Source organism: Mustelus asterias, chromosome 27, assembly GCF_964213995.1.
Source record: "Mustelus asterias chromosome 27, sMusAst1.hap1.1, whole genome shotgun sequence".
Taxonomy (NCBI): domain Eukaryota; kingdom Metazoa; phylum Chordata; class Chondrichthyes; order Carcharhiniformes; family Triakidae; genus Mustelus; species Mustelus asterias.
The window spans coordinates 37,336,410-37,573,717 of NC_135827.1; the positions used below are offsets into that span (position 1 = coordinate 37,336,410).

Here is a 237,308-nt window from a genome sequence, read left to right on the forward strand (position 1 = left end):
TGGCCGTGCTAAATTCTCCCTCAGTGTACCCGAACAGGCACCGGAGTGTGGCGACTAGGAGATTTTCACAGTAACTTCATTGCAGTGTTAAAGTAAGCCTGTGACACTAATAAAAAACTTTAAATGCATGGGGTTATGGAGATGGGGCTTGGGTGGGATTGTTGTCAGTGCAGACTCAATGGGCCGAATAGCCTCCTTCTGCACTGTGGAGATTCTATGATTGATTCTATGATTGATTAGCACTGCTGTCTCACAGCGCCAGAGACCCGGGATCAATTGTGGCCTTTGGTCACTGTCTGTGTGGAGTTTGCACGTTCTCCCCTGTGTCTGCGTGGGTTTCCTCCGGGTGCTCCGGTTTCCTCCCACGTTCCAAAGATGTTGTAGTTAATGTCGGGCTACATATTTGGTGTTGGTGCAGTTTTGATGGGCTGAATGGCCTCCTTCTGCACTGTGGGGATTCTATGAAATCAGACATATACGATCTCACTGATGTCGTACCAGGTTTTAATGGAGTGGGAGGTGGTAATGAAGTGGTACCCAGGGGATGCTCTGGGGACCCAGGTTCGAATCCCACCAAGGCAGATGGTGAAATTTGAAATTAATAAGTATGTGGAATTAAAAGTTGAATAGTGACCGTGAAACCATTGTCGATTGTCGGAAAAACCCATCTGATTCACTAATGTCTTTTAGGGAAGGAAATCTACCACCCCTACCTGGTCTGGCCTACATGTGACTCCAGAGCCACAGCAATGTGGTTTACTCTCAACTGCCTTCTGAAATGGCGTAGCAAGCCACTCGGTTCAAGGAGGGGCAATTAGGGATGGGCAATAAATGCTGGCCCAGCCAGCGACGCCCACATTCCAATGCAAGAATGAAGAACAAAATAAATCAACATCCTTCCACCTGTGGAGCTGCAGCGAATCAAACCCATTGGCGATGGGGTATCTTTATACTGTTCAGTTCTGCTGATGGTGGGGGAGAGCAGCCTGTGAGGAGCAGCTTCTGCCGTGAATGACGGGGTTATCGGGTGTCATTGTGCGTTGTTGTTTTTGATGGTAGTATCTGTTGCCAAACCCGCTGGTCGCCACGTTGGCACAAACCAGCCCACAGGTGGTGTTCCCATTTTCCCAGGTACGAGGATCGGCGTTTGAGGTTTTCACAGCACCCTTGAAGCGGAACATTGGACATCCAGCCGGCCTTCCGACTCTGTCTGCTTCAACAGAAAATCCTCGGGTATTGGGTCGCTGTCTGCGTGGAGTCTGCACGTTCTCCCCATGTCTGCGTGGGTTTCCTCCGGGTGCTCCGGTTTCCTCCCACACTCCAAAGATGTGCAAGTTAGGTGGATTGGCCATGCTAAATTGCCCCTTAGTGTCCCATGATATTCAGGTTAGGTGGATTGGCCATGCTAGGTTGCCCCTAAGGGTCCAAAAGTGTGCAGGTTAGGGGGATTAGTGGGGTGAACATGTGAGGTTACGGGAAAGGTCCTGGGTGGGATCTGCTTTCGGAGAGTCAGTGCAGACTTGATGGACCGAATAGCCTCCTTCTGCATTGCAGGCATTCTATTTCCCACCCAACCTATATAATTAAAATGTGAAGAGGTTCGAGTGGGGTACAAGCACCAGCACTCACTGGATGGGCCGAATAGCCTATTTCTGTGCCTTATGCTTAATGTAATGTTCGTGACGAAGGAGCAGCGCTCCGAAAGCTAATGGTATTTGCTACCAAATAAACCTGTTGGACTTTAACCTGGTGTTGTTAAAACTCTTACTGTGTTCACCCCAGTCCAACGCCGGCATCTCCACATCACCACTTCTTGAACCGCTACAGTCCCTGTGATGTAGGTACACCCACATTGCTGTTAGGAAGGGAATTCCAGGATTTTGACCCAGCGACTGTGAAGGAATGACGATACATTTCGAAGTCAGGATGTTGAGTGGCTTGGAGGGGAACTTGCAGGTGATGATGTTTCCAGGTACCTGCTTCCCCTTGTCCTTCGAGATGGTAGCAGTCACGGGTTTGGAAAGTGCTGCCTAAGGAGCCTTGGTGAGATACTGCAGTGCATCTTGTAGCTGGTACACACGGCTGCCACTGCGCGTCGGTGGTGGACTTTGGAGGCGGTGGGTGTCTTGGTGTACTGAGAGTACGTGAGTCACCTCTGACAGCCCGCATCAATGCGACACATTCAATTAGACCAGAAAAATGGAACCAGATTAACGGCATCATTTTTATATCATATATATAAAACAGAGAGATACAATATTACATTATTAAACAATATCAATACTCAGATCAGCAGCTTTTGAAGCAAGTCTGTTAATTATTCAGCATGGTCATCCTCAGACCCACTCTTTGTAATATTTCATGCAGTTCCTCAGTAACATTTCCCATTTCCAGCATCAATCCTTCACCAGACACAGATAAAAGTGCAAAGCCGATTATGGAGGTCAAAATTTCAAGGAATGATATTGCACCCATCTCTGCCCCCCCCCCCCCCCCCCCTCCCCCGCTGCCCCCCAACCTGGCTGCAAATCTGTCCCCAAAAACTCTTTCCTTCTCCCCCAAACTCCAACCCCAAGCCACTTTTAATGACATTACCCCCCCCCCCCCCCCCCCCCCCCCTCCAGACACAGATACTGGGGAGTGATTTAGCCACACAGCCTTTCCAGTTGTCCTTTCCTTGTGCGTTCTTGGCTGGTGCTTTGTTGGTGCATCTCTACAGTCAGAAATCTTTAGCGCGCTGCCTTAGGCATTTGCTGTTCGGAACAGAATTCAATAAAGTCGACCTGGAGGGAAGCCTTTTTAAGTTTGCCTCACAGCGCCATTCCCTGAATCGAGAGTTCACAGGTGGAGCGGACATTTGGGAAGTCTCTCTTTGACGGGCTTATGGGCGAATTCCTGTAACTTCAGCTCAAAATGAATTTTCCTCAAGCTCTTTGTCCAGGAACGTAACAGTTTACAGAAAGGAAACATCTCCTTTACTCACCTCCAGACCCCCTCACAACCGTCCACTTCTGGTTTATTGAAACCTATTCTGGTCAAATGCTCTTTACAATTTCCCTGCTAAACTCCAGAGAGTCTTCACTCTCTCTCCCACCTTCCCCCTATCTACCGTGCGTTCAAATCGCGGCTTGCATACCATCCTCCAGCATCTCAGAACCGCTAAGGTTTCTAACCTTCCCAGAGTCTAATAGGCCTGGTATCCTTCATCCATTACTCCCTAATTTCAAACATAGGCCTCTCCTATTCCACACTCCTCAAGCCTTCATCTCATGTCCTCCATAGATGAAGGAGGTTAATCTGCACTGGGATACCTCATTAACCCGTAGAGTTGTCAATATCCACACCCCCACCCCCAACAAGACATCACAACATTGACTACACTTCCAAACTACTTAATTGCCCGTAAAGTGCTTTGAGACATTCTAAGGTGTTCTGAGGCAAGCTACAGAAAGGGCGGCACGGTGGCACAGTGGTTAGCACTGCTGTCTCACAGCACCAAGGACTCGGGTACGATTCCTGGCTCGGGTCACAGTCTGTGTGGAGTTTGCATGTTCTCCCCGTGTCTGCATGGGTTTCCTCCCACGCTCCAAAGATGTGCTGGTTAGGGTGCATTGGCCGTGCTAAAATTCTCCCTCAGTGTACCTGAACAGGCACCGGAATGTGGCGACTTGGGGATTTTCACAGTAACGTCATTGCCGTGTTAATGTAAGCCTACTTGTGACACTAATAAATAAATAAATTTTTAAAAAGGCAAGTTTTCCTCTATTCAAAGTGGTCGAGCATGCCATTCGATATCACAAAAACCACAATGACCAACCAGTGCAGATAGGATGGGCCGAAGGGCCTTTTTTTGGGCTGTAAAACTCCATGGGCGGGAATTTACGGCCTCCCTCATCCTGAAATCGTAAAATCCTGCCTGAGGTCAATGGACTTCCCATTGGCCGGCCCTCGCCCGCTCTGATTCCCGTGGCGGGGGGGGGGGGCGGTTAAATTCCCCATGCTCTTCTCAGGGCAACTGGGGATGGGCAATAAACGCCAGCCTTGTCACACTCTGACCACTTGAAATAAAATCTGAGAACCTCCTTCCTCAATACTAACTTTATTCTTTTTGAGTGGGCGGCACGGTGGCACAGTGGTTAGCACTGCGGCCTCACAGCGCCAGGGACCCGGGTTCAATCCCAGCCTCGGGGCACTGTCTGTGTGGAGTTTGCACATTCTCCCCGTGTCTGCGTGGGTTTTCTCCAGGTGCTCTGATTTCCTCCCAGTCCAAAGATGTGCGGGTTAGGTGGATTGGCCATGCCAAATAGACTCTTAGTGTCAGGGGGATTAGCAGAGTAAATATGAGGGGTTACGGGAATAGGGCCTGGGTGGGATTGTGGTCAGTGCACACTCAATGGGCTGAATGGCCTCCTTCTGCACTGTAGGGATTCCATGATTTTGTGCCATGGAGCAGTCAGCTCGTGTTCACAATTCCACACAGAATACACAGTTTGCAGCGAGCCGTCAGGAGAAGAGACACAAAGCGGGAGGATAGTGGTAGACACAGGGCTGGAGACTGGAGTGCCCTCAGCCATTGAAGAACTTGGCAAAGAGAAAGGGAATAGATTCACAAAAGAGACGCTCAGCAATGACCTACCTCTTTGACCAAACTTTGGTCACCTGGCCTAATATCTCCTCAGCGACTCAGAGTCAAGTTTTGTTTGATAACCCTCCCGTGAAGTACCTTTGGGCTTCTTGAGTTAGTCCATGATTAGGCCAATGTTTATTGCCCATCCCTAATTACCCCTTGAGAAGATGGTGGTGAGCTATCTTCTTGAACCCGCTGCAGTCCATGTGGTGTAGGTACACCCACAGTGCTGTTAGGGAGGGAGTTCCAGGATTTCACCCCAGTGACAGTGAAGGAACGGTGATATATTTTCCGAGTCAAGATGGTGAGTGGCTGAGGGAAATCTCCAGGTGGTGGCGTTCCCAGGTATCTGCCGGTCTTGTCCTTCTAGATGGTGGAGGTCACCGATCTGGAAGGTGCTGTTGAAAGATCCTTAGTGAGTTTTTGCAGTACATGTTGTAGATAGCACACACTGCTACCACTGTGTTAGTGGGGTCCAGAGTGAATGGTTACAGCCATGAATGGGGTGCCAATCAAGCGGGGCTGCTTTGTCCTGGATGGTGTCAAACTTCTTGAGTGTTGTTGGAGCTGCACCCATCCAGGCAAGTGGAGAATATTCCATCGCAGTCCTGACTTGGGTCTTGTAGACGGTGGACAGGCTTTGGGGAGATAGGAGGTGAGTTACTCTCCGCAGAATTCTCTGCCTCCGACCTGCTCTGAGTCAGTTCAGTTGCTGGCCAATGGTAACCCGCAGGATGTTGATGTAGTTTGGTGGGTGGGTGGGGTGAATTTCAGTGAAGGTAATGCTGCTTAATGTGAAGGAGCAGTGATTAGATTCCGTCTTGTTGGAGACAGCCATTGCCTGGCACTTGTGTGTCACGAATCTCCCTCTGTTAAAGGTGCTATGTAAATGCAACTTATTGATGAATGGTGGTTAAGACAAAAGAAAACACAAACAAATGGGACCTTTCAGCGTTTGATACCTTTGGAGTTTAAATGTGAAATAATCTCTTTTCACAATTTAGATGTGCACTGAAAATGGCCTCCTCCTGTGCTGTACTATTCCAAACCGTTCCCCAAATTGAGCAGAGGAATGCTTCAGTCCAACTTGTGTACCATCGCTCCAGTGAAGGACCGGTTTGGTTCAACTGTGCTTTAGGGGCCGTTTTGAGCTGTAATCAATTGTTTCAGTAAAGACCACTGCATGTCCCAAGTGGATGAATCGTGATGGCACGGGGGTGGAGGGGGTGGGGGGTTTGGGGAACTGGGGGTGTTTCGGGTGGGTTGGATCTTGACTCTTGTTTCTCCTGGTTGGGGGATGGTTGAACCCCTACATTCATGGGGACCTTTCAATAGTGAACAACCTGAGCAAAGGGAGAAAGCGCTTAGAGCCAGATTTCATCACTGCTCATACTGGAGACTTTGTAGATATATCCATACATCGGGAATCGAACAAACTCTGCAGAAAAATAAAGAAAGGTAAAGAATCGGGTGACACAGTACAGACATCGGGGTCTTCACCCACGTTAGACCCCCACCCCAGCAAAGCAGCACTCAGGATCTCGATTGGAGATCCAACTAAATATCAACTGACACTGCAACACCCCCTGCAAAAAATTACACACCCCCAGAGACCCCCATAAAAATTAACACACCCCCAGAGACCCCCGTAAATATTAACACACTCCCAGAGACCCCCGTAAATATTAACACACCCCCAGAGACCCCGCTGCAAAAACTTACACACCCCCAGGGACCCCCGTAAATGTTAACACACTCCTGGAGACCCCCCTGTAAATATTAACGCACTCCTGGAGACCCCTCTGTAAATATTAACACACTTCTTGGGACTTCCCGTAAATATTAACACTCTCTCGGAGACCCCCCTGTAAATATTAACACACTCCCAGAGACCCCCATTAAATATTAACACACTCCCAGAGACCCCCCTGTAAATATTAACACACCCCCAGAGACCCCCTGTAAATATTAACACACTCCCATAGACCCCCCTGTAAATATTAACACACTCCCAGAGACCCCCATTAAATATTAACACACTCCTGGAGACCCCCCCTGTAAATATTAACACACTCCTGGAGACCCCTCTGTAAATATTAACACTCTCCTGGAGACCCCGTAAATATTAACACACTCCCAGAGACCCCATAAATATTAACACACCCCCAGAGACCCCCTGTAAATATTAACACACTCCCAGAGACCCCATAAATATTAACACACCCCCAGAGACCCCCCTGTAAATATTAACACACTCCCAGAGACCCCCCTGTAAACATTAACACACCCCCAGAGACCCCCCTGTAAATATTAACACACCCCCAGAGACCCCCCTGTAAATATTAACACACCCCCAGAGACACCCGTAAATATTAACACACTCCCAGAGATCCCCCTGCAAACATTAACACACTCCTGGAGACCCCCCTGTAAATATGTGTCTGTGTGGGTTTCCTCCGGGTACTCCGGTTTCCTCCCACAGTCCAAAGATGTGCGGGTTAGGTTGATTGGCCAGGTTAAAAAAAAAAAATTGCCCCTTAGAGTCCTGAGATGCGTAGGTTAGAGGGATTAGCGGGTAAAATATGTGGGGGTCGGGCCTGGGTGGGATTGTGGTCGGTGCAGACTCGATGGGCCAAATGGCCTCCTTCTGCACTGTAGGGATTCTATGATTCTATGATTCTATGAATATTAACACACTCCCAGAGACCCCCCTGTAAATATTAACACACTCCCAGAGACCCCCCTGTAAATATTAACACACTCCCAGAAACCCCCCTGTAAACATTAACACACTCCCAGAGACCCCCCTGTAAACATTAACACACTCCCGCACTGATATCTCACACAATGCAGTGTACCAGCACCCTATGCATCATTCTCTATCTCTGTTCAGGCCGCAGGAGGAATCGTTAACTCTGTTTCTGGCTCCACAGACACTGCCGGACCTGCTGAGTTGATCCAGCATTTCCTGCTTTTGTCCTGTGATGATGTGTAGATGCCGGCGTTGGACTGGGGTACACAGGTGTCCTGTGAACCCTGGAACTCAATAAGAGACCGTCAGGTAGGGTGAGGGATCAGATTCACCTGTCACCGAGAAGGGACTGGTCGCTGGTGGAATGGAGTAAAGGCTGGGCAGGATTGAGAGTGATGCTTTGTAAATTTGTTACCTCTGGGGTCCACAGCAGCAAAGTTCTCCGGGTCTGACAGATTATCGCAAGCTGCCTGCCTTTCAAGCTGATGCTTTGATGCTCCATTAGCCTCTGGTTAACAGCAGAAAGAAATGGTGCAGTTAGTATCGACCCAGGAATATCCAAACTGCACCAGTTTAACCATTCTCCTTTTCCATTTTGGAAATAAGTTCCACGAAAGAGAGAAAATCAAACGCAATAAAACTTTTTAACCCTCACACATAGCAAGTCCCATTTACCCAACATGCACTCTGCTTGCTCCCAATATTGCTGCCTGGTCTAACAACAACTTCATTTTAAAATTCCTCTCCTCGTTTTCAAAACTCTCTATGGAGCCACCCCTCCCTAAACCTGTCATCTACAGCCCTTTGAGATTTCCACATTCCTCCAATTCTGGCTTCTTGAGGGGGAGGTGATGGCCTAGTCGGTATTATCACTAGACTGTCAATCCAGAAACTCAGCTAATGCTCTGGGGGACCCAGGTTCGAATCCTGCCACGGCAGATGGTGCAGTTTGAATTCAATTTTTAAAAACTGGAATTAAAAGTCTAATATGATCATGAAACCGTTGTTGATTGTTACAAAAACCCATCTGGTTCACTAATGCCCTTGAGGGAAGGAAATCTGCCATCTTTACTTGGTCTGGCCTACATGTGACTCCAGAGCCACAGCAATGTGGTTGACTCTCAACTGCCCTTGGGCAACTAGGGCTGGGCAATAAATGCTGGCCAGCCAGCGACGCCCATGTCCCACGAATGAATTTTTAAATAATCTCTGATTTTAATCGCTCCACCAATGGCAGCCATACCCATCAGCTGTCGGAGCCCCAAGCTCTGGAATGATCTCTCTGCCTCTATTTAAGACCTGCCCGCTCAGTGTGCTGGTCAATACCTGACCGATACAGTCCTCCTCCTTCTGTTTCAATGCCCTAAGAGGGACCAATCCACTGGATTGCTCGAGGATAATGCAGCCGTTCGCTGTCACCCTCTCCATTGTGGCTGACCGGGAAACTCTCCCGGTCTTTACTACTTACCATCCGGCGTATCGGAAGGATTTACCGGCTGAGAACCAATCTGTTTGGCTATGTCATGAACCCACCTTCCCTCGCCATCCAGTCCTGCAGTGGGACCCAGGAGCAGAGCTTCTGACCCAGCTCCTACCCACTGCGCCAGGAGAATTCCTGGACTTACGCACGATCTTGTCTACGTAAAACAAATACAAAACACACATTCTTCCATTGAGGAACCGGACCCTGACTTACCTGCGGAGGGTAAGTTCAAATCATTCGTGCCCTGATTCTGATTAAGGTTTGACTGAAGGGAAATGTTCTCCCGCGGAACCTGAGCTTCATCAAATTTGACGTTTGTGGATTCGCTGCAAGAACAAAAAGACAGACTTTGATTTGATTTATTATTGTCACATGCATTGGTATACAGTGAAAAGTATTGTTTCTTGCGCGTTATACAGACATAGACCCTTTGTAGTTCCTTGCGGCCTTGGGCAGAGCAGGAGCTACACCAAGCTGTGATACAACCAGAAAGAATGCTTTCTATGGTGCATCTGTAAAGGTTGGTGAGAATCGTAGCTGACATGCCAAATTTCCTTAGTCTTCTGAGAAAGTAGAGGTGTTGGTGGACTTTCTTAACTATAGTGTCGGCATGGGGGGACCAGGGCAGGTTGTTGGTGATCTGGACACCTAAAAACTTGAATTTCTCGACCATTTCAATCCCATTGATGTAGACAGCATTTGTTCTGAACATCAAACATGTGGCCCAGAATTCTCCAGCTATTCACGTTGGTGAGATTCTCCAGTCCTGCCGGCAGCATACCCCTGCCCGCGGGGTTCCTGTTGGCATGGGGTGACGTCAATGAGAATCCCACCGCTAGCAAACACCGAGCCACCTCCCGCTGGTGGGAAACATGCGGCTGAGAGGCTGGAGAATCTCCCCCGTGATCTTCCTGATGTGTAATAGAAAGAGAGGGACAGGAACAGGCCATTCAGCCCTTCATGCCTATTGCTCCAATCAACAAAGTCAAGGCTGATCTTTTGCCTCAACTCCACTGACACAAACTCTCTTTTATTCATTTCAATGAGGTCACCTCTCATCCATCTAATCTCCAGAGAAGATAAACCCACTCAGCTCAATGTCATTGGGAGCAGATGACACAGGAGCATGATGTATGAGAAACTGGGGATGGGAATGCAGTTCATCCAACAAATTCACCTCTTCCACAAAACGGAGGAGATTGTCATCGACTTCAGGAAGCGTAGTGAAATGTATAAAAAATCTTAGAGACCTTGAAGGAGTAGATGCTCTTCCCCCCTGGCTGGAGAGTCTAGAACATGGGGAGCCAGTCACAGGACAAGGGGTTAACCATGCAGGACTGAGATAAAGAGAAATGTCTTCACTCAGGGTTGTGAGTCATTGGCATTCTCTATCCACATGACATGGATGCTCAGTCACTGAACCTATTGAAGAATGAATTAAATAGAACCTTTAGACAATGAGGGCAATGGAGAGAGCTTGTGTCAGTGGAGTTGAGGTAAAAGATCAGCCATGACTTTGTTGATTGGAGCAACAGGCGGCTCGGTGGCACAGTGGTTAGCACTGCTGCCTCACAGCTCCAGGGACCCGGGTTCAACTCCAGCCTTGGGTCACTGTCTGTGTGGAGTTTGCACATTCTTCTCATGTCTGCGTGGGTTTCCTCCGGGTGCTCCGGTTTCCTGCCACAGTCCAAAGATGTGCGGGTTAGGTGGATTGGCCATGCTAAATTGCCCCTTAGTGTCCCGGGATGCGTAGGTTAGAGGGATTAGTGAGGTAAATGTTTGGGGTTGTGCGGATTGTTGTTGGTGCAGACTCGATGGGCCGAATGGCCTCCTTCTGCACTGTAGGGATTCTATGATTCTATCACAGGTATGAAGGGCTGAATGGCCTGTTCCTGTCCCTCTCTTTCAATTACACATCAGGAAGATCACGGGCGAGATTCTCCAGGCTCCCAGCCGCGTTTCTCCCGTCGGCGAAGGTGGCGCGTTGTTTGCTAGCAGTGGGATTCTCCAGCCCCGCCACTGTCAATGAGAATTCCCATTGGCGTCACCTCACGCCCGCGGGAAACCCACGGGCAGGAGTGCGCTGCCGGCGGGACTGGAGAATCCCAACGGCGTGAGTAGCCGGAGAATTCCGGGCCACATGTTTGATTTTCAGAACAAGTTCAGTCAGCTGATCTCAGCGTTGCGTTGGCAACAGCGGAGTCCCTGATCGAGGGAGAGACCAATCAGTCGGTGTTCCTAATCCTGGCCACCACGCGTTGACTCCACAGCAGCAACAAGTCTCTAACTTCATAAAATGTCCCAAGGTGCTTCACAGGAAGGGTCAAACAATACTTGACACTGTCAAAGAAGATATTAGAGAGGAGAACAAAAGCTTATTCAATCAACGAGCACCTTATAGGAGAACGAGGTAGAAAGTTGGAAAGGGTAGGGAGGGAATTCCAGAACTCCGGACACAGACCACGAATGGTGGAACAGTTAAAATGGGAGATGCACAAGGGACCAGAATTGGAGGAATGCAGAGATCTTGGAGGGTTGTGGAGCTAGAGAAGATTAAACTTTATTTATTAGTGTCACAAGTAGGCTTACATTAACACTGCAATGAAGTTACTGTGAAAATCCCCTAGTTGCCACACTCCGATGCCTGTTCAGGTACACTGAGGGAGAATTTAGCATGGCCAATGCACCTAACTAGCACATCTTTCAGACCGTGGGAGGAAACCGGAGCACCCGGGGGAAACCCACACAGACATGGGGAGAATGTGCAGACTCCACACAGACAGTGACCCCAAGCCACAAATCGAACCCGGGTCCCTGGTGCTGTGAAGCAGCAGTGCTAACCACTGTGCCATCATGGAGGGTTGTGGAGCTGGGGAAGATTACAGAGATGTCGAGAGAAAGACAATAGGGAAGGGGGTGTGAAAACAAGGGGAATTTTCAAATCTTGATCAGGAGACAATTTTTAAAATGAATTTATGGGATGTGGGTGTCGCTGGCCAGACCAGCATTTATTGCCCTTCCCTAATTGCCCCTTGAGAAGGTGGCGGTGAGCTGCCTTCTTGAACCTGCTGCAGTTCCTGTGATGTAGGTACACCCAGTAAGAAGTCTAACAACACCAGGTTAAAGTCCAACAGGTTTATTTGGTAGCAAAAGCCACTAGCTTTCGGAACAGGCTGTTCCTTCGTCAGGTGGGTGGGTGTTCTGACCACAAACAGGGCACAAAGACACAAACTCAATTTACATGAATAATGATTGGAATGTGAGTCTTTACAGCTAATCAAGTCTTAAAGGTACAGACAATGTGGGTGGAGGGGGCATTAAGCACAGGTTAAAGAGATGTGTATTGTCTCCAGACAGGACAGCTAGTGAGATTTTGCACATCCAGGCAGGTTGTGGGGGTTACAGATAGTGTGACATGAACCCAAGATCCCGGTTGAGGCCATCCTCATGTGTGCGGAACTTGGCTATCAGTCTCTGCTCAGCGACTCTGCGCTGTCGTGTGTCGTGAAGGCCGCCTTTGTTTCGTTTCGCCTTCACTTCGTGAAGGACGCCTTCGCCTGTCGTGAAGGTACACCCACAGTGCTGTTAGGGAGGGGGTTCCAGGATTTTGACCCAGTGACAGTGAAAGAATGCTGGTATATTTCCAGGTCCAGATGGTGAGTGGCTTGGAGGGGAACCTCCAGGTGGTGGTGTTCCCAGGTATCAGCAAGTACAGGCTGATGGGTGAATGGTACTGGGTTCAAATTAGGAATTCAGCAGCAGGGTGAGTGGGACATAGACTGGCAAATGGGTTAATCCAAACTCAGGTAATCTCTATGATTGAAAATGTTCATTACACTCGTGACTATGTGTACGAACATCTGAGGTTCAGCAGCCAGCGGGGAAGAGAAAGATGTGAAGCACAAACTAGAAGCAACCATTGGAATCCAACAGAATGGATCACTTACCTCTGGACCACCGAGTCAGAGCTGGGTTTTAAATCTGAAACGGAATTTAAAAATTGTGATCAGGATCAACAGATTCCCAAGGTTTAAAGTTTATTTATTAGTGTCACAAATAGGCTTACATTAACAGTGCAATGAAGTTACTGTGAAGATCCCCTAATTGCCACACTCCGGCACCCGTTTGGGTACACTGAGGGAGAATTTAGCATGGCCAATGCACGTCTTTTGGACTGAGAAACCGGAGCACCCGGAGGAAACCCATGCAGACACAGGGGGAACGTGCAAACTCCACACAGACAGTGACCCAATCCGGGAATCGAACCTGGGTCCCTGGAGCTGTGAGGCAGCAGTGCTAACCACTGTGCCACCTTGCCGTCCCCAGGTGTGGGCTGTGTCTGGGTTGCTCGCACTCGAACCCGAGTTTGAAGATTGTGGGTTCAGGTGAGAGACCCGAGACTCACTGCAAGTACTGGGGGAATGCAGCAGCGTCGGAGGTGCTGTCTTTCCAATGAGTTTCAAACCCAGGCTTCATCTACTCTCTCAGGAGAAGGTGGGATGTGCAACTCTGAGGATGAAGGGGAGGGTTCTCCCCTCGCGTCCCAGCTAATGTTTTCTCTTAGCCAACCTCACTAAGGACATTAGCACATTGCTATACAGAGCAACAAGAGAGAGAGGATGCTGGAAACCTCAGCAGGTCCAGCAGCATCTGTGAGGAGAGAAACAGAGTTAACGCTCCGAGTCCTTTGACTCTTTGTCAGAGCAGGAGGGAGGAAGAATGCATAAGAAACTGCAACAAGAAGTAGCAACTTTAAAACAAAGGACAGACAGCCTGGTGTGGGAGGGAGGGGATCTTTCATTGAGATCGTTCATGAATGAGATACTTTCAGAAGGGGATGCTGTCAGACATGCTGAGCTTTTCCACCAATCTCTGTTCTTGTCTCAGAATCCAGCATCCACAGTAATTTGCTTATTTTGCTGCAAGCAAACTGGCTGCAAATGTTTTGACGTTCCAGCAATAACCCTATCAGACTTTAGGAGGATGCGGAGATTCTGGAGAACGTATAGATGAGATTTATTTACCAGGAAACTGTCAGGAATTAGGGATTTCCTTTCCCTGGATAGACAGGAGAATCTGGGGTTGGTCTCCGAGGAGCAGAGAAGGTTCGAAGGAGATTTAAAATCCTGAAGTGTTTACATCGAGTTCAAAAAAGAAAAACTGCTTCAATTGACTGAAGGGTCACTAATCACAAGTTTAAGGTGATTGGCAAAAGAACCAGAAGTGACGCGAGTGAAAATGTTTTGAGCTCTGAGTGGTTAGTGTTTGGAATGCACTGTCTGATAGGGTGCTGTATACATCTGCAACAGTAGCTTTCAAAAGAGAACTGGATGAATATGTGAACATGAAAATTTGAGGGGGTTTGGGGAGAGAGCAGCAGGGAGGGAGCAATTGGGTTTTGAAAGAGATGACACAGATTCAAGGAGGCAAATACCCTCTTTATGTGTTGTACTGTTCTACAATTCTGTAAACTCGCAGACACTATTGGTTTCTGGTCTCTGTGGCTTGGGTATAAACAGGAGGGAAAGGGCCACAGGTTTAGAAGGCTCAACAAAGGCCTCTTGATAACTTCACTATTTTAAAAAAAATTATTCATGGGATGTGGGCATCAGTGGCACGGCCAGAATTTATTGCCCATCCCTAACTGCCAATTGGGCTAGAATGATGCCATTAGGGTTCAATCCATCTATTAGCTTGTGCCTACCTTCTTGCCTTACCCCACACTTGTGGAGTGGTGACCTCCCCAAGCTATCTAACCAATCTTCTCTCTCTCATGGAGAGTGATACCTATGTCCTTTGTGGACAATGACTGATTATCTAATTACCCTTAAAAAAGGTGCTGGTGAGGCATCTTCCTGAAACACTGCAATCCATGTGGTGTCGATACACCCACCGTTCAGGAATGAATTCCAGGATTTTGACCCAGTGACAGTGAAGGAACGGCGATATATTTCCAAGTCAGGGCGGTGAGCGACTTGAGGGGAACCTGCAGGTGGTACTCCTAATCCTCGGCAGCAAATGTTGTGTGTCTGTAAGGTGTTGGCGACTTATTGAGTTGCTGCAGTGCATCTTGTAGATGGTACACACGGTTGCCAGTGTGCATCAGTGGGGGAGGGAGTGATTATTTAAGGGGGACATTGGGTTCCAATTAAGTGGGCTGCTCTGTCTTGGAGTGTTGTCAGAACTGCACTTATCCAGGCAAGTGGAGAGTATTCCATCACACTTCTGACTTGTGCCTTGTAGATGGTGGACATGCTTTGGGGACCTTGATGTGGAGATGCCAGCGTTGGACTGGGGTGGGCACAATAAGAAGTCTCACAGCACCAGGTTGAAGTCCAACAGGTTTATTTGGAATCACAAGCTTTTGGAGTGTGACTCACCTGATTAAGAGCAGCGCTCCAAAAGCTCGTGATTCCAAATAAACCTGTTGGACGTTAACCTGGTGTTGTGAGACTTCTTACTGTGCTTTGGGGAGTCAGGAGGTGAATTACTCTCCGCAGGATTCCCAGCCTCTGACCTGCTCTTGGAGCCACATAATTTATGTGGCTGGTCCAGTTTGGATTCTGTACACTCACATTATAAATCACCCTGAAGGGGAAACGGCAAAGAGCAACATTCATGACACATTCTTGTGCCAACAACCAACCCCAACCTGCCAGAGGGTTGAGCGTGAGGCAGCTACAGCGCCATATAACAATGGGTCAACCCAGCCACACACTGCAATTTCTCAGCCACCGTTTTACCTGCTCTTTCCCTCTTCATCCGGTACATAGCGCACAACACAATAATGTTCAGGAGCAGGATGGTGAGGAGCCCGACTCCACCCCCAAGAAGGATCACCAAAACAGGCACTTCAACACGTGAATGGAGGAAACCTGGAAGGAAAAGAGAATGAATAGCCCAAGTATTTGCACAAGTCACTTTTATTCATCCGTGGGACATGGGCGTCGCTGGCTGGGCCAGCATTTATTGCCCATCCCTAGTTATCCTTGGAGAGCAGTTGAGAGTCAACCACATTGCTGTGGGTCTGGAGTCACATGTAGGCCAGACCGGGTAAGGACTGCAGATTTCCTTCCCTAAAGGACATTAGTGATTGATGCACGTCAATCGAACTCAAGACACAAGGCTTCGGTAACTGAAGGCTTTTATTGCCTAACAATGGAACTACTAGAACGTAAGTACACCACCCCAGACTGACGAGGTCCCACCCGAGCAGGGGGTCTTATACCTCTCCCAGGAGGCGGAGCCCGACTGGGATGTGCCACAACAGTAACAACCACAGGTGTATTAATCCCACCCTAGCCCAACAACAACATTAGAACAACCCCACAGTGGGAACCAACGATGGTTCACCACAGTGATCCAGATGGGTTTTTCCGACAATCAACAATGGTTTCACGGTCATCAGTAGATTCTTAATTCCAGATATTTTTTATTGAATTCAAATTCTACCATCTGCCGTGGCGGGATTCGAACACAGATCCCCAGAACATTAGCTGAGTTTTTGGATTAATAGTCTAGCGATAATACCATTAGGCCATCGCCTCCCCTCACACCAGAAAGAAATACCTGCATTTACATAGCATCTTTCACATCCTCTGGACATCCATTTGCAGCCAATTCTAAACTGAAAACACTGTTATGCTTTCGGAAATGTGCCCACATTTGTACACAGCAAGCTCCCACAAACAGTAATGTGGTTCTGACCCAGATAAGCAATTTTTTATTGATGTTGATTGAGGGGTAAATATTGGTTAAGGTTTCAGGGAGAATTCCCCTCCTCCAATTCAAAATTGTGCCATGGGATCTTGAGTGCCCACTTGGCATGGTAGACAGGCCTCATGTTTAAAGTTTAACCTGAAAGATGGCACCTCTGACAGTGTTGCACTACCTCAGTATTGTACTGGGAGTGTCCATCTCGAATATGTGGTCAAGCTTCCAGAGTAGGACTTAAAACTAGAATATTCAACTCTCGTAGTATCATTTGTCACAGGAGGAGGCCATTCAGGCCCTTGAATGTGGTCAACAGCTCAATTAGATCATTGTTGATTGCCATCTCAACTTAATTTCTCTGCTTTGGCTCCATAACCCTTGATACCGTCAATGACAGAGTCATAGAATCCCTACAGTACAGAAGGAGGCCATTCAGCCCATTGAGTCTGCGCCGACCACAATCCCACCGAGGCCCTATCCCCATAACTCCACTTATTTACCCTAGTTAGTCCCTCTGACACCAAGGGGCAATTTAGCATGGCCAATCAACCTAACCCGCACATCTTTGGTCTGGAAACTGGGGCATTTTGGAAATCAAGGGCTTTAGAATAGTTCCAAATGGGCTGTGTAGCCAACAGTGGATTTTTTTTTGTGGTTTACCTGGTAAAGAAATGGAGGAGTTGGTCATACCAAACTCATTGCCGGCGGTGAAGGAGTAGTTCCTGGCCAGACTGGACAACTGCACGTGCACTGTGTGATTGGTCAACCAAGGGTAGCTCTTGGTGTCCAGAATCATGAAGTTGGAGGTGTTGACAATGACGCTGCCACTTTCATCCACCCAGGTAATGGTGGCGGGAGGGTTCGCATGAACCAAGACAAACAGGATGAGGAACAGTCCCGAGTCGTTGCGCTCTTTGTATTCAGTGTCCATCCGAACAACTTCCGGTTTGACTGGGGAACGGTTACAGAAAGGACAAGAAATCTCATTTAGTGACAACAGCAGCAACCTGCATTCACATAGCACCTTTAACTTCCCCAAGAAACTTCAACGGAACATTATCAGACAAAAATTGACACCAAGCCAAAGGAAGAGACAGGTGTCCAAAAGCTGGATCACAGAGCCAGGTTTAAGGGATGCCTTGAAGGAGGAGAGAAAGATCGGCAGATGGAAAGGTTTAAGGAGGAAATTCTAGTGCTTAGGGCCGAGGCAGCTGACTGGTGAAGTGAGGAGATGTTTGGAAGTAATTGTGGCTGGACTGGGGCTGAAGGAAACAGGGAGTCCGATTCAAGGCAGTGACCTTTCATCAGAACCCTGAGTTCCAGGTTCAGATCATTGACCTGAGACATTTACCCTGCTTCTCTTGCTGAATTTTTCCAACATTTTCGGTCTTTATTCCAGATTCCAAGCCGCTGCAGTATTTTGCTTCTGTATTTTATTATTCATTCGTGGGACGTGGGTGTCGCTGGCTGGCCAGCATTCATTGCCCATCCCTAATGGCCCAAGGGCAATTGAGAGTCACCCATATTGCTGTGGCTCTGGAGTCATATGTAGGCCAGACTGGGTAAGGATGGCAGATTTCCTTCCCTAAAGGGTATTAGTGAATCAGATGGGTTTTTCCGACAATCGACAATGGTTTCATGGTTATCAGTAGATTCTTAACAGTCTCTCTCTGCCCTGAGACTTATAAATAATGAGACAGAGTGTCCAGGGCCTTGGCAAGTCCACAACATTGCTGCAAGAACGCTAGGTAAAAAGCATGAGAAGAGGCCATTCAGCCCATTATAACTCATTCCTACCTCAGCCTGCATTTGGACACTCCAATAGTCTTCACTTTCACCACCTTGCCTGGCAGATTATTCCAACCATTTGTTTCTCTTTGAACAAAGAGATATGCTTCCAAATATCTTTTTCAAGTTAACTTTCACTAAACACTGTTGATACCGTCTGGTCTTCCTCTCCCGACTTTCCTTTCAACCAACAGATCCAGTCTCTTCCCTCGCATGTCCTGGGTGTTAGCTGGCGTCTTGCGTTGAGAGACTCATTGTTTCGGAAGCCTGGGAGTTTCAGAGTCTATCCAAGTGCGGGTTACAAAGCCAAGGGACGCCATCAATCATTGCCCCGTTCCAGATTGATTTCCCTATCCTGAAGATCAGCTTCATTCACTCAATGGCGAATGGTCTTTGTGCCAATCTGGATGTTTTAATGCCAGCAATTTGCATCGATTGAGAAACAGGATTGTTTGACTTTAATTAGCTTAATTCAAGGGTTCCCAAACTGTGGGTCACGACCCACCCCAGTGGGATCCCGGGACTGGATTTTGGGCCCATCCGTTCCAAGGCAACAATTGTTTGCATGGGTCTCAGATTGAGTTTTGACATCTGTAAGACCCCTTTAAATGTTTGTGTTTTCTTTCTGCTGGTGGGCTTGGCTTGGTCGTCCAGTCTCTGAGGCCTGATGACTGCTACAACCTCAGTGTGGGTCTTCACTTTCTACATTGGTCTTAAACCTGTCCCCCCACCGCCCCCCCCACTCCCACCACCATCAACAACTCACAATTCTCTAACCATTCCCCACCCACCCACTCCCCCACATACTTTCACTCTCCAGTCACACAAAGCCGAAGGCATCAAAATGGGATCACATCAGGATAATGTTTGGGAAGAATGGGCTTCCTTGGGTTTTTCTTTTGCAAATAGTTACGAGATAAACTGACAGGTGATATCATCAACTCGGATTTTCAGAAAGTTCCTGGTAAAGGTTTAGCGAGGTGGCCGTCTGCATCCCTGAGTCCAAATGCGTCCACATCAGATCCCAGTGGATGGATGGATAAGAGGTTCCCTAGGTTGATCCCGGGCATGGAGGGATTTTCATAGGAAGAGATGTTGAGTAGGTTGGGCCTTTACTCATTGGAATTTAGAAGAATGAGAGGTGACCTTATTGAGACATTTTGGGGAAAATGATCCCGTTCCGCCTGCTGCAGAAATCATAACGGGTGAGGGGCAGACCGTGGAAACATCCATTGATTTTGGGCAGGATTTTCCGGTTTCAGAGCAAGCATGGGTGGGAAATCCCAATGTGCAGATGCCGGCGTTGGACTGGGGTAAACACAGTAAGAAGTTTAACAACACCAGGTTAAAGTCCAACAGGTTTATTTGGTAGCAAAAGCCACACAAGCTTTCAGAGCTCCAAGCCCCTTCTTCAGGTGAGTGGGAATTCTGTTCACAAACAGAGCTTATAAAGACACAGACTCAATTTACATGAATAATGGTTGGAATGCGAATACTTTCAACTAATCAAGTCTTTAAGAAACAAAACAACGTTTTGCTCTCTCCACTCACGTTGTTTTGTTTCTTAAAGACTTGATTAGTTGTAAGTATTCGCATTCCAACCATTATTCATGTAAATTGAGTTTGTGTCTTTATATGCTCTGTTTGTGAACAGAATTCCCACTCACCTGAAGAAGGGGCTTGGAGCTCCGAAAGCTTGTGTGGCTTTTGCTACCAAATAAACCTGTTGGATTTTAACCTGGTGTTGTTAAACTTCTTACTGGGAAATCCCACCCATAGGATTCTCTGGTTTTTGACAGGGTAGATGCTGAGAGGCTGTTTCCCCTTGTGGGAGAGTCTATGACCAGAGGGCATAATCTCAGAGTGAGGGGTCATCCATCTAAGAATGAGATGAGGAGGAATTTCTTCTCTGAGAGAGGAGTGAACCTGTGGAATTCTTTACCGCAGAGGGCTGTAGAGGCTGGGTTAAGTATGCTCAAGGCTGAGAAAGACAGATTATTAATCAGTAATGGAATCGAGGGTTATGGGGGAAAGGGGGGAAAGTGAAATTGACGATTATCACATCAGATCAGCCACGATCTCATTGAATGGTGGAGCAGTCGATGGGCCGAATGGCCAACTTCTGCTCCTACATCTTACGGGCTTATGGAACTGGTCTTCTAGTCAGTGGAAGCGCCAGGGTGGTGAGGAGGTGACAGGTCCTCCTACAGCAGCAAATTCAATTAGAGATCCTGGGATCCCACCCCAGAACACAAGAGAATCCGAACCCAGAGCACAAAGAATCACAGACTAGAATTCCTGTGACAGATCCCACCTGGGACAGGAATAGGCCGTGTGCCCCCTCCGAGATCGCCAGGGAGTTCCCGATACTCACACTGCACATTGAGGATCACGCTGGCGTTCTGGGTTCTCCCGGTCACCGGGTCAGTGGCAGAGCAGTTGAGTTCCTTGTCCTTCCTGTGAGTGGTTATCACAAAGGTGCTGAGGCTCTGGTTGCCCGCCTCGCCGGAGTCGGGGATCAGCATCGTCTGGTTACTCGACTGCTTTTTGCCGTTCAGGTACCAGGTAACAACAGGCACTGACCTCCAGCCGTCCATCCTGCAGGTAAACTCTTTCGTAGCATTTTCCTCCAAGGTGACGACAGGTTGAGGACGCCCGTTAATCAAAGGAAATGGTTCGGCAATCTCTGTAACCAAAATACTGAATACCAGTAAAAAGAGCGTCGCACCCTCAGAACCTAAACTAGAAAGAGTGCAGAAAAGATTTACGAGGATGCTACCAGGGTTTGATGGTTTGAGTTATAAGGAGAGGCTGGATAGACTGGGACTTTTTTCCCTGAAGCGTAGAAGGCTGAGGGGTGATCTTATAGAGGTCTATAAAATAATGAGGGGCACAGATCAGCTAGATAGTCAATATCTTTTCCCAAAGGTAGGGGAGTCTAAAACTAGAGGGCATAGGTTCAAGGTGAGAGGGGAGAGATACAAAAGTGTCCAGAGGGGCAATTTTTTCACACAGAGGGTGGTGAGTGTCTCGAATTAGCTGCCAGAGGTAGTAGTAGAGGCGGGTACAATTTTGTCTTTTAAAAAACATTTAGACAGTTACATGGGTAAGATGGGTATGGAGGGAAACAGGCCAAACGCGGACAATTGGCACTAGCATGGTGGTTAAAAAAAGGGCGGCATGGACAAGTTGGGCCAAAGGGCCGGTTTCCATGCTGTAAACCTCTATGACTCCAATCCCTTAAGATTTGCTGGGGTCCAATTTTGTGGCAATAGACATCCCACTATGAGGCCATTCTTCAAGCATGAACTCGTAGCCACCCAGGGTTATACAGATCCTGGGGTTGCGGGGGACCCAGTAATGAAGCTGCCCCCATGGAGATTCACAGCTGAGCCAAATACCCCTGTTAGCTGCCACCCAGTGCGATGCCTATTGGGGGAGACAGGAGTGGTTTGGGTCATAGTCTAGTGACCAGAGGTTGTGGACACGCCATCAGCCCACCCGAGTCTATGAGCCATTCCTCAATGAGGACATCTGAGTTACCCACATGGAATTTCCAGACCGTTTTAGGCCATTCTCATATGTCATTTCAGGAGCGGTTGAGGAGTCTGGGCCTGTACTCGATGGAGTTTAGAAGGATTGAGGAAGGATCTAATTGATACTTACAGAATACTAAGAGGCCTGGATAGAGTAGATGTGGAGAGGACATTTCCACTAGTGGGAGAGACAAGAACTCGAGGGCACAACCTCAGACTGAAGGGACGCTCCTTTAAAACTGAGATGAGGAGGAATGTCTTCAGCCAGAGGGTGGTGAATCTGTGGAACTCATTGCCACAGAGGCTTGTGGAGGCCAGGTCATTGAGTGTCTTTAAGACGGAGATAGATAGGTTCTTGATCAATAAGGGGATCAAGAGTTACGGGGGGAAGGCAGGAGAATGGGGATGAGAATCATATCAGCCATGATTGAATGGCAGAGCAGACTCGATGGGCCGAGTGGCTTAATTCTGTTCCTATGTCTTATGGCCATTCAGCCTAGTTGGCCTCCTCCCATCCGACTTGATCTCACCCTATCAGCATATCCTTCCATTCTTTTCTCTCTGAAGTCTTTATCCAGTTGCATCTTCCATGTGTCCATTTTCTTTGCCCCAATTACCCCCGTGGCAGTGAGTTCTACACTCTCACACACTCCAGGTGAAGAACTTTCTCCCAAATTTCCAATGGATTTATTAAAGACTATCTTATACGAATGGCTCCAAGGTTTGGACTCTCCCTCAAGGGGAAACATAGCCCTATTTATATCCCAGTGAAACCCTTTCAGAATTTTAAACAGCTCGATATGATCATCACTTGGCTATCTCTGTTCTAGAGTCGTGTCGCATTCTGTTCATTACCATAAGAGAAGGCGGGGAGAGGGTAGTTATTTACTACTGGGCCACACAGTTCAGTTGTCTTGTATGCCTTATAGAGTCAGAGAATCATTGAGGTTTCCAGCATGGAAACAGGCCCTTCAGCCCAACTTGTCCATGCCACCTTTTTTTAATAAGCTAGTCCCAATTGCCTGTGTTTGGCCCATATCCCTCTATGCCCATCTTACCCATGTAACTGTCTAAATGCTTTCAAAAGACAAAATTGTACCCGCCTCGATTACTACCTCTGGCAGCTCGTTCCAGACACTCACCACCCTCTGTGAAAAATTGCCCCTCTGGACACTTTTGTATCTCTCCCCTCTCATCTTAAACCCATGCCCTCTAGTTTTAGACTCCCCTACCTATTGAAAAGATATTGACTATCTAGCTGATGTGCCCGTCATTATTTTATAGACCTCAATAAGATCGCCCCTCATCCTTTCTATCCACCTCTCCTTATAACTCAAACCATCAAGTCCCGGTAGCATCCTAGGTGGGGGGGGGGGGGGGGGGGTCACGGTAGCACAGTGGTTAGCGGGGTGGCACGGTGGCATAGTGGTTAGCACTGCTGCCTCACAGCGCCAGGGACCTGGGTTCGATTCCCGGCTTGGGTCACTGTCTGTGTGGAGTTTGCACATTCTCCCCGTGTCTGCGTGGGTTTGCTCCGGTTTCCTCCCACAATCTGAAAGACATGCTGGTTAGGGTGCATTGACCCGAACAGGCGTCGGAGTGTGGCGACTAGGGGAATTTCACAACAACTTCATTGCAGTGTTAATGTAAGCCTTACTTGTGACACACTAATAAATAAACTTTGAAATCTTTTCTGCGTGTTGCAAGTTGCACCTGAGTTTACACCAACAATTGTTTATGAGGCGCTGGGCACATTCAGGGAAAGGGGGTGGAAGCGATAAGTCTAGAAAGAATGAAATCCCAACCACCCCCCAGGCCGCAGTACCTGAACAAACGTAATTCTCAAGCTGCAGAAGTAGGAAGGCTCCTACGACATTGTCACATCCAGCCAATCTCATGTTGGAGGCTGTTTTCCTGTTTGCATTACATCTTCCCTGGAACTGGACCAATAAAAAATCATCAGCTGCTTCCCACCCGGAGTAAGAGAAAGAACTTGCATTAATGAATCACCTTCCATAACATCCCCACAGCGCAGTCGCTGCTGTAATACAGGAAACATAGCAGCCAATTTGTGCATAGCAAGCTCCCACGGACAGCAATATGACCCAGATAATCTGTTTTCGACATGCTAATTGAGTGATAAGTATTGGCCAGGACACTGGAGAGAACTCCCCTGTGGTTTTTCAAATAATGTCCTGGGATCTTTCCCCGAGAGAGAGCAGACAAAGCCACTGTCTAATATCTCAGCCAAATGTTGGCACATTTGACACTACAGCATTTCCTCAGCACTGCAATAGAATCGTCAGCCTGGATTTTGTGCTCCTGTCTCTGGAGTGAGCTTTGCACCCACGACATACCAACTCAAACACAAGTTCCCACTGAGCTACGGTTCACAGGAGGGACAAGAGAGGAAAGTTTAGATTAGTAATGACTGCAATAGAAGTTTAAGAGAACGAGGGTACAGGTAAGACAGCGATGCTTTAAGATTTTAAGGGAAGGGCTGTGTGTTGCTGACAGTTTTATCTTTTTACGTTGTGCTACCCAGTAACCCAATGGCCAAGTGCACTGACTCGTTTGAGTGGAAAATGCTTTGCCAACAATACTGAGGGAGTGCTGCATTGTCAGACGTGCCATCTTTCAGGTGCATTTTTAAACCAAGACCCCATCTGCTTGCTCTTTGAATGTAAAAGATTTTGTGGCACTATTTTGAAGATATATTACCCATAACTTGGACAATATTAATCCCTCAATCGACATCACATTGTCAGTAGCACCTTGTTGTGTGTGGGAGCTTGCTGTGCACAAATTGGCTCCTGCATTTCCTCTATTACAACAGTGACTACACTGCAAAACTATTTCACTGGCTAGAAAGCACTGTGAAACATCTAACGGTCCTAAAAAAAATTAAATAAACACCAGTCTTTTTTTTATAATAGAAACGTTATAATAGGAATAAACTGTCCCAAGGTGCTTTACAGGAGCGCAATCAAACAATATTTAACATCGTAAAGGGTGGCACAGTGGTTAGCACTGCTGCCTCACAGCACCAGGGACCCAGGCTCAATTCCTGGCTTGGGGTTGCTGTGTGGAGTTCGCACATTCTCTCCGTGTCTGTGTGGGTTTCCTCCGGGTGCTCCAGTTTCCTCCCACAGTCCGAAAGATGTGCTGGTTAGGTGCATTGACCATGATAAATTCTCCCGAGGTGTACCCAAACAGGCGCCGGAGTGTGGCAGCTAGCGGATTGTCACAGTAACTTCATTGCAGTGTTAATATAAGCCTACATATGACACTAATTTAAAAACTTTTTAAAGAAGAGATGATACTCTGTGGGTGATACACTGTCGGGGTATTGGCTCACTGGGGGGGTTCCTGATCTTGTACATTTTGGCTCCAAAATCCAATACGTCTAATGCAACAACGTTCACAGAACTTGGGCCCAAATGGTCTATGCCAGGGACAGTGCTCCGTGCATTCCTCCTCTCACCCCTCTTCATCTCACTCCATCCGTGCATCCTTCCTCCCTCACTGCTGACACTTAAATGCACCTACACCATTCACCTCAACTACTCCACCTGGTAGTGAGTTCCACATTTAATCCACTCCTGGAGTAAGTTTTGCCTGAATCTCTACGTTAGATGTATTAGTGACTATTTAATATTTATAACCTCTAATTCTGGATTCCTCCAGAGGTGGGGAAACATCTTCTCAACCCCCTTCATAATATTCTCATCTCTGTCATATCATCTCTCTCTCAGTCCTCGATTCTCTAAAGAGCCCCCAACAGTTCGTTCAGTTATCCTGATATTTATAACCCTTCAGATGCCTGTAAGTCCTCACTGCTCCTTCTCCAGTGTCTCAATATCTTCTACCACCACCCCCACCCCCCCACCCCCCCCCCCCCACCTCCCCTTCAATACACAGCCTGCAGTGGGGAGCATCAGGAAGTGTTTCCCAGCTGAATAATGACCTCAGCGAGCAGGCAAGGGCCAAACGCGACACATTCTCAAAATGAAATATATCCAGGTTACCCCCGAGTAACCGGGATCTGGATCACAGCTTGCTGGGATTTTGCAACCACTGTCAATCCACCCCCCTCCCCCCCTCCCCCCCCCCCAGCCAATGCACCCCCTCACTGTCATTGCGAGAGCTACCTCACCCCAAGCAACCCGGGGTGGGGGGGGGGGGGGGGGGGGGGAGGTGGAGGGGGGTGGTTTGCAATAACAGGAGAGGAATCCTGTGCTCCAAGCTGGCATTGTCCCTTGGCAAAGCCCCATGAGCCACATCAACCCAATCTGCAATACCCACCAATAAACATGCCTGAGGCTCCTTCACGAATTACCGTTGAAGGGAATGTGTCCGGCACGCGCGCTCACACCAGCCCTGCCCTGACTGAGTGGCCTTGCCAGGGCACCTTTATCACCTGGATCTGAAAGCGTCGGGGACCAAGTCCAGGGACAGTTCACGACTCCCCGTACAGCACATTGGGAGCGAACCCAGCAACGTGCCAGTTTCTAAACGCAACACAGCAGAGGAGGGTGAGGTAGACCCGATTTATAGGAAAGCACAGGCACAATTCGAAACAAGCTCACCTCGGAGTGATATTCCAGGGAGAGCAGCTGACGGCTTTGTGTCTTATTCAGTTAATCCGGGACATGGCATTCAGAGACAATTCCTGCTCTTTTAGCCAGGAGATAAATATCCTCCTCCTTTCCTGTTGTTTGTGTGGCATCACAGCTGCTGCTTCTCACTGATCTACTGCAGTGCGGGGCTGAGGGTGGCCTTCAGGCACACTCAATCAAGCCCGGATTTAAAGATTCTTATGCTCCATCAGCCTGTCTTTGTAATCCTGTGCCCACAATGAGCAGCCAGGCACGTTATCACCAGTAGAGCTGTAGTAAATCTTGAACTACCGTCCCAGCCCCCATCACCCCCCCCGCTCAGCTCACAATCCTCTCACACAAGCCCTGCGACTCTGTGAATTCTCACTCACTGTCAAGACTCATCGCTTCCTCCGCCTCACTCACTCAAAGGGGTCACCAATTCAGACTTGGCTTTATTTCAAGGGGTTTCACCACCTTAAGAGTCAACCACATTGGGCGGCACTTTAAAATAATATACTGATACACTGATTATTATTATAAACTAAACCATGTGGGTGACACAGTGGGTTAGCATTGCTGCCTCACAGCACCAGGGACCCGGGTTCGATTCCCGGCTTGGGTCACTGTCTGTGTGGAGTCTGCATGTTCTCCCCGTGTCTGCGTGGGTTTCCTCCAGGTGCTCCGGTTTCCTCCCACACTCCGAAAGACGCGCCGGTTAGGTGCATCCACTCCCGAGTCTTCCCCTCTTTCCTACAATAGCTTATATTTAAATATATTTAAAAGTCTGAGGACATGTACCAACCGTCTCAAGAGCAGCTTCTTCCCTGCTGCCATCAGACTTTTGAATGGACCTACCATACATTAAGTTGATCTTTCTCTGCACCCTAACTGTGACAGTAACACCCCATTCTGCACCCGCTCCTTTCCTTCTCCCCTATGTACTCTATGAACGGTATGCTTTGTGTAGCGCACAAGAAACAATACTTTTCACTATATACTAATACATGTGACAATAATAAATCAAAACCAAAATAATACCTCGTGTCCCGATGTGTTTCACTGGAACACAGTACGATACTAAGCCACGCTAGGAAATCTCAGGTCAATGACCAAGGGCGATATCAAAGGGCTACGTTTCAAAGGGGTGTCTTAAAGGAGACAAACAAGTTGGAAAAGGCAAGGAGTGTCGGGATAGAATTCGAGAGTGTGGTTCTGAAGGCGTGGACACCAGTGGGTTGAGCAATCATAATCGAGAGGCCAGAATGAAAGGGTTGCAGATATCTCAGAGGTTTGTGGGGCTGGGGGAGACCACAGAGATAGGGGAGGATGAGAACATGCAGGGATTTGAAAGACAAGGATGAGAATTTTGAAATCCAGGTGTCGCTTGGCCAGGAGTCGATGTAGATCAGCGAGCACAGGGCTGACAGGGGAATGGGGCATGCACTAAGATGCAGGCAGCAGAGTTTAGGGTGGCCTCAGGTTTATGGAGGGTGGAATGCAGGAGGCCAGTCGGGGGGGGGGGATGTCCCATCGGGATTGTCAAGTCTGGAGGTCACAGAGGCACAATGAGGGTGTCAGCAGCAGGTGAGACAAAGGTGAAGTCACTTCATCTGCTATCACTTCCTCCTGTTGTCCCCCTTCCACCCCCTCCACTCCCCCTCTCTCAATCTTGATGCAGATCCAGGTTTCGGGGTGAGTGTGGCTGGAAAATCCCTCCCACGGGCTATACCTTGGGCTACACATAGTTGTAACTACCCCTCGCCACAACGGTGCCGTGTTTGAGGTGTTTGTGTGGTATCCTAATGGCGATAAAGGAAATGTTTAGATCAAGCAAATAAGGAGATAGTATTTTCAGTGGCTGAAGGGGTGAGTTAAGGTGATTGGCAGAAGAACCAAGTGTGACAGGAGGGAAAACCTCTTTTTTAATGCATTCAATGGTTAGGATTTGGAATGTACCAACAGCTTGGCAGATATTGATTCAACAGCAAGCTTCAAAACGGAATTGGATCAATGCTTGCAGAAAAGAAAAATTGCAGGGGAAATTGGGAAAGATCGGGGGGAGTGGGACAACTGGATTGCTCTTTGAAAGAGCCAGCACAGACTTGATGGGCGATTGGCCTCCTTCAGTGCTTTTCTATTCTATTGATTCTGATCTTTCAACCTCCAACTCTTTGCTTTTTGTGCTGTGGTATATACGCCAATCTTTATCTATTTGTGGCCTTGTGGCCACTCCAGCTCTGACAGCTTTGGCAGAATACTGTGGTATGTGATGTCTCCACAAGTGCCTTTATTATCTCGGTGTCTGACTCTTGTGGTTTGGCTTATGTTTCAGACAGAAAAGCTTCCTCTTTGCTCCACATTCAACTTGATCGCTTAAGCCACTGTAAAATATTCTAATGTGAATCACCTTTAAGTAGGAAACTAACCCAAGGCACTTACAGGAGTTCAGGCAGACATCACTTGACTTCCAGCCACATAGAGATTTCAGGAAAGAGGACCAAGGCCTTGGTCGGAAAGATAAGTTTGAAGTAGCCAGACTCTGTTGACATAGAAAACTCGACCATCTTGAACACAGAACCAAAGCTTCAACCAAGACGGACAAAGGAAAATCAAAGAAGTTTGGGAATCATCAGTTCAATGAAAAACAGCAAAACAAAAATCTGAAAACCTTTGTTCAAATTAATTTTTGTTCATGTTCATCTAATGAAAGGACATCATTTTGTGTGAGCTGTTTGCCTCACCTAACTCGCCCATCGTGAATTAAGAGTCCATTCCTTTCATAAATCCCACAGTGCAGAAAGAGGCCATTCGGCCCATCGAGTCTGCACTGACCACAATCCCAGCCAGGCCCTATCCCCATAACCCCATGTATTTACTCTAGTTAGTCCCCCTGACACTAAGGCACAATTTAGCATGGCCAATCCACCTAACCCGCACATCTTTGGACTGTGGGAGGAAGCCAGAGCACCCGGAGGAAACCCACACAGATACGGGGAGAACCTTCAAACTCCACACAGACAGTGACCCAAGCCGGGAATCGAACCTGGGTCCCTAGCGCTGTGAGGTAGCAGTGCTAACCACTGTGCCACCCGTGCCGCCAAAGGAAAATCAAAAAAGTTTTGTTACTTTATCAGTTTCGTTACTTTACTCTATTTTCAAATCCATCACAAACCCTCCCTCATGTTGTAGCCTGCTCCACCCCCATAACCCCTCCCAGATTTCAGAGCACCAACACCGGCCTCTATCACATCCCCAATCTCCATCGCTCGATCACTGACTCGCTGCATCTCCAGCTATCTAGGTACCAAGCTCTGGAATTTCCTCCCCAATTGCCTTCACCTTTAAGAGGGCACAGGTTTAAGGTGAGAGGGGGTAGGTTTTGGGGTGGCATGTGGGGAAAGTTTTTCACACAGAGGGTGATGGGTGCCTGGAACGCGCTGCCAGTGGATGTGGTGGAAACAGGCACATTAGTAACGTTCAAGGCATTTCTTGGTGGACACATAAATGGGAGGCGAACAGAGGGATAGAAACCACGTATTGGCGCAGGCTTGGTGGGCCGAAGGGCCTGTTCCTTTGCTATGTTGTTCTTTGTAAAATACTCCTTAAAACTTACCTCTTTAACCAGGTTTTTTTATCCTCCTTTGGCTTGGTGTCACAATCTGTCTGCTTGTTCACTATTGTCAAGCACATTGGGATACTCTAGTGCATTAAAGGTGCTATATAAATGCAAATTATTGTTTTGACATTAAATTGTTGGTGTAGTTTCACCCCTCTGCCACAAGAGTGACTGCACTTCCAAGTCAAGCAGTTAGTTGCACCATCTAGTGGCCTAGTTGACCAATAACAAAAATAATTATTTTTTTTGCAAACCTATTTTCATAGAATAGAATCCTACAGTGCAGAAGGAGGCCATTCAGCCCGTTGAGTCTACACCGACCTCAATCCCACCCAGGTCCTACCCCCATAACCGCATTCATTTACCCTGCTAGACCCCCTGATATTAAGGGGCAATTTAGCACGGCCAATCCACCTAACCCACACATCTTTGGACTGTGGGAGGAAACCGGAGCACTCGGAGGAAACCCACACAGACATGGGGAGAACATGTAAACTCCACACAGACAGTGACCCAAGCCAGGAATCGAACCCGGGATCCTGGCGCTGTGAGGCAGCAGTGCTAACCCACTGTGCCACCTTTTCTGCCCAAATTGGAGCTAAAGCTATACTGAAATTTCATTGCTCCTGCAGTTTTCTTATCAGTACCTTCAATGTACATTGACAGGGAAGATTCTGGAACTGGTGCGTTAGTGATGTGGAGTTAGGTCAGCACAGTGGTTAGCACTGCTGTCTCACAAGGCCAGGGACCCGGGTTCGATTCCTGGTTTGGGTCACTGTCTCTGTGGAGTTTGCACGTTCTCCCCATGTCTGCATGGGTTTCCTCCGGGTGCTCCGGTTTCCTCCCAGAGTCCGAAAGACATGCTGGTTAGGCTACTTGTGGCCGTGCTAAATTCTGCCTCAGTGTAACCCGAACAGGCGCCGGAGTGTGGCGGCTAGGGGATTTTCACAGTAACTTCATTGCAGTGTTAATGTAAGCCTACTTGTGACACTAATAAATAAATAATGACACAGTTGGTAGCATTCTCACCTCCAATCAGGAGATTATGGATTCAAGTGTCACTACAGTTGAGACAAAATGCTGACGCTTACAGCGCTGAGGGAGTGCGGAACTGTCTTTTGGTTGAGATATTAAACCAAGGCCCCAGGAGGACATAAAAGATCAACAGCATTATTTCAAAGTGCAGCAATAGTGGTCTCCTCAGTGTCCTGGGCAATGTGAATCTCTCAATCAATCTCATCATTAAAAATGTGTGGCGTTTGCACATTCTCTCCGTGTCTGCGTGGGTTTCCTCCCGCACTCCAAAGATTTACAGGTTAGGTGCATTGGCCATGCTAAATGCTCCCTCAGTGCACCTGAACAGGCGCCAGAGAGTGGCGACTAGGGGATTTTCATAGTAACTTCATTGCAGTGTTAATGTAAGCCTATTTGTGACTAATATATAAACCTTAAAAAACTTTAAATGATCTGGTCATTATCACAATGCTGTTTGTGGGAGCTTACTGTGCACAGATTGGTTGCCACATTTCCCACATCACCACAGTAGATACACTTCAAAAGTACTGAGTTGATTGCAAAATGCTTTGGGACGTCCCAATGTCACAAAAGGTGCGATAGAAATAGAAGTGTTTCTTTATCTTTCTATTCCCTCTGTCAGTGGGACATTTGAAAGTTAGGTGAGAATGCTGAATGTCGATCAAGTTTATCATCTTCGCAATGGTAAAGAAACAAAGCCAAAAATGCACTCAAACAGAAGCTCATTTTACAACAGTCGACTTTAATGGACAGGTTGGGCAGTGGGTTAGTTATGTTACAACTTACAGATCTGCACGTTCTCCGTTATTCAACCTCCCTGGTCCCAGCGATGAGCAGACTCTGCTTTCCCTCCGATCTGGAAAAGACCCTCCCTGCTTCGCTATCCAGTCCTGTGATTAGGTGATCCAAGGCAGAACCACCAAACCCTTTTGTTCTCCAAACTCAATAATGGTCACTGATTGAGGCCGAGATAGACTTCTGCTCCGTCAGGAAGTCGAGGGATATGGGGAATGGGCAGGGACGTGGAGTTGCAGCAGACACAGTGCATCCCATGGTGGTATCCAGTCGCAGGGCAGGCTCAGTAGGCTGGCTGGTCCACTCCTGTCCTTCCTAATTCTTATGTTGACCCACTTACACTTTCCCAAAGTTACAACAGGAAGGCAGATTCATAGTTGAGTGAGCTGAAACTCATAAATAATAGAATCATCTAGAATCCCTACAGTGCAGAAGGAGGCCATTCGGCCCATCAGGTCTGCACCAACTCTCTGATAGAGTATCTTACCCAGGTCCTCTCCCCAACTCTACCCCTGTAGGGGCAGCACGGTGGCACAGTGGTTAGCACTGCTGCCTCACAACACCAGGGACCCGGTTCGATTCCTGACTTGGGTCACTGTCTGTGTGGAGTCTGCACGTTCTCCCCGTGACTGTGTGGGTTTCCTCCCACAGTCTGAAAGACGTGCTGGTTAGGTGGATTGACCCAAACAGGCGCCGTAGTGTGACAACTAGGGGAATTTTCACAGTAACTTCATTGCAGTGTTAATGTAAGCCTTACTTGTGACTAATAAATAAACATTAATTTCTTAAACGTAACCCCACACATTTACTATGGCCAATCCACCTAACCTGCACATTCTCAGACCGGACAATTTGTCCAATTGGCTTATTTTACAGATAATAAGTGAATAAAAAGAGCAACATTTTGAGTAAAACCCACCTCACTGCAACTTAAAGAACCAGAACCCAACCCTGCTCTTGTGCAAAAGGTGAATATACTTAGCGAGTAAGCCTTGTGAACAGCTCATGTGAAATAAGGGACTGAGTGTGGGGAAGCTGGTGGCTGAAAGAGCCACAATGCGCACACTCATACAGAAAGCAAAGATGCTCCATCTCCCACAGGCTGTTTAGAAATACGGTTCAAAAGGGAAACAGGACAAGTAGTTAAAATAAGGGACAGCCCCTTAAAGTACAGGAGAGTTGGCCCCGGTTTTGAAGCTGGCCAGCTTCAGGTTTTGCTCTGGGCAGCTTAAATTGGGCTGTTTCAGGACCTGAGCTACTTCCTGTTAGAGTTGGAACACCCCTGCTAACATATATTATATAGATCGTAGCCATCAGTGTGCTCAGAGAGGCAACTAGTAAATAGAGATTTTTTAAAAAGATAATCCTTGGAGGTTATTTAAAAACAAAGTAATTATGAATGACTGAAGAGAAGGATCAATAATGTAACTCTTGTACCAGCAGAGCCCATCGGCCTTCAAACAGAGGGTGAGGCAGGTGGTCCCGGGTTCCTGACACCGGCCACCATCTTGGCTAGCATGCGATTGCAAAGAGCTGCATAGGGATTCATGAGGGCGACTTGGCTCTTGGCAAACCCATTGCCCAGATCTGCCGCCTGTCTGAAGTCCTGCAGAGCCTCCTGGTCGTGCCCGGAGAGTCGGTGGAGGAGCCCTCGCTGGACCAGTGCCAGGCTAGCTGTCCGCCCTGTTCCTCTGCTCAGCTCCACTGCCTTGTTCAGGTCACTCATCGCTCCTGAAATGATCAAGATTAGTGATTGGTGAGCCAAGTGTCCCTTGATGCATCAGTATTCAGAATGTCAACCATAACAGGAATCATTAGGTTTTGGGCTTTGTCCTTCAAGCCTGCTCCACCATTCATCAAGACTCTGGTAGACCTTCTATCTCAATTCTACCTTTCCTCACATCCTTAATTCCTTTAATGCCAAAGGTCGTGCAGATTCTCAAGAACATAGCATCCACTGAGTCAAGAAATTTCTCCTTATCTCAGTCCGAAATGGCTGACCCCTTATTCTGACACGTGACCCTGTGTCTAGATTCCCCATGATGTGGAGATGCCGGCGTTGGACTGGGGTGAACACAGTAAGAAGTCTCACAACACCAGGTTAAAGTCCAACAGGTTTATTTGGTAGCAAATACCAAATAGCAGAAACTGATAGCCAAGTTCCGCACACATGAGGACGGCCTAAACCGGGATGTTGGATTTATGTCACATTATCAGTAACCCCCACAGCTTGCCTCCTGGACTTGCAGAATCTCACTCGCTGCTCTGTCTGGAGACAATACACATCTCTTTAACCTGTGTTTAATGCTCCCTCCACCCACATTGTCTGTACCTTTAAGACCTGGCTGGTTGTAGGGATTCGCATTCTAATCAGTATTCTGTAACTTGATTTTGTGTCTGTGCACTGTTTGAGAGCACATTTCCACTCCATCTGACAAAGGAGCAGCGCTCCGAAAGCTTGTGGTATTTGCTACCAAATAAACCTGTTGGGCTTTAACCTGGTGTTGTGAGACTTCTTACTAGATTCCCCAGCCAGGGGAAACATTTGCTATCCTGTGAAGGCCCTTATATGTCCTTCCTTAGGGAAGGAGACCAAAACTGCACACATGCACTGCAACTGAACAGAACTTACGTTGAGGCCTCACCAATGCCTTATATAATTATAGTACTTCTTTATTCTTATTGTCCAATTGCTTTGTAGCAAGTGCCAACATATCTTTTGCCCATTGCGATGTTAGTGTACCGTTAAGAGATTTTTTTTAAAATCATGATCTCTGCAGCTCTCGCAGTCAGTGTTTCTCAACTCACAGCCTTAAGTGATGGCATTATGGCACCAGTTTGACTGGAGATGTCTATTTTTATTGCTTAAACAGGGATTTGTTTATTTTTACTGGGATGTTTATGACTCTGCATTGTTAGGGAAAAACTGGTTGGCAGGTCAGGTGATGGGAGTTTTTCCATTCAGAGCCGCAGTTTGAGTTTTAGGAGGGACATCAAGCTGAAAAGAAGTCTCTCTCTCTCTCTCTCCCTGGTTTTGGAAATTCTGCTGGTTAGCTGAAAGCAAGGTCTTGCCTTTCTGAAGGGGGGAACCGGCTGTCGGTGGCTTACCCAGAGTCCCTGGTGTTTTGGGAAGCCGTTCTGACTTCAAACTCTTCTGAGTCTATCCAGAGAACGATAGACTTCATCCAAAGGTCTCAAGTCCAGTATCACGTGAACTGTGTTACACCTGTAAAAAGGGTCCTTTGTCTACGGGATTGGTTTGATTGGAACACATTAGATACATTAGTTAAGAGTTATACATTATAATGGTTATTTTGTTTCTTGTTTGTAATTGATAAAAGCTCTTGCTACTTTTCTTACTATACATGTCAACTATATTCTTAAATAGCTTTTAGCTCCCTGGTGGGTCATTTGAATCACACCTGAAGTGAAGCCTATCATGCTTATCCTAGCCAAATTCAAGAGGCAAAACTTATGATCCAGATGGGCTCCATAAAACACTTTGGAGTTTCTGACCTGAACCATAACACCATCTAACTGCTTGAAGAAAATCACTGCTTCTTGAAGAAAATCGTTCCCTGACTGGGAGCAAACGCAGCGTCCATCAGTGAAAGTGTAAAACCCAACCAAAGGGCCACCAGGGAAGCTGCACAACAGATTTGTAATCATTATATATTGCACTAGCAGGATAAGAGAATGAGAAGTCATAACATTCGGGGTTGGTTGCTAACAACAGCACAGGTTTATTGAATAGCTGTTTACTCTACGGAGGCTTAATTTAGACTAAAGCAAAGACTAATTTAGACAAAGCAACTGATAATGTTAAAAATTATACAGATGACTAAACTCCCAAGTGACAGCGCAACAACACAACACCAACCCCCAAACATATAACATATTGGCGGCACAGTGGTCAGCACTGCTGCTTCACAGCGCCAGGGACCCGGGTTCAATTCCTGGCTTGGGTAACTGAGTGTACGGAGTCTGCACATTCTCCCAGTGTCTGCGTGGGTTTCCTCCGGGTGCTCCGGTTTCCTCCCACATTCTGAAAGACGTGCTGGTTAGGTGCATTGACCCGAATAGGCACCAGAGTGGTGCGACTAGGGGAATTGCACAGTAACTTCATTGCAGTGTTAATGTAAGCCTTACTTGTGACTAATAAATAAACCTTTGAATAAACTTTATAACATCCCTCCCCCTTTACCTCTAAGGTCACATAACAAACAACCATAGCATTTTTACATAGTCATCAAAACACACACACACACACACACACACACACGCACAAAGACAGTCAGTGCATTATTACACAGTAATAATAACGTTGCCATAATCCTTATTGACCACAGGCTGTGACTGGTGCTGATTTAACCTGAGGATCACCACACCTCAGGCGAGGAGCAAGGTTGAGAAGGCGGGGCCCTCAGCCGGTCCGAGTGTTGAACTTGCTCTGTTGGTGTCGCTCTGCATCACTAACCAGCCCTCTAGCCAATTGAGCTCACCGACAGTAAGAATAAAGTTAATAGGAAAGACAATCAGGTGGGCGTTTATTCCACACTGGTTACCCGCACACTTCAGGTTGTTCTTAGCCTTAGAGATATTCTCTGGTTCTTCAGGGGACGTTTCTACTCTGGAAGGCATAACAGTCCCTTCTACAGAAGAAAGACTTGTAGCCGCAAAGGATTCTTCGTCAATCCCAGTTTCTACTGTTATCCAGTCACAGTATCTGGTGCAATCTAGAGACAGCTAGAATCAAAGAGGCTTTTACAGTGCAGAAGGAGGCCATTCAGCCCATTGAGTCTGCACCGACACTCCGAAAGAGCCGTGAATTGTGGTCCATTATCACTCACAAAGGGCGGCACGGTAGCACAGTGGTTAGCACTGCTGCTTCACAGCTCCAGGGTCCCGGGTTCGATTCCCGGCTCGGGTCACTGTCTGTGTGGAGTTTGCACATTCTCCTCGTGTCTGCGTGGGTTTCCTCCGGGTGCTCCGGTTTCCTCCCACAGTCCAAAGATGTGCGGGTTAGGTTGATTGGCCAAGTTAAAAATTGCCCCTTAGAGTCCTGGGATGCGTAGGTTAGAGGGATTAGTGGGTAAATATGTGGGGGTAGGGCCTGGGTGGGATTGTGGTCGGTGCAGACTCGATGGGCCGAATGGCCTCCTTCTGCACTGTAGGGTTTCTATGATTTCTATGAATTTCTTCTGGTTTCCCAAATCTGGCGAAAATCCCATTGAGCTTTTTGATGCTTTGTTCCGCAGTTGTTGACTTCATTCGGACAACATCAGGCCATTTGGAAAGTGTATCTATGACAACCACGTACATGTGTCCTTATAGGGACCTGCAAAGTCTAGGTGCAGATGTTGCCAAGGCACTTTAGGCCACTCCAATGGATGCAATGGGGACAAGAGCGATGCATTCCTTACCCACACTAGAATGCAGAAAAGAATATGAGTCAGTTAAAGAAGCAGTCACAAGTGTTGGCACATTTCAACCTGAAGTTCCCACTACAACGTACCTGTGATGCCTTGCCGTACGGAGTCGGAGTGGTGGTGTCACACACACTGCCATCAGGGCAAGAAAGACCAATAGCTTTCGCATCGCGTACCTTAACAGGTGCTGAATGAAATTACACCCGGCTGGAAAAGGAGGACTGAGTGTTATCTTTGGAATGCAGAAATTTCACCAATATCTTTATGGCTGTCGTTTCACATTGCTGACGGATCACTGTCCCTTAACAATTCTTGGGCCACATAAGGGTAATTCATCGTTTGCCACAGTCCTGGCACAGTCCTGCTTTTTCCTTGACCTGGGCATCGCAGCCTGGCCACCAGGAGTAACTCCTCGCAAGTGCTTTCATTCAGCCTAGCCCAGGATGTCCTTCATGTAATTGTTCCAATTCTCTTTGTCGCAAGTTTGGAGGAATTTTTACCCTCGTTCCCCACAACATCCACTCTGTACCGTCGTCAGCTGGAGTTTTCTGAAAACAAGTTGCTTTAGTTTAGGATGTGTTTCCACTGTCCTCCCTTTTAACACCAGGCGGGACTTTACAGCCTCGCTCAACCCGAGACTGGAAAATCCCACCCGAGGTCAATGGACGTTTCCATGGTCCGCCCCCCGTCCCCTCCGATTCCGGGCGGGGCGGTAGAATTCTGGCTACTATTTCCAGTATCTTCCCCATGATGGGGTCATTTCTAGTCTACCTTTGGACCCGAACTTCAGTCACTGGGATGTATTCTGTGAAAAATAGAAGATATTGGAAACACTACTGGATGGTACATGACCAGCAGATAAAGGTAATTGTGACATTGCACCATCATTGATTTGGCTTTCCGACTCACAGTACTTGACCTCGTAGGAATATGCTGATAATATTAAAGACCATCGTTGAAGTCCGCTTGTGGCAAGCGATGAATTACCCTTATGTGGCCCAAGAGTTGTTAAGGGACAGTGATCCGTCAGCAATGTGAAACGACAGCCATAAAGATATTGGTGAAATTTCTGCATTCCAAAGATAACACTCAGTCCTCCTTTTCCAGCCGGGTGTAATTTCATTCAGCACCTGTTAAGGTACGCGATGCGAAAGCTATTGGTCTTTCTTGCCCTGATGGCAGTGTGTGTGACACCACCACTCCGACTCCATGCGGCAAGGCATCACAGGTACGTTGTAGTGGGAACTTCAGGTTGAAATGTGCCAACACTTGTGACTGCTTCTTTAACTGACTTATATTCTTTTCTGCATTCTAGTGTCAATTGTCATGTCCGCTTTTGTACACCACAAGTTATGCAATAGTTTAAGTAGGGTTGCTAGGTTTGGAACAAATTTGTAATAATTACTTCACCCTAAGAATGATCTGAACTGTGTTACACTCGTTGATGGTGGAGCCTCTATCTTCTTAGCTGCCTTGTGTAAGCCCTTGTTATTGATCACATGGCCTAAGTATTGTGCTGATGTTTGAAAGAAGTCACACCCATCTCTCCTGACATGAAGACCATGAATGTGGCTTCTGTGTTAGGCAAGTGTTCCTGTTCATTGGTACCAGAGATTAATATGTTGTCAAGTTAACATTGTACCCCCTGTAAATCGCTTACGATCTGGTCCATGGACCATTGAAACAGTTAGTGCTGATGTGATCCCAAAAGATAATTTCTCATAGTGGAATAGACTTTTATGAGTGATGATGGTAAGCAGGCGTTAAGATTCAGCTGCAACATTCATTTGCAGGTAGGCCTGCGGTAAATCAATTTTGCTGAACTTCTATCCTCCTGCTTCGCCAGTGAGCAAGGGTAACGAGTATTGGTCCGCTGGCCTGGCGACAGCTGTAATCGGCTGACATGCTGTTGATTCTGCTCCAACTTTATAAAGTATCAAAAAGTTTTTAGTTGGTAATTGCAACTCCGATTTTCTTTCCTTTGTTTGAAAAGAATATAATCCGCTCCTCGTCGCCAATATTCTTTTTATCCAGTTATATACTGCACTTGTCGGATAAAAGAACGTGAAATAGTAGCACATGGGGTTGGATGCAAATAACAATGCAGGTTTATTGAATAGCTGTTAACTCTACAAAGGCTTGATCTGGACTGAGGCAAAGCCCATGAAACAGCTACAAACTAGACACGTGACTAAACTCAAAGTGACAGCGCAACAACATAACATCCCCGATTATATAACAGTATAATCCACATATTTCCCTTCCTTTCTCTTTTGGCAGTTAACATCTGCTGAGTTAAAGCTGTAGCCCTAAAGATATCACCGTAAAGCTGGTGGACATATTTAAGAAAGTTTGCAATATTATGACTGGTCTTAAACATTCCTGGGCTAAGGAAGGGGAAGTCATCTTGGGTTCCCTCCTCCAAACTGTCAACGATTCCTGCTGCAATGTAAGCGTGAGTGTAAGGAAAGAATCAGCCTCGGCTGTTGGGTGTCCTCAGTCCTCAGGTTTGGCTGTGACTTTGTTCCCCTGTACATTATTGTAATGACTCATTAATGAACAGAAGTTACAGGTCAGCATCCCTATTTGACAATTTGGATTTCTGTAACTTTGAAGAGTAAGAATGGAGCAGATGGAACCATCACTCCATCCCATCCACATCCAGGTCCAATCATCACACCCATCACTCTTTGACTGGTCTGCCTGTAACTGCACCCATCTATAAATGTATTCATCAATACCCCTTTCACCATATTAACTATCCATCACCAAAGGTGTCACCCCATACATTAATTATCACATTCATCCATAAATCCATCACTGTATTTCCATCCATCACCCGCTGTACTGTCTATTAACCATCCCCACCCATCTCTCATATTCGTTGCCTACTTAAGCCATTTTATCCATTGACCCATCCGCGGCACGGTAGCACAGTGGTTAGCACTGCTGCTTCACAGCTCCAGGGTCCTGGGTTCGATTGCCGGCTCGGGTCACTGTCTGTGTAGAGTTTGCACATTCTCCTCGTGTCTGCGTGGGTTCCCTCCGGGTGCTCCGGTTTCCTCCCACAGTCCAAAGATGTGCGGGTTAGGTTGATTGGCCAGGTTAAATATTGCCCCTTAGAGTCCTGGGATGTGTAGGTTAGAGGGATTAGCGGGTAAAAATATGTGGGGGTAGGGCCTGGGTGGGATTGTGGTCGGTGCAGACTCGATGGGCCGAATGGCCTCCTTCTGCACTGTAGGGTTTCTATGATTTCTATGATCTGTCACACAACACATCCATGCATTTTTCCCATTGTCCCCATAATCAGTAATTTCCCCACTCATCCATCATCCAACAAGCCAAGCTCTGTACCCGAGTGGAAGCTGTCAGAGGTAATTTCCTGCTTTACTAATAGGAAGGATATCAGAGGTAGGTTCTTCACGCAGAGAGTGGTTGGGGTGTGGAATGGACTGCCTGCAGTGATAGTGGAGTCAGACACTTTAGGAACATTTAAGCGGTTATTGGATAGGCACATGGAGCACACCAGGATGATAGGGAGTGGGATAGGTTGATCTTGGTTTCAGATGAAGGTCGGCACAACATCGTGGGCCGAAGGGCCTGTTCTGTGCTGTACTGTTCTATGTTCTATGTTCTATGTTCTAATATATTTCAGGCAGCACAGTGGTCAGCACTGCTGCCTCACAGTGCCAGGGACCCAGATTCGATTCTCGGCTTGGGTCACTGTCTGTGCGGTGTCTGCACATCCTCCCTGTGTCTGCGTGAGTTTCCTCCGAGTGCTCTGCTTTCCTCCCACAGTCTGAAAGATGTGCTGGTTAGGGTGCATTGACCCGAACAGGCGCCGGAGTGTGGTGACTAGGGGGAATTTCACAGTAAATTCATTGCAGTGTTAATGTACGCCTTACTTGTGACTAATAAATAAAGTTTATTTTCTCCTCTTGTACCTTACTGGTTACCAACCCTATCCTCCGCCTTCCCCATGTTGAATTTTTACCTGTCGTGTCTCCTTTCAGCCGTAGAGTTTGTGCCCGGTTGTTGTAGCCAGATGCTCGTTCAGGGATGATTGCTATAGCCTGAGTGAATATTTCCACAGCTGCATCCACGTTCCCAGACTCTGCACGGGAAATTCCCTGAAGTTCCAAGTCTTTAGCCTGTTTCACTAGGACTGGGTCAAACTTGCTGTCTAAATATAACAAATTGAGATGGGTTACAGACAGAGGTAATATAGCCAACGCTCCAAAATAGTCCCACTTCTCCACTGTTTTACTCTGGCCTGAAACCCTCCATACAAGGAGAACAATGTGTGTGTAAGAGATTGAGTGAGATTCCTCAGATGTTGACTCATTGGGGCGCTGATTCCCTGGACAATGAAACTTGCTGCAGTTCAAATCCCTGGGCACCATCTTACTCCTGGACTTCCATCTCCACAGCCCTCAGAGTTTACTGCACCTCTCCAGTTCTGAATCAATCACCCTACCACTGGCAACCATGACTTCAGCTGCCTAGACCCTGTGGCAGTGGGTTAGCACTCCTGCCTCACAGCGCCAGGGACCCAGGTTCAATTCCCAGCTTGGGTCACTGCCTGTGCAGAGTCGACATTTTCTCCCCGTGTCTGTGTGTTTCCTCCGGGTGCTCCGGTTTCCTCCCACAGTCCAAAAGATGTGCTGGTTAAGTGTATTGGCCATGCTAAATTCTCCATCGGTGTCCCAAACAGGCGCCGGAGTGTAACTTCATTGCAGTGTAAATGTAAGCCTACTTGTGACACTAATAAATAAACTTGAACTTTAAAACTCCACTTCTCTTTCATCATTTAAGGTGTTCCTTAAAACCAAGTTATTGGATCTAGCTTTTGGTCTGCTACCTAATATCTTAGCATCTGGTTTGGGTGTCAAATTTTGATTCATCAAATAGAATCCCTAAAGTGCAGAAGGAGGCCATTCAGTCCATCAAGCCTGCACCGACAACAATCCCACCCAGGCACTATCCCCGTAACCCCCACATATGTACCCTGCTAATTCCCCTGACACTAAGGGTCAATTTAGCACGGCCAATCAACCTAACCCGCACATCTTTGGAGTGTGGGAGGAAACCAGAGCACCCGGAGGAAACCCACGCAGACACGGATGCAAACTGCACACACTCACCCAAGGCTGGAATTGAACACTGAGGCATTGTGCCACAATGCCCACAGATTCTCTGTGAACGGGCTTGGAATATTTGATTATGTTAATGATACAATATACCAAGTAGTTTTTGGGTGCTGACTTGCTGAGGTAGAGATTTCCTGGGCACAGAATTTTGCTGGGGTTCCCTACATACTGCATATAACTGTGGTACAGGGTCGCCAAATATTGTTTCTCACTGGGACATACATCCCCAAAGTGTTGACTCTTGCTGGGATGGAGGTTCCTAGGCTTTAAGCGTCTGTGAGAAATGGGAGCCACAAACATTAACTCTCACTTGGCTATGAGCTCCCCTGGAGTTGGGCCTGACTGTATTAATGTTCCACGGATGGACATCAATTACTGCACTCAAGTGTAAAGTATGTACGAGTCCAGCAAGAGTCTCAAGCAAACTGAGAGAGCAAGTGTCAGTGCCAAACTTGATCTTGTCCTCTTCCTAACACGCAAACCTGATTTTGTGAAGGGCAATGTGAAGACTCTTTGAGTGAGAATAATTGAATTGAACCATCACACACTCACCATCATCAGTTAACTCGACCTCCGCTTCTCGCCCAAGGTTACCAAAGGGATCGTTAGGGTTGAAGATAGCCTGGAGCACAGCCTGGTCACCGAGGGTAGCCATATCCCAGGTTAATGTGAGAATTACTCGCCGAGGTAGAGCCTAGTTGAAATAGCTTCCTCATCAGACCTGGTGCAGTGGACTTCAGACTGAACAGACTGTCTCCACATTTAACTCCAACCAATGGGAGTGTGGGGCGGAGGCCAAGGCTCAGAGCACTGACCTGCATGCTCTGGTAAACAGCAATGACGTCAAACACAGAATATCTGGTAACACCAGCTTTGCAGAAACAAAGCATAAACTCTGAGGCACCAACCAGTGGAAGACTGAAGCAGACATGGTTATGAGGTCCCACATTAGATCCCTGATGTCAATCCATTTCCTCATTACTGACCAGTCATTTCCTCATTACATGACCACCCCTCCCCACCCACCAAAACAGCATGAGTGTTTGCGCACACATCAAATGAAAGCAGGACTATAAATAGTCTAATAAGCTAGCCGATACATGTTGGGCAAGTGAACTATGACTACTATTGGAACGCCCATCAAATTTTAACAAAAGACATCATAAGGATACAAGAGAAATCTTTTAGGGTAATACGTTATATTTAAATCAAATTGACTTTATATTAACATTGGCCACATTTGTAAGTGACATATAAGCCTCAGCTTGCTTTACCTGGTCGTATTCTCTGCCTTGACCCCAGAGTGGAGGGGCTTGGTTATGAGGAGAGATTGGGGAAACTGGGGTTGTTCTCCTTGGAAAGACGGAGGATGAGGGGAGACTTAATAGAGGTGTATAAAATTATGAAAGGCATAGATAGGGTGAACGGTGGGAAGCTTTTCCCCGGGTCAGTGGTGACGTTCACGAGGGGTCATAGGTTCAAGGTGAAGGGGGGGAGGTTTAACACAGATATCAGAAGGACATATTTCACACAGAGGGTCGTGGGGGCCTGGAATGTGTTGCCGGGCAAGGTGGTGGAGGTGGACACACTGGGAACATTTAAGACTTATCTAGACAGCTATATGAACGGAATGGGAATGGAGGGATACAAAAGAGTGGTCTAGTTTGGACCAGGGAGCGGCGCGGGCTAATTGTTCCTTGTTTCTCGTTTCATGGCTTCATTCTATGATCATCTTGCTGGTGCCAGTACAGAGCGAGACTGCGGATAGTTGGGAACCTGTCTCGGGGGCAGGGAATTCATATGGTGTTCGTGGAAGTGGAAATGACTAGGGTTGGGAAGCATTTTCCGATCAGGGCCATTGTGATCTCCTGGACTCGTTTCGATGGCCTCAGGGGGTCGGAGAGGAATTTCCCAGATTTTTTTTTTCCCCATATTGGCCCTGGGGTTTTTCACTCTGGGTTTTCGCCTCTCCCTGGAGATCACATGGTCTGGAATGGGGGGGTGGGGGTGAGTTAATAGGTTGTAATGAACAAAGCATCGTAGCTGTGAGGCACAGCTCGGTGGATAGGATATTGGTATGTAGATAGGCTGGAAAATTGGGCAGGGATCCTGGATTCAATCCTGGACCGGGGAGCGGCGCGGGCTTGGAGGGCCGAAGGGCCTGTTCCTGTGCTGTATTGTTCTTTGTTCAATCTAAGTTGACACTCGTGTGGGACAGAGTGAGTGTTTCATTGTCAGAAATACTGTCTTTCAGATGTGACTTCACCCAGTGTCCTGGCCAACATTTCTTCCTGATCCCACACCACCAAAAACAGCTTAACTTGTCATTAATCTCACCAGTTTATGGAATTTTGCTTGTGTGCTGGGATTTCCTACAAAATAAGTGATTACCTGAAAAAATTAAATTTGTATAAACTATGTCCATTTTCTCAGAGAGAATAGAGCCAACTGGGCCCCTGATGAAGGGCCATTCAGACTCGAAACGTTGGCTCTATTCTCTCTCCACAGATGCCGTCAGACCTGCTGAGACTTTCCAGCATTTTCTGTTTTTGTTTCAGATTCCAGCATCCGCAGTATTTTGCATTTATCCATTTGTCAGAGTTGGGACAATAAGGTGTAACTTTTTAAAGCAGCAAATTATGAACTGAAATGCACTGCCTGAAAAGGCAATGATTCAGCAGCAATTTCAAAAGGAAATCGAACATTTGAAGGTTAGAAAATTGCAGAGCTCTGGCCAATGAAAAGGGTAATGGGACTAACTGAATAGAGCCAACAAATGCCAGATGGACCGAGTGGGCCCTCTGTTTCATTCTGATTCTAGTTGTAAATTAGATTTACTCCCTGACAAACCAATAGTGATCTTTATAAACGTGCAGTGATTATACTACAAACCTGTCAGTATAATTACTAACATTCAGCTCCTGGTGTTCCCAAGTGACAAAGAACAGGTTCCCCAAACAATAAAGTTTCATCAGACTTCAGGGAATATATTACTGACAAATATCAGGAATATCACAGCAGGCTTCAGTAATCTTGAAGTTTAAAAGTCTGAAGATTGTAGAGAAGGCTGAAGGAACTTGGGGTGTTTAAAGTCCTTGGAAAGGCTGAGAGTAGGAGGCAGTGCCATCTTATTTCAAGATGTGGAGATGCCGGCGTTGGACTGGGGTAAACACAGTAAGAAGTTTAACAACACCAGGTTAAAGTCCAACAGGTTTATTTGGTAGCAAAAGCCACACAAAAGCTTGTGTGGCTTTTGCTACCAAATAAACCTGTTGGACTTTAACCTGGTGTTGTTAAACTTCTTACTATCTTATTTCAACACAGGGCGTAAAAGCTGAGGAGGAACAAGAGAATTTCAGAGAGCCAAGAAGTATATTAGCTTCTCTAATATTTTCCACCGCATATAGACCTTCTATTAAGTGGCTAAACAAGCCTTGGGAAGGGATATCTCGTCACAATTTTATTCATTGTGGGACATGGGCGTCGCTGGCTGGCCAGCATTTATTGCCCATCCCTACTTGCCCGAGGGTAGTTGAGAGTCAACCACGTTGCTGTGGGTCGAGTCACATGTAGGCCAGACCAGGTAAGGACGGAGGATTTCCTTCCCTCAAGTGCATTAGTGGACCAGATGGGCTTTTTCTGACAATGGTTTCATCAGTAGATTCTTAATTCCAGATATTTTTATTTAATTCAAATTCCACCATCTGCCGTGGCGGGATTCGAACCCAGGTCCCCAGAGCATTAGCTGGGTTTCTGGATTAATATCTTGCGATAATACCACTAGGCCATCACCTCCCCTATGATGCAATGGTGATGAGTTGGTACACCAACACAGAGCGACAGGTGCAGATCCAATCCCTATCGCATGGTTGACAGTGTTGCATATTGAAGGCATAGAAACAGAGTAACCAGACTTTAAACTATTGAAAACAGAAAGAGAACACATTAAAATAAACCTACAAATTGATAGCCACTGCCTGCGATATCACGAGTGAGTCAACTCCATCAGCTGGCGAACAGAAAGCATTGCTACGTCCAGTGTTCTTCATTCAACATGAAGCATGTTAGTTACCGCAATTCAACATAGCTCATGTAAAAAGTAAATTCCACCTTATTGGGAAAATGTACCAAGATGGGTTTCAACATTCAAGCCTGTTAAATATTCACTGCAATCTTTAATGGATGCTCCTCTCTGTGCCATAAATTATCTTGCATTTCTGGAATGTTAAAGTCAGATTGCAGAAAGGTAGGTAGCGAACGTTTGTTGCTGAAATGTGAATGACATTACATTTTATAGTGAAGGTCAATCCATCTGGCCCCATCCAATCCTTGGCAGGAAAAAAAGCACCCATTAATTTGGGCATGTCAAAAGCCAATGTTACACAGTACCAACCGTTGTTGCTGTGAGGCTTTTCTTGGTGTTTAATTGCCAGGTGAGACGGACATGATATGCTGCATGCTTCATCAACATTAATGCAGGTCATCTCATCAATATTTGCACTTCATTTCCATTGTGTCTTTTGTAGACAAGAAAACAACTTACTCCCCAAACTCAACTTGGACTAGTCACAAACAAGGAATGAGAGTAATTCAGAATTTCTGTTTCTTTCCAGTGAAGGCATGGTTGAGATTAAACATGTTTTTAAAAATGTATCTGTATCTTACCACTCATATCTACCCTAGTTTTACAAATAACATACATAACTGGAGTGTAACTCTTTACTGACCTATGCACACAACCCAGAATCTTCATTGTTTGGATGTGAATTTTGGAGGCATGCTTAATAAGTTTGCAGATGACACCAACACTGGTGGCATAGTGGACAGTGGGACAGTGAAGAATGTTATCTAGGATCGCAATGGTGTCTTGATCAATGGGCCAGTGGGCTGATGAATGGCAGATGTAGTTTAATTTAGATAAATGCGAGGTGATGCATTTTGGTAGATTGAACCAGGGCAGGACTTACTCAGTGAATGGTAGGGCATTGGGGAGAATTATAGAACAAAGAGATCTAGGGGTACATGTTCATAGCTCCTTGAACGTGGAGTCACAGGTGGACATGGTGGTGAAGAAAGCATTTGGCATGTTTGGTTTCATTGGTCAGAACACTGAATACAGGAGTTGGGACGTCTTGTTGAAGTTGTACAAGACATTGGTAAGGCCACACTTGGAATACTGTGTACAGTTCTGGTCACCCTATTATAGAAAGGATATTACTACATTAGAAAGAGTGCAGAAAAGATTTACTAGGATGCTACCGGGACTTGATGGTTTGAGTTATAAGGAGAGGCTGGATAGAATTAGATGTTTTTCCCTGGAGCGTAGGAGGCTTAGGGGTGATCTTATACAGGTCTATAAAATAATGAGGGGCACAGATAAGGTAGATGGTTAACGTCTTTTCCCAAAGGTAAGGGAGCCTAAAACTAGAAGACATACGTTTAAGGTGAGAGGGGGGAGATACAAAAGGGTCCAGACGGGCATTTTTTTCACACAGAGAGTGGTTAGTGTCTGGAACAAGCTGCCAGAGGTAGTAGAAGCGGGTATAATTTTGTCCTTTAAAAAGCATTTAGACAGTTGCATGGGTAAGATGGGTATAGAGGGATATGGGCCAAACCTGGGCATTTGTGATTAGTTTAGTGGTTAAAAAAAAGGGCGTCATGGACAAGTTAGGCCCAAGGGCCTGTTTCCATGCTGGAAACCTCTACGACTCATATTTATCCTAAAGTTTTACACATAACATACAGAACTGGAGTGTAACTCTTTATTGACCTATGCACACAACCCAGAATCTTCATTGACTCACATGTAGCAAAACCAGACAGGTCAAAGATCTGAGTTCCCCAAAGGTGCTGGTTGCCTGCTCCTATCACAGGCATGGGTACGAGCTATTACAATTCAATTCAGCTCCAATGGGGATAGTGGTGGAAAAATATAACAACACCAGACTCCATCGGTATGTCTCCATAGCAACAGTATCAACAAAGTACCAATGCTCTCCGTGAAGACCAGACATTTCGGTGAGGACGTGGAGACCTTCAGCACCAGAAGAACCGTGCTATAGTGTGGATGTGAGAAGATGTTTAAAGAAAATGCAAAACCCACATGAAATACACAAAATATATTTAAAGTATCTCCAAGGATAAAATGGACATGTTTATTAATTAAACTATCACTTAAATAAAAAAGTGCATAGAAAATGACGCTTAGAAACATTTTTTACAACTATGTACATTTTTTTTTTTACATTCATTCTTTAGCATAGCTTTCAGTTTTTCTTAATTAAAATTTCCTTCATTACCATGATATGGTTTAACACTGATGCACTAATCAATCAGATTGTTAATAATGTTTTTGTAAGAGCAATGTAAAAAATAACAATTTACAGGAACACAAAAAAAGACTGAAAAAATAATTAAAAAAAGGTTTACAATTTGCCTCATCATGAATAAAAATAAAACAAATTTCTCACGCAAGGTTTCTCTGAACCGGAACATTTTACATCTACTACTTCTTCGTGTATTCATCTCAAAGAGACATAAAAATATATTCACATTAACGGAAAAACACACATATAAATATAATTCCGTTCCGGTGGGGTACGGGAGAGAAAAGGCAAGCGTCCTAGTCACAGAGAACAGGGATGTATAGACACAATGTGTACCCGAACTTTTAAAAAATAATTTAAAAAGTATATTCCCCTCCCGCCCCATCTAGTAGTTATATAGTCAGCCGTCCATTCTTGAGACAATAAAAAGAAATTGCAATAGTGTTTAAATATTTAAAAAATCTTGGGAAAGTATCACTAAAGCCTTACGTTCACAGAAAACATTTCAGAAATTGCAGATTCGGCATTTCCCCTCACTGTCATTTCTTTCTGAACTAGGACCCAAAATTATGTACTTTTAAACTAACAAGACATGATGGTTTTACATGATCTCTACAGATTTACCGTAAACATCGTATTGCTTTGAAATGGATGCTAAATAGACGAGAACCAGCCCTTCAAATTAACCCGCTTTTTTTTTTCCAGATGGGATTTTGTATCTCATTGAACAAACTTTATGGTGTATCATTCATTTAAAAAAAAACTTTTCTAGTAAGAAGTTCAGTCATTAGAAAAAGATACATTCATTGTAAAATCACTGTGTCCTGCTCTGTTGGGTTGCAAAGGGAACAATGTTAAACCATTTTAAAAGATACTAAAGTCCCTCCTTGCCACACCTTTGGGTGTTGGAGACTGAATTATTCCATGTGGCTGGCTTGTAATCTTCCACTATGGTAGGGCAGACTTTTCATCAGTTCCAATCCTGTTGCAGGACAGGACAATGAAGTGCTCCAGTAAAGGGATTAAAAAAAACACAACAGCATTCCTACAAAGGATAAAATGCCAGCCACCCTCTGTAAGTGCGTCTCTTGTCACGAATTGCTAATGAGAGTCATGGAGTTATCTCGAGCCTCGGCTGTCCGGCAATCCAAGAGAACAAGCTAGCACTCACTCACTTGTGCAGAGGTGGCACACCAGCCTTGGGGCAAAATGGAGGCGAGACAAAATTTCAACCGTTCTACAAAAACACAACAGTATAGAATGAATCTTATGAAATGGTGCAAAAGGACAGCAGCAGCGTAAAAATAGTTTTTTTTTAACTTTGGTGTTTAAAATGAAAATCAAGCTTTGTAGATGCCACCCAGAAGAATGCCCCTGATGTTACTGCAGCTAGCTCTGTCAGATGACACTGAGCTGCAGTGGTACAGCATCACACCTCATGAGAAAGGAATATGAACAACATGTTACTACAGACATACTTTTGCCAAAGCTAATTTTTCAAATGGCACTGACGTCCTAGAAATAAGCACACCCACTACTGCATAGCCACCGCCTCCCTTCCCCTCCCACAGAAACAAACAATGGAGGTGTAGATCACAATGTAGATCATTGTGTAGATCAAAGCGGCTCTTCTACTCATTTGGGTGAAACTGTCCATTAGAAGCTTGCAAGACCTAATACCAAATGTCCTTATTGAACTCCGCCCAGCACTTGGAGTGAGCTGTGTGAATAATTCAATTAATCGAGCGACACCCCCAAACTATAGATAGCTGCACAGAGTACACAGTCAACAAAAAGACCCCAAATTAAATAAATAAATTGTAATAAAAAAATATATATATGCACGATGGCAGTATTTTCAATTGTTAATTGGCAGGTCTTTAAACTTCAGTTAAGTTGTCTATAAATCTCAACTTAATAAAAACAATAACCTGGCACTTAATTATATACACTGTATGGCGTGGGTTATAATGGTTTAAAAAAGTTTAACTGCCTGTGAAAACCAACACAAAGGAATGCATGGCAGCTTCATACTCAAGGTTCAAACAGCCACATACACAAAAAAAAGCGACATCTGTAAACAAAAGCGAACTAGCAACTAGCCGTCTCTTCCGACTTGCCACACTTCTCTACCCCATATCGCACGCCTTACAAAACCTGCACAGCGACTTGGCGCTGTCTGCAGGCATTCACTGCTGCAAAAAAAAAGTATAAAGGGTTTCATCGACGGTGCAGAAACAAACGGAGTCAAGTTCCTATCAGTGAGATACCCACTTCCCCCTCTTTCACACCTTCTTGGGGGCCATGGTGAGATGGAAAAGCAGACATTACCAGTTCTCAGCACATGAAATCCCACATTACCCGCTGACTGAAGCCTGCTGTTAGTGCCGCTAACGTCAAACTCTATATCTTGGGGAGTAATTGTATGGAGAGTTTTTTTAAAACCCACACAAAACGTCTAACAATGGGTGTCAAAAGATGCTGGAGTCCTCCGTTCATATGCCCCAGCTGCCTGACTTGTTGGGTCTACATTTATTCTGTGTCTAGGCTCTGAATTATGAGGATAGTTGGCTAGGAAGGAGGCACAACCTGCAAGAAATTAACTAGAACTGCAATGATTCATTTATTCCTATGAATCAAGACTTTGGTACACATACTCAGGCTGTCACCATCTGGCTCTGCTGTGCTATCATAGTTAGCTATGTTTTAGAATTATTATTTCCTACCTATTCCCAAAAGAACTTCGCTCCTCTTTCCATTCTATTTTTAAATACAATTATATTCAAGTTTCCTATATGTCCAAATGGATTTCAAACAAATACAAATGATATGTTTTTTTAAAAAGTTTTGTTGGGAGTTATAGATAGTGAGAGTTAGGGAGAACATTTATAATAATGTTTGTACAGTGTTGTAACTCATTTAACACAGTCACTGTGAAATCCCACTCTGGATAAAAAAGTACTATCTAAAATCTCTGCGAATTCCTATTGAGTTAAAGACACTTATTACTTATTTCCTTTCAGTGGGAACTTGAGCCTTGGTAAAATCAGACAAGCCCACACCCGTTTCTGAATGAACACAGTACAGCATTATTCTATTTAGCGGCACATGGATGGGGTTTCGGTATAAGTTTGATGAGGGACAAACCACAGTGTTGACACCCGGGAATCCATCACATTAAGAACTACACCAGATAAACAATGCGTTCTAAAAGCATGCCAAAGCCCCCTTGCATCGAAAACCGAATAAACCACTTGTACCCCAAACTTGTAGTGCTTAATTTAGGTTTTGGGCCACTCACAAATTAAAGATTTATAATTGCATTCAGGGAATCATATGATTCTGCTCATGGTTTGTGCATTTTGTTCCACCTGTTTAAATTCTGTAGCTTTTTCAACAACTTAATTAAGTTTTTTTTTTATATCCTTTCATTGGATGTGGGTGCTGCTGGCAATGCATTTGTTGCCCATTGCTAGTTGCTTTAAGAAGATGGTTGTGAGCCACCTTCTTGAACTGCTGCAGTCCAACTGGTGCAAGTACACCCACAGTGCTGTTCGAGCGGGAATCTGGGGAGGGGAACCAAAAGAATATTGACTCCCCATACAAATGGGTATCTCAACAATCCATTCAATCCTTTGAATGGAAAACTAGATTTTTTGGGTAGAAGTACGGGCATTGAAGGCAATCTCTTAAGCCCCAATTATACAACATAGCTAATGGCTATTAATCATCAACAATACTGCTTTAAAAACCTCCTCCTCACTCACATAATTAAAAATGACTTAGCAGCAACTGCTGGTCATTGTACATGTTTAAATTCTTACTGGGACTGCAAACTGATGTTTCATATATTCCTTCAATTATTTAAAAAAAATTAATAGAAATCAAAGATTTTATGAATAAAATGTCAATAAAATTTGCTAATCAAATATTTGCCCCTTTTTTTGAAGTGCCCAGCAATGCAGTTAGAGGGGTGTGTCAGGAAACACATAAACCAAATTGCCCACTGTTAGTCATGGTTTCTTTTCGATCATGAACTTCACCTGCGGCTGTTTGGTAACACGCAAACTAACTAAAAACGTAATGACCAACCAAGTTCTTCATAGCTGGCTATTGTGCGTTAAACTAGCTAGCGGTCATTAGTACAGCATTTCAGATTCGGTCTTCACGACTGTCAGTGCATACAGAACTAACCCCCTCCCCCCCCCACCCACCCCTCCCAATCCAACCCCCCACCCACCCACACCCCCTTCCAGTAGAATCCCCATTACCTGAACATTAACACCACACTCGGAAGGTGTGTCTTCCTCGTGCTGTAAGTATGCTGCCCTGGTGATTCCACCACAAACTTGGTGAAGTGCAATGTCCTTCTCAGGTTAACACTGCCCTTTCTTGTACAACAGGTTAATACCTCTCTACGAGCGAAGGTGCCCTCAAGTAACAAGCTGATATCATAGCAGCGAGGAACGTGGTCCCAAAAGGCTGGTGACAGATGGATGTCATTAAGCAGCAGCAACTGAGTAAAGACAAGCCCCATGTGAAGAAGAAAAATCCCCAACCCAACTTTTGTCCAGAGGTATGACTAAATAGCAATAATGGACAACAGGGAAACATTCATCCTGACAGTCTTCCATCCATCAGCCTGGCTAGCTGTCAATTATTGCTTAAAGGGGCACTGTCTTTTTCGACAAAAGAGGATGTACATAACGGAATGGAAGTGTGGAGAGGGTGGGTAGGCGATACTTGTTTTTTTTTAAAATGAAGACTGTGCCCCTTTAAATAAAACACAACTTCCTGATCAGCCAAACTGTTTTTTTTTAAAAACTCAATTCAGTTTGGATAACAGGAGACACATCTGTAATCTGGAGAATGGAATACACAAGATACGGCTAATAATCTGAACAATGGGAGGTATGGAAATACGACTGTAGTCTGAATAACAAGATACACGGCTGTAGTCAGTACAAACACATTAGTTTTAGCGTCAATCTAAATAGCACACAGTGCAAAAATATAAGGGATCAAGATCTTCAAACGTTAATTACTGCCGTAAACCCACTTGAGATGCATTCATTTGGTCAAAACAAACTTGCCCGTGTTCCAGGAGTCAGCTATTGTAGCACTTTGTCAATTCAACAGAAATTATTTCCTGATTGATAAAATAAACACTTTCCAGAAAAAGAATTCGCTCTGCCTCTCTGATATGGTGGTTAGGTATTTTTTTTTGGAAACCGGTTTTAATTTTCCCCCACACTACAGTGCAGAACAGCTGTTAAGTGGTGGGAATGCAGGAAAGATATCCTAGAAGTCACCAGCAGATGGTTGCTTGATGTGCTGGTGGGCATTCAGCTGTTATTTTAGCGGAGGTATTTAACGCCTGCGTTAAAAAGGTGAATTAAGGAACGCCAGAAGAGCACGTTAAGCATTTGGACACCATTATCATCCACGGCAACTTCTAGGCTCCCCAGTTTTAGATTGAGATTCACTCATGGTCGAATTCAAAACTACTTCATTGTGGTCAAATGCCCTGATCTTCACCTCCCGACACTACACTCAGGAAGAGACTCACAGGAAGATTAAAGCAAGGAAGCCAATACAGATTTAAGTTGAACTCTTGGCTGGATGTTCAACAATATTTGGCCATTTACCTCGCCAACATGAATATACTTTGAAGGGTTGCAAACAATATTCCGGAAGTGTCCTTGGGCTGGCATGGACAAGATGGGCTGAATGGCCTCCTTCTGTGCTGTAACTTTTCTATGGTTCTAAGTGCGTTGCTGTTTGTGTGGATTGAGAAATTCAGGTGAAAGATTAAAACTCATTGTACTGACAAAGGTTGAAAAGTCATGATGTGGAGATGCCGGCGTTGGATAAGGTTGAAAAGAACAGTGGTTTGGTGCTGTCAAGCTTGGATTTCAGAAGTCTGTGCATTGAGTGCAAGAGAAGGTTGAGATATTTTATCTTCGAGTTTTTCCATGCTCTCATATCGTCAAGAAATATGAGTATGATTTAATACTCATAAATATGGTAGCATTGATTCCCTACCCAGCCTGCTCCCAACTACTAACTAAAAATACACAGGTTTATATCGGTGAAAGGGTCAGACTGTGATTCCCCCCCCCATCCCTGCTGTTAGTAAACGGGCACTATTGAAAGCTTAGAGTTTCATTAACACATCATTAGTGCTTTTGCACAACTAGTGCGTTATAAACAGGTAGTGTCTTTGCCAACACCAAGCTGTGTGTGTTACCAACAAGGGGTTTTCAGGGATTATTAAACCGAGCACTCATTAGCAGGCTTTCCTACTACTAGAAAGGTCAGTGTGAAGTTTCAGTGTACCTTGGTCACTAGTTCTCTGCCTCTTTCGATATGGTTCTCTTAATTTCACCTCTGGAGAGCCAGTCCACTAACAAGTGCGGTACTACTTTGAAGCAATTAAAAATAAACATTTACAAAAAGGAAATCCAAACAAGTGTCAGGTAGAATTTCTACCCAGTTAGTGTTAATTCTACATTCTGCCATTGTAAATGAGACTCTTAAGTTTAAAAAGAAATCAAATAGCTTTAAACATAAAACATGCGATAACTGCCTCCTGGAAAGGGAAGGGAACTTGCCAGATTGAAGCGATTTTATGGGACTACAGACTTTCCCCCACGCTGCTTGGGTACAGCCACAGTTCAGCTCATCTTCACTTGAAGCTGCCCTGCTGTTGAGGAGTGGCTGTCACTCCACAAGAGCAGATTTGAGAAAAAAAAGCTTTTCTTCACATTTTACAATCACGATTAAAAACGAATTGCTCCCAAGTCAGAAACCGAATAGCACGAAAGATCAAAACTGCGTGTTCTCTTTGCCTTATCCAGCTGTGGAAGATACCTGATCTTTCCCTTTCTTTTTGCCCCAGAGGGGAGAGTCTGCTCCAGTGACTCACCTGATTCAGATTGAATTTCAGCTGTTGTTGCTGCCTTGGTACCATAATTGACTGGGAATTTTGGTTGCACTCAATTTGTTTCACTCCTATCTCCCATATATGCATGGAGCGGGATGGAAACAGGGCTCTAGCCGACACACACACACACTGTCTTGCAGTTCTGAAAATGGTTAGCTGCCACAACTGTTTAGCGATGTATTTTACCGTGTTGACAACAAATACCAAGAGATTTATAAATTTGTTTGAATTACATTTTTTGCCATTAGTCAGTTGGCATTGACACCATGGGTCAAATGACCCCCTTCTCTGCTGCAATCAGTGTTTAAAACTGCTGCAACAGGACTTTTGTACGTTGCAAACTGCAATACAATTCCACCACCATTTCCACCCCAGTATTCTTTTTAGTAATCTCATAAAATCATGGCACAGTCACCTCAAGAGGGTTTTTTTCCACCAGTTACATCTATTTTTTTTCTCAGTTCAGGAACTTCCTGCATTTCTTTGCTCCGCAGTTACAAGGCAGTTTGTTGCTGGCGTCTTCGATTGGGAACTTGTAATCGTATGTGAGTTCTTCACCGCGGTAGATCTTCCGCACGGCAAAGATGACAATGTGTTTCTGCCCATCCACATTTATCACCCGCGAGTAGCAGTTGGGTTCGCAGGCGTGGTTGATGAAACGCGCTGCATTTCCGTGCATCGTGGCATCCACAACCTCATAATCGTCAATACGGAACATGTAACAACCGATCCCCTGTTAGTACAAAAAGGAGGAAACAGAACAGAAGAAGAAAATTAACACATTCACCTAAGTGCAAGCGTTAGGCTCCCCCCCCCCCCCCCCACCTTCCTAAAGACACTGGCTCCTACATGCATGCAGTTCCATGGGCATAGCAGCCCTCTCTTATCTTACCCAAGTGCGTACCTAGATATGAGTGTCAGAAGTTCTGACACTTGACCAAAAGAAAAATCACAGCTACATTTGGCACAACTCCCACACAACATTCAAACAATACACTTTGCATTTCGCTCAGAGCGGGATCCTCAATAGATTCTTTTCATCATAGCCCAGAGTCATGACGCAGACTGTAGCAGCCCAATTGCTTCAGCCAAACACAAAACCTGCGGCTCTGTATGGTACAGTAAAACACCAAGTGGCGCTTTAAACAAACCGGTCCACTGGGAAATCAAACATATTAGAATAAAGATATAGAGACATCAGAGAAGATTTACAAGGATAATGCAAGAGCTGATATAAAAGGATCAGTCTTCAATGTCTGAGTCTACAGACCAAAACCCGAATAGCCCAGTGGACAAAGAATATCCCCCTCACTTTTCTCTCTGGTACTAAGCTGACAGGCTGGAATTCTTTTCTCCAAAGAAGGGTTGGCTGAGGACCATGACCTTGTCGAGGTCTTTAAGAATATGATAAAGTAAACAGAGATGTTTCCACTTGCGGGGAGTCCAAAACCAGGGGCCACAAACGTATGGCAGCCATTAATAAATCCAATAGGGACTTAAGGGGAAAACTCTCAGCCGTTTCATGATTAGATTGTGGAATTTACTAACAGAAGGAGTAGCTGATATGAATTGCATAAATACATATAATGGGTAACTGGATAAACAGGAACAAAAAGGGAGAAAGGAATAAGTTTTGCTGGTAGGTTAGGCTTGTGTGGGGCATAAACCAGCATGTACCAGTTGAGCCAAATGGCCTGTTTCTGGTCTTTAAATTGTACATAGTTCCAGCAAAAATTTGCTACTGCCACTGTGCGTATCACTCTGCATATCACAATTAGCTGAGGGAACAAGCCAAAAAAAAATCCAAATGTGAACCAAGAGGTTTTGTAAAGGGTAAGGACCAGAACACCTCGAGTGGCTTAACTTACTCGAGCGGTGATCAAATAGAGTATTTATGAAAGAATATGAAATATACAATATAACCTGATCAAACCGACTCACTCAGTTTTGAAAATTATGTTAATCACAGTTTCAGCTCTAATCATTTGACTTGCCAGGAATCTGTTCCTGATTATTTTACAGATATCTGATTTGATTAACAATATGCATTTCCATTCCAAAATCATAAACCCCCACCACCCCTCCTTATCCCTAGTGACATTAGTTCGTTACAGTAAGACATCATAAGGCAGACACAGTTTTACTTTCATCCCCAGAAAGCAGGCTAAAATCACAGAAGCAAGCAAAAGCGATTCAAGCACGTTTTAAATAAAACTTTATTCAACAAATACAGAAACAAGAGTTTTTTAAAAATGCATAGCTAGTTGATCTGTGGTGTTACTCACAGGTAGTCCAGTGCTGGAGCAATGTGATGCTTAGCTGCTAAAAATGGTGTTGTTTAACCTAGTATTTCTCCCCAAGGTATTTAATCAGTAAGGGCAAGATCTTACCTGCCGTTCACGCCACGCCCTCGCTGCAGTGAGGTCGGAGAACTTGGCAGCCAGCCAAATCTCTGTTCACTGCAGAGGGATGGGAAAATACCGCCGGCGTGAACGGTAGTAAGATTCTGGCCTTCGTTTCGGTGAACAAGCACTCTAAACAGGCACACCTGAGGCCAAGTGGGGCTCACTGCTGGGGTTAGATTCTGTTGGTTGGAAGCTGCTTATGAATTCATTGTTCCTGGCCTTGAGATGAGACCAAGTCATCAAAGCCAGAAAAACAAGGGCGATGGCTATAACTTTCTTTCTATTCTTTGAAGTATATTTATTTTGAGCATGATACAAGAAGTGGCGACATGCCCCAGGAACAAGACTTTTATAGCTTCTGGTGTTTCTCACCGAGTTTATATCAACAAGGGCACTGTCGGCAAGAAGTCCAGCAGAAAGTGTTACAGGTGACACTATACACAAGACATTTTGTACATTAACAGAGGGAATGATTTTGAAATTTACAAAAGCTCTGGCTCTACTACACTCAATTGATTATATTTTACGAAAACACAACGTTTCAGCAAAATATACTCCACCTCTACACACAGTGACACAGTGGTTAGCACTGCTGCCTCACAGCATCAGGGACCCGGGTTCAATTCCGGCCTGGGGTGACTGTGTGGAGTTTGCACATTCTCCCGTGTCTGCGTGGGTTTCCTCCCACTGTGCAATGATGTGCAGGTTAGGTGGATTGGCCATGCTAAATTGCTCCTTAGTGTCCCATGATGTGTAGGTTAGGGGATTCGCGAGGTAAATGCATGGGGTTACGAGGACAGGGTGGGGGATGGGCAAGGTACTGTCCGAGCTTCAGTACAGACTTGATGGGCCAAATGGCCTCCTTCTGCGCTGTAGGGATTCTATGGCTCTATGAAGTTCAATCAAAGCCCCATGAATCTTGAAATTGTTATAAGAGTATATGCAATTGACTGCAGTCAGGCAGTTAAAACTCTGTTACAAGGTATTCTGACACACAACAGCCTTAATCTGATCTCTTGGCTGTTTCAGTGACAAAACCACCATATTCAGGGACAATCTGAGCTCAGGGGCAGCAGAAGCAACAAAAGGGTATTCGAAGTAATGTCCAAAACAACAAATTATAATAATGCATTCCATTTAAACTCTTAAGAGAATTAGGAGTTGTACAGCAAGTAATCCAACTGATAAGGTAAAGGCTCTCAAGAATTGCTCAGTTTTTAAATGGGTCACCAGTTCCAAAACCAATTTGTTGATCCGGACACTGCAAATGCTAAACATACAACAAGCAAAAAAAAAAGCACGCACACAAACCAGTTTTTAAAATGATTTGCAATGTTGCTGCAAGTTAAACAACGCAAGCAGATAAGCTGTTTTATGTCGCAAGGAAGCCGGTGCGTTGCCGATGCCATAAAGATAGTGTTATTTCAGAAAGGGTTCATTAAACGGCGGAGAAATAACATCAGTGATTCCCACGATGGCTATCCCAGCACCTGTGGTTATTATCTAGCATAAACCTGCACTAGAAACTCACCTTGCTGTCATAATATTTCTCTCGTTTGTCTGTGAGGACAGATCGAATGACATTACCCGAATATTCGATGACCATCTCACCTGCATCAATGTTTCGCTTACAGAAAAGGCCCCGTCCGTGGATTGGTGACCTACAGCATTTACAAAGATGGGAAGGGTGGGAAGGAAAAGAAAAAGAGCAAATCATTCATTATGAACATCAAACTCTCAGCATCACATCAGTTTTATTCTCGACTGGGTTGATATTCTACTGCTATTTTAATAAGAACATCAACCTACTTGAATGGGATACCTTTCTCAAAATAGCCGACAGATTAAATTTTACAGAAACCCTTTCTCTTACATGTTATTAATACCGTACATTACAACTTCTACCCAAGGAAACTCTCTACTCCACCAGCCAACCTGATTACTTCACAATCTAAGTGATATTGTGTGGAGTTCAGCTGTCGAGCTAATCCCGATCAGCCTCCCAAGTTTCACCATCCATAAACTTGAACTCATTCATAATCTCTCTCCATCACCCCAGTGTTCGCTGATCTACATTGGCTCCCGATTAAGTAACGCCTCAATTATAAAGTCCTTTTATCTGTCTTCGAATTCTCCCATGGCCATGCATCTAGCTCTGTACTCTCCTCCAGTCCTACAACCCTTTTGAGATATCTGCCCTCCTCCAAATCGGGGGAGGGAATTTTCCTGTCCCGCCTGCCATGGGAATCATAGCGGACAGGGGGAGGACAATGCAAAGGTCCGTTGATCTCGGGCAGGATTTTCCGGTTTTGGGGCAAGCACGGCCAGAAAATGCCACCCTGGTCTCTTCACTATATCTAATTTTAATCCCTCCACCACTGACCACCCTGCCTTAACTGCCTGGACCCTAAAGAAGGGAATTCTCTCCTTAAATCTCTTCTCCTCACTCTTCCCCTTCAAGACACTCCTAAAAACCTGCCTCTTTGACCAAGCTTTTTCCATTTGCCCTAACACCTGTGATTCAAAGTCAAATCTGGGAACATTTTACACATTGAAGATGCTATATAAATGCAGGTTGCTGTTGTTGAGGTTCAACTGTTCCACAGCGGCGACCTGTGCAGGCTGGTCTTCCTCACCTCATGGACCCTTGCTCAGAAGCAGCACGTCAGCTTGCAGGATTGAATGTATTTACGTAAAGCGAGTATGGAGATTTTTAAAGGGTTTCTTTCTCATGTCAGAATGATTTTGAAAAGATACAATAGCACATAACCAGCTACAAAGCCCTCATTCAATAAAAGGAGGAACTTTATAAGTATGGTGCTTCACCAGATCACTGATTTACCGAGGTGAAGAATTCCAATCTTATTGCTTTCCAATTTTTCCTGCCCTATATTGAAGGCAATAACTCAAACTGGAAAACTTATCTATAGATCCATGTATATTGAACTACTGTGCACAAGTGACCATTCCTTGTGTATGTTAGCCTAGACAGTGAACAATGGCAGGCTACTCAATCATCAGTGCATTGCAGCTGGGCTGAATGCAGTCCTCACCTGACATTCACACAAACACTTCCAGCGAGGGTTGCTGAAGAGTAATCAACAGCGGGGACATTGCTTACATTAGAAGCACTATCAGATGGAGGTTACAAAGCAATTACAAATGAGTAAGGCCATTCAGCCCATTTTGCTTCATCCATTCAGAAAAAACCCATGTTTGCCCAACTGGGGCATTCAATGGTTTCTTCAGAGTTTCTGCCTCAGTTATTCCACTTGTACATTAGCTTCCGGTGTTTATCAGTTTGTTGTGTCAAGATGCACTTCATGTTAGTTTGAACTTCTAGAACCCTGTCCCACTCTCTAAATTTAACATCATTTTCCAGATACATTTTTCCATCTCTTGTCTATACCCCTGTAGGATCACCTCAGCTTACTCCTTCCAAAGACTAAAAAATCCAAATATCTCCAAATCTTTTCTCATACCTCTGACACTAGGGCTCAGCCTCGTAGCTCTCCTCTGAACTGCCTCCAATGTTGAATTCTTCTTTTGTGATTGCTTGACAAAAACTGGACACAGAACTCATGGTGCAGTCTGATTCACGCACAACACAGTTTGAGTAAGACCTCCTGAGATGTGTAACTACTGATTCAGTTAAATATTTCAGCATTTTATTTGCTTTGTTGATCGGTGCTCTGCAGCAGTTGGACATGTTGAGGGGCCAGTCAACTCAGTCCTTAATTGGCTAACAACTTAAAAACTATTTCAAACAAAATTCATGATGTATGTGTGACAATACTGTGCCTTTAAGAGATGCATTTGGGTTATGTTTCTGTTGTTACTGCAGCAACATAGAAAGTTTGTTTTAATCTGAGTTAATGCTGTTCTGCTATTTTAGTGTTTTCCCCTGGGTTTGCAGAGTAGGGTTTGATTAGATTGATTGACAAGTAAGGTCACGTGACTGGGTGCCAAGCTTACACAGAAAAATCAAGTCAGTTGCTGCTTGGAAGCTGTGGAAAGAAGTCTCTCTCTGAAGTCTGACAACTAGGATCTGCCAGAGACTAGGTTTATTTCTCTGAAGTTCTGCTGCTTGAGAATATTCTCTGGAAATTTCTGTCCGGGAATCAGAAGGCAGGTGTTTTTCTGTATCTGTCCAGAAGGGTTAAAAGGCTGGAAACGTAGCAGCCACATGAGCATATCTGTTTTATGCTGATTCTGAAGAGGAATTTATGTCAATGAGGTTACTGCTTAAATCGGAACTATGGCGATGGATAGATGTTAAGAATTATACTTTGTCATGTTTAAATATTTTAATTGGTAAAAGTTATTCTCGTTCTTTTTGTTATATTCTAACTGTGCTCTTAAATAAAGTTTAATATTTTAATAAAAGCTTCCTAATGGGTCAATCGAATTATGGAGTGAAACACCTTTTGCTTACCATACTGCCAATAAATACCATTTACCAAAGGGATCTTTATCTGGCACATTTAGCCTGTCCATGGCTTCCAGCTCATTGACATTAGTCATTACTTTTTAAACTTGTACTTAGGGATAGCAGGCTATTCATGTACTTGGAAAAACGGTGGCACAGTGGTTAGCACTGATGCCTCACAGCACCAGGGACCTGGGTTCGATTCCCGGCTTGGGTCACTGTTTGTGCAGAGTCTGCACATTTTCCCCGTGTCTGCATGGGTTTCCTCCAGGTGCTCCGGTTTCCTCCCACAGTCCGAAAGACGTGCTGGTGAGATGCATTGGCCGTGCTAAATTCTCCCTCAGTGTACCTGAACAGGAGTGTGGCGACTAGGGGATTTTCACAGTACCCTCATTGCAGTGTTAATGTAAGCCTACTTGTGACAAATAAATAAACTTTAAAGAAGCAATCATTCAGGATTAACAGTCTTCTGCTCACCACCTGTTTCAAGTCTTTTGCATCTTTTCAGACTGCTATCTTATTTTTGAAGCTAAAATAATTTCTTATTGCTTTTTTACACATCTGCAACTATGACCTTATTTTAGGTTCCTGCTTTAAAAATGAATTCTACAAGTTCCTTTTTCATCCCAATAACCCATTCATCTTTCTCTCTGCAATTTATTTTTACATACATTTTTGGGATATTGGCGTGCTAGCAAACCCAGAAAAGTTGCAATAGCCGTTCTTCCTCTATATTTCACGGTTGATTAATTTGGTAATCCATTTGGGGCCACGCTCGTTTTGTCTAACCTGCTAGTCCAGACAGACTGGGGCTAGGACCTGAAAGCTTCCTTATTTAAAACACTCACATTTCCAAAGTTACCTACTGAGTGATCAGGGAAGCTGAATTCCTGTCTTCAAGAAATCAGTATTCCCTAATGTCAGAGTGAAAGGAAAACCAGTGATGGAGCTCTGGATGGAGAGGGATTGATCGATTTAATGGTATTTTTTACTCATTTTGGATATTTAATGCTCCTATAACTCCTCTCTTTGATGGGACCCTTTGTGTTGCATAACCCTGCCCTTTTACCTCTTGACAATCCATTCCAAATCTAGCCTGGAGTCTGCTGACAACTGTTAAGATTTCAAAATTAAATTTATTCTGATAGCTTTGAGTCAGACAATCCCAACAAATATGGGCTTAAAGATCAACACAGCCAACCAGAATACAAACTGGGCTGGTTTTACACAGGAGGCCCTCCGATAAGCAACTAAATGGATAATCACCATGTTATGCATCTGGAAAGATGATGTCAGGATATACACAGGAACTGGTGATTTATTCATAAAAACAAAATCAATAGACAGGTAACACTGTCCACACAATGATTTGCACCAGTTTAAAGTGTGGACCCAAAGCATCCTTACACAGTACTGCAGAGTTCAGCAATGCCATAAAAGCAGGCACTGATTCATGCAACTGAATTTGTTCAACCACTTTTGTTGTTATTGTGACTCTTATATTTAGCATTTAAGTAACATGTAGTTAAAGGTCATGCCCTTCCAGTCAAGTTTTCCTCCCATGCAGAACCACGTCTTTGTGGAGTTACTCTATGGTCCGTTAAGCCAAACGTTTGAAGGTCTTATACAAAGCTTCATAAAAAATTCACTCAGTACTGATTTCATAGAACATAGAACAGTACAGCACAGAACAGGCCTTTCGGCCCACGATGTTGTGCCGAGCTTTATCTGAAACCAAGATCAAGCTATCCCACTCCCTATCATCCTGGTGTGCTCCATGTGCCTATCCAATAACCGCTTAAATGTTCCTAAAGTGTCTGACTCCACTATCACTGCAGGCAGTACATTCCACACCCCAACCACTCTCTGCGTAAAGAACCTACCTCTGATATCCTTCCTATATCTTCCACCATGAACCCTATAGTTATGCCCCTTTGTAATAGCTCCATCCACTCGAGGAAATAGTCTTTGAACGTTCACTCTATCTATCCCCTTCATCATTTTATAAACCTCTATTAAGTTTCCCCTCAGCCTCCTCCGCTCCAGAGAGAACAGCCCTAGCTCCCGCAACCTTTCCTCATAAGACCTACCCTCCAAACCAGGCAGCATCCTGGTAAATCTCCTTTGCACTCTTTCCAGCACTTCCACATCCTTCTTATAGTGAGGTGACCAGAACTGCACACAATATTCCAAATGTGGTCTCACCAAGGTCCTGTACAGTTGCAGCATAACCCCACGGCTCTTAAACTCAAACCCCGTTAATAAAAGCTAACACACTATAGGCCTTCTTCACAGCTCTATCCACTTGAGTGGCAACCTTCAGAGATCTGTGGATATGGACCCCAAGATCTCTCTGTTCCTCCACAGTCTTCAGAACCCTACCTTTGACCCTGTAATCCACACTTAAATTAGTCCTACCAAAATGAATCACCTCACATTTATCAGGGTTAAACTCCATTTGCCATTTTTCAGCCCAGCTTTGCATCCTATCTATGTCTCTTTGCAGCCTACAACAGCCCTCCACCTCATCCACTACTCCACCAATCTTGGTGTCATCAGCAAATTTACTGATCCACCCTTCAGCCCCCTCCTCTAAGTCATTAATAAAAATCACAAAGAGCAGAGGACCAAGCACTGATCCCTGTGGCACTCCGCTAGCAACCTGCCTCCAGTCCGAAAATTTTCCATCCACCATCACCCTCTGTCTTCGATCAGATAGCCAGTTACCTATCCAATCTGCCAACTTTCCCTCTATCCCACACCTCCTTACTTTCATCATAAGCCGACCATGGGGGACCTTATCAAACGCCTTACTAAAATCCATGTCTATGACATCAACTGCCCTACCTTCATCAACACACTTAGTTCCCTCCTCAAAAAATTCTATCAAATTTGTGAGGCACGGCTTGCCCTTCACGAATCCGTGCTGACTATCCCGGATTAATCCGCATCTTTCTAAATGGTCGTAAATCCCATCCCTAAGGACCTTTTCCATCAATTTACCAACCACCGAAGTAAGACTAACCGGTCTATAATTACCAGGGTCATTTCTATTCCCTTTCTTAAACAGAGGAACAACATTCGCCACTCTCCAGTCCTCTGGCACCATCCCCGTGGACAGTGAGGACCTAAAGATCAAAGCCAAAGGCTCTGCAATCTCATCCCTTGCCTCCCAAAGAATCCTAGGATATATTTCATCAGGCCCAGGGGACTTATCGACCTTCAGTTTATTCAAAACTGCCAGTACATCCTCCCTCCGAACAACTATTTCCTCCAGCCTATTAGCCTGTAACACCTTCTTTTCCTCAAAAACATGGCCCCTCTCCTTGGTGAACACTGAAGAAAAGTATTCATTCATCACCTCGCCTATCTCTACTGACTTCATACACAAGTTCCCACTACTGTCCTTGACCGGCCCTAACCTCACCCTGGTCATTCTTTTATTCCTCACATAAGAGTAAAAAGCCTTGGGGTTATCCTTGATCCGACCCGCCAAGGACTTCTCGTGTCCCCTCCTAGCTCTCCTAAGCCCCTTTTTCAGCTCATTCCTTGCTAACTTGTAACCCTCAATCGAGCCATCTGAACCTTGTTTCCTCTTCCCTACATAAGCTTCCCTCTTCCTTTTCACAAGACATTCCACCTCTTTCGTGAACCATGGTTCCCTCACTCGGCCATTTCCTCCCTGCCTGACAGGGACATGCCTATCAAGGACACCCAGTATTTGTTCCTTGAAAAAGTTCCACTTTTCATGAGTGCCTTTCCCTGACAGTTTCTGTTCCCATCTTATGCCCCCTAATTCTTGCCTATTTCATCTTTCTTTCTGAGGAATATGACATATTTCAGCTTGATGCAAATCCAAAAACACAACAAAGTAACTTTGTGAAAAGATGGCACTTCAGAGAGAATGACAACGCAGGCTGAAAATTCGGAGAATCGGGAAACATGATTCTCTCCCGAGAGGTTGCATTCTGCGATTTTCCTCGCTCCTCACCGGTGAAGCAGCACGCTTCATGCCCACAAAGGGAGAGAACCTCATTTAAATATATTTTAATATATTTACAGGCATGCCTGCCATATATTACCCCCAGCCGTATTTTCAAACCTCGCCGACGTGACACTCCCGGGGGAAGAGGGTTCTGGCCAGGCAGTGCCCTGACGACACCCCCTGGCACAGGTTGGCATTGTGCCAAATCTGTGCCGGGGTGGACCCTTGGGGGGGAAGGGGAGGAGAGAGGGAGAAGGCGTTGCCAGCGATGACTGTTGGGGGGGGGGGGAGAGAGAAAGTGAGAGGGTGATGCCGGCGGTGAATGCAGGAAGTGGGGGTGGGGAGGTGGTGTTTGCCCCTGGGACCTCCCTGGTGGGGTGGGGTTAACCCTTTATCTGATCGGGTGCCTCTTTAAAAATGGCACCCCAATCTCAGTGCAGCCAGGCTTTGCAGGCGTGGTTCGGCTCCACGCCTCAAAATGATGGTGTAAAACATGTATCCCTGTTTTATAGAATTATATAGTTCATAGTTTTGTTCCGACAAAGTGCCGTAAGATCTGAAGAGGAAAGCTGCCTGTTTCTCTGGAGAGAAACACATCAGTTTTCAGTCAGACCCTGACACTTTGCCATTTTTTGTTAAGATTCCACCCCACGTAATGGGGGCAAATTTGTTCCCTGTTCCTCTGGCAGCCACTATAAACTGTGCACCCTGTGAAGAAATTACTTTTCTCTTACCGGTAGACACCAACTGCTTCCTTTGAAGTCTTTTTCAAGTGCCTGAATCGCATGGCCATTGGGAGGTCCATGCTGGTTGCCCGTCTACAAGTTCAAAGAGAATAAGAAGTTATTGCAATGCTATCAGCTCACCATGAGGCTTTATAGGATATTTATCTCATACATTGCAGAAATGCTTTCACACATTATTAGTAGGGCAAGTGATCTGGCGTGGCACATTATTGTGTAAATGAGCACATATTCATGTTTCTATAATAGCTACCCCAGTGTCAGCATGTTGAATGCAAGATCTCCAAGGCAGTGCAAATGAGTAAATGGAGGCTGCATCAAAACCACCTGCCACAATAAATCATTTCTTTAGTTATTGGTTGAGTCCAACTATGAGACATAAATTGCATTTCCATGGATCCTTAACAAATATTCTCATTTCTTCTGTCTTTAAAAAAAAGGGGAAGGTTTAACACTTAAAATATTAATGTTTCTCTTTTTAGGAGCTGATGCATTGGCATTTTATTTTGTAATGAACACAGGAATAAAAGGTGGCCATTCAGCCCCTAAAGCCTGTCCTGCCAGTCAACTAGACGCAGCAGGGCTACTTCAACTCATTTAACTATATTAGCTTGCATCCTCTTTACCCTTGCCCATCAAAGCTGATTAATTATGTGACTGCTTACAAATGTACACACCTTCGGGTAAAATGCTACAGATTTTTGATTGACACGATTCTATGTTTCATATATTCACAGATTTTGCCTCACATTAACTTATAAAATTTAATATACAACACACGCTGGATGTGTATTTATGACTATCCAACTCCTGGAGCCCACCGTGCTGATTTAAGCTGCACCTCCTCTTCCTCCTCATCGTTGGGGCAATAGTCTGGTGGCTGCCGATGTTTTGAAGCCAAAAAATTGAACATGTCAAACGCTGACTTCCTGCGTGAATAAAAATAAAGCAATGAAACATGGATCCTTTTTGAAACATTATCACCCTAAGGTGGTATATAAATGTACATCCTTCTTTCTGTGTACAGTTTGGAGGCTTTCAGAATGCAAGCTAAGAATCACACTGATATTTCTTTCCTACTTTCTTTATCCTTGGTAGTGTCCTCGACCATGAACCTTGCATCAACAACCTGTCCTGATCCCCCCCATGCCGACACCATAGTTAAGTAAGCCCACCAACGGCTCTACTTTCTCAGAAGACTAAGGAAATTTGGCATGTCTGCTACAACTCTCAGCAACATTTACAGATGCACCATAGAAAGCATTCTTTCTGGTTATATCACAGCTTGGTATGGCTCCTGCTCTGCCCAAGACCACAAGGAACTACAAAAGGTCGTGAATGTAGCCCAATCCATCACACAAACCAGCCTCCCACCCATTGATTCTGTCTACACTTCCCGCTGCCTCGGCAAAGCAGCCAGCATATTTAAGGACCCCATGCACCCCTAGACATACTCTATTCAACCTTCTTCTGTCGGGCAGAAGATACAGAAGTATGAGGTCATGTACCAACCGACTCAAGAAAAGCTTCTTCCCTGCTGCCGTCAGGCTTTTGAATGGACCTTCCTTGCATTAAGTTGATCTTTCTCTACTATAACTGTAACACTACATTCTGCACCCTTTTCTTTCCTTCCCTATGAACGGTATGCTTTGTATAGCACGCGAGAAACAATATTTTTCACTGTATACCAACACATGACAATAATAAATCAAATCAAATCCTCACTGTTAAAATCAACATTTAAATGTTGTCCCCAACTCTCTATTCCAAGAGCTCAAAATTTCAGTTCACTTCACCTTCCCCACTGTCTCTTCCTCTGGTACACAAATGCAGAATTGGCATCACCTAATCACCATCTCTCGAAGTACCTTATCTTCTTTATTGTCTTTCTGGTATCCCTATGCTATAGGTTCAGCTCTTCATTTATGGCTTTTGCATTACGAAAAAAAAATCTGCGTCAGACTTTCTGGTTTGCTCTCTCGCTTTGATGATACAGAAAATCTAACGTTCAGCATATTACAGGGAAAATGCAGAGGTCTTTTTTTATATATCCATTCGTGGGACATGGGCATCATTGGCTGTCCAGCATTTATCGCTTTTAAAAGTTTATTTATTAGTCACAAGCAGGTTTACATTAACACTGCAATGAAGTTACTGTGAAAATCCCCTAGTCGCCACACTCCGGCACCTGTTCGGGTACGCCGAGGGAGAATTTAGCATGGCCAATGCACCCTAACCAGCATGTCTTTCGGACTGTGGCAAAAAGCCAGAGGAAATTCACGCCGACACGGGGAGAACGTGCAGGCTCTGCACAGACAGTGACCCAAGCCGGGAATCAAACCTGGGTCCCTGGCGCTGTGAGGCAGCAGTGCTAACCACTGTGTCACCGTGCCATTCTTCCCATCCCTAGTTGCCCTTGTTCAGAGGGCAGTTGAGAGTCAACCACATTGCTGTGGCTCTGAGTCACATGTAAGCCAGACCAGGTAAAGACAGCAGATTTCCTTCCCTAAAGGACATTAGTGAACCAGATGGGCTTATTTTTATTCATTTGTGGGACATGGGCGTCGCTGACTGGGCAGCATTTATTACCTTCCCTAGTTGCCCTTGAGAAGGTGATAGTGAGCTGCCTTCTTGAATCGCTGCAGTCTATGCTCTGCGGGTTGACCCATAATGCCAAATTTTCCGACAATTGACAGTGGTTACACGGTCATCAGTCGACTCTTTATTCCAGATATTTTTTATTGAATTCAAATTCCACCATCTGCCATGGCAGGATTGGAACCCAGGACATTAGCTGAGTTTCTGGATTAATAGTCTAGCGATAATACCACTTGGCCATCGCCTCCCCTGGAAAGCCAGGACCAACAGGATGGATCAAATGGTCTCCTTCTGTGATTCAGTGGGGAGGCAGGAGTAAATGAGAGGAACAAAATGTTGATAAGAAAACTTCATTTTGAATTCATTCAAAAAATTTCTTCAAATTAAATCATTGTTGTTAACATTAGTCACAACTAAACTAATGCCTGATCACTCAACTGCAACATGAGGTTACTTTGCTAATTGTAATCAGCTGAGTGTGACAGCTTGAATGTAAGCTTCTACCTTCATATTTTACCTTTGGTGTATTTCGGCCCTTGCTGATCCATGTGGGTTGATAGGAAGCTCATCCACTTCCTGGTGTTTGTGAAACTTGAAGCTGTAATTTTTGCAACGTTTGGCTCCATAGAGTTGTTCGATGAGGAACACCACTGCATCATGAGAAATACCCAGCATTTTCAGTCCATTGATCGCTGAAAATACAAAACAAAATTAAAAATAAACACATGCTTATAAGATGCAGACAATATTAAACACTTGGATAACCTTTAAGCCTGACCAACAGTACTATTGTGTATCCTGATTGTACAAATTCTACTGCGAGGACAGAAAGTATCAGTGATCCCGGTTAGATTATGTACGTACAAACTACACTTGTGGTCCCTCAAATTTAGGAGATTAAGGGGTGATCTAATGGAGGTATTTAAAATACTCAAAGGATTTAGTAGGATAGATATTTAATAGGGTACTGAAGCAGTCTGTGCCCAATTGTAGCAAGACCTGGACAACATTCAAGCTTGGGCTGATAAGTAGCTAGTAACATTCACGCAACACAAGTGTCAGGCAATGACCATCTTCAACGAGAGAGAATCCAACCATTTCCCCATGACATTCAATAGCAATACAATCCTGAATCTCCCACTATAAGCACCCCGAGGTTACCACTGACCAGAAACTGAGCTGGATCAGACGTACAAATACGGTTGGTACAAACACAGTTCAGGAGCTGGGAATTCACCGCCTGACTCCTCAAAGCCTGTCCACTGTCTATATGTCAGGAGTCTGATAGATGACTTCAGCTTTAACAATACTCAAGAAGCTCAACGCAATCCAGGACAAAGCAGCCCACTTGATTGGACGCCACCCACTACTTCAACATCCACTCCCTCCACCACCAAAGCACAGTGGCAATAGTGTGAACCATTTACTCGATGCAGCACAGTAACATCACCAAGGCTCCTTCAACAGCATCTTGTAAATTCGCAACCTCTACCGTCTAGAAGGACAAGGACAGCAGATACACGGGAACATTAACATGTGCAAGTTCCTCTCCAAACCACACACCGTCCTGGCTTGGAAATATATCGCCGTTCCTTCACTATGTCTGGGTCAAAATTCTGAAACTTCCTCATTGACTGCACTGTGGGTGTACCTATACCAGATGGGACTGCAGTGGATCAAGAAGGCAGCTCACCACTTCCTTTTCAAGGGCAATTAGGGATGGGCAGTAAAAATGCTAGCCTAGCTAAGAAAAAAAAGAAAACAATTTCCGCTATGAGAGGGAGCGGAACAAGAGGCCTAACCTTAAAATTAGATTTAGGCTATTCAAGGTAATGACAGAAAGCATTTCATACGGATAGTGGAAATCTGAAATTCTCTCCCCAAAAAGCTGTTGAGAAAATTTCAAATCTGAGCTTGATGGTATTTTGTTAAACAAGGTTAGAAAGGGATATGGAACCATAGCAGATAAATGTAGTTAAAATGCAGATCAGCCATGATTTAACTGAGTGGTGGACAGGTTCAATGGGCTGAATGGTCTCTTTTCTATTCTTATATTTGGGCAGAGCAACCTGGGGCAAACACAGCTAGCAGCTGACTCTAAGGGGACGATTCTCCCAAAAAAGTTCTAAGTGCTGAATTCGTGGGAAAACATGTAAATCACGATTGTTTTCTCAGTGGGAGTTCACACTCGAATCTCCCACACTCTGTGCAATGCAGAGGTCACGATCGGGAATACCGTTAAAAGCTCGGGGGGGGGGGGGGGGGGGAAGGGCAAGGCCTATTCATGCCTGAGGCTGACAGTTCCGTATCTATCATCCTCCCAATCGCTGGCCAGCTCGGGACCCCCGCAGTGTTGCCCCCTCCAGCCCCTCCCACAGCCCGATCGTGGCTCCCACAAGCATTCCCGGGCCAGCCCCGAACCCTCTTCCCTCCTTCCCGGAGCACCCCGATCTCCAGCCACCCCCCAAGGGAGGCAGACCATAGCTGATCTGCACGGGATGGGAGAATTGCCCCCTAAGTGTGGTTTTGTATTTATGGCTAAGCAACAATGAGTGGACAAGTCAAAATGTGAATGAGAGAAAGCAACTGAAACTTAAACAGGGAACACCAAATATATATTTCATGTATCATGTGAAAATGTTACAATTCCAAATAAAGTACAAAGAAGGGATTTTAAAGCTTTAGGAACAAACATTTACAAATACAGATATGCACTTATAGCACAGTATGTATTTAAATCCAAATTCTCACCTATTTTGCTAGTTTAATTTCTCCCGAACCATGCATGATTTCCAGTAAAGGGATTGGGACCCTGACTCCTGGGGCTTGGGACCCTGACTCCTGGGGCTTGAATTGCTAGTTTAGATTTTCTCACTCTTTGAGATTTGCCATTTCCATGTGTAAAACCTTTGTTTCCCTACAGCCACCCGGTAGGTGAAATTCCCTTCATAGTAAACAACACTTACCAGAAAATGATATGTGTTTCAGGCGAGCGTTAGACCGAGCTTCCTGTACTTTATCAGTCAGCACCTTCCATCCTTCTATAACAAGAAGTTTACAGCAATAACAATTAATTTATGTGGAAAAATTCACAGTTCTCAGAATCTAGACAGCTGTGTGCTTCTATTCTAACTCTGCACATCCCAAAGCCACACAAACACCATTAACTCCTAAGGCTTGGGATTATTTTTCAAACATGCCCATTTTTGAAGACACTATCAAGCTGAAACTGAAAAAAAAAGGATTTGCACACCTCTTGTGCTTTTCACAACCCCAGGACATATCAAAGTGCTTTAGAAATAATAGATAAAAGCAAATTACTGCAGATGCTGGAACCTGAAACCAAAAGAGGAAACGCTGGAAAATCTCAGCAGGTCTGGCAGCATCTGTAAGGAGAGAAAAGAGCTGACGTTTCGAGTCCACATGACTCTTTGTCAAAGCGGTGCTTTATGTTTACTTGCAATGCTGGAAACATGGCAGCCAACATGCACACAGCACAATCCCAGCAAAGTGATAACGACTAGATAATCCACTTTAGTGATGGTGGCTGAGGGATAAAGGTTGGTGAGGGCAGCAGTGTGAACCTCCCTGCATTTCTTCCAAATAGTGCCATGGAATCGTTCATATCCACTTGAAAGGTCAAACAGGGCCTCAGCTGGAACCCCCCCTCCCGAAAGACAGCTGAGATTTTGTGCTCATGTCTCTGGAACGTGAATGTGAAAGCACAACCATCCGACTCAGAAGGTCAGAGTGCTACCCACTGAGCCCCAGCTGACACGGGAGAAAAGCCCCCCCCCCCCCCCCCCCCGCACCCCTGGCCGACTGGAGCCAGAATTCACCCAGCACCTGGAACACAGAATCCTCATTCCACCCACACGACACTGCCCTCTCGTTCCACACAAACACACAAGTCAGTAAACCATCCCTACCTTCAATATTGTCACATTGGATCTGAAACCCATCATCGCTGGTGATCTGAAACAGCAGGCCTTTCTTTGATTTCTTCTCACTCCTGATTTCCTTCCTCTTTTCCTCTTGCTCAAGCAGAGCGAGAAGCGGAGAACTGAAGGAGTCATCATCATCTGAGCTTTTAGATTCTAACAGGAAAGTAGAACATACATGATCACTAACCCTTTACGGGCGAGCTTTGTTTGTACCTTCCAAAATGCACTGTTCCGTGAGCAGGCCCCTATTCGAAGGTTTAGATTTGTAATTAGAAAGGTTTGAAGTACCTGTGAAAAATGAGCCAAATAGAACAGGGAAGTTGTCAGGATCAATGCCTATGTTAGCTGATCTTGAGTGAAGTAGCATCTGTGGTCCCATTATCCAAGAGCTATGGAGGGGATTGTGGTCAAGTGATTCCCACTAGCAAGTGTCCTGCACAGGACGATGTATTTTTTATTGGGCAACATTCTGATATCGTGTGAAAACGAGATCAGAATTGTGACGGTACTGAGCCTTTTAGAAATGTATTTTAATCTTGTTTCTCTGCAGGTTTTTCAAACAGGACCTGGTATTTTATTGTTGCCGAATTGTCTGAAAGTGGTGTCCTCTAAATGTTGCTGAAGCGATATAATGGACAACGTGTTTATTTTAATCTGGGCTAACACAGTGTCCTAGGGTGTTAATGATCCCTTGGGATTGCTGACTGGGGCTTGATTTGGGAATGATCGACAGGTCAGGTGATGCAGAGGGGACAGTTTATTTCCACAGAAAAACCCAAGGCTTTAGTTTCATTTGGCTCAGAAGCTGTTTGGATTTGAGGCAGAAAGCAGTGTTTCTTGTTTCCCTCTCCCTGGAGTTGGAAATTCTGCTGTCTGTGAGTTGCTAGCTAGAAGCTGGTGGAGGCAGGCAGGGTTTCTTTCTGTCTCCAAAAGCGTGCTGCAAGTTCCAGGACTGGGAAGCCTCAGTTTTAATCAAAAACATTTCAAATGACCAATTCACAGCAGGTGTTAAAAAGCTGCAAAATCCAGCGTCACGTGAGCACAATAGTCTTTTTGTGTCAAGTCTAGAAAGCAGTGTCTGTTTGTAGGGTGTTGTTTGACTTGGAACATCATAGTAAGCTGGCTGTTAGGGTTTATACTTAACGTGCTTGAAACTTGTAATTGGTAGAAGTTACGCAAAATCTTTTTATTGTAGTTTAAGTGTGTTCTTAAATAAACTTTGTTTGATAAAAGTTTCTTCATGGATCACCTGAATTATACCTGGAGTGAAACACCTTATGCTCACCCATGCCAAAATCAAAGTGCAAAACTTAGGGTCTAGGCTAACTTCATAAAACACCTTGGAGTTTCTGGCCTGGATCATAACAGAGTCAACTGTAAAGTCCCCCGAATGGCTGAATCTCTGGCAAAATTCACTGCTGTTTTTTAAAAAAAAAGAAATTTTCATGAGATGTAGATGTCGCTGGTGAGACCGGCATTTATTGTCCATCCCTAATGGTCTAAGAAGAGTGTGGTCGGCATTCTATTTCAACTGCTGCAGTTCTTGGGGTAGTCTGCAATTGTTCAGAACACTACCACTTCACATTTCTGCTGTCAACATGCGTAATACTCTTGAGCAAAAGATAATTTATTAACTGAAGAAGGCAAACATTTATTCATGAGGCAAAGATTCAAAATGTTTGCTTACTTTAGTTAATAAATTACGCGGTCAACAGTGGTCCTTTTATCTGTATTTAAAAAGACTTCATACCATCCTGTTTTTGGTGGTTGTGCTGAGCTTGTTTATGCTCCTGTTCCCTAGTGCCCCAAACAAACATACAATGGAACTGTAAATCTAAGTTTTCTTTCTTTCATTTTCAGTCCTCTCTCCTGAAAGTGTCAATTTATTTCTAAGGTAGTTTCAGAGATGCCAGTTGCCCTATAATCCTTCATGTGGGTAAGAGAGTGGCCCTGTCCTCGCCTGACGCCTACACAAATCCCACAGTGGGAGGGAGCAACACTGGATGGAGCATTCATATTGCTCCTTGGCTTAGATCAGGGACTGAACCTTACATAGAATTACTCCGAGCCTACAGCACAGAAACAGGTCATTTGGCCGAAAGGGTCTAAGACAGTGGTTCCCAAACTTTTTTCACTAGGCCGCACTTTTGGAATAAAAATTTGCTCGCGCCACACCGAATTTTTTATTGATAAGAAATACATTCAAAATCAAAAAAAAAACTCCTAGCAGTGCTTGGTTCATAACATAGAACACAACTACTTTATAATATGATCATGGGACATCCAGAAAGTATAAAGCAATGCTTGTTTAAACCATGTTTAAATGTTTCTTTGATTGCCCTTGAATCTTCCCGCCACACTTGCCATCCTCTCTCGCTGCATCAGTGTGGCGCGCCGCACCCTTTGGGAACCACTGCTCTAAGAGGTTGATTATGTTCAAAGCCTCACAGTATTTCCTTTCACCCTCATGTATCCAGCTTCTCCTTAAATGTAATCACAGGAAACACTTTCTTTCTTCCTGAACTGTCGATCTGATCTTCTCACTATCTTATTCAGCTGGGCTATTCAGAGATGCTAATATGCTGAGTACATTTTGAATGAGTGAGATACTGATGTCACTGCTATAGTAGCAACTTCAGTAAATGATTTAAGAGCATTTACAAGACTGTAATTTACAAGACTTTATAGGACCCTGGTTAGACCCCACTTGGAGTACTGCGCGCAGTTCTGGTCACCTCATTACAGGAAAGATGTTGAAGCCATTGAAAGGGTGCAGAGGAGATTTACAAGGATGTTGCCTGGATTGGGGGGCATGCCTTATGAGGATAGGTTGAGGGAGCTTGGTCTCTTCTCCCTGGAGAGACGAAGGATGAGAGGTGACCTGATAGAGGTTTACAAGATGTTGAGAGGTCTGGATAGGGTAGACTCTCAGAGGCTATTTCCAAGGGCTGAAATGGTTGCTACGAGAGGACACAGGTTTAAGGTGCTGGGGGGTAGGTACAGAGGAGATGTCAGGGGTAAGTTTTTCACTCAGAGGGTGGTGGGTGAGTGGAATCGGCTGACGTCGGTGGTGGTGGAGGCAAACTCGTTGGGGTCTTTTAAGAGACTTCTGGATGAGTACATGGGATTTAATGGGATTGAGGGCTATAGATAGGCCTAGAGGTAGGGATATGATGAGCGCAACTTGTGGGCCGAAGGGCCTGTTTGTGCTGTGGCTTTCTATGTTCTATGTAATGCTCTGACAATTTCCCTGACATCAGAAATATTAATATGCCTTTCTAGTTTACAATACAACTGTGTCTGAATTCTGAATAGTTTCACGATCAGTTTAATGTATTTTGACACTAAGGGGCAATTTTGAATGGCCAATCAACCTAGTCCGCACATCTTTGGACTACTCAACAAGAAATTCAATAGGGAGTTGAATGTGGAAATAGTTGAAGCAGGTAGCATAGATATATTTAAGGGGAAGGTAGACAAGTATATGAGCAAGAAGGAAATAGATGAACAAAATGGGAAGAAACTTGAATGCAGCATAAACACCAGCTTAAACTGGTTGGGTAGAATGGCTTGTTTTTTTGCCAGATATCCTATTTAACTTATGAAGGGTGATAAAAGATGTTTGCAAAACAACTTTACTTACGTTTCCTCCCCGGTTTCCTTCCCTTCACAACCTATTGATCTACGAGGGAGTCCAAGTCATAGGGAACAATCGGAAAAATGGATTTAAGGCAACAATAAGATCAGTCTTATTGGTGCAATAGGCTTAAGGGGCTAAGTGGTCTAAGTGTCAGCATCGCAGCTGATATGGTCTTTAGGAGCAGGCAAGGCACACTGTTGCCCCAATGGGTGAATTGAGGTGGAATCCCAAAAACGTAGCATTTGGCCCCAGTCCGTGCAAGCTGTAGAACTTCCATCGAAGAGGTCAGAAACAATAGTTCCACATTTCTGCAGACTCATTTTAAAACAAAGCTTGCTGCTTACCAGTGACAAAGTCATCCTGTCCCTCTGCGTTTGATGTTGCTGTGTTCATGGATTCAAAAGGCTGCAGCGTTGGCATATGTTCCATTTGACTAAGGAGGGAAAAAACTATTTGCTTTAACTGACATTGTATTTGATGGCAATTAACTACTTCAGTAAAATAACTTCCAGTCCTAAAGTTAATTTTAAATGTTTGAGACATTTTATGAATGCACTTTAAACATTTAATAGAGCTAAGCAGCATGTTTATTCCAGTCAAGTTAAGCTACGTTTTATTTATTTCGTCACAAGTAAGCTTACATTAACACTGCAATGAAGTTACTGTGTAAATCCCCTAGTCGCCACACTCTGGCACCTGTTCGGGTACCCTGAGGGAGAATTTAGCATGGCCAATGCATCTAACCAGCACGTCTTTTGGACTGTGGGAGGAAATCGGAGCACTCGGAGGAAACCCACGCAGACACGGGGAGAACACGCAAACTCCACACAGACAGTGACCCAAGCCAGGAATCGAACCCGGGTCCCTGGCGCTGCGAGGCAGCAGTGCTAACCATTGTACCACCGTGCCGCCCAAACTCCCCTGGTTTTATTAAGCTGGGTGAGTTTTAGCATTGAATGAAAAGGGACCACAGCAACTTGCTCACAAATACAATGTTGCCTGATTCAAGTAGTGGGTTAAGCCCCCAACCACTACGTCCCTAAATGGTGGGTAAGCATTCCTTAAATTTAGTTGAAATTTCATACAGAACAGAAGAGAAAACTGCAAACAGTTCTTCAATTTTAGGTGTGAAGGTTGTGGTAACATGTCAGTGGAAAGACTTACACCATAATCTCTACTCACCTTGGAGACTCGGGATCCCTGTTACCGTCCTCTTGTTGGTGCTCCTCAAGTTCCACTGCGTTTTGCACTGTTGTCCTTATTCGTACTCGAATAGACCTAAAGTTATGTTACACATTACACGTATTTAGTTCAAGGTACAATGTTGTTATCACATTTGTTTAGTGTATTGCTGATGTGTTAAATAAAAATATCAAACTTGCTTCAATGTGCTACTATGCAGTGCATTACAGTCTTGTAAATCATCTGAAGCTGCTCCCACTATAGCAGTGACATCAGGATCTCACCCTCATTCAAAATACGCTCAAACCAACCTAGGTTTGGGATGGTAAAATCTCATTATATTGCTGTGCTTGTTTCACAGTTCAAGTGGATATTGAGCTTGACTTACCCAGTATAACTTTCTGAAATCCTAATGATAACATTAAGGTATATGTGTAAAAGACAACATTTATGAACTGCAAGCTCCATTAAGTAGTGCACTACTCCTCCATTTAGAAGGCTCCAACTATAAGCTTTACCCGTTAATTCAAAATTATTTCTTGCTTTAAAAATGAATAATCAAATAACTTGAAATATTTGTCTTAATGAAGAAAACCTGTCATTGAATCATAGAATCCCTACAGTGCAGAAGGAGGCCATTCGGCCCATCGAGTCTGCAGTGACAACAATCCCACCCAGGCTCTATCCCCGTAACCCCACATATTTACCCTTCTAATCCCCCTGACACTAAGGGGCAATTTAGCATGGCCAATCAACTTAACCCGCACATCTTCGGAGTGGGAGGAAACCGGAGGACCCGAGGAAACCCAGGCAGACATGGGGAGAACGTGCAAACTCCACGCAGACAGTCAGCCATGGTTGGAATTAAACCCAGGTCCCTGGCACTATGAGGCAGCAGTGCTAACCACTGTGCCACCAAGTAGCAGACAGTAAACTCCCACAAGCAGCAATGCAATTATGACCAGGTAATATTTTTAAGTGCTGTTGATTGAGGGATAAATATTGACCAAGACAATGGAGACAACTCCCCAGTTCTTCAAAACAGCACCATGGAATCTTTTAGACCCACCCAAGTAGAGCAGACAAAGCTTCAGTTTCATGTCTCATGTAAAAGATGGATGAGTCCAATAAATACTCCCATAGGAGACTGACAAATCGTTATGTGTCAGACCACAAGAAGATTTCCACTGTTAAAACTATTTAAAATCTGAAGGAGGGTATGATTTATGAAGTCACTCTTAAAGTTAGCTAAATGAGGCATCTTACACATTTGCTCTGAATACTTACTCAGTATTGGAGGACAGAGGGACGTTGGTTGAATCAGACTCCAGAGCAGCTTGATGATCTCCAAAGGATTCAGTCATAACGTGGGTCGTCTTGTGCTTTTTAATGCTTTGTTTGTCCAAAGCAAGTGATGCCCGTTTTATCCTGGGCTTGGCCCTTGGAGAGTCAGAGGACACCACAGTCATTGCACTGACTGGAGACTGGTCCATGGTGGAGGAAAACACAGAGGTCACCGGAACTGGCGAAACCATGCTGGTGTTTGAAAAAGAAACTGTGCTGCTCACGACACTTGTTGACACTGTTAGTGTGGTGGTTGTCATTTGGCCTCCTGAACTGCAGGCAGCATCTAGTTGGGCAGTCGTTGCTACACCTTTGCTGGACAGAAGCTGAGTTATCTGTTGGTGTAGCTGATAGGCCCCATCCTGGTCAGATGAGCTTGGTGCAACTGGTACACTAACTGCCGGGCTGGAAGGTAGCAAGCATATACTTTGAGGTGGTGACAAAGGCCCACTGTTAGGGCTTTGTGGTGGTGCTAGATGTTGGAACATTCCTGCTCCAGACAATGGCACCGCCTGATCTGAAAGTCCTAAACTCTGTTGACTCGCTTTGATTAACAGGTTGCTTATTGAGCCACTGATGTCTGTCCCTAGCAACATGGGGGTAGTTAAGGTTACTGAGCTTTGACCCAGAATATGTCCTGTCACCGCACCCCCGGTAGTTGCTGCTGTTGCTGCTTGCATAGATACAACGTTCAAAACAGACTGACCTGGGCCCAATGCTGATACACTTCCAGCTGCCAAATGAGCATTTTCTGAACCAATGATGTTTGTGGACCCTGTTGCCCCCAGTGTTGGCTGAAGCTGGGGCACAGGCAAAGAAGACTGTTCAAAATACATCACTGCAGATTTGGGCCTTTTGATTATATTAGGAATTGTGCGTTGGGGTCCTGTACTAGCAAGTGTTCCTAAATCCACTAAGCCTGTCTGGTTAGCTATCCCTCCAGGGACTTGCGATGGTGAGAAGTTAATTGAAGTTATATTAGGCACAATTTCTGAAGCGGAACTAGAAGTCTGTTGGTACGAAGGTGCAAGCTTTTTGCCTTTTTTGGAAGGTAGCCTGTTGATTGGTCTTTTCTTAGCTTGGGTTGATCCTGGACTAGAGGTCGTGGCAGTGACGAGCTCTGGCCTCTGACTAGACTCAGAGCTTAAAAGCTGCGGATCCTGAGGTGACTGGACCCCAATGAGGAGGCCAGAGGCAGAGCTAGCACTGTTGGGCTGAAATGCAGACGCAGTGGGTCCTGCAAAGGAATGTAACTGAGGATGTTGCGATAAAGTCAACAATCCTTTACTGCTTGCCATAGTGGCAGAAGTGCATATCGACTGAGAGGCTGGCAAACTTGAATTTAAACCTGTCGCTAATGCCAGGCTACCTCCCATGGAAACATTTTGTGCAAGTACTGTACTGTTTGTCTCTACAACTGTTTGTGCAGGACCCACTGAAGGTGCAAGATTTATCTTTTGAGTAAGACCATTGGGATGCGTCTGGAGAACATACAGTGGGTGTCCATGCTGATTGACAACGATGACATTATCTGTTCCTGGTTTAAGGAGCGGGGTTGCCGGCTGTACTGTAGTGTTGGCAATAGGAGCAGGCCCGGGGCTGTCTGCCGGGCTTGTGATGTATTTCTGGCCCTGCGGTGGCACGGAAGAGGAAACAGATGCCGGAATGACAACTGGTGAGCCGGTGCCAACCCCAGTAATGTCCTGGCTGTTGTGCCCCTGCTCCACTTGACTGCAGGTCGGTGTGGTTAACTGGTCGGTGTCCATGTGACTTTGCATGAACTGATCAGATGTCATGTGACTTTCACCAGATGGCTCCACCACTTGATGTCCTATCAAAGAAACTTCGGCATCATTCACCGTCACTGATTTTTCCCCTGTCACCGTCACCCCCTTCTCTACTGACTCAGCAGCAGGTATATTCAGTACTGACTGATCTTCCGAGGAGGCCAGTTGCGATGTTGAAATAACAGTGAGGCTGCTGTGGCTTTGGTTGGAAACAGTTGGACTGCACGTTGTTAAAACAGAGAGGTCGGACGGCAATTCCAGAGGCAGCTCAAATGGCTCCTCTGCAGGAATGGAGGCTGAGACATCACTTTCCACAGGTTCTGCGCTGGGCAGAGGTTGGGAAAACACTTCAAAGAGACTGCCCATGTCCTTTCCTCTGTTACTAACCAGACCCAGACCTTCACCCAACGTTATGAGTTCAGAAGATGACGACTCTGGGCTTTCCCCTAGCGTCTGCATAGACTGAGTGTTCTTAAGAACAAAGTCCATGATATCAGAAGGAAGGATGTTGCCACAGTCGTCACTATTGTTATTGTCTGAGTCATTGGCAGACTTCAACAAGTCTGTGTTAAAACTATCCAGCAAATTCTTGTCTGAAGGTGTGCTGGAGTGGCCTCGCCTGGCAGTGTCTAATGAGGTGAGAGAAACCTCCCCTAAGGAGTCTTGGCCCTGAGACTTCACTCTGCTCACTGGAAGGCAGTTATCTAACTTTGAATCATTACCTTTCAGGTCAGAAACTGTTTTGACACCATGTTCGTCCTTTTCTACATCATCAACCCCACTGTTGACGGTTCCGTCAAGGTCTAGGTTTTCAGTTCCATTTTCTTTGGCTTTTATCTTGCTGACCTGTGCTGCTTTGCCCACTGTCGTAGCTACACTGGCATCACTCTCTGTGCCATCATCAACACCATCAAGCTGGCTGATTCTGGGTAGGCGACAATCCTCCTCGCCATCAAAGAAATTACACGGCTCAAGCCTTCCCTCTCGATCGGACGTGATGACGGTTCTTGTGAAATTGTAGTAGTATTCCATATCCTCATCAGAGGATGTATTTGGATCATCAGCTCCATCTACCTGCCCTTGAGTTGACTGCTCCCCTCTTTTCTTCCCCGAGGGATCTCGGTAGAATGGGAAATCCTCTTCACCGTATGACTTGACACCATAAAAGGGCGTCAACCCGAAAAATGTAGTTGAGCGTGCCCGGGCACTGCGTCGGGGATAGCGCCTTTTGTTTGAATCACTATCCTGGGCTTTGTTCCCCTCACCATCCTCCTGTGAAGTCGGATTTCCACACTGCAGCACATGCTTCTGAAAAAGATTTTTCACCCTTTGCTTGTAGACTTTGTTGCACTTTGGACACTTCAGGACTTCCCGTTCATTCTCTGGACTTTCTGCCATTACAGAAGGCACAACTGAAGAGGACAAGGCCTCGTCACCTCCCTGAGAACTGCCCGACATGGACGTGGTAACACTTTTGTCGTGATCCTCCTCAACTAGGTAGTCGGGTTCTAAACATTTCTGAATTCCTTGTTTTCGTGAAGCATGCATTTCCTTTTTGCGAATGTCAGCCTGCACTTTTTCTAACGGGGGTTGGATCCCATCCCCGATGATTGTGGTCAGTGGGTTCTCATTGCCAGATTTGTCCCCAAACCTCTGTTTAGGCTCTTCAGCAGACTGGGCTTTTTTATCTATTTCAGCCAGCAAATTGCTGGCCGCCTTAGCATTAACTGTTACATCTACAGTTGAATCTGTACCTGGGCTTCCCTCGTAATGCTTTACTGCCTGTGCTTTGCTGTTTCGAGAGAGATCAGCGGAGGACACTTTAGTGCCAGGTCTCTTCTCTGTGCAGTTTGCCCGCGGATGGTCATTTCCTGTGGCCGTGGTGTGGCTGGCTCCAGCAGACTGTAACCTTGTTCTGTCAGCGTCCTGGCTGACATCATGAAGGTTGCTTGTTTTTCCTGTTGGCACAGTGTTCTTGTTTAGCTCGACAGGCCTTCTTGAATCCTTTTGATGGAAAGGTAATGCACAGGCTTTAGTTTCTCTGGAGACAGATGTTATAGAGTTGGTGTGTGACCCACTGTTATTAAATGATTCCTTCTGCAAAGGATGTGACACTGTTACTGTAGTAACTGTGTTAGACGATTGTGCTAATGCTGACGTTGTCACTGAACTATCTGATGCATTTATAGCTGTATTGTTTTCACCTTTCAAAGTACTGCTTCGAGATTGGTTACCAGATGAAGATAGAGAATGTTCTTTTGAACTGTAATGTCCAGCGGACATCAGCATTGACCTGTTCAGTTGGGAGCCTAAAGCATGAGAAACTCCTGTAAGATGTATTGGGGCAGAGTCAACGCTGCTGATTCTTTGTCGGCTAGAAGGGCCAGAGTATCCTTGGAGTGAAGTGCCTAGCTTATCTGAATGAAATGCTTTATGAACAGTCTCACCAGATTGGCTCCCAGAATCCATGCCTGATGATAGACTGTGGGAGGACAACGGAGATGTGTTAATGTTCCCACTTGATCTTACATAAGTTATGCCCATTTGGGAAGGAGAAGCCATTCTGTGCCTGGAATGTTGCGGCGATACAGAAGATGTGCTGTGTCGTCTGGAGATGGTGCTGCGCCTTCCCGACGACAGCAGGGCATCAGCAAATGTAACAATCTCGTGCATCATTGGTGTGGGGCTCCCTTAACAAAAAAACAAAAAGATTATTAATTATGACCATTTCTGGTATCATTCCACATTTTATCACCAGGATGCTAGACATTAGCAAAATCCAGTATTATTCTACCTATTAATGCAAAGCATCTGCATTACAGGAACAGGAACAGATTATTCAACCCCACCCCGCCCCCCCAGCCTGTTCCTCCACTCAACTAGACAATGGTTGATTCATACCATGATTCCATTGACCCAACATTGTTCCATATCCCTTAATACCCTGATTTAATACAAGTTCATCAACATTAGTTTTTTAAATTTTCAACTGACTCCACCTTTCACAACTTTCTTGGGGCTAGTTTCACTATCCATTGTGTAAAAGAATGCTCCCTGATTTCACTCCTAAATGGACTAGCTTTAATTTTAAAAATATGCTTCTTGTTTTGGATTCTGTCACCATCTACAATAACAAACCCTTTATCATTCTGAATGTTTCAATCTTCTAACCTCAAGGGAATATAACCCGAGTTTATGTAACCTCTCCCCAAAACATAAGTCAGAGGTAATAGTGGATGCGTTAGTGATTATTTATCAAAACTCGTTGCATTCTGGGGTAGTGCCGGTTGATTGGAAAACGGCTAATGTTACGCCGCTGTTTAAAAAAGGAAGGAGACAAAAGGCGGGTAACTATAGGCCGGTCAGCTTAACGTCTGTAGTAGGGAAAATGCTGGAATCCATTATTAAAGAGGAGATAGCAGGGCATCTGGATAGAAATGGTTCGATCAATCAGACGCAGCATGGATTCATGAGGGGAAAGTCGTGCTTGACGAACATGTTGGATTTTTATGAAGATGTGACTAGGGCGGTTGATGGAGGAGAACTGGTGGATGCGGTGTTTTTGGATTTCCAAAAGGCGTTTGATAAGGTGCCCCATAAAAGGCTGCTGAAGAAGATTAGGGCACACGGAGTTGGGGGTAGTGTGTTAAAGTGGATTGGGGACTGGCTATCCGACAGGAAGCAAAGAGTCGGAATAAATGGGTGTTTTTCCGGTTGGAGGAAGGTAACTAGTGGCGTGCCGCAGGGATCGGTACTCGGGCCGCAACTGTTTACCATTTATATAGATGATCTGGAGGAGGGGACGGAGTGTAGGGTAACGAAGTTTGCAGACGACACAAAGATAAGTGGAAAAGTGAATCGTGTGGAGGACGGAGAAGATCTGCAGAGAGATTTGGACAGGCTGAGTGAGTGGGCGAGGATATGGCAAATGGAGTATAACGTTGAGAAATGCGAGGTTATACACTTTGGAGGAAATAATAACAAATGGGATTACTATCTCAATGGAAACAAATTAAAACATGCTACCGTGCAAAGGGACCTGGGGGTCCTTGTGCATGAGACGCAAAAGCCCAGTCTGCAGGTACAACAGGTGATCAAGAAGGCAAATGGGATGTTGGCCTATATTGCGAGGGGGATAGAATATAAAAGCAGGGATGTCTTGATGCACCTGTACAGGGCATTGGTGAGGCCGCAGCTGGAATACTGTGTGCAGTATTGGTCCCCTTATATGAGGAAGGATATATTGGCATTGGAGGGAGTGCAGAGAAGGTTCACCAGGTTGATACCGGAGATGAGGGGTTTGGATTATGAGGAGAGGCTGAGGAGATTGGGTTTGTACTCGTTGGAGTTTAGAAGGATGAGGGGGGATCTTATGGAGACTTATAAGATAATGCGGGGGCTGGATAGGGTGGAGGCGGAGAGATTCTTTCCACTTAGTAAGGAAGTTAAAACTAGAGGACACAGCCTCAAAATAAAGGGGGGTCGGTTTAGGACAGAGTTGAGGAGGAACTTCTTCTCCCAGAGGGTGGTGAATCTCTGGAATTCTCTGCCCACTGAGGTGGTGGAGGCTACCTCGCTGAATATGTTTAAAGCGCGGATGGATGGATTCCTGATCGGTAAGGGAATTAAGGGTTATGGGGATCAGGCGGGTAAGTGGTACTGATCCACGTCAGATCAGCCATGATCTTATTGAATGGCGGGGCAGGCTCGAGGGGTTAGATGGCCTACTCCTGCTCCTATTTCTTATGTTCTTATAAGCCCCTGAGCCCCAAATCATTTAGTCAGATACAGCATGCATCAAACACAATTACCAGTAAGCTCTTTCCACATCGGACTTAAGTAACGTGTCTTCATCTCCAACCTCATAAGAGGAACCCTGCTACACCACTGCAATGCTCATCTCCACCATCAACATTGCAAGTAGCCTCTGACTAAGATTGTCAATTTAATACTAAATGCCACTGGCCTGTACTCATCAAGAACAGAATGAAACTGCCCAAGTTAATTTAATTTAGGTTCTTTGGATATAACAGAAAAATGAGGCTGTTGTCCTATCAAACTGGGTCGTATCCAAACCCAAGCCAAACTATAAACCACATAGTCTGAAACCTACATTCACAGTGATGGGAAAGATGCTGAGTTACCTTTTTAAATTGCTGCAGAATTCATTAAATGATTCCAAATACAAAGAGAAATTAAAATGTGAATGTTAAAAAATTGTCATGTGCCCAAAAGTAGACTTCAACAAATTTCCACATCAACATCTGAAATCTGCAACAAATTCCTTTCAATAAACCCACATGTTGACCTTTCTATAAATCTTTTGTACAGATAGCAGCAAAGTAAAAGACAAGTTTACAATCACACTGTAGGATATCAATAAACACAACGTATTTGTACGAAATGCTTCCTCTGCTAAAGGTGTTAGCTGGTTTATGATAAACAGGTTGATGCATCTGTTGTAACATGGATTCATACAACCTTGTTAAATATGAGCCATTATTCCCTCACAGCAGTTTCATGGCCTTAAAAACACTTGAAACCGCAAACATTTATCTCTTTATTGGCCTCTTCCATCGATTACCTTAAAATAATGTTAATAAGTAAATTATAATATCAACACTGGGTGGAATTTTACAGCCCCTCAAACAGTGGGATCTTCCTGCTCCACTGAAGTCAATGGAGTTTTGAACAGCTCAGCGCCTTAAATTCCACCCCGTGTGTCAGCTCTATTACCTGGTGATGGAAGGGGTCTTGATCCAGTGCTTGGGGATCGTCGAGATAGAGAAAAATTGGATATTTGAATCCTACTTCCTGACTGCAATCGCGGGGGTATTGGCCCAGGTGTGTGACAGGGTGGATGGTGCTCCGCTACTTCTGACGCACTTGTATTTTGACTCTCTGCCGTGTCAATTTCTATCAAAGAAAAGACAAATTTCCCATGAGCATTTCCTCAATAGGAGATAACCCATAGAATGATACAACAAAAGAGGGACCATTTGGCCCATCATGGCCATTCTGGCTCTTTGAAAGAGCTATCCAATGAGTTCTGCTCCCTTGGATGTGCCGTTTAACAGAGGAAGGGTGCTTGGGTGTTAAGGAAAGTATCAAAGTTTGAAGCTACCTCATTACAACTTCAACCTTTTCAGATGTGCAGTCGACTGAAAAGATGCAGTTCTCCCTTGATCATATATATGTAAGATCCTGGATAGTCTTGACAAGGTGGACATGGAGAGGATGTTTCCTCTTGAGGGCAAGTCCAGAAATAGGGGGTACTGTTTTTAAATTAGGAGTCATCCTTTAGGACAGAGAGGAGGAGAATTTTTTTCTCTCAAAGAAGGTTGTGTGACTTTGGGCCTCTCTGCCTCAGAATGCGGTGGACACAGGGGTCATTGAATACTTTTAAGGCAGAGGCAGATTGTTAGGCAAGGGAATCAAAGATTATCAGGGCTGATGGGAATGTGGAATTTGCAACACAAACATATCAGCCATGATCTTATTAAATGGCAGAGCAGACTTAAGGGCCGAATGGCCTACTTCTGCTCCTAATTCATAATCTTGAACATAAACAGTGGGTGGTGCAGAGAAATGACAACAGTGCCAATCTACGAAAATGTTAGCGCACCAGCAGGTTCCAATTGCCATTTCCAGTAAAATTCCAAAAATTGGGCTGGTGGCATGCATTCACTCTCTGGATCTCCAGCTGTGACGAGCTACTCTTCGCCATGTACTAAATGAGAACAGACCAAGGAGATTGCTGGCTCTGCAGAACCAAGGTGAATACATTGAGACTATCCAAACACTGGGGGAGCAATCTTACCAGCTCATTACGCCAGTCAATTAGTGTGGCGAGCCGGTAAGATTGCGCGAGAGAAGAAAAATCAGGTTTGCGCCAGGTTTCTCGCCTCTCACGATCTTATTGGTCCCAGATTTCCGGTGTGATCAGCCTTGGCAATGGACTGGACGGGGGTAACCTGACCAGACTGAGCCGACCTCTACTGGCGGGAATCGGATCGTGCATCAATTCTGGACTAAGTGCAATAAGATTTTATTTGTGGCCTCGCTGAAAAAACAGGTCTGAATTACTCCCGTTTTCACACTCATTCGGCACTTAGAATTTTTTTGGTAAGATCGCCCCCTCGGAATTTTGCAGCTCAGACTACAGAAGATGCTAAATTATTCCCAATACCTTTACTGCCTCTGTTTTTACACCCAAAAAAAACCTTTAAATTTGGTATACCATCTTAGGCATCATCAATGGCAATGTAAGTGACAAGCTGCACTTTTTATTTACCCACACTGGTGAGTCCTGGAAGAATACACTATGATTCCTCTGGAACATAGAACAGTACAGCACAGAACAGGCCCTTCGGCCCACGATGTTGTGCCGAGCTTTATCTGAAACCAAGATCAAGCTATCCCACTCCCTATCATCCTGATGTGCTCCATGTGCCTATCCAATAACCGCTTAAATGTTCCTAAAGTGTCTGACTCCACTATCACTGCAGGCAGTCCATTCCACACCCCAACCACTCTGCGTAAAGAACCTACCTCGGACATCCTTCCTTTATCTCCCACCATGAACCCTATAGTTATGCCCCCTTGTAATAGCTCCATCCACCCAAGGAAATAGTCTTTGAACGTTCACTCTATCTATCCCCTTCATCATTTTATAAACCTCTATTAAGTCTCCCCTCAACCTCCTCCGCTCCAGAGAGAACAGCCCTAGCTCCCTCAACCTTTCCTCATAAGACCTACCCTCCAAACCAGGCAGCATCCTGGTAAATCTCCTTTGCACTCTTTCCAGCGCTTCCACATCCTTCTTATAGTGAGGTGACCAGAACTGCACACAATATTCCAAATGTGGTCTCACCAAGGTCCTGTACAGTTGCAGCATAACCCCACGGCTCTTAAACTCAAACCCCCTGTTAATAAAAGCTAACACACTATAGGCCTTCTTCACAGCTCTATCCACTTGAGTGGCAACTTTCAGAGATCTGTGAATATGGACCCCAAGATCTCTCTGTTCCTCCACAGTCTTCAGAAGCCTACCTTGGACCCTGTAATCCACTCTCTCCCTGCTTTTTAAATGTTGATGAAAGTCATACTCTCCCACAATTACTGAGACATGCTTGAAGTATGAGAGAATTTCAACAAGAATAAACCAACTCTACATTTTCCTTTAGTTACTCAAAATAAATTCAATGGATGCAAAAATAGGCAAGAAAGTGAACATTCTGAAACCACTGCATTTTAGGGGTAGCAAGCATCAAACATACAAATTAGGAGCAGGAGTAGGCCATTTTGGCCCCTCTAACCTGCTCTGCCATTTGATAAGATATTGGCTGATCTGATAATAGCCTCAACTCTGCTTTCACGTCTACCCCAGAACAAACAGATTTGTTCTTTCCAAAGATTTGTCTAGACTCTTAAGGGTTGGTAAAAACCATGCCCTTGTTTTCCATAATTGCATGCTGCTCCTGTCCATGCGATTTTTAAAAAAAACAGATAATTAAGGAGTTCACTTAAGACATTTAAGTTTCTCCCCAGTTACCCCTCTCTAAAACAAACCGCTTACCACCTTAATTAAAAAAGCAGACAAAGAACCTGACATGAATACTGCACAATAATATTACACAGCATAATTTTCTAGACTTGGATCTCCTTGTGCTAACCATCACCTCTGGTGAGTCAGACATGCAATCTGATCAGTAACTGCTGCGTCAAACAACCAAGCTGCATTCCAAATTAGTCTAACATGATTGCTATTTCATTCTCTCTTTCTTCCTCCCTCCCTCTCTCCTCAGGATTTCTGTAGCTAGATCGAGAATCATAAATACAAAATACTTGGGCTTACTGCTCCACAGGATAGTACATTGGATCTCACTCTTTAGTAAATTAGTTTGGAAGGTTACTGCAAGTGATGTTTCACATTGTGCAATGGGTTTGCTGAGCTTTCACTACAATTGGCAACAAAGAACATGGGTATCCTTCCTTTCTTCTCCCCATGTATTGCTTAAAAGCAGACATAAACAAACTGAAGCCTTTCACTTTAATCGGCAATGCTAACTTTAAGCTTGCATTAGGATTTTTAAAGTTGTTGCTATTTTCACATCCGTGGGGTTAACTACTTCACAGATATAAAAAGCAATTTAAAATGTGAATTATGGCACTAGTTCATCACTGAGAGGAGGTTTTTATGTCGTTGATAGTCTACAAAGAGCAAGCAAGCAGAAACCATTGTCAAATCCTACTGCACAATGGTGTTAGATCAACAAGTTTTTAAATTTATAACCAGCTGGGCGTTCCTTGGTTTAAGAGCTCACCCAAAAAACTAGCAGCACTTTCAACAATTAACCATTTAGTCGTCCAGGAGCAGGACTCAAGTAGCAATTTTACTTATTCTCTTATGTAAACTCAGGAGTGCTTCAGGGACAATGTCCTGCACCTGTCTGCGTACCTGCTGGACTGCTCGGACTATGTGCTATGGTTTTGTTTTCACTGTGTTCTAAAGTGCTGTTTTCTTCTGCTTCCACGGGAGGCGGTCGATGTTCCAGGATCTTGCACGTGTACACACATCGCTTCCTAGCGTCAGTTGTGCTCCAGTACACCCTTGAGCACCTGTCAATTTACATAACGTGCAGACATAAATTAGCAGAAATACCCGTGAAACAGTGTAGTATCAGCCCAGATCAGTGTTAGCCGATCACCAAAATAGAAGCTAACAATTTTAGTTTCTTACTACCAGTAACTGATTGCATTAATTAATGTAGAAACTGAGGTGTAGGGTCAAAGCCCATCTTCCGCAGGACACCAAATAGGTTGAAAGGAGCTGGAGGTTAAATAAGTAGAAGTGATTAACTGCAGAAAGTTTGGTTTCTACACCTCTTACTTCTAAATTTCTTAATTCAAATTAGAATAATGCCAATGTCCACAAAAAGGACAAATCCAATCCGGCCACATCAGCTTCCTCCCAATAAGCAGAAAAGTGATGGAAGGTGTTTTCGACAGTGCTATCAAGTGGCACTTACACAGCAATAACCTGCTCGTTGATGCTCAGTGTGGGTTCCACCAGTCCATTAAGCTCCTGAGCCCATTACAGCTTTGGTCGAAACATGGAAATAAAAAGTTGAATTCCAGAGGTGAGGTGCGAGTGACTGTGCTTGACATCAAGGCAGCACCTGACCGAATGTGACATCAAGGAACTCCAGGAAAACTGGAGTCAATGGGAATCGGGGGCGGGGGGGGGGGGAACTTTCCACTGGTTGGAGTCATACCTAGCACGAAGGAAGATGGCTGTGGTTGTCAGTGGTCAATCATCTCAGTCCTGGGATATCGCTGCAGGAGTTCCTCAAAGTTGTGTCCTTCAGCTGCTTCATGAATGACCTTCCTTCCATCATAAGCCAAAAGTGGGGGGTGTTTGATAATGATTCTACAATGATCAGCATCTTTCATAAATCCTCATGTGCTGAAGCAGTCCATGCCCAAATGCAGCAAAATCTGGACAATGTTCAGGCTTGGACTGATAAGCAGCAAGTAACATTTACACCATACAAGTGGCATACAATGACCACCTCCAATAAGAGAGGATCTAACCATCTCCCCATGACATTCAATGACATTACCATCGCTGACTCCTGCACTATCCATATCCTGGGGGTTACCATTATCCAGAATCTGAAACAGACCAGCCATAAGAAATACTATGGCCACAAGAGGCTGAAAATTTTGCAGCAGGTAATTCATCTTCTCACTTCCCAAAACCTGTCCACCATCTCCAAGACACAAGTCGGGAGTGTGATGGAATACTCTCCACTTTCCTGGATGAATGTAGCTCCTCAAGAAGCTCAACAGCATCCAGGACAAAGCGGTCTGCTTGGTCAGCACCCCATCCATCAACTTAAACATTCACTCCCTCCACCACCAACACACACTGGCAGCAGTGTCCACTCTATAGAAGATGCACTGCAGCATTCACCAAGGCTCCTTCAACAGTAGCTTTCAAATCCCTCTACCACCTAGGACAAGATCAGCAGATGCATGGGAAAACCATCACCTGCAAGTACCTCTCCAAGCCACACCCATCCTTAATTGGAACTATATCACTGTTCCTTCACTGTTGCTGTGTCAAAATACTTGAACTCCTTTCGTAACAGCACCATGGGTGTACCTACACACAAGGGCTACAGCGGTTTAAGAAGGCAGCTCACCACCACTTTCTCAAGGGCAATTAAGGATGGGCAATAAATACTGGCCTAGACAGAAGAATAAAAAAAGCAAAACAAAACTAGACTGTTACATCTAAATTGCTACCAGACTGATACATAGAATGCCAGAACTGCCGTATGAGGAGAGAGAATTGAATTCGCTGGAGTCAAAAAAATGAGGGGGGATTCTCAGGCAAACCTATAAAATTCTAACAGGACTAGACAGAGTAGATGCAAGAAAAATGTTCCTGATGGTGGGGTGTCCAGACCAGTGGTCACAGTCTGAGGATACGAGGTAAACCTTTTAGGCTTGAGATGAGGAGAAACTTCTTCACTTAGAGAGTGGTAAGCCTGTGGAATTCACTACCACAGAAAGCAGTTGAGGCCAAAACATACATTTTTAAGGAGTCAGATATAGCTCTTGGGGCGAAGGGGGGTCAAAGGATATAGGGGAAGGCAAGATCAGACTATTGAGTCGGATGATCAGTCATGATCATAATGAATGGTGGAGCAGGCTCGAAGGGCCGAATGGCCTACTCCTGCTCCTATTTTCTGTTTCCATGCTACCGTAAGTCAGATTTTATAGGGCAGACTGAACATTCCACAGGAAGAACTGAAGCTTAGCGAATTAAGCAGTTGAAGATAATTTGGCAACATTGCTCAGCAGTTAAGACCCCCCCCCCCATTTGGGACTGTGCGTCAAAGACTTGGGGATACAATGCAGTAGCACTGACTCTGACCCACTCTTCCGGCATGTATTGCCTCCCCACCCAGAGTGTAAGATCACCCACTTGATAACACTGTATCCATAGCTGGTAAATGTCCTAATTTTATGAAGAAATATAATAATGCAAAAATGTTATGCCTCACTAACTAAAGTTTAATAGAATTAATCTCAATTCAAGTGTTTATGTCTTGTTATTGAGATGTTAGATTAGATAAAATGAAAAATCTGAAAGAGGAGCAGAAAATGGTCAACATATCCACATAAAACATCAATCTGACTTCACTTTCAAATGCTGTGAACTTCTAGTTTTTAATTATAATAATGAACTGATCCTGAAATCAGGAACAGGAATATCAACAATAGCAAACAGCACAATTTCCAGTCTGCTCAATCACACACAACCTATGTCACAGCGACAGAATGGAAACTTACTGATAGCCGATAGGAAACAACTTGGCTTCACAGTCAGAGAGATCATTGAGTATCCCCAAACAGTCTATTGTCATAGATCCTAGATTAAAGGATGAAACAAAACAATATTAAACAAAGAAAATGCTTTTATGAAGAAACAACTTAGCTGAAAACATTGTCATTACACCGCAGTGAAGGCAAACAATCCCAGATGCATTCCAGACATTACTGACTCCAATGTAAAAATGTAAACGAGAGGCAGATTAAGGATATGTAAATACCTGAAATTCCCAAGTAGTAACTATGCAGAATGTACAGAATAGGAACAGGTCATTCAGCCCAACATGTACAAGCCACCCATGTTCGTGAAGGGTCAAAGCCCACAAGCAGGGTGCCATAGGCTGAGAATGTTCCAGCATGTTCCTGCAAATCCAGGCAGGATAGGGCCTAAAATATACTGCAGGAGTTCACATGTTGCAGGCAGTGGAAGGAGGCTCAGGGGGAGCATGAACTTTTACCCCTTAGAATGCACCAGCCAATTCACGCTGCCCACCTATAGCAAAGGCCTCACACTGGTAAACTCGCACAGTGGGAGGTAGAGACTCACCAAAGCTGCGTGAACTTCACTCTCAAATGCAATGGGAGTGAAATGTTGTTCATTTACAAACGTTATTCAATTAAGTTTAAGTTTTTCAAAAAGTTTTTAAAGTTTTATTTACTAGTGTCACAAGTAGGTTTACATTTACACTGCAATAAAGTTACTGTGAAAATCCCCTAGTCGCCACACTCCGGCGCCTGTTCGGGTACACTGAGGGAGAATTTAACATGGCCAATGCACCTACCCAGCACGTCTTTCGGACTGTGGGAGGAAACTGGAGCACCCGGAGGAAACTCATGCAGACACGGGGAGAATGTGCAGACTCCGTACAGGCAATGACCCAAGCCAGGAATCGAACCCGGGTCCATGGCACTGTGAGGCAGCAGCGCTAACCACTGTGCCGCCCTGTGAAGAATCTAAGACCATTGCAAGGAGCTCTCTTTCAACCTGGGCACTCTTGGAGAATAAATAACACATGACACTGCACCATCAAGTCTCCTCATGTAAACTTTTCCACCCATTAAAAACCTACACGCTTGACCAAATTTTTGGTTACCTGTCTTAATATCTCTGCATGTGGAACAGTGTAAAATTTTGTTCAATAATCACTCCTGTGAAGCATGGTTGGATTTTTTTTTAAACTCTACTAGAGATGTTATATAAATGAAAGCTATTGTTGTACTCACCAATCATCATGTGGATACTCTCTGGCTCAAGGCCGGTCAGAAATTTCCTTCTTAAAGTGATGTCCTCAAAGTCGACAAAAACTCTTCGTAAAACCTCAAACCCATCCTCAGCAACAGTCTGTAAAAAAAAACATTGCATGGTGCATCAGGACTGATTAAGAACTTGCAAACCCTTCAACATTTGCTTCTCCACTTAATGAAGGGGATTTGGAAAATATGTGCTATAAGATTCTACAATCAATTTTGTTACTAGAAAACTAATCACTTATCAGGGTGGCTTCTTGCTGCATGTGAAGAAAAACAATATTTCATAGACACTTTGGTCAGTTTCATTGACAACTGAATTTTCTTCCTAATTTGTGGCACCGATTTTTTGAACCTGCAATACTAGTGGGAACCTCGGCTGCTAGTCACAGTAATTGAGAAATAGCTCCAATCTCTTGAACCTACCTCTCCTTTGACTAGATCTTTGTGCCGCTGGCAGTACACCTTCTTGTCATCCAAGAAAACACAGTTCTTCGCCCGAGCGCACATGAAGTGATAGTTGCTCTGACAGGATGTAAGACAGCAACCAACCGTAGCCCCAGCCTTCTGACAACATTCACAGCGCTAGAATAAAAAATACAGCATGAATAACCATCACCTATAAAACACCAAACTTAGATTGCATTATTATTTATTTCTACAAATTCAGCCCTACCCAGGTAGTTTATTATGATAAAGTACACCAGAGTAAGGTTAATTCAAATGCCACCGATGTAACAATGTTAGACTGCTTTTAACTTCTTCCCCACATAGGGGGACCTGTAGTCCCGGGACCGCCACTGACACATTCCTAGTGCTGCTGGGACTGCGGGAGCTGCCCGCTTCAGGGGAAGATTTAAGTTTTCCTCAGCACTCGTTAATGAGTCCCAACGTACTTTATTGCTGCAGGGTGGGTTGATGTGGAGTGTGTCGGCTCCACATCAACATTTTCTTGTGGGGAAGGTTTATGTCGAGAATGATTCATATCCAAGAATGAGTTATTGTCTGGAATTCAATCATGGAGTATGGATGACTTAACTGGAAGCTAACAAGTTCAGTGTTGTTACTAGCATAGTTAATAGCTACCAATTCTCATTAAGAAAGAATCTACTTGAGACAGAAATATAATACACTTCTTCCTTATTGCCTCACTACAAACTGCTCCCACAACCAGCAGTTGTAACACTAGGCTGAAGCATCAGGTCTATATCTTTCAAAACGCTCTCTCCAGAAATGAATTCTTTGCTGGAATTGAATCTAACCAAGGAGTAAGAATGAGTTACATGCTAGAACCTGAGTATCTGGACTGATTATATTAAATAAATACACTTGTTACAAAATCTATAGTTCAGGGATAATTCTAAATCTATTTCCTCTTACTACTGATCATCAACTGGTGGATAGCATCTTTCGTTCTTTATCCTTCTGTAAGTTGGAATGTTGCTATTAGCACCCAGCCAAATCTCCGTTCCCTGCAGCAGGATGGGAAAATCCCGCTGGCATGAACGGTGGTAACATTTTGGCCTATAACTTTTCAGTCCTGCATTTCAGAAACATTCTATAGGTCCTTTCCTTGTCTAATATTCTTCCCTTGGCGGCGGTATCTGGAACTGCGCATAATATTTAAACTGTGATGTAACCAACTTAGAAATCCAACATTTTTTTTGTTTAAATTAAATTAATAATACCCAGAACTGAATGTCATTGTTTACAGTCTTTTAAACTGCAGCCCCATCTTTAAACATCTACATACCTGCACCCCCTAGTTTCCCCCTATACAGAATCACAGAATCCCTACAGTGCAGAAGGAGACCATTCGGCCCATCGAGTCTACACCGACAACAATCCCACCCAGCCCTCTCCCTGGAACCCCACACATTTACCCCGCTAATCCCTCTAACCTACGCATCCCAGGACACTAAGGGCCAATCAACCTTACTCGCACATCTTTGGACTTTGCGTTCATTTCTAAGAACCTTCATGTGGGGAATTTATTCTTTCACTGTTCATTATCCCAGAATGCATTTCTTCAGGTCTCTGTGCATTCAACCCTATCTCTCCACTCTGCCAAACTGCCGAGATCCTCCTACATTCTTACTTATAACCTGACATGCTCCCTAATATTGTATCGTCAGCAAATTTCTGGATCATTCTTTGTGTACCAAAATCCACAGCATTTATCTGAATCAAAAGTAAGATTCTAGTATGCACCTCTGGGACACTACACTCAACATTTTAATCTCAAAACACCCATTTAACCCATTCTCACTCCTTACTGCTCTCTGGACATGTATCTATCAATGCAGCTATGTTATTTTCAATATTCCCAAGTCTCTCATGCGGCACTTAACATATGACTTCTGAAATTCCTTAAGCACAACATCCATTTCATTCCCTGTAGTAATTTATACTTCACTGTACAGGCTATATTTTACAATCTTATTTTTGTTTCCTTCCATATTTCCCCCATTGACATAATAGTGATAATTACGTCACAATGTCAGATTACACAAATGATCAATATGGAAAGCTACTGAAAAATGACAAAATAAATCTTTTTAAAACAAATTTAATGCTTACTATAAAGGGGCAAAAGTATGAAAAATATTAGCAACATAGGAACAGGAGTGGGCCATTCAGCCTGTCAAGTCTGCTCCACCATTCAGCCAGATCATAGCTGGTCTCTAAATCCCTTGATGTCATTAGTCTCCAGAATTATATCGATTTCAGTATTGAATATGCCCATTGATTGAGTTTCACAGTTGTCTGGGGAACAGAAGCCCTAAGATTCACCACCCGCTATGTGAAGAAAATCCTTCTCATCTGAGTCTTAAATTACCTCCTCCTTATTCTGAGTTTTAAGTTTATTTTATTAGTGTCACAAGTAGGCTCACATTAACACTGCAATGAAGTAACTGTGAAAATCCCCTAGTCGTCACACTCTGACTCTGAGGGAGAATTTAGCATGGCCAATGCACCTAACCAGCACATCTTTTGAACTGTTGGGGAGGGGGACTGGAACACCCAAAGGAAAACCACACAGACACGGGGGGAGTATGTACAGACTCCACAAAGATAAGACCCAAGTTGGGAATTGAACCCGGGTCCCTGGCACTGTGAAGCAAATATGCCACTCTGCCACCATTCCGCCCTAGATTCACCAGGCAGGGGAAGCACCTCATCTTACCCTCATAGTATAAATCTCCATTGATTCTCTTTGCTCTCAGCTCTGACGAAGGGTCATCCAGACTCGAAACGTTGGCTCTATTCTCTCCCCACAGATGCTGTCAGGCCTGCTGAGATTTTCCAGAATTTTCTATTTTTGTTGCAGATTCCAGAATCCGCGGTATTTTGCTTTTAGTTTTGCTTTCACCTTATCTACATGGACAGCACAGTGGCACAGTGGTTAGCACTGCAGCCTCACAGCGCCAGTGACCTGGATTCGATTCCCAGCTTGGGTCACTGTCTGTGCAGAGTCTGCACATTCTCCCTGCGTCTGTGTGGGTTTCTTCCGGGTCCTCCGGTTTCCTCCCACAGTTAGGTGCATTGGCCATGCTAAATTCTCCCTCAGTGTACCCGAACAGGCACCAGGGTGTTGCAACTAGGGAATTTTCACAGTAACTTTGCAGCAACATTGCAGTGTTGATGTAAGCCTACTTGTGACTAACAAATAAACTTTACTTTACATCCACCCTGTCACGCCATATAAGAATTTTGTAAGTTTCAATGAGGTCATCCTCATTCCTCAAAATTCTCACCAATAGAATGGACTCCACTCACAAATCACTGCCACTTATTGATCAGGTCAGGTATACTGATTATTTGTATATTCTCTGTATTTCATTTCAGGAACAGAGCAGACACTCCCTCCCCAGCATTGAAAAAAAAACCTCTTTTTCTGTTACGTTATTTTTTTAAATTCATCCGTGGGATATGAGCGTCACTGGCTGGCCAACATTTATTGCCCATCCCAAGTTGCTCCAGGAGGGCAGTTGAGAATTAACCACATTGCTGTGGCTCTGGAGTCACGTGTAGGCCAGACCGGGTAAGGACGGCAGATTTCCTTCCCTAAAGGACATTAGTGAACCAGATGGGTTTTTCCGACAATCGACAATGGTTTCATGGTCATCAGTAGATTCTTAATTCCAGATATTTTTTATTGAATTCAAATTCCATCATCTGCCATGGCGGGATTTGAACCCGGGTCCCCAGCTGAGTTTCTGGATGAGTAGTCTAGCAATAACACCACTAGGTCATCGCCACCCCATAACTTTTGGTCAGTTTAGGACTGTGAACCCCAATTGCTTACCAGTTGCTTTCCTCTGATTACAGCCATGTGCACATTCTTCAACGAACCATCATCATCCTCAAAGACCTCCGCTGACCACAAGGCACAGTTTATGTGCGTCCACTCATTCTGACCAATGTACAGAAGTCGTCCAGCATCCTAAAAAGATCCAACAGTTCTATCAATAACTGGTTTTAAGACAGATTACATGACACCGTTCAGAAATCTACACTAACGTCCCCATGGTTAGTAGCTAAGGCGTGTACTAAAACACTCATTTTCTTCAGCTAGCTTTGGCAAGTCTGTAAACAGACCATTGGAAAGCACACAGAGCTCTTAAGTCTGAACAACTTCCAGGATCCAGCAAAAAAAATTCTGCAAATATTTTGCAAAACGATTTCGTAGGCGGCGCAGTGGTTAGCACTACAGCCTCACAGCACCAGGAATCCGGGTTCAATTCTGGCCTTGAGTCACTGCCTGTGTAGAGTTTGCACATTCTCCCCGTGTCTGCATGGGTTTCCTCTGAGTGCACCGGTTTCCTCCCACAGTCCAAAGATGTGCAAGTTGTGTGGATTGGCCATGCTAAATTGCCCCTTAGTATCCCCAGATGTGTAGGTTAGATGGATTATCCATGGTATATGTATGGGGTTATGGGGATAGTTTCAAGTTTATGTATTAGTGTCACAAGTAGGCTTACATTAACACTGCAATGAAGTTACTATGCAAATCCTCTAGTCGCCACACTCCAGCGTCTGTTTGGGTGCACTGAGGGAGAATTTAGCATGGCCAATGCACCTAACCAGCACGTCTTTCAGACTGTGGGAGGAAACCGGTGCACCCGCAGGAAACCCACGCAGACACGGGGAGAACATGCAGGCTCCACACAGAGAGTGACCCAAGCCAGGAATCAAACTCAGGTCCCTGGTGCTGTGAGGCAGCAGTGCTAACCATTGTGGATAGGGTGTGGTGAAAGGGCCTGGGTAAGGTTCTGTCAGAGAGAGTTAATGCAGATTTGATGAGCCAAATAGCCTCCTTCTGCACTGTAGGGATTCTATGAACATACCCTGCCAGCCTACTTTTATTCAAGAAGGAAAATGAATACTTTTTATTTTACCTTTCTTTTTGTTAGTTCTCCCAATGTGGGCAAGTCCGGTGATGCCACATTTATTGGCTGCACCTAGCTAACCTGAGGAGGAGGTGGTAATAGGCTTTTGGCCCAAATTTCCATGGTCCTTGTGGTGATGTTAAATGAGATATTGATCCAGTGGCAATGCAGCAACAGCAACATACATCCAATCAGGCTGGAGGGGAATCTAGAGGTGTCATTCTTTGTAGTGGAGGTCACAAAGGGGAGAATATTGTCAATGGTGAGTGCGCAGTGCACCTTTTAGTTCGTACAGTATACCGGTAATATTAAATCCAGTTTCAGGAATGCCCATCAAGTAAACCACTCTGTCTGGGAAGGTATTGAACTTCAAGTATTGTTGTGGCCTCATCCATCTAGGAGAGCAGCAAGTGTTGGGTTTCACCCTCATGACTTCAGCCCTGCCAATGGTGGGGAGACTCCTGACGGTTCAGGTGGTGAGCCACATGCTACAAAATGACCAGTTTCTACCCTTGTTGCCACCATTTGGACATAGCTGGTCCAGTGAGCTTCTGTTGAGTGCTAGCCCAACGATGTCGATGGTGGTGGACATGACGATAGTGCTGGTCATTAGCTGGAACTTATATGGCACAAACAAGGCTGGATGCTTTCCGGATCCAGTTGGAAGGTGCAATAATGAATGGAGCAGCAGTCAGCTGCTTTAGAACTGTGCACAGCTACAATCATACATACCAACTAACCAGTTTTAATTTACACTCCAGACTAAACAATTGTTTTAACAAAAAAATTATACAAGTAATTCCTGATTTTAAATTGAACGACTACAGAATCTACATCCCAACAATACCTGCAAAACATGGAACCTTGCATTTAAACGTGACACTTTGGTTCACTTCCCAAAACAAAGGCAGGCGAGACAACATCAAATAAATCAATCACAGTTACAAGCTCTTAAGCCTTGATTGAAAGAATGCTGCTGTTTTCCCGCACGCACAAAAATTAACAGCAAAACATTTACAATTAGTGTGTTTTAACGACTGCTTTGGAGATAAGTGGCAAACAGATACTCACGTTTCTGTTGTCATCTCCATATTTCAGGCAAAGCACACACTGCCTGTTGTCTTCCACGTCAGGAGGAGGGTCGATATCAGGACTGTCCTCTCGGCTTCTGTCAGAGCCTTGTAAAGAAGACAAATTGATGTCACTCCATGACTCGCATTAGCAGCATTGCTCATGAGTAATAGTTACTGTTTCTGACTAACAATTCCAAGAGTTTCACATAAAGGAGGAACTTCTTCTTTAAGAGGGTGGTGAATCTCTGGAATTCTCTGCCCACTGAAGCGGTGGAGGCTACCTCATTGAATATGTTTAAATCACCGGATAGATGGATTCCTGATCGGTAAGGGAATTAGGGGTTATGGGGATCAGGCGGGTAAGTGGAACTGATCCACTTCAGATCAGCCACGATCTTATTGAATGGCAGGGCAGGCTGGAGGGGCTAGATGGCCTACTCCTGCTCCTATTTCTTATGTTCTTAAGTGCCGAGCAGTTCTAATTGAACAGAGCAAAACATTAGGATAAAGGGATTGCCTTTCAAGGAAAGACTTAACAGGTTGGGCCTGTATCCATTGAAGTTTAGAAGAATGAGAGGCGAGCTTATTGGAACATACAAGATCCTGAATGGGCCTGACAGATGCTGAAAAGATGTTTCTGATTGAAGGAGACTAAGGCCGCGATGTTACGGCCGCTCACACTGGCGGGATTTTCCCATCCCGCTGCAGTGAACGGAGATTTTGGCTGGGCCCCAAATTCTCCGAACTTGCTGCAGCGGGATTGTGGCGTGAACAGCCGGTAAGATCAAGCTAGAATGATGGGACACAGTTTAAAGATAAGGGACCTCCCATTTAAGATTTGAGGAGAAATTTCCTCTCTCAGGGAGTCATTAGTCTGTAAAATTTCTCTTCCCCACAGAGCAGCGAAGGTAGGGTCATTTAATACTTTTAAGGTTGAGGTAGATAAGATTCTTGATTGACAAGGGAGCCAAAAGGTATGGGGGGGGGGGGAAGGAAAATAGAGGCCACAGCCAGATAAGCCATGATCACATCAAATGGCAGAGCAGGCTTGAGGGGCTGAATGGCCTACTCCTCATTCCTTTGATTGGATGTATTGCAGTATTCTGGCAGAAATTAGTCAGAAATGTGCTTCCATGAGGTATAACTGAACACATGTTGCTGGGAGAATAGGGGTTCGATGTGCACGGGTGTTAGCACATTCTGCTCTGGAATCCAAAAACTGAATCCAGTTCAGTGTGGTGGGACAAAACTCATTTGGAGTGAAAGCTGCAGGGGTTCAATCTAGTTTCCATTGCTGTGGGTTCTTGGAACATGCTAGGGTTAAGCTGGTGATCTCACTGAGAAAGACTGCATGAGTGGTTAGTTTGGGAAATGATAAATCCCAGGTTAGTTTCCAGCAGGAGTCAATTCCACACAACACACTTCAGGAAGGATGTCAAGGCCAGCTCATAGGAGAATGACAATGAGCAACTCCAAAAGAACCAGAGGGTGCTTGAGTTTTGTTTTACGTAGCTCATCTGAAAGGATGGTTGAAGCAGTTTCAATAATAACTTTCAAACATAATAGTGACATGTTTGTAGGGCTATAGGGAGGAACAGGCCGAGTGGGACAAATTGTATAGCTTTTTCAAAGAGCCAGCACAGAAATGATGGGCTGAATGGTCTCCTTCTGTGCTGTAAGGTTACTGGACCAACTGCCTCACCCGCCACAGACATCAACTCCTGCATTAGTAAGCACAAGGATTCACAAGCAGATCTGAATTGATCAAAGCCACAAGCAAACTGCAACTTCTTGTAGGTGTTTGAGAAAGAGAGAGAAAAGAGAAAGAGAATCCCATCACTGTTTTATGACTTACATGCGAAGCAATGCAATTTTGGGCATTTCTATCAGAGGAAAGAAATGCTGCCGGAAGGTAGTTATTTTGGAATGAAGTTTAATATTTCCCTATGATTTGGACAGGATTAACAGATGGGAATTTCCAAATAAAGGTGTTATGTCTCCAAGCTGTGCTGTTTAGAAGATTTACAGTTAAACTTCACGCATTATTCATCGATATTGACTCGCAGCTACATGATGTCAATGTGCTCAATACCCATAAACACTGTCCAAGCCAACTGTGGAGACAAACGTGAACAAAGATTATTCCCAGACTCAAAACAGTGCTGATTCCAGCACTTACACCAGCTATACTTCTGCCTACAGTATATTTTCCTGCAGGTGGGGAATAGAATAACCTCATACATCACAGTGTAAACTTGGAAACACATTACAGGTGATTTTGTCATGTGAACTGGGTCAGTCACAATCTCACCAATCTTCTATTAACAGTTCAGTTACACTAGCATGAACAAAACAATTTATTTGCAGCTTTAGAAATGGTTTTATAATCGGAAACAAACTGAGACTTGGTCATAACCTGCTTAATTTGATTTTGCCTGCAGGTAATGTTACTGACCATGTTGGTTGTTATTTCAACATTGCTTAGGAAGTGAGTATGCTGAAGACATTAGGACCAATTTTGCAAACACATGTACCCAAATTAAGGCCTCACTTACTGGAAATGTGCAGTGGGAAATTATAGGTACAATTCACACAAATATATGCCCATTGAAATCAAAAGACACAAAGCTGTGAGATTGTTGCAGGATTTCTGATGTCTGCTCAAAGATGAGGCTCCACTCAGGACCTTGCGATTTGAGAAATTAGTCCTATTGTGCAATCTTCAAGATCTCCATTCACAGTTCTGGCAAAACTTTATTGGACTGAAACGTTAACTCTACTTTTCTTCACAGATGCTGCAGATCTGCTGAATATTTCCAGCCTTTCCTGTTTCTATTTCTAATTACAGATCCATCTGAAAAATGCAATACCATATTATACCACTAGATGACTAGCATGTATTACAGATATAGTCCACAGCGTCTTAGTTACGCAACATGGGCAGTATTTAATGCAAAGTCAGTGAGAGCCCTGCGTCACGGCAGCATTAAGTGCCACTGACACTTAACTAGACAGTGGTGAACTTCTCCAAGATCAAGGGCCCCGGGGACAGGAGCCTTGCTTGCTGAGAGCTGCTGACCAGTCAAGGGCTGGCAGCTCTACTGAACGGCAATGCCACTGAGGGGGTGGGAGCTGCTGCTGGTAAGGAGCCCACTCAAGGCTCAGTATTGTCAGTGGATCCCAGGCCCCAGGTGACTGACAGTGAGCAAGGAGATGACAGGAGAGTAGGTGAACTGGGTGGGGTCAACAGCTAGATGGCTATCAACCTCTCCCACTCCTGAAGCTGGGTCTCTCAATCAGGTACTGAGTACCTTTGAATGAGGGAGCCCCTGGGAGCCAGCAAGTACAAGAATGTTTGTCATGCATCCTACATGATGAGCACACTGCTGGGTAAATACCAATGGGTGGCACGGTAGCAGAGTGGGTGGCACAGTGGTTAACACTGCTGCTTCACAGCGCCAGGGACCCAGGTTCAATTCCCGGTTTGGGTCACTGTCTGTGTGGAGTTTGCATGTTCTCCCCGTGTCTGCATGGGTTTCCTTCCACAGTCCGAAAGACATGCTGGTTAGGTACATTGACCCAAACAGGCACCGGACTAAGGTGACTAGAGGAATTTCACAGTAACTTCATTGCAGTGTTAATGTAAGCCTTACTTGTGACTGATTAAAAAAAACTAACTTTAATGGGGGCAGAATGAGGCCCTACAGTAGACGTTAATTTCCCACTGAGGGCAACGTAGTGAAGAGGCCGTCCACGTAGCTTTCCTCCGCTGACTGGAGGCACCACTCTACCATAAATGCCACTCCTTGCTACCAAACTCACCATGGGGTGGGGGGGTTAAATTCCTTTGTGCCTTATAAGAAAATTAGCACCGTATCTCATGAATCCAAAATCACAGCCCTTTAGTTGAGGATCTAGCAAAAGATGATATAAGAACATAGAAGCAGGAGTAGGCCCTTCAAGCCTGTCCCATCACGGCTGATCTGTTTGATGTCTCAGCTTCACTTTCCTGCCTGTTCCTCCTTAATTCTCGACACCCTTGCCTAACAAAAATCTATCCAACTCAGCCTTGAATAAACGCAGCTTCCACTACTTTCGGGAAAGAGAATTCCACACACTAAGTGCCCTTTTAAACTATGTCCCCTAGTTTTTGTCTCCCCCTCAAGAGGAAACACCCTGTCAGGCCCCCTCAGAATCTTATATGTTTCAATAAGATCATGTGACACAACTGTGCCTTTAAGAAATGTATTTTTAATCATGTTCTCTGCAGTTTGTAAGTATGCCTGTTTTTGTTTGTTACTGGCACCGTGAAGTCGGTAGTGGCATCTTTTATTGCTGCTCACAGGGTTTAAATGGGGTTTTGTTTATTTTTAATCTGGGCCTGATGCACTCTCTGCAACTTTACGACCCTTTTTGAAGTGTTGTGGGAAGACTGATTGACAGGTCAGGTGGCACAGTTTTCTTTTCCTCTCCCAAGAGTTGTTTCATTTTCAGTTTTGTTACTGGTTAGTTAGGAGCTGTTTGGACTACAGTCTTTCTTGCCTCTCTCTCTGGAGTGAAAATTCTGCTATTGTTGGTTTGCCAGCGAGTAACGAGAGGCAAGGATTGCCTCTGTCTCTTGAAGTAGCTTGCTGGCTAAAAGCTAAAGGCCAGCAGTGGCTCTATCTCGAGGTCTGCTGGAAGTTACTCGGTTGGGAAGTCAGAGTTCCAAGTCTCCACCCAAAGGACTAAGTTCCAGCATTCTTATTTTCTATGCTAAATCTGGGACAGATGTTTATAAGGAGGTTTGTGGTGTTGGAACATCTTTAGTTGTTAAGATTTATACAATATCATGGTGGGTTTTTTTTCTTGTTTATAATTGGTAAAAGTTATTGCTAATTTTCTTTCTATGTGTTAATTATATTCTTAATTAAACTTTGTTTGATAAAAGCTCCCTAGTGGGTCATTTGAATCATACCTGAAGTGAAACATCTTATGCTTACCCACGCCAAATTCAAAGTGCAAAACGTACGGAGTAGGCTGACTTCATAAAAGACCTTGGTGTTTCTGACCTGGATTATAACAATCACCACTCATTTTCCTAAACTCCAATGGGTATGGGCCTAACATATTTAACGTTACTTCATAAGACAACCCCTGAATAGAACCATAGAACCCTACAGTGCAGAAAGAGGCCATTCTGCCCATCGAGTCTGCACCGACCACAATCTCACCCAGGCCCTACCCCCACATATTTTACCCGCTAATCCCTCTAACCTACGCATCTCAGGACACTAAGGGGCAATTTTTTTTTTTAGCATGGCCAATCAACCTTACCCGCACATCTTTGAACTGTGGGAGGAAACCGGAGCACCTGTAGGAAACCCACGCAGACACGAGGAGAATGTGCAGACTCCACACAGACAGTGACCCGAGCCGGGAATCGAACCCAGGTCCCTGGAGCTGTGAAGCAGCAGTGCTAACCACTGTGCTACCGTGCCGTCCTTTTGTGCTGTAAAACCCTTTGGCCGGAATTTTCCGGCCGTTCATACCCTGCTGCCGCTGCAAGCAAGGGCGGAGGATTTGGTGCTCAGCCAAATCTCCGTTCACTGCAGCGGGACCAGAGAATCCCACCGGCATGAACAGCCGGAAAATTCTGGCCTCTGGCTCCATATCCCAAGAATGGGTCAAGTGAACCTACTCTGAACTGCTTCTAAATCTATTGGGAGGGGATTTTCTGGCCGCCCCGACAGCGGGATCTTCTGGTCCCGCTGCTGTCGATGGGATTTCCCATTGACTGCACCTCATGCCGCCGGGACACCCGAAGAGGAAGTGCCTTGTTGGCCGGAAGAGAGGATTGATTCTGCCAGCACGAACAGCTGGAAAATTCTGGCCATTATATCATTTTTTAAATAAGCTGCACACAACAGTACACCGGATGTGGTCTCACAAAGGGTCTGCATAGATGCAGCAAAACTTCCTTATATTCCATTCCTCTTGCAATAAACACCAACATTCATTTGCCATGCTAATCACTTGCTGTGACCTGCATACTAACTTTGTGATTCATGTACCAGGACACCCAGATCCCTCTGTACTGGTATAGTGCTTTTCTACTTTTCCTGCCAAAGTGGACAAGTTCACATTGACCCATGTTATATTCCATCTGCCAAATTTTGCCTGCTCATTAACCTGCCAATATCCCTTTACTTCTTCTTGACAGCTTACTTTTCTACCTATCTTGGTGTCATTGGCAAATTTAGCTACCACACATTCATTCCCTTCATCCATTTCATTGATGTAGATTGTAAATAGTTCAGGATCCAGCACTGATCCCTGTGAAGCTCCAGTAATTACAGCTAGCCAATCTGAAAAGACTCATTTATCCCGATTCTCTGCTTCCAGTTAGCCAACCAATCTTTCATCCATGCTAACATGTTACCTCCTACACCACATGCTCTTATCTTGTGTCACAACCTTTGATGTGGTACCTTACCAAATGCCTTTTAAGAACAAAGAACTAAGAACATCATATCTACCGGTTCCCCTTTATCCACCTTGAATGTTACTCTGTCAAAAAACTGATTAGTTAAGCACAATTAAGCCCTGTTGGCCCAGTTTGATCAAATCGTGATTATCTAGGTATCCTACTATAACCTCCTTAATAATGAATTCTAACACTTTCCCTATGACAGACATTAGGCTAACTGGCCTATAATATTCTACTTTCTGCCTCATCCCTTTCTTGAATAAAGGTGCCATATCGTTATTTTCCGATCCGCTGGAACCTTTCCAGAATCTAAGAAATATATATTGCTATATATGCTGCAACTTCTTTTAACACCCTAGGATGCAGGCCATCCAATCCAGAGGACTTGTCAACCTTTAGGTCATAGCTTTCCTACCATTCTTTCTCTGGTGATGGCAATCGTATTAGGTTCATCCTTCCCTATCACAACTTGATTTTCAAGAATCTAAAGTTAAAGTTTATTTATTTGCCACAAGTAGGCTTACATCAACACTGCAATGAAGTTACTGTGAAAATCCCCTAGTTGCCACACGCCTGTTTGGATACACTGAGAGTTTAGCATGGCTAATGCACCTAACCAGCATATCTTTGAGTGTGGGAGGAAACCGGAGCACCCGGAGGAAACCCAAGCAAACATGGGGAGAACGTGCAAACTCTGCACAGACAGTGACCCAAGTCGGGAATCGAACCTGGATCCCCAGTGCTGTGAGGCAGCAGTGCTGACCACTGTGCCACCGTGGATACAGACAGAAACAACCTGTTCAACTTCTCTGCTATTTCCATTACCAATTTCCCAGGCTCACTCTCCAGAGGATCTACACGAGCTTTAGTTACTCTTTTCTTATTCAAATACTAATAGAAAAATGTACTAACTATTTTCTATTATGAGCTAGCTTTCTCTCATGCTCTGCTTTCTGCCTCTTTATTATCTTTTTAGTCATTTATACAGGTTCCTAAAATCTGTCTAACCTTTCAACCTACCACAAATCTTGGCAGGTTTGCACAGTGCTTCTTTCAGTTTAATACTATCCTTAACTTCCTTATTTAGCCATGAATGGTGCCTCCTCCTCAAAGAGCCTTTTTTTTCTCACTGGGATAAACCTTTTCTGAGCAATTATACTTGTTAACTTTTAGCTTATTTTCCCAATTCGCTTTAGCCAGCTCTGCCTTCATACTCTCATAGTTACCTTCAAAACACAAGTCGTGGCCCTACACTTCTCTATTTCAAATTGAATGTGAAATTCCAAATTGAATATACAAAGCTATCGTGTTATGATCGCTGTGACCTAGAGGCTCCTTCATCATCAGGTTATTGATCAACCTTGTATTAATGCGCATGACCAGGGCTAGGATAGTCTGCTCCCTGGTTGGCTCTAGAACGTATAGTTCGATGAAATTGTCCCGAAAACACTTATGAAAATAATTTGAAATAGTGAGTTGAAAAATTAAAAAGACAAGTGGATTAACAGCTAGTATGCTCCTCCTACTTATAAAAATGTTGAACTCCATCAGAAGATTCGCCAGTATTCTTTACAGTGGGGATTGCTGGATCGACTGTTGTAGCTTCAGCAGGTGATCAGTGGAAACCCTGAAGGTTTCCTCAGATCTTCAACATTGGGGGGCACGGTGGCACAGTGGTTAGCACTGCTGCCTCACAGCGCCAGGATCCCGGGTTCAATTCCAGCCTTGGAGCACTGTCTTGTGTGGAGTTTGCACGTTCTCCCCGTGTCTGCGTGGGTTTCCTCCGGGTGCTCCGGTTTCCTCCCACTCTCCAAAGATGTGTGAGTTAAGTTGATTGGCCACGCTAAATTGCCCCTTAGTGTCAAGAGGACTAGCTAGGGTAAACACATAGGGCTATGGGGATAGGGTCTGGGTGGGATTGTGGTCAGTGCAGTCTCAATCGGTCTTGTGGCCTCTGTCTACACTGTATGATTCTATGATATAGTGGCCAATATAAAAACATTTTTAAAAGATTTTAAACAGATACTGATTAACGAATACGCAGCCTTCTGTTTGTGAAAATATGTTTTACAAATGTGCTCCCCTTGAACGAAGCTGGGAGGCTGCTGAATGCTATGGGCAGGTGGAGGGTGACGAGCAGTGGGTTCAGTGGGCCTCAAATCGATTTTACAATCATTAATTTTATTGAGTCTTCTTGGTCCCTGTATCTAAATCCCAACAGGTACTCCTGATGAACGTACATTTGTGGAATATTCTAAAATGTTTCTACAGAAAATTTGTGAATAGGCTGCCTGATTTGAATTTTGTCGCAATTAACTGTAAAACAATGCACGCAAATTAAAATTTATAATTTGCACATATATCCAGGTGTTTAAGACCAAGCTTAGTTTAATAAGAAATTGACATCAGCACATCGGCAAGGCTAAGAAATGCTTTGTATTTACTCAGATGATACCACCTTTTCCTCAACCCAGGATTCCAATTCATTCTAAACAACAGGATTCTCAAGTCTCATCCATTTCCTTCACTCATTCTCCTCCCTCTAGGAATCCTTACCTTTCACTCAACCAACCTAATTCAACATATCGACTCACACCACTCCTGCCTTCACCAAATACATCCTCTCCTCCACTCACAGCATTCCAAAGCATGTGTTCCTTCCATGACTGTTCCTTCATCCCTCATGCTATCTGACTTGCACAGACTTCTGATCCAGCAATGCCTCAAACTGAATCTGATCCTCACTTTTCAGATCTCTCCACGGCCTCGCTCCACCCTACCTCTGTGATCTCCACCAGTCCTACAACCCTCCAAGATCTCTGCACTTGTACGGTTCAACCCCAAATTCCCTCCCTAAACCTGTATCTCTCTCTCCTCCTTTAATACACTCTTTAATATTCATCTCTTTGACCAAGTCTTTAAGCATCTGACCTAATGCCTCATGCGACTCAGTGTTTTAGTTTGTTTGATAATCACGCCTGTGATGCCTCCTATGATTCAGATGTTTCACTATGTTAATGGTGCAATACGAATGCAACTTGTATTATGAGCTTGGTTCACTCTTCTTCTTACCACCTGCTTTCCTTCCCCATGTAATTTACCAAGCAAGTAGCAGAAATTGTAAAACTGCCTATTTACCTCCTCCCACACCAGTGTCCAGGGTTTCCGGATGAGGTAGCGATTTACATGGAACTTCCTCCAAGCAGGTAAACCACCTTTTGCTCGCTAGCCAGCATCCTCTGTGCTGGGGAGGTTATGCACAGAATGGGCGACGGCTTTGCGAGACACCTTCCTTCTGCCTGAAAGTGTGACCCCCGAGTTACCTGTCACTTCAACTCTTCCCCTCCAATTCCACTCTGATCTATGTCTTTATTCCAATTAGTTCAATAAGAAGTTTAAGGAACACCACCTAATCTTCTCACTCTCACTCTGAATTTGCTTTTATTAACTTTAGCAACAGTTATGCCATATCCCATTTTCTGTCTGACTAGTGTTGGCGATTCAGGCAGAGTGCTTGGTATTTCTGGAGATGATGGTGGGGGAGGAGCGGGTTGTAGGGAACCACCACCAGGAAACAGATCTACTTTTTAACCTTACTAAACCCTTAGGTTACTCTGTTCCACTTTGCCTGTTTTTTGTGATTTCCATTCGACTTTCCTTTCCCTCATTCAGTATCTCCGTTAGCTGCTCACACAATCATTTTGTTTGGCTTTTTACTTCTTTCATCTGTTGGGCCTCCTTAATCTTATGTAAATACTATTTCTGCTGTTTAATCGTCCACTATTTCCCACAAATGGACTTTACAGATCATTTCTATTTCTTCGCCTGCACATGTGATTGTTGTGTTTTCGGTCCTTTTCCCTTCTTCTGTTCATGTGTAAAATTGTACCTTTCAGTTCCAAGGAAAGGTTTCTGATCAAAACACTGGCTTTTCTGCCTCCACAAATATTGCCTGGCCCACTGAGTGTCTCCAAAGTTTTCAGCTTTTGTTTTAGATTTCCAGAATCTGTATTTTGCACTGGAAATTCCTGATGTTGACACAAGCTGCCCGAGGTATCCGACTGTCCAGAGCCAAGATCCCTGAACAACACCGAGCAGCAGCCCCCCGCCCGCCCCCCCCCCCCCCCCCCCCCCCCCCCCGACGCACTGAAGTCAGAGGATTGGGATGAGCTCATTCAGCCTTTTAAGCTCGTTTCATAATTCATGCAAGATTGTGGCTGATTTATACTTCTAACTCTTTTTTGCCCGCCTTTGTTCCATATCCCTCGATTCCCTTTTCACACAGAGATAAAACAGCACAGTTGTTTGGTTTAATACTTTGATCATACCTGCTGTTATTGCAAGGGGTGGTGGGGGCAGAGGCACTGGCGAATCAGGATCTCCAGGTCCTTTTGGTTGTGGTGCGGGTATGATCTTCTTGGTGAGTGCTGGCTGTTCGGTGCGAGTGCTCTCCTCCCTCTCTTGCCACTGAGCATAGTTGTGATCTGATGATGGTGGCAACACAGCATTGGGCAGCATTCCACTACTGAAACACAGCAGGGTACGGAGAGTAAGAAAATATGCTCCACTGAAGAATTTAACCAAATTCTTCTGTCTGCATGAAGTCTGGGACATTAAGGTAAAAGTGTCCAGCTGGGAAGGTAGGACAGATAATCAAATACAGGTTGAAAAACAACAGAAAATCTCAGGGGAGAGACTTTGTTTAAAGTTTATTTATTCATCACAAGTAGGCTTACATTAACACTGCAAAGCAGTTACTGTGAAAATCCCCTAGTCGCCACACTGTTTGGGTACACTAAGGGAGAATTTAGCCTGGCCAATACAACTAACTAGCACGTCTTTCGGACTGTGGGAGGAAACCGGAGCACCTGGAGGAAACCCACGCAGACACGGGGAGAACATGCAGACTCCGCACAGACAGTGACCCAGCCGGGAATCGAACCCGGGTTCCTAGTGCTGTGAGGCAGCAGTGCTAACCACTGTGCCACCGTGTCGCCCCATTTTTGGGCAGAATCCATGGTATTACAACCTGTAGAGGACTTATCCTATTTCCTCATTTTCCTTCACTTCATTTTCCCCCGAGGCATGGATTCACTCTGTGGTATAGCTTCACTGACAACTTTCAGTACTTCACTTTACTGGCCAGGTATACAGATTTCCTTATAAATTGGTCCAGCTCATGCTTATATATGGCCAGATATAGTACCTGCATCATATATCTGAATTAGGGGGCAAGTCATTCAAGTAGAGGCATTTGGTGGGTTAAGCTACATAATATGGTTTGATTGGCAGCTCTCCTAATCATTTTTGTACAGAGTTAAGTCTGGATGTCTACACAGAAATAGGAGAGGAGATAGGCCAAAGACTGTGGACAATTGAAAGGCCCACCATTTAAGGTTAATAATGTGCAATAGAGTTCAGTGTGTGAAACACAAGTGGCTTTGCATTATTTAAAACTACCTTGAGGGAAGGTAGTTAAGCTTCCAGCTATTGTGAGCATAGTTGCTAATGCTCACTTATCCAATTACGGTTAAATAAATCTGCCAGGCAATTAAAGCCTAAGCCACAGTTTAGTAAAGTATTTATTCTATTGCCTTCCAAAGTCCAGGAAGATCGCAGGAGGATGGGATAAAACTAGTAAGCTGAAATACAGCAACCAGGGTTTTCTGTTCCATCACTCGATATGCTGTGAATTTTTTAGATATTGGACAGGTAAAGATTACATGGGGCAAGAGCACAACTAAATTACGGCTGGAGATACTGAAGGGAGATGCTGTTCTGAAAAAAATACAGTGCGACCCCGTTATAACGCGATGGTTGGGGTATATAAAAGCAGGGTCGCGAAAAAAGCGGGGTCGTGCTAAATCGGGGTCACGCTAAATTTGCCAATTATTAGCGGAGAAAAAAAGGGTCTAATGATTCATCGTGTTATATCCAAATTCGCGCTAAATCGGGGCGTGTTAAATCAGGGTTCCACTGTATTATTTGGCAAAACACAAAAAACAGAATGCTCAAGAAATTAGACCAACATATAAGTTGTTTTTCTCATTACTGTCCATTACTAACACAATGGAAGTTTGTCATGCTGCAAAGTATTGCTAAATATAGGGATACCCAGAGGCAAGTGTTCTAATGTTGTGATCCGCTCTTCCACTCCAACGAATCATATCCACATTTACAACGGCGATAAAGAACAGCACTGCATTAAACAACCTTCATGCCAGTGAGTGGGATTTTCCCATCCCGCCACAGTGAGAGGAGGTTCGGCTGGCCGCCAAATTCCCCGACTTTGCCGCAGTGAGAGCGTGGCGTGAACGGCAGATAAGACCACACCCGCAGTCTTTATATAAAAAGCATTTTCCATCACGAAACGGAAAGGTAAGAAAATGCTAGAAACTCAAATATTCAGAGGAACCGCAAAAAGTTCCATTCCCCTAAAATTGAGCAAAGGTTTTCAGCACAATGGTGAAATAGTGTTTGAAGATTTATCACAGTATTCCAAACCAGCCAGCAGCTTAGACTGAAATCAGCATTCCTGAACCCAATTCAAATCTGCATTCCTGCCTGCCTCTCATGGACTAGCCAATCTCCATTGCTGTGCCGCACTGGAATTCAGAAATGCATTCCTCTCTGAATGAAATTCCAACCTCCATTTCAGTCCTCAGCCTGATGCAAGACTCAGGTCAGTTCTCAAAATGCCCAATTATGACAACAATTTCCCAGTCTGACCCATATTAAGATACAGACACGCATTCCTGCCCCAGACAGGTTTCAAATAAAAACAGGAAATGCTGGAAAGACTCAGCAGCATCTGTGGAGAGAGAAAGAGTTAACATTTCGAGTCTGTGTGACTCTCAATCAGCGCAGACAGATTTCAATTGCCTTCTCGTACCTGTCTCAAATAAGATCCAGGTATGCCATCCCCAGTCCCTGATGTACATAGAATATACAGCACATAAACAGGCCATTCAGCCCAACTAATCAGTGTTGACGTTAATACATCACATGGGTCTCCTCCCATTCTATCTACATCATCTTAGCCTTTCAGCATATCTTTGTGTCAATTCAGCTCTTAAGTTATTATCCAATTAAGCTTCTGGTAAGTTTACATCTCCATGTCCCCAAGCTGGATTTAGATATTGATTCATATTCCGATTGAGATTCAAGTCTGTATTCTTGCCCCGACTGAGAACCCAAACTCTTTTAACAGGTCCAATTGAGATTCTTTTGTCCAGATCTCACGTTCTGTCTCCAAAGGCACAACTGAAAACTCCAAAATGTTCACCTAAGAGTTATATTTGTAGCCTCAAATCTCTTTATAAAACCAATTCTACACATTTACAATACTCACTTTGGGGTGACCTTGTTGGGCTCCCAGAACTTGGACTCCTTCACACGAAACCATGGGAAGAATCGCTCCATTTGCTACAGAGGAAATAGATACAAGTACTGTGAGATAGAAGGCTGTGCAAGAACTCAACTATAAGGCAGCGTCAGAATTATGTGAAGATATGTTATGCTCTTAATTGTTGCCACCCCCCCCCCCCCCCCCCCCCCAATCCCATTTTTCTCCCTTTGTGATCCTGCTAGATTAGTGCATCATGCAAACAGCTAAGAGCGTGTAAATTTCCTGCTCCAGGAACCAAAAAAAAAATCCGGTCATAAATGGTACATTTCAATTTTAAAACTTAAAACTCTGAAGGATGGCTGGATCTAAATTTTTTTTTAAAAGTGCTGAAATATTCTCGCCAAAAAAATTAAGTCTGAGATGGAACATTTGATTGCTCAGCAACAGAAAGCACAATTTAGTTGCTGTGATTAGCTTTCGACAGTTGTTGCCGGTTGCCAGGAGACAGGATTTTCGCAGCCTGACTATCTTACAATTATAATACCGCAGCATTAACCTAGTCTCGAGATAAAACAAGGGGCACGGCAAACTGCAGATAAACTGCCCTCTTTTTTTCACCTACCCGTATAAAGAACGCCTTGACCATGCTATTGGCTTTTTTGTTTTCGGGCTGCCCTCCATCACAATTCATCGCTGTTTGGATGATCTTCACAATGTCATCGCTGAACTCCAGCTGAACACACAACAGTAGATAATCAGACATCAAAGCATTTGCCAACAGATAGCATACTTTAATTATATACAGAGAGGAGAGAATGACTCATGCTGCAGAGATTTCGCAATGCTGAATTTACAGGTGGCCTAAGATTTTTCCTTGTGGGTTACACCTTAGTCAAAACATATTTCTAGCAAATCTAGGTGGGTAAAATAAATGGCAACCTTACCACTGAGTGGTATCTCTCCTGCTCCATCTTCCTCTTTACACCTTCCAGATCAAGAGGTTGCTCATCCTGCTGGTTCACCTCTATAAGAACTGGAGGATCAGGACCTTCTGGTGAGCTGCGAGCTGAGACAGCTTCCTCCGTCTCTGGATCTAAATCAGGTGGTTTGGCTGCCTGGCAAGAGAGAAATTAGGATTCAGCTACATCACTTCTCACACCTCCCAACAGCCTCCGCAACTTTAGGTTTATGAACATTTAAAACCTAGCTAACTAATTCAGGCAATTAAAGCACTCATCCACATCAACAACTGTGAGCTCTTCAGCATAATCCAAATTCATAATTCCAATCAAATGCCAGTAAATGATGATAAAGGCAGATGTATGGAGTTAGTCACGTCATCCCCCATGTCACTGAATAAGGAACAGACTCGAGGAGCTAAATTCCCCTCTCGTGCTCTTACATTCCAACTCAGACTGCTGCTCTCCAATTACTCATTGCAAAGCGTGCATTTTCTGCAAATCTTCATACCATCACAACCACCATTTTACATAGACTCCCTACAGTGCAGGAGGCCATCGGCCCAGTGAGTCTGTACCGACCACAATCCCACCCAGGCCCTATTCCCATAACCCCACATATTTACTCTGCTAATTCCCCTGACACTAAGGGTCAATTTAGCATGGCCAATCAACCTAACCCGCACATCTTTGGACTGTGGGAGGAAACCGGAACACCCGGAGGAAACCCAACCAGACACGGGGAGAACGTGCAAACTCCAGACAGTGACCCGGGGCCGGAATTGAACCTGGGTCCCTGGCGCTGTGAGGCAGCAGTGTGCCACTGTGCCGCCCCAGATTTACTTTTTTTAAGAAAAATAAAAGAAGTGAAATCAATTAGCCTTGTGTCACAAACAATGCAACATTTCAATTCCCATGAGGTGGGCAACATAGTTAGATGTTTGAGGGAATCAGTGATGCAGTGTTTTGTGTATCTGGCCCAACATTCATAATTACATTCTGTAAACTCCTGATCACTACCAGTAAATTCTGAAACAAACTCAGTGGAGTCAAGGTAATTTCTTCGGGGACAAAGAATCAAACGTTAAATGGTACAACTCGCCTTCCATGCCCTCAGAGCAACCCAGTGACATTCACTTTTGTTGCAGCATCACTGTTGCAATGTAGATAATACAAAAGTAAAATTGCACAAAGCCAATATCTCACAAACAGTAATGAGATAAATGACCAGTTAATCAAGGAAGGAATACTGGTTCTGCTCGCTCTTAATCGAATTGTGCCATAGAACAACTTACATCCATTCGGACAGGCAGACAAGGCCTCAGTTTAACCTTTCATCCAAAACATGACACATCCGCCAGTGTAGTCTCGATGTGTGTTCAATTTCTGAAGTGGGTGTCTTGAATACACAAACTTCAACCTCACTAAGCTGGAGTACTACCAACTGACCTAAGCCAACACTGAGACAGATCAGGAAGGACCTCGGCTTTATTCCCAATCTACACTAACATCAGCCAGCAGGAGGCTGGGTAATTACTACAAATGGTCTTGAGCACCTCCATAACAGAGAAGGAGTAAAAGGAATTCACAGCTGGATTGCTGTCTCTGAATGATATCCAGTTATTTCTGTTGTAAAGTGCATGTGGGACCCAGATGCCCTCCATATTAAATATCTACAGGGACTCAATGGCTAGGTGTGCACCATGAATGGATGCTTGACCTAAAGACTGCACGGTGGTGATCGGTGAAATTGCATACGGCAAATCAATACCTTCAACAAGAAATTAACAAACTGCATGATGGGCGGAGGGACAGGAAAATCGGACTTCAGATTCTTGGGTACACTGTTCATTACAAAATAATTTTGCCAAACATCATGAAGCTGGTGAATTGTCCACCACGTTCGTTCCAAGATGATGTTTTGCACAGAGAACCTTACGACACACACAAAAGATGCTTTTGAAAAAATGCCTAAGTTGGGCTTCCTTTTTTAAATGCATTATCAAGAAACTTTTTTTTTAGCATTCACTCTATCGTACTTATTCAATTCAATGTTTATTCGCAATTTATTCAATGTTGCACTTTCACTCTATATAAAATGTAGGATATGTTACGTCATACTCGGTGGGAGAAATGCAACAATTTTCTCAAAATATTCTGATGTATTTCTCAAGCAAATAAGGCTCTTGAAGAGCTCACTTGGTAATTTTGCTGTTAAAATAAAGGAGCCAGTTTTAACAATGCAACTGACATTTAACATTATGAGTAGCAGTCATTGCATGAGGGCCACATGCAAAATAAATGGGTTGACATTTAACAACATGAATATAATTTAATGCATGATGAAAGACACATGCCTGTATTTCCAACAATATAAAATATACCGTCACAATGCTTTGACACTGTGATGAAGCAGCAGCTCACTCACCTGCCTGTAGCGTAACAAGTGGCTTGTAGTCCTAGAGTTTAGCAGTGCAGTCAGGACTTGCTTTAAAGAGATTTGAAGTTCCTTGCCTAGCGCCAGCCGCCATTCTGCAGGATGTTGCTCTGTACAATTTATACACGTGTATGCCACACTTTCCGGAAGATTTGACAAGATCTCATACATCTCATCTGGAAGAAGGTAAAAACAAAGGTAAACGTTTCATGGCTGGGAAGCCATTATTTTCTGAGTTTGATACAACAGTCTTTATGAAAACATATTTTTCATGGTAATGATTTTAATCCTTCTCTGTACACAAGAACACAGCAGTGTGAGGGAATGGGTGCAAAATACTGAAGCTACCCACAGCGCTACAAAGTGGCGGCTTTCCTGTGCTAACCTCCCTTTTATTGAATGGGTTGGCATGGTGGCACAGTGGTTAGCACTGCTGCCTCACAATGCCAGGGACCCGGGAGTTCGATTCCCAGCTTGGGTCACTGTCTGTGTGGAGTTTGCACATTCTCCCTGTGTCTGTGTGGGTTTCCTCCGGGTGCTCCGGTTTCCTCCCACAGTCCAAAGATGTGCGGGTTAGGTGTGCTGGCCATGCTAAATTGCCCCTTCGTGTCAGGGGGACGAGCTAGGGTATATGCATGGATAGGGTTGTGCGGATAGGGTCTGGGTGGGATTGTGGTCGGTGCAGACTCAATGGGCCGCATGGCCTCCTTCTGCACTGTAGGACTCTATGATCGGGCTGCACGGTAGCACAGTGGTTAGCACTGCTGCTTCACAGCTCCAGGGACCTGAGTTCGATTCCCGGCTTGGGTCACTGTCTGTGTGGAGTTTGCATATTCTCCTTGTCTGCGTGGGTTTCCTCCGGGTGCTCCGGTTTCCTCCCACAGTCCAAAGATGTGCGGGTTAGGTTGATTGGCCATGCTAAAAATTGCCCCTTGGTGTCCTAAGATGTGTAGGTTAGAGGGATTAGTGGATAAATGTGTGGGGATATGGGGGTAGGGCCTGGGTGGGATTGTGGTCGGTGCAGACTCGATGGGCCAGATGGCCTCTTTCTGCACTGTAGGGTATCATCTATGATCTATGAAGCAGACTCTACTCAATCAGATCCATCATGTATTACAAATGCGAGGCAGGGAAAATCAGCTGGACTGTCACAATGGACAAGTCCCTGAATCTTGTTACACATGGCTTGGGCCTTGGAGGCCTAAGGAGGCGAGGGGTGGGGTAGAGGGGTGCATAAAGCCACTCACAAAAAAAGGGAAAGTTCTCATTAAAATAATAATGCTGCAGAACAGAAAGGAATAGGGTGAGATGGGTGAGATGGATCACATGCATTGCAAGTTGAATGCAAGCCCAGCATCTATTCAATTCTGACCAGTACTCACTAAACCGGTTCCTGTGCATGTACCATCCACCACTGTCACGGAATTCATGTTAGGACACTTTTTCAGGCTATAAAACGTGAATGGTCAGCTCACCCAAGGCAGGGTTATACTGTCCACTACAATATTGAAATTAACAACCAAATTATTTCAATCTGTTCATCTACAATCAAGGCTGAACGGGCTCACGATCAGCATCCAATGGCAAAATGGTTGATGGGTAGAATCACCCCCCCAAAACAAACAAGTGACATCTGTGAAGCTCCCCCCTCCTCCTCATAATAATCATCGTAGCTTTGTAAGCTGAGCTCTGATTAAAATTTGAAACACAACCATCATCTTTTTCGCCTTGAGAGAAAATCAGTTCTAAATATTTGAAGAAGAAATTCTATACAGGAACAGGAGGTCATTCAGCTCCTCAAGCCTGTTCCAGCATTCACGTAGATCATTGCTGATCTGTATCATAACTCCATCGATCTGTTTTGGATCCATAGTCCTTACCCAACAAGAACAGGCAATGCATTGCACAGAATGGTGGACAGAGAGAGTTAGAACCAAGAAACATGCACAAATCAACACTGGGGAATAATCTCATGCAACTAACCCTGTTTAAATATAAATTACATGGCTTCTGAAATTAAAAACTTATTCCCTTTGAAAGTGTAATTTATTTAAAGCGTAAAGAGCTGTTAGACCCCAGCAAAAGCTAACATCTTCAGGATAAGAGTCGAACAAATTGGACAGCGATGAGAAAGCAAGTACAAAGTATTTGTTTGGAAGATTGTTAATGTTAGAATAAAAATATTAGGGATTGTAACCTCAAATGGGCCAGATTTTAGGCAGGTTGGGATCACATGAGTGTAACAAGCTAAACAAGAATTTGAGAGTTTTATGATAAGTAGCAGATTATGCATTTATACTTTAGGTAATTAAGCTAGAAGGCCTGTACAAACAAAATGAGAACCAAACAACAACATGTTAGCCAGCATCTCCTTAATGGACTGTCAGGTTTCAAATGCAAAACATATCCTGCATTTAAAAATACCTGACAAGCTTTCACACTTCGCATGAACCCAACGATCACATTTTCCACACTGCATCATCTTGCTCTCATAATCGTCATCATCGTAGCACTTGTCACACAGCGGGCAGAAGTTTCCTAAAAATAAACAACAATTTACATCAACACAGCTGGTGTCCTTTCACAGCGTTCCTGATCACCTCAGCACTGTTGACACATGTTTTGTATATAATTTTATTAAAGTGGGCTGATACTCTACTCCCCGACCTACTTAGATACATACAATGCAGTACAGCATACATAACAGAGGCTAATCAGCCAGGTGAACGGGTTACTGCACAAGCCACTGACAGACTCAGGACAAACACAATAGCTGCAATGTGGATTTTCATGGGCAAATTTAAAATCCCTAAATAAGTTCCATGTAATTAAATCCAAACTTGATTTACTTATTACACAGGCAAGTCTGTGGACCTGCGAATAGTGCTACATAGTTTCACCATGAACAGGATAGACTTAAGTGTTCTCCACCATACCCATTCTGCTTTTCTGCTCCTGTAATGCTCGCCACAAGTTATCTCCTGATGAACAACAATTTTTATAATAGTGACATTATAATCACATAACAGTTTAATTAGTGCACAAGACAATAACACAAACTGATGCCAATTTAAAAGAAGTCAACAAAGACCTCCTAATTGCTCAAATGGTTTAGACAATGAATATCTGCCTTAAGCAATTGGTGTGGACATTTCCACTCCATCTGACGAAGGAGCAGTGCTCCGAAAGCTTATGGTATTTGCTATCAAATAAATCTGTTGGACTTTAACCTGGTGTTGTGAAACTTATTAAGCAATTGGCCCAGGAGGGTCTCAATCCTTATTCTCTGCAGTTAGCTCAGCTCATTAGACAATAGTGGCACAACAAGTGGTCACAACACATCTATACTGGAAGAGGCCTGGAGGTGTTCCGTTTGCTATCCATCCCATCCTAACGTGGACTGCAGCAGTTCAAGAAGGTAGCTCATCACCACCTTCTCAAGGGCAATCAACAGTGCCTGCATCCTATGAATGAATAAATAAATCCCCGCCATCCCAACACAAGACTGATCCACTAGGAAGGGTAGGATCAGACATATGCATGATTCCTCTGCCATGGAATAGTCTAGCTAGCTCACAGGGATGTACTTCTGAGGCCGTATTAGGCTCTGGTCAGACCCCATTTGGAGTATTGTGAGCAGTTTTGGGCTCCGTATCTAAGGAAGGATGTGCTGGCCTTGGAAAGGACGTTCACCAGAATGATCCCTGGAATGAAGAGCTTGTCGTATGAGGAACGGTTGAGAACTCTGGGTCTGAACTCGTTGGAGTTTAGAAGGATGAGGGGGGATCTTATTGAAACTTACAGGATACTGCGAGGCCTGGATAGAGTGGACATGGAGAGGATGTTTCCACTCGCAGGAAAAACTAGAACCTTCACACAGTAGCACAACTTCAGGCTAAAGGGATGATCCTTTAAAACAGAGATGAAGAGGAATTTCTTCAGCCAAAAAAATGGTGAATTTGTGGAACTCTTTGCCGCAGAAGGCTGTGGAGGCCAGGTCATTGAGTGTCTTTAAGACAGAGATAGATGTGTTCTTGATTAATAAGGGGATCAGAGGCTTTGGGGAAAAGGCAGGAGAATGGGGATGAGAAAAATATCAGCCATGATTGAATGGCAGAGCAGAGTCAATGGGCCGAGTGGCCTAATTCTGCTCCTATGTCTTATTGAGACCCACATATGGGCAAAGGACAGAAAAATGAACAGCACCCACTGAACCAGACCCCAGAAAGGAGTCAACAAGGAAGGAAGGAGAAGGGAAGAGTTTGTGCCTGCATGGAATTCCAGAGCCAATACTTATGCCTCCAATGGAAGACTCTCCCAAACTGCTGGATCTCTGGTAGGTAGAAATTTGAATGCTGAACACTGGTTATGTGAGGATATATCATGTTATGGTTACTATCTGGCACCCATTACGATGTCACCAAGTTTCTCCTGTCATTTGAAGATCAACTTCAGGGCTCATATGTCTTATTACACTACCTGTCACCTGCACATTTATCTATATAGCTCATTTTTAATATGAGATATTTCCTATCCATCTCTCGTGAAATTTTGTGACATTAAAAAAATGTATTAAAAAACAAAGTGGTAATGTACAGGACTATTTATTGCATTTAATTGGGTGCAGCTGGTTTGCATTAACTCGGGATTCGCTTGACTCTTATAAATAGCAACAAGAAGGAAGGCGGGGGTTTGAGTTTAGGAATAAATCCTTATCGCAGAGTGCAAAAGTTGGATCCCCTTTCTTGCTAATTTTCACCACCAAGCTTTCTACCCTGAATGATACAAGAACCAGAATGCCCGTGAACACTCCCCAACAGACCTTACTAACCATATTGTTAAAAAGACCATGATCAGGATTTTACTGCCCTTCACCCCCAGCGGGATATTAGAGTTCCGCTGAACTGGCGATTTAAATGGCTCACTGCACCCACCAGGAAAGACACGCCATAAAATCTGGGCCCATGGTTCTAACCTGAATGAAAATTAAAGTCAGCCTTAAACTGACAGCAGTTATGGCCTCGAAAGGATACAGCTTCACACAGGAACAGAATTACATATTGTGCATTACAAAGTACGACATCCCTATCCTCATGAAATAACATATCATCTGACTTACTGTGAGCAATTATATATTTTTAAAATCTGCACTTCACAGTTCAAGACATTTCCTGAACCCCTTAATTGCTGCCTTGTAATCACTCCTAGGTACCAATTACGCTATGAACAAAATACATCTGTGTACTTACCTTTATCAAAGAGCTTTGCACATTCATGGCATAAAGAAAAATCATGAGACCACTGTGCATCCCAGCCCTTCCCTGGCGTTGTGGCTCCACAACTCTTGCATCGCACACACTTTGTACAGATCTACAGCACAGGAGATCTTTATTAGAATACGTTACGGTGGCTTCAAATTAGAACAGAAAATCAAAGGCAGTCCAGCCACCATCTCAAAGAAACACAAACAGGTTGATGTTTCAGACGCTAATTTCATCAGATGTCATTCTATCCTGATGAAATGTCCAAATCAAAATGTTGGTTCACCTTTCAAATCCTGGTCAGCTTGTTGTGCATTTTAAACGTTTTCTATTTTCAGTTCAGATTTCTAGTTTTCACATAGGCCTTGCTTCCAGGTAGAAATGTTGATTATTCCTTTTTTTAGACCCAAATTCAATCCTTTTCCAGGAGTTAAATGGACAGTTCTAAGTATACCCTTTTACAACCTGACAGTTTTAAGACTTCTCTGGGACTTGACTCAGTCTGCATCACAGCTGCCCTTGCCACTACCTGCAAGTGAGAATATTTTGCATCTTCTTCCCTGTAAAACAATCTGGACTTTTAATCTTTAACAGCCGTCACCCAGACATGTTGTCAGGCAGAAGTCAGCACAGGTCACTTGACCTCCTTCATTTTACCCGAAATTAAAGGCAGTCCCAAAATGTAACAAACTTATAAACCTCATAATTGTAATAAATATATACCTATAGTTATATTCACAGTAAATGATGGAAGAGGTAACCTGTCTCTCTTCCTGTGCCCAGTCCAGCAGTGCAACAATGGAGGACCCTTTCAGAGGGATTGGACCAATTTTAACTCACTTAAAATCCATTTACTTAGTGTTAAAAATCGGATCATTCTGATCCTCAATCTCTATCAATAAACAGGCTATACGTAAAAGATGAAAATACCTGGTTCTTTACCTAAGAAAGACAGGCAGACATACTCAGAATAAGTAAGTTGCTTCACCCTTTTACCTCATTTCTTCAGTGAAAACGTCACCTACATTTGCCCCGAATCCCCAAAGCAAGTCAGGGAGCTCACCCTGAGTGCTTATTATTGAGAAGCATAGTGCATGAACCAATGTGTTGCTTCACCATGCTGGCCTTGGTGTAGATTTGGTCCTGTCCACATATTAGGAGGAAACTTATTGGGAGTTGCAAAGGAAAATTTGGCCTCAACTTGTTCATGTACAGACAACCCCCCCAAAGCAGGAACAGCACAATGCCAAATCTGCAAACATGGGAAAAGCTTGGTTGAGACCTTTTCCCCTGACGGGGGAACAGAAATGCACAGAGATTTAAGGCGGGATCTTTATATGATGATGTGTGAGGGGAGAGTCAATTCAATGCCATTTTCATGTATTTAAAAGTTCTCAATAAGAATTTCCCCACTGGCAGCCTACATTATTCTTGCAGTACATATTCTGTAATGAAGAACTACAAAAATAAAATACCGTTGGATGCTGGAAATCTGAAATAAAAACAGAAATACCAGAAATGATGAGCTCAGTTCTGAGGAAAGGTCATCAACTTGAAACGGTAACCGTTTCTCTCTCCACAGATACTGCCAGACCAACTAAACAGTTCCTAAATGTTCTGTTTTGACAATTACATTAGTATATTGATTTAGCAATGTGTATTTGATTAACATTTTTTGAAATATTGTCCAACAGTCATTTTATTTTGTTCAATATGTTTATTTTTTCCATTAATAGTTCTCCAATGACAGGAAGAGTGCTCTTAAAATGGGTGCAGGGGTGATCAACAGAGATGCTTTTAGTTTTTTTTAAATTCATTCATGGGACATGGGCGCCACTGGTTGGCCAGCATATATAAAGGCCAGCACGGTGGTTAGCACTGCTGTCTCGCAGCACCAGGGACCTTGGTTTGATTCCTGTTTGGGTCACTTGTTTGTGTGGAGTTTCCACGTTTTCCCCGTGACGGCGTGGGTTTCCTCCGGGCACTCCGGTTTCCTCCCACAGTCCGAAAGATGTGCTGGAAGGGTGGATTGGCCATGCTAAATTCCCCCTCAGTGTATCCGAACAGGCGCCGGAGTGTGGCGACTAGGGGATTTTCACAGTAACTTCATTGCAGTGTTAATATAAGCCTACTTGTGACACTAATAAACAATTTTTAAAAATAATTATTGCCCATCCCTAATTGCCCGAGGGCAGTTGAGTCAACCACATTGCTCTGACTCTGGAATCACATGTAGGCCAGACCAGGTAAGGACAGGTGATTTCCTTCCCTATAGGACATTAGTGAACCAGATGGGTTTTTCTTGACAATCGACAATAGTTTCAAGGTCATCAGTAGATTCTTAATTCCTGTTTTTTTTTATTGAATTCAAATTCAACCATCTGCTGTGGCGGGATTCAAATCTGGGTCCCCTGATCATTAGTTGAGTTTCTGTATTAATAATCTACTGATAATACCACTAGGCCATTGCCTCCCTTTAATATGTGGAATTTAAGCGTGAGAAAACAAAGCCTTACCCAGACTTTCTTTTTCTTGGTTGGTTTTGTTGGGTAGTTTGGTCCCAGGCACTCTGGGTGATAGCTATTTCGGCACTTGCCACACTCAAGAAGCTGCTGTGGAGAAGAAAATGTTTTAAGAGATTGCATTTTACTGAAACTATGATGACCAGTCTTCAACAGATCATTAGGATTTTTTTCCCTCCCTTGGGGAAATTCTCCTGAACACAATTCCAATCCTTTCTTAACCTGTACAATGCAGAGTTCACTTTGGAATTTACCGAGAGTAATTCAAAGAACAGGAAATGCTTATGTTACACAAAGTCCATCAGCCTGTGAAAGAACAGACAACTAAGCTTAAAGTGCATACCCTTAATCAGAACTGACAGGGGGCAAAGGGATGAACCCTTTAGCAGACTGTTCAAAACAAAAAATGATGAAAACAGATAAACATGAAGAATCCAACTAAATTACTGTTTTTTTTAAATAAAATCCATCTGGTGGTGGGCAGTGCATTCATGCAGTGCATTTTGGAGTATTAGGATAAATCATTCCTTTCCACCACACGCATGTGTGATTCCTCCACACCAGCTCTGGATCCCCAACTGGGCTACAATCGAGGGACAAGGAGCAGGGCAGAAGCACCTCCCCAAGTGAACAGAAAAATCCTAGCACCTGACACCTTTAAGACTCACCTCATTAGCAGCTGCATTACTGACCCCAGATACACAGGTAATTCATTTGTCCCTTCCAAAGAGCTGACATTCAAGGCCAGTAAAAACTAAACAGGTAACTTAAAAAGGGAAGAAAATATGTGTATTTTATGAAATAGCATATACTAACTTTGAAAGCCCGCTTTCCTTTCACTGTCAATCTGACAGCTTTGAACACTCCAAAGTACGGGGTTGGAAAGAGGTGAAAATGCATCCTTACAAAGGAATACAAGCAGCAACCAGGAGCAGACAGAAAGTGACTGATAGTTCTCCCAGAAGTACAGTAACATCAAACTCCAACGGGAGTTAATCCACTCTACAGACACATAACTCCTGTTATAAAACTCTCAGGGGACAGAGAGGAACACAGGCGAAGATCTGAGGTTGTATCTGAAGTTTATTCCTTCCTGCCTCGAGTTTATTGTTTAAGTAAGAATTCTATGAAAAGCCATCCCCAAGACACATGTATTTCTCTCGTTATTCACTGACATGTACATGGGAGGGGGATTGGAATCCTGCCAGCCATATACTGCTCAGATCTTTCAGTTGTGGTCAATTCTGCTCATATCACATTAATGTTGGATCAGGCCCAAATATAAATTTTGCACCAGTATTGAGTGCAAACCCAACTTGCCCATCTGAAATATTCATGCACAGCTTACTATCAAGTACCATTACCTTTGAAGATTTATTCTGTCGACAACAGACGTGGCAGAACTTGCAGCGTCGACAACACCAGTTCTCCCACTGCTCCTCCAGGGGTCGCTCATTCTCCTCCAGGCAGAAGAGGTGGAAAGGTTCACAGCACACCTGACAGTAAACAAACTGCGAACAAAAATGCAAAAGGAAACAAAATCAGCAAACTATACACTCTTGAAAGGGTAATAATCGTTCCCTTGTGTCTGTCAGATTTGTAACAGTGTCACAATCCCTAATGCGCGCGCGGCCAAATGTGTTGTGTATACAAACTCTTATTTCTATCTTCCCACCCCTCAGGGCTACTCATAGACATGTCGGAAATGTTTTGGAGCCAGTCCATTGGCAGTAGGGAAGGTCCTGTATGTCTGATCAGCACACGTGGGGGGAAAAAGTTCAAACCTCATGATTAGGCAGCATCCAAGCAAAATTAACTTTCCACATCACAATTCAGACCATCGCAAAGTGCCCACAGAATACCAAACCCTCTCCCAGACAGTAACATCACCTGAAGCTTGTGTGCAGAGCTTCAACCATGGAGTTGATCATTTTGCTGCAACAGGATCAGTGCAACATGCATTAGGTTTTGAGACTTCATTGATGCTTCATCACAATTTTTTCCATGTTTTCCTACGCTCCCAGTAACTTCAAGAATCAAATTCTGCTCTTACATTCAAACATGCCTACAAGCTCAGTGTGGGGTAGAGTTTAAGTTACTTTATTGAGTAAGCTTTGGTCAGAATCCTCTAAAACTCAGAAAAGTATTGTGCTGTGCTTAAACAAAGGGATTTGTTTCCCCAAATGCAACAAGCAACTTGCTATTAAATGGAGGTCATCCTGATCTTGAGCAAGAGCAAGATCTCAAGTGCGAAACCATACCTCGACATGTCCACTGCTGGCACAGAGGAAGCAGACCACCCTGGGAGTGATGGGTACAGAGGTAAGGATGCTAAGTCCACCCATCTCCCACACATTTTCCACATCGCAGTCCTCCTGTCAAGATCAATAGAACAATATCAGGAGGCAAACAAACAGCAAAATGCAGTTTATCTCAGGGGTGAGTAGCTTCAGTTGCAGCTTGAAGGTATTAACTTATATTTGCTAACTTCAGTAGTCCCTTCTGAATACCAAATGCACTCAACAGCTTTCTGAATCCGTTGCTTCTTATAGTATATCTACTGGGAATATCACATCATTACAAACAGCCTCTCCAACAGGAGAATATTGTTCATGCTCTGCAGCAGGTTTGATCACACACAAAACCTAATGTGATGCCATGCGATCAGGAGGAACTAATTTGCAAGCTGGGAAGAACATCATACTTTCGGGTGGATAACATTTTGCAACAGGCAACGACCCGCTCTATTCCAATCAGCAAGGACTTTCTTGGAAGGAGGGACTTATCACAATCAGCTACCTTAACTTTGACAGAAGCTCCAGATAAAATTGCATCAATGTAAGTTGTGCCAAACGTCCATTGAAGTTACACTGGTGGCTGGTGAGAATACCCAAAAACCTGGTGATTTTACTTTATTTCTTACTTTTGGGACAAATACAGGCACGAGTTCACAATGTACCTCCACATTACCCTTCAGAGAGATAGGTACAGGCTCAGTTTATGTTAAAGCATTGGACTTGGGTAGGCAGCACATGGATGAATAAAAAATTCCTACAGTCAGTTTGAGAACCAACCTATCCATGGATCAGAAAGTAGTCAGGAAGGAGTGGGAATGAGGGGTAGAATAAAAAGAATGAAGAGAAAGTCAACTCTTTGAAGTTCCATTAACCCCCTTACAGGAATGGAATGCCAGTGCCTGCCTGAATCTGAGAAAAGAATGGTGTTAAACGGATGACTAAAAATGGTTTAACTCATTTGCTTTCACTCTGTCCAGCCATGGCAACATTCTGTGCTCTTTACCTTGGCTTCACAGCAACAGAGGATGGGACTTTCCAGCTTGCCCGTGCCGTGTTTTCTGGCGGCGGAGGCAGCTCACCATTGGCCATCGGCGGGATCTTCCAGTCACGCCAATGTTTACAGCCGTTTGCGTGGCGTGCCCATCCCGCCGCGGTGAGGTCACCTTCAAAAATTCCACTCAGAGTGCATAAAATAGAGCCAGAAGGAAAGCACGGCCGGAAAGTTCTGGCCATTCGTGTCCCGCCGCCGCTGCAAGCACGGGCGTTGAATTTGGCACTCAGCCAAAACTCCCGTTCACTTCAGTGGGACTGGAGAATCCCACTGGTGTGAACGGCCGGAAAATTCCGGCCCACATGTCTGCTCATGAGAAATGAGAAGTGGTCAGCAGCGGGCAGAAGATAAATTAAAGATACTTCAATTATAACCTCCCTTTCTTAGAACTCATAATTCCTGTAGTTTGTGCAACAAATCAGGAGCCCCAGCATTTATCTTTCTACCTTGAAATCCACTCTGATCCTGTGGACTCCATCTGCCAACGGTTTTTGTTTCCCACAACTGACATTTGTGAATGGGGTAAGCAGGTTGAGAGTACTGGGTTCCAACTTGCTGACAGCAATCACTTTATCCTAAAAACAAGAAACGTGAAATCAATAAGGCAATTGTTGAAATGTATTTGTCAAAATAAATCAATTGTTGAAATGGACTTGTCAAAAATTATACAAACAGTGCCTGTTCATGCAACTCTTTCCAAAATCAAATTTCTAAATGAGAGTATAGTATTTAGGATTAACTTTCACAAGCATTCAACTTCTGTTGGAAAGTTGCAACATCATGGGTCACCCTACAAGTTATTTTTTTTTGTCCAGCGAATTAAATCACACCTTTTCCTTTCTCTCCCCACTCCTGATCAATTTTTCCTGTCCTGGCCAAGAGGTGTGAGGCCCAGGTTCAGCACCTCAAACCAGCTAACTCAAGATGGATTAGGAATTGTACTAATGAGTTTGTCGTCTGCATAGCTCAGTTTTACAATATGCAGCACATCTAAGGGAGCAACTGTGACGAAAAAATAATTGTTGGGACGGGGTGTGTGGACAGTAAGCAAAGAGAACCTATATTTGTCATACTGCACTAGACCCAGGAAGAACCGTACAAAGTTTTTGTTCACAGTTCGGCAGTCGGTGAGTGATTTGTTTTAGAATACTGGGACAAAAACTTTCATGGTCATAAAAACAGAATATCCACCTGAATGTACATCCTGTAGACAATTCAGACCTGATAACTGTCTGTGCTTTATGTTCCACTTGTGCCTATTGTCCACCACAGTAGTTTAGGTGAGGTCAGGAGCTTCAGAGTTGATGAGCTATGGGTATGTAACTTCAAATCCTAGAAGCGGCAAGCTGTTCAGTGCATTTAACCCAGTACCACTGAATGTTAAGACTGGGAACTTTCCTCAAGATTGATGGTGTGTAGCCTATGGCAATTTACTGTTCCAAGTGTCTCTGTCCTCTACTCACAGCCTGTTCTGCAATAGGATTTAACCAAAGTTAGTTTCAGTTCAGTTATTTGCTTTAAAAAAAATGAACGGAAATCCCAGTATTATTTAAATAGATATAATTGCCATATGGTTTTATATTTCCTTTCTCTTCCCACAGATAATCCATAGTCAGAGGCATGAATTAAACTGGTATGGGGAATTGCAGGCACAAACCCACAGAGCATCAGTTCATGATGCAGTTTGTCACAATGTTCTACAGAGAAGTCCTCAAGCAAAATACTGAATGACTAGTGGCTCTCATGCAGAATAAATAATTAGTGGATCATACTGCTTTCGGAAACTGCGACAGTCTTTAGGACTGAACAGTACCCATCAACTAGGTATATTGCCACTTGCCAGCAGTGTTTATGGCCTGGCATTAGCCCACCACCATTACTTAATCTTATCAGGTAGTGCGCATCTCAGTAATCACAAATCTGAAACCAACATGGTGGAATCCACCTCCAAGCATCAGACAAGGCACAAACCCAAGGATAATTGCCATGCCAATACAGAAGGGGAACGATCAAGATTTTAGGCCTCAAAGTCAAACTAGCCAACAGCCAGTCACAGCAGTGGTGTATCAGCGATAGATTTTACTATGTAATCATTCACATTCCCTGGAAAAGTAAACTTTAGACCTCTCACTACCATACCAGTGTTTCTGTACAAGGGCGTCCTAATCTCAGTCTCAGTACTGGGTGGTGACAACAAGCAGAGACTGGGACGGGGTTGGTGAAAATCAGCGCTCGTCCCATCAACTGGTCAGAAAGCATCACTGGCAAAGAACTAGAAAAGCATCACACCTTATCATTCAGGGGATTATGGATTGCATTAAAGTCTAAAGGGGAAGAGAGTTTACTCTTTGTTTAATGAGAGAGGAAACAAAAAGGGTGTCCATAAAATGAATATGAGAAGTAATTCTGGTACTCACAGTAGCTTTACTCCTTGCAAAGAATAATTGCAGTTTAATAACTCATCTCTCCTGTCTTCTAGTCTTTTTCCTGTGTCTCACTTATTTACATCCTTCTTTCTTTCTCTCTCCACTCTGCATTGCTATCTCAGTTGAAATTTCATCACTTCTGTGCCGTTTGTCTTTCTTAGTCCTCCGATCAGTGTCCCTCGTTCTCATCTTTCTTCTGACTCAGTTTTCTCCTCTTAACTTCCTTGCTTTGATTCTGCTCTCTTTCAGTCCTCCCTGAATAAAAACTTCGCATGAGGCAGCCTGGCACTCTAATGAGGAGTAGTAAAGTGGTAGGACAAGTGTTCATGCCTATCATCTCACACACACACAGTCCCTGATGTCACCTGAGCCAAGCTGGTGGAGAGACTAATCCTAAGGGAAGGGTGGAAGGTCGGAGAGCAAGTCAACCTGAGCCACATCTGCTTGCAGCCTGTCACTGCGGCACTGGTAGGCACCTGTAAGAAACCTGTCCTGACAGAAAGATGCATCGTAAAAGGAAGACTGCTATTTTAAAATTTACACGTCAGTTCTTTGGAAATTACCCTGTCCCATTTTTCTTGTTAACTGATTCGTGGGTATGACAAAAAGCAGCCCAGGAATAAGTCTCTTCAACCGTACCAAACCACTGTAGGAAAAACATGTTAGCATTATGTTTACAGATTGGGAAGATGTAAGAGTATTTATAGCACCCTGTTCCTTTAATAATAAACTCAAACCTCAGGAGCTCAGGCAGGAGGGACTGTGGACATATCAGTTATCTCTTACTCATACTGTTACCTTAAATAGATGTGGCCTACACAAATGTTTTGGGTGTCCCTGCCTCTGAAACTGGAAAGTGCAGAAACCGGACCGGGAAAGCATAATTCAATCCAGAGCATGAATTGCATTCAGGAACTCTGTACCTGACTTCTGAGCATTGAAGCCCCATCAAATGAACAAGGAGTCACTGAAGGCATTACTGCACAGTCCTTCCCACCACATATATATATATTTTTAGGCCATCTCTGTGCCCTGCACCTGAAAAGTCTTCAGCATTTTTCCAGTAATGAAAGAAAGACAAGGTTTAACTCAACAGGAGAATTAGAAGGGCTGGCTTTTCAGTCTGCTAAAAATAATTATATTACAGAATAAATTTTATGAAGCCTCTGATGGGCCATTGGGAGAGCATATTGAGAAATTCTAGGCATGGTTTCCATAGTCTCCCACCTGTTATCCGAAGAAAAACCATGAGGAGTAACCCTGCAATTTTTTGATATGCTATCCCAGTGAGCAAGCCTTGGTTCTGGGTGAACACATTTGTAAAAATAGCCCTTACATAAAAGTCACCTAACTCTGGATTGCGCTTCAAAGCTGGCCGCATCGGTAAAGGTACTAAAACATACAGACCCAATCTGTGTTTTGTCAACTGGTTTCAGCTAGGACATAAGTTGGGGGTGATACAACTGGCCTCACTACTGTTAAGCTACAGAAGTGGAAAGAAAATCAATCAGGATCCTGGCTGTGATGATCCCTATATTAAAACAGTTAACGACACTCACTGTCTGGGTCTAAAATGCACATTTATTAATGTACCAAAGCCTGCCAGCCCACTGGAGTTGTACCTGCATGAGTCAGCAGAGCTGATTTCCCTTTCAAACCATAGACGTTCTACTTGAAACAAAAAAAATCACAACACTGAAACTAGACACTCTTCACTCCCAGATTCTGCAACATGAGATGGGCTAAGGAAGGCACCAGGAAGAGGCCCAATGCTTTCCCTCAAGTGTCCACAGAATCATAGAAAGTTGACAGCACAGAAAGAGGCCACTTGGCCCATCGAATCTGCACCCACCAAAAAACAAGCCACACAGCCTAATTCCACTTTCCAACATTTGGTCCTTCGCCCTGCAGGTTGCGGCACTTGAGGTGCAAATCCAGACACCATTTAAATGAGTTTATGGTTTCTGCCTCTATCACCCTTTTAGGCAGTGAGTTCCATATGGTGATTCTTTCCCCCTCCTCGTCTCTTCTCTAATCTTTCTATCAATCACTTTAAATCCTTGCCCCAAGTCACTGACCACTCTGCTGTAGTATTAGGTGAAACTCCAAGGAGAATTAACAACTGGCTTCGCGTGAAATTATCTATTGAGTCATCATTGGACAATACTGACATCTAGGTGTCTTCCTTAGTCAGGGACCCGAGTGTAGCAGGCCTAGATCTTAATTTTCTTGAAAAGTGGGGTGGGGATGAGAATTGAGAAGGGATATGGGTGGGTAGCTGAATAGGTTTTACAATTTTAGGTTCTTGGGTCAAAACTTTGCATAACAAGGGCACATTGGAAATGCAGGTGTACAGCTTGGGGAAACCTGACTTGTAGACCTGCTGGGTTACGTGTATTAATTTTAACAAACAGAAAATTGTGAGGCCACAAATATGGCACAGCATACTCTCAGCACATGATACTCTACACTGAAAACTTGAAATTGTGAAATCTAACCAAGGAAAAGGTAGAACAGAAGAGACACTTTTAGGCCTTGACACGAAGGGAAGCTCTAGGATACCTGTTGTGCAGTTAATCTGACACAGAACAGCACGATAGAAAGAACACCTGATGTCTGCAAACCTACAGAAGCATCTCGGGAAAATGCAATCAGAAGATTAAAAACCGTGGCGTGATCTTTAATGTCACCAGAATGATAGTTACCCAGGATAACACACATACACCAAAATGTGCTGGAGTTGTCCTTTAAGTAAGGTAGAATTAAAAAGCTAGGATGAAAGTTTAAATCTCACCTTTTCTTTCGGCTTTTTAGTTTTTAACTGAATATTGAAACGAGCAGGGGTTTTCTTCTGCTTGTTCAGCTCTAGTGCTGGGGAAACAAAGATCTTTATTAAGCGACAAATCAAGATGAACCTTTCACTGACAACAGGTTCAAATTGCATGAGGTATCTTTTCCCCTCCCCCCTAAATGCTTCAAATTCAGTAAAATCTGTCACCTAGCAGAAGGTACAACAGCCCTTTTTCGGTCTAAAAATGGACAAGGGTTTTGTGGTACCTTTAACAAAAGACATCATGGAGCACTTTTAGTAAAGACAGTGTATAACTGAGTCATATAGATCAGATGGTCACAGGTTCAACTCCCAGTCTGTGCTCATGTCAGCCGGTGCGGCATTTGGGACTCTACAAATGCTCTCAGTACTCCTGGAAAGGGATGGAAATCACACAGTGCTCCTGGCTGCCATTCAGTTACCATCCGGACACAACATGTGATATCAGCTGAGGTCAGGCCGAAGCTGTGATGCCCCCAAGAAGTGAACAGCCTGCCATGATTATCAAACGTGGGAAAGCACCATTTGGGCAAGGTGCCAAATTAGTACCTGTAGAATTGCGCACAGCAGGAGGAGAGACAGAAGAAAACAGACATCATATGTTTCAGCTGGTAGTGTACAAGCTCACTGTACCATCGATAGGTGATAAGTGCGCATGTACATCTATTTCCTGGTGTGGCAGGTTCCAGATGATGTTAAGAAGAGGTCCCATGCACGGGTGGGGAAGTGGCGGGGGGGGTGGAGGTAGAAATAAAGCTAAGAAACCCCACAACACCATCAAGGGGGACATGAGATGAAGACTGGGAAAAGATTGCCTGCCTGCTCTCTTGGATGTTACTTAAGAACCCCCTAACAAGAGGTAAAGGAAATAAAATAAATAATTGGAAGATGCATCATATATTTCAGGTGCTAGACACTAAACCGGCTGTAAAACAATGCAAACCCAATTCTATGTTTTACCTTGAACTCAATAAAGTTAAAGCCTAAAGTTTATTTATTAGTCACAAGTAGGCTTACGTTAACACTGCAATGAAGTTACTGTGAAAATCCCCTAGTCGCCACACTTCGGGTACACGGAGGGAGAATTTAGCATGGCCAATGCACCTAACCAGCACATCTTTGGACTGTGGGAGGAAACTGGAGCACCCGGAGGAAACCCATGCAGACATGGGGAGAATGTGCAAACTCCACACGGACAGTGACCCAAGCCGGGAATCAAACCTGGGTCTCTGGCGCTGTGAGGCTGCACTGTGTCATCGTGCTGCCCCTAATAACGGGAGCAGCACAGTTATTGCAATGCAAGATAACCTGGCCCTGGTTTGAGTGAACAAAGTGCTGAAAGTCAGAAAATTTTTGTTATAACCTCAGCTGTGTCCTATAAGACACTCTGCACTACGCAGTTCCTGCATGGCATGCAAGCATTCCTTAAAGCTTAGCAAAAAAAGATGACCACAGGTTGGGTCACCTCATAATAGCATTATTTAACATTAACAATATATATTACACCCCCCCCCCACACACACACACACACACACACACACAGCAAATTCACTGAATCAAAACACGAGAAGACAGAAGGCACAAAAGACACAGAGGAAGTGTCTTGCTGTCAGACAAATGATGTGACGGGGGTGGGGGGGGATTCTTCAGAGGAAACAGCAGAGAAATGCAATTTAAACAAATCTTCAATTACAATGCAAAACCTTTCCAGACTTTTCCAGCACTTTTACATCAGAATGGTGCTCTCCAATTCCCATCATGACAGGTCCTGTTTACCTTGGAGGGAAGGCAACCAGTTCCACGGTGAAATGGTTCACTGACAAATTTTAATGCAATCTGTAGAAGTGGTAAATCTGACTGTAACACCACCTGGTGCGGGACACCACCACCACCCCACCCTCACCCCCACCCCCAACATACACGCAAGAAAAGTGCCTTTATCGCTATGATAGCAAACCAACTACAGCTACTGGAAGGGGAATGAGTGAAAGGGAAGAAAGCATTTTGTTGGGATGAAAACCTTGAAATAATGCTGTGCAACATTAACAATTACATTTATTTCAAATCAGTCCATGCCTTCTTAAAATGATGGATAGAGTACCTTTATACAAAAATGTTACTCTTACTGCAGAGCTTAGGCTTACAGCAGCAATGTGTATGATACAGTGAATGTCAAGTTTGGATTACCTGAATCTGTTTGCGGTGGCTGCTTTTTCTTTGGATCACTCAGCCCAGGCTTGACCGATTCTTTCTTTAGTTGCAGAGGTGCTGGCTGCTGAGACAGGCTGGGGTCAGATGGTTGAGGGGTTTGTTTGCTCGGCTTCCGGGCAGGTGAAATTATAGCTGCCTGCTGCCGGGCTTCAGGAGGCGGAGAGGAGCTGCCTTCCTCAATCTGCTGGTCATTGTGTTGATGAGGAACCTGGTTTACTTTCTGGGCGTGCTCTTGTCCTTGTGAACCAGTCTGGGGAGAGCTTTTATGGCTGGAATCAGGATGCTGCTTTACTGCTGGCACTTCTTTCTTCTCTTGTACTTTTGTTTTCTTTTCCTTTTTCTTTACTAAGGACCAAAGTTAAAATACATCAGTCAAATAATAAACAGGATACAATCCTCATCAAACTCAACCCAGTTACCTCTTTTCTCTCTTGAAGGCAGTGAATCCATGACAGAATATGATTCTAAATCACCAAAACATGCCTTTGTCACCTTGCTCAAATGGCCATTCTTCGGACTGAGTAGGCTACTATATATGGAGGACCTTCAGTCCAATTATCAACTCTATCCTCATAGAGCTTCCATTAATTTTCAATTTCCAGGTGTGCTCTTCAGACTGTGATAAGGCACACAATGTTTCATTTACCCCTGGGGAACATAAGCTGCTAAATCAACGCAGTGTGGGTTCCATACGGCTCAGTACTACAGAGCTCATCCATGAGCCAACAGGGGTGGGGGGGAGGGGGGTCATCCCAAAACTCTTATTGCTACATTCGCATTTTGTACAGGTGCATCAGAAGATCTTTCATTCAATCCAAACACACAAATATCTGTTTAATTTCAAGTGCTTCCTGTTTTAAAAAATATCCACTTAAGGCACTCCCCCTCCCCAAAGATGCAGTACTATGTACAAAGCCACACGGATTAAAATCTAATCGGCTGTGGTTTCTTTTTAAAATCTATGAAGTTTAGGACCTGACAGATATAAAATGGGAAGAATTAACTTCACAGTGCCTACTTAAATACTCTTTGCACAACCTCAAACACTAAGAAATTATTTATAAGAAATATAAAATTTTATGGATAATGGGGAAATCACTAGGTGAACATTAACAGTACCATTTAGCAGGGGACTAGGAGGATAGTGTCTATAATGAGAAGAAAATTACAAAGGAAGGCAGGTTCAGAGGAAACAAAACTGGTTTTTACCTGTCACACAAATATACTTTATCTCTCAGTAAATCTTCATTTTTATAAATCAGCAACAAATAAGATGGCTCCTACCCTATTAGTAAAAATTTCACAGGGCACATTAAACACACATAAAAATTCTGTTTGGGAAAGTTTTTGTTAAAGGCTTGAATACCATAACAACAGTCACTGCTCTTCAAAGCAAAGCAGGTAAAGCACTTTGGCAAGTTCGGACAAGTGTTCTAAAAAACTACGTGTGTAAGTCTGGATTTTCTATCTAGGTAGCAAGTGCAACTTTGTAAAATTTACGGATTGTGAAGTGCAGAAGCGGAACCAATTGCAAATTAACAAGCGCACAGCAATGTTAATAGGAATACTGACAGCACTTACCTTTAACTGGTTTCGGAGGAGGTGCTTTAGAAGGCATCCATTGGAGATTCTGACATTTCCGCATCCTTCACGAGAAGATAGCAAGTTGTTACAGGTATAGTAGAAATGGGAAAATAGATTAAAAAGGAATAAAAATTATAGCATGCACATTCCAGTTTCAGGCACTGCATCTTAAACAATTTAATACAATAGTTCCAATGTTGAGATATTTAGCTCGATACAAAATGTCTTAATTGGAAAGACTTCAGAGGAGAACCAGTCAGAAAATCAAGAGCACCGTAAACCACATGCACTGACTTCCGTGCCCAATTCTCGCAATTATCAAGCTTCGTATGTAAAAATATACAAAAGACTTACGATGTAACATTTTCTAGGAGGGATGACATCTCCAGTGGATCTAAATCCAGCCAGGAATTAGGATAAAAACCTCTTGTCTCGACTAAATTGTTAAAGGTCTTACGCGAAGTGCACTTAAGAGACTCTAATACTAAGGAGACTCTAATACTCAAGAGGGTCTCTAATATCCAAGAGGACTTGCCAAGCTCCTCTAGAGTTTAGACTTCATTATCCGTCCACATTTCAAGAAATATAGAGGTCAGTACCTGGGGAGTGAAACACAAATCTGGGTCCTTCAGCAGAATACTGCACGATGAAAGCAATGGCATTTTTGTATGCTAACTGCCCTTCCTTTCATGAAGATATTTGACTCTTGCTGGGATATGGAACCATGGGGACCAGCTGTCCTCAGGTAATTCGTTCAACTAGCCATTCTAACAAGGTTGGACAAGCGTTGCCAGACTAGTCAATTTTAAATAAAGCCTAATCTTGTGCTAAATCAAATGTCCATGTGCATTTTTTTTAACTAAGTTCACTAAATAGGGATCAAGAGCAGGAATCCCTTGCTGTTCTTACCCCAACCTAGCCCAGTGCATCAGCTCAAATTGTAGCACTTTGTTTTCTTCAATGAGATCAGCAATCCTAACAAACCAGTGATTAAACTTTGAACCTGGCCAGTCTTGGGGGCTACAGCATGAGCTGCATTTGTAACCTACATAATAAACCAAACTAAATAATTCTCTACCAGTTACTACTGAATTCCCTATCCAATACCAGCACTACATAAATCATGGGGTAAACATTAAGCATGTCTGTTAAGATAAACATTAAACGTTAAGATGGACATTAACGGTTAAGATGGACATTCAAGATCCCAGGACACTCTTTGAAGAGCAAGAAATTCTTCTTGTGCTCTTGCCAATATTCATCCCAAAATCAATACAAAACTGGTCATTCAGCTAATTTGCATTTGTGAGACATGCTGTACACAAAGCAGCTGCTATGTTCATCTACATTAACAAATGCCTACACTTTGAAAAGTTTTCTTTATGGTGCACTTTCACATGTTTCTCTACGATATGATAAGACACTGTCATAATACAAGCAGGTCAAAAATATAAACAGATTTCTTGTTGTAAAACAGTTGATTATGAAGCTCCACTCACTTGCAGCATTGCTTCTTCACATTCCGACCACCAAACTTGGGTTTGTCCAAGCAGTTTGTACACTGGCCGCAATCATCTGGTACCTGACAGCCGGGACACTGCCCACACCTACGTGACCTCCTCCCTTTCCGAACGATAGGCTCCTGTGGGACCTTGTGCTTGGCGACTGGTTTGATTATTGGTGCGGGTGGTTCAGCATCCTCTGACCCAGCGACAGATGATTTATCTGCAACGCATAGAGAAACAGTTTCATAATCGGATGTTATCTTAGGCAGGAGAGATTACATTCTAACTCAGTGACATCTAGTGTAGCAAAGCCCTCCACAAATATAAACACATTCCCAGGAACCTTCCCAGGAAACATGCATTCTATTTTCCAAAAGGGAATATCAACCATCTAAAGAAAAAGACCCCAGCTACTTCATGCAACTTTTAAGTATACAGATCAAATAATACAATAATGTCAAAGAATTCTTAATACATCATGTTTATAACCCAGTATATTGAAACAAATGGACAGAATTTTGATGTCATTGATGCCTTCATGGTTTTAGATTCTTTAGCCTCCATTTTAAAACTATAATCTAAGCTACCAGCTCTGTGTCAATCTAACCCACTATTATATACATGGAAAACCAAAGGCCAATTATGGAACTCCTGCGTTTTTCTTGTGCCTCTATAAGTTTCGATTTTACAAAATTTCACTCTCATATGGACAGCATACCAAAAAATTAACGGACAGAACATTGGAGGGAGCTCTACTTAAAATTCTGATATGCTCTCCCATGGGTGAGGCTCCCTACCAGGCAAGTACTTACATAAAACCAGTCAGAGGAGCAACATTCTCCAGGAAGATATGGCTCCAATAGAAGGGCCATAAATGGGTCATTTCAACTGGCAAACTGTAACTAAGTGCCTCAATTATTTACGTTCTACATCAATGGCATTGATGAAAGGAGTGACTGTGTTGCAATCAAACTTGTTGATGGTACAAAGATAAGTAGGGAAAGCAAGTTGTGAGGAAGATGCAAAGAGTCTGCAAAGGGATATAGGTAAGTTAAGTGAGATGGCAAAAATTGACAGATGAAGTATAACGTGGGAAAATGTGAGGTTGCCCACATAGGCAGGAATATAACATTTGAAGATTATTTAAATTTGAACATTATTTAAATGGAGAGAGACAAAAGGTTAGAATGCAGGTCCAGCAAGTAATTAGGAAGGCAAATGCAACATTGGCCTTTATTGCAAAGAGGATGGAGTATTAAAGTAGGGAACATATCAACATATGAATCAGGACCGGGAATAGGTTACTCAGCTCCTCAAGCCTGCTCCCCCAACTCCATGTTCTCAGCTACCCCTGATATCCTTTGAAACCCTTATCAGACAAGAACCTATCTACTTCTGTCTTATTCATGCATTGGAAACAGTTTAGAAAAGCTGCACTCGGCTGATTCCTGGGAAGAAAGGGTTCATCTTATGAGGAATAGTTGAGGAAATTGGACTTACACTCAATGGATTTTAGAAAAGTGGGAAGCGACATTCTTTTCTTTTTCTTTCAGGGGATTTTGACATTATTTGCTGCCCATCCCTAACTGCCCTCAAACTGAATGGCTTATCAGGTCATTCCAGGGGCAGTTATGAGTCAACCACATTGCTGTGGGTCTGGAGTCACATGTCAGCCAGACCAGGTCAGGATGATAGATTTTCTTCCATAAAGAACAAAAATCAACCAGATGGTCTCTTACAGCAATCAATGTTAGATGTCATGGTCACCACTACATAGGCTAGCTTTATAGTCCAAATTTATTATTTGAATTTAAATTCCACTAGATGCCATGGTGGGATTGTTTTTTATCTACTAGGGCATCAAGAGTTGTGGAGAGCAGGCAGGAAAGTGAAGTTAATGCCACAATGAGATCAGCCATGATCTTACTGAGTGGTGGAGCTGATGAAAGTGCCTCCATTTGCTCCTATTTCTTATGATCTTATGGATGTTGCATTGTGTAATAATCTTAGCGAGGCCGGTCTTCGTCCATTACTTAGCGATCGACCTGGGGTCAACTGAAGGCAGCACTGGATCAGGAGTTGTGAAACAGTTTGGAAACCTTCGCTTCCGAAGGGAGCATCGTAAGATCATAGACGCCGGTTCTTCTGGAGGTCTTGCTACAGTTGGGGTGTCGGTATCTTTCACTTCCTTCTTGGAATCCATGTCATCGTCACTCAGAGGAGCGGACGTAGGGCCAACTTTCAGTCATGGCTTGACATTAGCAGCGGTCGTCCCAATGGCTAGAAATGAGGCTGACACTGACACGGGCTCCCTTATAAAGCCTTATAAGACACGGGCCCTGTTTTTTATGATCGGTTATGATCCCGGGAATCCAACTGAGGCCGGCCCCAAAGTTCCTCACATGGACTGGGTCGCAGGTTTTGAATGTTCTTTCTGTCCTTGCAGAATCATAGTTCTTCTTCTGGTTCTCATGTTGGGACTCCATCCTCACAGTTAGGTTTGGGAACAGTCAGCTTAATCTTGTCCAAAGCTTCCATCCCAGTAACAATTCCGCTGGGGCAATTCCTGTCTTTGTGTGAGGGGTAGTCCTACAGTCCAATAAAAATCACACCAGTTTGGTCTCTATGGATGCTGCGGGTTGCTTCTTCATTCTGAGCGTAAAAGTCTGCATCACCCTTTTAGCCAGCCCATTCGATGGCGGGTGATAAGGTGTTGTCCTAATGTGTTTGATTTCATTGGAAAGCATGGAAGTATGAAATTCAGTGCTTGTAAAGGCAGTGCCATTGTCAGAGATCAGGACTTCATGTACCCCATGCATGCAGAAACTTTGTCACCATAATTGAGAACATGGAACCCAAAAAAGGCCCGGCAACGTCCACATGCATTTGCACCCAGGGCCTACCAAGCCACTCCCATCCACTGCTGATAATGAAGACGGGCTCATAGGCAATGACAGATGACTCAGTGCATCGAAGTTAGCTATCCCAGATCCCACGGCAGTGCTGTAGGAGGTATTTATAAGCCGTCAGTAACAAGGCCCAATGATGTATCCAGGCGGAGGCAATGGTGGGGGGTATTGCCTTGTCTTCTTTAGCAACGGTTTATGATCAGTTACTATGATGAGGCATCTCCCGTAAAAGTTTTTTTGGACTGTCACATTGTCAATTCTACACCAGTCTATCGCGCCACATGTCATTCAGAGGTGGCCCGAATTCACAGTGCCTTGCCAATTTTCGTAACCTAGTCAGAAATTCGGTGAGATTCCCAAAGAGTTTGCCCTTTCAGGTTAAAGCAGTATCGCTGGAGTACTATGGAAGGTTTTGGGTCATAATAGCCTTTAACCAAGTCCATCAATTCATTCAAGGTTTTGGAGTCAGGGGCATCCGTGTAGGTCAGGCTTTTTATTACACTGAAGTTGGGACCCCACATGTCGTCAACAGGCTACTTTCTGTTTCGCATCCCCCCTCAATATTGTTGGCCCGAAAAAAGTAACACATGCACTCTGTACATTAGGTCTAGTCTTCTATGCTTGCATCGCATGCTTAAAGTTTACCAAAAAGAAGCATTTTTCTTACAGGATGATTGCTTGCCTCGACAGTAACGCTGGTCCAGAGGGAAGTAATAAGCTCACTTTATTCCTCGTTGTCAATGTAAAAATCTTACCGAGGTGAGTCTTTCGTCACCATCGCCCTTTATTGACAACACACTCAAATGCTGTTCAGCGACTACAATGTACAGGTCAGCCCCGAAGTCTTTCAACTGCCAGCCAGCTGGTTTTAAACCACCCCCCCCACCCCCGTCCCACAGACACACACACACACAACCCCCCTCCCCCCACTGCTCCTTCTCTATTGGACAAGCCTCCACTTGCTAATAGCGGAGTTCATATTCTACGAGGCCCACTGGGAGATCTACTGACGATCGCCCATGGCTATCATAACACATTGGTTCCATTACAACCCCACATAGTAAACTATTTAGAAACAGCAAGCTTGACACAGCTTTGCTCAAGCATTACTGTCTGTGCAGTTGTACGTAAAGTCCATATGCAGTTTACAGGGTACGCAGGAACATAAAACTCCAAACTCTACATTGTGGCTTCTGAAAAACTCCACCTTAAATTTTAAGTATAGGTTTGGAAACTTAGTTTGGAAATTCCCATCTTCATTATTAGTCAACTGACAAAACACAAGCATACAAAACATCACTGCAGATTACAGTGCATTACAAGACACAGACGAGATGCGTAACTTGCTTGGTCAGAACTAAACTGAAGCTGGGTTCCAACAACCTATCATCTTTACTACCACAAAGATCATATCAATTACTGAAATGACCCAGAATTTCTATACATTTTTACCCATTATAAAGTTGAATGCACTTTCTGGCTAATGGCATTTCAGTCTCTTGCATACTAACACGCTAAGCAAGTCTAGTCTTGCTTACATTACACCTTTTAGTCACAAGAAATTAAAGCTGCCTAAGTTAGAAAGTAAAGTTTATGCATACAGAAATGATTCCACAGGCAAAAGGACTCTATTAACTATATATTAAGATCACAGAATCCCTACAGCACAGAATGGCACCATTCGGTCCATCCAAATCTGTACCAACCACAATGCCACCCAGGCATTCCCGTAACCCCATACATTGACCCTGACACTAGGGTCAATTTAGCATGGCCAATCAACCTAACCCGCATATCTTTGGACTGATGTGTGAAAATCATTTGTCCGACAACTCCCTCTCTGCATTTGGCAAAGCAACTGAACTGCAGTTGATCACTTCCCCAGCTGGTGCCAAGAACACACGATGTGGCAAACAGCAAGCACAAACTCTGAGATATATCAGGATTTCCCAAAGTTTTCCAGCCACGGAACCCTTTTGATCTCCAAGGGTACTGATGGAACCCCTGAGAAACATTCTTATTATGTTGGAGATCATAAAAAATTGATTGTTTTTGTGTAATAGGTACAAACATATAAGAGTATTTTTATTTCGTTTATGCATACATTTATTATAATTAAAACATTCTCTCATTAAACAGAGTACTCAAGTCTTACCCTTTTGTCATTTTAATGGGAGGTATTTCATTATTAGAAGTGCTCCTGGAGAGCTGGATTCTCATATTAGGCACACACGCATACACATACATCTCTCTCATACAAGACACACACACACACATACAAACGCACACTCTCACCTCTATCACACATACACAATTCTGCATCTCTCTCTGACCCCCCCGCCCCCCCCCCCCCACCCCCCTCTCATACACACTCTCTCTCTCAACTCATACACACACAGAAAAACACACTCAGCTCTCTTTTTCCCTTGCTCCGTGGCCGCTTCCCTTCCCCCCGCCGTGGCAACTACTGTTCTTGCCCCGCGGCCACTGTCTATCTCATGCCTCCATCTGTTCATGCCCTTGCCTGAATACTTACTCTGTCGCTACTTCCAGCTCATCCAATCTGAGGCTGGCTTCTCAGTGCATTGGCTGCTCATAGGCTGACCAGTGCGCCAATGAGTAGCCAATGCAGTGTGAAAATCACTATTGACTAAACAAGCTGGAAGGACAGTTTTTTTTTCTCAAATTTACGATGGCCAGAGTACCGTGTAAACCATGAACTTTTCCCGACAGAACCCCAGGGGTCCACGGAACCCAGTTTGGGAAACGCTGGTATAAACCAAAGATGTGCGGATTAGGTGACTGGCCATGCTAAATTGACCCTAGTGTCTGGGGGATTAGCGGGGTAAATGTGTGGGGTTATGGGAATAGGACCTGGGTGGGATTGTGGTCAGTGTAGACTTGATGGGTCGAATGGCCCCCTTCTGCACTGTAGGGATTCTATGAAATCATACCTTGTGTTGTCCTTGGAGATTGACTTTGACATATTAACGTCCAATCTTCCAGGGATCGAAATAAAAGATCCTATCTCAACTTTAAAGCATATGTCTAATCTCTGACATCAAATAATCATTACACTTCCTTTCAAATTCGTTCCTAACTAGATAAATATCTAGTAAGGAATAGGTAAGGTGGTTGAAGGGATAGAAACAAAATGATAAATCATGAAACGTGATGGTTTCTGTGCTGTTGCCATCAGGAAACGAAGTTAAAAATGATACTGGGAAGTTGGCCTTTATCTCAAGTGGGTTAGTATACGAAAGTGAAGAGGTGATGCTTCAGCGGTGCAGAACCTCGATCAACACCCTTCTGGGATGCTTTGTTCAATTTTGAGCACCAAACTTTAGTAAAGATATAAAAACAGAAAATACCGGAAATACTCAGCAGATCTGGCAGCATCTGTGGTGAGAGAAAAAGAGTTGGCACTTCAGGTCAATGAGCTTTCATCGGTAGTTACAGAACTGCAACTTTAATACTGTTTCTCACTCCACAGATACTGCCCGGCCTGCTCAGTATTTCCAGCATCTTGTTTCTATTTCAGATTTTTAGTGTCTGCAGTATTTTGCATTTCTTTCAGTAACAAGGGCCAAAAGCTTCCGTCCACTTTCGTGGTGGGATTTTTCCAGTGCCGCTGAACGTGAATGGAGTTTTGGCTGGAATGTCAAATTTTCCGTTCTCACTCGCCACCGGAGAATCCCAGCCATGATACTGGCTTTGGGGGGGGTACAGGATATATCCATCAGAATTACACCAGAACTGAAATGGGTAAATTATGAGAATAGGGTGCATAAACAAAGGAATTCAATAGTATAACTGAGAGAAACCATTTCCTCTGGTGGGGAGAATGCAGAAAAAGGGGCATAAAAAACTATTTATGAGCGAAATTAGGAAACACCTTTTCACATAAAAAGTTACGGAAATATAGAACTCACCCCTCACAAGTTGTGGACACTGGGCATCAACTGAAACTTCAAATGCTGAGATCCATGGATTTTGTTAGTCAAGGGATATCAAGGGATTTGAAGTTGAGATTTAGGTCAAAGAGCCACAGAACAAAATGCGCAACAATGGTTTTCAACATTAAACTAGAACACGCTAAAACTGTGCAGCTCTTTGAATAAATCGCATACATTTAATTCTGTTATCACTACAGGACTGTGAAGTAACTTAAGGAATAATCACCTGTCATGGGGGCAGGGATGGAGAACAGCAGGTTCTGGCTAGGGGACACACACTAGCATGGGTGAAAATATCCTGCTAGCCCCTATTTGCTATGTGACTTTGTGAATTTATATATGTATATATATACACACACACGTATAGGGTGCTAGATCAGAAAGAAAGGGAAAAGGGTAAATTACAAGCAAACTGTTGCGAGAAAAGAACTGTGCTACTGAATGAAGAGTGGTCATCATCAAGCCCACATTTGAACAATAAACCATCACAAAAAAATGCGGTTTGCACAGCATGCTTTTGCTTATTTTGTGAACATTCTTACTGGTATTTTCAATTTTATTATTTGTTAAGAATATTTTTCGTTTGCCAAACTAAACAACATAAAGAAACATAGCCAACACTAGCAGAAAAGTAATCAATGACTCAGAAGTGCTTGAACGTCAACAGTACAGTAAGGCAGCTCATTTCAACTCTCTTGCTCAGGAATTCAATCCAAACAACTTCTTGCTTGCATAAGAATTTTTTTTTGTGTGGATTTTGAGTTTACTATGAGAGAAAATTGGAACGTTTTCCATTTTAGACAATCAACATCAAAACATTCCCTGATCAGGTATTGCACAGTTAGATGCAAGGTGAAGTTTCCTCTACTGTTCCAACCAATATACTAGTCGCAACCTCTGAAGAGTCATATTATACCAATGAGGCAGTATTAGCCTCACCTACCGTCCCAATGACTTGATCACATTTTACTGGCCTAAAAGAGAAAACCAACAGGCATTGATGTGGAAATGCCAGCGTTGGACTGGGTTGGGCACAGTAAGAAGTCTCACAACACCAGGTTAAAGTCGAACAGGTTCATTTGGTATCACGAGCTTTCGGAGCACTGCTCCTTCAACAGGCATTGTTATCGAGGTTTTATTTTTAACCAAGACATTCATTTGTGGGAATGTCTCATATCAATCACTGGTATGGTATTTAGCGCTTTCATACCCCCAGTTTTGTATTGTTGAGAAGTGACTTGAGCTTCAGAGATGAGGAATGTAAATTAGGATTCAGGATCAGACCTGTTCCCTGAGCGAAACACAACATAGAAAACAGGAGCAGGAGGAGGCTATTTGGCCCTTATGATCAGGCTGATCATCGAACTCAACAGCCCGATCCCACCTTCCCACCATATCAAGATTCTTTGAAGGCAGCACAGTCTCAGCACTTCACAATCATAGATTGAAAACTCTGTGCAGTATCAAAGCTGGCTTACAAAATGTTTGGGCACTCTGTAAACCCATCAAACCTCATTTTAAATATTTAGAAGAGCAGGAGTTTTCTCCTTTCCACATTTTAAATATAATCCTTAACTTCTTGGAAACAGTTGCGACATCTGCCTAACTCTCCCAGGCAAGGCTGTTACAGCTCCAATCAGGTATTGTAGGCACATTTCTTCCTGGTTGAAACTGTAACAGCAAAGCAATCCCCACTTTGCATATATGTTCTGGGACCCTTGCTGTTTGTCATTTTCATAAATGACCTGGATGAGGAAGTGGAGGGATGGGTTGGTAAGTTTGCTGACGACACCAAGGTAGGTGGTGTTGTGGATAGTTTGGAGGGATGTCAGAAGTTGCAGCGAGACATAGATAGAATGCAAGACTGGGCGGAGAAGTGGCAGATGGACTTCAACCCGGATAAGTGTGTAGTGATCCATTTTGGCAGATCCAATGGGATGGAGCAGCAGTATAAAATGAAGGGTACCATTCTTAGCAGTGTAGAGGATCAGAAGGACCTTGGGGTCCGGGTCCATAGGACTCTTAAATCGGCCTCGCAGGTGGAGGATGCGGTCAAGAAGGCGTATGGCGTACTGGCCTTCATTAATCGAGGGATTGAGTTTAGGAGTCGGGAGATAATGCTGCAGCTTTATAGGACCCTGGTTAGACCCCACTTGGAGTACTGCGCGCAGTTCTGGTCACCTCATTACAGGAAAGATGTTGAAGCCATTGAAAGGGTGCAGAGGAGATTTACAAGGATGTTGCCTGGATTGGGGGGCATGCCTTATGAGGATAGGTTGAGGGAGCTTGGTCTCTTCTCCCTGGAGAGACGAAGGATGAGAGGTGACCTGATAGAGGTTTACAAGATGGTGAGGGGTCTGGATAGGGTGGACTCTCAGAGGCTATTTCCAAGGGCTGAAATGGTTGCTACGAGAGGACACAGGTTTAAGGTGCTGGGGGGTAGGTACAGGGGGGATGTCAGGGGTAAGTTTTTCACTCAGAGGGTGGTGGGTGAGTGGAATCGGCTGACGTCGGTGGTGGTGGAGGCAAACTCGTTGGGGTCTTTTAAGAGACTTCTGGATGAGTACATGGGATTTAATGGGATTGAGGGCTATAGATAGGCCTAGAGGTGGGGATGTGATCGGCGCAACTTGTGGGCCGAAGGGCCTGTTTGTGCTGTGGCTTTCTATGTTCTATGTTCTATGCCAGAATTGTAAACAAAACTATCGGTACTTGTGAGAGCGCACACTCTGACTCACTCTCGTCTGGTTTTAGTGTTGAGCGCTCTATACTCTACTCTCCATTCTGTACTTGGGCAGTTATTAAGATCAAGAAATAATTAATAATCAGATATAGCTATATCAGCAAATTAAACAATGGCTGCCTTCATCAGAAACTCACACTGCTGATCAAGCAAAGTCTCTCTCACAAGGTTATGCCACTTCTTCCCAAGAGGGAATAACCAGGGTTTTTTTTTAAAGCAAGACAAAGCCTTTTGACACTTCTAAAATTGCTCATAATGCAATTAAAACAAAATTTGAGACTTCCTGTAAAAGATTGTAACAATAAGTGCTTTCTGTACAATAAGTATGAGCAATACTTGAACGGTTGGATGTTTTCTGGATGAATATCTTCACAGGTTCAATCTAAACCCTGCCCTGGAGATAGTGTGTGGTTAGAGGTCAGTTGAACCACATTTTAGTCACTAAATTCAAACCTCAGCTTCAGTTAACATTTCACAGGACAGATGCATGCAAACGACACAGGCAGGACAATGAATGTTTCACTCATTGAGATGACCTGGATCATTATATCTCATTAGCTTTATTTTTACAGCTGGTCTGCCAAGTACAATTTAGACAGGATACTATCACATCATCTCATTCAAGCTACAAAATCAATGGTTCATAACTTGACCTTAGTGTTTCTTGGACTGATGTTCCAAGTTAAAACAATTCCATGAATTTTCAGTATTGTCCAATTTTTGGACAGGCTCCAGGTTTTAGAATCTGGAGTAAAATGTGCAGTTGAACAGAGGCTTGTCAAAATTTTTAAAATTGGACCTTTTCCCCTCCCCGAGAAACAGGTATAACAACTGCACTCCAGCAGGTAAAAATCACACTTTACCATTTCAGCAAATAGAGCATTTTAGGTTTGCTTTGCCTACCGTCATTTCCCATTGAAGATAGTATCTTCTCACGCTCTTCCCATGGCAAGGCACTCAGGGTGGGCATGTCGTCAGGGAACACAGCCCTTTTCCGACCTAGCGCGACAGCGGCTCGTCTGCAAACGTGTTTTATACGAGGGCCTCGTATTGACGCTTCTGAAGAATCACTTTCTTGACCCTGGGGACACATCAATTTTCACATATAGAAGTAAAAAGGCACTTAAATTCCTATTCACTGCATTTCCAACTTAGTTATATTAATTACCTACAATAAATAAATGTAGTAGTTACCTTATTCTTGAGAGTCAAACATTGTTCTCATAATGTTCTTTGAACAGTAATCAGGAAACAATAATACATCAGAATGGCAACAGAGTAATTATCCACTCTCAAGTGCTGTGTTCCCAACCTATTATATGTCACAGCACACCGATTTTCTTCAACTGAAATTCCCTCTAATGAAAAACACCTAAAATATCCTAAAAGCCATCACCGAAAACAGTTTCCATTAGTTTAAGTAGTTGACGAGGAAAACCTTATTACCAGTTGCATGTCGAATACAATATTCTTGATTGAAAAGGTTGGACAATTTTAAATGTTTCCCATTAAGGATTTCAATTGTTTCAGTTTTCATTAGTCCGTATTTCTCAATGTGAATGGTTCATAAATGAAGGAAACACTGTGAGCAGCATCTCACTGACAACCTTACTGTGACAACTGGGCATGCCTCTGTGAGCAGGTCTCTTGATTCTGGGAGGAACTGATGGCAGGGCAACTCGCAGGTCTACTGGTCCACTGATAGATGCTCCATCTTTTTGTTTCTTTACATTTCTGCAAATTTCAATTTGCATGTGATCCATCCTGAGTTCTGCAAATTCCTCTTGTTCTTTTAATGACAATGTCTCTAACGATTCAAAAGCAAGTGAACTAAATAAATCACGTGCCCAGTCAAAGTCTTCCATACTCGTGGAGGGGAAGTAGCATATGAGCTTCCATTGTAGTATTTTGAGATGTGTGGAGAGAAGGTCGAGTATGGTTTTGCCAGCTGGAACATCTCAATTGACCCACTTGCCACTTTTTCCTGCCAAAGGGTCAGTTTTGATCTGAAGCCTTCAGGTTTGTGTGACAGTCAGGATGGTCTCATTTTTGCCTGGCATTTTAACATTCAGCTCATTCAGATGGCTGAATATATCCAAAAGATAGGCAAGCTTAGCACGCCAAGAATCATCACATATTAAACCTCTGTGTGGCAATTCATGCAGAGCCGAAAACTCAGTGCGTTACAGAGCACATAAACATGAGAGAGGACCTTTCCCCGAGACAGCCATCAGATTCGACGTGTATGAGTAATTCCAGGTACTCGGCTCCCATCTCTTCACACAAAATAGTAAACAAATGTAATTTCAAAGGACTTCACAGTATTCAAGATTTTCACTGTTTGGTCTAATACTGCAGTTAACTTAGATGGCTTTCTTTTCACAAGGGCTTCACGGTGCAGGATAGAGCGGCTGACCCGGATGGCAGGATTCTGTTCTTTCGCCTTACACACGAATCCTTTGATTTTTCATGGAAACCGTTGCGTCAGTGCAGATGCTGCTGCACCTGGTCCAGTTAGCATTGCTTTCCTCCAGGTAGAAGTCTCACAACACCAGGTTAAAGTCCAACAGGTTTATTTGGTAACACAAGCCACAAGCTTTCGGAACACTGCCCCTTCATCAGGTGAGTGGGTTAAGCACAGGTTAAAGAGCTGTGTATTGTATTGGAGACAATACACATCTCTTTAACCCGTGCTTAACCCTCTCTCCACTCACATTGTCTGTACTTTTAAGACTTGGTTACCTGTAAAGACTCGCATTCTAACCATTATCTTGTAAATTGAGTTTGTGTCTATATATGCCCTGTTTGCGAACACATCTCCCACTCACCTGATGAAGGGGCAGTGTTCCGAAAGCTTGTGGCTTGTGCTACCAAATAAACCTGTTGGACTTTAAACTGGTGTTGCGAAACTTCTTACTGTGCTTACCCCAGTCCAACACCGCGGTGCATCTCCACATCACTCCTCCAGATAAGCAGTTATGACATGAAAAATTTCTTCTCTGGTCGCATGACCAGCCAATCTTTGCAAAAGAGGAAATTCTCTTTGACAGAATCCCCATCAACATACCTCACACTGGCTATGAGCTGGATGTGTCTGCTAATATCTGTGGAGTCATCAATCTGCAGGGCAAACTTTCGACTTATTACTAATTTCTCCTGAGGCACCTACTCAATACTGACTGACATTTCGTCAATACGTCAGTTGATTGTATTATCTGAAAGAGGAATTGTGCCAATTTCTATGGTGGCATCAGCTCCCAATATTACACTCACAATACTTTCAGCAATGGTTTATGATTTGATTTATTATTGTCACATGCATTAACATACAGTGAAAAGTATTGTTTCTTGCGCGCTGTACAGACAAAGCATACCGTCCATACAGAAGGAAACAAGAGAGTATAGAATGTAGCGTTACAGTCATAGCTGTAGAGAATGATCAACTTAATGCAAGGTAGGTCCATTCAAAAGTCTGATGGCAGCAGGGAAGAAGCTGTTTTTGAGTCAGTTGGTACGTGACCTCAGACCTTTGTATCTTTTTCCTGACGGAAGATGGTGAAATAGAGAATGTCCGGGGTGCGTGGGGTCCTTAATTATGCTGGCTGCTTTGCCGAGGCAGCGGGAAGTGTAGACAGAGTCAATGGATGGGAGGCTGGTTTGCGTGATGGATTGGGCTACATTCATGACCTTTTGTCGTTTCTTGCGGTCTTGGGCAGAGCAGGGGCCATACCAAGCTGTGATAGAACCAGAAGGAATGCTTTCTATGGTGCACCTGTAAAAGTTGGTGAGAGTTGTAGTTGACATCCAAATTTCCTTAGTCTTCTGAGAAAGTAGAAATGTGCAAGAGTCTTCTATTTCACTACGACCTCCGCCACCAGGTAACTTGCCTCCTGCGCATTATCTGAAACCCACACACATTCCATCATATTGATGTTGTTTTAAATTTTGTTCTCTCAGGTGCTTGAAGTTCTGTATATTCTTGCCGGACAGTGAACAGTGTCTTATATTAAAATGGCGCTTCAATTTACTTGGTACCACTGCAGCTTGACAGAAGTCTGAAAGCTTCTCCCTGCAAATTAGGCATTCTGGGACAGGGCAAGGGGCAGCACCGGTCCATGAAAATTCCAAAAGCCAAGTAAGTGATGCTGTCCTGTCTGTGTACTTTTTTCCGGAGGTTCTATTCTTTTGGCCATATCTGAATTAGAGTGAAATTCTTCACTTCTCTTCAAGAACTTAACCATAGCAAACTGTGGTCAAACACACTACACTACACAATAAATGCCCTCAAGCATCAACTTACAAGCACAATTTCAGCTCTTTGGCCATGACAAGCAGAACAGTACTGTTCCAAAGGTGTACCCTTGTCCAAAGTCCCGTAGCATGGAGTTGCCAAACTTCAGGTGCCTTCTCAGATCTTTGGGGCTTTTTCTGGGGTCTCTTTGACAACTAGGGCTTCTTCCAAACCCACTTCACTTAAGGTCTGGAGCCTGTTTCTTAGCTTTATTTGTTCCTGTTTCGTGCCTCTGTCTTCTTACCTTACTGGAAACTTTTTTTTTTAACTTCTCCTTGTCCTCCCTCCTTTTCTTTTAACCTCTCCCCGTCTCCCTCACTTCTCCATTTTGATTTGATTGATTGTCACATGTATTAGTATACAGTGAAAAGTATTGTTTCTTGCGCACTATACAGACAAAGCATACCGTTCATAGGGAAGGAAAGGAGAGAGTGCAGAATGTAGTGTGACAGTCAGAGCTAGGGTGTAGAGAAAGGTCAACTTAATGTGAGGTAGGTCCAAAGCAGCAAGGAAGAAGCTGTTTTTGAGTCGGCTGGTACGTGACCTCAGACTTTTGTATCTTTTTCCCGACGGAAGAAGGTGGAAGAGAGAATGTCCGGGGTGCGTGGGGTCCTTAATTATGCTGGCTGCTTTGCCGAGGCAGCGGGAAGAGTAGACAGAGTCAATGGATTGGAGATTGGTTTGCGTGATGAATTGGGCTTCGTTCATGATCCTTTGTAGTTTTGGGGTTTTTGGGCCCTTTCTGAGTTTTCGCTTTTTGCGCAAATGCATGGGGCCTTCATCTTTAGCTCAGTCGTCGACATCTCAGGCCTCCTGTGCATGTGTCGGCCAGGAACAAGTTCCACATGCACAGATTTTTATGTTGATTAGGCCCAGGCCTGACCAATGTAAAAAATCTAAACAATGTATTTATGGTCCATTCTCAGCTGGCGCATGTGTGGTTTGGATTAACAATGTTAAAAAAATCCAAACCCTGCATGTGCAGCCCTTTCCAGGCTCGTTGGACCATAGAGATGCCAACCACAGACCTGAAAACAAAGGTTAATTTTAGTTTTTTGACATGAATTTTGAATCATTTTGAATCTTATTTTGCGGCACATTTGGGAGTTCTTCATGGCACACCGGTTGGGAACTACTGCCCTAGAGCAATAAGGAACAGACAAGTTCACAACAGCTAGATGAAATGCCCATTAACATAATTATTAAAACACAACTACACATTTTATACAACTGGCACTTGAGAACTGGGCAAATTGCATATTCTAGCTGAATTTGCTAAATTCATTAACATGGTTCCCATAAAATATTAATACTTCAGGTTTATATTCAAATTATTTTAGTATAAACAAGTAAGGATCTGCTTTTTTTGGTATCCGAGTGGAATGACATGTGTTCAATCCCTCATCAGCAAAGTGGCAGCGGTTGGATCGCGGGTAGTTTCTAGCTGAGTTAATGCTGATCACCACCTAGAAGCTGACTCAGATATGACAGGTATGAAGATAGGAGGAGGGAGAAAGGAGGATTTCAAACACTCAAAATTAAAGTTACAGTTGAAATCTGCTGTTATTTTAAGGAACAGTTCACTCAAAGAATATGTTGACTAAGTTTCGATCAAACCAGTCAATAAAGTAACCATATATTTAAAAGAATAAAGGATTCACCCTCTGTGGTTATATGGATGTGTGGACAAAGATTTTTTTAAAATCAGAAATAAACTTCATAAAATGCTGCAGTATTGCTATGCGTCCCATCTGGGACCAACAGAATGGGAGTAAATATGAATTAATATACTTAACATTGTGCTTGAACTGTGCATTTATTCTGTTGACACTGTAAACAAATTTGTATCAACACTGTGATCTTTACCAACACCATGTTTTTTCATATTTTGGATTTGTCATTCGACTGCAATCAATGCTTTGGCAATACTCGTCAACTAGCTGCCAAGGAGCACATAAGATCAGCCAGGAGAGCTTAATCTTCTGTCAATCTTTCATCCATTAACTCTCAGGCAGGAACAGGCCCCACTCCTTGATTTCCAGAGGGAACCCCACTAGGGTACTCTGCAGTGATCAGAGTGTGGGAGATTCAATCTGAAAATCATGCTTAAAAAAAACCTGCGGGAGTGATGCACACTGGAAACTTAGAATTTTTTGGGAGAATCCCAGCCTAAATTTTTTGTTAGTACGGGATCTTTATGCTTTACTGACATTTGTATCTGTACTTTTATCAAGAGACTTATTCTCGTCTAAATATTTCTTATTTATATACAAGACAGTGGATGCCAACAACATCTGCATATATTTATGCTGTATTTAACATATTAGACATAACATAGAAAACATCCCAAAGGATTCTTTTATAATAGGTAAAGTGGGAGAAATTTTACACCTAAAAGGAATAAAGAAGCTGATACTAAGCTGTGTTAGGATAGCAGAAGTGACTGAAGCTTAATCATAATGCTGGGTTTGGATTCAGAAGGTGAAGACTGAAGTGTAGGGTATACTGAGCCTCAGGTAGAGAGTTCCATGAAGCACTGCCAGAGACTATAATGAAAAATCATTGACCTGAAACATGAACTGTTTTTCTCTCCATAGATGCTGCCATATCTGCTGAGCATTTCCAACACCTTTTGCTTATTAAGCAGCTACCATACTTGTGCTCACAGCGTGCTGTAAACAAGCGGTCGGGAATGCGACATGGTGTGGATATCTTTCTGATTTTCCCCCTTAAATTGTGGAGAAAGTGACTCAACCCCAACTTTTTGCAACTCCAGAAAAGAAAGCAAAAACTTGCTGTCTGGAAAAAATAAGGCTGAACTTTGCAAAAGAGCGAAACCAAAAGAGAAAATGCTGGAAAATCTCAACAGGTCTGGCAGCATCTGTAAGGAGAGAAAAAAGCTGACGTTTCGAGTCCAGATGATGCTTTGTCAAAGCTTTGACAAAGGGCCATCTGGATTCGAAATGTCACCTGTTTTCTCTCCTTACAAATGCTGCCAGACCTGCTGAGATTTTCCAGCATTTTCTCTTTTGGTTTCAGATTCCAGCATCCGTAGTAATTTGCTTTTTTCCAAAAGAATGTATTTGAGCCCCAGTTTAGTTCATCATGCAGTTCCAATACATCTTATTAATTTTCCTCCGCATTTTTATTTAAAGTCATCCACATGATTAGACAAACTCTTAGGCTATTGCTAAAGTAGTCAACACCAAGCTGTTATGAGCTCCACCAGACCAGTCAGTTTCAACTTTCTTTCTGTTCAAGTTTATAACGGAGAGGGAAGCCATCTGATGCCTTTTCTGTGCCTACTTGAGAAATCTAATCCCACTACTCAGCTCCCACCCTCCCCAACCCCCCTCTCTCCCACTAGCAATATAACTTTCCTCTAGTTCAAATATTTTTTCCATTTTCCCCAAAAAGGCACAGTGGTCTTTGCCTCAGATAATCTGTGACAAAGCATTCCCAGCTCCAACAGTGCTATTTACCTAAATAAATCACTTCCAACCTTTTGTTCTTTTAATAATAATTTTAAGCGAAAAACTATCCCACCACTGAATCCTGAATGAGAGGAAGTAGGTGATTCCAAAGTCACATTGGATCAATCTCTGAAAAAGGAATGGGGACCGAATTTCTTATCTACTGTCTTCAAAAAGTAACATTTTTAATTCTAATTTTTTCAGCAATAGATATTAATTTGATTTAAACTACCATTGAATAACAACTTGTATTTATATATTGTCTGGAGTGCAGTAAAATGCGTCAGCACTCCATTTTCTGAAATACTGTTACTTCAAAGACAAATAGATGTTCTTTATAAACAAAATTAAATCATAAAAATTACCTGGGATCTTGTTGGATCGGCTATTTTTAATGACTTGCTCTTTTCGATTTTGCAGAGCTGGGCTTTAGCCCTTCTCAATAGGTTTGCAACTCTTTTATCTGTCGTTGGCATCTTGTCTGCTTGTGCGAGCATATTACTAATAGCGGGTTTAAGAGTACCAGGTGTGAGCATGGCGGTGATGGAAGAATGTGGAGCAGGCTTGTCTTTATTGCCTGTGGAAGCAGCTGAACTGTTTTCAGTGTCACCGGTCACAGGCCCTACCTCTTCAGGTACAAGTCTGCCTTTCTTTGAGTGCTTATTCTTCACATCAGACAATGTTGAGGAAGGACCATCTCCCAGTGTCACTCCGCCTTTATCTATTGAATTCAACTTTTTGGCTCTCCCTGAACCTTTCTTCATTGAAGATGAAGCAGCTACATCCTCTGCAACAGCTCTGTCTTCATCCATTGTCCTGGGAAAGAGAAATAATGACGCAGCAGACTGAACCTCCGTCCCCTTACTCTGAGACTTCTTTTCTTTCTCTTTCCTTGTTTCTCGTTTATTTTCCTTTTCTTTGTCTCGATCTCTGTCTTTCTCAGACCCTTTCTCATTATCTTTCTCTTTGGATAAATCTTCAGTTAACCTGTCTTTGTTTTTTCCTTTGTCCTTTTGGACGCTTGGTGCTAATGATGGAAACAGTGGAGATGTTGGACTGGCCGAGTCTACAGTGAAGCTGTCCCCTGGAGTTGTCTGTCTAGACCCCAGCTTTGTGCGACTTTCTTTATCCTTCACTGTTCCCTCAGTCTGCACCAAACTACCAAGAGGGGGAGTTAAGGCACCAGTTAGGATGGAACTTACAGGAGATGAGGAGGCTACAGCAGCCTGCGGAGTGATTGGCGATAAGTCTGTAGAAATCAGTCGTCCACTTCTGGTTCTCATGGAGTGTGAGGGAGATTTCGGATCAGTGCGGCTTGGAATATGCATCTCTTTCTTCTTCCTTCTGGAAGAATGTCCTTTACCTGAAGCAGAAACCGAAGATCGGCCCACAGTATGCGACGACACAGTAACAGACTCAAAAATTCTGGAGTGAGCTTCACTAGGAGTGAATCGGGGAGCACGGAGTAGGGGACTTCTCTTATGAGTATCAAACCTGGAGGCAGGGTGAAGCTGAGAGAAAAAGCGAGGTGGCGGGGTGCTGGAGGATGCATGGAACCTAGATGGCAAGCCAACATCTTCAGGAGTCAGTGGTGAAGTTATGAAGTTATCGAAGATTGGTTTGCGGATGAGTCCCTCTTTGGCATACTTTGCTGAGGAGAAGTACTGATGCGATTCCGGCCTCAGGTTTTTGAGAGATGTCCATTTGAATGTTGGCTCTCTCAAGATAGACTTCCGCTTCTCCGGAAGAGCTGTTGGTGGTGGAATGAAAGGTATTGTTGGAGGCATCAGCCATGGAGAGTGATCAGACATGTTTGAAGATTGCTGTAGAGGAGGAGGGGGAGAAAGCAAGGGTGGTGGAGGAGATGATGATGATGTTGGCTGAGGTGATGAAGTTGGCAATTTCTTGCTCGCAGTATTGCTTCTTTCCGTCATTGAGAATCGGTGACCCTTTTTGTCCATGCCACTTGATTCACTGGACTGCGAAGCATTTAAGCAACTGTGCAAGTCTGTGGACTGGCTTGGTACTTCAGGAAGAGTGTGCAGTTCATCAGATGCCTGTGAATCAGTGGAGGTGACACTGGGGCTGCTTGACCTTGAAGAATCGGAGGACATTTGTGAAGAATGCTGTGAAACAGCACTGGACTTTTCACTAGACCCGCAAGATATTGTGCTAAACCGACCAGTTGGTGTTGACTCTAGCCGTGGAACCTTGACAGGAGGAACATAACTGTCATCTTCAATGAACCTTTTTGGAGTCTTAATTATCCTTGAGGAAATGGCACTGATTACTGGCATGATGAACTGACGAATATTTTTCAGCTGAGGTGAAGCCATCCGTTTCTGTGCTCCTTTTTTCGCTCTCTGCAGTAGCTGTTTTGCAATAGTTGCATCAGTTCTTTTTGTGACAGGAACAACTCTGACTGGTTTAGTTATCCTGCGGGGTCTCTGCCTGACATCAGTTTTCACCTCCTTGGTCACTGATGGTTTTGGTGTTGGTGTGACATCTTTCTCCTTACGAAATCTCTTTTGCTTCTTGGGTTGAGGTGGAACAAGCAGCTTTGGGACCGTTTTCAATCGCTCTGAAGATGGCGGCCTCCCTCTCCTCCGTTCAATCTTGCCCCCATTGCTGTTTACCTGTAGCTTAGCTTTCTTTAATTTGGACTGCAAAGGGGACAGTTTGACTGCCCTTAGCTTCTTGATTTTTGTTGCCTGCTGCAATAATGCAGAAGTTTTCTTTTTCACTTTCTTTTCCTTTTCACTTTTTTGTTTCTCTGTTTTCCCATTTGTTGCCTCCTTCTTGTCATGCGAAATATGAAGCTTTGGATTGCTGAACACTGGAGGCCGACCTCTCCTCCTCTCCCCACTGCTTAGTTCTTGCTTCTTTTCCTTTTCGACAGGCTTTAACTCAGGCTTGTTTGGAGGGGACAGTGCGGAGGATGAATCCGATAAGACATCTGAGCTCTGAGAAGAAAACGTCCTTTGTCTTCCTCGAAGCTTCCTTTGAGGTGATTCGACTAAAAGTTAAAGACAAATTTTTATGTTAAAAATTATGAAAACTCAAATCACCACAATATATTCAATACAAGGCAAATTACTTCTTCATCCACATTAATCACAGTAGCACCAACTGAAAAAGAGTGTTAAATCCAGAAAGCAGTTTTTATTAAGGATCTATAACAAATTTTATTTTCTTTCTTCCCTGATGTTGATGAACCTGCTGTTTTCCTTTAAGCATGATGTGGGGATGCCGGCGTTGGACTGGGGTAAACACAGTAAGAAGTTTAACAACGCCAGGTTAAAGTCCAACAGGTTTACTCACCTGAAGAAGGGGCTTAAGGCTCCGAAAGCTTGTGTGGCTTTTGCTACCAAATAAACCTGTTGGACTTTAACCTGGTGTTGTTAAACTTCTTACTTCCTTTAAGCAGGCAGCACAGGACCTTGGGTCGGGTTGAATGGGCCGTACTACGAGATGGGAAATAGTAGGAATAAGGATGAAAAATGTATTGGCTGAAATCCTCCCATCCCACCCGCCACCGGAATTCTAGTGGTCAGGGGTGAACCATGTAAACGTCCATTGAAGTCTGGCGGGAATTTCCAGTTTTCAGGCGAGCGTGGCCAGAGAATCCCACCCATTATCTTTAAAATCACCACAATGCAAAAGATATACATGTCCCTAAAATCAAAAGAAGAATATGTGGTGAAACACCAGCCAAGATGAATAATGAATTGAAAGGACTAAATCAATTTTAGCAAAAATACTTTTAAACATTACTCTTGGGTGAATAGGGCTCAGCTTAAGCCAACAAATGCAACTATCAGAGCAGCCAAACGGTTAGTGGAAATGATGATTAAGGATATTGGGATAGCAATGGTAAAATCCTTCTCCAGCTGGCTATGTTGAGATTGAGAGGTGGAGGGGGTCATGAGTGACCATGACAGGAGGGACACATTGGTGGCCAGGGAAGGTGTTGGCTTTCAGCTGCAATCTCCATGGTTTTAATGGGCAGAGGATTCCTGCTCCTATTGGATCTATATTCAGGTTAAGCATATTTTAAGATTTTACCTTTAAAGACCATCTATTAGGCTGCACTTCGACCGCGTTTTCCTGAACACTGCCAACGCCAGCTGTCTCCAAACAGCCCAATATGGCAGAGAGGTGACAAGCTTCTTGGCTGCATGTGAAAATATCTTAATGTCTGTCCCTGGCACAGGCCAGGCCAATGCCTACTTATGACTGCCTGGGAATTTCGGGCTCGAATTGTGCAATCTTTTTCTACCTGCCATTTTGGAGGCTTTAAGGGACTGCCAATCAAATTTCTCAGCCCCAATATTTGAACTTCTGAAACATTATGCAAATGTGCCATAACCTGGAGCTGTTCTTAGTGCAAAGAAGGTTTGAATGAGGATGTTCAAAATAATTAACAGTTTAAAAGAGCAAATGAGAAACTCTTTCCAGTGACAGAATAATTGGTAACCTATGTTTATAAGATATAGTTCTGCAGGCTTGGAGCATAGTTCCTGCGTTTGATAGGAAATTCTCTTGACAAACAATCATCATTAATGGTAAAAGCTCTTGTGTGGTGACTAATTACCAGGGTAGTCTTGCAGGGATCTATATTAGGCCTTCTCTTCTTCACCATTCAGATCAACAATTTGGATGAAGCCTTGAGCAGGTAAAAAGATTACTATCTGATCTAGAACTGATGGGGAAATAGACCCTCCTCCAGCATACAACATTTAGATAGGTGCGAATAGTGACCATCATGTTTTTTTCTGTCTGCTGCACTCACAAGTTCCTGCATATGTACCACAAGCTTTTATTCCATTCATTCTTCATTATCACCAGCTAGTCCAGCATTTACTGCCCACCTCTAATTGCCCTTGAGCAGGTGGTGTGCTGCTTACAACTGAGTAGCCTTCTGAGCCACTTCAGAGGATAGGTACAAGTCAACCACATCGTGCATGTCTGGAGTCACATGCAGGCCAGACCAGGTAAGGACAGCAGATTTCCTCCTGCAAAGAGCATTCGTGAAACAAACAGGTTGTTGCAATAGTCCAGTAGTTTCACAAACGTTATTGTTGAGAGCTCTCCAGCTGTTCACCCCTCGCCGTCGCCAGTGGGAATGGTGAACTTGGCACACGGCTAAATCTCCGCTCACTGGAGAATACCAGCTGCTGCCGACATCAGAGAATCCAGTCCTGGATTTTTATTCCGGGTTAATGAATTGAATTTAAATTCCTCCAGCTGCCATGATGGGATCTGAACTCATGTCTTCAAACCTCTGGATTACTAGTCCAGTAACACTAATACTATGCTACGATCTCCCTACAAATCGGCTTAGGCTGTAACAAAGTGCTTTACAGCCAATGAACTACTTTTAAAGTTAAGTTACTGATTTAAGGTAGGAAATGCAGCAGCTGATTCGTACACCTCAAGCTCTCGTAAACAGCAATGTGATTATGACCTGTTAAATGTTTTTCTGTGTTAGTTCAGGGGTGAATATTGACTAAGGCACCAGGAAGATCTCCCTCGTTCTTCAAAATTGTGTCATCGGACTTTTTGGATTCACCTGTGGAAACAGATAGGGGGTCAGTTTAGCCTCTGATCTGAAAGGAGTTCTGCCCTGGATTGTTAGCCTGGATATTCACGCTTAAGTGTCTGGAGTGGGATGTGACCCCAGAAAAGACTCCGAGGCGAGGGGTGAACAGCCGAAACAAAGTCAAAACAATTATTTTGTGTTTGAAGTGGGCATCTTTTGGTATCATTTACATCAGAGTTTTGCATATCAGCATCGCATCACACAGCACAAGAGTAAGTAAGGTGCGTAGAAGCATTCCTATTTGTTTCTTGCAGAATCTGTGAGGACTGGCAGTTTCTCCACAACCTCAAAGTGGGCCTTCTGGTTTTACAAGAGAATAATAACAATGGTTACAGTATGTAATCTAGCTAGTTACTAACAATAAACTAAAACCAGTTGACTGCGTATCGGCAACTTAGTAACTTTAATCAGCTTCTACATGGAACAGTGCAGAAATAAAATTTAAAAAGAGTGAAGGTAGAGCTAGCGAAGAGAATTTTGTACACTTTACAGCAGGAAATATTTCTACGTTGTCGCACCAGGGAGACTCAATGGTACATTCAGTTAGTACACTGTGCATCTGAGGTATGAGATTGAATCTAGTCCAAGTAAATGGAATAAACCTTTCCCCTCTCTCTAAGGGTCTCTTGTGAAATAACATTACGCTAAAGTGTGCAAGTTTTGTGTCTTTTTCAGCTGCCTATGCGCACATGTCCCACAAATAAATCTTACGGTCCGATGCGAATCAACTGATAGCATTCTCGCCTCTGAGTCTTTTCTGGGGTCACGTCCCAGTCCAGACACTTAAGCGTGAATATTCAGGCTAACAATCCAGGGCAGAACTCCTTTCAGATCAGAAGCTAAACTGATCCCCTATCGGTTTTCTCAGATGAATCCAAAAGGTCCAATGACACAATTTTGAAGAACGAGGGAGATCTTCCTGGTGCCTTAAGTCAATATTCACCCCTGGACTAACACAGAAAAACATTTAACAGGTCATAATCACATTGCTGTTTATGAGAGCTTGATGTGTACGAATCAGCTGCTGCATTTCCTACCTTAAATCAATAACTTAACTTTAAAAGTAGTTCATTGGCTGTAAAGCACTTTGTTGCAGCCTAAGGATGTGACTGGTGCTTTATAAATGCCATTAACTATTTAAACTTTGTAATCAAAAATATAATTTCAAAATATATAGCTGACAGCAAATTGGGAGGAATAGTCGACACTAAGAAGGACTGCAACAAGTTACTCGAAGGCGTGAATAAACTTGCAGAATAGGCATACAATTGGTCAATTAATTTTAACATAAATAAGAGGCATTACATTTTTGTAAGTAAAATAAGGAGATTAAATATTGGTTCAAAAATAAGATTCTGTGGCCCAGATTTTTGCCATGACGGAATGGCCAAAATTTCTAGACTCACCACCAAACCTGGCATTTCTCATTTTTGTGGTGATGGGACTGGACAGGATTCAAGAATGCACACTTTGCAGAGGCAGCTGGCCAATTAAATCACAAGCTGCCTCCACTGAAGTGGGATTTTGGAAGAACAGGAGTGTAGAATGCAGATTAGAACAAATAAGAGGTCCAAACTTGGTGGATGCATTTGGATAGCCAGGATAGCCCTATAGAGGGGTAATGTACCCCTTTGGAGAGAGTCCTGGGACAACTTTGGGAGAGATAAGACACCATTTGGATTTGTTAAAAGTGAACATGAATATGCACTTTTTATAGACAAACTAATTGGAAATGTCATGCTGTAAAAGAGCTGTTCAGCTGTCAAGGAAATGGCAAAGAGCTGCCCAGCTATCAGGGAAATGGTAAAGAGTTGTCCAGCTGTCAAGGAACTGTCCGGCTGTCAAGGAATTGTGAAAACTGTCCAGCGATCAAGGAACTATAAAAGAGCTGTCCAGCTTTCATGGAAATGTTGAAGAGTTGTCCGGCTGTCGAAGAACTGTTCATCTGTCAAGGAACTGACCAGCTGTCAAGAAAATGTCCAACTTCAAGAACTGTAAAAGAGCTCTCCAGCTGTGAAGAAATTGTCCAGCTGTCAAGGAACTATTTGTTAAAACTGCAAAATAGCTATCCAACTGTCAAGGAACTGTCTATCTGCTATGGAATTGACCAGCTGTCACGAAGCTCTCAAGGAGCTGTTCAAATGTCAAGGAACTGCAGAAGTGCTGTCCAGCTGTCAATGCACTGCAAGAGTTGTCACACCTGTCCAGTAAGCTTTTAAAACATGCCCAGGAAGTGCCAAGGAGCTGTCCAGGTATCTAGGTGAGTTGGCATGAAGAAGGTTAACAACAAAGGGTGGGATGCATGACATCGGGGTTTGGGGACAATGGGGATGGGTAGAAGGACATGGCTTGGCATAGGTTTTTTTTATCCTTTCGTGGGACATGGGCATCACTGGCTAGTCAGCATTTATTGCCCATCCCTAGTTGCTGTGGCTCTGGCGTCACATGTAGACCAGACCAGGTAAGGACAGCAAATTTCCTTCCCTAAAGGACAGTAGTGAACTAGATGGGTTCTTCCGACAATCACTAATGGTTTCATGGTCATCAGCAGATTCTTAATTCCAGACTTTTTAATATTGAATTCAAATTCCACCATCTGCCATGGCGGGATTCGAACCCGGGTCCCCAAAACATTAGCTGAGTTTCTGGATTAATAGTCTAGCGATTAAACCACTAGGCCATCGCCTCCCCTAGGTGAAGGCACATGGAGTGCAAGGGGTGAAGATTGGAGAGATGTTTTTTCTATTTATATAGTGCTGGAGCACAGGGGCAGGCCATGCGCCCAGCCGACCTCTGCACCCAACAGCCTATGCATCTATTCTGGGGTCATCTGCCCTAACTCTCTTGTCAGCCCCCACTAACACCCACCAACTGAAATTCCGACACACAGGTGGCCATTTTTAAAGGTCGCGTTCACTGAGCTGGAAATTATCTAACAAACACAGCCTGGGGGAGAAAATCTGGGCCTGAATTGGGTAGAGGAGCAAAGTGATCTGGGGACACAATTACACAAATCACTACAAGTTTTGATGCAGGTCAATAAGGCTGTAACAAATGAAAACATGCACCAGGATTTATTGCTAGAGATAGAACTCAAGAAAGTAGAGAAGCCAATCTAAACTTGTACTGAACCTTGGTTAGAACACACTTGGACTGGTTTGTACAGCTCTGATTGCCAAATTAAGAAACAGACATAAAGGCATTGGAAAAGGTGCAAAAATGATTTACAACAAAAATACGAGAACTGTAAGATTATACCAACCAGGAAACAATAAGCAGGGTTTGGTCTCTGGCTGGAGAGTAACCCATGAGGCATTTAAAATTATGAATGGTTTTGGCAGAGTAGACACAGAAAAGGGTTTGCATTTATGGGAATGAGCAACCTTAGAGGCCATCAATTCACTGAGAAATCATGCAAGGAATCTAGTCAATTTTCACTATCTGGAGAGTTGTGGCAATGTAGAACCTTTTACCCCAGGGAGTGTTTGTGGTGGAATAGATGTAATTAAGCTATACAAGCATGTTAGGGAGAAGAGAATAGTGGGTTATGCAGAAAAGAGTTCGATGAGAAGGAGAGAAGGTTATAGTGGAGCATAAAGACTATATGTTGTAAGTCTTCCTTTTTTTCATGCATCTATTGACTTGTTTGTCTAAAGCTAACTGATCTTTGTATTCTGTTGTAAGAGTTATCCAGCTACTAAGAGCACTAAGGATGCATTAGCCAAACATCCGGTTATTGAAATTCAAACACAATAAGCTAGCAAATAAACAATACAAACACAAATAGAACTGAACTACACAGACTCATGAAAATTGTGAATCAAAGATTTGGAGACCACTGGTTCAGGTTTCCTCTAACTGACTACAACTTGTATTTGTACAGCAACTGTAAAGTAGAAAATGGCACAAGTCACTTTAGAAATGGAGGGAGAAAAATAAGAAGCTGATGCTGAGTCACGGTGAGAGGATTATGAGAGAATGTCAATAGGCTGGTCAATAGATTTGAAAAGATTTGAAAACTACCAAATAAACCTGTTGGACTTTAATCTGGTATTGTGAGACTACTTACTGTGCCTACCCCAGTCCAACGCCGGCAACTCCACATAATAGATTTGAGAGTGAGCTGCAGCTGGAGAAGCAAAAGGACCGATCTCTCAGTGAAAATACCTACTATCAGTGAAGAAAGGAAAGGAGCATGCACCAGAATCAAAGTTGAAGAACCAAAGAACAGGACAGACGGGCTGCAGGGAAATCTGAAGGCACAGGCCGGGATCTTAAGTTCAATGCTCCAGGAAGGCCAATACCGATCAGTGAGAAGCAGGGCGAAAGGTCAATGGGTATAGAGCCCAGTAGGATATGAATGGCTGTGTTTTGGACAGGTTAGACTTCATGCATTGTGAAAGACTGAAGGCTAGCAAGGACATCAAAGTTGTAGATGTGACAAAACCATCAATAAACTAACCGACTTTGTGAGCATATGTTTCAGCAGCAATGGAAAGGCGGTGACGGGAGAGGCAGGCATTGCTGCCCAGGTAGGTGTAAGCAATCAGGGAGATGAGGTTTGAAGTATAGTTCTGGCTCAAACAGGACACCAATTTGCATTGTCTGCTTCACCTTAAGCAAATGGCCATGGAGAGAGGAGTCAGTGGCAAGGAAACCAAGTTTAAGATAAAGGACAAAAATGATAGCATTGCTGCTTCTGATGTTCACTTAGAAGGGGTCATGACTCATCCACAACTTAACGTTGCAAAGCCAATCTGAGAACACAAAGATTATCCTGGGAACAAGGTGAGTGACAGAGAGGTAGTTGGATATCAATATACAGAAGAAAAAACAAATGCTGCCATTGTGAGGTAGTATGTAGATGAGGAGGTAAAGAGACCAAGGGAAAATTGTAGAGAAAAATGCGTTGTGCAGGAAGATAAGTAATCACTGCAAAGACTCAGGCTGTGTTCAGACAAGAGGAACGGAACCACGTAAGCACAGTCCCATGGAACAGGGCAACAAGGAGAGTGCATAGCTGAGGATACTACAGAAAGGTCTCCGGCACCACAGCCATACCATCACTCACAAAACCATGCATAATTCAGCCATGAACTAGAAATGAAAAAGGCAGAGCCACAGCTAGAATGTGACAAGTTACGTAGCTCATCAAGCCTGAAAAAGTATGCTTCTCTTTAGGAACACTGAGTTTAAAGCCATTCTCATACTGGGTTCTTTCACCATTCAGAAGCTAACTTTCCAAAGCAAATATATAAATAGCTCTTTAGAAGTTATTCACCTGAATTTACCAATTTAGTGGAAAAGGAAAATTGTGCTGTGAATCTAATTGGTTTCTTTCAAAGAGACAACATGAGCACAATGGGCCAAACAGCCTCCTTTCCACAATGTTATTTTAGCACCAGTGTTAACCCACTTTGGATTAACATCAACATTAAAGCCATGCCCATTGGAAAATCTATGCTGTGGTCTTTGCTTGAGGCAGAGGTTCAGATTCCAATCATCCTGAACATATAGATTTTTTCCCTAACTCCTTTTTCATTATTTTTGTGATTACCTTAAGTTTGTGACCTCTTATTACCATTTTGCTGCCCAGTGGGAACAAGCCATCTGTTTACATTATAAAACTTCATAATTTTATCAAGCCTTAATCTTAGAGAAAAGGAAGGAATCATGGTTTTGGCTCTAGATTGGAAATATTACCGTTTATTCTCTCTCACCACACATCCGCCTGTTTCCAGCATTCTGTTTTTACTTTAGATTTCCAGCATCTACAGTATTTCACCTTTTGTCACCCCTGAATCTTCTCACCCCCAATAAAAAAAGTCCTAGCTTGTCAACTCTCTCTTGATAACTGCATAAATTCATACTAATGCAGAAAAAGTGCCCAACCCTGATGATCCCAAAACCTCACCAAAAAACTCAACTGGTACAGAAACTGAAATCTAAACAGAAAATGCCAAAAATACTCAGCACAACTGGCAGCATCTGTGGAGAGGGAAAAAGAGTTAACGTTTCAGGATGATAGTCTTTTCTTAAAAAGCAAGAATAGGCTACTTCCTTTGGGCCTTATAAAACGACCTCTGCCCTACTGCCAGTCCCTGCCTACCCAGAATTGCCATTTCTCCTCAACATGATTGTCAATTGGTTCCCTGTCAGAACTGGTCCTTTTCCTGCACTCTCAAACCAGAAAGCTCCATAGTGAAGCTCGCCAAATCAGGGCAGAATAGCAACAATGGGCAAAGCAAAAGGTTTTCGCCAGATGTTAAATTGGCCCCAGGGAATGCGTATATATTTTATTTACGAACAACAATATTTTCCAAATGTCTAATGGTGAAGGGTCGAGCAGTGTTTGAAAGCTGCCCACATAAGTTCTCAGGTGTATATATTTTTATAAATCTTTTTCAATTCTTAAAGCAGAAATTCCTACTATCGTTCTGTTGAAATATCAAAATATGAGCTGGAAGAATTTGCAATTCTTAAAGTTATTTTTCCTCTGTTATGAACGAGAGGTTTGAGCACAACATCAGACACAAAGATCAAAATGCTAAAAACAGAATCATATGAGCTTTAGTGATGGCCTATTAGCACATTCCCCAGTGAAGCATTAAACAATGCAAACTAGAGGGAAGCAATTGAGCCATAAACAGGATGTAGAAAAAAAAAAGTCAGCTCAAATTAGGCTCTTGATTGCTACCTAAAAACATCTGCTCAAAAGTCTGCACATCTGGAAAGCAGATGAGGACAGGTCCACGCTCAGCTTTGATGCACCTTGGTAGTCCAACAACCTATTGTCCAGTTCCCACAACATGACTGTTTGGATAAGGTATGAGTAAGCTTCCACCATCTATCAAATTAAACCCAGAGGATGTCAGGCTCTATAGCGATGGACAGAAAACTGAAAAGAAATGGGAATTTTAACTTGAAACCTAGAAATTGGACTTTTGTTTGATGAAATCCAACTTAAAATTTCAGCAAAATATAACCAGTGAAAGATGTCTAATGCTGAACATTATCCTATGAACCAGAAAACTGAATAAACAACCGAAGCAACTTATAAAGAAAGAGCTTGATTTGGAGTGTTGTTTTGTATGGATGTGAGACTTGGACCTTACAGAACAAGAGGACCAATTTGCTAAATGGTGTTAAAATGTGGTTTTGGAGGAGAATGGATAGAATCAGTTGAACAGAAAAAAGTAACAATGGATGAAGTGCTGTAGAAAGTGAACAAACAAAATTTGTTGAGTATAATTTGGAACAGATAGTCTAGTAGAGAGCACATCTCAATAATAAACAGACTTGTAAGTGATGTTATAGAGGGGAGATTTCAAGGAAAAAAAGGCGAGGAAGGAAGAAAATATCAATGCTGGATGGATTTATTTTAAATTAAGGAAGTTACTGGCAAATGAAAAGGCTGCACAGGATAGAGTGACATGGAATATAGGACAAGGACCTGTCTTTGAGCAGAGCCCACATGATGATGATGAGAACGGGTGATCAATGTTTTTGTGTCTATAGACACAGAACAAAAAAGGCAACATTTACCTCTCTGGGGTCTGGAATGGCATCTTGTAGGGCTTCGTACACTGTTGTCATCTGAGCAAAAACCCAAAAACTGTTCATCCTGAAAGACAAATATAGTCAAAATATGAAATTAGGAAAGCACACATTTGGACTGACGAGGAGGAAGAACGTCTATTTTAAAACAAAAACAGAAAATGCTGGAAAATCTCAGCAGGTCTGACAGCATCTGTGAAGAGAGAATAGAGCCAACATTTCGAGTCTAGATGACCCTTCCTCAGAATGGAAAATCTATTTTAACTTTTGGGCAATAGAGTGGTGCAGCTTCATCCATCCCAGCAGCGAAGAAGCCCCAACATCTTTTAAATATAGCAAGTCAGCTGCACCAGGGCACCAAACAGGCATCCAGTTCAGTTCATTGAACTAAACTTTCAAATTGGCTATGGCAGCCACCAGCAAGCTAATTTGCCATGCAGAGAAGAGCTTGTTTTTTATATTACCTTTCACACCCTCAGGACACCCCAAGTTCCTGAGTTAATAAATTGCTTTTATGTGCAGTCAATCTTGTTCTTGGCAAATGTCAAACCCAATTTGCACACAGCAAGATGCCAACTCTGAAAGTACCATGGCTCTACTTATGAAGATTATTGTTCAACGATTAGCATGATACAGCTGTAAAGTCTTGTTCACTAGAATGACACGCAAATTTTGATTCCTGTCCGTTCTTTCATCACCCCTGTCCTCATTGGCTACCAATTACATAACATCTCAAATCTAAAATTATTGCTGAAAAGGGAGCCCCGTGCCGGAGCTTTTCAACCTCCACTCATCCGGACAAACACAGGAACACCAAATTTCAAGCAATAACAATGATTTATACTGCAGGAGAACTGGTTGGCAAGTTGACTCTGATTGGCCAAATTACTGCCATGGAGAAAGCAACATGAAACTATAAGCTCCCAGATAATTAAATAAGGTGTTAGGCTTGAACATATTCTGTTTGTTTGCAGAGACTGGGTCCCTGCATATGAATATATGTCACTTCCAGCAAGCATAAAGGAGTATGTTACGAGTTAGACTCATTGGGCGGAATTTTCCCAAACCGCCCACCACGGGAATCATAGTGGGCGGGACACAGACCATGCAAAGATCCATTGACCTCGGGTGGGATTTTCTGGTTTCGGGGTGAGCGTGACCTTAAATTGGTTGTTAGTGTGGCTGTTAACGCACTCAGGGTTGTTCAGCAAGTGTTGCCCAAGCTCAACAACATGTTTTACTTTTCAACAACATCAAACTTTAAAATCTTATTCATTTTTTTAAACAGCCCCATGATTTCCCAGCACAAGAGGCTGTTATTTTTTTTTAAAAGAACAAAACTGGTTACTTCTAAGCCCAATAAGTGATGCTCAGCTAACTAATGTTAGGTAAACTAGACAAACTGGACCTGTACATCATAAGCAGCACGCACCATCCTGGAACTGAATCATAGGAACATTGACAGGAGCAGAAGTAGGCCATTCAGCCCCTCAAGCCTTCTCCACAAATTAATAAATCATGGCTGAATTGGTGTGGTCTCAACTCCACTTTGCCATCTGTCCCCCATAACCCTGGACTTCCATGTCTATAAAAACATCTGTCTATGTCTGCCCTGAATAAATTTTATGATCCAGCACCCACTGTTTTCTGGGGAAGAGAGTCCCACATTCTAACGACCCTTCAAGAAGAAAATACTCATCTGTCTTAACAAGTAGACCTCTTAATCTTAAACTATTCTCTGGTTCTAGTCTCTCCTGTAAGTGGAAACATCCCTATTAATACATATTTCAAGAGGCATGTGTTACATTGTACAAATTTAAAAGATGTGAATTACAGTCCCAGCTCAGTTGGTAGCACTCCTCAGCTCTGAGCCACGAGGCCCCAGGTTCAAATTCCACTCCAGGGCTTGAGCTCAAAAATCAAGGCTGACATTCCAGTGCAGTACTGAAGCAGCACTACATTGTCAATGTGCTGTCTTTCGGGTCAGATATTAAACCCAGGCCCCTATCTGCTTGCTCCGGTCAATGTATAAGATTCCCATTGTATTATTTCGAAGAAGAGTAGGAGAGTTACCCCATTGTCCCGCCCAATATTTACTCTTCAATCAATATCATGAAAAGAACAGATTACCAGTCATTACCATTTGTGGGAGTTTGTTGTGTGCCTATGCTATTGTGGTTCCTACATTTCAACAATGACTACACTTTAAAAAGTATTTTTTTGGTGATATGGACTTTACAGAGATGTCCAATGGGCATGGGAAATGCTATTTAAATGCAAGTCCCTTTTCTTTTACGACTTTGCCTTTAATTTAACTATTGGTACTTTATTAGATTCTGGTTATTTTGCATGCAGTCTTTCAAACTAATTTCAGTCAGTCTGATTTTGAGTGATTGGAATGATGTTTCATCACCTAACAATAATGAAGTTTGTAAGATTGCTATGATCTGGGACCGTATTTTTAATTTAGGATAAAATGGAGCAATGAAGAGGATCGTGGGAGTCACGTGACCTGTTCTGAATTCTGCCCGAGAACAAGCCTGGGAGGGCTTGATTGTTTATGGGGCACAGGTTGTCTTACTGGGAAGGTGGTGGAGATATCCACACGTGTAAACAATGATGAGAGCAGCCGTGCTGATGGTAAGAGAGACTGGTTCCTGGAGAACGAAGTGTCCATGTAAGGGCCACAGTAAATAAAGTATAACCGTGAAGGTGAATTTTCGGTTGTTTAAAAGTTAAATGGTTGAACTTTTCCGTAGTTTAAATTATAAGTTGCCTACTCAAATAATAACACTCCTTTCAAGTAAAGCAGCCTTTCATTTGCACCTTCTTCAATTTGGTCTACTGTATTCGCTGCTCCCGATGTGGTCTCTTCTACACTGGGGGACTAAAGGCAGACAGGGTGACCGTTTTCAGAACCCCTTCGCTCAGCCCGCAAGCATGACCCCAACTTCCCTGTTGCTTGCCATTTTAAACCAGGAGGAGGAGTTTAGACTAGTTCGGCAGGGATAGGGGACTTCAGAGCATTATAAAATAGGACCACAGCATACTATAGTAAAGGAACCAAGACCGAGGGAGTTCAGCCATGTTGAGTTCCGAGGGAGTAAGGCTTTAATGTACTTTAATGCAAGGACTATTATAGGTAAGATTGATGAGTTTAAAGCATGGATTAACAGAGATGTAGGCCAGAATTCTCCCAAAAAAATTCTAAGTATCGAATTCACATGAGAAGTGAAGTAATTCACGCTGGGTTTTTCACTGGGAGCTCAGAGGAATCTCCCACACTCTGTGATTAGCATGTATATCATTAAATATGGGGGGGGTGGGGCATATTCCCACCCGAGAGGCCGGCAGCACAGCACTGAGCAGGCCACTACGCATGCGTCAATCTGTCAGCGCCGAAATTGGCATGTGCACAGTAGCCCCGCACTGCCGGTCTCTCGATTGCTGCATCGCCAGCCCTCTCCCTCCGCCCCGCCCCCCTGACCATTCCTGGGCCCGTTCATTACATTTAAATTATTATATTAAATTATATTAAAATGACCATTTAAATGGTCTTGGTGCCTCCCCGCCAATTTCCAGTGCGGAGCAGTCACCGCCGGAAATCCGGCCCTTGGAGATGCTATCGGGGTGGGAACACATGCGCAAATCCCATAAATCAGCCGACGCAAGAATCTCCCAGCCCGCTGCACTAATGGGAGAATCGCCCCCGTAGTTGAGAGAGATGCAGGACTGGCATCTCAACAGACCTGGGTATAGGGTCTTCAGGCGAGACAGGGGAAGGTATAAAAGGGGTTAAGAAGTTTTAGGGGACCCTTGCCTTTGTCAGTTACGGCATAGATTATAAGAGCAGGGAAGTTATGCTGGAGCTGTACAAAACTTTGGTCAAGCCACTGGAGTACCGTGTGCAGTTCTGGTTGCCTCACTATAGGAAGGATGTGATTGCACTGGAGGGGTGCATTGAGGATTCACCACAGTGTTGCCTGGGATGAAGCATTTGAGCTACAAAGAGAGTCTAGCTAGGCTCGGGTTGTTTTCTTTAGAATGGAGAAAGGTGAGGGGAGACCTGGTTGAGGTTTATTAGATTATGAGGGGTATGGACAGGGTGGATAGGAAGTAGCTGTTCTCCTTAGGTGAAGGGTCAATAACAAGAGGCAGAATTTAAGGTGAGGGGCAGGAGGTTTAGAGGGCATTTAAGGAAATATTGTTTCATCCAGAGGGTGGTGGGAGTCTGAAATGTATTGCCTGGGTAGCAGTAGAGGTGGGAAAGCTCACAACCTTTAAAAATAATGTGATGAGCACTTGAGATGTCATAACATTCAAGGCTATGGGCCAAGTGCTGGAAAGTGGGATTAGTGCAGATTTAATGTAGTTTTGTCAGTGTAGACTCAATGGGTTGAGGGGCCTATTCTGTACTGTATGATTCTAAACTCAAACCTTGCTCTCATTCCCATATGGACTTCCTTGGCCTGTTGCAATGCTCCAGTGAAGCACAACACAAGCTGGAGGAGCAACATCTCATCTTCTGATCATGCACATTACAGCCGTCAGGACTCAACATTGAGTTCAACAACTTTTAGACAGTGACCTTTCTCCTTCATCTTAGCTCCCTTTTTTCATATCCCATACATTTTTGTCTCGAGGCCTCCCTTTCCCCACTTTCACATGCCAGATCATCTGTCTCTAGTTTTTAAGTTTGCTACAGCTTTGTTAATATCTCTCCCAGCTGCAGTACAATATCAAACATATTTTCCCTCTCTTTTAATTCTGATGAGGAGTTAGGTGGACTTGAAAAATGAATTCTGTTTCGTCTCCCTACAGATGTTGCCAGACTGCTGAGTTTTTCCAGTATTCTGTTTTTGTTTCAGATTCCAGCATCTGCAGTATTTTGTTTATTTTAGTGTTTAGTCAATGTTCCTTTTAATTTGTTTAATAATCTTAAAACTTGAAATGTTGCTTGATCCTCCCATTCAGTCACTTGAAGTTCAAATAGCTTTTAAGACATTAATAGTCTCTATGAGGATCGTAACAATTAAAAAAGATTGGCATTTTTTAGTGCCTTCCACAGCTACAGGATCTCCCAAAGCACTTTACAGTAAATGAGCACTTTTGAAACGTAGCCACTATTGTAATATAGGAAACACGGCAGTCAATTTGACAGTAACTTCTACAAACAGCAATGTGACCGTGACCAAATAATCTGCTTTAGTGGTACTGGTTGAGGGATAAATATTGAGCACAACACTGGGAAGAACTCCCCTGCTCTTTTTTTCACAACTAACAGTGCCAAGGCATCTTTTGCATTCACCTGAGGAACAATGGAACCTCGGAAAAATCTCTCATCCAAAAGACTGTCAGAGTTGCAGCAAGGCTGGGCTACCATCCAAAAGGTTGATGACCCTGTCCAAAATGCTGGGAATTGTGTGTTTCCTAATCAGACAGAGGATATGCAAAGAATGATAACACTGGCAAGAATGAAATTGGGGGAAGGAAGATTGAATAGTTAAGAGCTAGGTCAAAAAATTGAGTTGGAGTAGCAGTCAATAAATGACTCATTATTTCAATAAAAATATGAGTGGAAATGTGTGGAGGAGAAACAGCATGTCAGGTGTGCTATTGAAACATATAAAAAACATCTCAGTGGAACAATAACAGAATAGTAACACTGAATAAAGAGTTTGGATCCTGAAAGAGCAAGAAGGGTCATTTATTAGGCAACCATGATTCTTGAGGATGCTAGAAGATGCTCCTCAAATAAACTGGGCCAATCAGAGAGTTCATACTCCAATAGCCCAACCTGATTGAAGTCATGACGGGGGAGGAGAGAAACCTAGGCAATGCAGAGACATAAGAGCTCTTGGCGGAGCAAAAGAAGAAATTAAGGTCCCACCCCCTTCCTGCTGTCTCATTCACCAGCTGAGAATAGAGGTGGTCTATTCCAAGGTCTCTGCTAACATTGTTTTATAGTGTAGTGCAATGAGGTGAGTTTACAGAGTGAAATTGTGTCCAATGTACCATTACTGAGATTGCAATCTCTGTGCGAGGAAGTGTGGGCACGAGGTATCCTGTCACTCTGTGTTATGCCACCCACCCTACTTTTGCCCTTTTTATTTTGTCTTTATTCTATCACCTCCTTTTCATTAATACTCCATTTGAAGCACATGCTCTGCTTTCCCAATCAATTTTTATTTGATAAAGAAAGTCTTCCCCTTGTTGCCAGAGATGAGAATATTAAAAACGTCCCAGTCAAACATGAAAGATTCCCAGAAAAGTTAGCTGTTTCAGGGTCCATTTAAACTGGAGATGCGTCAGTAGCTGCAACACAAGAGAATTAACAGCGAGAGTATTAAAAGCTCCATTTATTTTCAGGTGAGTTTGTCTTTAAAATAGAGAATTAACAGGTGGGTAAATGAATAAAAGGGAAGTCATGGACAGAACAGTCCCAAATGGAATAAAAACAGAAAATCTGGGAATTCTCAGCAGGCCAGGCAATTTCTGTGCAGCAGTAATGAATGGATGTTGAATGGCACAGTTTTGATGAATGACATGTTTTCCTTCTGGGCCTTTTTCTTATGAGTGAACTCAAAGACCAGGAAGCAATGTATTTGTGGGTAGCAGTTAACATAAGATGATGAGAATTTTAGTAGATATAGGATTAGTAATGTTGACTGACATCTTACAACAGGTTAGTTTGTGTTATTGGCTACAGTTTTCAGGGTTTGTCTTAGATTTAATATGCAAATGTTTGTACCAACATTATTTTTGCTACTGACCTGGTTTTCAAGTGTACTCAACAGCTTGTATGGGACTGGAAGCAAACAGATCTCTTTTTGAAACATACATCTCCAGTGGGAAATACCCTAATCATTTTGCAAATGTGCAGCAACTTGGGTGAAAAGTAGTCATATTTTCCTTCACCTACTCAAATTCACCCTGTTGTTTTAAATGCTTTTTGTACCAATGGTTGTTCTGTATCTATTCCCATTTATGCAATCTCCTGTGAGGGCACATTTTTTTGTTGCTAGCATAATGTACTGATATAGCATACTGCAGTGTGGGAGGTGACAATATACAATATACTTATTAAAATAACATCATGAGGTTCTCATAGCTTTGTGGGTAAATGGGCACACAGTGGACATAATTGCACTACATGGACTGCAGCAATTCAAGGAAGTTCATGGCCACCTTCTCAAGGTCAATTAGAGATGGGCAATAAGGGGTGGCCTCGCCCGCAATGCTCACAGCGCGTGAATGAATTTTTTAAAAACTTAGGTTCAAACTAGCCAAGTAAGTTTACAATAATTCATCTTAGCACCTTGTGTAATTGATTAGCCAGTGCTCCATCTCCGAGTTGCTATCCAGTGAGCCTGGCTTAACAGTGCGAGTGCGGATACTGGATTCTATAGTGATGCTAACCAGAATCAAATAATCACTGAACGAGAAGGTTCACATATGAAGACTGCCCTGTCAGCTCTATGTATTTAACATCAGTGGAGCTCTATTCTATCAAACGTCAGCATTTTCAGGAGAAATGAGGTGAAAAATATTGCTTTACAATGAAAAGTCTAACATTGGGCCCGCTTTTACCATTTTGATTCTAAGTGCTGAATCTGGGTGCAATTCAGATCCGACTTGGAAATCTATTCTCAGGCGCCCCCATACGCAAAGAGCAGATAAAGTGACCTGGGAGCGAAAAGTGGGAGCAATGGCCCTCACAGACATCGCCCCACCCCCAATGCAAATGCATTTAAATCGCCGTTGCGCCCATTTCGGGCGCAATTCGGATCATGGCCATTTTCGGGCCTTGGTAAAGTGGGCATCTGCCTGGGCGCGGATCGCATTAATTGCCTCATGCCCAACTTTACCCAGTTTTTGCGCCCAAAAACAGGCACGGCGCAACGGTAAAATCGGGCCCATTATCTCCAACTATGAGGCCAGAAATTCAATAGATATGTGAATTCTGTTACAATGCTCAGGCACAAAAAATCTGCATCTCTTTGCCCCATTTAGTTTCTCCATTTCATAGAATCCCTACGGTGCAGAAGGAGGCCGTTCAGCCATTCGGCCCATCAAGCTTGCACTGACAACAATTTCTCATATCCCCATAACCCCACATATGACATTAAGGGGCAATTTAGCATGGCTAACCCACTTAACCTGCACATCTTTGGAGTGCAGGAGGAAACCCGTGCAGACACGGGGAGAAGAGGCAAACTCCACACAGTCACCCAAGGCCAGAATTGAAGCAGGGTCTCTGGCACTGAGACAGCAGTGCTAACCACTGAGCTACCATGCCGCCTCACTTACTTTCTATTCACTAATCCGCTCTTCCACTTTGTTTTTCACTCTTAACATTTTCCTCTTTATAGCTGTCGCACTTTTATTTCCCACTTTACATACTAGAGACCCGAGTTTTTGTTAGGCTAGGGTATTAGGTTACAGAATCAAGGTGGGTAAGACTGAGTTAGATCAGCCACAACCTAATTGAAGAGCATAACAGGATGGAGGGACAGAATGGCCTTCTGTTCTAGCCACGTTTGCAGGTACTGGGTCCTGGTAACCATGTGACTGATAACGCATGAACTGGTAGATGGTTGGCACAGAACTCAGAGTGCTGCATGCAACTGTTTTATATGCAAGAAGTGGACATTATGTTCACCTTGCTGAATAGATGCTTGATATTCTTTGCCTCGAAAAACATGTGGTTAAAAGTCAAGCCGCTGGAATCTTGTTTTACATGGCCTATCCAACATCATGGAAACTTGGTCAAAATAACTTTACTTTGTATTCTGAATATCCAATATTCCACCTCTGAGTCACATATTTGTTTGTGTTTAAGCAGGAAAAGATCCACTCTTGTTGCAAACCAGAAATACAATTCCTCTCCTCAATGAAAGTGCTTTTTATTATTCTTTTCATAGAATGTGGACATTGCTGGCAAGTCCAGCATTTGTTGCACATCCCTAATATATTTTTTGCAAAAATATACTTTATTAATATAAAATCTGAAAGGCACCATTACAAAACATGTCAAATAACAGTTAAGTGCAAGATATTCACATTTTCTACAGAGATCGAGATGCACTCTGAGGTGCATTACAAACATTTCAATGTTTTCATTACAGGGAATCGGTCATGTTTCACTCTGAGGTGCTTCGATAAAGTTGCACGCAGTTAGGATTAAGTACACATTGCCCTTCATCAGAATGGCTTGCCAGGCCATTTCAGAGGGCAGTTAAGACTCAACCACATTGCTGTGGGTCTGGAGTCACATGTAGGCCAGACTGGGTAAGGATGGCAGATTTCCTTCCCTTAAGGACATTATTGAACCAGATGGGTTTTTATAACAATCGATAATGGTTTTGTAGTCTTCATTACTGACACTAGCTTTTACTAGCTACAGATTTAATAACTGAATTTAAATTCCACCAGTTTGAACCCATGTCCCGACAGCATTAGCCTGGATTACGAGTTCAGTGACACCATCGCCCCAAGTGACAAAAGCTGTATTCAACAGAATGTGTTTTTATTTGTAGCAGTCTTGTACACAGACACTGAAAACTGTAATTACACACAGCAAAATATTACGGTCAAGAAATACAGAATTATAACAGAAGTGAATTAAGAGATTCGTGTGAGTTGTCACCACAAATTCAACCCTGAGATTACATTACAACCAAAGACACTACTGCCTGTATTTATTTTATAACATGTTGCATTGCGAATGGGATTTCTTCCCCCCACTAATTTTCTGTTCTGCAGATATGAGAGAGGGTAGTATAATACCCTGTGGCACTGACTAAAGGGTATAACTGAATTGCAAATGAATGTTTTGTTGTTCTTTACAAGAAAAAACTAACAGTAGTCCTAAAATGCCACGTTTCCACAGTTTCCCTACTTACAAATGCAAGAAGCTCATGAACTTCTTCCTGTAGCCACATCTCTTAAAAAGGTTCCACCTGTCCTAGCCCTGAAACCACAGGTGGGATTTCCCCATTCCGCCCATCACAGGAATCATAGCGGGAAGGACACGGACCATGCAAAGGTCTGCAGACCTAGGGTGGGATTTTCCAGTCTTGGGCTGAGCCCCACATCTTTCTTCAGTTTCTCTATCATCCCTCAGACGCTCTCCAAAGGTATTGTGTCCTTGAAACCCATCTTCTGTTACCTTGACCCTATTCCAACCAAACTACTGACCACCCATTTCTCTTTCAGACCTTCACTTTAGTTGATATTATTAATAGCGCGCTCACTCTTCCAGATCTGTCATCATCCTGTGTGCAAAAAACCCCTCCTTAGACCCCTCTGTCTTTGCAAGTACCACCTGATCCCCAACCTCCCCATGCTCTCCAAAGTCCTTGAACTTGCCTCCCAAATCCACTCCATCTCTCTGGTAAGTCCATGTCTGAACCCCTCAAATCAGGTTTCCATCCGAGCTCAGTACTCTAATGACCTTCAAAGTCCAAACAGCATCTTAATAACTGAAACTATAGTAAACTATCCCTTCATATTCTTCTCAACCTGTTTTCATCCATTGACATGGTTGACATAATCGTCCTCGAAAGCCTCTCCTCCATATTCCAGCTTGGTGGTACAGCCCACACCTGCTTCCATTCCTAGGGAGTGGGATAGCTTGATCTTGGTTTCAGTTGAAGGTCGGCACAACATCGTGGGCCGAAGGGCCTGTTCTGTGCTGTACTATGTTCTATGTTCTATGTACTCAGTTGTAGCCAGATAATTATGTGCAAGAGCTTCTCACTTGCATACCATTACCTCTGCAATGTCTCAATGACCTGCCTTTGCCTTCTCCTGTTTCTCAAAAATTCCCTTTAGCAACATAATGCAAAAAATATCAGCTTCCACAAGTACGACGGTGATGTCCAGCTTTACCTCACCAATACATCTTTTACCCTCTGCCTCTAGTTTGTCACACTGCTAATACAATATCCAGTGCTGCAGGACCAAAAGTTTCTTCCAACAAAACACTGAGAAGACCAAAACTAATATTTTCAACTCCATCCCTGCCACTGTATGACACTTGTGACTGTTCACAACTTTGGTGTGCACTTGACCTTGAGATGAGCCTGTCTCGCTCTGTTTCACCATCATTGAAGCCAGCAGCTGCATCTCCAGCAAGTTATGGTGCAAAGATTTTACAAGTTGAAGGGCACAGAAAAACCTCCAACTCAAAGACCTATCGTGAGATTCTCCATTTAACAAATATGGGCAATATATGTAATGCATTCCTTCCTTTTACAGTGGGTAGCCTCTCCATCAACAAAACTATTGCCATCCCTTTAAAATCATCCATTCCCACCACTGCCTCAGTTCATCTGTTGATGAAGCCTAATCTATACCTTTGTTTTCTGTAAATAACTATTCAAATGGTCTTATTGCCAAACTCCCATTTTCCTTGTAACCTCCTACAATACTTATCTCTCCAGTGTCCTCCATTTTCTAACCTCCTGCACATCTCAATTTTAATGACTCCACCATTGACAACTATGCCATCAGCAGCCTAGTACCAACACTTTGGAGTTTCCTCCCTAAACCTCTCCACCTCTCGCTCTTCTTTTAAGGTGCTCCTTAAAAATTACTTTCAATAATCCTAATATTTCATTGAGACTTGGTGATAGATATAGATTGATAATACTCCTGTTAGACTGTGTCTTGAGACGTTTTATTACATTGAGGGTGCTACAGAACATAAATGAAACTGCTATGGTTTTATTTACCTGTCTTAGGATTTTTGTCTTAGCTATGTGTTCACTATCATAGAAATCATCATAGAAACCCTACAGTACAGAAAGAGGCCATTCGGCCCACCGAGTCTGCACCGACCACAATCCCACCCAGGCCCCCATATCCCTACATATTTTACCCGCTAATCCCTCTAATCTACGCATCCCAGGACACTAAGGGGCAATTTTAGCATAGCCAATCAACCTAACCCGCACATCTTTGGACTGTGGGAGGAAACCGGAGCACCCGGAGGAAACCCACGCAGACACGAGGAGAATGTGCAAACTCCACAGAGACAGTGACCCAAGCCGGGAATTGAACCCAGGTCCCTGGAGCTGTGAAGCAGCAGTGCTAACCACTGTGCTACCGTGCCGCCCTATAGAGAGGATCAAATAAACATCAGAGTATATTTTAGAAACATGGTGGTGAGTTTTATGTGGCATTCAACTTTAGGGTCTTGCTGATAAAAAAGTAAACAAATTAAAATGCAAGGTTGGAAGCATATTTTACAGAACAAACAAACATGTAACACAGGCACAGCTTTCCAGGCACAAATCCTAATTGTTTCATAGTAACAGGTGCAAGACTCATTGACACGAGGCAGATTTGGTTATACGTACACTTTTTAAAAACAGCTGCCTTCATTAATTTGATGAGATGCAAATTGTACTTCTATTCATTTTTCTATCACGATCACTTCACTCCATCCGTTTTTTTTTGCATTTGCAGGATACACTGACCCTTCGCTGATTGCAGCTTTCGTTGGACCGCAAATGTTATCCAATTTGTTTATTTATAAATATTGGAGTTTTAAAATTTTACTGGCAGAACCACCTCTGGCAGAACCATTCTGCATTGTAGGGATTCTACGATTTATAAGCAAAAGGATATACTTTCACTCCTCTTTTGAGGGCACCAACTCCTGCTTGGTGAATATTTTCATCCAATGATTGTCTTTGCAGCACGCTATTCCAGTCCCAAAAAGCACTGCATCCAAACTGGATTCTACTCTCACCAGATGCCCATACTTCCCTGCCACACCTAACATTAACTTGCATTCAGATAGGGCCTTTAATGCAGTAAAGTAACCAAGGCATGTCAATGGAGCATTAGCCAAATGTTAACAATATTAAAACATCAGAATAGTAGAAGTAGCTTTTTAAAGGAGCATCTTAAAAGGAGCAGAGGTGAAAAGATAAACTCACTGGATTGTCGGAAAAATCCATCCGGTTCACTAATGTTCTTTAGGAAAGGAAATCTACTGTCCTTACTTGGTCTGGCCTACATGTGACTCCAGAGCCACAGCAATGTGATTGACTCTCTACTGCCCTTCAAGTGCAACTAGGGATGGGCAATAAATGCTGGCCAGCCAGTGACGCCCATGTCCCACAAATGAATTTTTAAAAAATGGTCTTTATAGGAATGCTAGATGATTCTTCCCACCACCACCCCCACAAGATTTCTGAGGCCACCAGTGCTGTACCCAAGAGAAACTAATTTAGCACATTCAAATCTATAGGAATCCATTGGTACTACCTTAATCTACCAGATGGACGGCACGGTGGCAGAGTGGTTAGCACTGCTGCCTCACAGCACCAGGGACCCGGGTTCAATTCCGGCTTAGGGTCACTGTCTGTGTGGAGTTTGCATGTTCTCCCCATGTCTGACTGGTTTTTCTCCGGGTGCTCCGGTTTCCTCCCACAGTCCAAAGATGTGCGGGTTAGGTGGATTGGCCGTGCTAAATTGCCCCTTAGTGTCAGGGGGTCTAGCTAGGGTAAATGCGTGGGATTATGGGGATAGGACCTGGCTGGGATTGTGGTCGGTGCAGACTCGATGGGCCAAATGGTCTCCTTCTGCACTGTAGGATTCCAGGATGATTTGAGGCAAAAGCAATGTTCCACAGATACTAGAATTCTGAAATAAAAACAGAAAATGCTGGAGGCGCTCAGCAGCTCAGGCAGAATCTGCAGGGAGAAATATGGTTAACCTTTCAGTTCCATAATCTTAGATGACCGGGAAGGTCCACTCAGGTTATGAACAGTAACTGGCACTAAACAAATTAATTATATAGCATCTGCCCTGCACTGACAGAGCTCATGACTACAGAGACTGATCTTTATCTCTCATGTTAAATATTAACATAATGTATTGATTAGAAATATTTGCACACCATCAGTGGTGTACTTGTAGATGTCTCAAATACTTTGTTGCAACGGAATCCAGACTAATAGGAGGCGGCATTGTGGCAGAGACACTACCAGGACCCGGGGGGGGGGGGGGGGTGTGGTCTGTGTTCTCCCCATGCTTACGTGAGTTTCCCCTGGATGCTCCAGTTTCCCTCCCACATTCGAAAGATGTGCAGGTTAGGTGCATCGGCCAGGCTGAATTGCCCCTTAGGGTGCAATCTTACCACCAGCTCCCGCTGCAGCGGCAAGCCAAATCTCCGTTCACTGCAGCGGGATGGGAAAATCCCAGTGTCGTGAACGATCAGAAAATTCTGGCTTTAGTATCCAAAGATGTGTATATTAGGTGGATTATCGATGGTAAACACACAGGGTTATGTGAATAGGCCTGGGCAAGATGCTCTTTCGGAGAGAGTCAGTGCAGACTCGATGGGCCGACTGGCCTCCTTCTGCACTGTAGGCCTCACATTATGTACCGGTGGAGCAGAAATAAATTTAAAATTGATATCAGGATAAAAATATTATAATATTCCATTTGTCACATTGCTCCCCACTCAAGGTCAGCTGATGGCATAAGGAGATTATTCCCAGTTTCAATCATGAGAAAAGAACTCACGTTATCCATGGCAAATTCATGTATGAGTTTGCAATATTTTACCAAATAAATATCAACTCACTGATATTGAGCACTGCAATACATCACCGGTATTTTATTTCCAACCCTTTAATTTTATTTCCATTAATCATGACATGATTAAACCATGTTGAAGTAACTGATGACAACTAATTAAGTTCATGTCATTTACATTTATTTCTTGAATAATGTTTCTTTGGATTTGCTGTGTCTTCTATTTTTGTGAATTTTCCCCTATAGTTCCATAGGTGCCTTGCCCGAATGACCATTCATTGTGACTGAGACCAGAGACCATAAGTAATCTACTTTAGTTCTGGGACAAGCAACATCATAACTGAGCTCAGGCTGGATCCCTCCCAACAGCTACAAGTGTGCATTTCCTCACTGCAGAAACTTGCTAAAAAGCAAGAATGTCATTCTGGTTCTGCTCCATCTGACCCAGGACTGCTTAAGCTTAACTTAAGAGCCCCTACTGCTGCCCTAGCAGAAGCAACTATTACACTGCAGGGTGAGAACTAAACTGGGATTTTTAGCAAACTGGTTTTATTAAGAGGGCAAGCTATTCATGAACAGAATCAGAAAACTGTGCAATCTACAAAACTGTGGACAAAAACTGTGATCCTAAAAAACTGCAGTACAGTATTACAATCTCTAATGTGTAATGGGCTAACAGAGACCCTGTTGATATGAAACAACAGGGGAGTCTTGTACTGTGTAGACTGATCCACTTGGATCTAGTTCTGTGCATATTTGTTTACATCCTTCAGGAGCCATGTAGTTTGAGTGTACTTAAGCTGAGGAGGGGTCTGACATATTAGCACTATTGAGGCAAACAAGATAGAAAACTTCTTGGGGAAGCAGAGTGACAGCATAGCCCAAGGATACTTTAGGAATTATATTGTTTTTATGATCGTAATTACAAAAATAAAACAACAATAAAAAGGTTCACTTTACCAACAGAACTTGCCAAAAGACTTTACACACCAATGAAGAATTGAGAAACTGATTTTTAGAAATAATACTCTGTTCCTAACCTATAGCTCGCAATTCAATATTTTAAAAAATGAGCACATCATAAGCCATATGTTAGGTTACGAACAGGAAACTTTATGTTTAAAATGGAATCTATTACATGTCAAAGTGCAACCCTCAGAGCAGTAACATATGCCTTCAAATTTACCACAAAATGTATACTGATCCCCACAGGTTATATAAATTGAAGCTAACCATGCTTCTTGGATTATCTGATCCAATAGCAACATCCTCCAATAAAGCAGTCTTTATCAAGTACATATGTGACATTGGCTGCAGAGTGACGTTTTCCCAGGTCACACTAGGTTCAATTACCTATCAGATGACAAGTATACTCAGCTGACAATATTCACCAACAACTGAGTGATGCTTTCTCTCATACCTATAGCTGTGATATGGCACACCCACACATAATTGTGGTAGATGTTGAGTGAACAGTTAACGGAGAAGCATGTCACGTTTTCAGGGGGAAAAAAGCTCAAATATATGTAAATTATTCACTGAATTTTTATTACCCAAGAACATGCATGAAACTTGTGATTTTTCAGGAGCCGACGCCAGATGAATTGGTAAAACACCGGATCCAAGGATTCAATTCCCAGTGGCACTCCGGCACTTTAACAAAAAATATCAAGAGTCTAATGATTCAAACGCTGAATGATTAATGTTGACACCAGCAGCTATCCCAAGCTTTGTTTACTCTGTTTGCTACAGCTTTACTACCGAGGAAAAAAACCGATGACCAGTAAATTTAATTTAGAACACACACTATTTTATGCCTTCAATTCAATAAAAATAACACACACCAAATGTGATTAAAAGGCAGAAAATCCAGGTTCAGAGTGTGTCATGAAAAGCAAGACCAAACTCTCTGTAGTTTGCAACCACCATTAACAAAGCTTGCAGCTTTGAAATTGTTCCACAGCCTTTAAAAATAACTAATGGATCACACATTCAATTTTTTTGTGCTAAGTCACTGATGGTGAAATCAGACATTTAAATACTTGGTAGCTCTGCTGCTTTGCGAGTTTAAAGGTTGTCACCTGTACTTGACTCCCCAAGATTTTTACCCAGTTTTTTAAAAATGCATTATTCAGCCAAAATATCTTTAACTGCAAGTAAAATATACCCAAGTTCTCATTTCCCCATGATTTATACAGAAAACAAAACTGTGAAATAACTGGATAATAAATAATGAACATTATTGCAGTGATATATGTAGGCAGCAAAACTTCCCAGATACCATTAGTGCGTAAAAATGAAATTAATTTTTTTGGCCAAGTTCAGTTTTATGCTTCTCTTCTCCCTCATCCCAGCCAGTTGACTATTGCTCTGAATCAATTTATTATGCCAGGCAGACCCATTTCATCTTTAGACTGTTGCACTTTCGCTCCAACATCTCCATAAATATAATTCATCCAGATTTCTGTTCATCCATAAATCAAGGTTCCTGGCTTTCAAGTTTAACTGATAATGTCCCACTGGGACAAAAGGAAAAAAAGATCAGCCAACATTTATTTTATACCCATAAAACCCAGTAAACCAAAACCATGTGGCTTGTTTTTTTGCATGAAGCATGCAGCAAAGGTAACTAACTAATCAATGGGAATGACGCCTCCTTTCATTTATATACTATTCTTGGCTTATTCACTCAATTGAGGGGGATGGGTTTTCCTTAGGAAAAACTTGAAGAAAGAGCAGGGTAGCGATCAGGTCATCAGCGCACCAGCCATTAGCCTTACAGGCTTACAGGACATAAAGGAAGAGGTTTACGAGCAGCGTGCTATCTGAAGTGCAAAACTGCACCCCTCTGGCCAAGAAATAGACAACAAACAGCACTGGAAAGCAAGAAACCCTGAAATCATTATTTCAACACAAAACATCTAAGGCTCCAGCAAAATGATCAGAGATGCAATATAAAACACATTAATATTGGTGTAAGGGGATAAGATTATGTAAAAAAATAAACTGGATAACAAAAAGAACACACTCATCACAGACAAATGATTATGTCTAATATAGATACACTCATCAATCCAATTTACTTTTTCCTTTCTTGAAAGGATGTACCTGGCCCCCCATTCATGTTTATTTTCTCTTTCATCTCCTTCAAAAAGATCATAAAAAGACACAAAAAGGATGACTGCAAAAATCATTTGATAAGTCAACTTAAATGAAGATTTAGTTGGGTAGAATGTATTGTCTCCCTTCAATAGACTTGAGCCATCTCCTAAATGCAAACAGAGTCCACCATCTGAGCAATGACAAGCATGTACCCAACTTCCTCCATCACAGTATTATGTCAAGGCAAGGTGTGAAGAGGGAGAAAAGAGAATTACAGTTAACCACTTATGTTGAGCAGAGAAGCCTAAAAAACAGCATATCAGTTTTCTGTAACATAAAGCTCCTTTGTTTGCATATATGAAAAGTGAAAGTTACTTTCATGGATACTGTTTAATAAAGAGATAGCTAAATGAACTTGACAGAACAAATACAAATAAAGATAAAATTAACTTGCAAAACGATGCAAAGATACAACTGCCTAGACTTGCACCCTTCCCCAGTATTCTTTCTTTTTGACGGTATTGGAATTTGATGTGCAGCTACTTTCCCCAGCGCAAGTAATTTGCCCTTGTAGACATCCCCAAGTGGGATATTCAACTGTTTATGCATCACAGGACAACCACATCCTCGAACTCACTTTACAGCAGGCGGTCACTGGAGAGCAGTCAAGAAAGAACACTAATTTTCCCTCTCTTTAGCCCAGGTGCACCAAGATCTATTTCAAAGTTCCAACTGCTACATTTGCTTTGAGGTCAGCTAATGAAGCACAGCTCGTAGTTCAAACTTTGTTTTCATGCTTTAATACCACAACACAGACTTTTATTTTTACAAAGTGCACTTAAACTGGATGCTTGTGGCCATCTGTTTGCCAGATACAAATACCAAATAGGGAAAATCGTAATTATCTGGCGTGTTTCTGCTCTTGGCATCAGTTGCGGGACAAGTGTAGTACATACAGCATGCTAGACACTATGACTGAAAGTCGAACTCACACATTACATGGCACATTGGGCTTCTTTCTAAACTCTAAGTTAATCTTTACTTCCAAACAATCTACTGATCTTTGAAGATGGGAAAGTAATCTTTGTAAAACAAAATAGATATTTGGTGAGAAAATGGGAGGGCAAGGCAGAGCTAAAACACTTCCACTACAGCAGGAAGGAAAAAAATATGAATGACAGATACATGAAGAAACGCACTGCTACTTAAGAGTTGTCAAGTCTTCTCTTTAAAATTGAAGAGTAGATGATTTGGTTATCTGCCTTATGGAACTTCCCAGCTAGACTATGACTACCTTCAAGACAGAAAACACTTCAAAGCTTGCACATCATAGACTTCTTAAACAAAACATAGACTGCAAGTGATCTAGTGAATACAACTAAATGCCAAACATTAAAAAACCCTTTCCCATGAATGCTTTTAGGAAAATAAGGTCTTGCATTTTTATAGCACCTCATGATGTCGCAAAACACTTTACAGCCAAGAAATTATTTTTGAAGTTAAATCACTGCTGTAATGTCGGAAATGTTGCAGTCACTTTCTGCACAGCAAGCTCCCACAAGTAGAAAGTGATAATAATGAGGCTCTCTGTTGATTGATATGATAGATAATTATTAGTCAGGACATGCAGGGAATTCACTCCAATAATACTGCAATGGGATCTTTGACCTCCAACTGGGAGATAAGTTTAATGCTTCATCCTAAAGTCTTCCACTGCCCTATTCCTTCATGCTGCAAGAGCAGTGTTACTCTAGATTTTTGTACTCAGGGTCTCTGAACCAGGATTTGAACCCACAATTTTCTGATGCAAGGGCAAGTGCTACAGTTGAAAGCAATAGTCCCTGCAGATTCAGAATTGAATTCTGAGCTCTGGACATACAGAAATAGGCTGGTCCATGCTATCTTATTGAGTTGAACTATGGTGGTCATATGTTTAGTTTCAGCACTCAGACACAGGATAGAGCAAAAATCAAAATCAGCAAGGGATGCTGCTCCCAATCCAGTGACCTTTGCTAGACAGTATGTGGGTGCGGGCAGGGTCACGCTCAGCTGCAATTTTCCCCACCAAGCTGACAGTCATTCTTCGCACTCATATGAAAAATAATCAGGTGGGCAAACTTGGGGCTACCGTACTACAGATTTGCACTTCGTTGTCTTCAGCAGAGGGGAAACATAATAGCAGGGCAAAGACCATGGAGTAGATTGAGTAATCTGAAATGTGCAGCATTAATTAGCATCCAACAGAGGAACCATGTTTTACTGTAAAATTTATGTGCAAGTCAAAAGCAAACAAATGTAAATGTACAAATCAGATTTTACAATTCACAGCTGATTGAAAGTCTAGATTGAAAAAACCTGGCACTGCAAAATTTCAAAAGCAGGCAAACAATTGAAACATCAAAGGACCTGAACACTAAGATACGTCTTTATATCAATACATTCTGTACTTGAAAGTGCATATGGAGATGTCAGAGGAGCAGAAAGCTTCATGTTTAAAGGGCCACCAAGAAAACAGTGACTAACATCACAGAAAAGAAACTGGTGGACAAGGTTGAGAAAAGATAAATAGTCAGTCAACATATACAAGTGATGTGGAAAGATGACCATGATCCTTGCATCTGCCTTAGGCGATGAGCATCACAATCTCTCATTATATTTCAAGCATGTGGTAGTTAAACTTCCGCGTGCTCCATTACAACAAAATTGCAACCAACAGCTCCAGGGGCAGGGTTTGTTTTAATTAATTTATGGGATGTTTCAGATGACACAAAGCTGGGCGGGAGGGTGAGCTGGGAGGAGGATGCAAAGATGCTTCAGTGTGATTTGGACAAGTTGAGTGAGTGGGCAAATGCATGGCAGATGCAGTATCAAGTGGAAAAATGTGAGGTTATCCACTTTGGTAGCAAAAACGGGAAGACAAATTATTATATGAATGGCTATAAAGAAAGGGAGATGTGCAATGAGACCTGGATGTCCTTGTACACCAGTCGCTGAAGGTAAGCATGCAGGTGCAGCAGGTGATAAAGAAAGCAAATGGTATGTCAACCTTCATAGTGAGAGGATTCGAGTACAGGTGGAGGGATGTCTTGCTGCAATCATACTGGGGTTTGGTGAGACCACACCTGGAATATTGTGTGCAGTTTTGGTCTCCTTAACTGAGGAAGAATGTTCTTGCTATAGGATGCAGCAAAGGTTTACCAGACAGATTGCTGGGATGGCAGGACTGACGTCTGAGGAGAGGTTGAGTCGTTTAGGATTATATGGCGTTCAGAAGAATGAGGGACGGGATCTCATAGAAACCTATAAAATTCTAACAGGATTAGACAGAGTAAATGCAGGAAGGATGTTCCCGATGGTAGGGGAGTGCAGAACAGGGGGTCACAGTCTAAGGATACACGGTAAACATTTTAGGACCGAGGTGAGGAGAAATTTCTTCACTCAAGAGAGTGTAAGCCCCTGTGAAATTCACTACCACAGAAAGCAGTTGAGGCCAAAACGTCTGTTTTCAAGAAGGCAAATATAGCTCTTGGGGCAAAGGGGATCAAAGAATATTGCTGGGGAGTGGGTTCAGGCTGAGTCGGATGATCAGCCATGATTATAATGAATGACGGAGCAGGCTTCAAGGGCTGAAAGGCCCACTCCTATTTTCTATGTTTGTGTGTGGGCATCATTGGTCGGGCCAGCATTTGATGCCCATCCTTAATTGCCCTTGAACTGAGTGGCTTGCTAGGCCATTTCACAGTCAACCACATTGCTGTAGATCTGGAGTCACATGTAGGCCAGACTGGGTAAGAATGGCAGATTTCCTTTCCTTAAAAGGGTATTAATAAAGCAGAGGGGTTCTTGCAACGATGGACAATGTTTTCATGGTCGTCAATAGACTTTTTAATTCCAGATATTTATTGAATTCGAATGTCATCATCTGTCATGGTGGGATTCGAACCAGGCTCCTCAGAGCATTACCCTAGATTACTAGTCCAGTGATAATACTACTCCAAAACCGCAATTTGCGTCAGAGCACTGGCCAAGTTGGCCACACCTAAAGAGACATTGGCTGTGACCAGGCCCACCAGCTCCAAGGCACGGTGGCACAGTGGTTAGCACTGCTGCCTCACAGCACCAGGAACCCGGGTTCAATTCCAGCCTTGGGTCACTGTCTGTGTGGAGTCTGCACAGTCTCCCTGTGTCTGCGTGGGTTTCCTACCACAGTCCAAAGATGTGTGGGCTAGGTTGATTGGCTATGCTAAATTGATCCTAGCGTCAGGGGGATTAGCAGGGTAAATGCATGGGGTTATGGGGATAGGGCCAGGGTGGGATTGTGGTCAGTGCAGACTCGATTGGCCGAATGACCTCCTTCTGCATTGTAGGGATTCTAGGATTCTATTTTAAATAAATATACATGGTATATTTGAGGAAAAAACACACAACTACTTTTACTGTCATCACTCGGCTCCAGGTGAGTTTGGGTAGCTTCTTCCATTGACCGGTTCGGCCTGCTCCTTGCTTTCTGTTATAGAATGTGTAAATTATTTTGTTTGCAAGCCTCTAGTGATTTATTATATTTGCATAAGTACAGTATTACTTTTGCACTGGCATTTAATGTTTATTCGTTCAGATACTCCTGCAAAATGTTAACACTTGTTCCAAGCTTGTCAGCTGAGTTCATCATCTCTAACTTGGAATCCTGTCTTCAGCTCTCTGCTGTTGCATAACATTTTATTTTTATTATTTTTTTTATTGATGAGAGGCCAGCATTTATCGCTCATCCCTAATTGCCCTCAAGGTGGTGAAGGTGACCACCTTTTTGAACCACTACAGTCCACATCGTGTAGATGTACCCACAGTGCTGTTAGGGAAAGAGTTCCAGGATTTTGAGCCAGTGACAGTGAAGGAATGGCAATATAATTCCAAGTCAGGATGGTGCATGGCTTTGAGGGAAAGTTGCAGGAGGTGCTCTTCCCATGTCCTTCTGCTCCCTTGCCCTTCTAGGTGGTGAAGGTTGCAGGTTTATAAGGTGCTGTCACAGGAGCCTTGAGTTGCTACAGTGCATCGTGTCAATGGTACACACTGTTAGTATCATTTAACCATGGTGAATGCTGTGTTGATCAAGCAGACAGCTTTGTCCTGGATGGTTTCAAGCTCCAGTGTTGTTGGAGCTATACCCATCCAGGCAAATGAAGAGTAGAGCAGCACAGTGGCAGGTAGACACAGCGGTTAGCACTGCTGCCTCACAGCACCAGGAACCGGGGTTCAATTGCCGGTTTGGGTAACTGTCTGTGCGGAATCTCCATGTTCTCCCCGTGTCTGCGTGAGTTTCTTCTGGCTGCGCCACGTTTCCTCCCAGTCTGAAAGAAGTGCTGGTCAGGTGCATTGGCTATGATCAATTCTCCCTCAGTGTACCCGAACAGGCACCGAAGTGTGCCAACTGGGAGATTTTCATAGGAACTTCACTGCAGTGTTAATGTAAGCCTACTTGTGACACTAATATTCTATCACACTCCTGGCTTGTGCCTTGCAAATAGTGAACCTAGACCATAAGAAATAGTAACAGGAATAGACCATTCAGCCCTTTGAGCCTGCTCTGCCATTTATTAAGATCATGGCTGATCTAACTCTAAGTCCACTTTCCTGCCTTATCTCCCTAACCCTTAATTCACTCACTGATTAAAAACCTACCAATCTCAGCCTTGAAAATGTTCAGGGACTCAGCTTCCAGAGTAAAGAATTCCAAAGATTCACTCAGAAGAAATTCTTTATCAAATCAGTCTTAAAAAGCACCCCTTATTCTGCAACTATGCCCTCTGGTCCTACACTCTCCATTGAGTGGCAACATCCACCCAACATTTACCCTGTCTAATCCCCCAAGAATATGTTTCAATCATATTACCGGGTTTGGGGAGTCAGGAGGTATGTTACACACTGCAGTTGATAGTGGGGAATTCAGCAGAGGTAAGGACACAGGTTTTGCCAAGGCCATTCAGCTCCAGGCCTCAATATAGCTTTGGTTCGAACATGGACAAAAGAGATGAACCTTAGAATGACTAGCGTGCCTGTCCTTGGCATCAATAAGCTTGAGCAAAGCTGGAGTCTATGGGATTGGAGAAAATTCTCTATTGGTTGGAGTTATTCTAAGCACAAAAGGAAGGTGACTGATTGTTGGAAGTCAAGTCATCTCAGTCCCGGACGTCATTGTTGGAGTTCCTCCGGGTGGTGTCCTAGGCCCAACTAGCTTTAGCTGCTTCATCAATGACCTTCCCTCCATCATAAGGTCAGAAGCGAAAATGTTTGCTGATGATTGCACAAGTGTCAAGTATCGTTTGTGACTCCTCAGATTCTGATGCAGTCGGGGCCATCTTTGTAATTCTTCACTCCAGGAAGCTGTGGAGGCTAAGTCCTGAACATTTTCAATTCTGAGATTGATAGGCTTGTAATCAGTGAGGGAATTAAGGGTTAGGGAGATAAGGCAGGAAAGTGGACTTAAGAGTGTTAGATCAGTCATGATCTTAATAAATGGCAGAGCAAGCTCGAACGGCTGAATGGTCTATTCCTGTTACTATTTTTTATGGTCAGTCATATTACCTGCTTTGGGGAGTCAGGAGGTATGTTACGCGCTGCAGAATTTACAGCTCTCTGACCTGCTCTTATAACCACAATATTTTTTATGGCTGGCCCAGTTCCGTTTCATGGTCAATAGTAATCCCCAGGATGTTGATAGTGGGAATTCAGCACTGGTAAGGACACGTTCTCCAAGGTGGCCTTCACAACACACGACAGCGCAAAGTCGCTGAGCAGAAACTGATAGCCAAGTTCCGCACACATGAGGATGGCCTCAACCGGGATCTTGGGTTCATGTCACACTATCGGTAACCCCCACAGCTTGCGTGGACCTGCAGAATCTCACTGGCTGTCCTGTCTGGAGACAATTCACATTTCTTTAACCTATGCCTAATGCTCTCTCCACTCACACTGTCTGTATCTTTAAGACTTGATTAGCTGTAAAGATTCACATTCTAATCAGTATTCTGTAACTCGAGTTTGGGTCTCTGTATGCCTTGTTTATGAGCAGATATCCACTCCATCTGATGGAGGAGCAGCGCTCCGAAAGCTAATGGCATCTGCTACCAAATAAACCTGTTGGACTTTAACCTGGTGTTGTTAAAACTCTTACAAGGACACTGAACGTCAAGGGAAGATTGTTATGTTCTCTTTTATTGGAAATAGTCTTTACCAGCACGATGTTACTTGCCATTTATCAGCCTAAGCCTGGATATTGTCCTGGTCTTGCTCCATATGGTCCCGACTGCTTCAGAATCCGAGTCGTCACAAACAATACTTGACACCTGTGCAATCACCGGCAAACATTTCCACGTCTGACCTTATGATGGAGGGAAGGTTGTTGATGAAGCAGCTGAAGCTGGTTGGGCCTAGGACACTAACCGGAGGAACTCCAACAGTGAAGTCTCAGGATTGAGATGACTGTGGTTGTTGGAAGTCAGTCATCTTCCTTTGTGCTTGGAATAACGCCAACCAGTAGAGAATTTTCTCCAATCCCCATAGATCCCAGTTTTGCTCAGGCTTCTTGATGCCGAGGACAGGCACTCTAGTCATTCTACGGTTCATCTCTTTTGTCCATGTTCGAACCAAAGCTATATTGAGACCTGGAGCTGAATGGCCTTGGCAAAGCCTGAACTAAGCATCAATGAGCAGGTTACTACTGAGTAAGCATTGCTTGGTAGCATTATAAACAACACTTTACATGACTTTGCTGATGTTTGAGTAGATGGATAGGGTGGTAAAATGCTGAGTTGGATTTGCCCTGCTTTAGGGAGACAGGACATACTGGGCAATATACCACATTGCCAGGTAGATACCATTGTTTTACTGCAACAGTTTGACTAGCAGTGCAGCTAGTTCCAGAGCAAACGTCTTCAGAGTCAGAATGTTGTCAGGGCTCAGGGGCATTGTAGTATCCAGTGCATTCAGCCATTTCCTGATATCATAGAGTGGATGAAATTGGCTGAAGATTGACATCTATGATGCTGGAGACCTTAGGAGCAGGCCAAGATGGGTGATCTACTCAGCCCTTGTGTCTGAAGATGGCTAAAAATGCTTCAGCCTTGTCTTTTGCACTCATGTGTTGAGGGCCCACTGTCATTGAGGATGGGGATATTTGTGGAGCTTCCACCTCCGTTCAGTTGTTTAATTGTCCACTACTATTCATGACTGGATGTGGCAAGACTTTAGATCTGATCTAGTTCTAGGACCACTTAGCTTTGTCTAGCGCATGCTGCTTCTGCTGTTTGGCATGCAAGTAGTCCTGTGTTGAAGTTTCACCAGGCTGAATTTAGATATGCCTGGTACTGATCCTGGCACACCCTCCAATACTCTTCATTGTACCAGTGTTGAACCCCAGTTTGATGGCAGTGGGGGAGATAGCAAGCCGTAGGTTAGACTATGATAGAATGCAATTCTGCTGATGTCCCACAGTGCCTCACAGATGAATAGTTTTTGAGTTGTGAAATTTGTTCGAAATATATCCTATTTAGTACAATAGTATCCTCAATGTAAAGATGTGACTTCATCATCTACATGTAATGGTGCTATCAAGCCACTCATTGTGATGGTCACTGAAATCCACCCCCACCCCCCACCCCCACCACACAGTTGGACAGGACATACCCCAGGGATGGTGAGGTCTGGGACATTAGCCATAAGCTATGATTCCATGAGTATGACTACACCACGTGGTTGCTTCACAAATCTGTAGGACAGCTTTTCCAATTCTGGCACAAGCCCCAGATGATAGTACGGTTGATTTGAGGGTCGAGAGGGCTGGGGTCTGCCATAATTTCCAGCACCTAGGTTAATGCCGGATGATCCATCTGGTTTCATACTTATTGACTTTTCTGTCGCAGTTTGACGCAACTGAGTGAGTTGCTCAGCCACTTCAGAGAGCAGTTAAGAGTCAAACACATTGCCATGGTCTGGAGTCACATGCTGGCCAGACCAGTAAAGATGGCAGATTTCTTTCCCTAAAGGACATTAGCGAACCAGATGGGTTTTCATGATGGTTTCATGGTCATCGTTACTAAGATTAGCTTTCAAAAAGTTCCAGCTTTATTAACTGAATTCAAGTTGCACCAGTTGCCATGGTAGGATTTGCCTAGGCCTCCGGATTGCTAGGCCATTGACAACAACACTACATCACTTTCTCCCCCATATCCCTCAATTCCCAAGAAATTAAAAATCTGCCTGTCCCAGCCTTAAATGGATTCGATGATGGGGCAGCCACAACCATCTGAGGTAGGGAATTCCAAAGATTCACAACCCTTTAAGTGAAGTAATTTCTCTTCATCTCAGTCCTAAATTATCTGCTCCTTATCCTGACACTGTGCTCCTGTGTTTTAGATTCCCCAACCAGTGGAAACAAACTATATGCGTCCACCCTATCGAGCTCTTCAGAATTTTGTAGGTTTAAATGAGATTACCTCCGATTCTTCAAAACTTCATAGAATATAAACCCAGTTTAGTCAGCCTCCAATCATAGGGCAACTTCATCCCAATTTAGTGAATCTTTGCTGTGTTAGTCTTAGTGGTCAAGTTCAGCCACTAAGACTAACACTAACTTAAATTGAAGTCACAATGAATCAGAGGCTCAAAAGAAATAAAACAAATGTTCATAGAATCATAGAAACCCTACAGTACAGAAAGAGGCCATTTGGGCCATCAAGTCTGCACCGACCACAATCCCACCCAGGCCCTACCCCCATATCCCTACATATTTTACCCACTAATCCCTCTAAGCTATGCATCTCAGGACACTAAGGGGCAATTTTAGCATGGCCAATCAACCTAACCCGCACATCTTTGGACTGTGGGAGGAAACCGGAGGAAACCGACGCCGACATAAGGAGAATGTGCAAACTCCACAGAGACAGTGACCCAAGCCGGGAATCGAACCCAGGTCCCTGGAGCTGTGAAGCAGCAGTGCTAATCACTGTGCTACCATGCCGCCCAATGTTACCCTCACTATCACCCCAAAACACTTGTTTGGGACCAGTCTTATTGGATAGTCAGGTCAAGTTCATAAGTGGCAGGATGAAATCATTCTATTGCTGCTCCAAAATTAATTGTTCAAAGCGTCCATTAATAGGTCCACAACTCAAATTACTGGATGAGTGGATAAATGCTTTGTATGTGGTACTGAGCCTTGGAGATCATAAAGCTTTAGCATGTAGTTAGATCCCACTTGGAGTACTGCGCGCAGTTCTGGTCACCTCATTTACAGGAAAGATGTTGAAGCCATTGAAAGGGTGCAGAGGAGATTTACAAGGATGTTGCCTGGATTGGGGGGCATGCCTTATGAGGATAGGTTGAGGGAGCTTGGTCTCTTCTCCCTGGAGAGACGAAGGATGAGAGGTGACCTGATAGAGGTTTACAAGATGTTGAGAGGTCTGGATAGGGTAGACTCTCAGAGGCTATTTCCAAGGGCTGAAATGGTTGCTACGAGAGGACACAGGTTTAAGGTGCTGGGGGGTAGGTACAGAGGAGATGTCAGGGGTAAGTTTTTCACTCAGAGGGTGGTGGGTGAGTGGAATCGGCTGACGTCGGTGGTGGTGGAGGCAAACTCGTTGGGGTCTTTTAAGAGACTTCTGGATGAGTACATGGGATTTAATGGGATTGAGGGCTATAGATAGGCCTAGAGGTAGGGATATGATCGGCGCAACTTGTGGGCCGAAGGGCCTGTTTGTGCTGTGGCTTTCTATGTTCTATGTACCTTATGCAAGGGTATCCAACCTCAAGGAAGTTAGGACAATTGTGTGTGTTTGAGAGTGAGATAGAAAGGATTCCACCTGCAGGAAGGTACAATCACAGGGCACTGGTCAGGGTAGGACCACCTTCCATAATCAATTTGCATCAGTAGATAAATGGACAGGCACCACTGGACATTTAGAACTATACCCCAATATCAGTCACCACTTTCAAGATAGGAGAACTAAAGGGAAGGCAGCCACACAAACACAAGACATCAGGGACGATGCAATAAAATGTATAGGGTATAAAATGTATTACAAAACTCTGATGCAGTAATGACAGTTATCCATTTCAGACCATACTGAAGTGCATGTTGCAATTTCAAAATGTTGCTTAATACCATGACATTGGACACTTGAAAAACTGCTGCATACCCTCTTATTTACAACTTTAGGAAACGTTCCATCAAACCAATGGCACTTAGATGACGGGAGTGAAGGCATGGTCGCTAAATTTGCAGTTGACACAATGATAGGTAAGAAAGTATGTTGTGAGAGGATATGAAGAGGTTGCAAACTGATATGGATGTGAGTGGGAAAACAAATCTAGTACATGGAGTTTAATGTGGGAAAATGTGAAGTTGTTCACTTTAGTAGGAAGAATAAAAAAGCAGAGTATTACTTAAATGGAGAAATGCTGTAGAATTGCGAGGTGCAGGTTAATCTAGGTGCTCCAGTGCATGAGTCACAATAAGTTAGTTTTCAAGTACGGCAAGTAATTAAGGCAGCTCATGGAATGCTATCCTTTATTACAAGGTGAATTGAACATAAAAGTAAGGATGCTATGCTTCAGTTATACAGGGCATTGGTGAGACCACATCTTGAACATTGTGCAGTTTTGGTCTCATTTTAGGATGTAAATACATTGGAGGCAGATTGATACCTGGAATAAGCGAGGTGCCTTATGATGAAATGTTAGACAAACTGGGCTTCTTTCCACTGGAATGTGGAAGAGTGAAGGATGACTTGATTGAGGCAAGAAAGATCCAAGATTGTCTTGACAAGGTGAATGTGGAAAGGATATTTCCTCTTGTGAGTGAGTCCAGAACCAGGCGGCAGTTTTTAAATTAGGAATCGCCCTTTTAGAACATAGAACATTACAGCGCAGTACAGGCCCTTCGGCCCTCAATGTTGCGCCGACCAGTGAAACCAATCTAAAGCCCCTCTAATCTACACTATTTCAATATTATCCGTTTTAGGATACAGAAGAGGAGAAATGTTTTCTCAGAGGGTTGTGCAACTTTGGAACTCTGTCTCAAGAGGGTGGTGGAGGCAATGTCATTGAATATTTTTAAGACAGAGGTAGATTGATTCTTGTTAGATAAGGGAATCAAAAGCCCTAGGGGTAGAAGGGAATGAAGAACTTGAAACAGAAACAGCCATGATCTCATCAAATGGTGGAGCAGGCTTGAAGGGTCAAATGGCCTATTTCTGCTCCTATTTCAAATGCCCATGTGGAAACATGTAAAGCTTTTCTCTATAGCTCATTAAAAATCAATATCGCCAAGCTCAACCAAAAAGTAGCATCCCTGGACTTGAGCATATCATCCAACGTTCCCCTCTGTATCTCACTGTCCAGTAACCCAATATTGCCACCACCCCACTTTGACCCCTGCTAGAAAGCACATGACCTTAGCGAACAATTATGCATATTAGTCTCTATTGCAAAGTATCCGGTGGCCAAGAATTGTTGCAACACTGTCTAGCCTCAAGTGAAAAGTAGACATTTGACCAAAGTACGTTAAAGTGGGGGAAAGAAGAAAGTTGCGATGTATTTAACAGTCAAGCAGCTGACTAGTACTCTCAATCTAGGTCCAAATGTGAAGAGCAGGCATACCAGAGGACACAGGCATGGTTGGAAGCAAACCCTAATGGGTTAAATAAAAGCAAAATACTGCAGATGCTGGAATCTGAAACAAAAGCAGAAAATGCTGGGAAATCTCAGCAGGTCTGACAGCATCTGTGGGGAGAGAATAGAGCCAATGTTTTGAGTCCAGATGACCTTTCATCAGAAGGGTTAACATGGTTGTGAGAGGGCACTGGGATTCTGAAGAATTAAACACATTTCCCAAAGTGTTGCCTGCTTTGGTAGTTTAGTGTATGCAAGTTTAGCAAAGCCTCAAGTGTCAAGAAGTGGGTGGATCACAAAGCATGTCTCAGTGTACAGATTAATTACTCTCACCAGTTCATTTCTGGGTTAGCAAAGTCAGGTGCAAGTTCACTTGCAGAATAAAACATAGCACTGCATTTGGGAACAATTAGCTTCACTGGAAATTCTGCCTTAGAACTTAAGACAATGGATATATCTTGAAGACATGGAGCAATACATGCTATGCCAGTGTTGCTTAACTTTCCATCTTATTTTTATTTCATAGGATGTGGGCGTCGTCGGCAAATAGCATTTGTTACCCATCCCTAATCACCCTTGAACTGAGTGGCTTACTCAATAATTTCAGAAAGCAGTTAAGAGTTCACCACATTGCTATGGGTCTGGAGTCGCATGTAGACCAGACCAGGTAAGGATGGCAGCTTTCCTTCTCTAAATGGCATTAGGTAATCAATGATAAATTTATGGTCATTATTACTGAGATTAGTTTTACATATCAGGTTATTAATTGAATTCAAAGCTATGTCCCCAGAGCCTGGGCCTGTAGTCCAGTGACATTATCACTACACCATTATCACCATGCTCAAAAACCATGCTAGCTCTGACATGAATCAATAGAATCCCTACAGTGCAGAAGGAGGTCGTTTAGCCCACTGGGTCTGCACTGACTCTCCATATCAGATCAGCCATGATCTTATTGAATGGCGGAGCAGGCTTGAGGGGCTAGATGGCCTACTCCTGCTCCTATTTCTTATAAGGGCATCTTAGCCCAGGCCCACACCCCAGCCCTGTCCCATAATCCTACGCATTTATCATGGCCAATCCACCTAACCTTCACATCTTTGGACTGTGGGTGGAAACCGGAGCACCCGGAGGAAACCCATGCAGACACAGAGAACATGCAAACAGTCACCAAGGCCAGAAACGAACCCAGGTCCCTGGCACTGAGGCACCACTGTGCTTCAAAGTGAAGTTGAGTTTCCAAAATCAGAAAGAGAAATGATATTTTAACTCTAAACATGATTGGGATGTCAAAATGGGATACTAGTAAGGAATCCCTTCAGCTGACATGCACCTTATGACAGACCCCGCTGAACATCTTTAGATCTGTAAAAACAATTCCTGGGTGCAAAGTTTCAATATTCACAGATTCAATCTTAAGGTGAAATAAATTCTGTGTCGAGCTGCACCATTCAGAGAATAATCTTGGCTATTCCCAAGCACATTACCCTTTGTTTGGAGGGGGGTATGCATTCCATGGTCAACAACATAGCTAATATTGATGAAACCATCTAGAATTATATCAATAATTTTGCTGCAGGCCTTCCCTCTCCAATGCACAGTTGCATTTCACAACAAAGGCCCACTCACCAAAATCATACACAGCCAGAATGCATTGACAACAGATCAATAAATTGATCTCCATTTTCAAAGAGTAACAGCAACAGAAGCTTCTGATTGAACCTAATTGAAAAGTATGTCAGCATCAATGTTGGAACAGGAAGTAAATCAATGTTATTTTAAAAATGCATTCTTAAAATGCAAATTGTTTTCAGTGAGAACAACGGTAGTAATTACACGCACCACTTAAATCTTCTTAAATCACAACTTCATTTTTTTTTAAATGCTAGCCTAGTGGGTCAACTATTCAACACATGATTCAATGTTTGGCTGCACCATAAGGATCCATAGGTTCCAAGCTTGATTCGAGTGTTATCATAGCGATTTATTTGATCACAGTCAGGGTAGCATAGTTCAGATGGCTTTGATTAGCCTGTATATTGCTGAGCTACTGAAGGGGAAAAAAGGGAGAGAAAAAAAATCTGCCTAGATTACTGCTCTTGATCAGTGACTCTGGACATTAGACATGAGCTCAGACATCAGTTGAGATTAAAATATATGCATGATGATTTTCAAGCCTTAGAAAAAGTTGAAGCATAAATTGTTTCAAATCTGTAATAACTGATCACCTTTGAATGATCTTTGACAATCAGAGGTTTCAAAAGGACTGTCTGAAGATCTGCAGCCAAGAGCTTTGTAAACGCAAAACAACGCACATAAAGTACTAGTTTTACTTTGAGTTGGTTTTATAAAAAGTCTATTTGACAGCATGTAAGTATTTTTAAAATAATAAATGTAATAGTTTAAATAGCTAGGGGAATCGTTTCAATACAAAATAAGGTGGCCCCAGGTGCCATCCCTATTCGATGAAGTGATACCCTGATTCAGGATGAAAAAAGTTGACAATTTGTAATCGCTACTGAAAGTGTATGGTGATTGGGTGTGACCATATAAGATGTAACCACAGAATGGATTCAAAGGTCTTCAGGTAGAGGAATATCAAGCTGGCAAAGCCTTCAGAATCCAATAAACTGCCATACTCCCAAGTACAGCAAGTCAGCTGCATTAACAAAAGTCATTTTTGTAATACCTTCATAATGCCCAACTGCTGACGCACTGGTCTTCTTTCAAGCTCGAAATTTTGAGAGATTTCCCTCATTTCACAAATCTAATGCTTTCCAAGTCTAAGTTATTGCAGCTCAAATGTAAATAGGGGTTACATCATCAAGAATAGGTTGAGTGATGTAGTAATCTCCCTGTCACTTTAAGGGAGGGTGGTGGGGCAGGCAGATCTGGAGATATGTGGCCCATTTTTAAGGTATGGTCACAAATACAGCAGCTAATACAATTATATCAACTGCTATGAAATACATAATGCTTTCATAAATCAAAAAAAAAAGTTTTTAAAATTCTGTTACTGTGGTAGACATGTACCAAAAAACACCCATCAATGCACATTTTGTTTTGCATATTACTGAGTGGTTACATGCATAAGTATGGAAAGGGTTTTTTGATGCTTGCCATTTTGGAAGTGCTGCTTCCTAAAGACTATGACTGTCACCAACTACCCCCACGATCTGTCAGCTTAAAAGGCTGTGGAAGTACTGCACAAGAACTACAGTTAAAAGATCTTATTTCAGAAGCTATACTTTTTTTAAAAAGACAGGACCAGCGTAGTTATGATATTCCTGCAGAACTGTACTAAATTGCTCAATGCAACTACTTGCTAGAAATAATGTGCTTCTCATATATTGCCATCAGGGGCTATTTTTTATTAAACCACAAAGCTCAAAATTACTCAGGTTTCAATGACTTTCTAAGCCAAGTAATAACATTATACCAAAATGAATCATTCAGGCCCTGAAATACTGGACAGAGGGAGGTGAGGGGGTGTGGTTAATGGAAGGTTTGCTGAGAATTTGCCAAATTATTTCTTTTTTTAAAAAAAACTTTACTCCCTTACAACTCAGAAAAAGAATCAATGATAGTTATTCCCCCACCTTCTCCCTTCAATAAAGTTGCAGAGAAAGATGAATTTCAGTTTGGGGTGGATTACAGCCTTGGGTCTCTTAAATATATATAATTTTTTTAAACAGAAGTTGCAAACGATGCATTAAAGGTGGATAAGTAATAATGGGTGGATTAGTAATGGGAGAATTTAAAAAAACATCCCCCACCTCTTCGAATGAAGTTGCAGAGAAAGGTGAATTTCAGTCTGAAGTGCCTTGGTAGTTTTACACACACACACACACACTCATAATATAATATGCACATTAAGAACCTGTAAAATGATGCATGTCGGTGCAGAGTAATGGGTGCAATTTTTTTTTAAAATGCAGAGATGCACAGGAGATGAGGGAAGGAAGGAGGGAAAAGGGGGGGGGGGGGGAGAAGGATTTAAAAAAATTGAGCAGAATTTGCTGAACATGATGGCGGTCGCTGGAGGAAAGCCCGCCAAACAGGTGATTAGAAATGCAAAGGGAGCTGGGGCTGTAACTCCAGCTCAGGGCAAGAAGAGGAGGAGGGAGGAAGGGAGGAGGGGTTGACATTTTCTTTTTTGGATTAGATATATATATTTTAAAATGCACCTTTTTTTTGGAGGAGGCGGGGGGAGGGGGGGAGGAGGAAACTTTTCCAAGAGGGAACAGGATTCCCGGAGGAGGGAAGAGAGACACACACAAGATCTTCATTTTTAAGAGAAAAAACTCGACCACCTCCCCTTTTCTCCGTCCCCTGGATGTCAGGATCTGTCAGACAGGCCGGTTGCTCCATGCCCAGCTTCCCCACCGAGCTCAATAAACACTTCACCCCCCTCCCTCCATCTCCCCCTCCCTCACCTTTCTCACTGCCTTTTCTTAAAATTTAATTTTTGGGACATTTTTTTTGTAGGGGGGTGGTGGGCGGGGGGGGGAAAAGGGAGGGGAGATTTACCTCACTGCTGCTGCTTTCTCCGAAGAGGTCGTGGAACTTGTGCAGGTTCTTGCCGATGGCGGCCGAGACGGGCAGGGCGGCGTCGAATCCGTGTTTTAAATCCTTCCTCAAGCTCGGGGTCCGCGACCGTCCCGATTTTTTCCAGGGCCGAGCTGGGAAACGGGTCCGAGCTGTGTGCGCCATTTTAGGGAGTCTGTTTGTGTGTGTGTGTGTGTGTATGTGTGTGAGGGGAGGAGGGGGGGGAGGGAAAGGAAGGTATCCCTCGCCGCCCCGCAACCTGTATAACGTAGCCGCCCCCCCTTCCTTTGCCGCCGCCGCCGCCGGCGGAGGGGGAAGTGCCCTATTCAGGGGTCGGGGCGCCAGGGAGGAGCCCGATGGGGCAGCGCAGGAGCAGGCGGGCCAGCGCAGGAGCAGGCGGCCGGCCCCGCCAGCTGAATATCTCAGCTCCGGCAGCGCCGGACTCCCGAGCTCGGGGAATTGTGGATATTCATGGTCCTGGGGGGGGGGGGGGGGGGGCGGGGAGGGGACGAGGGAAGTTGGTGTGCCGCCCTGAACCGTGAATTGCCAGCCGAGGGATAGGCACGTCGCTACGCAAGGCGGTGTTCATATTCAGCTTCCCGCGTCCCAAAATTGACCGGGAGCAAGCCAGGGAAGCCGAATAATGAAGACGCCATCGGTGGACTTCGCTGACTTAGTTATGCAATAATCAGTGGCCGGGGCCCAGAAGCCGTTAACCCTGAATCAGCATATTTCAGCAACAGCTTAGTGGTTGCAAATAGGCACACTTACAATATCCATGGGTCGGGCACTAAGCCATATTACGACATCGTTATTCCAACTGAATAACAGAGTACTGATATGGTGTCAATAATACTGTATTAGCCACTGCCCAGGGTCCAGAGAGAACTCTGCAATCATAACTCAGCAACAAAATGCAAGGATAAATGAGAAAATATTAAATGCATTTGATAAAAGTGCACAACCATTTATTTATTTTAATAATGCAAGGCAATGAAGAGTGTTGGAAACACTGCATGTAGCCAACGTGGTGAGGGTCAGATTTTCTAAACGCTACATTTGCATGTGTTTTTTTTCAATTAAAATGCAATTGAATGGGCAATTTTCTGACGCGGGCACAGACGGGGCAAACGTGCCATGTGGAAGCGCAAACATAAGTTCCTTGCTATTAATTGCTAGTCAGTTACAAAGCAGCCCAGACCCCCACACTCAACACTTGTGGTGCTGGCACCCCAGCTGCCACTGTGTGCTGTGACGCAACTTAAAATGCATTATGTGCAAGGGGAATGAGAGAGAGAGGGGAGGGAAGGAAGGAGGGGGTTGGGTTAACATGCAAATTGGGACACACACACACACACATACATACACGCAGACGCTTTTAAAGCTGAACATAGGAACAGATGGAAAGGCCCCCCCCCCCCCCCACTATCAAAAAAGCAGTCTGGATGCAGTGTCCCAGCAGTGGGAGGGACAGTTTAAAATTTGCCATTGAATGCAAGGTGACCACCTTCTGTTGTCACGAGAAATCTTGGGAGACTTGAATTTAAAAAGCATCATGCCACCCCCCCCCCCCCCCCATTTGATGCCTGGGTAAAGGAGTTTGGGGGGGGGGGGGGGGCACATGTAAACAGGCACAAGCAAAGAGCAATTTTTTTTTAGGTGGCTCGCCCTCCCTTCTCAAAATGCAAAAAAAAGTCTCATTTCAGTCTCAAATCACTGCTAAACTCTAACCTACTCCAAATCAGGGAATAAACAGAATTCAAAGGTAAGTTGGGAAGGGCAGGGATTGGGGGGGGTACACTTAAGGAGATTTTCAAACATCCTAAAAAGAACAAGGGTGGTGAAATATAGCACCATAAAACCAAAACATTACCCAGGACAAAATTTATGACTTGACAACCAGCTGGCACATTAGCAGAATGGAGGTAAGGATTCTTCCTGATCAAAAACAGAGAAAGCGAGAACTCAGATGATCTGGTAGCATCGATAGACAGAGAAAAAATGTTGAGTCTGCATGACCCTTCAGAGCATATTTTGTAGAACATTTTATACAGAACATAATATATTTTGACATTCTTCATGATCAATTTTAATTAACATAACAAATAGAAGTAGGCCATTCAGACCTTTGAGCCCACTCCACCATTCAATGAGATCATGGCTGATCATCTACTTCAACACCACTGTCTTGCATTATCCTGTATCCCTTGATATTCTTAATAGGTAGAAATCCATCAATCTCTATCTGAACCCATTCAAACACTGAGCCTCCATTGCCCTCCAGGGAAGAAAATTCCAAAGATTCACCACCCTCAGGTGAAGAAATTCCTCCTCATCTCAGTCCTAAATGACCTGTCCCTATTCTGCAACTGTATCCCTTAGATCTGGACTCCTCCAGCCAGGGGAAACATTATTCCTGCATTTACCTTGTTGAGATTTGTAAGAATTTTGTATGTTTGAGAGGACTTGTCACTCTTGCAGAGAATAAAGGCCCATTCTATTTAATCTTTCTTTTTAGGAGAATCCCTGCATCCCAAGAATTTCCACATGGGTTTCCCTCCATCCCAGGAATTAGTTTGATGAATCTTCATTACATTCCCACTATGGCAAGTACATCTTTCCTTAGGCAAGACCAAAACTGCCCAGGATGTGGTCTTATCAAGGCTCTATACAATTGCAGTAAGACAACTTCACTCCTGTACTCAAATCCTACCATCCTGAAAACCCAGTGAACCAAAGGGTAAAAAAGGCTGGACAAGCAATGGCCAGTGAACCATTTCTTTGGGGCAACAGGTACACAGTTGTAGCTGGTGAAACTCCCAAAATATTGTTATGCACATCAGGACTCACTCTTCCACCACCCTCCACCCAAACATTTGGCTTTTGCCAAATTGCAGGTAAATTGCAACATTTGAGAAGAAATTTATTTCTAGGGGAAATGTCTGTACATTAACAGGCAAATGGAAGACTGATTAAATCCTTCCATGGCAATTACTTTCAACATGTCACATAACTGGTAAAACAAAACCCACCGCACTCCCAACGAGCAAAGAAAACTAGCTACGTGCTGTTGTGCACTGCTTAGTGATTGTCAAATAATCGTCACAAACCTCAGTCATGTCTTCATGAGCAAGAATGATCAGCAAATGGCAGCAGGTTAAAAGTCTCAAGGCATTACCAGCTTAGTCCAGATACCATGGCTAGGTTAATGCACCATACAGGATTCAGCGTGTGTGTCTATATAAGTGTTCTCCTCTCACACATCATTATCCAGATTTTTGCTGGAAGGTAACAGGAATTTGTCACAGGACATTGTCCTGCCCAAAGCCGTGGGGAGGGAGAGAAGACCGATTGTAGCAATCCATCTGTTCGACCTGAAGATAGTCACCGGTAGAACAGGCCAAAAACAAACTTAGGAAAGCATGTATAGGCATATAAACTCTGCTAAAAGGAAGCGATTTGGCTTCACTCTCACTATAGCATCTTGTCCTGGGACAGCGTACATGTTAAATATTCCAGATGAGAGTTCTGTTAATAATACTAGACAGGTTATACCTGCAAAAACACACACATTGGGAATTATCCACTACAAGTGCTGACAGTATGGAATAGAAAAACTAATTCAGTAAGATCTAGGAGAAACACATGGACATAGGGATTTAAGCATATAGAATGTTTGGAACAAGAAAGTAACAGCAAAAGATGCAAACCGTGCATGCCCAGAATATCTAACAGTGATCCTCATCATAGCACAGTGGGCAACCACATGACTGCATTGGGGCAAACAGATCTGATTTTTGATCATCTGTCACTGTTGTCAGCTGGATTCAGACAGTGAGCATTACAATTAGGTTTAACGTTTTCAAAAAAAAGGCAGTAGTAGAGATGGGTACAATTTTATCTTTTAAAAAGCATTTAGACAGTTACATAGGTCAGATGGGTATAGAGATATATGGGCCAAACACAGGCAACTGGGACTAGCTTAATGGTAAAAATTGGGCGGCATGGACAAGTTGAGCCGAAGGGCCTGTTTCTATGCTGGAAACCTCTATCACTATAAAATGGGGTGGTGGTGGTTTGTGTGCGCGCGCGCAGATTACAGCAAGTCCTGCTGGAAAGTGCATGTGAACATCAGGTCAGTAGTTTAAAAATATATTTTCCCTCCCTTTTCAATTTAAAAGGGTCACCTACTGTCAAGTACAGTTGACTAATGGCCAATTAGAACCAGAGGGCACAACCTCGGGCTAACGGGACGATCCTTTAAAACGGAAATGAGGAGGAAATTCTTCAGCCAGAGGGGTGGTGAATCTGTGGAACTCTTTGCCGCAGAAGGCTGTGGAGTCTATGTGTGTGTCTATATAAGTGACACAAGTCTAATCAGACACACAAGGCTGTGGAGGCCAGGTCATTGAGTGTCTTTAAGACAGAGATAGATAGGTTCTTGATTAATAAGAGGATCAGGGGTTATGGGGAAAAGGCAGGAGAATGGGGATGAGAATGGTGGAGCAACTCGATGGGCCGAGTGGCCTAATTCTGCTCCTATGTCTTATTGTCTAATTGGGTGATGGAGTGTAAGACTCAGAGACAACCACCCCCTCCCCTCGAGAGATGAAGCACCTTCAGGAGAAAGACAGAGGGAATTCGGGGCAGGGAAATAAACTGCGTGACAGTAGAGTCCATAACCACTGAATTCACATTTCTATTGAGGGCAGTGAGAACAACCCATTAACACAAAGCAAACTTTACTATGTATTCCCTTACTCATTGGCTTGAATTTAAAAACGAGTATTGCAATGTATTTAGGCATCTCCCACCTGGGTCACATTCATCGGAATCTATTGCATAAAAGAACTTGGCATCAGCAGTGCCTAATAATGCCTGGAGGCAAAGATAATACTCAACCATAAACATACATGGCAATCTGATTAGACTTGTGTCACTTGTATAGACACACATGCTGTATTCTACATGGTGCATTAACCTAACCATGGTGTCTAGACTAAGCTGACAATGGCATCTCTTCCAACTTTCTGTAGCAATAACACACAACATTTATGCAATCATCCAATAAGTTTTTCAATGTACCTTTGCTCAGAGGCCATGTGCAGCTAGTTATCTTGCTCTGCAACCTCTCATTTTATATCTGAAGATTTTCAAATCAGATTAGTTAGATGCCCATATTGCCATGGGAACTTGGGTAGCAGGAGGAAATGTTGGTCAGAGAATCACATTTGTTTAGAGGTTTATTGTCACCCAAATGACAGCACCTCCTTCCTTTGCGGTTGGCCAAGTATGCTGATTTTGAATACAATTTGAAGAGTAGCATTGATGGCAAGAATAGCTGCAATAGGGTGTAGTTATCTATAATGGTCTTCAGTTTACTAGCTCACCATTCACTCACTCACCAAACCTAAACAAACAATCAGGAGGCAGAACCTCAGGGGGATAAGTGAACAATTATGCTTAACTTAGAGTTTGAGCAATAAATGGTCATCTAAAAACCCAGTTCCAATTACAGATTATAGCACAACTGTTCAAGCAGAATGTTTCAGTTGGTAAATCTCATGTGGACCCAAGCCTCGTAGACCAGGAAGATTCATCTTAATTGGTGGACAAGAATACTGCAATAGACGTCACTGCTTTTGTACGTGTGTGGTCTAGTGGGGAGGGTTTCCACTCCCCATCATTGTCCAATGTTACTGCGTAAAATACACAAGCAATCAAGACTGGCCTAAGATGGCTTAATTTCTGCTACCTCCAGCTGTTGACAACTGTGTCCAGCATGCAAGATTCAAATGAAAACTGCAAGACCAAGGCAAGGTAAGCAGCAAGATCCTGCCAGGGATCAAGAAATATGGAACCAAATTCAGTCAATGACAATGAGGTAGAGATCAGCAGTCTATCTGAACATAGAGGTGGGCTTGGGGGGACCAGAATGGCTCACTCTTGTTGCTACATTTAAAATAAAAAGCCCTTTAAGTCAGGTACCAGAAGGTTCCCATTACCATTAAGTCTGTTTTCTGAATCTCCAAGAGAGCAGAAAAGGGAATGTGTAGTCCCAGGGAGAGAAATGAATCTCCAGGGTCAAAGGAAAGAGCTTGTGTTACAGTAAACAATAAATCAGGGATCAATTATACATTGTGTGAGAGCTTATTGAGATAGGATGGCAGTCTGCAATTCAAAACTCTGATTATCCAAGGATTTCTGATACAATTATACACACTTGTTAATCACTGCCTAACCACCATACAACTTTATTTAATCAAACAACTGCATTCGCGATCCAGGGATCACTTGACGAAACAACTGCAAAAAGTTATGCAGTACAGTGACAGCTACTTAAAGACTATATAAAAAGTATCTAGAGAATGGCAGTTCATCCAAGTGTGACCAACAGATTGCCTGGATACTGCTAAAATCTAGAGATAGCAGCATCTCATCTTTCTGATAGGATTGTACAGATATCAGGCCACACCTGTGCTGCAGAATTCATCTTACAAAACTTTGACAGTTCGGAGATTAAGGAACCTAGTCAGGCAATTCCATCAAGACTTGATGGCCAGAGTCTGAATCTCACGGCACAGGAGGCAGCCATTCTGCTCATCACATCTTTGAAAGGGCTTTCCAGTTATTCATACTCCTCTACTCTTTCCTCATAGCCCTGGAAATTTCTCTTTATCCAGAGAAGCTACACAATATTGAAAAAAAAAATCAGGGAATATAACCGCTGTTGCTTTAGAAATGTAAAAACTCTTCATCTAAATCCACTCCACATTCAGTCTCCCTCGGTGCTCACAACATCCAATCCTCTTGCGGCGAATGGTCTGGCTGATCACGACAGATGGGTACCCTCCCAATTTTCAGTGGGGCAAAGTGTCTTTTTCAATTCATCAGAAAGGCAGGGTTTATTTATATATTTTGTAAATCTCACTGATATTCTTGGACCTTGTACCAAGGAAACTGACTTTCCCCCTAAATTCTGCTCTCTTCCAAAATTGCCAGAATGAAACTCTTCGCTCACAATCTTTGGCAGAATTCTACTAAAAATTCCATCTGATAGATCCCAATCTCTTCCAGTCTCTCTTCCGTCCCCTTTCCTGGTTCTGTTTTACTATTTTCAGTTATTCTATGAACTTTATTACCTTGTTCCCAAACACAGGAATCATCTCACACACACTACCACCTTTGAAATAAACTCAGCAAACATCCTACAGCACCTCCCCCAAGGTGTCAAAGCTTCAGAATTTCTCATCCCATTTCTTTTCCTCTTACAACCCAGTCTTTTAAAACCCAATCACAACTTTGCAACTTATTTTACCATCTCCGCTATTCTTTTTAAACCATTCATCTTGGCTTTCTGATAAAAGCTATGTAAACAGAACAAGTTTAAAATTTATAAAAATGTATTTATTAGTGTCACAGGTAGGCTTACATTCACACTGCAATGAAGTTGCTGTGAAAATCCCCTAGTCGCCACACTCTGGCACCTGTTCGGGTACACGGAGGGAGAATTTAGCATGGCCCAGTGCACCCTAACCAGCACGTCTTTCAGACTGTGGGAGGAAACCAGAGCAACCGGAGGAAACCCATGCAGACACAGGGAGAACGTGCAGACACCGCACAGTGACCCAAGCCGGGAATTGAACCACTGTGCCACCTCCGGGTGCTCAGCTTTCCTCCCACAGTCCAAAGATGTACAGGTTAGGTGGACTGGCCATGGTAAGTGTGCGGGAGTTACGGGATAAGAGGTGAAATGCTCTTTTGGAGAATTGGTGCAGACTTGATGGGCCAAATGGCCTCATTCTGCACTGTAGGTATTCTGTGAATTCTAATCTATGAAAGACTTAAACAAATTCAGAAGCGCTCAGCCTCAAGATGCACATGGCTCAGCAAGAGGCCAAATTTCTTCTCTTCTCCACCCCAAACTCTCCCACAAAAATTCATACAGCCGTGAATAATCATAGTTCTGACTGGTAGGGCAAAACTAAAAACTGAATCAACAAAATTATGCCTTATTCCTGCCATTCAGTTTCACAGGAGGCAATTCCAACAATTCTTAGCCACGCACGAGATAGAATTCCTCATTTCCCAATCCGAACAATTCCAAAACAGAGATCCTTACCTGATCTCACAGCAACTCCAGTTAAACAACGCCCAGCTGAGAGGGTGCAAAGATAATCTGGAGCTCAAATATCTTCCCTCTCCTAGAACTTCCAAAGAATGACAATTAATGCATTAAAAAGAACATTTTCTTTCTCACATGCTAGAGGAATAAAGAAACTTAATTCTGAAACAATGGCGTATCAGTCACTGGGCTAGGTCCTAGCTGAAAGGAAATAAATATTAACAGTCCACCAGCGTGCATTCATTGGTGCAACTTAGTCTTGGTTAGTCACAAATTACTGCATGAATTTGAGAGACAGATAACTGCTCAACTTTCGAGACTTGGGCTGGATTTCAAAATTGATTAGTTGGGCAAAAAAAAACTTCTCTGCACCAGCTAAGGGTTCCATGTGAAATAAGTCAAGCAGATTCGACAGTCCCGAGTGAATCTGGAACAGAATTACTTGCAGTTTAGCACAAACTAACAATCTCAAACAAAAAAGGTTTAGGATTCACAACAGTGCAGTATTGGCTGCCATTAGTTAAATGACTCACCGGGTGAAGGAGCAGCGCTCCAAAAGCTCATGCGACCAAATAAACCTGTTGGACTTTAACCTGTTGCGAGATTTCTTACTATGCTGACCCCAGTCCAACGCCGGCATCTCCACATCATGGCCATTAGTTAAGTTAGAAGAAATCATAGAAACCCTACAGTACAGAAAGAGGCCATTCGGCCCATCGAGTCTGCACCGACCACAATCCCACCCAGGCCCTACCCCTACATATTTTACCCACTAATCCCTCTAATCTACGCATCTCAGGACACTAAGGGGCAATTTTAGCATGGCCAATCAACCTAACCCGCACATCTTTGGACTGTGGGAGGAAACCGGAGCACCCGGAGGAAACCCACGCAGACACGAGGAGAATGTGCAAACTCCACACAGACAGTGACTCAAGCCAGGAATCGAACCCAGGTCCCTGGAGCTGTGAAGCAGCAGTGCTAACCACTGTGCTACCGTGCCGCCCTGTAAGTTAGCGCTTAGACACAACCAGAGGGGAATAAAGTGAAACTTTACTGAGTCTCATCTGATAGCGCTAGTCAGTGGGTTCCAGAAGTTAAATCATATTTTGGAATAGATATCTTTCATCTCGACGCACATAAAATGATTCACTAAAGTGTAATGCATGAAATAAAAGGCAGTGCCAGAGTGCTCTAATTCCTAATAATGGTTTTATTTAGTTTGAAATATTATTCATTTACAATGGAATGCTGGTCCAACACACGTTAAGGTTCAGACATTATATCCAATCAGACTTCTTCGGCCAATGACCTCGCCAATGTAAAACCACATGGCAACTTCCGTGGCCACAAGCACATTCCTCATGGCATCCTGCAAAACAGAAGACAAAATAAAACTGGAGGCAGTCATTAGGAGTTGCAAAGTTAGCAACCTGAAGGCTGCAGGAGTGAGGAAAACTTGGGAGGCTTTCAGGTGCCTGGAAGGATTGAGTTTTGAGTGCAACGAGGCATGACTTTAACACAGAGAGGATAAGTGTCTAGGTCAACATTGCTGCATCAAGTGGGTATCAGGTTTCTTGAACACTGATGATCTCCAAATTTATCCACACTAAAGAATTCACCCCAACTTGGAACAGGATTCTCATTGACTGTGCTTCCCAACACAAGACCATCCGAAAAGATTTCAATGCAATTCTCAAACTTTGTGCTGTCCATTGTTAATGCCTCAATTCATATGCAAATGAACCCTCCAGCTGGCCTTTCTCAGTAATGTGTAGATCCCAGAATCAGGGGAAACAGCTGTGTGTATAAAAAAAACCAAAAGCAAGATTTCCCTCCCTAGAAAACATTTAATTGAATAATGCAATTATTAAAATGGGAGGGTGGGAAGGAAAGAGAAAATCAGACCAGTTTGGACTATTCACACAGCGTTGGCATCAACGAACAGCTTAGGAAAGAAATCTCAAAATCCTAGTCAAACGCTCCTATATTTGTCATTTTTCAATGGCCTTACACAAGGAGGGATCCAAATATCACTATTTATACAGTTCATTTAACCAGTTCCCATTCTGGGACCTGCAGAGTCAGGCGGCAGTAGCAGATGGCACAGTCTATTTACATATGAATGAGAGAGACAACAATGAGAGACTACAAACTCTGAAAAATATCATCTCTGCAAAGAAAAGGAATGTCACTACAATTTTCTCAGGTTAATCTCAAGTTTGGGGAAAACTATTGATACCAGTTAGAATAACGATGGGAGTCAGGCAGCTTTGAATAATAAAGAGGCTTACATCAGAATGCCTGGGCTGCAAGATTGCATTTCATAAACATTAAACAATTCAGTTTCCATTAGTTTGCACAAAAGGTTTTATTTACGTTTCACATAAACAGAGCATCTCTTCATTCATTCTACCTGGAATACATTCATTTGCCGAAAAAATTATTGAAATGCAACTAAGTTAACTGCTTAAGACTTAAGCAATTTTCTGTACATCCTCACGTGTCGCAATTGGGAAGCCAGAGGTCAGAGTACAAAGAACACTGAGGTATCAGTTACCTCCCCTCACCATCACTTTAAACGGGAAATGTTCCAGAGACATCAGTAGCCCAGCTTCTAGCGCGAGTCTGTCTGTGCAAGATGACGTGGAGTCGATAAAACCTTCTTGCTGCTTATTGGGTGGGGATTCCACGCCCCCCCCCACCCCCCCACCCAAAACTTTCCAATAGGGATCATTCAACAACAATCAGGAATATGAATGCTGGCAGATGCCCCCGCTCTCCAGCCCAGAGGAACTGCGATGCCCTGGCTACCACCACAGTGTAGAGGTCAGCACAACCTAGCGATAAAGGGTTGGAACCTTATATCCAAGTCTGACACTGAATAATGCACTGGGCTACTGGAGACAACAATTTGAATAAAGAATTAGATTACTTTCTAAAAGCAAAAGCTCAAACAAGGTGAACATGTCAGCGAGATGAAATGCACACCACCTACCCCTCCCCTGCAATAGCATAAAACCCATCACATAGTTCCAAAGAGTCATATCGGACTCAAAATGTTTCACTCTCCTCCAATGCTGCATGTTTGGTTTCTAATACAAGATTTATATTTATTTCTATGCTAAGTATTCACTTGCTCAGCTACCTGTTGCTCACAATTCTTAATGTTAGTATTCAAGTTTCCTTAGATCACATTGCAGTTTGGACCAAAACAAAACTCTCAAGCTATTGGAAGTACATTCATATGCTAACATTAGCACCAGTGAATAGTAACCTTTCCATTCACACACCTCCAGAACAGAGAGGCCTCTCTATCTTGAGCAGATCAGGAGTAGGAACCTGCTGAATCGCAAGGAAAGACTTCAGAGAAACATGCTATTCCAGTGGCCTCATGGCTACCTCTAGTGGCAGGAAGATAGGAGAGGGGAGACTGCCTTTCACTTCTGGCTGAGATGTAGTTTGCTGGCTCCAAGAAAAAATATATTTAATTGTACATTTGTAAAAATGTATTATCTCACAGGATCGGAACATTGCTGGCAAGGTCAGCATTTGTTTCCCGTCCTTTATTGCCCTAGTGACTTGCTAGACCAATTCAGAGGGCAGTTAAGTCAACCACATTGCTGTGGCTCTGGAGTCACATGTAGGGCAGACCAGGTAAGAACAGCAGATTTCCTTCCCTAAAGGACATTGGTCAACCAAATGGATTTTTACAACAATTGATAACAGCTCCATGGGTCATCATTACTGAAACTAGTTTCTACTTTCTCAGAAGACTAAGGAAATTTGGCATGTCTGCTACAACTCTCACCAACCTCTACAGATGCACCATAGAGAGCATTCTTTCTGGTTGTATCACAGCTTGATATGGCTCCTGCTCTGTCCAAGACCACAAGAAACTACAAAGGGTCGTGAATGAAGCTCAACCCATCACTCAAACCAGCCTCCCATCCATTGACACAGTCTATACTTCCCTGCTGCCTTGGAAAAGCAACCAGCATAATCAAGGACCCCATGCACCCAAGACACACACACTTCCACCTTTTTTCGTCAGGAAAAAGATATAAAAGTCTGAGATCATGTACCAACTGACTCAAAAACAGCTTCTTTCCTGCTGCCATCAGACTTTTGAATGGACCTACCTCTTATTAAGTTGATCTTTCTCTACACCCTAGCTAGGACTGTAACACTATATTCTGCATTCTCTCCTTTTCTTCCCTATGAACGGTATGCTTTCTGTGTCTGTATAGCATGCAAGAAACAATACTTTTCACTGTGTACTAATACATGTGACAAGAAGAAATCAAGTCATAAAATAAAGCAAATAAAAAAACTCCAGATTTTATTAACTGTATTTCAATTCCACCAGCTGTTGTGATGGGATTTGAACCCATGTTCCCAGGACATTAGCATGGGCCTCCGGATTACTCGTCCAGGGACATTATCACTAGGGATAGCATGGTGCACAGTGGTTAACACTGTTGCTTCACAGCGCTAGGGACCTGGGTTTGATTCCAGCCTCGAGTGACTGTCTATATGGGGTTTGCATGTTCTCCCCATGTCGGTGTGGGTTTCGTCCGGGTGTTCTGGTTTCCTCCCACAGTCCAATGATGCCAGTTGAGTGGATTGGTCATGCTAAATTGCCCCTTAGTGTCCCAAGATCTGTCGGTTAGATGGATTAGCCATGGTAAATGTGTGGGGTTATGGGGATTGGGGGAGCAGGGTAAAATGCTCTTTCAGAATGTGGGTGCAGACTCCATGAGCTAAATGGCCTCCTTCTGCACTGTAGGGATTCTATGATTCCCCTCAAGTTGGCCACTTGATAACCAAATGACAAAGAGAAAGGTTAAAAAAAACAGGTTAATTTCCTGTGGCTTTCTGAAGCTCTAAAGGCTGTAAATTAACTTTACAAAGCAGTGATTGACTTGGAATCTCAAGGAAGCTTTTTCCTGAATGGTGCGATATTCATTAGAGACCAGTCATCAGTTAAAAGGCTACAAGGTAATGAACTGCTGGAGGTTACGTACACTTTCCAGAACCAGTTTTGTGTAAACCAACTGGATGAGGTCCAGTCACTGCAACAAAACATGCCTTTTTATTAAATACACAACTGGCCACAAAAATTTCCAGCACTTGCTATTTTTTATTACCTTTACAGTTATTTGTTTGTAATGCCCAGCCTTAAATGATGCCACAAGACCCTTGAAGCTTTCAACAGCCACTGGGATTTCTCCAGGAGTTGGAGGAGTCAGCTCCACACGAGCATATTTCCAGAAGGTAGCCAGACGCGGCTTAGAGTAATTCACAGCAGCTACAACAAAAAACAGAATTCATAAACATACGTACAACAGGAATGGTAAAAATGCAAATGCATAAATAAACACAGTTCATACCAGGTCAGTACTACAGAAAATGCTCAGTAGGCGAGGGCGGCACGGTGGTTAACACTGCTGCCTCACAGCGCAAGCGACCCGGGTTCGATTCCCAGCTTGGGTCACTGTGTGGAGTTTGCACATTCTCCCCGTGTCTGCGTGGGTTTCCTCCGAGTGCTCCGGTTTCCTTCCACAGTCCAAAGATGTGTGGGTTAGGTGGATTGGCCATGCTAAATTGCCCGAGTGTCAAAGGAACTAGCTAGGGTAAATGCATGGAGTTATGGGGATAGGGCCTGGGATTGTGGTCAGTGCAGATTTGATGGGCCGAGTGGCTTCCTTCTGCACTGTAGGATTCTATGATTCTGTGCAGGGGAAGAGTTAACACTTCGGGATAACCTCCCAGCTCTGATGAAGGGTTGCCATTATGAAACATTAACCCTGTTTCTCTCTCCATAGATGCGAGCAGAGTATTTCCAGCATTTTGTGTTTCTATTTCAGATTTCCAGAATCTGTAGTATTTTGCTTTTGTTGCCTGACCCAAAAGACCCCAAAACACACTTCATCATAGAAACCCTACAGCACAGAGAGGGGCCATTCGGCCCATCGAGTCTGCACCGACCACAATCCCACCCAGGCCCTACCCCCATATCCCTACATATTTACCCACTAATCCCTCTAACAAACGCATCTCAGGACAATTTTTAGCACAGCCAAGCAACCTAACCCGCACATCTTTGGACTGTGGGAGGAAACCGGAGCACCCGGAGGAAACCCACGCAGACACGGGGAGAATGTGCAAACTCCACACAGACAGTGACCCAAGCCGGGAATCGAACCTGGGTCCCTGGAGCTGTGAAGCAGCAGTGCTAACCACTGTGCCACCGTGCCGCCCCTTGATAATGAACAGCTACTGACACACAATGCCATCAGACAAATGTATTCAATCATGCTCCGTATCTCCCCGAATGAAGGCATCATTGCTCACTGGGGCACAAGTCAACAGAAAGACACAACTTGCTAACTTCAACCAATGGCTTACTCTTAAATTATGTAAAGCAATAGGCTACTCAACCATCAGAATATTACAGTCTATGCTGATATATTTCTCCACAAATGATCTAACGCAATCTCTCTCTCTCCAGATCTTTTCCCCTACCCTTTACGGATGGGAAAACCTTTGCGAATTTTTTTTTTATACAGTGCAGAAAAGGCTCTTTGCCCCATCAAGTCTGCACCAACAATAATCACTGCTAAAGGCACGCTAATCCCATTTTCCTGCACTTGTCCCAAATCCTTGAATGTCATGCTATTTCAAGTGCTCATCCAAATATTTTTTAAAGTTTGTAATATTTCCAGCCTCCTCTACCATCCAGATCCCCACCATGCTCAGTGAATTGCTTTTCCCTCAAATCCTTCATATAACTGCTGCCCCTTACCCTAAAACTATGCCCCCTTGTGACTGACCCCTCAACCAAGGGGGAACAGCTGCTCCCGACTCACCCTATACATACCCCTCATAAGTTTATACACCTCAATCATGTCACTCCTCAGCCTCTATGCCCTAAAGAAAACAATCCCAGTCTATCCAGTCTCTCCTTGTAGCTCAAATGCTCCAGCCCAGGTGACATCCTGTTGAACCTTCTCTGTATCCCCTCTATTACAATCACAACCTTCCTATAGTGAGGTGATCAGAACTACACATATTACTCACGCTGTGGCCTTAGCAGCACACTGTACAACTCCAATATAACCTCCTTACTCTTATACTCTATGCTATGACTGATAAAAGCAAATGTCCCATATGCCTTCTGAACTATCCTATGCAGATTAACATTATCGGGGGGGGGGGGGGGGGGGACCACCAAACAGAGGGTGGTTGGGGACAAAGGGGGGGGGGGGGGGGGGAGAGAGAGAGAGAGAGGGGGAGAGACAAACAGAGAGTGGGGGGGAGAGACAAACAGAGAGTGGGGGGGAGAGACAAACAGAGAGTTGGGGGGGGGGGGGGGGGAGACAAACAGAGAGTTGGGGGGGGGGGGGGGAGACAAACAGAGAGGGGGGGGAGACAAACAGAGGGGGGGGGGAGACAAACAGAGGGGGGGGGGAGACAAACAGAGGGGGGGGGAGACAAACAGAGGGGGGGGGAGACAAACAGAGGGGGGGAGACAAACAGAGGGGGGGGAGACAAACAGAGGGGGGGGGAGACAAACAGAGGGGGGGGGAGACAAACAGAGGGGGGGGGAGACAAACAGAGGGGGGGGGGAGACAAACAGAGGGGGGGGGAGAGACAAACAGAGGGGGGGGGGAGAGACAAACAGAGGGGGGTGGGAGAGAAACAGAGGGGGGGGGAGAGAAACAGAGGGGGGGGGGAGAGAAACAGAGGGGGGGGGAGAGAAACAGAGGGGGGGGGAGAGAAACAGAGGGGGGGGGAGAGAAACAGAGGGGGGGGGAGAGAAACAGAGGGGGGGGGAGAGAAACAGAGGGGGGGGGAGAGAAACAGAGGGGGGGGGGAGAGAAACAGAGGGGGGGGGAGAGAAACAGAGGGGGGGGGAGAGAAACAGAGGGGGGGGGAGAGAAACAGAGGGGGGGGGAGAGAAACAGAGGGGGGGGAGAGAAACAGAGGGGGGGGGAGAGAAACAGAGGGGGGGGAGAGAAACAGAGGGGGGGGGAGAGAAACAGAGGGGGGGGGAGAGAAACAGAGGGGGGGGGGGAGAGAAACAGAGGGGGGGGGGGAGAGAAACAGAGGGGGGGGGGAGAGAAACAGAGGGGGGGGGGAGAGAAACAGAGGGGGGGGGGAGAGAAACAGAGGGGGGGGGAGAGAAACAGAGGGGGGGGGGAGAGAAACAGAGGGGGGGGAGAGAAACAGAGGGGGGGAGAGAAACAGAGGGGGGGGGAGAGAAACAGAGGGGGGGGAGAGAAACAGAGGGGGGGGGAGAGAAACAGAGGGGGGGGGAGACAAACAGAGAGGGGGGGGGAGACAAACAGAGAGGGGGGGGGAGACAAACAGAGAGGGGGGGGAGACAAACAGAGAGGGGGTGGTGGGGGGAGACAAACAGAGAGGGGGTGGTGGGGGGAGACAAACAGAGAGGGGGTGGTGGGGGGGGACAAACAGAGAGGGGGTGGTGGGGGGGGACAAACAGAGAGGGGGTGGTGGGGGGGGACAAACAGAGAGGGGGTGGTGGGGGGGGACAAACAGAGAGGGGGTGGTGGGGGGGGACAAACAGAGAGGGGGTGGTGGGGGGGACAAACAGAGAGGGGGTGGTGGGGGGGGACAAACAGAGAGGGGGTGGTGGGGGGGGACAAACAGAGAGGGGGTGGTGGGGGGGGACAAACAGAGAGGGGGTGGTGGGGGGGGACAAACAGAGAGGGGGTGGTGGGGGGGGACAAACAGAGAGGGGGTGGTGGGGGGGGACAAACAGAGAGGGGGGGTGGTGGGGGGGGGACAAACAGAGAGGGGGGGGTGGTGGGGGAGGGACAAACAGAGAGGGGGGGGTGGTGGGGGGGGGACAAACAGAGAGGGGGGGGTGGTGGGGGGGGGACAAACAGAGAGGGGGGGGTGGTGGGGGGGGACAAACAGAGAGGGGGGGGTGGTGGGGGGGACAAACAGAGAGGGGGGGTGGTGGGGGGGGACAAACAGAGAGGGGGTGGTGGGGTGGGACAGAGGGTGGGGCAGGTATTGGGGGGGGGGGGACGCGGCTCTGCCGCTGTGGCTCCCCCCGAGCCCGGAGTCGGCCTGTTCCTCCCTCACCAACCCCAGCTCTCCCCCGCGGCCCGCGCTCCCCTCCCGCTCCCCGGGCCGTTACCCAGGGCGAGCTTGGGGCCCCCGGTCACCACTTTCTGCACCATCCGCCGCGCCGCCGCCGCCATCTTCCCCCAATGTCACCCCCGCCAAGGACCCTGCAGACCGAGGCGGCCAGCTCACTGCCTGACTCCACTGCAGCCGGGGTCCTTGGCGGCGGCGGCGGCGCCCATCAGGCAGCTGCGCAGACAGCCCGTGCTGCCCCTCAGCCCAAAGGCTGAACAGGTGAGTGAGAGGCAGGTAGAGGCAGCGCCTCACTCAGAGGGACAACCTCAACCCAACTCCCTGACACAGCACCATAACTACATACACTTACATAACTTTCAATACAATCCCATAAATTTACATGATTTAGTACTAAATGCATACATTTAAATTATTTTAAATACAACTAAATAAATTTAAATAGCTTTAAATACAATTCTGAATCCTGATTGTAAAAAGGATTCAGATCAAATTCTTCAAAGCTGAAAAGATTGTGTAATTATTACTTCAGAGGTTAAAATGAAAGTATTATTTTATAAAATGCCACAGTGCAGAGGAGGCCATTCGGCCTATCAAACCTCTACCAACTCTTTTTATAAAGAGCTATCCAATTCATCCCACTTTCACCCCATCCTCACTCTTTTCCCCTTTTATTGGTATTGTTAATGTTTTTCTTTCAACTACTGATCAGATTTCCTTCTGAAGGTTATTATTAAGCTTGTTTCTTTTTAAGATGCAAAAACAGAAAATGCTAGAGAATTATGATTATGAGAGACATGGACAGGGTGGAGAGGGAGCAGCTGTTCCCTTTAGTTGAAGGGTCAGTCACGAGGGGGCACAAGTTCAAGGTGAGGGGCAGGAGGTTTGGGGGGGGGTGGTGGGGGGTGGTGGGGGGGGGGAGTGAGAAAAAACTTTTTAACTCAGAGGGTGGTGACGGTTTGGAATGCGCTGCCTGGGAGGGTGGTGGAGGCGGGTTGCCTCACATCCTTTAAAAAGTACCTGGATGAGTACTTAGCACATCATAACATTCAGGGCTACGGGCCAAGTGCTGGTAGATGGAATCAGGTGGGAGTTCAGATGTTTCTAATGTGTCGGTGCAGACTCGATGGGCCGAATGGCCTCTTCTGCGATGTATGATTCTAAATCCTGATTCTGAAATGGATTCGTTTCAAATTCATCAAAGCTGAAAATAACGTGTAATTATTACTTCAGAGGTAAAAATGAAACAATTCTTTTATAAAATGCCACAGTGCAGAAGGAGGCCATGTTCACAGACTCTGCCCTCCAGAACCTTAGTCAGGATAGGTGGCACAGTGGTTAGCACTGCTGCCTCACAGAAACCGGGACCCTGGTTCGATTCCCGGCTTAGGTCGCTGTCTGTGCGGAGTCTGCACGTTCTCCCCGTGTCTGGGTGGGTTTCCTCTGGGTGCCCCAGTTTCCTTCCACAGTGCAAAGATGTGCAGGTTAGGCGAATTGGCCATGCTAAATTAACCCTAGTGTCAAGGGGATTAGTAGGGTAAATATGAGGGGTAGCGGGAGTGGGGCCTGGGTGGGATTGTGGTGGGTGCAGACTCAATGGGCCAAATGGCCTCTTTCTGCACTGTAGGGATTCTAAGAGTCAGCTGGCACAGGGACAAATGGATCAGAAGGCTCAATGTGTGGATGAAAGAACTGTGGTGGCTTTGCTTCACAGGCAATGGCGATAGTTCTGGGGAAGGAAGGAACTAACTTATATTGAAACAAGAACAGAAAATGCTGGAAAATCTCAACAAGTCTGACAACATCTGAGCAGAGAGAATAGAGCCAACGTTTCGAGTCTGGATGACCCTTCGTCAGAGCTGTTCCACTGAGACGGACAGAGGGGCTGGTAGAAATATCCTTGTGAATCAAATGAAAGATGTGGTGGATAGGACCCTAAAACCAATGAATGGGATGTAGAAGGATTCAGGAAAGGATGCATCCAAAATCAGTGAGAGAAAAGTTAATGCTGTAGAGCACAGAGGGGCTTAACAAAGGACATCTGGGAAAATAGAAAATGTTAAAACAAAAGACAGCATATCTAAATGCATAAAGCATTTGCATCAAAATAGATAAATTAATAGCACAGATATAAATAAAGGAGTGTTATCTAATAGTATTCTGGAGATGTGTTTACAGACTGACCAAGGTTGGGAACTAAATATTCATAGATTCATAGAATCCCTACAGTGCAGAAGGAGGCCATTCAGCCCATTGACCCTGCACGGACAACAATCCCATCTAGGCCCTATCCCCGTATCTCCACATATTTGCCCTGTTAATCCCCTGACACTAAGGGGCAATTCAGCATGGCCAATCGACCTAAGCCACATGTCTTTGGACTGTGGGAGGAAACTGGAGCACCCGGAGGAAGTCCAGACAGTCAGACACAGGAGAAGGTGCAAACTCCACACACCCGAGGCTGGAATTGAACCTGGGTCCCTGGCGCTGTGGAGATACTTGACTTTTAAAAGAGGTAGCCAAAATGGAAAAGAAAGATTGGCCCTGTTAATAAAGGAAAAGGTAAAGGCAGTACAGAAAAAGGATCTTAGGTAAGAAAATCGAGATCCAGAATCAGTTTAAGGGGAGCCAAGAAATAAAAAGGAGCAGAAACCACTGCTGGAATAGTTTCCAAACCCCCACTTAGAGTAACTTAGCAAGGAGACACAAATACAGATTGTAAATATTGAGATAGGAATGTTAAAGTGAAGAGATTAGCATATGTAAATGTTAGGGAAATAAATCAATGGCATAAACATTAAACCAATACTTGGTATAAGAACTAGGACTAGGAGCAGGAGTAAGCCATCTGGCCCCTCGAGCCTGCTCTGCCATTCAATAAGATCATGGCTGATCTTTTCGTGGACTCAGCTCCACTTACCCGCCCGCTCACCAAAACCCTTAATTCCTTTACTGTTCAAAAATTTATCTATCCTTGCCTTAAAAACATTCAATGAGGTAGCCTCAACTGCTTCACTGGGCAGGGAATTCCACAGATTCACAACCCTTTGTGTGAAGAAGTTCCTCCTCAACTCAGTCCTAAATCTGCTTCCCCTTATTTTGAGGCCCCCTAGTTCTAGTTTCACCCGCCAGTGGAAACAACTTCCCTGCTTCTATCTTATCTATTCCCTTCATAATCTCATATGTTTCTATAAGATCTCCCCTCATTCTTCTGAATTCCAATGAGTATAGCCCCAGTCTACTCAGTCTCTCCTCATAAACCAACCCTCTCAACTCCGGAATCAACCTAGTGAATCTCCTCTGCACCCCCTCCAGGGCCCGTATATCCTTTCTCAAGGAAGGAGACCAAAACTGTACACAGTACTCCAGGTGTGGCCTCACCAGCACATTATACAGCTGCAACATAACCTCGCTGTTTTTAAACTCCATCCCTCTAGCAATGAAGGACAAAATTTCATTTGCTTTCTTAATTACCTGCTGCACCTGCAAACCAACTCCTTGAGATTCCTGTACAAGGACACCCACGTCCCTCTGCACAGCAGCATGCTGCAACTTTTTACCATTTAAATAATAGTCCATTTTACTGTTATTCCTACCAAAATGGATGACCTCACATTTACCAACATTGTACTCCATCTGCCAGACCCCCGCCCACTCACTTAGACTATCTATATCCTTTGCAGACTTTCAGCGTCCTCTGCACACTTTGCTCAGCCACCCATCTTAGTGTCATCTGCGAATTTTGACACACTACACTTGGTCCCCAACTCCAAATCATCTATGTAAATCGTAAACAATTGCGGTTCCAACACTGATCCCTGAAGCACACCACTAGTCACTGATCGCCAACCAGAAAAACACCCATTTATCCCCACTCTTTGCTTTCTGTTAGTTAACCAATCCTCTATCCATGCTAATAGATTACCCGTAACACCGTGCACCTTTATCTGATGTAGCAGTCATTGGTGCGGAACCTTGTCAAATGCCTTCTGGAAATCCAGATACACCACATCCACAGGTTCCCCATTGTCTACTGCACATGTAATGTTCTCAAAGAATTCCACCAAGTTAGTCAAACATGACCTGCCCTTCATAAACCCATGCTGCGTCTAACCAATGAGACAATTTATATCCAGATGTCTTGCTATTTCTTCCTTGATGATAGATTCAAGCATTTTCCCTACTACAGAAGTTAAGCTAACCGGCCTATAGTTACCTGCCTTTTGTCTACCTCCTTTTTTAAACAGCGGCGTCACATTTGCTGTTTTCTAATCTGTGGGAACCACCCCAGAGTCCAGCGAATTTTGGTAAATTACCACTAGTGCATTTGCTATTTCCCCCGCCATCCCTTTTAGTACCCTGGGATGCATTCCATCAGGACCAGGAGACTTGTCTACCTTTAGCCCCATTAACTTGCCCAACACTACCTCTTTCGTGATAATGATAGTTTCTAGGTCTTCACCTGCCATAGCCTTCCTGTCATCAATTTTTGGCATGTTATTTGTGTCTTCCACTGTGAAGACCGACACAAAATACCTGTTCAATGCCTCAGCCATTTTCCCATTTCCAGTTATTACATCCCCCTTCTCATCCTCTAAAGGACCAATGTTTACTTTCGCCACTCTTTTTCGTTTTATATATTTGTAAAAACTTTTGCTATCTGTTTTTATATTCTGAGCTAGTTTACTCTCATAATCCATCTTACCTTTCTTTATAGCTTTTTTTGTGGCTTTCTGCTGACCTTTAAAGATTTCCCAATCCTCTAGGTTCCCACTAATCTTTGCCACTTTGTATGCATTTTCTTTCAATTTGATACCCTCCTTTATTTCCTTAGATACCCATGGCTGATTCTCTCTTTTTCTACAGTCCTTCCTTATCACTGGTATATACTTTTGCTGAGCAGTGTGAAAGATCGCTTTGAAAGTCCTCCACTGATCCTCAATTGTCCCACCATAAAGTTTTTGCTCCCAGTCTACCCCAGCCAACGCCTCCCTCATCCCTTTATAGTCTTCTTTGTTTAAGCACAAGACACTGGTATTGGATTTTACCTTCCCACACTCCATCTGTATTTTAAATTCAACCATACTGTGATCGCTTCTTCCAAGAGGATCCCTAACTGCAAGATCATTAATTATTCCCGTCTCATTACACAGGACCAGATCTAGGATAGCTTGTTCCCTCGTCGGTTCCATTACATACTGTTCAAGGAAGCTATCGCGGATACATTCTATGAACTCCTCCTCAAGGCTGCCTTAACCGACCTGGTTTGACCAATTGATATGTAGATTAGAATCCCCCATGATAATTGCTGTACCATTTTTACATGCATCAGTTATTTCTTTGTTTATTTCTCGCCCCACCATGATGTCATTATTTGGTGGCCTATAGACTACGCCTATCAGTGACTTTTTCTCCTTACTATTTCTAATTTCCACCCAAGTGGATTCAACCTTTTTTTTCATAGAACCTACATCATCTCTCACTACCGCCCTGATGTCATCCTTAAATATCAAAGCTACACCACCTCCCTTACCTTCCTGTCGGTCCCTCCGAACAGTTTGATACCCCTGGATATTCAACTCCCAGTCATGACCATCCTGCAACCATGTCTCTGTAATGGCTACCAAATCATACTCGTTTGCAATGATTTGTGCTATCAACTCATTTACCTTGTTTTGAATGCTACGAGCATTCAGATAAAGTGCCCTTATGCTAGTTTTTGTACCTTTTTGAATTCTAACACTTCCATTAATAACATCTCCTGAGTTCTCCTTCCTTTTAACTTTTTTCCTGATTTTTGATGTAGTTGGAACCTTCTCCCCACATTTTGTCCTTGCTCCCTCCTTCTCGGATTCCCTACATAGGTTCCCATCCCCCTGGCATATTAGTTTAAACCCTCCCCAACCGCTGTAGCAAACACTCCCCCTCGGACATCAGTCCCAGTCCTGCCCAGGTGTAACCCGTCCAATTTGTACAGGTCCCACCTCCCCCAGAACCAGTCCCAATGCCCCGGGAATCTGAAACCCTCTCCCTGACACCATCTCTTCAGCCACGTATTTATCTGATATATCCTATCATTTCTAGCCTGATTAGCACGTGGCACCAGTAGTAATCCTGAAATCACTACCTTTGAGGTCCAATTTCTTAGCTCCCTGTATTCTGCTTTTAGGACATCATCCCTTTTTTTACCTATGCCGTTTGTACTGACATGTACTACGACCACTGGCTGCTCGCCTTCCCCCTTCAGAATGTCCTGAATATCTGTATCTGTCTTCATGGCTAAAAGACAATACAAATCCCGAAATAGTGGAGAACCAAGGGTCTAGTGAGAAGAAGGAACTAAAAAAAATCTGTTTAAGGATAGAAAGCATCCTTTCCAGGTGTATCACAGCTTGGTATGCCTCCTGCTCTGACCAAGACCGCAATAAACTGCAAAGGGTCGTGAATGAAGCCCAGTCCATCACTCAAACCAGCCTCCCATCCATTGACTCCATCTACACTTCCTACCGCCTTGGAAAAGCAGCCAATATAATCAAGGACTCCAAGCACTCCAGACGTGCTCTCCTCCCTCTTCTTCCGTCTGGAAGAAGAGTTCGAGAGTAGAAAGATTAGGTGGGGTGATTGGTAGATTGATTAAAAAGGTAGAGGTTTTGGAGGTGGCGAGTGAGCTGAGGAGAAATGGGTTGGGGGAGGAGGAAAAGATATTTCAGGGAACCAGGGAGGTTTAAGGAGGGGTAGGGGGAGGGATATGGGGAGCGAGCGAGCGAGAAAATGGAGTTGAAGCCATGAATCAGCCATGATCATATTGACAGGCTAAGCAGGCTCAGTGGACCGTGTGTCCTCTCCTGTTCCTATTCCTTGTGATCCTGTGATACACCTTCAAAAAACATGGGATGAAGTGGTGGAGTGGTGCTGGGATAACCTTTCCCCTTTTTACTCACCTCTTGGTTGTTCACCGCAAGATGTATGTTTTACAGGAAGTGTTTTAAAACCGTTTGAGTATTGTGACCTTAACGATTGACAGAAACAGACTTTCTGGCATATTTAAATCAAAAGAATAAGCACTTACTGACACAACACCTGAACTGTAGATGCAGCAACAACCCTTACTCCCTCAAACACACAAACGCTTACACACACGGAAGATAAGTTCTGAAGATGATGCGTGCACTTAGATAATTAACAGAATAATAAGAAACAAGTCACGTGTTTTTAATGAGTCTTTTAATAATAAGATGCAGCCTAATGTGTTTCCACGGGTACCGTGGCACAGCGGTTAGCCCTGCTGCCTCACAGCGCCAGGGACCTGGGTTCGATTCCCGGCTTGGGTCACTGTCTGTGCGGAGTTTGCACGTTCTCCCCGTATCTGCGTGGGTTTCCTCCAGGTGCTCTGGTTTCCTCCCACATTCTGAAAGATGTGCTGGTTAGGTCCATTGACCCGAACAGGCGCTGGAATGTGGCAACTAGGGGAATTTCACAGTAACTTCATTGCAGCGTTAATGTAAGCCTTACTTGTGACTAATAAATAAACTTTTAACTTTTCTCTTAATTCTTTGAATATAAATGGACGTTGGAAGTCTCTGGATTTTCTGTGTCCCAGACTGACATACCTCTGGCTTGTCCTTGATTTTGTCCTTTGGGCCGAAGGGCCTGTTTCCATGCTGTAAACCTCTTTTGACTCTATGACTTTAATGAAATGTGTTATCTCAACCCAATTTTGATCATTTGACCATATGATCAATACTTGAAGAAGCATCATCACACAATGGAGGAGGAATGGTGGTTGTTCACACAAGCTCGTTCACCCTGCTCTTTATTAGCTTTTGAGTTCTCGGACATTGAGTCTAGGGGACAATTGTATTTGCGTGTCTGTAAATACACAGATCATAAGACATGTAAATTCTATGAATGGTCTTGCATTTTGAATGAGAGGATCCTTCGTCCACAGACGTGTAATTTTAAAGTTTATTTATTAGTGTCACAAGTAGGCTTACATTAACACCGCAATGAAGTTACTGTGAAAATCCCCTAGTCACCACACTCTGGCGCCTGTTCGGGTACACTGAGGGAGAATTTAGCATAGCCAATGCGCCTAACCAGCACGTCTTTCAGACTGTGCGAGGAAACAGGAACACCCGGAGGAAACCCACGCAAACTTGGGGAGAACGTGCAGACTCTGCACAGACAGGGACCCAAAGCCAGGATCGAACTCGAATGACTTTCCAGAGACATGAGTTAGTCCTTCTCTGAGCAGAAATCACAAAACGTCACTCGATTCCTTGGACTCCACCTTAGGTCAATATAAATTGTCCAACATGCTATGCTGTTTTTATTTAAAGTAAAAATGCCCATTGTCTCCATAAATCCATGGTTATATGACATGAGGGTCAGAGGTTTTGAGGGTTGTAGAGAAGATTATGGGAGGGAGTTCCAGAAGGTGAAGCTCAGGTGGTGATAGTTTTGGCACCTTGTTTATTGCAGTGAGTGCAGTCCTGAGATATAAAAGGACATTGTTGCAAGGCAGGTGAAGGAGGAATCTCAGATCAGGAAAAGTTTAAGGACCATTCATGATCTACACAGTTAGTTAATCTCAGCAACTGGTGGACTGCATGTTATGATGTGGAGATGCCGGCGTTGGACTGGGGTGAACACAGTAAGAGTTTTAACAACACCAGGTTAAAGTCCAACAGGTTTATTTGGTAGCAAACACCATTAGCTTTCGGAGCGCTGCTCCTTCGTCAGATGGAGTGGAAATCTGACGAAGGAGCAGCGCTCCGAAAGCTAATGGTGTTTGCTACCAAATAAACCTGTTGGACTTTAACCTGGTGTTGTTAAAACTCGGACTGCATGTTCACAGGGGCTTGCATTACAGCAGATGCAGGTACAACTGACTTCTGTGTCCCTGAATTAAATAGTGTGGGGAATAGGGCTGAGAGGTAGAGTGGTAATTGGAGGGGTCGCTGGGATTCCTGGCCCTAATGACCATCTACCTTCCCCTGCTGGGATTTGCATAGATTAGCAGAATCAGGCCCACCTATGACACCCGCTTGAAAGTTTGCATTAATGCCTGGGCAACAGCTGGGAAGACTCAGCCACTGACTGCCAGGCTTTGACAAAGGGTTATCTGGACTTGAAATGTCAGCTCTTTTCACTCCTTACAGATGCTGCCAGACCTGCTGAGATTTCCCAGCATTTTCTCTTTTGGTGGCAGTAACCTTGCTGTTCACATTTGAAATAATTGAAGCTTGCATGATCAAGCTGCCAAGCACCAGGTGAGGGAAAGTATCGGCCAATCCAATTTTGCTTTGGATGCAAAACGTGCAGTCGAGTGCACGTGTTCAGGATGGGACTCTCTGGAATTGAAGGATACGCGTATAGGGTTAGGACGAGGATGGGATGAGTCTTGTGTGGAGCATAGACATTTCATGGACCAGTCGGCTCAAGTGGCCTGTATCTGTGCTGCAAATAGTTTGTAATACATAAATGTCTATGTTCACACATGAAGGAAAATGACAGGACAAGTTGGTACAGAGCTGCCAACACCAATTGATTCACATTCCACATGAATTGAAGGAAGAACATGCATTTGTACAGCAGCTTTCACCCACCTGCAGATATCCCAAAGAGATGGAAGTGCAACATCACCTCTTCAGGAGATGGGGAGGAAACTGAAATCAAATTAAATACAACCCACACTGCATTTTCTGTCCTGGAGCACGGCTCCCATAAATAGCAGTGAAATAAATGTCAATTTACCAGAACACCAGCAAGAACCCCCTGCGGCACCCATTTTAGAATAGTGTTGTGGGTTCTTTTACAGCCACCTGAAAGACAGCACTGGGTGGCCTGGTGGTTAGGGTTAGCATTGCTGCTTCACAGAGCCAGAGACCGAGGTGCGATTCCCGGCTTGGGTCACTGTCTGTGCAGAGTCTGCACGTTCTCCCTGTGTCTGTGTGGGTTTCCTCCGGGTGCTCCTGTTTCCTCCCACAGTCCGAAAGACGTGCTGGTTGGGTGCATTGAACATGCTAAATTCTCCCTCAGTGTACCCGCATAGGCACCGGAGTGTGGCGACTAGGGGATTTTCACAGTAACTTCAATGCAGTGTTAATATAAGCCTACTTGTGACACTATTAAATAAATAAAATAAACCTCTGACAGTGTAACGCTTCCTCGGTAGTACGTGGATGTGTCAGCCTACACAATGGGCTCAGGTCTCCAGGGTAGGATTTGAATCTGCACCCAATGCAGTAGAAATTAAGTCATTTTAGTGGGATGCACTGCCACTCCTCTCCATACATTGGGACAGGGAGGGTGTAGAAATCTCAAAGGAGTAAATCAGATTTCTTCCCAATGAGACCAACTCCAATCCATAGACGCTAAAATGCACAGTTGTGTTTTAATGTTGTTCCCAACTATCTTTAAGGTTCATGGGATACAAGGAGAGGTGGCTAGATGGGTAGAAAACTGGCTTGGCCACAGGAGGCAGAGGGTAGCAGTCAAAGGGTCTTTTTCCGGCTGGAGGTCTGTGATCAGTGGTGTTCCGCAGGGCTCTGTACTGGGACCTCTGCTATTTGTGATATATATATAAATGATTTGGAAGAAGGTGTAACTGGTGTTATCAGCAAGTTTGCGGGTGACACAAAGATGGCTGGACTTGCGGATAGCGATGAACATTGTCGGACAATACAGCAGGATATAGATAGGCTGGAAAATTGGGCGGAAAAATGCAGATGGAATTTAATCCAGATAAATGCAAAGTGATGCATTTTGGAAGAACTAATGTGGGGGGAGTTGTACAATAAATGGCAGAGCCATCAAGGGTATAGAAACACAGGGACCTAGGTGTGCAAGTCCACAAATCCTTGAAGGTGGCAGCACAGGTGGAGAAGGTGGTGAAGGCAGCATATGGTATGCTTGCCTTTATAGGACAGGGTATAGAGTATAAAAGCTGAAGTCTGATGTTGCAGCTGTATAGAATGCTGGTTAGGCCACATTTGGAGTACTGCGTCCAGTTCTGGTCGCCGCACTACCAGAAGGACGTGGAGGCTTTAGAGAGAGTGCAGAGAAGGTTTACCAGGATGTTGCCTGGTATGGAGGGTCTGAGCTATGAGAGATTGGGTAAACTGGGGTTGTTCTCCCTGGAAAGACGGAGAATGAGGGGAGACCTAATAAAGGTGTACAAAATTATGAAAGGTATAGATAGGGTGAACAGTGGGAAGCTTTTTCCCCAGGTCGGAGGTGACGATCACGAGCTCAAGGTGAGAGGGGCGAGGTATAACTCGGATATCAGAGGGAGGTTTTTTACAGAGTGGTGGGGGCCTGGAATGCGCTGCCAAGTAGGGTGGCGGAGGCAGACACGCTGGCATCGTTTAAGACTTACCTGGATAGTCACATGAGCAGTCTGGGAATGGAGGGATACAAACGAATGGTCTAGTTGGACCAATGAGTGGCACAGGCTTGGAGGGCCGAAGGGCCTGTTTCCTGTGCTGGACTGTTCTTTGTTCTTTGTGTATTTATTTTCCACTGTAAATATCATTACATAGTCGGTGTAGCTAATAAATTGTACACTTCAACAAAACAATGTAGGTAAAGCAAGGAATTTCCCCTCTTGAACCAGTGAACCGATAATTGTAGAAAACTATCTTATATTATTTGATAATTATGCCTTTGTCAATCATGGGTCAAAACATGTCACTGGACGGGCATTTCACCTTCTGTTGGTGGGAGAAGGTGGTTAGGATAGAATCTAGTTTATGGATAAATCCAGTTCACAGAGACATGCTGCACAATCTGTGGTTTCAAACAAATATTCAGAACAACTTTACAACATGGCACAAGTTAAAATGTCTATTGGTGCAAGTGCTGTAGGGTTAGGGTTAGTAGGATGTTGAGATGAAAATGACCCATTTCGGATGGGGAACTTCAGGGTTCACTCAAGAAATGGTTCAAACCTTTGAACTTAAGGCAGTATATATTTATTCTTTACTTTGATACAGTTTACCAAACATCAAAGATTGATTATTTAACTTGTCTTGTTCTTCAGATTTTTAAACAGATGCAGCATTATACATCAGCATGGAATGCTAACGTGTGTTTGGAATCTTGTGCTGTTAGCCTCTCGTGCCTGTAGAAAGAATCCTTTTCACATCCATTCGCTACTAATTATCCAGCTCTGTCCCATTTCAGAATAATCCACTAAATAACTATGAAAAAGCGGTGGCAGAACTAAAAGCAAAATATCGCAGATACTGGGGATCGGAAATAAAAATAGAAAGTGCTGGAAAAGCTACGCAGGTCCGGCAGCAACTGTGGAGAGAGAAAAAGAGTTAACATTTAGAGTCAAATGTGACTTTTTCAGAGCTGAAGGGTGGTAGAAATGTGCTGGATTTTTATGCTGTTGAAACGTTCACAAAATTGAGAGGCATGGATAGTCGGAGTCTCTTTTCCAGGGTAGAAATGTCAATTACTATGGGGACACAAGTTTAAGGTAAAAGGGGGAAAGTTTAAAGGAGATGTGAGAGGCATGTTTTTTTTTTACACAGAGGGTGGTAAGTGCCTGGAATGCGCTGCCAGAGGAGGGGGTAGAAGCTGATACAACAGCAACATTTAAGAGGCATCTTGACAGATACATGAATAGGCAGGGAATGGAGGGATACGGACCGCGTGGATGCAAAAGATCTTTAGCTTAGAAATGTGTTGTGTGTCGGTGCAGGCTTGGTGGGACAAAGAGCCTGTTCCTGTGCTGTTCTTTGCTCTTTGAAAAAGGGAGGTGGTCAAATGGAACAAAAGGGATGGGTTAGAGGGCAGGGAGGGATTCAATATTATGGAACAAAAGACAAAGTGAGTGGAAACAGTTGTAGTAGAGAAAACAAAATATATGTCCAGAGTAGGTGTCAATGGCAGAATAAAGGTCAGTCTAGTCTGAAAGCAAAAGCAAGACACTGAGCAAAAATATAATTCAAAATGGAGGTCAGAGTTCATGGTCTGAAGTTGTTGAACTCAATGTTGAGTCCAGAAGGCTGCAATGTGCCCGAGTGGGAGCTGAAGTGGTGTTTCTCCAGCTTGCGTTGGGCTTTACTGGAACATTGTAGCAGGCTAATGACAGGAATGCGAGCATGAAAGCAAGGTGGTTAACTGAAAGGCAAGCAAGGGGAAGGTCAGGCCTATGCTTGAGGATCCATCACCGACATTACCCGTTACTCTACCTGACCCTCCCCACTTTTTCCAGCAGCATAAAACCCATCATATTTCCCCCTCTCTTCAGTTCCAAAGAAGTCATATTGGACTCGCAGCGTTAACTCTGTTTCGCTCTCCACAGATGCTGCCAGACCTACTGGCTTTTTCCAGCATTTTCTGTTTTCATTTCTCCTGCAAAATCTGCAAGTTCTCCCCTCTTGCAGGTCCTGTAGAACTTCAGGACTATCTTGAGAGAGATCTGTGCCTCACCTTACCCACATTGTTAAGGTGCGAGGGAGGTGTTCAACGCCAAGCTAAGAGCATCATGGATGATTCCTCGTGTTGGAGGATTAAGGAATGAGGAAGCGTTGTGCTTCTCTCCCTATTTATATTTATCTTGAATTAAAACGTGGATTAAAATTGGGAGAGGTACAATGGGTAGCTCATTCAAAATTGCCCATTTTACATTTTGAAATTAACTTCAAACCATTCAAGCTCATTACGTTGCATTAAGTGGTGCAATTACCTCCCCAGTCTTCAGAGAGAGAGATGGGGTTTACTATTTAAAACTGGTGATGAATGATCAACCAAGGAGAATTACC

At 43.9% G+C, this 237,308-nt stretch overlaps 4 protein-coding genes across 7 annotated transcripts; all 4 read right to left on the reverse strand.

Moving 5' to 3' along the window:
• Nucleotides 1–2,218: 2,218 nt before the first annotated feature.
• tmem25 (transmembrane protein 25) lies at nucleotides 2,219–26,654 on the reverse strand. Of its 3 annotated transcripts, XM_078199045.1 has the most exons (9): nucleotides 26,489–26,654; nucleotides 23,725–23,839; nucleotides 20,738–21,049; nucleotides 17,236–17,526; nucleotides 15,606–15,737; nucleotides 12,810–12,843; nucleotides 9,076–9,188; nucleotides 7,795–7,887; nucleotides 2,219–6,065 (listed from the first exon to the last, which is right to left on the reverse strand). In XM_078199045.1, exons 2-9 carry the CDS (start codon nucleotides 23,795–23,797, stop codon nucleotides 5,992–5,994), a joined length of 1,122 nt encoding a protein of 373 aa, XP_078055171.1. In that variant the 5' UTR covers nucleotides 23,798–23,839; nucleotides 26,489–26,654; the 3' UTR covers nucleotides 2,219–5,991. The 3 variants fall into 3 exon arrangements, with proteins under 3 accessions (XP_078055171.1, XP_078055172.1, XP_078055173.1); XM_078199046.1 differs by lacking the exon at nucleotides 23,725–23,839; XM_078199047.1 differs by lacking the exon at nucleotides 26,489–26,654 and having other exon boundaries at nucleotides 20,738–21,063; nucleotides 23,725–23,758.
• Nucleotides 26,655–31,873: 5,219 nt separating this feature from the next.
• Nucleotides 31,874–43,269, reverse strand: ttc36 (tetratricopeptide repeat domain 36). The gene is made up of 3 exons (XM_078199048.1): nucleotides 43,078–43,269; nucleotides 41,370–41,558; nucleotides 31,874–33,677 (listed from the first exon to the last, which is right to left on the reverse strand). The coding sequence occupies exons 1-3, from the start codon at nucleotides 43,178–43,180 to the stop codon at nucleotides 33,403–33,405; spliced, it is 567 nt and encodes a 188-aa protein (XP_078055174.1). The 5' UTR covers nucleotides 43,181–43,269; the 3' UTR covers nucleotides 31,874–33,402.
• A 5,367-nt stretch (nucleotides 43,270–48,636) lies between these two features.
• kmt2a (lysine (K)-specific methyltransferase 2A) lies at nucleotides 48,637–206,528 on the reverse strand. 2 transcript variants are annotated; one of them, XM_078199059.1, is made up of 37 exons: nucleotides 206,256–206,528; nucleotides 171,393–171,471; nucleotides 158,611–161,261; nucleotides 151,385–151,562; nucleotides 140,868–141,093; nucleotides 139,366–139,430; nucleotides 137,761–138,129; nucleotides 135,538–135,614; nucleotides 130,764–130,892; nucleotides 129,231–129,344; nucleotides 128,334–128,480; nucleotides 126,964–127,056; nucleotides 124,436–124,556; nucleotides 121,611–121,724; nucleotides 119,178–119,362; nucleotides 116,735–116,905; nucleotides 116,413–116,523; nucleotides 115,794–115,867; nucleotides 112,771–112,967; nucleotides 101,972–102,078; nucleotides 99,817–99,954; nucleotides 95,934–96,092; nucleotides 95,484–95,601; nucleotides 94,221–94,299; nucleotides 91,315–91,475; nucleotides 87,591–87,770; nucleotides 80,011–84,544; nucleotides 78,724–78,819; nucleotides 77,886–77,974; nucleotides 73,887–74,054; nucleotides 72,924–72,998; nucleotides 70,475–70,649; nucleotides 68,181–68,288; nucleotides 67,351–67,434; nucleotides 59,734–59,863; nucleotides 53,123–56,530; nucleotides 48,637–51,046 (listed from the first exon to the last, which is right to left on the reverse strand). In XM_078199059.1, exons 1-36 carry the CDS (start codon nucleotides 206,436–206,438, stop codon nucleotides 56,255–56,257), a joined length of 11,961 nt encoding a protein of 3,986 aa, XP_078055185.1. In that variant the 5' UTR covers nucleotides 206,439–206,528; the 3' UTR covers nucleotides 48,637–51,046; nucleotides 53,123–56,254. The 2 variants fall into 2 exon arrangements, with proteins under 2 accessions (XP_078055185.1, XP_078055184.1); XM_078199058.1 differs by having other exon boundaries at nucleotides 126,964–127,059.
• Nucleotides 206,529–215,591: 9,063 nt separating this feature from the next.
• Nucleotides 215,592–223,715, reverse strand: atp5l (ATP synthase, H+ transporting, mitochondrial F0 complex, subunit g). The gene is made up of 3 exons (XM_078199209.1): nucleotides 223,571–223,715; nucleotides 219,549–219,709; nucleotides 215,592–215,770 (listed from the first exon to the last, which is right to left on the reverse strand). The coding sequence occupies exons 1-3, from the start codon at nucleotides 223,632–223,634 to the stop codon at nucleotides 215,672–215,674; spliced, it is 324 nt and encodes a 107-aa protein (XP_078055335.1). The 5' UTR covers nucleotides 223,635–223,715; the 3' UTR covers nucleotides 215,592–215,671.
• Between the last annotated feature and the right edge of the window lie 13,593 nt (nucleotides 223,716–237,308).

What these genes read in the sequence shown, in the direction of transcription:
- tmem25 (XM_078199045.1), bottom strand. Translation starts at nt 23,797, where the DNA reads ATGAGATTGGCTGGATGTGACAATGTCGTAGGAGCCTTCCTACTTCTG. An exon ending in CGTGATCCTCAATGTGCAGT is followed by an intron (nt 17,527 to 20,737) that starts GTGAGTATCGGG and finishes ACCGTTCCCCAG; the next exon opens with TCAAACCGGAAGTTGTTCGG. An exon ending in CTCCTCCATTTCTTTACCAG is followed by an intron (nt 15,738 to 17,235) that starts GTAAACCACAAA and finishes TTTTCCTTCCAG; the next exon opens with GTTTCCTCCATTCACGTGTT.
- ttc36 (XM_078199048.1), bottom strand. Translation starts at nt 43,180, where the DNA reads ATGGCTACCCTCGGTGACCAGGCTGTGCTCCAGGCTATCTTCAACCCT. An exon ending in GGTCGAGTTAACTGATGATG is followed by an intron (nt 41,559 to 43,077) that starts GTGAGTGTGTGA and finishes TGTTATATTTAG; the next exon opens with ACAGCAAGTTTGACCCAGTC. An exon ending in GCTGAAAGGAGACACGACAG is followed by an intron (nt 33,678 to 41,369) that starts GTAAAAATTCAA and finishes TGATCATTTCAG; the next exon opens with GAGCGATGAGTGACCTGAAC.
- kmt2a (XM_078199058.1), bottom strand. Translation starts at nt 206,438, where the DNA reads ATGGCGCACACAGCTCGGACCCGTTTCCCAGCTCGGCCCTGGAAAAAA. An exon ending in CCAAGAAAAAGAAAGTCTGG is followed by an intron (nt 124,557 to 126,963) that starts GTAAGGCTTTGT and finishes CCTGTGCTGTAG; the next exon opens with ATCTGTACAAAGTGTGTGCG. An exon ending in CCTCTGTCCTCCAATACTGA is followed by an intron (nt 78,820 to 80,010) that starts GTAAGTATTCAG and finishes ACATAACTTTAG; the next exon opens with GTCTATTCGAGTACGAATAA.
- atp5l (XM_078199209.1), bottom strand. Translation starts at nt 223,634, where the DNA reads ATGGCGGCGGCGGCGCGGCGGATGGTGCAGAAAGTGGTGACCGGGGGC. An exon ending in GGGCCCCAAGCTCGCCCTGG is followed by an intron (nt 219,710 to 223,570) that starts GTAACGGCCCGG and finishes TTTTTGTTGTAG; the next exon opens with CTGCTGTGAATTACTCTAAG. An exon ending in ACAAACAAATAACTGTAAAG is followed by an intron (nt 215,771 to 219,548) that starts GTAATAAAAAAT and finishes TCTGTTTTGCAG; the next exon opens with GATGCCATGAGGAATGTGCT.